The sequence below is a fragment of the Molossus molossus genome, unplaced genomic scaffold, assembly GCF_014108415.1.
Source record: "Molossus molossus isolate mMolMol1 unplaced genomic scaffold, mMolMol1.p scaffold_m16_p_22, whole genome shotgun sequence".
In the NCBI taxonomy this organism is placed as follows: Eukaryota; Metazoa; Chordata; class Mammalia; order Chiroptera; family Molossidae; genus Molossus; species Molossus molossus.
In genome coordinates, this window is record NW_023425358.1 from 10,734,940 (window position 1) to 11,023,297 (window position 288,358).

The 288,358-nt window shown below is 41.1% G+C and overlaps 2 protein-coding genes and 1 pseudogene across 3 annotated transcripts; 1 reads left to right on the top strand and 2 right to left on the bottom strand.

Moving 5' to 3' along the window:
- Window positions 1-33,199: 33,199 nt before the first annotated feature.
- On the bottom strand, window positions 33,200-46,194 carry LOC118640327 (annotated as a pseudogene).
- A 3,403-nt stretch (window positions 46,195-49,597) lies between these two features.
- ARHGAP32 (Rho GTPase activating protein 32) lies at window positions 49,598-218,142 on the top strand. Of its 2 annotated transcripts, XM_036277053.1 has the most exons (22): window positions 49,598-49,711; window positions 80,375-80,466; window positions 81,007-81,048; window positions 81,417-81,501; window positions 110,769-110,855; window positions 125,199-125,336; window positions 128,754-128,846; window positions 137,714-137,836; window positions 139,124-139,201; window positions 166,939-167,020; window positions 197,088-197,237; window positions 201,753-201,855; window positions 203,164-203,308; window positions 203,753-203,835; window positions 205,234-205,341; window positions 205,918-206,063; window positions 206,682-206,877; window positions 209,088-209,233; window positions 210,343-210,414; window positions 212,242-213,120; window positions 213,613-214,580; window positions 215,831-218,142. In XM_036277053.1, exons 1-22 carry the CDS (start codon window positions 49,607-49,609, stop codon window positions 218,078-218,080), a joined length of 6,171 nt encoding a protein of 2,056 aa, XP_036132946.1. In that variant the 5' UTR covers window positions 49,598-49,606; the 3' UTR covers window positions 218,081-218,142. The 2 variants fall into 2 exon arrangements, with proteins under 2 accessions (XP_036132946.1, XP_036132945.1); XM_036277052.1 differs by lacking the exon at window positions 81,007-81,048 and having other exon boundaries at window positions 49,607-49,711.
- Window positions 218,143-265,052: 46,910 nt separating this feature from the next.
- KCNJ5 (potassium inwardly rectifying channel subfamily J member 5) lies at window positions 265,053-269,940 on the bottom strand. The gene is made up of 2 exons (XM_036276957.1): window positions 268,941-269,940; window positions 265,053-265,407 (listed from the first exon to the last, which is right to left on the bottom strand). Exons 1-2 carry the CDS (start codon window positions 269,875-269,877, stop codon window positions 265,085-265,087), a joined length of 1,260 nt encoding a protein of 419 aa, XP_036132850.1. The 5' UTR covers window positions 269,878-269,940; the 3' UTR covers window positions 265,053-265,084.
- Between the last annotated feature and the right edge of the window lie 18,418 nt (window positions 269,941-288,358).

Sequence of the window (288,358 nt, forward strand, 5' to 3'; positions counted from 1 at the left end):
ATAGAGTACTCATACAACTCAACAAAAGGAAGACAAAGAACCCAGTTAAGAAATGGGCAGAGGAGCTGAATAGACACCTCTCCAAACAGGACATACAAATGACCAAGAGACATAGGAAGAAATGCTCAACATCACTAATCATCAGAGAGATGCAAATTAAAACAACAATGAGGTATCACCTCACACCTGTCAGAATGGCCACCATCAACAAATCATCAAACAAGTGTTGGCGAGGGTGTGGAGAAGAGGGGACTCTAGTACACTGCTGGTAGGAATGCAGACTGGTGAAGCCACTATGGAAAACCTCAGAAAATTAAAAATTGAACTTCCATTTGACCCAGTGATCCCACTTCTAGGAATATACCCTAAGAAGCCTGTAACACCAATCAGAAAGAATATATGTACTCCCATGTTCATAGCAGCACTATTTATAATAGCTAAGATCTGGAAACAACCCAAGTGTCCATCAATAGATGAGTGGATAAAAACGTTGTGGTTCATATACACAATGGAGTACTATGCAGCTGTAAGGAAGAAAGATCTCTTATCCTTTGAGACGACATGGAGGGACATGGAAAGTATCCTAAGTGAAACAAGCCAAGCAGAAAAAGACAAATACTACAAGATCTTACTTATTTGTGGAATATAATGAACATAACAGTCTGAGGAGTAGGGTAAACCCAGAGACATGGAAGAAGGGTACAGACTGACAACCCTCAGAAGAGGGGGTTGTGGGGGAAGGGAATAGATAAGCCACAGAACTTATATGCATGTATGCATAACCAATGGATATGGACAACAAAGCCGGTGACGGGGTGTAGGGGATGGGGAGGAGGGTATCAATGGGGTAAAAAAGGAAAAACATCTGTAACAAAAATAAAACTAAAAAAAAAAAAAAAAGGGGGCACGTACCTCCTTTGCAGTTTGTCCCCGGCCCAGGTTGAGGTTGTGCAGGAGGCAGCCACTCGTTGTGTTGCTTTCACGTCAATGTTTCTCTGTCTCTCTTCCTCTCTCTCCCTTCCACTCTATCTAAAAGAAAAATGGAAAAATATCCTCGGGTGAGGATAAAAAAAAAAAAAAAAGTTTAGGAACTGTGTGTTCCTATTCTACCCAGCAAGTTATGCATTGTGTGTAAGTGTGCTTCACTGAAAAGGAAGGACATCAGTTATTAAAGAAGTGGCAGAATGAAAAGGCCAGACAAACTCTAAAGCATCATATTTAAAGGAATTCTGTGATAGTAAGCAAGAAAAAACTTATTCCTTATAGAAAAACAGCAAAAGCTTATTTTAAAAGTTTTTGTATGAATAATCTTCTGGATATTACATATGCTATACTGTCAAGTAAGTAAATATGTCATCGACATTTAGTGCTAGGCCAAAAAATCAAGGACCCTATGACCACTGATAACCAAAATCAGGAGTATTTTGGAAAGCACTAGACAGTTAATCTGTTATCTTAACGTTTTTCAAATTAAATGCAAATTTCTGGAAAAGAAAATTGGGACCTTGTAAGTAGAATCCTAATTTCTTATTTGTATACCTTTTAATTAAACTAAATAAAACCAACTGAAGGTAGGTTAGTAAGTCTCAAACTTTCTACTAAGGCACACTTAATGTCAAATGAGAGCTAAGTAGCCATAAATTTCTTTGAAATTTCATACATATCTTAAAATCCAGATGACTTTTGCAGCACACAAAGTATAACATATTAAAGTTTATATAAATATGGCAGTGTTTAAAATAGAACCCCCGAAGATGATATGCCATTTTAACCTTTTGTATTCCTTGGCCCTTGGCTATCGCACTTCCACTTTTAGAAGTAAGCAGGTGACGGTCAGTTTTCATTTAGCTATCTGGTTTAAAATTTAATAGTTTGAAATGTCTCACACCAGCATTTATTTCATTTTTGAACACATGCTTTGTAGTATGTGGTTGGTGTACAAAGGCAATTATAAGTTATTTTAGATGTAAATACTCTGTTACCTAACACTAAGAGGAAAAAAGAAAAACAACCCCGCATTTCTTATCAAAAAGCAAGTAAGACCAATTTTTTTTCCAGTTAAATATATAAGCTAATCTCATTAGTGATTCAAAAGATAGTTTGTACTAGTTGTTGGTAATAATAGATATAAATCTTTTCAAGCTGAAATGCAGGCTAATAAAAATAAATAAACCAATTTAATTTATATATAGTTAAGAAATATAGCATCAAAAATGTGAAAAGAGCTGTTAACTCACTTGAAACCTAATTTAAAAAGCTTCAAATAACATGTCTGAACCTCTGAACATGCACCTTCTCTGTGCACAGTTTTTGTCTTCCTGATTGTGAGTGTGCAAAATTAAGGTCATAAGAATAGCTGCCATGGATTAGTTTCTGTTTGAAAAATACCACATTAAAAAATCATTAGTGCTTTTCAGAATATATTTGTTTTTCATTGTAGTCTTCTTTGTTATTTTAAAATTTAGAGGTTTTTTTTTTTTTTTTAGTATTTTGTTTTAAAATTTTATTTATTGATTTTTTTAGAGAGAAAGGAAGGGGGAGGGAGAGAGATAGAGACATCTATGAGAGAGAACATTGATTGGCCACTTCTTGCATGCCCCCCACTGGGGATCGGGCCCACAACCTGGGCATGTGCCCTGACTGGGAATCGAACTGGTGACCTCTTGCTTCATGAGTTGATGCTCAACCACTGAGCCACACTGGCCGGGCTAGAGGTTTTCTTTCCCTTGATTTTTTTAGAGAGAGAGGAAGTAAGAGGGAGGGAGAGAGAGAGAAACATTGATGAGAGAGAAATATAGATTGGCCGTCTCCTGCATGCCCCCCACTGGGGATTTGGCCCACAACCTGGGCATGTGTCCTGGCCGGCAATTGAACTGGCAACCTCTTGGTGCAAGGGTCAATGCTCAACCACTGAGCCACACCGGCCAGACTAGGTTTGTTTTTACTAATTACTTTCATATATTCAAAAGAAGTAGAAAGAGTTTGCAATATTTACTCCTTGTGTATCCTAGAGATTTTTAAAGCATGTGCAAGTATTAATATAGTTATTATATGTATTTCTTTTCCCTTATTTAAATGGAAATTGTGGGATATTTATGTATGTTCTTCTGTACCTTGAAAAAAATTTTTTTACGTAACACATAATACCTATCATTAGATAAAGTGCCTTCTTCATCATTCCTTTGTTAGGAATGCCTAATATTCCCTTGAATGCTGTATCTCAGTTTTCTTAACCATGCTTGTGTTACACTTTTAGGTTGTTGCATTACTGTTTTAACTCCATAAAATATTTTAGTGTTGAAAATCATTGTTTCTTAGTTAAAAATATTGCAGAATTATGAAGAGAATAAAGAAGAATGGTGGCAGCTAGGTGAGGAAGGGTGGACTTGACCCAGTTTTTGTTAGAGGTAAAGGGTTCATTTAAATACTTTTTTGTCTATTTAAAACCAGTTTCTTAGTTTGTTGTCACATATGTCAAAGAGATAGAATTTATAACAAGGGCTTCCAAAAACCAACAAGCAAAACAACAAATAAAAAACCGAACAGTCCTGGCGGCATTTGGCCATCTATTGGGAGAACCTTACATCACAGAGCCGGAAATCTAAGTTTGTATTTCATTGAATTGGGAATGTGTGCAAACCTGAAATTCTCAACTGACTATCATTTTTACTTTACCCCTTTAAAATTGTTTTTGTAATTGCCCTGGCTGGTTTGGCTCAGAGGTTATAGCGTCAGCCTGCAGACCAGAGTCCCCAGTTCAGTTTCCACTAAGGGCACATACCTCAGTTGCAGTTTGTCCCTGGCCCCGGTTGGGGTCACGTGGGTGGCAGTGGCTCGATGTGTCTTTCTCACATTGATGATGTTTTTCTCTCTCTCTTCCTCCCTCTCCCCTCCCGCTCTATCTGAAGATAAATGCAAAAATGTCCTTGGGTGAGGATAAAAAAAAAAATTGTTTTTGTAATTAAAAACAAACCTAGTTGTAAACAGTTTAAGCAGTGGTTCTTATGTCCATTATTTTCTTGCTTCTTAATATAGTTTTATTACATCTGTATGTTCCAAAATATATTTTACTTTTTCACAAACTGGTTTTAAATTTTATAAAAAGATTATGATGCTCTATCTATCTAATCTTTTGGATTTCTTACATTTAAGAGTACATTGTAAAAATTCATCTGCATTATTAGTGTCTCTAGAATTGACCCATCTTATATTGTTATATACATTTCAGTCTATAACTATAACCAGAAATTTAATTATCTGGCCTTCTGTTTATGGACATTTGGGCTGTTTCTCCCATTTGTTGTAATTATGAACAGTGCTTCTACAAGTATATTTTTTAACTTCTTTTGCATTGTACATGTGCAAGATTTTCTCTCCATTATAAACTTAGGAAATTAGTTGCTAGGTTATTAGCCTATGTGTGTGAATTTTCCACTTCAGGAATCAATGTCAATCTTTTTTACCAAAGTGCTTGTATAGCAGCAAATAAGTTCCTGCCTCTATGTGTTGTGAATATCAATAGGCTTCCTACCCTCATGGGAATTACATTCTAGTTAAATAAATACATGAGATAATTTTAGAATTATTGCAGTGTTATGCAAAGAGTAGATGGAGTGTAGGGAGCTGGATGATGGATGGTCTTTAGCTAGTTTCTGTTAGAGGTAAAGATTGGAGTGGTTGTTTTAGTTAGTGTGACTGTGGAAGGCCTCAGGGAGGGACATTTGAGGCAAGACCTGGATGGAGAGGCAGCTGTGTCAAAATCTGGGCCTCCAGGTGTAGTGAGCACAGAGGCACTGGGGAAGGATTTGTAGCAGGAACAAAAAGCCATTGTTTGGGAGGCAGTGGGTCAAGAGGGACGTGAGATTTCAGCAGGGCCAAAGCCTGACAGTGCAATGAAGAGCCATAAAAAAATTCAAATAGGTGAGTGATATGAGCTGATTGAGATTTTGAAAATATCACTCTCATTACCGTTTTGGTAATGAATACCAGATGAAGATGGGCAGGAATGGAACCAGGGAGATCGATAAGAAGCAATTGCTAGTCTAGGTAAACGGTGATGCCTTAGACTAAGGTGGCAGTGGAGAGGGGAGACATAGTGAGCTTCAGGATATGTTTTATAGATGAAGTGACAGGATTTGTTGATAAACTAGTTTTGGATTTTTAGGGAGGCTTTTAATTTATAAAACATGTCCTTTAATGGTTAAAAATAAAATCAGTATGTTATTTAAGAAGCTTTGTCTCTGATTTATTTTATTTACTTATTTTTGTTAATCCTCACCCAAAGATATTTTTCCATTGATTTTTAGATAGAGTGGAAGGGAGGGAAGGAAGAAGGAGAGAGAGAAAGAGAAAGAGAAACATTGATGTGAGAGAGACACATAGATTGGTTGCCTCCTGCACGACTGGGGCAGAGGATTGAACCTGCAACCCAGGTATGTGCTCTTGACTGGGAATCAAACCCGTGACCCTTCAGTCTGATGCTCTAACCGCTGTGTCATACCAGCCAGGGCCCTTACTGACTTTTTGTTTGGATGAAGCTTTTTCTCATTTTTTATATTCATCCGAAGATATATTTCATTTTAGCTATTGTATAATATTTTCATTGTATGAATATAACATAGTTACTTCATTTATTATCTCATTCAAAGACATTTAGATTGTTACAGAATTTTTGCTAATTATGCTGCATTGAACAGTCTGGTACATGTTTCCTTGTGCAGATGTGTGTGAGTTCTTTAGGGTATTCTAAATGTGAGTTTCTAGGTTGAAGAGTATGTGCATCTTCAGTGTCAGATTTAGACAAATTAATCTCTAAAGGGGTTGTACCAATTTGTGCTCAAACCAATTGTGTATTAGAATTTCTGTTATTCTGTATCCACTGCTTAAGAATTGGCTAAATATCTTTTTAATATGGACATCTTCAAATATATACAAAAGTAGAGACTGGAATGTGATGAATTCCCATGTACCCCTCCCCTGGCTCTAGCATTCTTTATTATATGACCAATTTTGTTTTATAAAGGCACTCCCACCAGCCAGGATTATTTTGAAGCAAATCTTCATCATCATATCATTTCATCAGTAACTATTTTAATGTATAATGTATATTTACACAAGATAAGGGCTTCCTTTTAGTAGCATTGTGTATGTAGTATAGATATTTTTCATTGATGTATAACTATACATATAGTAAAATGCATATCTTAAGAGTGCACTTTGATGAGTTTTGGCAAATGTATATATTTGAGTAATTCATACATACACAATCAAGAACAATTGCATTCCTCCAGCTGGAAGAGATCTATGCAGACCTGATTTCTGTGTAAGAGAGAAGGAAGTAAAGAAAGATGGGTACGAAAAGCCTTAGACTGTGGTGTAATTCTCAAAGGTTTGACAAAGTCAGTGAGGAGCCATTGAGCCAAAGTCACCAGTTAGGGGAGCCACATGCTTCCCAGGAATAGGCTGGCCTTTGTATTCCTGTAGCACTCAGTCATTGGCTAGGAGCAGCCCCTGAGAAGTGCAGTAGGCAAACTTCTGAAGATGGCTTGCTATGATTTCTGTCCCCTACACTAATCCAGGTACTACTGTGAAGTGATTTTTGCAGATGTAATAAAAGTCCCAAATCAGTTGACTTTAAGATAAGGACATTGCCCTGGCCAGTTTTGCTCAGTGGTTAGAATGTTGGCCTGCGGTCTAGAGAGACCCGAGTTTGGTCCCCTCTAAGGGCACGTACCTCAATTGCAGTTTGTCCCCGCTCTGGTTGGGTTGTGGGTGGCAACCACTTGATGTGTCCCTTTCATGTCGATGTTTCTCTCTCTCTCTCTCTCTCTCTCTCCCCCTCCCTCCCTCCCTCCCACTCTATCTGAACAAAATATTGAAAAATGTCCTCGGGTGAGGATAAAAAATAAAAAAAATAAGAACATTATCTGGATGGACAAATATAATGATGGGTTACCTTTAAAAGACTTTTCTCAGGCTGGTGGCAAAGGGGAAGTCAAAGAGGCCATGAGAGGGATTAGTGTTTCATTGCTGGCCCAGAGGTAGAAGGGGAACATGTAATGAGGAATATGAGTCCTCCAGAAGCTGAGAATGGCCCTTGGTTGACTGCCAGCAAAGAAATGGAACCTCAGTCCTACAACTGCAAGGAACTGAATTTGGCCAACAACTTGAATAAGTTTGGAAGCAAATTCTTCCCAGAGGTGACAGATGTAAGCTAAGTTTGGCTGACACCTTGATTTTGGCCTCCTGATACATTTGTTTATATCATTACTAATCTTATCAGAAAAGCTGTCAAGCTCACGGTGCCAGATACACATTTTCTAAAAATCTAACTTTTACTGAAAATTCAAATTTTATCATCACAAACACTGACAATTATTTTCCTTAGAGTGACAGGCTCACTTTATTTTTGAGAAAATATCTGCCCTATATATCATAGTTTGTCTGCTGAACATCTCAAATAAAAATGGTATTCAATGAAATTCTGCTGTAAGTTTTACTTCCTTCTTTCTACCGACTTTGAGCTTTGTTTGTTCTTCTTTTTTTCTGGTTCTTTAAAGTGAAATCTTTCATTATTTCTTTGAAAAATATTTTTCATTTCTTGAGATAGGCCTGTAATGATATAAAGTCTCCTCTAATTACTACTTTTGCTATATCCCTCAAATTTTGATAGGTGGTTTTATCATTCTCATTTGTCTCTTTGTCTGTTGATCTCTTGTTTTATTTCTTCTTTGACCTAGTTGTTGTTTAGTAGCATGTTGTGTAATCTCCACATATTTGTGGTTTTTCCTGCTTGCTTTTTGCAGTTGAGTTCCAATTTCAAAGCATTGTTGTTGGAGAATATGCTGGGTATGATTTCAATCTTATTAAATTTGGTAAAGCTAGTTTTGTCTCAACATATGGTCTATCCTTGAGAATGTTCCATGTGCACTAAAGAACAATGTATAATCTTTTGTTCTGGGATTAAAAGGTCTGTAAATATTGATTATGCCCATTTGGTCTAAAGTGTCTTTTAAGGACTAGATTTCCTTGTTGATTTTTTTTTTTTTTAATCCTCACGCAAGGATATTTTTACATTGATTTTTAGATTGAGTAGGAGGAAGGGAGGGAGAGAAAGAGAGAGAGGGAAACATCAATGTGAGAGAGACACATTGATTGGTTGCCTCCCACATGACCTGGACCAGGGTCAGGATCGAATTTGCAACTGAGGTACATGCCCTTGACCAGGGATTGAACCTGAGACTCTTCAGTCTAAGGGCCGATGCTCTAATCGCTGTACCATACCGGCTAGGGCCCTTATTGATTTTTTATTTAGATGATTTATCCTGCTAGTAGTGAAAAATGAGGCTTGTTCATCTTGTATCTTAGGCACTCAAGTGATTTCCCTAGACAACCATATGTTGTGTTTTGAAGTCTAAAGTGCTTTTATGCATACTTCCCATATCATCACACAGAATATTAAGTAGATATATTGATTCAGAGTTCAAGATTGAATAAAATTAGGCTTCCAGACAAGATGGTGGAGTAGGTAAATGCTGTACTTGCCTCCTCCCACAACCACATAAAAATTATACTTAAACGACAGAAGAACCTTCATTGAGAATCACCTGAATTCTAGCTGAACAGAAGTCCTGTAACTAAGGATATGCAGAAGAAGCCAGGTCCAGACTCTTAGGTGGGGTGGTGATATGGAACAGACTGGACCTGCACTGAGTGTGACAGTTAAATTGGGAGGGGTATCTCAGCTGTGGAGGTTCCCCCTTAGTGAAGTGAAGGGTTCCAACTCCACACCAGGCTCCCCAGTCCTGGGTTTCAGTGCTGGCAACAGAAGTCCCCATAACGTCTGGCTTTGAAAACCAGCGGGAGATTGTGGCTGAGTCAGTTGGAGGGCTAGTAGAGTCTCAGACATTACTCTTCTTTTCTTTTTTTTTTTTAATCTTCACCCATGGACATGCTTTTCTATTGATTTTTAGAGAGAGAAACATTGATTGGCTGCTTCCTGTAAAAGCTTTGAACAGGTATTGAACCCACAACCTAGGTATGTGCCCTGAATAGGAATCCAACCCGCAGTATTTTGGTGTACGAAACAGTGCTCCAACCAACTGAGCCACCCAGCCAGGGACCAGGTGTTCCTGTTAAAGGACCCATGCATGCAATTACTCATTGAGGGAATCACTTGCTCTCAGCTCCAGTGCTGGAGCATCAGCTCAAAAGCCCCAAGGGACATACAGGGAGGAACTGAATCGTGTGGCTTCAGGACAAGGGCTGAGGGCAGCCTTCTCCCAAACAGAAGTGCTGGCAGAAGTCATTGTTCTTTTGCTGCGCCCTCCCATTGCAGACACAGGCTGGCACCCTATCTGAGTCTCCATCAACCTACTAATACCGTTCACCCCACCCTGGTGTTTCCCCGAGAGCCTGCCCTATTCAAATTTTGGGCCCATTCAAGCCATTTCCACTGGCTTTTCCATACAAACAGCCTTTAAAAATATCTCTCAAAGGTTCACAAATCCCAAACAAGCAGCATCTGGCCTTAGTGTGCCCATACCTCTTGCTAATAAGTAGCTCCAAGCCTGGCACTAATGGCAGCTGGCCTTTGTTCACAGCTTAGCCTCTCCCAGGCATATCCAGGCCCAGCACAAATGGCATCCAGCTGCAGCTCACTTGGTTGCTTATACCAGGTGGCCAGAGACAATGGATGACCTTGACCTGCACCTCCCAAGAGGCCCCAGAATCAACACCCAGTGACTGGCCTCAGAAGACACCAGAGCACCACCCAACCACCTCCACCAACAATATTCAAAGGGCAGACTCAGCAGGGACCAGAGCCCTGCTAAAGCCAATCCTATTCTGTAGGGACAGCTCCCCCACTGTAGTCACTCATGGCCATTTCTCACAACCAATCAGCCTAAGGGTCAATCCTTCCTATTGACATGCCAACAGCAATCAGGGCTCCATTATAACTGGAGGGCATACACAATCCACACAAGGGATATTCCTGGAGTACCCAGTTCAGGTGACCAGGGAGACTGTGCCCCTGGGCCCCACAAGACACTTGCTACATAAGGCCACTCTACCAAGACTGGTAGTCACAGCAGTTCTACCTAATACATAGAAAGAAAGAAAGAATCACACAGGGAGGAAGCTAAAATGAGGAGAACAAGAAACCTGTTGTAAATGAAATAACAGAATAAAACTTCAGAAAAAGAATTAAAAAAGTGGAGATAGGCAATCTACCAAATGCAGGGTTCAAAACACTGGTTATAAGGATGCTCATTGATCTCAGTGACAACTTCAACAAAGAGATGAAAAACATAAAATAGAACCAGTCAAATGAGAATAAAAACCAAAATGAACAATACATAAGGGGAGTCAACAGTAGAGTAGATGAAGCAGAGGATTGAATCAGATTTGAAAGATAAGCAGAAAACACCCTATCACAATAGCAAAAATAAAAAATCCAAAAATATTAGGATAGTTTAAGGGATTCCTGGGACAACATCAAGTGTAACAACATTTGTATCATAGTGGCAGCAGGAGAAGAGAGAGCACAAAATTGAAATACTATTTAAAGAAAGAATGATGGAAAACTTCCCTGACCTGGTGAAGAAAATAGACATACAAGTCCAGGAAGCATAGAGAGACCCAAATAAGATGAACCCAAAGAGATCCACACCAAGATACATCTTAATTAATATACTTTACTGACAAAAGTTAAAGACAAAGAGCAAATCTTAAAAGCAGCAAGAGAAAAGCAGTTAGTTACTTACAAGGGAGTTCCCATAAGACTGTTGGTTGACTTCTCAACAGAAACTTTGCAGGCCAGAAGGGATTGGCACAAAGTGATGAAAAACAAGGACCTACAACCAAGATTACTGTACCCAACAAATATTTTATTTGGAAATAAAGGACAAGTAAAAGCTTCCAGAGCAAAGTAAAAGCTAAAGGAGTTCATCACCACCAAATCAGTATTACAAGAAATGTTAAAGGGTCTTCTTTAAGAAGGAAAAGGGAAAAAAGAAGCTTCGAAATATGAATAATAAATTGGCAATAAATACATCCTATTAACAATTACTTTAAATGCAAATAGATTAAATGTGTCAATCAAAAGCCATGCGTTGGCTTAATGGATTAAGAAAACAAGACCCTTACATGTACTGTCTGCAAGAGACTCACTTCAGATTGAAAGGCACACACAGACTGAAAGCAAAGGGGTAGAAAAAGGTATTTCATGAAAATGGAAAAAAAAAAAATCTTGGGCAGCAATACTTAACACCAGGCAAAATAGACTAAAACAAAGGCTATAACAAGAGACAAAGATGACCCAGCAATTTCACTTCTGGATTTTTATTTTAAGAAACCCAAAACACTACTTCAAAAAGTTGTATATATCCATATGTTTATTGCCGCAGTATTTATAATAGCCAAGATATGGAAACAACTCAAGTGTCCATCAATAGACAACTCTTTCACTCCATGCTCCTCTGTTCTGCCCTGCCCTTCTATACAGGATTAGCGAGACATCTTTGGTTTTTCATCTTCAGTGTTTTAGCTCCAGCTGGGGAAACATGGCCTTCAGTTGTTTGTGGAAAGAGAAAGTGCTCTCTGAACCAGAGGGAAGCTGACTTATTTTGACAGTAGTCCCCACCTCCTGGTCCCTGATTGGTCTGTCCTCATGCAAATAAGGACTCCAAATCCTCGAAGTTTAATCAGTCCAAAAGGCATTGTCCTAATTAATCAGAATGGAACTGCTCTGGTTGGTGAAGATGCTGATGGGATTATAACTGCATAAGGCCAATTGGATGGGGAAAAGCCTCAGTCCTATTGGTTGAAATGCGGTTCCAGGAACTCCTTATTATAAGGGCAAACTCAAGTGGCAGGAACACAGTGCAGGCAGGCAACCGAGTTCTCCCTTAAGTGCAGTTTGCTTAAGAGGCACCTATATAGGCTCTGTTTTTTTTGAGCACAGTTAGCTACCAGGAGCACTTCTTGGTAGGTATCTCCTTTAGGGTCTATACTTTTTTATCTAGACTAGCAATATCTGCATTTTTTTGTTGTTAATCCTCACCTGAGGATATTTTCCCATTGAATGGAAGGGGGAGGCAAGGAGGAATGGGGAAGAGAGAGAGAGAGAGAGGGAAAGAGAAAGAGAGAGAGACACAGACACATACATTGGTTGCCTTCCACATGACCCTGCCTGGGGCCAGGGAGTGAACCTGCCACCCAAATATGTGCCCTTGACCTGGAATTGAACCTGTGACCCTACGATCTGTTGGCCGACGCTCTAACCACTGAGCAAAACTGGGCAGCGCAATATCTGCATTTTATTTAGAGTGTTTTTAGTCTATATTTAAACTACCTGCTAATTGCGATATCTAGATCATTGCTTGGTTTGTTTCTACTGTTAGTTTTTCCTCTTTACTATATGGCCTAATAATTTTTTGATGAATACTAATTATTATAGATAATGCATTGTAGAGAGCCTATTTTCTGTTATCTTTCTGTTAGTTTTGCTTCTACTAGACAGCTAAATTATTGACTGATCACATTGAATATCTAGTACCTTGGTTTTATACTGTGTCAGGATAGGTTGATTTTTCCTCTAGTCTAAGGGGAATTCTTAATCCTTGGACGTAGTCTTTACTTTTAAGGTATGCAATATAAAGCCTGGGCTGTTTACCCAGCAGTTTAACTTGGCTTGGCTCAGATAGAAAATTCTGTTTCCCCTGTGGTAAGCAGCAGCTGGTATACCTGCTCAGACTCTTTCATCCTCCTAGCTATTGCTTTGCACTGGGCTGCATAGCGTCTTTTGTGTACATGAGATAAGGGGATTTGAAGCGAGCTTATTTTAGATTATAGGTTTCCTCTGTAACCCTCCTCTTTATGGGATTTTTGTCCTCAAATCTGCACTCACTTTCGCGATTATTAAACTGCCATTTGACACTTGCAAAAAATGAGACTGTGGCTTTCTGCTTGTACTCTAGGCACTCTCCACACCGTGGGAATTAGGATGCATTCTCGAGGGGTGGGGTGGGGCTTAGCGAGGTAGATTTCACCCACAGATGTGGTTATTTTTTAAATGGCTGAGTCCTTATAGTTATGCTGGTTTTTTGTTGCTATTGCAGACTCAGTGGCACAGAGATTAAATGTGAAGAAAGTTTCTTAGGATATTATTGGTATCAAAACCTGTGGAAAGGAGGGGAAGAAGAAGGAAGGGAAGAAAGAAATGGGTAGAAGAAAATGGGCTGTGATAAAATCTTAAAGGCCTAAGCTATAGGTGGTTCTGAAATGAGATAGCCTTTCAGAGTTGTCTGTAGTTGGGATGTCTAGGCCAAAGCTTTATATCCCTTTATTAAATGTATGTCTATAGTCATTCTTCAATCTTTTCAAGTACTTGTCTTATGTTTTGTCCATGATTGATGGTTCTCAACCTGTTGGAAATGCATAACTTGATGAAGAAAAAGTACAAGGTATTCCAACATTACCAAAAGCAGGACTTTTCTAGTTTTTTAAAAAAATATGTTTCTATTGATCTTTTTTTAAGAGAGAGAGGAAGGAAGAGAGAGATAGAAATATCGATGTGAAAGAGAAACATCGATCAGCTGCCTCCTGCATGCCCCCTACTGGGGATCGAGCTTGCAACCCGGACATGTGCCCTGACAAGGAATCAGACCCAGACCTCATGGGATGACGCTCAATCCACTGAGCCACACCAGCCAGTCGACTTTTCTAGGTTTTGAAAATGGAAAGTTATGTATATGTGGTTTGCTGATAGTATGATATGCTTATATTTGACAATGGAAATATATTCCATTTATTTTGCATTTATTTTGAACTACTTGCTTGGTAGTGTATTTAACAAAAAAGTACTTTTCTACTGAGGTTTTCATCTGTAACCAGAAAACATAATTGTTAGCTACATATTTAATAGCTGTCAAAATAGGGGAGGATTTCTTTATGTAGAACAGCAACATCAACATAACAGAGTAAATACTTGCTGAAGAATGAAGTATGTATGTACTATAGAACAATGAAAAAATATATAAATATTAAGTTTTAAGCTCATATTTGATAGATTCTTATATTTTACAACTTAGCCAATCATTGAATTTATTTGAAATTTGATACAGTTTCTTTTGAAATCATTTAGTTTTCTCTCTGCCCTGGCAAGTTCGACTCAGTGGTTAGCTCTCAGACCAAGAGGTTGAAGGTTCTATTTCTGTTCAAGGGCAGGTACCTGGGTTGCAGGTTGGCTCGCTTGCCCCGGTTGGGGTCCTGCAGGAGGCAACCAGTCCCTCACTGGTTCTCTTTCTCTCCCTCTCTCTCTTCCTTCCTCCCTTCCATTCTATCTAAAAATCAATGGAAAAATATCCTCCAGTGAGGATTAACAGAAAAAAAATTTACTCTCAGGCACACACTTGTGAAATATTACTCATTAGAAATATTATTTTAAAAGTGTTTTCTAATATTTTTAAAATTTGATGTCTCAAATTTAGCTTGTAGAGGACAAAATGCCTAAATTAAGTAGTTGTTTACTTTCCTGTCATATTCCAGGAAAAATGCTTTTCCTTAAGATGTTTTGTAATCAACTTAAAACAACAACAACAACCCACTAAATAGAACAAACCAGTAATTATATTATGGAATATAGACAGTTGCATCATTCATTACATGTTTTACTTGGATTTTCACTATAAACTCAAATGGGAGAGATTAAGGAGAGTCAACACTTTTATCCAGGTCCGAAAACAATTGTATTTTTCAGTAGCATCTGAAGCATTTTTTCAAAGATATGGATTTTGAAAAAATAAGTTTTCTTTTTAAGTATGTTTTATAAAATAATCTGAATTGGCTAAGCAGTATAACATTAAACTTCAGGTTCATGTTATAAGCCTCTATGTTACAGCAATTATTTCTTTTACAAGACTGCCACCTGATGTTCCAATTCTTTATTAGCAGCTAGCTCAATATTTTATTTAGCAGCTTGAAATATTTTTGTTGCTTGTTACTTGGCCCCATTAATGTTACATATATGTATCTCTTAATATATGCAGACTGTCTCTTCTAGTCAAGGTGATAAAAATTAAAATCTTTAAGTAACTTAATTAAAAAATATTGACATATTTCAAGGGATTCAGATTTGATTCTTTTCCAGTGGCCCCCAACCTTGCTGATAGCCTCTCCACTACACTGTATTATTTTTCTATATGTCTTATGTGTTTTCTGTTCAATTCTTCCATTGTGGCATTCTTTTTAAAAAATATTTTCTAGTGCACCATTTTAATTTCCTTGTCTTTTATTATATTTTTGAGTTATTTTGTTAGTGATTACCCTGGGAATTATAATATAAAATATTGTTTTAATTTATAACAATGTAGTTTGAATTCATATCAACTTAATTTCAATAGTATATAAAAACCTCCTTTATAGAGAGCTTCTCTCTCTTCTTTGTGCTGTCATTTTATACAAATTACTCTTTATACATTTGTAATTATTACTTTATGTGATTACTTTATCAGTACAGGTTTGTAATTATTACAGACAGGAGAAAAAAGAGTAATAAACAAAAATAAACTTACACGGTTTTCCATTCCTATGCAGTTAGCCTTATGATGCTCTTTATTTCTTCATTCATGTTTGAGTTACTGTCTAGTTTCCATTCATTTCAGCCTGAAGGATTCTCTGTAGAGTTTCTCAGGGGGCAGGTTTGCTAGCAATGAATTTTTTTAGTTTGTTTTTATCTGGGAATGTCTTGATTTCTTTTTTCTTTCAGAGAATAGTTTTGGTAGATATAGAAGTCTTGATTAATAACTCTTCAGTTACAAATTTGATGAGTCTGGCTAGAGGTTCATCAATCTTGGTTTCATTGATCTCTTTATTTTATTTTTTAGTCTCTGTGTTCTTTATTTCTGCTCTGATCTCTATTATTCCTTCTTTCTACTTACTCTGGGCTTTTCTGTTCTCTTTTTAATTCTTTTAGTTGTAGTTTATTAGAGATTTTTCTTGGGTTTCTTTAGGTAGTCCCATTTTTTTTTTTTTTTCCTTATTTTTCTTGCCCTAGGTGTTGTATTGGTGAAAATTCTGCTATGTGAGATGTCTGAGATATTGCTGCCTATGGTGTCTTCTAGGATTTTTATGGTTTCACGATTTACATTTAAGCTTTTTAATCCATTTTGAGTTTATTCTTGTGTATGGTGTAAGTTGGTGGTCTGCTTTTATTTTTTCGCATGTACCTGTCCAAATTTCCCAGCACTGCTTATTGAAGAGACTGTCACTGGCTCAAATGGCAGTTGCATTTTTCATTTTTTGAGGAAATGCCGTACTGTTTTCCATAGTGGCTGCACCAGTCTGCATTCCCACCAACAGTGTACTAGAGTCCCCTTTTCTCTATATCCTTGCCAGCACTTGTCGTTTGTTGATTTGTTGATAGTAGCCATTCTGGCAGGTGTGAGGTTTGTATATTTTTTCTGTGCTTTCTGGATATTCCAGTGGTGAATGAACATATTATAGAGACTTAAACCATATTATCTCAGTTTATAGTCTGGTTTTTAAAAAGTTAATGTCTTCTAGATAATGTTCCTGTTGAAGGAAAACATTGTTGGCTGCTTTGTTGTCCCTAATATAGTTTTCTTAAGCAATTTATGCAAAATGCTGTAATTACAAAGCCATGTTTGCACAGGGTATAATTCCTTTTCATTGTTTGTCCATGAGTTTTAAGATAAAGAGATGTTTTTGGAAAAGGGATTGCTAGGATCTTTTTTCTTTTTTCATGACAAAGTGGTTATGGATTCTTGTTTGAGGTAGACTGTATTATGTCAGGTTCAGAATGAGCATTTTGTGTGTGAAAGTGAATATTAATAGTCTCTTAAATTTAGGTACTTTTTATTTGTAAGTAGAAACACATCTGCATCTTCCTTTTTCATTCTGAAAGACAGAATATTCATAGTGTGGCCGAAGCATAAAGTTGTGATCTGACCTGAGAAAGTTTGAGGCAAGTCTTAGTGTTGGTTTTTTTTTTCACAAATAATAAGTTGATGATTTTGAAATTATCTATCAAAATATTGGAAAAGTTTGAAAATTACCAGAGGAATGATATTTCTGGGCCAGAAGAATAATGATTTTGGCCAGGCAGTATGACACATTGTCTAAGAATGTGACCTCTGCTGGTGTGTGAAACCCGAATTTGCTTCCTATGTAAAGCGTAGATTGCATAACAAACCTCAGGAACATTTAGCTGGAAAATCGGTTTAAACTTTCTTGTTTATCAGTTGGAGGACAAGAATACTAGAAAAGTTATAGGAAAGGTGCCTCAAGCTGAACTCAATAAAACGGTAAGAGTAGAAGGAAAAGATATGATTTGTTAAGTTTTTACTGTTTTTATATTTGATAATTAATTGCAATTATCTAAACATTATGGATAAAGTATGAGAGAACAATCGCTGTGTATGCATTCCTATGTACATACAACTGAAATTTGCATTTATTTCTGGTAATCTGGTAATGTGCAGCTTTAAAAATAAAGCTATTTCTACTTGAATGCCACAACCAAAAGGTGAAAAGAACTTTAAAAATTCAGCTATCAGGTTCTCAAGAGCACAATCTGTGTTTGAAATCTAGTTGGGGTTTGTTTGTGAATTCAGTACCCCTTCCCAGTGTGGCCCAAAGTCTGGTTGATATAGGATACAAAGACTGTCCCTCTTGTCCCTCCTCATTCTGAAGGGCTAAGTCAGTGCTCCCCAAGGGCTTGGCTCTGGCTCTCATTGGGTTGGCAATGAAGGTCACCTTCTCTCTTCGCTTAATTAGGGTTTCTTCTTCTGGCTGCAGATGTCGATCCTACTGGTACTTCCCAATAAACAGTGTACATGCTACATGTGTCAGAGCCTGCTTCCTGGAGAATCTAACCTGCAATACCCACTTTGTGTTATTAGGTCTTACCTTTTTATTGCCCAGGAATTGTAATCCTGAGTAGTTTTTTTTTTTTATCCTCACCCGAGGACATTTTTCCATTTTTTGTTCAGGTAGAGTGGGAGGGAGAGAGAGGAACGGAGAGAGAGAGAGAGAGAGAGAGAGAGAGAGAGAGAAACATCGACGTGAAAGGAACACATCGAGTGGCTGCCACCCGCACAACCAACCAGGGCCGGGGACAAACTGCAACCGAGGTACGCGCCCTTAGCGGGAACTGAACCTGGGTCTCTCAGGACCGCAGGCCGATGCTCTAACCACTGAGCCAAACTGGCCAGGGCCTGAGTAGTTTTTATTATTTGGTATTAGGTGAGGTTCCTCTTGTACTTACGATGCATGCCTTTAGAAACTATTTTCCTCCGGCCCTTTCTCCCCGAATCTATATTTCCTTTGATATGTATTTTTCCTTCTCTTCTCCATCTTATTTCTCTTGCCTTCCTTTATAGTTCTTTTATTACCACTTATATTTATATACATTTATATCTGAGGAGGTCAGGGAAGACTTCTTTAAGGAGGTGATAGATGTTAAATTAGAAGGACAAGTAGAGTTTTGCCTGGTGTGTAAGGGTGCAGGTGTGTGTGGGTGTAGTTGTGGTGGAGGATGGAGTGTGGAGTATAAGGAATTACACCTTATTCCTTAAGGAACCACCTCTGTAAAGAACTCGAACAGCCTGATAAAGGTGGAGAACTATGAACAGTTGCTGTGGCTGATTGACAGAAGATGCCGCTTTGCAGGGCAGATATACAAAGGTGGTGTATACCATATAAGGACGTTTGTAATCCATTCTTTTTTATTTATTTTTGTTAATCCTCAACCAAGGATATTTTTCCCATTGAGTTTTAGAGAGTGGAAGGGATGAAGGGTGGGGAGAGAGGAGAGATATAGAGAGATAGAGAGAGAGAAGGAAAGAGAGAGAGAGAGAGAGAGAAACATTGATGTGAGAGAGACACATTGATTGATTGCCTCCTGCATGAGCCCTGATGGGGCTGGGAAATGCACCCACAGCCTAGGTACGCGCCCTTGACCGGAATTGAACCTGAGATCCTTCGGTGTGTGGGCTGATGCTCTAACCACAGGGCCACACCGGCCAGGGCTGTAGTACATTCTTTACGAATGGGAGATACCATGGATAAGTTTGTCTGTATTTTCAGTAACAGCTTTATAATCATTAGATATTATTTAACATATTTAATTATTCATAGTGTATTTAAAGTCATATAATAATATTAATCAGAATTTGAATTGAAAAAGTTAATACCTCTTAAATGTCGGCACACTTTAAAAGTACATAGATGTAAGTGAGAGTCTGCACAAAAATAATTTATAAACACTTACTATATAGTAGGTATTTCATCAAGCCTGTCGTGTACATTGTCACATTTAATTCTACCAGTGTCTAGGTGGTGTTAATTCTATTTTTCACATCAGGAAATTGAGGCTTAAGTTAAATAGCTTTCCCTAGGACCCATGGTAATCACAGAGGTTGGGGATTTGAATTCAGGGTTGACTCCCAAGCTTGTGCTTTTAACCACTGTGCAAGACTATTAAGTATATGCCTATTTATCTGACAGGATGATTTATTTAAAAGGTCAGAATAATCCTTGAGGACTCACTAGTTATTTTTAAAAATTAAAATTATTCAAAGTCAGAAATGGGAATATACATAGTACGGACAATTTTTCTTTTTCTTTTTTTTGGGTGTACAGTATATTTCTAGTGAAGATAGACATCTCAGAAGCAACTGTTATGTGATTCTTGATATGTAAGTTGCAGAGCACATGTGTACATGGTTATAAATGAAGATAGCTTTAGAAAATGTTCATAGATGGGAGCTGTCTTTAATCCTGAACTTTAAGAACATGAATGGTGCCCAGAACTTAACGTTTTCTTATCTTTTAGGCAATGTTAATTTGACAGGGCATAACCTTTGGTATGACATGGGTCTGAGGTTGCCCTAAATTGTACCACTGTTTTTTATCAGCTTCTTCATTAACCTTATATATGGATAGTGTCACTTTCTCATGGCAGCTTTGTTTTCAGAGCATAGAAGAAAGTTTTCTGGGCTACTTGAAATAATAGCTAATAAAGGAGGAATATAGGTTTTGATATCAGACAGGGTAGAATTCAGGACAGAAAGAATTAAAATAGACAAAAAAGGCTTACAATGATAAAGGGTATACACTAATTATTTATGTATCAAATAACAGCACTAGCAAACATGAAGTCAAAACGATGGGAAATAAGGAAAAATAGAAACATGTTGAAAACAGCAGTAGACAAAAAATATTTAGAAAAATTCACTTAACATAATGTAAATCTAATGAAAATATATTGAACTTTATACTCTAAAAACAGAAGACACATTTTCAAGTTCTTTTAGAACATTACAAAAACTGGCCATGTATTGGGCCATTAAAAAATGCCCAAGAATGCCCTGGCTGGTTTTGTTCAGTGGTTAGAGCGTCAGCCCATGTACCTAAGAATCTCGGGTTTGATTCTGGTCAAGGGCACATACCTAGGTTTCAGTTCGGTTCCCGGCCCAGGTCAGGGTCATGTGGGAGGCAGCCAGTCAATGTGTCTCTCAAATTGGTGTTTCTCTCTCTCTTTCTCATCCGCTTCCCTCCCACTCTATCTGAAAATAGATGGAAAAATATCCTCAGGTGAGGATTAAAAAAAAAAAATACCCAAGAAGGCCTCAGCCAGGCACATACCCAGGTTGCAGATTCGATCCCAGTCAGGGTGCTTGCGGGAGCAGCTGATTGAGCTCTCTCTCTCCCCCTCTTCCCTCTCTTCCCTCTTCCTCTGTCTCTAAACAAACAAACAAACAAACAAACAAACAAAAATGTTCTTGGGTGAGGATTGAAAAAAAAATACCCAAGAAGAACCCCAGAATAGAAATAGTAGAGACAGTGTTCCCCATCACATTGCAATAAATGTAGAAAGTAATGATTAAACAAAATACAAAATGCAAATCTATCACCTGAAAATTCAAACACTTTAATTTTTGGATGAAAGAGGAAATAACAATATAGAAAATGACAATGGAAACAAAATACATTAAAACCTGTGGGATTTAGCTAAAACTGAATATACATGGAGATTATTTTTCTTAAAGATGCTTATTAATGACCAAGAAAGAATTAGAATAAATCTATCTTACTCAAGGAGAGAGAAAATACCAAAATATATCCAAAGAGAACAAAGGAGAATTAAGGAAGACTAATAGGTTAAATTAAATGCTTTTATAACCCTTTTTTTATGACTTATTTTACTTAGCATAATACCTTGACGATCCATCCATGTTGCTGCAAATGGTAGTATTTCATCTTTTTTATGGCCGAGTAGTATTCCATTGTACATACATACCCCATCTTTTTTTCCATTCTTCTGTTGATAGACACTTGGGTGATTAATACATTGTGATTTGATATTAGTACACCCCCCCTCCCCATGAATAGAAAGATAGAGCCTTTTGTAAATCATCATATAAATAAATTAAATGAAAAAAATCTCATTTCATCAATTCTGTAGATTTTTAAAAAATTAGTTAATTCATTTTTGTTACAGATATTTTTTCTTTTTCCCCCATTGATACCCTTCTCCCATTTCTGCCCCCACCCCCAGCATTGTTCTTTGTCCATTAGTTATGCTTATATGCATAAGTTCTTTGGTTTATCTCTTCTCTCTCCCATATCCCCTCCTCTGAAGTTTGTCAGTCTGAATCCTGTAGATTTTGAAAAACCATTTGCTAAAATTTCCATTCATTCTGTTTTTAAAAAAAAGTTTTTATTGATTTTAGTGAGGAAGGGAGAGGGAGAGGGAGATAAACATTGATTGGTTGCCACCCAGATGCAGTCTGACCTGGGATTGAACCCACAGTCTGGTTATGTGCCCTGACTGGAATCGAACCAGTGACTTTTCTGTGCATGGGATGACGTTCAATCAACTGAGCCATGCTGGCCAGGGCTTACATCTATTCTTTATAAAAAAGGAATAGATGGCTATTTGCTTAACATGATAAAATATTTGTGTGTGTGTGTGCGCGCGCACGTGCGTGTGTGCCTATTTCCAAAAGCTAGCATAATGATTACTGGGCAAACACTGGAAACATTATCATTAACCAGAATAAAACAATGGTAATGAGGGGGGAAAGGGACTTCAGAGAGGAAAGTGTTGCTTAAGTTGACCCTTGAAGGATGAGTCTTTGTTTACCAAGCAAATGAGTGAAAGGCTATTCAAAGGAGAGGGACTAATCAGTTCAGACAAAGGGACAGTGGTGCAAAAAATTGGTGAGTTCTGGGAAGTAATTTTTTTCTATATAATTTGAGACGAGTTCATAGAGAGAAGTAATTTTTGAAAAGTATTTCATATTGACTTAATATATAGTCTTGTTGAGAGGAATTTTATCTAATTGATTGGAGTTAAACAAGGACTTAAATAAGTTACAGTGAATATCCTTATAAGCTCTAAGAATATATTCTTTTGGAAATTTTGTGATTGCTTACTTTGATATCCATGAGCTGCCCTTAATCCATGGGTTTGTTCTGAAGACATTGGGCAAGGTGAAAGTAATGCCTAGTTCAAAGAATCCTTAATAACTCTTTAAATTTACTATAAAGAACAGAGTAAAAGCATGCTGTCGTCACTGAATTCTTCATAGTTTTTTCCCCAGCAGTGAAACAGATTGGCTCTTTTTCAGTTGAGTACCATACCAGGTGAAATACCCTGAGTTAGATTTTTTAGAAGCTCTTTGCTATTAAAATTTATGTCTTTAAACTACTTAGAATCATACCCAATACTAAATAGGTATTGTTGAGTTTGAATAATCATATATGAAGCAATGCCACTTTGTAGCTATTGTACATAGATGTTAGTAGATAATTGTCTTTCCTTCACCCTCTTTTTCTCCTTTGACTTTTGTTTGGAAATCCTTTTCTACCCTGGTCTTGGTTCTTTAGGGACAAGGTAGGGATTCCATTTTCCTGTTGCAAAGTTGTTTACCTCAGTCAGCACAGTACACTGTTCTTGGACACAGTAATTGGTTCAGAAGTAGGTAAGAAATCTAAGCTGACCCAATAAAACTGAATTTCTTATGGCTGTGAGAAGAGAGGAGGGTGGGGGACTACAGCCACCCTCTGGTTCCAAGAGCTGCAGTTTGTGAGTTGTAAAGTGATGGAAGTAGGCTGATCAGAAATTGGATGGAAAGTCATAACACCACACGTGGATGGCTGTGGCTCATTGTCCTAGTGCATTCTGGGTATTCCTAAGCATCTCATTTAGCTGAGTATTGTTTCCTGCATTCACTTAGAACCTGATCAACAAGCTAAGGACCTGCTTGTTTAAGTTTAAATAAAGTTTTATTGGAAAACATCCCTACCAACTTATTTACTCTTGCTCTGGCTGTTTTCCTTCCACAAAGGCATAGTTAAGTACTTGTGACACAGACCATAAAATATTTACCCTGGCCCTTCACAGAAAAAGTTTGCTGACTCCTGACTTTGTGCTTCCAGCAGATGAAATCATGCATAAGCAAATGCAAATTTAATGCTATGTTCACATTGTTCCCTAATATAAATCAGTCTCTTGGGCACAAACTTACATTAAAAAAAATACTTTTATTGATTTTTAGAGAGAGAGGAGGGGAGAGGGAGCAAGAAAGAGAAATATCAATGTGAGAGCGAAATTGGCTGACCCTGGCCGATTTGGCTCAGCGGTTAGAGCATCTGCCTTCGGTCCAGAGAAACTGATTGGCTGCCTCCTGCACACCCCTTACTGGAGATCGAGCCTGCAACCCCAGGCATGTGCCCTGACTGGGAATCCAACCAGCAACCTTTTGGTATATAGGATGACACCCAACCAACTAAGCCACACCAGCCAGGGCTTACCTTCAAGATTTTTATTTAAAATCATCTAAATCACATACCCACCTTATTCCCACAAAACTAGAATAGTCTCATTTCCTAACTCTTTCTGCCCTTATTTAATGCCTTAATTTATCATCCCTATAGTGTCTCATATAAGCTTCATCATTTTAGTTGTCACAGAGTACTATATATATTTAAGGTACATCTTTATTTTATTTATTTTATTTTTATTGTTCAAAGTATTACATATGTCCTCCCTTTTTTCCCTCATTGGCTTCCCTTCTCCCCGCACCTGAAATTGCTCATGTAGCATGAAAATGTTGCACTATTAAAAATATCATGAAATTTGCTGTGGCCAGTTTGGCTCAGCAGTTAGAGTGTTGGCCTGCGGACCAAAGACTCATGCATTCCATTCTGGTCAAGGGCACGTACCTCGGTTGTGGTTTGTCCCCAGCATATATATATATATATATGTATATATATATATATGTGTGTATATATATATATAATGAAATTTAGTTAAAAGTACCTGTCACATTTTCAGGAGTTACAATCTACTATTTATGTTTCGATAATGCAGAATTCATTTAAAGCAGGTGAGATAAGGCACACTGTTTTTGACATGTCCTGCAGTAATATGTTATTTAAAAGGATTCTAAGGATGCTATGATGACATCTTGGATTCTTGCATCAGTCACTTTTCTCCTTTACCATCACAGCACCTGCTGCCAATGGCAGGAAATTTCAGTACATTATTATGTGCTGTCTTTGCTTTTGGCAAGTAATTCTGACAAATGGAAGATTAAAATGCACGTGCTACAGTTGGTAACCCACATCCTTAGTGTCAGATAAAACACCTCCTGGGGTATTTTCCTGGTTTAGCTGAAGCAGTGATTTTGTTCATTTTCAATGAAATATGAGTTTCTTTGAGCATAGCAGCATGCTAGTGCCCTGGAGGGACATTTCTTAATTACCCTATATACAATTTGGATCATTTAATCTCAAGCAGCAGAACTACCAAGTAAGTCAAAACATTTGAGGCTTAGACTAATGAAAACTGAGATTGTTTAAGTATACTATATTTTATTTGACATGTATTATTGTGAAACACAAACTTTTGGTGGGATTTAGAGAATACAATTAAGACATCATATATATTTTTTGGGAACAACTAGATAAAGTTCAGATGAAAATATAATTTGAGATCTAAATTAATCATCTTTGGTAGCCCAAATAAGGTTTGTTCTTTATATGTAGAATGAGCAATTTTCTAGTCGTCAAATTAAAACCTTGTTGCCTTCTTGTAAGTATTGTGGATCGTAAATATTTAAGTACATATTATTTAAGTACACATATATAAGTACATAAGATGCTATGAAGTTTCATAGGGCATTTTGTATAAGCAGACCTTGCTCTAATTGATACCTAGAGTGTTTGCAGTTGTACTACGTTATGTACTGTAGTAGCTAGAACATTCTACCTACTGTGGTAGAATCATATAAGCATTTAAAATAAGAAATATTAATGAAGTAAGTGTCAATTATGTTGAGGTAAATTAAGCAATATGGTTTGTAATAGTGTAAATGATATTGGTATTGCCTTCCATAAGAATAATTTGCTCCCATAGACTCAAGAATTAAAAAAAAAAAGTTAAAAGAGAATAATTTTTTTCTTTCAGATTGCCAGAGCTCTGTGCTAAGAAAATATAGCTTCCCACATGTGCATGTATTACAAACATTATGGTTTTGCCTTATTTGTACAGTATGTTAGGCAGCTAGGTAGAGGTTCAAGTTGATAGTAATGTTACTATTTTCTTTCATTCCAGCCTTGCATTAACCACGTACAGCTAATGAACAACCCTTCCATATTTGAATTGATCAATTCCGAGTTATAGGATTAAAAATGGCTATTTACACAATTTTAATACTCTTTATTTGGGAATGCTATTTCTTTTACTTCAATTATTGATCATTTTAGAAAGTAAAAGCATATCATTTGGGTGGCTTAATTTTTTCTTATTTAAATACTTGATCATTATACAGCTGGGCTGTTGAATAAATAAAAATAACTAAAGAACCTCTAATGCAGATTCTAGGGTCTGGTCTCTGGAAACCCAGTAGGTCTGTGTGGGTGTGGGTGCACTTGTATTGTTTAAAGCAACTCAAGTGATGCCCAGTTAAGTTTAAGATCTAGTCATAACATCTTTATGTAGTTTTCTAACATACATTCTGAGGAATTCCTGGCTTTTGGTTTACATAGAAGGCACTGAGATGAGCAGGGCATGAATAGCTGTCCTGTTGTGTTAGATGCTGAGTATTTTTGAAGGTAGTAATTTTATTCTGTAGTAAGACTTAAAAGATCTGACTCTCTATAAAGGCATGTATAGTAAATATAGATATTGATTTAAAAACATTTTTATACAGTGTTTTTGCTATAGTATGACGTATGTATTTCTAAAAAATCTTGTGATTTTACAGATCATGCACTAAAGAAAAAAGGTCTGGTTGCACAAATAACTCAAAATTTATACAGCTTTTAATTTATAGCACTAATAAAAGCAGTAGTAGTCCAAATAATTGAGAACCCTGCAAAAGTAATACCTACCAAGAAGGTGGCTAATTGGACTTAAATTAAAAAACAAAACAAAACAGAGCCTAGCAGCCATTTCTACATGGGGACCTTTCATACAAACTGCACTTCAGGGAGAAACCTGCACTGAGCTGCCTGCCTGCACTATGTTTCTGCTGCTGAGCCAGCCCTTATAAAGGAGATCCTGATTGTATTTCAACCAATAGGACTGAGACTTTCTCTGTACAATTGGAGCTATGCAGCTATATCCCCAACAGCATCTTCATCGACCAATTGAACTATTCTGATAGTTCGGGACAGTCCTTTTTGGACCAATCAAAGTGCAAAGATTTGGGGTACTCTTTTGAATGAGGACAGACCAATCAGGGACCAGGGGGTGGGGACTTTTTGTCTATATAAGTCAGCTCTGTTCCCCCCAGGCTCAGAGAATGCAATTTTCCCTTTCTACCTAAGAGTGAAGACTGCATTTTCTTGAGCTGGAACTGAAACAGTGAAGATGAAACACCAAAGACATCTCACTGGACCAGAGAAGAAAACAGCAGGCAGAGCAGAACAGGGCAGGGCAGGGCAGAGCAGAGTAGAGGGGGCCAGCCCAGCATGGAGCAGAGCAGAGCAGAGCAGAGCAGAGCAGAGCAGAGGGGGCCAGCCTAGCATGGAGCAGAGCAGAGCAGAGCAGAGCAGAGGGGGCCAGCCCAGCATGGAGCAGAGCAGAGCAGAGCAGAGCAGAGCAGAGGGGGCCAGCCTAGCATGGAGCAGAGGAGAGCAGAGGGGGCCAGCCCAGCATGGAGCGGAGCGGAGCAGAGCAGAGCAGAGCAGAGCAGAGCAGAGGGGGCCAGCCTAGCATGGAGCAGAGCAGAGCAGAGGGGGCCAGCCCAGCATGGAGCAGAGCAGAGCAGAGCAGAGGGGCCAGCCTAGCATGGAGCAGAGCAGAGCAGAGCAGAGCAGAGCAGAGGGGGCCAGCCCAGCATGGAGCAGAGCAGAGCAGAGCAGAGGGGGCCAGCCCAGCATGGAGCAGAGCAGAGCAGAGCAGAGGGGGCCAGCCCAGCATGGAGCAGAGCAGAGCTGTCTAGCCCGAGAGGGGCCTCCTCACAGCTGTGCTGCTTGACAGCTATGCTGCTTCATAATTGAACTGTAACACTATTGAGCTCTTCCACAGCTGGGCTGTATCACAGTTGAGCTGTTTGCACTGTATGGCAGGAAAAGGAAACCTGAATTTCTAGCCTTCAGAATAGATGGTCTTCCAGATTTCTTCTAACATTGAGATTATTTGGCTTTCTGAAATTCCTGTAAGTGCTAATGGTTGACTCAAGTTCTTTGTGTTCTCTGACACAAATATTTATCTGGCCCTTCATTCTTTTTTAACAGTAAATAGCCAATGGCCAAATTCTTCTTTACTATAATAGATATCTGCACCACATATTCAACTAGGTAAATATTCCTAATTTCAGAGGTGATAGCTTAACAAAAATGTCAGCAACAGCACAGGAATTGCTCCCATATTGATTCACAACCAGAGGCCATGTAGCTGATCATTGTGCCACCTTGGTGTCATTCACAGAATGTCCCAGGGAAGGGTATTGGTACCTTTATTGAGATCCTCAGACATTCCGGTTAGTGATGTATGTCTGTTTCATCTGTGAGTTTTTAAGGAGTTACACAATGTTTAATTTTTGCATTCCTCATTTTTACCCGCGTATTGTCCTTAGCTGACCAAAGACTTCATTTCATTCAGTTCTTCCTCCCTTTCCATACCTCCTTAAAAATAATTTCTTTTGTATGCTGCCAATTTAAAGTATTAAGTTCTAATTAAAATACATTTTACCTTTAAGGTTATGAGTCATTGTTACCAATGAGTGTGCATATCCCTGAACTTTTTTGAGGCAGAAAAAAAGGATTGAGAATCTGTTTTAAAGCCACATTTGAAGTAACAGCCTTAGTCCCCACCCTCCCCCCGCACTTTGGAAAACAATTCTGCAAATGACCATGCGTTCTCATTGTATACTCATTTCCTGGAACATGTTGCACCTGTTTTTATTATTAAGCTCTTTAATGCGAGACTATGTAGTTCTTGAAAGATTATAATGAATTCAGTCCTCAGTGCTTTTTCTTGTTAAACGTTTAGTTTCCTAAAATCTGTATTTTAGATATTAAATTCTCCCCTTTCATTGGTTTTATTTCTCTTTGTCACTTGTCATTTGCTTTGAAAATATATCAGAGAGCTTTGAAAATAGTAAACTGCTGTACTAGTCTAAGGTGATATTTTTATTACTGGCTGGTTGGTTGATGCTGGCAGAAAAACCAGTGCAGGATGAATTGTCTTTTCCATTTATTCATATAAAAACTCCTTGCTAGTTTGTGGATATAGTTGATTTTTGTAGAATCTCTTACTCTGGTAACTGTTCTTTGACTTGGAGATTCTGATGCACTGACCAAATAGTAACAGCATTTTCTTGGATTTGATTGGAGGAGATTGTCAGGATCTCCTTGGCAAATCTATGACACCTGGTACTAACATGTTGGATTTCCAAGCTCATGAAGGTCTATTAATGTTTATTCCTCTGTATTACATTCTATCATGAATCCATGTTTTCCTAGATATGCAGCTATTACAGGTAAGTCTTTGACCTGATTCCTACAACCCTTTAATCTTAAACATTTAACCATAAATGTTTAAGAGTTGGTGAACTAAGTTTAGTATACTACAATGGGGTGTTCCTGCATTTCAACTTTTTTTTTTTTCATGTAATTGATTATTTATTCTGGAATAGCAATTGTTCCGTTTTCCTTATCAAGTAGGATTGATTTATGATGTTTCTGCCCTCCACTTCAAGGATATTCCATAGTTCACGCAGCTTTTATGTTGTCCTTCTAAAATAGTAAGAACTACTTAGTGACAGACCTATGGGTAGAGTCCTAGTATGAGTCATAGATTGTTCAGATGCGTGCAGGTATTACCCTTGTCCTTAGTAGATCGTGTAGCAGGAATGCCATTGATGGCATAGAGGGTGTAAGAGCCCATTTAGGTTAGAAGTCAAACACTTGAAACCTCTTAATACGTTGTACCACAGATAGCTGCCCCACTTTTACTTGGTTAAGTCATTGCAAGATTATCTATGGCCCTTTGGTTCCATTTTTCTTTGTACTTTCTATCTTTTACCATTTTGCTGTTCATTTGATTAATACTTTTTAAAAGGCTGGTAGATAAGGCAGAAAACATCAAACTAAAGCATTCAATATAACTTTTAAGAATTAATGCTTATAAAGGAAATATGACAGCTAGAGGAACCTGTAGGACAACACTACTGGGATATAACTAGCAAGGTCAAGGATGTTAGGAATTATATGGGACCTGGCTTTGTCAACAAATATATGACAGAAAAAGGAGGGAAAATTTTCAAATCACAAGAAACTTAAGTGCACTATTAGCTAAAATATTATGTGTGGCCTTGGCTGGTTTGGCTTAGTGGTTAGAGCATTGGCCCACGGACCAGAGAGTCCCGGGTTCGGTTCCTGCTAAGGGCACGTACCTCAGGTGCAGTTTGTCCCTGCCCCGGTGGGGGTTGTGTGGGTGGTGACCACTCGATGTGTCTCTCTCACACTGATGTTTCTCTTTCTCTTTTCCTCTAGCTCAGCGGTTCTCAACCTGTGGGTGGTGACCGCTTTGGGAGTCGAACAACCCTTTCACAGTGGTCCCCTAAGACATAACAGTAGCAAAATTCAGTTATGAAGTAGCAACAAAAATAATTTTATGGTTGGGGGTCACCACAACATGAGGAACTGTATTAAAGGGTCGCAGCATTAGGAAGATTGAGAACCACTGCTCTAGCTCTATCTGAAGATGAATGCAAAAGTGTCCTTGGGTGAGGATTAAAAAAATAATAATAATAAATAAAATAAAATAAAAAATCATGTATGGAGTTTCTGATTTAAACAAATGAACTGTTAAAAAAAATTGCTGGCAATTGGAAAATTTTGTATACTGACTGGATATTTGTGATATTAAGGGATTATTGGCTGATATCTTTAAGTGAGATAACGATATTTTAGTAATTTAAAAAAGAATTTTTATGAGAATTTGATTCCTCATCTAAAGGAGTTTAACATTTTCTAGTAGATCTAAAACCTAGATTCAGGAAATTCTTTAGTTATTCCTTCCATTTTTTAGCATCTATTATTTATAAATATTGCATTGCATAGATGACTTTATATGTACTGTTTTATTTGATGACCTTGATTACAATATAATTAGGCATGGTTATTCTATTCAGATGAGGAAATTGAACTTCATAGACCTTGTTTTATTTTATTTTTTTGATATTTAATTATTTCAAAACTTTTTATTTGCCTTCCGCACACCAAGGAGGTACCCCACTTCTGCTGCCTTAATGCCTCAGCATTAAGGGTCAGCCTAATTTGGGGTCAACCTAATACACCTCTTTGCTGTTCATAATCCTGCTGGTGGTAGTTTTTTGGATGGATTGCATGGAGCTGTTGTCCAGGGTGTCATCAAAATTGAAGTCTTACCCTTCTTCCAGTAGGTGGTGGTAGCTGGCAATCTCAGCCTCCAGCATGACCTTGATGTTCAGCAGGGCCTCATACTCCTTGACCTGGTGCTGCCCCTCTGTCTGGGTCTGGGGCACTTCTGACTCCAGGTGCAGCAGGATTCCATTGAGCTGTTTCATCCGTATGACATAGCACATCACCTCCCTCCTGTTTTCCCAGGTGGCCTTCAGATTTCTCATTGAGTTCAGGTAGATCTCCAAGGACTGGACTGTATGTCTCAGTCACATGACTATTATTTCAGCAGCTCCTGTCTCCGCGGTCTGTGAGGTGACCACTGTGGTGCTCTCCTCAGTCTGTTGGCACCAGTACTTGTCTAGCTCCTCTCAGTTCTTCTGAGGCAGCTCGTCATAGTGGGCCTGGATGTCTGGGATGATCTTGCTGAGGTCCTGAGGTTTGGGGCACCCAACTCCATGGCACATCCAGAGTTGGTGATCTGGTTTTATATACTATTTACTTTCTCCTTGTGGTTCTTCATGAAGAGCAGCTCCTCCTTGAGAGCTGCGATCTCTGTCTCCAGCTGCAGCTGAGTGATATTGGTGTCATCAGTGACCTTTCAGAGCCCATTGATGTCACTCTCCAGACTGGTATATGGTATATGGCCAGGTCTATCTCATTCTTGATTTTGGTCATCAGCAGCTGGCTACCGAACTTAAAAAGATTTGAACTCTTAGGCTCTCACTAGTCTTGAATTAATGGCCCCAATCTGTGATCTGGGGTCCCTTCTTCTCTAGGTATTCCAGGATTTTGCTCTCCAGTCTCTGATAATCAGCCTTCAGGCTTCTCATCCTCTCCAGGAAGGCCAGGTGGTCATTCAGGCATTGCATAGTCTCCTCTGTCTGGATGCCCCCTATTCCCTCAGACACATGGCCAGACCCTTGGACCCCCAGCTGCAGTTGACACTGGTAGAGTGAGACATGGAGATCCGGGTGCCTGAGTCCTCAGCACCTGCATAGATGTTGGCCTTTCTGTTGGCTGGCTGAACTGGTGGCTGGGCAACGCGAGCCCAGGGTTGCAGTAGTTGGTGGAGAAGCTGGAGCCGGTGATGAAGCTCATGTTTGTCAAGGAGGACTTGCGAGAGGCCAAGATTCAGGTCCAGGCTACTGATTGAACTTCATAGATCTTAAGTAAATTATTTAAGGTAATAAACGCTACACAAAAGGAATTTGAATTATTTGAGCTTCATTAAATTTAAAAAAAAATCTACCATTATTTCTAAAATGGAAATCATGGATACTCAGAAGTCTACCGCTGTTTTCAATTACTTTGTATATTTAACTTGACTTCTACTCATAATAGTGAAACAGTAGCTAATGCATTGTGCGTACAAGCAAGCAAGGAATTAGTTTCTAACCTGGTTATCTTAGCACAAGGGAATCATGATATAACTTGAAGATTCTGAATTGAAACTTAAACAATAGCTTTATTATTTTGCCAGTTCTGTTTGAGACATCATAAAATGTGCTTTGCCTTCATTATATCTTTGGAAAATGTCAGATGAAAAGCCCACAGATAATAACATTAATGTCTGGCTCCAGCAAAATCAGAATGGGTAGATATTCAATTCTTAACTAGAGTATCATTCAAATTTAAATATAAGTCTGTATGTTTTTAAAGAGCTACCTATATTAACTTCCTTTTGCTTCTGTATTATATTTTATACTTCAGAAGTTTTACATTATTATTTTTGCAGTTGATAAGACTTCCCAGAACAAATTTCTATAACACAAGATAATGGGAAAAATACCTGTTTCCTGAAATAAATTTAAATGAGCAGGTAGGAACTTTATTCTCCTTTCTAGGAAAATAAAACTGAAGAATTACTGATAACCAGGAGTAGAAGTATACTTATGTTATTATTATTATTATTATTTTTAAAAACTTTAAAAATTGATTTTAGAGAGGGAGAAAGAGAAAGAGGGAGAGACATTCACACATCAATCAATTGCCTCTGGTACACGCCCCCGACCAGGGATTGAACCCACAACTTTTTGTTGCATGGGATGACACTCCAACCAACTGAACCACAGCAGAGGCCAGGGCTATTATTTATTTATTTATTTTACGTTGTTGCTATTCAGAACTTCTTGAGAACAAAAGAATGAATACCAATCAACTTCCCTGCTTTAAATTTGTCTTAAAACATGTTATTTTGTACTTGAACATCTGTGATATATGCCTTGAAAACCTAAAGCAAAAGCAAAATCATAGAAAGCCAGAAACTTCGTCAATGAGTCTGGACAGACGTTTGCTTGTATTTTTTGGTATTCTAAACCGTTTTTCCACATATCGCTCAGATTCCTGTTTTGTAGGCAAAGCTCTGGCAAGTAATGAGAACCTGGTTGGTGCACAGAAATTTTACAAAATTCTGCAAGTGGAGAAAGTATTCTCTCCATGAGATTGAATCTGCCTTTTTTTTTTTTTAAGGTCTAAGTGTTGTTTTCATTCAGCTTTCTTCCCCCATTTGCTGTGGTATTTCTCGCACCGTCTTTCTATATATCTGCAGTGATAACAGTACCAAGTTTCTTTTCACATTTTTCCTATACCCTTCTCCACAACTGTTTCCTTAGCTGCAGAAGCAGTGGCAGCTTGAAAACATCAATCAGAAATATACCTATTTTAAATCAGAATAATATATCTCAGATTAATGTTTAGCTTCTATTACTTGAAGATGCGGTGAGTGTGATTTGAGAAGAATGCTTATAATTTTATAAGTAGTTGAGTGTTCTCTAAAACTTTAAGTAACTAGTTATTGTTGACTCCCACTTTACTCTTTGCCATCCTCTGTGAGTGAGCAGGCAGAATAAGATAAGTAGCCTGCTGCTAAAATTATTTCAGTCTCAAATAAACACATAGTAGAGAGAGCTATTCAGGTAAGGCTACCAGTAGGTAAAACAGTAGATTAAAACATTTGATTTATTGGCATTTTTCAAGTAGTTTAGTTGGAGAAATGCTAATAAGTTTATGCAATACCCTGAGCTTTTCAAGTTTGCAGGCTTAGTACAACCTATTTATTTGTGTAGTCCTAATGTCCCCCCATAATGATTTCATTCTAATCCCTCCTAGACCTCTTCCCAGATCATCTACTGAGAGTGAGTCTAGTTAGATCATTTGGTTTCTTCCCTGGGCTTCTTAAATTATTCATTAAATTTATACTTAGCATTCTTTGTGTGATATTATTAAGATTAGGAGGAGGTCTAGTTACAGTGGTAACCAGAAGTACTATCTGTATAGTTCAGTTTCTGCCAAGACCATAATTGTCTAGCCCTAAATTTATCCTTCTTATGCTGTAACTCACTGACTGTGGCGCAGTCAATCAAAATTCTAACTCAGGAAATGTTTACTTTAATTGAGCATTACATTAAAGGATACTCAGCCTTCATTAACTTTACAAGACCCTTTACCAAATCAATTGTGGCATAATTAATTCTTAATTTTCAACACTATATATTTATATTAATTAACTCTGGTTCACTTCCTTCCTTTAGTCCTATAGATGTAATCAGATAAAAATACTGTTTTAGTATCGAATGGTCATTTTAAAAGATGATTGATTCTGTTAAATTTCATTTATCACTTCTTGCCAGTGTTTTCATTTAACCACTATATGTAGGTGTTGTATTTTTGTGGCCTTTAACTCATTGCTAGAAGAATTATAACTTGTTTCAGACTTTACCTTTATATGTTAACAATTATATAGTTTTGATTTTTTTTTTTCCTGTAGATTGAGAGCAAAAATCAGTATTCCTTCATTCTTTCAAACCATGGAGGATTTCCTGAAATCTTTGGAATCTAATGTGTCTGAATGCAAGTGTTTCTGTTTTGTTATTTGCTGAGTCAGCCAGTGGAAAACTGAAGTAAATACAATTTTTTATTGTATGTGTGCATGGCTAGGTAGCTGTATGGGTTGTTCTCTGTAGCCTCTGACAATTTTAATTTCATTTGGTAGAATTTGTTTGTTTTTTTTTTTTATTTTTTTTTTATCCTCACCCGAGGACATTTTCCCATTTTTTTGTTCAGGTAGTGTGGGAGGGAGAGAGAGTAACAGAGAGAGAGAGAGAGAGAAACATCGACGTGAAAGGAACACATCGAGTGGCTGCCACCTGCACGACCGACCAGGGCCGGGGACAAACTGCAACCGAGGTACGTGCCCTTAGCGGGAACCGAACCCGGGTCTCTCAGGACCGCAGGCTGACGCTCTAACCGCTGAGCCAAACTGGCCAGGGCTCATTTGGTAGAATTTGTTAATGTTGGTACCATGTTCTTTTTTCCCCCTTGTGTAAGAGTACCTAGAGCCTCCTGAGCGTTGGAACAAAGTATTACTGGGTTGGATTTTGTGAATTTTTGAAAAGGGAAACGCTAAAAGAAAGTGATGTGGTTTATGGATTTGACAGTAAGCAGATGCAGTCTCTGCACTTACAGACACAGTATGGACATTAGATTTCTTTATTAATGAGTTGCAGATACCATGGATTTTGGTTCTTCATAGGTTGGGGTGTGAAATACATAGAGAGGCGATTAAATTCATGTTAGCTCCTGATGATCAGGTTGTAAGCCAGTCAGGAAAAGCAATCACGTGGCCTTTAGAAACACAGTCCCAGTTTGAACTCATAGCCTCAGTGATTAGATTGACTGCTTTGTTTCTTGCCTGCTTCCTGCTATTCGACGCCTTCTGTTTGTGCTAGATTTTCATTGGCTACTGAAGAAGGGAAAAGCAAATGGAACATATGTTTATTTTGAAGTTAAAAACAATCTTGAAAACTTCTGTTAGCAGAGTCAAAACTGTGAGAACAAGTCTTGGAAGATCTGCCTTGGTGCATATATCTGATTGGTGGGAAAGGTTACTTAGTGTGCTGTGTAAAGATAGTGCTTGCAGTCCACTTTTCCGTGTTCGACAGGGCTTGAGGAAGTGAGATAAAGCAACCACCATAATGGAAGAGCAAAATAAACGATTTAAAAGGGAAAGTAAATCGGATTGATGGAAACATATTAAATAAAGGAGTTGAAATTGTTTAGAAGAAAAATAAAACCTAGATTTATAAAGTAATATTTTAAAATGTGATTCTTTACTGAGGGACATAAAAGGTTATATTAAAAATTAGTTATGTGAGCATGATACAGTGAAAAACTATCTCCCTCTCGTTCCTCTTCTCTAGCTGTATTTTTTCCTTTGGAGACAACAACTGCTACTGGTGCTGTCCTTCTGTAGATATTCTGCACATACATAGTCATACGGGTTTCTTCTTACTCATCTTCAAAAATGTGAAGTGCAGCATTTCATATATACTGTTTTATACTTTTACTTCTTTCTTCTTTGCCTTAAAGTGTGCCTTAGGGTTTGTTCCATATTATGTCCAATAGGGTTGCCTTGTGTTTCTAACTTACTCAACTGTATAGCATTCTATTCTTTGGCTCTTCCATAATTAAATTATCTAGTTTTCTATTAATGGGCAAGTTAGGTTGTTTCTGCTATTCTATTTTGTGATTATAAAGTTTACTACCATGAATATTTCTCTTCATCTCTTATTTCCACATGTGAAAATAAGATAATTTTCTAGAAGGGGAATTGCTAGGCCAAAAATTATGTACATTTTGAACTTTGGTAGATTTTGCCAAATTGTCTTGCAGAGAGGTTACACCATTTTATATTAGCACCAACAGTGTTTATTTATTTTTCCACATCTTGTTTCAGTTTGTTAAAACCTTTCAAATAGTTTGCCTGATTGATTAAAAAAGGCATCTTATTATGTTTTTTCACATTTCTATTATTAGTGAAATTAAATACTTACTGTACTTTAAGGTTCTTCTATATTTTTCTGTTATTCTGTTTATGCTCTTTGCCTGTTTATCTTTTTTGTTGTTAATCCTCATGTGAGGATATTTTGTCCATTGATTTTTTTTATTTTAGAATGGAAGAAAGGGAGGGAGGAGAGAGAGAGATAGAGAGAAATCAATGTGAGAGAGACATATTGATTCCTTGCCTCTTTCCTGCATGTGCCTTGACTGGGATTGGAGATTGAACCTGCAACCCAGGTATGTGTCCTTGACCAGGAATTGAACCCACAACCCTTCGATGTATGACCAATGCTCTAATCAGTGAGCCATATGGGCCAGGGCTGATTGTTTATCTTTTGGGTTATTGAGTCTTACATACATGTAGGAACCCTTTATATATTAAGGAAATTAACCCTGTGTGATGTTTCAAATACCTTTTCTCAATTTTTTACTTTTGATGTGGCATACACACACACACACACATATCTTTTTTGTTGTTTGGGGAAGATTTTAAAGTTTGTAGAATTTTAAAATTTATTTGTTGTTTTTTTTTTTGTTTGTTTGTTTGTTTCAGGGCTTCTTAAAATTATACTTAGAAAGGACTTTCCCAGTATGAGCTGAGATTACAAATGTTTCCTCACAGTTTTCTTTTATGGTTTTATTTTTATGTTTAAATCTTTGATCCATTGGGAGTCATTTTGGTGGATGGAGAGAGGAAGGAATTAAATTTCATCTTTTCAGAATCTTTGGACAATGATAGGGGATTTATGGCATAGAGAGATCTCAATAATACTTTAATTTTTAAAATGATTATTCAGGCCAAAATTTGCTATGGATTTGCCTTGAGTGGAAATTATTGTACTAGTTTGCAATATATCTCTGTGTAAATCGTTCAGGAATTTTGTCTAAATTTGCTGCTATCAAGAACTGTTTGTTGCCCTGGCTGGTTTGGCTCAGCGGTAGAGTGTCAGCCCTTAGACCAATGAGTTGTGGGTTTGATGCTGGCCAAGGGCACATATCTCGGTTGCGGTTTGTCCCCGGCCCTGGTCTGGGTCGTGCGGGAGGCAACCAGTTGATGTTTCTCTTTTTCTCCCTTTCTTTCCCTCTCTCTTCCTTCCACTCTATCTGAAGATAAATAGAAGAATATCCTTTGGTGAGGATAAAAAAAAAAAAAGAACTGTTTGTTTTCTAAATCTATTTCCCAGGCTTGAGAGCAAATTTTAGTTTCTAGCGGAAATAAATTTCATGACCACAGTTAGTAGATTAAAATTATACAGAGTTTTGAAGTAGCAAGATTAATATAATAACACATATAAGTTATAATTTTATAGGAAGGAAAAACGCTATTGTATAAAGTCAGCCAGAAGGTCCATTTTTCTTATTTTCAAGTATGAAAATTCAAGGATATCCCAGTGGATGCTTAAAATTTTTTTTAATCTGGTCAGATTTAATAGAAATCAGGGCTCAGCAGTCTGCTGTTGCTCAGTTAAAAGATAGATATCTATGACTGACATGTCAGTGGGTGGTACCAACATAGCCGTTTTCTAAGTAACAGTTTTATTGTTGCCAATGTTATAGAAACTATGCTTTTCATGCAATTCCCAGAAAGTTATTTTATTGCTACTGTTGGTATCTGTGGTTTAAATTATGTGTAAAAATATTGCATGCTTTTTATTTTATATAATTTTCAGCATCTTTTAACTTAGGATGCTTTTTCTTTTTTTTAAGGCCATAGACAAGCCTGGCTGTGAATGCCTTACTTTGGATACCTGAGCAAAGGTGTATGTGGCAGTTATTACTGAGGGGAAGGGAAGATGGCGTATAATATTAGAAAGCACGAAGTTGGGCAGGTCCCTACACTTACCTTCTCTATAAACTGTGATGCTCCTTAACTGTGAAATCTATAACTGTGCCTCTCATTGTGGTTGGCCGAGGAGAACTTTACATGTAGTGTTATCTTTTGTAGTTTTCTGTTTATTTTTCTTAAGTCTGAACTAGCAAGCATATATAAATAAGAAAAGCCTGCATTTTGAAAACATCTATTTTCAACTTAACTGATACTTTCAGAAGAGACAAACAGTGATTAAAAAAGTAATAATGACTGAAAAGTCACCTTCGTTTGGGTTCTGCATTTAGTTATGTAGGTCACAGAGCCTGAGGCGGTGGGAGGGGTCGGGATGTCACAGGTGTAGCAGTCTGATGCAGTGAGTATGCTGTGTGTGATTTCCTGTCTTTATCCCACTGTAATTAAACCAGTATGTAATAGACTGTGGCTCAGCATGATCACATATCTCTGGTCTATCGGCCACACAACTGAGTGCACATAAGTAGAGCTGAACATTGGTGTTCTTTATTCCATGCCTTGAGGAAAATTTTTGAATAGAAGATGGAGACGGAAAGTGAGAGCAGCTCTGTAGGAGATGACAGTGTCTTTTGGTTGGATTCTGAAGTTGTCACCCAGGCGACTGACAGTGAAGTGGGAGAAAAGGAGGAAACTTTCAGGTAATTTTGGAATTCCCTGTTCACTCTCTCAGACCTTTGTGTCTCTGTTCATCCCCACCACCCCCTTCCCTCCTCGGTGTTTTCTTTTCTTTTCAGTAAGACTTTCTTTTCTCTGGAGGAAGGTTTGGCGCTGAAGAGGACAGGTTTCTAGTTGTATATAGTGCTCTTCATTCCACAACTTGCCCCGAGCTTGTAAAATGCATTCTAAATGACTTGTTAGAACATCAGGAAGAGAAGGTGTTCAACAGGTTTTGTAGTGGCATTTCAGGAATTTCAAGTAGAGACTCTTAGTGAACTACTACCCTTTCCTGTGCCTGATTTGTGTCTGATAGATTTAATCTGAATTTGAATATAATAGGTTTTTCTTTCTCTTTTTAAAGAATGTATGTGTGTGTGTGGCTGCTTTTGTTGCCTTATTCATGTGTATGAAACATTTTCGTTAAGTACAAATTCATTATTTTATTGCTTTGATCCTTACTCTTGCCTCTGACCTTTTATATCTCACTCTTTACTCTGCCAAATCTTCCATGGTTTTGAATCTCTGGCTGTAATTTCATAATTGAAGTTTTTAGAAACTGCCTCCTGATTAAACATCTCTCAGAGTTGAGTGGTATTGGTGGAAACAGTGCCATTTGTTTATTAATTCTGTTGTACTGTTACAGATTTGAGTAGGCTTTCTTTTGGCTTTTCTTTTTCAAACAGGGTTAACAAATTAAGTTTTTTGGAGGCATTAACAAAATCTCTTGAAGAAGTTTGTAGTACATATTATCACTGCCACCCACATGGGCAATTAAACATCTTTTATAATTTTACCTGTGAGTACTTGGGTAGGTGAACATACCATTATTTTCATCAGATCTTGTCTTTATGTTTAATGTTCAAAAAGACTGTCTCCCTTTCTCAAGTCAAAGGATTTCGTTATCCACAGATTTTATTTTTAAAATCTAGGTTAAACGACCAAAGGGATTGGATATTAGGGACTCTTGATAACTCACACTAAATTTGCTCATCAGTGGTTAAAATGAATAAGAAGTATGTTTTAAATTTTGGAGAATATGTTAATGTTCAAAGGAACTGTTCTATTAGCATGTGAAGTTCTTGTGGCAGCTTTCCCATTCTGTCCGTAATTGTGTTTTTAGCTTTTCTTTTTGAGTAAGCTGCTTTTCTCTCAAGGTGTGCTGGTGTTACTCATACTCCTTAGTTTTCAGTATGGTCATTCTCATGAACATTAATTAGTAGGAATAAAGTATTTATTTTGTTTGTATTGAAACTGTTTTAGCCCTGGCTGGTTTGGCTCAGCGGTTAGAGCGTCGGCCTGCGGTCCAGAGAGACCCGGGTTCAGTTCCCACTAAGGGCATGTACCTTGGTTGCAGTTTGTCCCCGGCCCTGGGTGGGTCGTGCGGGTAGCAGCCACTAGATGTGTCCCTTTCATGTCGATGTTTCTCTCTCTCTCGCTCTCTTCCTCTCTCTCCCGCTCTCTTCCTCTCTCTCCTTCCCACTCTATCTGAACAAGAAAATGAAAAAATGTCCTCGGGTGAGGATTAAAAAAAAAACAACAAAAAAAACCCTGTTTTACCTGGTATTAAAATTGTGAAAATTGTTTTGGAGTATTTGTCAAAGGAAGAAACAACCTGGACTTTGTTGCTGTAACAGATCTGATACTGTGATTCTCGATTCACTTGTGAGGCAACGAGAGCCTTCCTGGGTTTTCCTCTGACAGTTAAATTTAAAAGCAAATATGTGTGAGGTTGAGCTTTCTTTTCCTCAGGACTGTGTGACAGCATGTTCATCCTGGGAAACTGAGGTACTATAAGCATTGCTTTAGGAAACCATGGCTCTATGGGATATTTGTCCCGTTTACAGTGGTATTTCATATCTGAATATCATCATGGCTCTCCCAAACCAGTTATGTCATTGAGATTTGGTCGTATTTTATTCGTAAAAGCAACAGAGAGATCGGGAGCTCAGCTCACACAGTTCTTACAGCATATCTCACTGTTCAGCCGGGAGACTTGAGGACGGGATGCCCGGGCTTGCACAGCGGTCCCATACTCTCCCAGCTGACGGCCCAGTAGAGCACTGCGGGTGGGCATCGGAGGTGAAGGTGAGACAGCAGGGCTGTAGCCTTAACCTTGGGAGAACCAAATAGTAGACTCAGTGTTATAGATGAGAATTGTTTTTGTAAAATCAACTTAAAAGTTTAAAAAGTACACAGAAAAGTCAATGCTAACACACCCCCTAAACCAAACCATCATTATTGAGTACCTTCTTGTTAATTTTCATTCATATGCGCACATATACACAAACAATGAGGGCACAAGATTGTGTACTGTTCCTTCATGGCAGTAGTTCAAGCATGTCCACCTGAGTTACAAAACCCTCCTTTTCTGATTTCTAACTGGTAGAGTGAAGTTAATATCTACCATATCATTATGGTGAAATAGTTCTTGGTCTGAGTATTGAGAGATCCTTAGAATTCTTAGAATTGAGTAGTCCTTAGGATTATTGGAACTCTTCTTTAAATCAGAAGGGCAATGTGAGGCAGAAAAGGAAAAACAAATGTTTTAATTCTTTTAAGAAAGAAAAATTTTAGACAGTTGTTATATGCAGTGTACTAAGCGAAATCTATTATATACAGTTTATCAGTTATCTGCCTATCAATCCTACATAGTAAGTCCTTTTTTTTCTACTTTCTAGATCAGGAAATTAAGGCTCACAAAGCCAGTTGACCGTATTGTCACAATATAATAGAGCAAAGTTTTGAACTCTGGTATAACTTATGTTGAAAGTGAAAGACCAGTTTCATAAAAGATTTTTGATATATCTGCTGCTAAATGTTATTCTCTAGTAAGTAGTAATAACTTCTAGAGGCTGTAACTGATAATCTCAGTTCTGAAATTACTTCTTTGAGGACTTTTTGAGCTCCCATGATGTATAGATTATTTAGTCAATATAAAAGTGAATTAATGCCTACAGTAATGTGACCTTTTAAAGATATGACCTTTAGGATACCTAGGAATTATTTCTAACTCACAACCATGAAAAGCTGTAGTTCTGAAGATAGAAATACTTATTATATAATCTTTCTTAGTCTTCTCTAATATCGCGTTATTGGCAGATAACATAGCCTGGCAAGTATGACATACAGGTTAAAACAGTTACAGAGATGATACAATGCATAACTGAACCACATTTTTAGAATTTGTATATCTTTTTCCTCAAGGACATGCTGAGAGAGAGAAAGAGAGAGAGAGAGAGAGAGAGAGAGAGAGAGAGAGAGAGAGAGAGAGAGAGAAAGAGAAATATCAATGTAAGAAAGAAACATTAATGGGTCACCTTCTGTAAGTGCCCCAACCGGAGATGGAACCTGCAACCTGGGTATGTTCCCTGAGTAGGAATTGAACCGGCAGGGCAGAACTTATATATCTTTAAAATCAGAGTCTTCAGCCGTGGCCAGTTTGGCTCAGCGCTTAGAGCATTGGGCTGCAGACCAGTGAGTTGTGGATTAGATTCTGGTCAAGGACATGTACCTTGGTTGCAGTTCATCCCTGGCCCTGGCTGGGGTCATACGGGAGGCAACCGGTCCATGTGTCCCTCTCATGTCGATGTTTCTCTCTCTCTCTCTCCCCCCCTCCCACTCTATCTGAAGATAAATAGAAAAAATATCTTCAGTCAGGATTAAAAAATATATCAGAGTCTGCAGAGGCCCAAATCTCTCAATCAGATCTTCATGTGTATCTTCATTGTAAGATAACTGATTTTAATTGAGACAAGAAACTTCTGACTTGAGTAAACTAGGTGATTTGGAGAACATATTTTAATTATCTTGGAACATCTATTGGTTTATAGCATTCCAGGACTAACATAGTTCAGGAACTTGATTGGTTGGTTGGTTGCTTTATTCTTTTTTTTATCCTCACCTGAGGACATTTTTCCATTTTTTGTTCAGATATAGTGGGAGGGAGAGTGAGGAAGAGAGAAAGAGAGAGAAACATCGACGTGAAAGGGACACATCGAGTGGCTGCCACCCGCACGACCAACCAGGGCCGGGGACAAACTGTAACTGAGGTACGTGCCCTTAGCGGGAACTGAACCTGGGTCTCTCTGGACCACATGCTGATGCTCTAACCGCTGAGCCAAACAGTCCAGGGCTATTCATTCTCTGCCTTATTTTATTTATTTAAAAATTTTTTATTTTGCTTTTTTAAAAATTAATTAATTAATTTTTGTTACAGATGTTTCTCCTTTTCCCCCCACTGATCCTCCCTCCCCTTCCTCCCTGCCCTGTCCCCACCTTTGTTGTCCATGTCCATTGTTCATGCATTCATGCATATAAGTTCTGTGGTTTATCTCCCCCCCCCTTCTGGGGATTGTCAGTCTGTTCCCCACTTCCATGTCTCTGGGACTACCCCATTCCTCAGACTGTTATGTTCATTATATTCCACAAATAAGTGAGATCATGTGGTATTTGTCTTTTTCTGCTTGGATTGTTTTGCTTAGGATAATACTCTCCAGGTCCCTCCATGTCATCTCAAATGATAAGAGATCTGTCTTTCTTACAGCTGCATAGAACTCCATTATGTATATGTACCACAGCTTTTTTATCCATTCGTCTACTGATGGATCTCTGCCTTATTTTAAATAATACCATGAGTTAGATGTTGCAGCAGTGCAAATAGGTAACAAGGGCTTGGAATATGGTATTATGTTTCTTCCCATTCTTGTTTTTAGTTACATGGAGGACAATTTACTTTATTGGCTAAATTCTCCTGGAAGCTCATACAGCTATCTTACGATTTCCTGCTTTTAATACCATGACTGTTCCTTTATCTTCTATAGAAATTCTTGATTTGTGGAGTTTTTATGAGCCTGGAAGGATAGAGAAGTAGCATTAGCAATTAACCCTTGACATATATACCAGTATCATACTCAGACCTACTTATACTCTGTGACTTCTCAAAGGCATCTTATCCTTAATAATCTGTTATGTACAATACCAAAAAAGATGTGTATTTTGTGAAGAAAAGATTATATTTATATTCTTTTATAACCTTTTATGTGTGATCTAGAATATAGTTTAGCCCCTCACATATTCTTTTAATATTAAATGTAACTTTCACCTAACATATTTCTACCAGTGTCACAAAAATAATAAATTTAATTGTAACCAGCAGAGTCTGATTTGAACATTGCTTAATCTCAGAAAATGTTATGCCATATTGAAGTGTAGCCATTAGCCTGACTCTCTTTATAATCTGTGAAATGTATCTGTCTTAGTCATGAGACATGCTAGTAAAGACTTTCTTGGTATTTCAGTCATTAAACTCTGCAATGGAATCCAAGGTGAGATTTTCTTATATCTATCTGTGTAAGGTTTTTGAAGTTCAAGACAGGACTTAGAGCACAGAAACTATATAAAACTACATAAAAGTTCCTAGTTATTAAGTTGTTTATATACAGCTAAAAGTTTAAAAACCTATTTTTCCTTAACTTTTCCATTCAACTTAAAAATCATACTTGCTTAAAACAGTCAATTGTATGTTTTCAACTTAGTAAATAAAAATTTCTGAAACATTTAAAATTCTGTTTATAAATGTAATGTACAGTCGGCCCTCGTTTATCGCGGTTAAGCAGTTCCAGACTCTACCGTGATAAATGAATTTCTGCGAAGTAGGATTCTTTATTTATATACAGTGGTCCCTCGTCACTTTGTGCCTCGACTTTCGCGGCTTCACTCTATCGCGGTTTTTTCAAAAACCGCGATAGAGTGAAGCTGTGAAAGTTGAAGTGCGAAGTGGTGAGGGACAACTGTAGTCAGTTTCCTGTTTAAAAAAATGTATCTCGTGACTAGCCGGGAGAGGAAGGGAGAGGGAGATAGAGATAGAAACATTGATGAGAGAGAACATCGATTGGCCACCCCTTCTTGCTCCCCACTAGGGATCTGACCCATAACCTGGGCATGTGCCCTGACTGGGAATCGAACCAGCGACGTCTTGGTTCATGGGCCAATGCTCAACCATTGAGCCACACTTCTCTACTTCTTCCTCTTAAGATCTTCAGAATACTTTTACTTCCTCTTTCTCCCAGTTTCCTTCTGGATGAGACTTTTGGTACTCTTTATTTATCACCATTCTCCCCCACCCCAATCCTAGTTTTTGTTGAGATGACTTAATATTTTTTTGTCATTCCTTCAGATTTAACTATACAGGCAGACCTCAGAGATTTTGTGAGTTCAGCTCCAGATCATCACAATAAAGTGAACATCACACTGAAGCTAGTCACATGACTTTTTTGTTTCCCAGTGCATGTAAAAGTTATGTTTACAATGTACTGTAGTCTGTTACGTGCAGTAGCATTATGTCTAAAACAACAATGTACCTGCCTTAATTAAATATACTTTTATTGTTAAAAAATGCTATCACCTGAGACTTTAACTAGTCATAATCTTTTTGTTCATGGAGGGCTACCTCAATGTTGATGGCTACTGACTGATTAGGGTGGTGGTTGCTAAACACTGGGGTTGCTATGGCAATTGCTTAAAAGAACACTCAAGTTTGCTGACTCCTTCTTTCACGAATGATTTCTCTGTAGGATATGATGCTGTTTGATAACGTTTTACCCACAGTAGAACTTCTTTCAGAATTGGAGTCAGTTCTCTCAAACCATGCTGCTGCTTTATCAACTCAGTTTATATAATCTTTTAAATCTGTTGTTGCTGTTACAACAGTCTTCACAGTATCTTCACCAGGGGTAGGTTCCATCCCAAGAAACTACTTTTTTTTTTTGCTCATCCATAAGAAGCAAATCCTTATCCATTCAAGTTTTATCGTGAAATTAAAGCAATTCATTCACATCTTTAGGATCCACTTCTAATTTTCTTGCTCTTTCCATCACACCTGGAATTACTTCCTCCACTGAAGTCTTGAACCCCTCAAAGTCATCCATGAGGGTTGCTATTTTGACCTTTTCCCATGAATCACGAATGTCCTTTTTTTTAAAAATATCCTCACCTGAGGACATGTTTTTATTGATTTTTAGAGACAGGGGAAGGGGAGAGAGAGGGAAACATTGATTGGTTGTCTCGCATACTTGCCTTGACTGGGGATCAGCCCCGCAACCTAGGAATATACTCCGACTAGGAATTGAACCTGCAACCTTTTTGGTGTATGGAACGACACTCCATTCAACTGAGCCACTGGGCCAGGGTGTGAATGTTCTTAATGGCATCTAGAATGGTGAACCCTTTCCAGAATGTTTTCAATGTACTTTACCCAGATCCATCACAGGAATCACTGTCTATGGCAGCTACAGCCTTATGACACGTATTTCCTAAACAATAAGACCTAAAAGTCAGAATTACTCCTTGATCCATGCATGGGCTGCAGAAAGAATGTTGTGTTAGCAGGCACAAAAACAACATTGATCTTATTGTATATTTTCATCAGTGCTCTTGGGTGATAGGTACATTGCTGATTAGCAGTACTATTTTTGAAAGGAATGTTTCATTCTGAGTAGTAGGTCTCAACAGTGGGCTAAAAGAATCCAGTGAACCATGTTGTAACAGATGTGCTGTCATCTAGGCTCTGTTCCATTTTGCAGAGTAGATTTAGCATAATACTTGAGGGCCGTAGTGTTTTTGGAATGTAAATGAGCATGGGCAGCCACTGAAAGTCACAAGCTGCATTAGCCCCTAATAAGAGAGTTAGCCTTTTCTTTGAAACTTAAAAGAACAACAACCAACAAACAAGAAAAACAAAAACTTGTAGACACAGACAGCAGTATGGTGGTTACCAGAGGGAAAGGGGAGTGGGGGCGGATAGTGAAGGGGTCAAATACATGGTGACGGAAAAGGATTTGACTTTGGGTGGTGGGCACACAATGCAATATTCAGATGATGTATCATAGAATTGTACACTTCAAACCCATATATTTTTAAAATCTTCATCTGAGGATATTTTTTCCATTGATTTTTAGAGAGGGGGAAAGAGAGGGAGGGAGGGAAAGAGAGAGAAACATTGATGTGAAAGAGACACATCAATTGGTTGCCTCCTGCACACTCCCGTACCCAGACCAGGATGGAACCTGCAACCCAAGTATGTGCCCTTGACTAGGAATCAAATCCAAGACCCTTCGGTGCACAACCTGATGCTGGTGCACCACCGAGCCACACTGTCCAGGGCAAAAATTATATAATCTTATTAACACTGGCACCCCTTTAAAACTTTAAAGCCAGGCAATGACATTGCCTCTCTAGCTATGAATGGCCTAGATGGCATCTTCTTCTGCTGAAAGTTGTTTTGTCTACATTGAAAACCTGTTGTTTATTGTAGCCACCTTCTTGAATTATCTTAGCTAGATCTTCTGGATAACTTGCTGTAGCTTCTTCAGTCTGTAGTGGATGGCTTTCATCAGTTTTGAAGAATTTTCAGCCATTATTTTTCAAATGTTGCTTTTGTCCCTTTCTCTTTTTCATCAGATTTTTATCTCTGAGTTGCTAGTTTAGACATATTTGAGACCTTTTACCAAGTCTGTTGTGTTTTATGCATTTGTTTCAGTTATTTTTCAATGTAGATGTTTTCTATTGAACTATTGTATAGTTCACTGATCCTCTCTTTAACCATGGTCATTGTTTTGTTAAACCCATCCTTTGAGTTCTTGATTTATTTTTTATTTTTAGGATGAACATTTGATTGTTTTTCATAGATTCCAATTTTCTATTGAAGTTCTTTATCTTTTAGTCTTTTTTTAATTATCAATATACTTTTCCTGAACATATTAATTATACATATTTTAGCAGCTTGATAAAATTTAACTGAATTCTTTTTACCAGCTTGTGTATCTTTCTTCTACCCCTTCCTTGCCCTAGGCAAGTTATTGCTTGTGATTCCTGTCTTTCCTTAGAATTTAGGCTAGTGGTTGGTTGCCCCAAGACCTTAGTTTTCTGATAGACTCAAGAAAGTTATTATTTCATAGATTATCTGTCTTGTTGTTAGGCTGAGAGTGATGCTTTTTGCAGCTTTCTACATCACAACCAGCAGCCAGAAATCCATTATAGCCATTTTTTAGTCTCTTTCCGATCATGCTAAAATCTGAATCAAATGTGACTCTTTATCTATTTTTGACTACATTTTTTCAAATTTTTATTCATTTGTTCCTGTTTTTTTTTTTTTTTTTTTTTAAACCATGCCTTATAATGTTTATTGGATACCAGACAAAGTGAATGAAAAATTTGCAAGGGGTCTGTAGAGTGTTATTTTCCTCTGTATAGAGTTTATTTTTCTTCTGGCAGTTCTGATCATGTCAGGGCTTGGTTTTAGGCTTTGTTTGAGCTTGTCTATTGCTGCTTTGTCCTTCATCCTAATTCATGGCTTCTCCAGAGTCTCAACTGAGAATACAGGTTTTTGTTTGTTTGTTTTTTTCAATGCCCCTCTGTTTTGGGCATGCTTGCTTGCCAAACTCCATTTCCTCAGCATGGTGAGGCTGTGAAATATCTGCTTGGCCCATTAGTTGCCCAGCAGCTGTTTTTTGATAGGTTTCTTGGCATCTTGTCCTACATACTTGTAAGCTGAGGAATCAGTTGACAATTTGAGGGGAATTTCCATGTAGATCTTTGAACTCTTCCTCTACAGGTCTTTTGGTGATGGTAGTGGTGGTAGTGGCATTTTTTACCCTGAATCCTCATAGACTTTGGCAACCCCGACATCCAACTTCTGCCTCTTCAGCCTAGTTAGACCACAATATTATACTTGGCTTATATTTTCAGTCATTGATTTAGAAACTCTGTTACACAAAAAGAATGATCAATTATGGAATTTACTTCATGGGTTTTCTCTCTCTCAAAGAATGTAGTCCCAGAAATTCTATTTGTATTGCTTGCTTTCTTGTGCCTTCAGACAAGTAGTTTAATCTAATATTCATAGTTGTTTTCCTTGAGAGTGCTAGTCCAATACACTGTCCAACATAAATTAGAAATAAAATTACTGCATCTCTTTCTTCATTCCCGGCATTTCACTGATGGTTAGCACAGTTCTACACATCTGGATGCTGTTGCAAATCTTTTCAAGTTTCCAGCTATGTTGAACTGATAAAATCTGTCTTTATAATTACCACAGACCATAAAAATTGACTAGTTATAAACCTTAGTTTTATTCCCTGGAATAAAAGCAGGTATTTGGTATATCAGGAAAGATATCTGAAAACTAGGGTAGAAATGGAGGAATAAAACTAGCTACCAACGCTCTTTTAACGAAACTTTAAATCTCACATAACTTTCTGTTCTTTGAATTGTGGCCGTTGGAAGGTTTTTATAGAAAAGGAAATTCTTATTAAAGTCTTTTATGTTTTGATCTCTAGGAAGATGAAGTCCTCGGTACATTCTGAAGAGGATGATTTTGTTCCAGAACTACACAGAAGCGTTCACCCCCGAGAACGGCCTGATTGGGAGGAAACACTTAGTGCGATGGTAAATCAGTTTTATGCACATGTATATATGTATATTTTACTTAAAGGAAAAGGAACTGAAGAAACATTACTTATAGAAAAATTTTTCTTTTGTTGTTGCTTTGTTCATTTATTTTGAACTATTTATTGAGCAAATAATTTATTCCAGGCACTGTTTTCGACTCTGTGGTTAGAACCCTTTGAATAAAACACAAAATGTCCTGCCTTCATGGAGCTTATTTTAATGGGGTAGTAGGGAAAGTAATTAATTTAAAATATAATATGTCAAGTGGAGGTATGTGCTATTGAAGAAAATTGATGCAGAGTAGTAGGTTGACAGAGTGGGAGGACTGTGTGGAAGGCTAGTTGCTAGTTACACAGGGTGGTCACAGATGGCCTCTAGGGGGAGATTTATCTGGGAACAGATCATTTTAGGCCATGGAAGAACAAGTTAAAGTCTGTGGCATAGGATTAAAAAGAATGGGAGCAAACACAAAAATAGAACATGTGGCTGAAATTGAGCCAGGGGACAGTAGAAAGCGATGAGGTCAGAGAAGTGGTTTGGGTGTGTGGAGAACAGGTCATCTAGTTTCTTGTAGTCCATTATAAGGTCTTTGGTTTTCTTATACTGGGTGAGATGGGAAACCACTGGAGGATTTTTCGCTGAGAAGTGACATGATCTGGCTGAAAAGTTTAAAGGGAGTCTTTGGTTGCTGTGAATAGGCTAAATGGGGAGGTAGAGGGAATGAGACCAGTTAGAAGATTATTGTAATAGGTGAACGATGATGAAAGCTTGAATCCAGGGGATAGATGTGATGAAAATGATTAGATTCTGGGTATAGTTCTACAGATAAATCAACTGTTTTTGCTGATGAATGGGATAGAGAGTGAGAGAGATAAAGAGAAGTCAAGGATGACTTCAAGTGTTTTGGCTTGACCAACCTAAAAAATGTAATTTACATTCACTGAGATGTTAGAAAAGCAGTTTTTGTTAGTGGCTTAGGTGGAAAAATTCTATGCAGTGTAGTATTCCACATAAGTTTTAAAATATCCATTTATTGTATTATAACTTTATGTAATTCAGGTCTCTTAATAAGAACAATGAAATTGCCCTGGCCTGTTTGGCTCAGCTGTTAGAGCGTTGGCTCACGGACCAATCCTAAGGATCGAGGGTTTGATTCCCTGGGCTGTGTACCTGGGCTGTGGGTTCGATTCCTGGTCCCAGTTGGGGTCCTGCGGAAGGCAACCAACCAGCAGATGTGTCTGTCTCACATCGATGTTTCTCTCTGTCTCTCTCTCTTTCCCCCTCCCTCCCTTCCACTCTCTCTCAAAATCAATGGAAAAAATATCTTCGGGTGAGGATTAACAAAAATAAAAAAGGACCAATGAAATATTTTTGTTGAAAGTAACATTTTCTTTAATTATAGTTAAAATTTAGTGTTTCTTATCATCAAAATTGAATGCAAATGTTCATCTGTCAATTTTGATCTGTAATGAGATTTTTACATATTTCATTTTTGAAAATGCCTTTTCACTCAAATATGTACTGCCAAATACAGACATAGTTCATGAGCATATGATTTTAATTGAACATATTCATTGCTTAGAAGGTATTTTCAGAATTCTATTAGATTTTTATTTTAATATTTGCCTTATTGCTTAACTTTGCAAACTTCACTTGAAGATTAGACTGAAGGTTCTCATTTGCACAGTTAGATGGATTTTGTAATATGGAACTTTACTTCACATTTGTATTGTGGTCTGAAAAATCCTGCTGGAACTATAGTTTGAGCTTGAAAAATATATTCACTACAAATTTATGTGGTGATGAGATCTCCCATCTTGTTTTAATGTTTAATAATTGGGAAGTATGTATAGTAGCCCATGATTACTTGTGATTTTGACAGTATTATCCCAGTGTAAGTTTCTCATATAAGCTATGTCTTGCCTTGTAATTTTAGGTAAAATTCATAAAGAAATAGTATCAAATTTGCAGCAAAAACTAATTACAAAAGCCATTTAGTGTTCAGTAACAGATGTTGAAAATATGCCCAAGCCTTTTTCTGCTCCACACATATTTTTTGCCAAAAGCAATTTTAATGTATCTTAGTGGATTCCACTTCAGATTGTAGTGACTAATGTTTGCTGAGTTTATTTGAGAATATTGTCACCTGCAGTTGGCCCATGCAGACTGTGCATAGGAGCTAATTCTTGAGCCACTATAAACTACACATTGACTTTTCAGCATCTGAACAATAGTGGTTACATTTATTGACTCATCCAGAGTCAAGGAAAACCAGTCAAAATCATTTGCCTTGTTTTTTAATTTACCATTGATTTTGCTCCTTGTAACCTCAAGCCTTCAAGCAGCTGGTCTCTCTGAAAGGTGAATAGGCTTAAACAGTTTATTTTCTCTCTGGATGCATTTCTTTGGCTGCTATAGTCAAACATGATTTAATGGACTCACTATTGGTAAATGGTAAATGACTTTCCTTGTTGGCTAACATATGAGCTACCTGGAAATTTACTTTGGATGCAATCTTGTTTCTATTTTTTGTGAATACATTCTGTGTGATGCTATAATCTTTTAGAGTTTTTGAATTTTTCAAATTACTGCTTTCTTGTGAGTTGAGACTATTGTGATGAATGCAGACTTTGATAACATTGATGTACATTCTATTCTTTTAGCACAACTGTAGTGCCACTGTGTAATAAACATAGTGTTTCACCATCTAATTTGATATAAAAACCCATACTCTTCTATGCCTTAAAAGCATGACATTCAAAGTCCACTTATCTCTTCTTTGCTTATTTTTACATGATCTGTATGAATTGGTAATTTTTAAAAATGTGGAATGGTGATACCTGTGGAACTTGAAATGCTGTTGATTTATAACTCATTACTGCAATTTATGGTGTGCTGAACAGCAGTGTGAATTGATGACAGTGCCACAAAAGGTCTCTCACAGCTACCCAATCCTGTCGTTGTAATGTGAGAGCAGCCATAGATAATACATAAATGAGTGTGGCTATGTTCCAATAAAATGTTATTTGTGGACACTGATATTTGAATGTCATGTAATTTTCACATATCATTAGATAATCATACTTCTTTTGATTCCTCCCAAACATTTAAAAATGTAAAACTTACTTTTACTTTATGGGCTATACAGAAATAGGGAGTGGGCTGGGTTGGCCCTAGTTTCTTGACCCCTGCCTTATTATAATTGTAACTTAAGATGTAAGGCTTTCTTAAAATTTCCAGAGAGAAAATGATTTTATTTTACTTCTCATATGTTATTCATATCTCTATTGTAATAGTTAACTTAATTCTAGTTGGCTATGAATTTATTTATCTCCCTTACTATATTGTAATCTCTCTGAGGAGGCATAAGGATCATTTTGTATTCATTTTACTGAAGGATGAAGTCTAGAAGGGGATATAATCATAACTCTCATGCAAATATGAAATGAACACATACCAAAGATCTTTAATTCATTAATTAATGAAGGCATCAGTTAAGTGTTACAACTGGTTCAAAGGAGAATTTATTTTTTATTTTTTTATCCTCACTCGAAGATATACATATATATATGTGTATATATATATTTGCATTTATCTTCAGATAGAGTGGGAGGGAGAGAGGGAGGAAGAGAGAGAGAGAAACATCGAAGTGGAGAGACACATCAATTAGTTGCTACCTGCACAACCCCAAATGGGGCCGGGGACAAACTGCAACCAAGGTACGTGCCCTTAGCGGGAATTGAACCCGGAACTCCCGAGTCCATGGGCCAATGCTCTAACCACTGCGCAAACCAGCCAGAGCTCAAAGGAGAATTTAAATTGATGCAAATAAATGCAAGATTGTCAAAACTGTTCAGTGCCACTGGAAACATTTGCGTTTTTATGGGCAGGACTTAATTTGTACTGTGAGTTTTCTACAATTTAACTTTTCGGCAGAGGTGCAAAATAGCCTAGGCAAACTCCAGTCCCACATCCCTATTGAATCAAGTAATCCCCGGAAATGCCAGCATTCCATTGAAAGGATATTCAGTAATCTCCTCTGCCCATTTTTAAATCTTTTACATTTTTTCCCTACAGTTTTTATAACCTTCAAAAAAATCTACATTGAATTTATCAAATAGGAAGAAAGGTGAAATTTGTTATCATACGGTGATTTATATTTAAATGTCACATATTGTATACATAGAAAGTTAAAGAATTCTTTTTTCTGGAGTCCACATTGCTTTGTCTATGGAAATGACTGTTTATGTCATATGTTGTAGTACCTTATTATATTATTATCTTGGTATTCTAATTTTTTTCATGTGTAAGCCTTTTGAGGGCAGGTGCTATAATATTTAAAAACTCATTACACTGGATAAATAACACATTGGTAGACTGCACAAAATGTACAGTGAATGATGGATGAAGAGGATATACATGAAATTACAGCTACGATTTTACTACACCTTCTCTAGAAAATTACATTTATTTTAATGAGGACATAAATAAAGAACGTTTGGGACCCTCTTCTTTTCCAATAATAATTTAAGTGAAATACCACTTTGAGGATGAAGTTTATTAGTAAGAGAAACCCTTATAAAAATATTTCTTCAACATATTTCCAGTTACTTAATTTTTGAGTTATTTTAGACACGAAAGGGCTTAACTGTTAAACTTTTGATTTGTGTGGTATAGCTAGAATATTAGTTTCTTTCTTTCTTTCTTTCTTTCTTTCTTTCTTTCTTTCTTTCTTTCTTTCTTTCTTTCTTTCTCTCTCTCTCTCTTTCTTTCATTCATTTATTTATTTATTTATTTTTATTTTCACCTGAGGACATTTTTACATTTTTTGTTCAGATAGGGTGGGAGGGAGGAAGGGAGGGAGGGAGAGAGAGAGAGAGAGAGAGAGAGAGAGAGAGAGAGAGAGAGAGAGAAACATCGACATGAAAGGGACACATCATGTGGCTGCCACCCACACAACCCAACTAGGGCTAGGGACAAACTGCAACCGAGGTACGCGCCCTTAGCGGGAGCCAAACCCGGGTCTGTCTGGACCGCAAGCCGACGCTCCAACTGCTGAGCAAAACTGGCCAGGGGTAGAATATTAGTTTAAAAAAAAATACGTTTAAAAGAAAGCCATAGATTTCTGAATTGTTAAGAATTTTTAAAAATTTATAGTTATTTTAAATTGAGATATAAGTGATATATAACATATTAGTTTCAGGTGTACAGCATAATGATTCAATGTATGTGTATATAGTAAAATGGTCAACATAATAGTCGAGTTAATATCTGTAACCACACATAGTTAAACATTTTTTTCTTGTGATGAAAACTTGTAAGATTTACTCTCTTAACCACTTTCAAACATACAATACAGTATTATTAACTATAATAACCATGTTGCACATGACATTGTCAGGGCTTACCTGTTTTATAACTGGAAGTTTGTACTTTTTGACCCCTTTCATTTATTTTGCCTACCCCAACTCCCGTCTTCAGGAAACCCCCAATCTGTTTTTTGTATACGTGAGTTCAGTTTATTTTATTTTTATTTTTAGATTCCACGTATAATTGAGGTCATATAGTTTTTGTCATTTTTTTGTCTTTCTGACTTACTTCATTTAGCATAATGCTGTCAGATTCATTCATTTTTGTCACAAATGGCAAGATTTCCTTCGTGTGTGTGTGTGTGTGTGTGTGTGTGTGTGTGTGATGTTTTCTTTATCCATTCATCTATCAGTGGATGGTTAGTTTGCTCTCATGTCTTGGCTGTTGTAAATAATGCTGCAGTGAACATGGGGGTACAGATATTTTTTCAAGTTACTGCTTTTATTTCCTTCGGGGAAAAAAAACAACAACCCAGAAGTGGGATTGCTGGATCATATGGTAGTTCTGTCTTTAATTTTTTGAGGAATCTTCATACTGTTTTCCATAGTGGCTGTACCTATTTACACTCCCACCAAGAGTGCACAGAGGTTTGCTTTTCTCTACAATCTTGCTGACACTTGTTATTTCTTATCTTTTTGATAACTGCCATTCTAACAGGTGTGAGGTTATATCTTATTGCAGTTTTGATTTGCACTTTCCTGATGATTAGTTGTTTTTGAGCATCTTTTCATGGACCTGTTGGTCATCTGTCTGTGTTCTTAGGGAAAAAGGTCTTTTCAGATCCTCTGTCCACTTTAAAAAAAGAATTTTTTTTTCTTTATTGATTTTAGAGAGAGAGGAAGGGAGAGAGAGAAACATCAGTGAAAGAGAACATTTGTTGGCTGCCTCTTGTATGACCCCCACTAGGGATCGGGTCCACAACCTGGGCATGTGTCTGGACCCGGAATTGAACCGGCGACCTCTTGGTGCATGGGTCGATGCTCAACCACTGAGCCACAGGGACTGGGCTCCTCTGTCCACTTTTCAGTGTTGTTTGTATGTGTGTGTGTGTGTTTTGCTATTGAGTTGTGTGAATCCCACCCCCCCCTTTTTTTGATGAATCTCATATCAGATATATAATTTGAAAATATTTTATCCTATTCAGTAGGTTACTTTTTCATTTTGTTGATAGTTTCCTTTGCTGTACAGAAGCTTTTTCTTTTGATGTAGTCCCGTTCACCTTTTTATTTCTGCTTTTGTTGCCTTTGTTCTTGATGTCAAATAAAAAAATCATCAGCAGGTCTGATTTCAAGGACTTACTGCTTATGTTTTCTTCTAAAAGTTTCATATTTCAGGTCTTATGCTGAAGTCTTTAATCCATTTTGAGTTAATATTTGTGTATGGCATAAGATAGTGGTCCAATTTCATTCTTTTACATGTAGCTGTCCATTTTCCCAGCACCATTTATTGAAGTGACTGTCTTTTCTCCATTGTGTATTCTTGGCTCATTTGTCATAAATTAATTAACCATATATATGTGGATTTTTTTTTTCTGGGCCTACTAGTCTGTTCATTGATCTGTGTATCTTTTTATTAATGCCACTACCATACTGTTTTTCTTTTTTTTTTTTTTTTTATCCTCACCCAAGGACATTTTTCTATTTTTTTGTTCAGATAGAGCGGGAGGGAGAGAGAGGAATAGAGAGAGAGAGAAACATCCATGTGAAGGGACACATCGAGTGGCTGCCACCCGCACGACCAACCAGGACCGGGGACAAACTGCAACAGAGGTACGTGCCCTTAGCGGGAACCGAACCCGGGTCTCTCTGTACCGCAGGCCGATGCTTCAACCTCTGCGCCAAACCGGCCAGGGCTACCATACTGTTTTGATTGCTAAAGCTTTGCAATGTAGTTTGAAATCAGGAAGTGTGATACCTCCAGCTTTGTACTTCTTCTAGGTTGCTTTGCCCATTTGATGTGTGTGTGTGTGTGTGTGTGTGTTCGTGTGTGATTTCATATAAATTTTAGGATTGTTTCTTCTATTTTTGTGAAAAAAAAATGCCGTTGGAATTTTGATAGAGATTGCATTGAATCTGTAGATTGCTTTGGATTTAGGCATTTAAACAGTATTTATTATTCTAACCCATGGGCATAAAATATCTTTCCATTTACCTGTGTCGTCTTCAATTTCTGTAATCAGGGACATGGTTTTCAGTGTTCGGGTTTTTCACCTCCTTGGTTAAATTTATTCCTAGATGTTTTATTGTTTTTGACATAATTGTAAATTGGACTGTGTTCTTAATTTCTCTTTCTGATAGTTTGTTATTAGTGTAGAGAAGCACAACTAATTTTTGTATGATGATTTTGTATCCTGCAACTTTGAATTCATTTATTCTGACAGTTCTTTGTTGGCACCTTTAGGGTTTTCTATGTCATCTGCAAAGAGTGACAGTTTTATTTCTTCCTTTCCAAATTGGATGCGCGCCCCCCCCCCCCCCCCGACTAATTGCTCTGGCTAGAACTTTCAGTACTATGTTGAATAGATGTGGTGAGAGAGTAGGCATCTTTGTCTTGTTCCTGATTTTGGAGGAAGAGCTTTCAGCTTTCAATTTTGAGTATGATGTTAGCTGTGGGCTTGTCATGTATGGCCTTTACTATGTTGAAGTACCTTCTCTCTATGCCTACTTTATTGAGAGCTTTCATGGTAAATGTATGTTGAACTTTATGAAATGCTTTTGCTGCACGTATTGAGATGACCTTATGATTTGTATCCTTTGTTTTGTTAATGTGTACTACATTGATCTGTGGATGTTGAACTGTTTTTGAATCTCTGCATTAAATCCCACTTGATCATGGTGTATGATCCTTTTAATGTACTGTTGAATTCAGTTTGCTAATATTTTGTTGAGGATTTTTTCACCTATGTTTGTCAGGAATATTGGCTTATAATTTGTGTATGTGTGTGAGTGTGTGGGGGGGTGGCTTCCTTGTCTGGTTTGGTGTCAGGATAATGCTGGCCTCATAAAATAAGTTTGGAAGTTTTCCCTCTTTTATTTTTTGGGAAAGTTTAGAAGGATTGGTATTAATTTTTCCTTAAATGTTTAGAAGAATTTATCAATGAAGCCATCTGGTCCTGGAGTTCTACTTGTTGGGAGATTTTTGATTATTGATTCAATCCCCTTTTTAGTATTCAGTCTGTTCTAAACAGTCATTTTTAAATCAAATAAAAAGAATAAATCATAAAATAGGCCTCTCTCCTTTTTTGATATATGGTTTATGATTTATTTATTACATGTCATAAATTTGTAATAAAATAACTAAGAATCTTAAGAAAGCAAAAGCTAAAGTTTTAAAAAATTAAGAGTAAAATATTTATTTGCAGTGATATAATAATAAAGTATATAGTAAAAATATATTAGGATCTTTTAAAAATAAGATAAGCTCGGCCAGTGTGGCTCAGTGGTTGAGCATCGATCCATGCACCAAGAGGTCGCCAGTTCAATTCCCAGGCAGGGCACATGCCCAGTTGTGGGCCCGATCCCCAGTGGGGGGCATGCAGGAGGTGGCCAATCAGTGTTCTCTCATCGATGTTTCTCTCTCTCTCTCTCACACTCCCTTCCTCTCTCTCTAAACATCAATAAAGAAAAAAAAAATAGATGTAATAAGGAAGTAAAAGATCTTACCAGTTTTGAATATTTTAACTAAAATCACCTTAATTATCATACTTCCTAGTGTTTCTTCATTCATTTTATTTTTAGTATCTATCATTTCAATATTCTAAAAATATACCTTGTTATTTCTCAAATTTCTTTTGTTAGAAACAGTTTCTCATTTATCTTTTCTACCATTAAAATTAATGTGTTCAACACTCAGGGCTGAAGTATAAAGTATGTCATGTTGTAGCAAATGAAGTTGTTATTGATTAAATAAAATCACTGGTCTTGACTTAAAATACTCACATAGGCTAACAACTGGAGTCATAAAAAATAAAACAAAGTCTAAATTTGAACTTTCAAAGTAATAAAAAACTTAAAAGATAAAAAGTTTATTCTTGATGTTGTCAACAGTGTATGTGTCCATCACATGCTCTCTCTCGCGCTCTCTCTCTCTCTCTCGTTCCTTCCTCTCTTCCTTTGTTTCTCTAAACACATGTACGTGTGTGAGCAAGTGCTGTCATGCATGCGTGCTCGCTCGCTCTCACACACACACACTCACTCACTCACAAGGACTCACTCCTGAAGGGGGGGCTCTTTTCCTGTCTCTCTTGTGTCCACATGCTAAAAGCCGGCATTCGCAGGGGCCTGTACTTTGTCTCTTCATGCTTTCCTCCCAGTTCCATGTTGGTCCTGCAGACTTAACTGTCATCTCTCTACAGATGACCTCCATGTCCATATCTCTGGCCCTGAATGAATTCATTTCCCAGCTGAAGGTCCTGTAGAAACTGTGAACTTTAGATTTTCACTAAATCTCATTTTTCCTGCTCCCTGAAATGAGTTTCTTATTAACTTTACAGATAATGTTAATAACAGTAACTTTCTTTCAGTTGCCCAAGTTTAAAACCTTGTATTTATTATAAATGAAATAAGTTAATTTTCCTTAAAAGCCAAAGGCCTTCCTTACTTGATCATTTTGCTTCAGTTACATGACCTCTTTAATTTTTATTTCTTCACTGTGCCCAGCGTTCTCCCACTCTGGCTGGGGCCTTTGTGTTTGTCTTCTTTTTTCTTTTTTTTTTTTTTTTTATCCTCACCCGAGGACATTTTTCCATTTTTCCATTTTTTGTTCAGATAGAGCCGGAGGGAGAGAGAGGAAGAGAGAGAGAGAGAGAAACATCGACGTGAAGGGACACATCGAGTGGCTGCCATCCGCACGACCAACCAGGACCGGGGACAAACTGCAACCAAGGTACGTGCCCTTAGCGGGAACCGAACCCGGGTCTCTCTGTACCGCAGGCCGACGCTCCAACCGCTGAGCCAAACCGGCCAGGGCTGTCTTCTTTTTTCTGAAAGTGCTTTTCCTGCATGATCTGCAAAGTTTGCTCTCTCTTCCTTCAGTTTCCTCCTCAAAGGCTATTAAGTGCTGCCTTGACTCACCATCTTAGATGAAATAATAACCCTGCCCTCTTCTCTCTTCCTTACAGTGCTTTAATTTTCTCCATAGTGCTTGGAAATACTGACTGTTTGAATAAAAGCTGTCTTTATTTTCAATTAAATTGTAAACTCCTTGAGTACAGGGACTTTGTCCTTTATGTTTAGTGTTTTGTCACCTATGCCTCACATAGAATATTCTCAGTAAATAGTTTTTTTTTAAGCGATTTCTTTCTTTTTATTTTATTTTAATTTTTTTCCCTTTATTAATTTTTAGAGAGAGAGAGGAAGAAAGAAGGAGAGAGAGAGATAGAAACATCGATGAGAGAGAACATCGACTGGCTACCCCTCCTGCATGCCCCGCACTGGGGATCAGACCCACAACCTGGGCATGTGTCCTGATCGGGAGTTGAACAAGCGACCTCTTGGTGCATGGGTTGATGCTCAACCAGTGAGCCACACTGGCCAGGATCAGTAAATAGTTTTTAAATGAATGAAATTGTATTCTCTGGACAGATTTAACCTCTTGTTTTTCCTTAAGGATGCCTAATTTTTCTCCTTTTCTTTATCTCCTTTGTTAATATGAATTTTCTTTTTTTTTGGCAGTGAGTGTGAGACATTTTATTACTTTTATTTTGTTCTTTTATTTTATTTATTTTCATTGCTGGAAGTATTGAATTTTCTTTTTTCCCCTGTTCTTTAGTTTTCTTTTTTCCCCGTCTATCTTTTCTTTCTGTTTTATTTTTATTTATTTATTTTTATCCTCACCTGAGGACATTTTTTTTCCCATTTTTTGTTCAGATATAGTGGGAGGGAGAGAGAGGAAGAGAAATAGAGAGAGAGAGAAACATCGACGTGAAAGGGACACATCGAGTAGCTGCCACCCCCATGACCAACCAAGGCTGGGGACAAACCGCAACCAAGGTACGCGCCCTTAGTGGGAACCGAACCCGGGTCTCTCTGGACTGTAGGCCGACGCTCCAACCACTAAGCCAAACCGTCCAGGGCTCTTTCTGTTTTAAAACAATAGATTATTACATTTTTCTTAAACTTTTCAAAAGTACTCTTTGTATTTGGACCATTTTGTCCCTCTATTGCCTACTTTCTAAAAAAAAAAATGAGGATTGATAGAATAGTAATTCTTCCTGAATAATCTTGAAGAGGTAATTTTGGAAGAGGTGTGTCTTTTGTGTATTGCTCTTTGGATTGATCCTTGTCCACTCTCAATGGTACTGTACACTGGTTTCTTTTACCCATCAGTTATAAAACCGTTTGCAATTTGAATAAAAGAAAGAAGTCTTTGCACATGCTCCTTCGATGAATTTCCTTAGCTCTTTATTACTGTATGATGTTTAACTGTTCATTTTTGACTGATGGTCGGTGAATTTTACTTATAATTCAGAGAAACTGATGGTGTTTATCATTTCACAGTCTTTAAAAGCTGAATGTTTTATTTAGTGTTGCTTTGTGAACAATCACAAATGCCCCCATTGATTAATATGCAAAGTCCAGGTTTTGAACTTCTGCCAGTATATTCAAAGCTCTTCAATAAACAACCCCAAGCCCACCCCATTCCATGGTGCATTCTGTTCTGGCTGAAGATTGTGGGAATGATCTAGCATGAATCAAATGATGTTAATTATCGAAGGTAATTAATACACTACTGGGAGTTCTGGGAATTATATTAGGTGGAATTATATGAAATTGTTAATTTTATAGGTTAAAAAGTGTTAAAAATGGCTAGTTTTATAAGGTTAAACCTAAAATCTTTTGAACTGGTGAATTGATCTTAAACCTAGCATTTATTTGTTAATTATTAAACTAAAAACTACATTACAAAGATTGTGCTATTTAAGACTTTTAATTGATCTGGATGTTACGTCTACTGATAGAATTTGTTATGTGACTTTTCAAAAAAAAATTTAAATGTATAAAATATTGAAGGAGAAAACGACATAAAACGTGTGCAGTTAGAACAGTGGAGTGTTGTGGATAGGCTAGAATCTTGCCATTTCTTCCTTTAATAGAAAATTTCCAAGTAAGAGTCTCCGTCATTTGTGATTCTCTGTTTCCTTCTACCCTCTTCTATTCATACCCTGCCTATTCCAGAAAGAATTTATATTTTTATGATTATGTTTAAGTATTATGTGTACATTTTTATTAGTAGGTCTGATGTAGAAAATTCAAGTGTAGAAACAGACCATTTTCTAGCAGTGCAGAAGAATAGCAGTAATTTATGTGAGTATGAGAATAAAGTACCCATCAAGTTAGTTGTATACTGTTTTTAGATTTCCTAGGAACCTTTTTATACGATGTCTGGTGAAATTATATACAACATAGGAGCCCCATATTTTCAGCAGAGTAAATCCCTGCTGAATCAGTAGGATTATCTTTAATGATTGGGATAGGTAGGAGTGAGATGAAGGAATAGATGAATCTCCATTATAGAAAAATAGAAACTTCAGAATATGTACAATATTTGCTAGTATGTCAGTGTGTTAATTTTTAAGTTGATTATCTAGCTGTTTCCTACTAGTGAATTTGTATTATTATTCTGATGGCACTTGCTAGTAATTATTCCTAAATTATTTTAAACATTGCTCCTGAATAATTTTTCCACAGCTGTCGCATGGTTTTTTCTAAGGAGATATTTGCTGGTAGAAGTGAACTTTAAAGGCAACCCCTTTGCTGTACAAGAACTAGTTTTGTAATCAGTTTCAGAAATCTTTTTTTTTTTTTTTTGCTTTAGTATTCCTACCCTGTTGTTCCCCATCAAAATAGAGAATTAAATAGGAATAACTATATAGTTTACTCCTGGGACTTATTTGATAGCTACTCTTGAGATTTGTGAATTATCCACATACTTAAATCTGCCTGCCACCTCTTGGATTCCTGTTTTTATCTGTTGGCACTTGCACACTGGGAGTTCTAGATAACAGTACTGGAGGAAATAAGTGAAGAAAATCATTTTGTAATAGGTTTTCAACATCGAGGGTATTTTGCTGTATCAAAATTCTTTTGAAAATATTCACTTAGTTAACTCATTTAATCGAATTTCTTTGTGATATACTTATTCATTAAGAATCATCTTAGGCCCTGGCCGGTTTGGCTCAGCGGTTAGAGCATCGGCCTGCGGTCCTGAGAGACCCGGGTTCGGTTCCCGCTAAGGGCATGTACCTCGGTTGCAGTTTGTTCCCGGCCCTGGTTGGGTCGTGTGGGTGGCAACCACTCGACGTGTCCCTTTCATGTCGATGTTTCTCTCTCTCTCCCTCCCACACTCTATCTGAACAAAAAAATAGAAAAAATGTCCTCGGGTGAGGATAAATAAAAAAAAGAATCATCTTAGTGATAATGTAATATACTGTAGATTTGATAAATTTAACTTTTCTGGTGTATTGGGATGATTATTAAAATTTACGCCATTGTCTCTTATTCTTTGTAAAAAAGGGAATAATACTTAGATGAATTAAAATTCTGTAAACATGTTTCATTACAGAGATTTGTTGCGTTTATTTACCATGATTAAACTGTGATTAACTTTGGAAACTGGAAGTCCTGTTCGCCTTTCTTGATAGAATGAATTTCACATTCAAATACCACTTTTTCAGTTGATTGTGTATGTATACAGTTCTTTTACCATAGAGGTAGCTCCCACAAATTTTATTTTTAAGGGGCCAAATATTTCCCCCTTTACTACTATATGTATAGTTGTAACCATCACCGTGAGAGGGACACATCGACTAGTTGCCTCCTACATGACCCCAACCAGGGCCAAGGGTAAGCCGCAACCGACGTACGTGCCCTTGACCGGAATTGAACCTGTGACTCGTTGGTCCATGGGCCGACGCTCTAACTGCTGACCCAAACCAGCCAGGGCTACTACTATATTTTTAAGCAGAGATTTTATTTTCCATTATTATCAGAAAATATTATGTAACATTAGTCTAAAGCTGTTGTGTTCTTCAAATTCAAAGTACAAAAATAAAAGGAATATAATAAATAAGACTTGAGTCTGTTAAAGGAAAAACTGCGAAAAGCAGAGAAAAATCACCCTATTTTTCTTTTACTTTTTTTAGACACCTTTTGCTAGCCTTTTACATAGAGAAGATTTTGTTCCAGACGTCCTTTTCCCATGCATGTTGTATTGGTTTTTGTTTTTTGTTCCTTGAAGAAAAGAACATCCCTGGACCACTTTAATAGTAGTATATCCTTACTTCGATTGCATTTTTGTGTCCTTTGTGAAAGGCATATTCAGTGATGTTGATTTTTTTCTGTAACAATTTCAGGTCCACCTTTATTGTTCTTAAGTATTAGCTACTCATTTTGCTCAGTTTGTCTTAATTCACAATACAAATTTAGTATTACAATCTTGTTTATTCAGTTGATGATATATATGTATATGTATGCACATATGTATATATATGAATGTTATTTGGCTATGCCTTTTCAAAATGAGGGCATTTTGTAGAAAATAATCTATATTTTAAATGATTGGTATCATACTATATATATACAGTTATATCTTCATCATTTAGTAATGACTGTCATGGATCTAGGGTTGGGATTTCCTGCCCTTATGCTTTGTTCTCTATTGCAGGAGGCTGATCTCTGCAAACTACATTTTCTAGGCTCCCTTATCAGCAAAATTCTGTTTTGGCCAATGAGGCACTGGTAGAAGATTGGAGGAGGAAAAGGAGAGGAGTCAGGTTATTCCCTCTCTTTTCTGCTTTGATTGGCATCTCCACTGTGGTTCTAACTCCCACCAGATAGCTTATAGTTTGACTTAATGATTAAGAAAAAAAAATCCATTTTATTATACTTTAGCATGGGTATATCCCATCATAAATGTGTTTTTATTTTTGTTCTTTTCTAAATATAGAGTCCTAGTTTTGCCTATTAGAATGTATAATCTCATTTATTTATGACAGTTTGTTAAGCATTTGCAAATAGTTGCCGTAAGGTAGGTAACATGCAGAGGTGGAAAAAGCTGGCTAACTTGCTTTATCCCTTTTCCTCTCTTTCTTGGGAAAGCCTTCCTCCTTTATAAAAACAAAACATGCTTATACAGCCAAGGCAGAAAATTGGGGGAAAAAAGAGACTGTCATCCACAGCCCCATTTCCCACAATGGTGAGGTTATTTTGGTATATTTCTTACAATGCAGAGAGTTTTAAATTTGATATCATATAAACATAATTTTCTTTTTTTCAAATTTTATTAAGTTATTATTGTTACAGATGTTTCTCCTCTTTCCCCCCTAGACACCCTCTTCCCCAGCCCGGCTCCCCCACCCCCCAGCATTGTTGTCTGTGTCCATTGGTTATGCATACATGCATATAAGTTCTTTGGTTTTCTTACATAAAAGTTTCCAAGTTGTTAATTTCAAAGAATATTGCTTTGTTGCTATATTCCCCTTTCCCATCATACCTGGAAATGTGATTTATAATTATAAACCATATATAATTTTATTTCTCCTTTCCTTTCCATTTAACATAAGAATTCTACCTTATTATTAAGGTGCTACAGTTAAGAGAAAATTGAATATTTCCCATTGTACATTATGGGAAGTGTCATAGATAAAGGAGTTGGCTGGTTGACTGGAGGGAAGAGATCTCTGGAAAAGACTAGCTGGTGGACATAGTGAAGGGACACTGTGAAGGGGGATTAAAAACATTGCTGTGAAGATGGAAAGGAGTTAAGTTTCCTTTAGGGGAAAATAGTGAGGGTTTTGTGATCTGCAGAATGGGATATGAAACAGATTGTGGCATGCACACTGAAGTACATGGTTGCAAGGGAGAAAGGAGAGATGGCCGTTGCACCGAGTCAGTTCTATACACTTCCCACCAGTTACCGACTGCCTGCCGAATCTGCACTTAATTCTAGGGCTTGTCTTCTCATGAGCAGCATACTGCTCTGAGCGATGCTTCAGCAGGAGCCTTGGGAGACTACCAAAGTAGGCCCACCCAGATAATTTTCCTATTTTCAGATCAACTGACCTGGACTTCTAATTATATCTGAGCCATCTCTTCTCAGCATCACTCAGGTTAGTGTTTGAATGGCCCCGAGGTGAGGGTAGGAATCTTGGTAGGGGTTCTCTTTATAATTTTTCCTGCCACAGTGTTACAGTTTTTTTCCTCTGTTATTTATACTTCATAATATAGTTAACATATGTGATAACATTAGTTGATGGCAATTACAAATAGTCCAGAAATTTTAAGACCACTAATACTCTATAAAACTTGCCTGGGAGAAATTTATGTGTGCAGTGTGTTATAATTGGTGTTAAATGAAGACTCTTAATAAACACATTTAATAGCTACATAATACCCTGTAATACAGGATGAATTATTGATGTTTCATTAATTAGTAGGACTTGGAGTTTGTTTTATGTTTTCCACTTTGATGAATATCTTTATGATGAATTTTGCCTTTTTTTTACTATTATCTTATGGGGAATTATCTAAAGAATATAAAAGGAATTTGTAAATTTGTATTCTGGGCAGTAAAGTTTAGTGTCTTTGTGCCATATTTTTCATTCAAACATTTTTAGTCTTTCATATTTTGATAGGGGTAAAACTGTATCTCACTATAGTAACTTTTTATTTAAAAATTTGACAGTTTTTGAACTTTGTTTCTTCCGTATGCCTAATGTATTAGATGGTCGTTTTTGTGATGAAAATTCAGTTTAAGTACTGTGACTAGAGACACTATGCCAAGTTGCTTCTTCCTTTTTGGTCTCAGTTTTCTCTTTGCCGTGGAATAGCTGAATGAGATTTCTTTCAGTTCCATGTTTATATATTAAACATCTTCCAGTGCCCTCTTGTTTCCCTAGATAAAAATTTTTTTTTTTTTTTTTTTTTTATCCTCACCTGAGGACATTTTTCTATTTTTTGTTCAGGTAGAGTGGGAGGGGGAGAGAGGAAGAGAGAGAGAAACATTGACGTGAAGGGACACATCGAGTGGCTGCCACCCGCACGACCAACCAGGGCCGGGGACAAACTGCAACCGAGGTACATGCCCTTAGCGGGAACCGAACCCGGGTCTCTCGGGACCGCAGGCCAACGCTCTAACCGCTGAGCCAAACCGGCCAGGGCCCTAGATAAAAATCTTAATATCCATTAGCATTTTGCTCATACTTGTTAAGGTAGACATTATGGTCTTTGGAGAAGAGAGTCACACATGGAGGTAGTACAGAGGAGTGGGCGTGTGGTGGGTGGCTGTATAGAAGCCAGCTGTATAGTTGTGTGTCGGACACAGTGTACACCTGCTAAATCGTTCCAGTTACCCAGTCACCATTGTATCTCTACTTGGATTTGGGATCAAGGAAAGAGGCATTTGAATGATTGTTTAAAGATCTGTACCAGTGGCAGGAGTGGTAGAATATTCTTTAGGTTAAGAGAACAGGGAAATAGATAGGATTAAATACTGCCAATTCTGTTTTTATAAGTTTTCATTATCAAATTATTTCCCTGAAATGGATGAACTGTTCCCTGTGTGGTTTAACAGTGCAGATTAGGGAGAAACAAATACTTTCCTTGGTATAGATGCCACATCTTTTCAGACTGTATTAGCTGTTTCATCAGTGAGGATATAGTTTTAACTTACATTTACCTTGTGGTAAACTATAGGCCTTAGATCGTGCTACTTGAATTCTTGTCAAACAAAATGTACTCCCTGCCATACTTATGTGATTGAGTTTTGACTATAAATTCAGGGCTTTAATTTTTATTATTTATTTTGGATTTTATTTCATTTTTAATTTTTTTCATAAATTTACATAAAATATGAATAGTTCCTTTGTTATTTGGTCCATCAATGTCACAGAAGGTTGCAGAACTTAGATAATTATTTTTCTGTAAATTGAATTTATTGGGGTGACATTGGTTAATAAAATTATATAGGTTTCAGGTATACAGTTCTATAATACATCATCTGTATATTGTATTGTGTGTTCACCACCCCAAGTTAGGTTTCCTTTCATTACCATTTATCCCCCTTATACCCTCTTCTTCCTTCCCCCACCTCCCTTTGCCTGGGGACAGAGGACAGCTCGGGGGAAGTCCTGTCCCAGCCCTCTGCATCCACTGTCTTGGGACAGCGACCACAAAAGCCCCCTGTGATGGCAGGAGGCACATCTGGGGAATACAAACTCTGTATTTGTGTGTGTGTGTACGTACGGACGTACACACACACACAAACACACACACAAAGGAGGAGGATAAGGCCAAACACATGAGGCTATGCTGTTCAGGCCCACACAGCACAAGGTCCTCTGTGATTAGACATTTTGTTAGATACCGTCCCCTAGTTAGCCAGCTACACAGCTGCAGTTCAGAAACCAAAAGCCCTTCGGAAAATCAGGATACAGGGAGAAATCACCACATACTTGCAACCTCTTTGTCATCCAAACCCACTGCCCAGTAGGTTCTGGGATGAGCCTTGAGATGAGCAGATCACCTATGGTCTATATAGCACATAGTTTCCACAGACTGGCTTCTCCCAGTTTGGAAACAGAAGTTCAAGGCTGAAAGAGAAGTCAGGAAAGAGCTCTGGGCACAAGTTGTAATGAAACAGGAAGGAAAAGTAAGGCGAGTCAGCGATGCCATGAGGGGCTGCTCGTATGAGCCACTTCCCGGCCTTACCTCTTCCCTTGAGCCACAGATGCCACACTGGCAGAGCCATCTCTTTCTGCACTCGGATTGCAGCTCCTCAGCCCTCTCTGGCTTCTAGACACATACAGAAGATGGGCTGAGAAGGCTGCTCCAAGGCTTGCCCACCGTGGCCCAGCCAGGTGAGACTGAGAGGTAGAGGACAAGGCCCAGGATGCCTGGTTTAACAGGTTGGCTCACATGCCATAGTTCAGACCCAATCTACTAAGAAGAAGGTTCTGGGTAGTGTGGCCTCCCTGCACCCGTCTCTCTTCCAGCTCACTCCTCAGCAGTGCAGTATTCTGTTCCTAAACCTCCGTGGCTGCCTCTGCTGTGACAAACCACTGGGATGCTCCACACTGCTGCTTCCACAGCAGGGCACGTTCCCGTTCAGCCCATTTCACTGCCAGACAGCAGATTCCCAAAGTCATAAGTGCCTGTGCTCGGGCTGGGTAGGGGTCACTCCCCACGGATGGGACACAGCTTAGAAGCACCTTGCTCTTCCTATGGATGCAGAGAGCAAACTCTCTCACCTCCATCTGCCCCAACCCCAGCCAACCCACAGCTTTGGAGGAGAGAGGAAGGGCTGATGGGCTGTTGCTCAGAAAAGAAGCTGAGGTCCTACAAGTCTTCTTGACTTCACTGGGCACTCTCACATGAAGGCATGCACGACTGCGCACCTGCCCAGAGTCAGTGGCCTCAAAATCATCCTTGCAGATATATGCTCCTTCATATGAATGGACAGGGAACCAGTTAATTGCTTCTTAAGACCACTCTAAAATCTTAACAGATTTTTCCACCAAAATAAAAGCAATTCATTTCCCTGTGTCATTTCTACCTTTCTTCCCACACCATGTGGCTAGGATACTCAACCTTTGGCTTCTGTTTCTCAAAATACATACTTGTGGTTAATTCTGCCTGCTTCATTTTGCAAGTCCAGTAAAGCTGACTCAAACTACATTTTTAAACCATTGCTGACTTTTCTCTGTTTTTCTGGCACAGGTCCAATCAGGTAATTTTAATTTTATTTAGTTTCCAATACTCCTAAGATATTTGGCTTGTGTTACCACACCTTCGGTAAAATTTTTGAAATTACACTTGCTAACAGAACATCTCTTTTTATCAGTGAGACTCCTTGAAGAGATGTAGCATGTAATTCCTCCCCTCCATATCCTTCAGAGGAAGGGAAGCAGTGGGAGTCTTATTCAAACAACTAATAGATAAAACCAGTAATTCTTCCAATATAACCCCAAGCAAATATACACCATTAGTCATAGACTAGCCCCTGAGTCCCACAGCCAAACCTTTGCCACTCAATTTTGCTTTTCTTCTAGGTTAGAGATCCTTCCTTCTGTCCTAGATCACCTCCTCCACTAGAACCATGAGCTCACTTTCTTGTCCTTCTCAGTGAAGGTGGTGTAACCTGTCTGATTGGACCCTTCTTCAGGCAACTGCAAGGATTGGATGCCATTCCCATTTCCCTTCATGAGTTCCTCCCAGACTAGGTACTTCAGGAAGTGTACTCCTTGGATAGAAGCAGAAGCAGGGCGAGAAGAGGTTATGTGTGTAAAGTAACAAATGTGATTTTATTTTATTATTTATTTATTTATTTTCTTTATTGATTTTAGAGAGAGAAGGGAAGGGAAATGGAGAGATAGAAACATTGATGAGAGAGAACCACCATCGATTGGCCACCTCTTGCATTCCCCTCGCTGGGGATCTGGCTCACAACCTGGGCATGTACTGTGACAAGGAATCGAACTGGTGACCTCTTGGTGCATGGGTCGATGCTCAACCACTGAGCCACACAGGCCAGGCACAAATGTGATTTTAAATGATAAACCTGAGGAAGCAAAGAAGCTGCACTTAGAAAACAATTCCTCCTGATTCCACAGTGGACTCTCAGCCTGAAACAAGGCTGCCTTGGATAGGACAGGCAGCCATTGGCCATTTTTTAGATCTTTTTATCCAATTCTGAAAAATATACTCCAAAAGGAGGCATTCAGTGATCAAAATTTGAGTTTCCCATAGTCGTCACATTTACATATAAGACAAAGCGAATGCATATGTACACACAAAGAATAAATTCTTAATCCTGTAGGCCAGACGGCCAGACCAGAGAACGTCACCCAAGGACGTCTTGCTTTTTTGCACAGGCATTCCTTAATGGTCCAGACAAGCAGAACAGATAATCATCCGAGGATATCTTAGGTGCCCCACAGGTGTTTTCTAACTTTCCATGGTTAGACCCAGGTCTCCTGAAACCGGTGTCTCAGAGACAGTTCCTGCCTCACCAACTTGAAACTTGTGCACCAGAACTGAAACTACCTTTCCAAGAACCCTGTACCCAAAATGGGAATAGAAATACTTAGTAAAGTGACTACAGGAGTGACCTCCTCACCTCCCCACCAAATGGCTGGATAAAATAGGTTTAGGTGGCCACTTCACTTTGCTGTTGAGGTGGCTGGGCAGTCATGCTGGTGGTCAGCACCAAGCAGGATTCTCCTGTAGAAGAGATCCTCTGTCTTGTGTAGACACAGGCAAGTAAGCCCTGGAAGAGTTGCTGCTTCTGCTGCTTTTGACTGCTTGACCAAACAGTCCACACCAGGCCCAGAGAGAGTCCTTTTAGGAGGGTCCCATCTGGGGTGCCAACTTTGTTACTTTTGCTACTTCTGGTGTTCTATTTAAGAATGAGTGGTGGTTTTCTTAGGTACTTTTATTTACTTGCAGCAGGTAAAGGAAACTGGGGATTCACACACAAAGCTGTCTCCTGAAAGGGAGATTTAGCCACTGCTTACATACACTATTTGGTTAATTACATGTTGATTTCTTTGCAGTTAGCTACATTTATCTAGTTGAGTTCCTGTCAAGTTCATCCTACAGCTATAGCTGCATCTGCAAAATACTGGGCTACATTTTAGCTCAGACCTTGAGACCCTTGTTCTATCTAACAATTTGGTCTTTTTGTAGTTTAGTTTTCATCAAGGAATTTTTGTATCTCCACTGGTTTCAATATCTAATGCAACATGTTTATAATATATGTTATAAATCTTTGATAAGCCCATCATCTGTTTCCTCTCATATTTGGTATTTGTCTTCTTTGGGGGGATTGCTCATATTTTACTGTTTTGATTTTTTTTTTTTTTTGTATATCCAGTAATTTTTTTATTATGTCATGGACATTTTGAACATCATGTTGTGAGACTGACTCCTATTGAAATCCTCTTGGGAATGTTGACTTTTCTGGCTTATCAGGCATTAACCTGGTTGGGTTTAGATTGAAGTTTCTATCTGGACTTGTTTAGGTGGTGGTTTCAACATCAGCTTAGTTTCAATTTTGTATACATTGTCTGCTCTCAAAGGGTGCTTTTCCTGGTTTCTCTGGCCGGAAGGAAGGAGTTTCCCAGGACTTTGAGTCTCTGTACTGTAGTTTTTCCTGACTGGGGCCACTGTCAGGCCTAAGCAGTAAGAGAAAAAATTTAACAAGGATTATCCCTACAGGCTTTACACTGTTTTATTGTTTCTCTATTCAGAAGAATGGGTTTTCATTTAAGGTCTTCTATGCCCATGCTACAGCTAAAGTATTGCTCTCAAGTCTGTCCTTGGACCAGGTTGGAAGAGGGAAAAAAAAGGGAAAAAAGAAACCTCTTGGCTATATTTTCCATATTCGAGGGGCATTTTCAAGTCAGAAAGTTGTAATCCCTAAGAGTTTTGCTGGCCACGCTTGTTACTTATATCATGATTCAGCTTCTCCTTGAGCAATTCCAAGAGGTAATGGGGGAATGCAGGAAGCATACTGCCAGTCTATTATTAAGTCGTTCTTCAAGTTTTGACTTTGCTTCCCAATTCACTTGTTCTCATTAAATTATTTTAGAATTCTTAGGTAGTTGCCTGTTTTATTTTATTTTATTTTCTGTAGAGTTTTTATTATAAACAGTAGAAGAGACTAGAAGCCTCCCATTCTTTTTTTGAAATAAAATTTTCTGGATATAGAATTCTGTGTTTACCATTGTTTTAAAAAGCAATGGAAAGAACTCAATCCAAGCATTCTGCTTTTCTCATATGTGAGCGTGTAATGTGTGTATATGCTTTTCGCCCCTGGCTGCTATTAAGATTTTCTCTTTATCAGAGTTTTGGATATATATTGAGTTCACCTTATGTAATTTGTTTCTCTCACAGATCATAACCTTTTATGTCTTTTCTGTATGGTTGAACTTTAGTGCTTAAAACAGTTGGTTTATACATTTATACAGCTTTTTTGATTGTCTTAATCTTGTCTCACTGGTGTCGAAAGTCTTTTGGGTGGTTTTGATGTCTGTGTCAACTTATCATAAAGTAAGTTAGAAAACAGTCTTTTTAAATGTTATTTGAAATATGATTCTTTTCTCACTTCTCATTGTTTTCCCAGTTACAACTATTTTATACAAATGTAGAACCAGTTTAAGTTTCTCAAAAATTTCTATTGACATTTTTTTCTGTTAATTTTCAATTGAAGTTTATTTATTTATTTTTATCCTCACCCGAGGACATTTTTCCATTTTTTGTTCAGATAGATAGATAGAGAGAGAGAGATAAACATCGATGTGAAAGGGACACATCGAATGGCTGCCACCCGCACGACCAACCAGGGCCGGGGACAGACTGCAACTGAGGTTCATGCCCTTAGCAGGAAGCGAACCCAGGTCTCTCTGGACTGCAGGCTGACCCTCTAACCGCTGAGCCAAACCAGCCAGGGCTAATTTAAGTTTAATACATACATACACATGTGGCTAGATTTATTCATGTTAATTTATTCATGTTGTTTATGTTAATAAATATATATATATATATTTTTCAAGCACAGCATTCTGTTGCATAAATGTGCCATAATTTATTCAGCCATTCCCTGTTTTTGTGTATTTGTATTGTTTCCATTTTCTGGTGACTTTTAAAAAACCCCTTTGAAACTTTATGCACATGTCTATTTGTGTACATATGGAGCATTTTGGGGGTCTATATTTGGGAGTGTAGTTGCAGGATCATTGGATAGTTGTATGTTTAATTTAGTTAGAATTATCGAACATTTTCTGAAGTTGTTATTACTATTTTACACTTCATTCAACAATAAATGAGAGTTTTAGTGCTCCATGTTTTTGCCAACGTTGGTATTTTAATATATATATATTTTAAATTAGCTCTTTGAAGAGTGTGCAGTATTATCCCATTATAGTTTTATTTTACATTTTCTTGATGAGTAATGACATTGACTATCTACAATTATTGGCCATTTGGTATCCTCTTTTATGAAATACTTGTTTAGATATTTTGGCATTTAAAAAATTGGGTTGTTGCCCTGGCGAGTTTGGCCTTGTGGTTAGAGCATCGGCTCATGAACCTTTGAAGGGATGTGGGTTCGATTCCCGGTTAAGGGCACGTACCTGGGTTGCAGTTTGATCCCTGGCCCCGGTCAAGGTCATGTGGGAGTCAACCAATCTATGCGTCTCTCTCACATTGATGTTTCTCTTTCTCTCCCCCTCCATTCCTCCCTCCCTCCCTCTCTCCCTTCCTCCCTTCCACTCTATCATAAAAAAAAGAAAAAAAAAAATCAGTAGAGAAATATCCTCAGATAAGGAGTAACCAAAAAAAAGGGGGGGGCTGTTAGTTTTTATCTTATTATAATGAGTTTTTTTTTTTAAATATGATATAATTGAATTTATTTTTTTCTTATATATTCTTTTCTTATTTTTTCTCTTTCAGGCACTTTTACTTACATTAGATTTATTCTTCTGTGTTTATTCTTAGAAGCATTATTAATATTCACATTGAGTGAATTTGCATCTTGAATGACTTTTTGTGTATTGTTTAAAGAAGGTTCAGGGTTTATCCTATTTTGCATACTTTAGAAAACTTCACCAATCTGATTTATTGACACAGTATTATTATTCTTTTGAATTGCATTTTTACTTTTGTCACAAGTCAAGTTTTGGTGTGTATATGTGGGTTTTCTCCAGACTTTCTGTTATATCTATTTAATTTGTTCATCCTTAGTTCAGTACCACACTGACTTAAATTACTATTGCTTTATAGTAAGTCTTGAAATCAGGAACTGTAAGGACTGTATCTTCCAGGTTTATCATTTTAATGGCAAGCTATTCAATATCTTGATATTTATATGTCAGACAAATATAACTATCTTTAACTTTAAAAAGTTCGTTTTTCTGAAAAATCTAAAAAACAGAATCTGAGAATAAGTATATATACAATAATACAAATGCACATTAAAACGTGAAACTTTATATAACCTGTTTAATTAGAAAAGAAAGATGAGGAAGTAATCCCATTATATGACAAAGTTAAAGACTGATAATCTTCAGAATTTGTGAGGTTGTGAGAAAATAGACATTCATGTACATGGTTGGTGGTTTCGTAAATTGGGTTAATGTTTCTGGAGGATTATTTAGCCATCAGTATTTTTTTTTTAATCCTCACCCGAGGACACTTCTCCATTTTTTTGTTCAGATAGAGTGGGAGGGAGAAAGAGGAAGAGAGAGAGAGAGAAACATCCATGTGAAAGGGACACATCGAGTGGCTGCCACCCACACGACCAACCAGGGCCGGTGACAAACTGCAACCGAGGTACGTGCCCTTAGCGGGAACCGAACCCGGGCCTCTCCAGACCGCAGATCGATGCTCTAACCGCTGAGCCAAACCGGCCAGGGCTAGCCATCAGTATATTTAGTGATTAAAATAATAAACAGCTTTCCTTTCCAAATAATGATGATAATAATAATAATAATAATAATAATATTGAGTCTGGACAGTAAAATGATAGAAAAATTCCTTGGCAAGTGGAACAGGGAAACAGACAGATAACTCAATGAACTGGCTGGAGCAATTTACAGCCAGATACAGAAGCTCACCAGTGTGGAAAGGGGTGGGTGCCTAGCAAAGGGCAAAACGGTGGCTGACCCTACTCCCAGGTGGCCTTTCCTTCCCTGGCATAGGCTGATATGTGGTTTAGACCCCCTGACCTTCCCTCCTTAAAAATAACATCTAGGTCTCAGTTGTATGTCACTTCCAGCCTCAGAAAAGCAGCATGAGGTGGGTGAAGCCAGGACCAGCTGCAGTGATTAATGACTCCCTGCCCTGGATCTGACCAGTCAGTAGAGACCATGACCTTGAAAGAGCACACCTGAAAAGCTGATGAATATTCTATTGAGATCCTTCCTTAAAACCTCCCCTTAACTCCCACCCTTTAAAAACCTTAAAAAAAAAAAATGAAGGTCCCAGCATGTGCTCCCCCTCCCAGGAGCATACCCACCAGCCTTTCCCTTCTTTCTCTTCTTTCCTCTCAGGCTGCATCTCCTAAACTCTAAGGGACCCCATGAGACTTGCAACCAGGGGAGAAATGGGCAGTGGCAGCTCGTCCCAGGCTAACCCCTGAACCTGTCTCCAAGGCCCCCTTTTTTCTGTCTTCTCAGGGAGCCAGAGCAGCCCCATCTACTCTCTGTCCTTGTTTCTTCTGTCCTAAGCCCTTCCTTGTTTCACTGTTTTTAATACACTTACTCTCAAAATCACCTGGACTCGTTTTGTGAAATCTTTCCTGTACGAAGTCAAGAATCCACACACTGCTGGCCGGCCCCAGTCCTGTAACAGCAGTAATGGGAAAATATTTTTACTTATAAAAGTAGAGCTGTTTAAATGAAGAATTTTCTTTTGTTTTGTATAAACTTTCATAGATATTGCTCATTAGCCTGGAGAATTATAAAATGAGAGATAAAAGTCTCTGTTTGCTTTTCTGGGTAGTTAGTAGGACTGAGTTTATTTGAGTGTTTATGTTGAATGCTGTTAAATTTTAGTGTTGTAGTGAGGGTTGAGAATGTCAGATATTAATAACATATGTACACATATCACACCATGAGCTCTCACTCAAGGAAATTATCCTCTTGATGAGCGGAAAAAAATTTATCAGAGAACAAAAAGCAATTTGCAATAAAATATGAATAAAAATATAATACAATGCTTCTACTTGCCATATAGAGAGTGAGGCTTATGGAAGATTAATAAAAGAAAATATAAACACTTGGCTAAGTTATTAGGATAGGCTTAAGTGGAGTAGGCAGATTTTTATTTTTAATAACTTAAAGGAATAGAAATTTTCTCACAATACTGGAGGCCAGAGTCTGAAACCAAGGTGTCTACAGCGCAATATGCCCTTTGAAAATTCTAGGACCAGTAAGTGGAGTAGGTAGATTTTAATTGCCTTTTGAAGATAGGGTTATACATATAGGGGTTATGAACATATTGGTTAAATTATACAGTGAAAACGAGGTATAAAACTGAATACTGGGAGGAGTGAGGAGGAGAAAATAGGTAATAATCTATTAATTCCCTTAAACTATTTGGAGTATGTCCCTTGTGCTTGATGTTTGTAATTCAAAGAAGAATGAAATGGTCTAATCTTCTAGGAAATGTTTATTGCTAGAGAATTTTTTTTTTTTATTTTCACCCGAGGACATTTTTTTATTTTTTGTTCAGATAGAGTGGGAGAGAGAGAAAGAGAGAGAAACATCGACAGGAAAGGGACACATCGAGTGGTTGCCACCTGCATGACCCAACCAGGGCTGGGGACAAACTAAAATCAAGGTACAGTCCCTTAGCGGGAATCGAACCCAGGTCTCTCTGGACCGCAGGCCAATGCTCTAACCACTGTGCCAAACTGGCCAGGGCTATTGCTAGGGAATTTAAATGTAAACGGTGTGTGTCTTTATGAACATGTGTTCCACTGCCTTCCATTGTCTCCTTAGCTTTCTTTGATTAATGGTGTTGTTTTTGAGAAGATGATATAAATTCTATTTCGGAAGCATAATGAAGTGACTATTATAACATGAATGTATTGGGAAATTGTGTATTTTCTATGAATGAATGTCAGCTAATGAATGTTTTCTAAAAGAGAACTTTCTTAATCTTTGATTTAGAACTCAAACTTTGTGCTTTCAGTAGAAATTTAAGAAAATTCATTTCAGTTAAAATATATACAGGTGAAAATATTCATTTATCAGACAATAGAGTAATAATACTATATTTTTCAAATTTTAAAAGAATAAATGAAACCACTTTTTATGTTTAAGTGGTTGTATTTATTCCTTCACAACAATATACTAAGTGGCCAGAATCTGCTAGGGACTATGAGGAACTACCACTCTACAAAAATGCATGGTTACTGTCTTGTTATTGGTTCAAAATGGTTTATCAAATCCTCTAAGGCTTTGTGGGCCATTGTTTGGTTTATTTGCCTAATTTTTACCATTTTGCCATTTTAGGCAGAGGTTTTCCTGTCAGGCCCCTTTGGATAGGTTGTGAATTTAATGTTAGGTCCTGTTTCTACCTACAGTCCAGTGAGTGTGGTTGCAGAGGGGTGTGGACTACAGGCTAGGTGTCTTCCGCATTTTCTCCTTCCATGTGTTGGGGATGATGACCTATCTAGCACACAAAGCTTGTTTTCACAAGACAGTATTTCATATTTTTTAGATATAATTTATCTTTATTTTTGAAAATATTACAGATGTCTCCCTATTTTCCCCCATTGACACCCCCCCTTCACTGCACTGTTGTCTGAGTCCATGGGTTGTGCATATATGCATATAAGTTCTTTGGTTTATCTCTTCCTGCCACCCCACACCCCTTCCCTCTGAGATTTGTCAGTCTGTTCCCTTCTTCCATGTCTCTATTTTATTTATCAGTTATTTTGTTCATTATATTCCACAAATAAGTGAGATCATGTGGTACTTGTCTTTCTCTGACTAGCTTATCTCACTTAGCATAATACTCTCCAGGTCCCTCCATGAAAAGATAATATTTTAATTTGCAGTCTATCAGATAAAGTGATCACTATTTACCATCTGGATCCAGAATACCCCTTTTTACTGTGTCCTATTGTTAAGTCAATTTATGAATAATTTACAGAATAAAGAGTGAAAAGCCTTTTTATTAGAAATTTTAATAAGTATTTAAGTACAGCAAACCTCTTTATGTCAGTAAGTTTTGGTGCACAAACATAAAAAGAAGAAAGAATTCTGTCATACGTTATTTTAGCAATACAAGGTGGTCCAGGTTGTTGCAAAATATTGTGTAATAAAGTTCTTTCAATTGAATAACTAAATGGAGGGAAATTCAGGGGTAAAAGTAGGTTTATAGTTATGAGTATGTGAAAAACAGAGCTTATTCTTGTATTATTATTTATTAATTATTATTGTTCATACAAACAACTGTAAGCCTAGTTTTGCCCCACTCTGTACCATGTTTTTTGTCCTTTGAAATACGTTGCTCATGCATGATTTTTTTTGTTAATCCTTATCCTAGGATATTTTTACATTGGTATTTATTTTTTAAATCCTCACCTGAGGATATTTTTCCATTTATCTTCAGATAGTGTGGGAGAAAGGGAGGGAGAGAGGGGAAGAGAGAGAGATAGAGAGAGAGAAACATTGACATGACAGGGACACTGACTGGTTGCTTCCCACACGACCTTGACCAGGGCCAGGGACAAACTGCAACCAAAGTACGTGCCCTTGACCAGAATAGAACCCGTGACTCATTGGTCCACAGGCCGATGCTCTAACTGCTGAGCCAAACCAGCCAGGGCTACATCCATTTTTAGATAGAGTGGGAGAGAGAGAGAGAGAGCGAGTGAGAGAGATACGTGGATTGGTTGCCTCCCACACGACCCCAGCCAGGGCTGGTTATCGAACCTGCAACCCAGGCTCAGGGCATGTTTGTCTTCCTTTATCTAACTTATTTTGCTTAGTGTAATGCCCTCAAGGTCCAACCATGTTGTCCCAAATGTCAAGGTTTTGTTATTTTTTATGACTAAGTAGTATTCCTTGCATATATTTACTACGTCTTCTTTGTGAATCTCCCCTTAACTCAGTTTACCTGCTCAGCTCATATTGTTCTCCCCTATTGGATCATGTGGCATTGGCTATAATAATGTAACAAATCATGGTTAATATAGCATACATATGTTTTTTTTTACAGATTTTTGGATATACTGTTTATTTTGTTCAGAGTGTGAGAAAATTTGTAGTTGAATGTATAACAAGAATTAAAAAGTCACTACATGAAAATTGTGTCAGACAAAGAAGTAAATTTAGAAATATTATATAGATGTCACTTCCAAATTTTGGTGTGAGAAATGTATAGTGTAATGTCCTAATTATGTTTATATTGCCATTTTACCTTTTATTAATCATTGTAACCAAGGTTACTTTATTCCACCAACTCCCTGGGGAGATTTAAGTTTGTGCTGAGACACATAATAGCTGATTTTGAAATTTGAGTATAAGAGCATGAAAATTCTTAACACAGAAAATATTTTCTCACACAGTAAAGTTAAATATTTAAATAAGGTGAATATTTTTTCTTCTTCTTAATAGTTAAAACTCAGAAAGTTATAATTTTAAGAAGAGCTTGTTAAATCAATATGTATTACTCTTGATACAGAATCAACAGAACCATTAAAATGAACTATACTCTGCTTTTTAAAATGTATTCATACTAAAGGAATAGTCATAAATATTTTGTCTTTATTAATTTTAAGGCAAGAGGAGCAGACGTTCCTGAGATTCCTGGAGACCTTAGTCTTAAGACATGTGGCAGTACAGCTAGTATGAAGGTTAAACATGTGAAAAAGTAAGTATGATTTTACAGTGGTTTTTAAATGAATTCCTATAAATGCAAATCGGTTCTTTAGTTCTCTTAAAACTTTTGTTTAGATTTCTTACTAAATAAGCTCTTAATGTCTATACATTAAATTATACTGGTGAGCCTTAAATTGTGACTCAATGGTTAATGGAATAGGTCTGAAGATTATCTCTTGTCTAAAACTATACTTTAATTTTGTTCTAGCCACTTTATGTACTCGTCTATTAGGTTGCATTTGTTCAACAGGAACAACCCAAGTTTATCCTTCTTGGTACCTTTAATACGTGTTCTCATTCATTTAGAAAAATCAAGTTTGTTGTTTGAGTTATGATAATTGCTGTATCTCAGGTTTGCCTTCAAGGGGGCCTGAAGTGGATGCCAGTAGTTGATTCTTAAGTGAAGTAAGTTAAGGTATCTGTTTCAGTTTTAAACAGAAAAACCATCTTTTCACTGGTAGAGGGTTAGATAGCTATGTTTTCATTGCAAGTATAGAGAAGACAAGGATAAAAATGTTCATTCTGCATCCAGACCCACCAATCCAGGACTGATGGGCTGCGACAACATGCACAGGTACAATCTGGCTTTGTGTTTTGTGGTGGGAATGCTGCTTCTGGTTAGAAGCTGGCTCTTCTCAGTTTCCATAACATTCACCGAAAGCATAGTTTTTCTATGGGCATTGACTTGGGTCATGATTAGGAGAGTATAGTGATGCTTTTTAATTTTTTGTTTTAGTTTTGACCTGTGCACTAAATGTAATTTTCATTTGATTCAGTGTATTTCTGAAAAGAGTTGTGTGGGTATATGTGTGCTCATGCGCATGTGCTTATTAAATAGTTTGCTTGCACGAGCTCCCAAACCCATTTTATTTTTTCCTTAGGCTTAGTAATTTTCACTATTTCAGTCTCTTGTGTCTCACTTATTTATTTCATATACTTCAGGTTACCCTTCACTAAAGGTCACTTTCCGAAGATGGCTGAATGCGCACATTTCCATTATGAAAACGTTGAGTTTGGCAGCATACAGGTACATTTGAAATAGTTTCTATATGATGAATTAAGATTATATGTGTATCGATATCTACATCTACCTGTGTCCTTATCCATACATCTAACTGGTAGCACTTAGAAGTATTTTTTTCTATTGATGTCTTATTGGTTGATGTGAAAACTTCTATTTTCTTATATTTACTAATACTTGATTTCTGATGACTCCTAATTCACTTGGAAACAATAATAGAATCAATGTAAATCTCAGAATTCCTATCAAGTTCCTAGGCAGAGTTTGCCACTGTTTTATAGCACGAATTATTCTAGCTGTTATCTGACTCTTGTGTTGGGTATAGTAGTGATGAGTCAGAATTGGGGTGAAGTGGAGTAGGGGTTAAGGAAAGAAGTGCTAATGGAGTTTTTTTTCTCTGACATTTTTTCTTGCTGTGATGTATATCATATATATATACTGGGGTGGGCAAAAGTAGGTTTAAAATGAACTCTGTGCCAAAGCATCCTTGAGTATAAATAAGCAGTAGAGTACAAGAATGTGTGAATAATGAAGGCCAGCAATTTGAGCACTTACGAGATTGTACCTAAATACACTGTGCCATTGTGACATTCTTTTGAGTTAATAAAGCTACTGTAGTAATCATAATCTGCACCTCTTTTTCTATACAAACAACCGTAAACCTACTTTTGCCCACCCCTGAGTGTGTGAGTGTGTGTGTGTGTGTGTATAACATATACATGTATACATATAATTATATACACATTTGAAAGCCCAGGTTAAGAATGAGAAATTTTTTTGTGTTGTATTTGCTTTCCCTATGCCAGAGCTTACTTATACCATGGCTTTTTTCATTACCCTACATTTTTTATAGTTTTACTATCTGTATGCATCTGTAAATAATAGGGTGTTTAAGCTTACCTGTTTTTCAACTTTATATAATTGGAATTATTTAATTCATTCAGCAAATACTTATTGAGCAAATATTAGATACCAGGTACTGTTTTATGTGCTTTGGCTGCATTATTGAACAATTAACAAATATCAAAGACCCATTCTTAGCTTAGAGGATGGCCAAGAAGGTAACAGCTGTGGTTAAAAAAAAAAAAAGTAGCCCTGGTCGGTTTGGCTCAGCAGTTAGAGCTTTAGCCTGCGGTCCAGAGAGACCCGGGTTCAGTTTCCGCTAGGGGCGCGTACCTTGGTTGCAGTTTGTCCCTGGCCCTGGTTGGTTGTGTGGGTGGCAGCCACTCGGTGTGTCCCTTTCACATGGATGTTTCTCTCTCTCTCCCTCTCTCTCCCTCCCACACTATCTGAACAAAAAATGGAAAAATATGTCCTCGGGTGAGGATTAAAAAAAAAGTAGAATAGGAGAAGAAGGGTCAGGGTTACTGGTGGTAACTTGAAATATCAAAGCAGGGTATGCTTCATTATTTATTGAATGTATTCTTTCTTGTTTTTATTTAACATTTTGAATTTTATCGCTGTAGATGTACATAGTTATAGTTCAGTTCACTGCTGTAAATTAATTAATATGAAGCATGCATAAGTCACAAGTAATTTATTCGTTCTTTTTTGTTTTAAATTTGATTTGTTGCCATTTTTTTGGACCATTTTAAACACCTCTCTGTGAACATCGTTGTACACAAATTCTGAATAAATTGGCCCACTGCTTTCTGACCTCCAAAGTTTTTGATAAGAAATCTCCTGATAATCTAGATCCATCATATGTGACTAGTTGCTTCTCTCTTGCTGCTTTTAAGATTTTCTTGTATTTAGCATTTGAAAGTTATGTTTTTGGTATGGGTCACTTTGAATTAATCTTACTTGGAGTTCATTGAGCTTCTTGGATGTTTATATTCATGTATTTGATCATATTTGGGAAGTTTTCAGCCGTTACTTCTTCAAACATTCTCTCTACCACTTTTCTTTTTGCTGATGGAATTCTACTATACATCCAGCCTTGGAAATTGTTTTTTTACTTGAAAGTATGTCTTGGATATATTTTTTATTTCAGTAGTTTGGATTTACCTCATTCTTTTTTATAGTTACATAGTATTTAATTTTATTATTATACCATCATTTATTTAATCAGTTCTCTCCTGATGAATATTCTTGGTTTTATTGCTGTGAATATATTCATTCAATAAAATCCTGCCCTGGCCGGTTTGGCTCAGCGGTTAGAGCGTCGGCCTGCGGTCCGGAGAGACCCGGGTTCGGTTCCCGCTAAGGGCACGTACTTCGGTTGCAGTTTGTCCCCGGCCCTGGTTGGTCGTGTGGGTAGCAGCCACTCGATGTGTCTCTTCACATCGATGTTTCTCTCTCTCTCTCCCTTCCTCTCTCTCCCTCCCACTCTATCTGTACAAAAAATGGAAAAATATCCTCGGGTGAGGATAAAAAATAAAATAAAATAAAATAAAATCCTGACCCTGGATGGTGTGGTTGAGTTGGTTGGTTGTCATCTTGTGCACCGAAAGGTTGTTGGTTCAATTTCCTGTCAGGGTACATACCCAGGTTGTGGGCTCGATACCCTGAAGGGGGCGTGCAGGAGGCAGCCTATCCATTTTTTTCTCTCTCTTTCCTCCTCTTCCCTTCTTCTCTCTCTAAAAATCAATAAAAAAATCTTAAAAACAAAAAAAACCCCTGAAATTAAAAAAAATGTTGTAAGTTGATTCACTGGATCAAAAGGTATATACAATTAAAATGTTGGCAATTGGTGCCCTGGCCAGTTTTGCTCAGTGGTTAGAGCGTCGACCCATTGACCAATGAGTTGCATGTCTCGGTTGCAGATGTCAATGTTTCTCTCTCTTTCCCTCTCACTCTATCTGAAGATAAATAGAAAAATATCCTCAGGTGAGGATTAAAACAATAAATTAATAAAATGTTGGTAGTGGTTGTGAAGTTTATTTTTAAAATATGCCAATGTATGCAGTGGCTAGTGATAATATTCTTCCTCACAATGACAAGCATTATTGATCTTTCTATTTTTTGTCTATATAGTAGGTGAAATATGGCATCTTATTGTAATTTGTATTTCTTTAGTTACGAATGAAATTGTATATTATTTTATGCTTATAGATCATTTGCATTTCTCAGTGAATTGTTTGTTATATTCTTTTGCTGTTTTTTCAGAAAGCTATCACGCTAGCTGGTGTGGCTTAGTGTTTAGAGCATTGGCCCGTGCACCAAAGGGTCATGGATTTGATTCCCTGTCAAGGGTGTGTACCTGGGTTGCAGGTTCTACCCCCAGCCCAGTTCAGGGCGTGTTCAGGGGGCAACCAATTGATGTCTCTCTCTCTCTCTCTTTCTCCCCTCTCCCTCCCTTCCACTCTCTCTAAAAACATCAATGAAAAAATATCCTCAGGTGAAGATTAACAAAACAAACAAAAAGTTATTATTCTATGGAATTTCACTATCTGCTCTGGCAAACAACTAGACAGATAACAGATTGATGAGTCTGGGAACAGATGCACATGTGTATCTATACCCTTAATATGTGATGAAGGTTAGCACTTTTGGATCCATGGGAGAAAGTAGTACATGTTGGGCAGTTCACCATATACTTGGAAAAGAAATAGGCTGAATCCATGCCTTGCCTAGGACCTATGAGTTAGGTTTTCTAGTTCCTAGTTTAGAGATGTATTTTTGAGAGATGAGGTAGATTTGTCAAGGGTCACATAGATAATAAATAGTGGAGCCAGGATTTGAAACTGGGCATCTATTTCTAAAGTACCTACCAACAACCATCCCAGTATCTGATGATATTCTCCTAGTCACCTCCAGGTACACCTGTGTGTTGTGCACCACATTTAGGTAGTTGTATAGTTCTTTCAAGTCCATTCTTCTTTTCTATTCCTATCCATTAGTTTAAGTCTTCTTTACCACTGATTTTAGCTCTATTATAGTAGAAACATGCTTCTCTGTTTCAACAAGGCGGCCTAAAGTGCTGCTGTAATAAATTCAGTGTGTGCTAAACCTTCCTTGAAGTTCTACTACTTGTTAAACAAAGCCTTCACATTCAAAATCTTGCATATAAGCTTCCAACACACCTTTCTTGCCTTTTATTCATAATTCTATCTTACTTTTATTAAATGAACTATTCATTTACTAAGTAAGTCATGATTTTTCCTGTGTTTTAACCTTTCTTCCTATCATATCAAGTATTTTGCATATCCTACAAGGCCTGTAACAGATCTAACCAACTTCTTAAAAGCTTTCCCAATCTACTTCTCTTTCTACCTCCAATCTCTAGCAAATTAATTGATTTCTGAATCATAGCACATTGTATTGATATTGCTATAATTCACATGATCAAAAATTTCATTAATAAAATTAATCTTTTTTTGAGGTAAATTCATATAACATAGAATTCACCATCTTAACCCTTTTAAAGTGTACAACCCAGTGGTTTTTTAAATCACATTCAGAATGTTCAACCATCACTGCTATTGAATTCTAGAATGTTTTCTTCACCCACCTCCCCTCTTTGAGCAGTCATTACCTAGTATCCTCCTCAACTCGTGGCAACCACTAATTTGCTTTCTGTCTTTCTGGGTTGCCTATTCTGGACATTCATATTCATGAACTTACTTAACATAATATTTTAGTATATGTGCTGCCGAAGCAAAATAATATTTTAAAAGCTCATTCGTATTGTAGAATTTATCAGTACCTTATTCCTTTTTATGGCTGAATAATATTCTATTATGTGACTATATCACATATTATCAAGCATTCCTTAGTTCACAGTCACTTATGAGTTTTTTCCAGTTTTGGGCTGTTAAGAAAATGCTACTATAAACAATCATGTATATATTTTTTTGTGTGAAAATATATCTTCAAGTCTGTTGATAATTATGCCTTTGTGATTATAGCAACCCTAGTGGGTGTGATTAGATGGACATGTGCTTATTAGCTATTTATATATCTTCTTTGGAGAAATGTCTAATCAAATCCATATTTTAATTGGGTTGCTTTGCTTGTCTTTCTGATTGAGTTATAAGAGTTCTTTATATTATTCTGAATATTAGAGCCTTATCAGATTTTATATAATTTGTAAGTATTTTCTCATATTCTGTGGATTTTTTTTACTTTCTTTATAGTGACCTTTGAAGCACAAAAGTTTGTGATTCTGATGGTCTAATTTGTCTATTTTTGTTTTTGATAGGTTGCTTTTGCTTTTGTTGTCATATCTAAGAAACCATTGCCTATCCCAAGATCATGAAGATTCACATCATTGGTTACTTTTAAGAGTTTTATGATTTTGGTGCTTACATTGATCATTTTGAGTTAATTTATGTATATAGTGTGATGAAGGAGTCCAGATTCATTCTTTTGGATGTGAGCATCCAGTTTTCTCAGCACCATTGGTTGGAAAGACTATTTTTTCCCCTTGAATGGCCCTGGCACTCTTGTTGAAAATCTGTTGAACATAGATGTATGAGTTTATTTCTGGACTCTCGATTCTGTTCCTTTGGACCATATGTGTTCAATACCAGTACTGCACTGCTTTGATTATTGTACTATTGTAAAGTGCTGTGAAATTGAGAATTATGTCTTCCAACTTTGTTCTACTTTTTAAAGATCTGGCTATTCTGACTCCCTTGCATTTCCATGTGAATTTTAGGATCAGCTTGTCTGTTTCTGTATAAAGTTCAGTTGAAATTTTTATAGGAATTATGTTGATTCTTTAGTTTGATTTTCAGAATATTGCCCTCCAGGGCTTGGACCTAGAATATCTTTCCATATTCTTTAAGTTTTTCCACAATGTTTTGTATTTTCAGCATACAAATGTTACACTTTTTTATTAACTTTATATTTAAGTACTTTATTTCTTTCCATGCTGTTGTAAGCATTGTATATTTTTATATCATTTACCATTTTCCACTTTAATGGACATTGCTAAGCAATTACAAACTTCTTGTGTTGTGGGTATGTCTCACTTTTACTTCTGTAGAAATCAGCAGTCTCTCAATTGTAGGTGCTCAGTAGTCCTCTTGAATAGAAGATATACCTTGATGTTTCTTGTTAGATATGTTGGGGAGTTACTCATTTAACAAACACTTATTGTGTATTGGCTGTGCTCCAGGCAGCATACTATAAATTTAAAATATGAAAAAAATAAGAAAACAATATTTTTTCCTTTGAGATGTTTATACTTCTATGAGAGAGGCTTAAATGTAATGGGATAATTAGAACAAAACAGTATACATATTAGAATAAAATATGTTAGCTTGAGGGTAATATCACGTCTTTATTTATTCCTATATACATATATATTCAATGATTATGGAGAACTTAACTCTGTTTTGAAGAATTAGAAAATACAATGTAGAGGAAATAACATTTGATTATTATTTTAAAGGAGATTAGTAGGAGTTCCCTGAGTAAAACTAGGACATCATGAACAAAGACTAGTCAAAAGGCCATAAATTCATCATATCATTATTTATAGTAAAAAAAAATTAGATATAATCTTAACGTTTAAAAGTATGAGTATGTTTACAAATTATGGGCTATTCGCCCAGGGATCCTGTGCAATCACTAAATCATGTAGAAGATTTATGGAAGTGGAAACAATGTTTATATTATTTTGATAAATTAAAAAGAGCTCCAAGAAAGTAAGATACTGTTTCTGTAAAAAAAAAAAAAAAAAAAAAAAAGATTATATGTAAGTATAAAAATGGAAGAACTTGTAATTTTGGAAAGAATACTTTTTTTTTTCTTTTTTAAAATCTTTATTGTTGAGAGTATTACAGATGTCTCTCCCTTTTCTTCCCCCATTGCCCTCCTTCACCTGCCCCGCCCCAGGCCTTCACCACCCTATTGTCTATGTCCATGGACAATGCATAAATGCATGTAAATTCTTTGGAAGAAATACTTTTAATAGATAGTCAGAAAAAAAATGACTTACTTGTTGAAAGGTTAGAGGAGAGGAGTGTGATATTTTTTCATAGATGGTTTTGTAAAACAGAATTTTTCTCTCTTGTTCTGAAGGACAGAGTAGTTCTTAAACCATATTTCACCTTTGGGAGCACAACAGGCACTGAGCATCCTTGAGTATTCCTTTGTTTCTAATTTAACTTGTACCTGATGAAATAATTCCCAAGCCTGTGCTTTAGATTGCACAGATGTATTTAAATCCTATGTCAGCTCATTTCTAGCACACGTTAGCCAAATTATCTGACAGTCCTGTTCAAACCTCAGGTCAGTAGTTCTACTTGTAAAATGTGGTGTAAGATGGCATTGCCATGCCGGGGAGCAGGGAATGATACTGGTGTGCTGGAGAATGTGGGGCCCGCTGGTAGTATGTTCTCATTGTGCCATACTTTTGATTTTGGCACAATGTAAGAATATACTGTATACAACTTACAACTTATCACAATAAATTTTAAAACCTACATAAATGGATGATTTTCTAAGAAGATATAAATGATAAAACTGACCTAAAGGTACACAAAATAACTTGAAATTGTAAGTTCATTTTGGTCTTGTTTTTCTTATCTTCATACTGGGAAGGAAGTGCAGTTCCTAGATACACTGGAACACTACATGACTGCTAATGTTCTTTCTAGCTAAGATGTTGTAGATGAATAGTGAGTTATGATTTAGACAACCTGGATATGACAAGGTGAAGAGGAAATAGAATGTGATGGAATCAGGAAAGGCCGAACCATGTCATGTTATTTTAGTCCATTTTTATAGAGCATGAATAAACTGTCTTTAAAAATTATGCAAAGAATTACTCTGGTCATAGAAATACATTGTTGAAACACCTTTATATTCCTGGGGCATACTCTACTAAGTTAAATATTTTAAAAATAAATTTCTTTTTTTTTTTAAAAATTCTATTAAGACATTATGATTTTTGTTTCTGTGTTCAACAGTGATGTTGACCTTCATACTGTACTTATCCACTAGCCCAATTAGGGGGAATGTAACTGATCCACCCCCTCTTAAAAATAAATTCCCTGGAATAGTTTGTAGAAATGGGGATTACCTGTTTTTGGAAGGATTAGTAGAATTTTTTTTTTAAAACCTTTTGGTCCTCGTTCCCATTGAGGGCTTAATCTTTACCATTTCAAGCTATGATTTGATTATTGGTCTAGTCAAATTATTTTGTGTATCATTAGGTCAGTTTTATCATTTATATCTTCTTAGAAAATCATCCATTTCCTGTAGGTTTTAAAATTTATTGTGATAAGTTGTATACAGTATATTCTTAAAATTCAGTCTTTTTTTAGAAACCAGTTTGTGATTTAATTGATCAGCTTGGGCCTGTCTGTCTCCTTCCTTCCTGCCTTTCTTTCTTCCCTATCTCCCACCCTCCTGATCTCCCTCCTTCTAATACTGTTAGTTTTTAACCATAATTTTTTCCATTCTACTTTTTTGGTGTTTGTTATTTTGTTTTTGTTATTCGTGTCTTGAATCCAACATTTAGTTCTTTTACTTTCTTTTATTCCTGAAAAAGAATTGTGAATAACAAACATGGACCTACTTGCTGACTAAAAATTAGCTTTGTTATAAATCAGCTCTGTCAAATATTAATATTATTCTATACAGGCTTTCAAAAGTTCGTGTACACCACTTCCCATTACACCGCTTTACTTTGACAAAATACCTACATTAGTACCTGTTTAACTAACGGAAAAAAATTTGAAGAGGTTTTTCACTTTTTTGAAAAAAGGTGAAATGTGAAAATAGCCTTCAGCATTTGTTCTGCATTGGCCGTTATAGAGGCAGCAGCACCCAGAGCAGTGAGACTGGCCCTGCCCAGCTCCTTCCCTAGAACCACACCCGGCATCTAGCACCAGAGCTTTGAACTGTGTCTGTGAGTGTCCGGGCTTTATCCTGATTTATTCTGTGCATCTGTAAGCAAGATGTGTCCTAAGGTATTCGAAAAGTCTAAGGGTGTTATGCTTAGCATACAACTGGATGTAATTAAGCATTGTGATTGTGGTGAAGGAAATAAAGACATATTATGCATGTGAACTTTGGGTCTGAGACCACTCAAAATTTTTTTCTTATAAATTAATGGTAATTTCTTCTTCACTTTTCTTTAGAGAAATCAGTTCTGTAGGTACAGTTGATATTTTATTCATTTTGTTATTTTTAAAAAAATAATTTTTAACTTTTCAATTACAGTTGAATATTATATTAGTATAATATATGTTGTGTTATTCTAACATATTAGTTTCAGGTATACAAACATAGTGATTAGACAGTTATATGGCTTAAAACTAATCATGCTAATAAATCTAGTACTTCTGTGACACCATACATAGCAATTACAATATTATGTTACTATTGCTTTTTTTAATATATAAATATGTGGGATCTTTCTTTTTATTTTTAATTGATTTTCGAGAGGGAGAAAGAGCAAGAGAGAGAAATATTGATTTGAGAGAGACACATTGATTGGTTGCCTCCCATACACACCCTGACTTGGATGGAACCTGCAACCTAGGCATGTACCACGACCGGAAATCGAACCCACAACCTTTCAGTGCACAGGATGGATGATGCTCCAACCAACTGAGCCATACTGTCCAGGGCTATGTTACTATTTTTTATAAGTTCATTTATGTTTGGAAATTTCTCCCCTGAATAGTACTTCGAACAAACGCTATAGATTTTGACATGTAATGCTGTACTATATTTTGTTTAGAGATGTTGAAACCTCAGAAAAAGAAAAAAGTAATTCTTATAAAATACTTCTTGTTTTAAATAAAACCACATATAGTTTGAGATTTTGTAAATTTATTATCTTTATTGTACTTCTCTCTGTTGTATATCTCCATTGTTCAAACACAAAGGTTTATTCAAATTTCAGAAAAAAATGTTTCAGTAAGAAGGAATAAAATCTTTTGCAATGTGCAAAGATATAATCAGGTCATTCTGTTTTATCCACTCAAGCCATCACTCTCTTCTGCTTTGCTTTGTGTGGCACCACCATCTAGTGTGTGGGACACTAACATATTTGTGTGGCTTACATCTTCTATGATCATTCGCTCATCTGAAGCTGCGAATTATTGTTTCTTCTTATCCAATTTCATATAAAGCATTAAGCTAAATTAACCTAAATACAAGAGGTGAAATTTTAACTAAAATAAGGTGTAGGAGGAACAGCAGCTGAGGCTTGGGAGCAGACATACATCCCCAGGCAGCAGCAGCACAGATTGGCAGCTAAGACCCATCCCCAGAGGCATCAGCAGAGGCTGATCAGGAGCGGTGCCCCAGCTCAAGCAGCAGCAAGGCTTGGACAGCCAAGACCTGCCCCTGACAACTGCAGCAGCGGATTTGGAATGGAGCCCCTCCCCAAGGCAGCAGCAAAGTCCCAGGAGCAGAGCATCCTCAGCCCAACAACAGTAGAGGATTGGGACCTGAGAGCACACCCTGCCAACAGCAGCAGCAGTAGCAGTGCAAACTGGAAGCTGACACTTGCCCCCAGCAACGACTGATCAGAAGCTGAGCCCCACCAGGCAGCAGCATATCCCACAAATCCCAGCAGAGTACCAATGGAACTCACGCACCCAGTAGTGTACCAGCTGGACCCATGCGTCCCAGGCAGCAGCAGCATAGATTGGCAGCTGAGACCCATCCCCAGAGGCATTAGCAGGAGTGGTTCCCCAGCCCAAGCAGCAGCAAGACTTGGGGAGTCAAGACCTACACTACAGTCCAATACCAGCTGCCAGTTATCAATCCTCCAGGACCCACAGCAGGCAAGCAGCACCATACATAAAGCAGTCTGGGAGGCACAGCAGCCTTATTGGATACACACTGACTTGCCTACACATTCCAACATCCCTCACCGGGCCTAGAACTACCAGATTGCTAAAATAGTGACACAAAGAAACAGTACCCAAATGAAAGAAAAAGAGGAATCACCAGAAAAGGAACTACAGGAAATGGAAGAAAGCAGCAACTTGTCAGATAAAGAATTCAAAGCAATGATTTTAAGTGTGCTCAAATAATTTAGTGAGAACTATAAGCAACTTAATAATAGTTATGAAGAGCTCAGTGAGAACTACATCAGCTTAAAAAGAGGTAGAAGCTATGCATAAAAATCAAGAGGAAATAAAGAATGACATAGCTGTTATGAAAAATACCTTACAAAAGGGCTCAGTAGTAGATTAGAAGAAACTGAAGACCGAATCAGTGGCTTAGAAGACAAGATAGATGAACACACCCAAATAGAACAGCAAATGGGAAAAGAAAAAGAAAAAAGCAGGAGGAGAGTTTAAGGGAGCTTTGGGACAATATAAAAAGTAACAACATTCACATTATAGTGGTACCGGAAGGAGAAGAATCAGAGAAAGGAATAGAGAACCTGTTTGAAGAAATAATGACAGAAAACTTTTCTAAACTAGTGAAGGAAAAAGCCACAAGTCCAGGAAACACAGAGAGTCCCAAGCAAGATGAACCCCAGAAAACCCACAGCTAGACACATCATAATAAAAATGGCAAACATTAAAGACAAAGAAAGAATCTTAAAGGAAGCAAGAGAGACACAGAAAGTTACCTACAAGGGAGCTCCCACTAGACTGTCAGCTGATTTCTTCATAAAAACACTGCAGGCCAGAAGGGAGTGGCATGAAGTGTACAAAGTAATGCAAGGCAAGAGTCTGAATCCAAGACTACTCTATCCAGCAAGGCTGTCATTCAAAATTGAAGGAGAAATAACGAGCTTCACAGAAAAAACAAAAACAAAACAAAAAAAACGCTAAAGGAATTTACCACCACCAAACCAGCACTGCAAGAAATGGGACTGTTGTAAGAAAAAGAAGAAACAGAGAGAGAGAGAGAGAGAGAGAGAGAGAGAGAGAGAGAGAGAAGGGGAGGGGAGGGGAGGGGAGGGGAGGGGAGGGGAGGGGAAGAGAGGAACACAGGCATGAAATACAAATGGCAACTAATAACTATCTGTCAATAATAACCTTAATGTAAATGGCTTAAGTGCTGCAATCAAAAGACATAGGGTAGCTGATTGAATAAAAAAAACATGACCCATATATATGCTGTCTACAAGAGACCCACATCACAAAAAAAAAAAGACTCACACAGGATGAAAGTGAAGGGATGGAAAAAAATTTTTGAAGCATGCTCAATATTTGACAAAGGTGGCAAGAGTAAAGACAGCCTCTTTAATAAATGGTGTTGGGAAAATTGGACAGCTACATGCAAAAAAAGTGAAACTAGACCATCAACTTACACCATACACAAAAATAAACTCAAAATGGATAAAAGGCTTAAATGTGACCCGTGAATCCATAAATATCCTAAAAGAAACTGTAGGCAACAAAATTTCAGACATCATATGCAGCAGAATTTTCACTGACACATCACCTAAGGCAACAGAAACAAAGGAGAAAATGAACCCATGGGACTACATCAAACTCAAAAGCTTCTGCACAGCAAAAGATACAATCATCAAAATCGAAAGGCAACCCACTGTTATGGGATAGCATAATTGCCAATGATATATCAGATAAGGGGTTAATTTACAGTATATATATATAGAGTGCTCATACAACTCAACAAAAGGAAAGCAAAGAACCCAATTAAAAAATGGGCAGAGGAACTAGACACCTCTCCAAACAGGACATACAAATGGCAAAGAGACATATGAAGAAATGCTCATCATCACTAATCATCAGAGAGATGCAAATTAAAACAACAATGAGGTATCACCTCACACCTGTCAGAATGGCCGCCATCAACAAATCATCAAACAACAAGTGCTGACGAGGGTGTGGAGAAAAGGGAACTCTAGTACACTGCTGGTGGGAATGCAGACTGGTACAGCCACTATAGAAAACACTATAGTGTTACCTCAAAAAGTTAAAAATTGAACTTTTATTTGACCCAGTGATCCCATTTCTAGGAATATATCCTAAGATGCCTGAAACACCAATCAAAAAGAATATATGTACTTCTATATTCATAGCAGCATTATTTGCAAGCACTAAGATCTGGAAATAGCCCAAGTGTCCATCAATAGATGAGTAGATAAAAAAGCTGTGGTACATATACACAACGGAATACTATGTAGCTGTAAGAAAGAAAGATCTCTTATCCTGTGAGATGACATGGAGGGTCTTGGAGAGTATTGTTCTAAGTGAAACAAGCCAAGCAGAGAAAGACAAATATCACATGATCTCACTTATTTGTGGAATATAATGAACAAAACAAACTGATGAACAAAATAGACCCAGAGACATAGAAGTAGGGTACAGACTGACAAACCTTAGAAGAGGGGGTGGGAGGGGGGTGATAAACCAAAGAACTTATATGCATGTATGCATAACCAATGGACATGGACAACAAAGCTGGGGGCGTGGATTGGGAGGAGGGTGTCAATGGGGGAAAAGGAGAAACATCTGTAACAAAAATAAATTAATAAAAATATTTTTTAAAAAAAATATGGCATAGGAAAAGTCTGAATTTAATACCTACTTCTTGAGCATTCTTTACTAAAGTTACTGTGCAAGGAAGGGCCTTGGAAATGTTACTATTACTTTCTGTAAATTAAATACACTCTTGCCTTGATACTGAGAAATGTGGAAAGAGGTGGTAATGTTTGATCTGAGTGTGAACATTTTTTTTTTTATCCTCATCTGAGAATATTTTTTGATATTTTGTTCAGATAGAGTGAGAGGGGGAGAGAGAGAGAGAAACATCGACGTGAAAGGGACACATCAAGTGGTTGCCACCCACAACGACCCAACCAGGGCCGGGGACAAACCGCAACCGAGGTACGTCCCCTTAGCGGGAACCGAACCCGGGTTTCTCCAGACCACAGGTCAATGCTCTAATCGCTGAGCCAAACCGGCCAGGGCTGAGTGAACATTTTGAAGAGTAATAATATGAAACAAAAATCTTGACTTTTCATTTTAAAGTAGTGATCAGAATTATAATAAACAAATACAAGCCGATATTTATTTAATGATTTCTGTGAGCCAGTTATTATACTAAGTACTGTTTGTATATTCTCTAATTGAGTCTTCACAACAGTTTCAGATAAAGAAATTGAGGTAAAAAGCATGTAAGAACTTACCTAAGATCACAGCTGGTAAGTAGTGGGGTCTGTATTAAGGCTGTGGAGCCATTGTGCATGTTCTTTGGTAGTACTAGAAAAGAATGCACTAACAAAACTATTGTTTTTAACAAGAAGGTATGAACCATAGTTTTGAAATGCTCTACATCCTTTTATTTTTATTTTTTTGCCTTTTTGTTTTTAAATTTTATTTTTGTTACAGATTTTTCTCCTTTTTTTCCCCAATGACACCTTCCCCCCCTTCCCCACTACCCTGTCCCCGGCTTTGTTGTCCGTGTCCATTGGTTATGCGTACATGCATATAAGTTCTGTGGTTTATCTCTTCCCTCCCCCCACCACCCTCTCTTCTGAGGGTTGTCAGTCTGTACCCTACTTCCACGTCTCTGGGTCTACTCTATTCCTCAGACCATTATGTTCATTATATTCCACAAATAAGTGAGATCATGTGGTATTTGTCTTTTTCTCTTTTTTAGAGAGAGGGGAAGGGAAAGAGAGGTAGAAACCTTGATGTGAGAGAGAAATATCCATTGGCTGCCTCCTGCACACCCTCTACTGGGGATCGAGCCTGAAATCTGTGCATGTGCCCTGACTGGGAATCGAACCAGGACCTCTCAGTCCACTGAGCCACACTGGCCGTGCTAATTGTCCTATATCTTTAATGTAGTTAAAGGTCAGGAGTTTGATGCATAATAGTGCAGTGTGACCATGTGATCTTAAATAAATTCCTTAACTTCTCTGGTCCATGAAAGTTTATAGAAAAATATATCAGCAATAAGTTTTGGTACATGTCTCTGAAACTTTCACTCATTAAAAAAAATGAATTAAACCAATGGAAAGGTTATTTCTTCCATCTTGTTAATGCTACTTTCAGTTTCAAGAGTAACTTGTAGATAATTCCAGTTTTAAAAATCTTATATAGAATATATATGTGTAAAACCATTTGAAACAAAAGCCGTGGTAATTCTCCTCTTTTCACCACTACAAAAAAATTAAGTTGTCCTCAAACCTAAACATAAAAATTTAAGCTCTACTTTTTTTTTTTCTTCACATTCTGTAGTAATAATACCAGCTCTTATGCCAGGAAATCATTGTCGTTTGAGGGGAGGATCTGAAATGAAAAGTTCATAATGTTAATTGTGACTGCTGTCATCCAATATCTCGTCTGAGATTATCCAGTCCAAGAGTTCGGTTTGTAAAATTGGTTTGAATAATGAAAAAATATATATCAGAGTTGCATTGCACATGTAATTTACTTCCAAGAATTTGACCGAATATGCTAGTAAAAAAAGTATTGTTGAGTCTGAAACTGTTGAGTTCTGACATGTTACTCTATCTATAAGCTAACAAGTCAGCTTACTACAATTATAGACATTCACACTCTAAAAAGAATATGAGGTCTCTAGATCAGACCTTTTATTTACTTACAGAGTAACTTGTGTTGGTTCCCTCTGCCCCAGTTCTCCATGGGTGATGCATTGAGAAGTGGTTCTCAACTCTCCTAATGCCGCGACCCTTTAATACAGTTCCTCATGTTGTGGTGACCCCTCACCATAAAATTATTTTTGTTGCTACTTCATAAATGTAATTTTGCTACTGTTATGTCTTAGACGACCACTGTGAAAGGGTCGTTCGAACTCCAAAGGGGTCAAGACCCACAGGTTGAGAACCGCTGTTTAGGTGTATACTGGGATATTGCACCACAAGAGACAAACTCTGAAATTATGAAACTTGGAGCCTATATTGGATAGCTGGAACTTTTTCCTTTTGCCTCTCTGGATATATAGAGAGAAAACTTTGTTCTGGAATGTAAACAGATCCCCCCGGGGGAAAGAGGGCATGAGAAGGAAAGGTCTCCACTTTATAAACACCCTGGGATATAAACATCTGCCTCTGAGGGACAGAAAACGTCTCTTTCTTTGGAGGGTTCTATTTTTAGGGTTGCTATTCAGTCATCCTTTAACCCTGGTTCGAAAGCTGTGTGCTCAGAAAGTTCTGACCATACAGAAATGTGGAAATGTCCATGAAGCATTGTTTCCTGACAAGTATATGTTTTGGAGTGAGCATCTGTAAGATGGGAGATGTGATTCTGGGTTGTGTCATTTAATCACATTTCCCATGTATTCTTCATGCTGTGGACGTCTCGATGAGCTGACGGTGATTCTAATGTCTGAAGATGAGCAAACTAGTTACTTAAATCTGGTTCTCAACATAGGAGACAGTGCTCTGTCTCAATTCTGGAAGGAAAAATGGAGTATGAGGCTTATTAGGATGCATGTAGGTCTCTAGCTTTTTCCAAAGAAATATGAAGTGCCGTTTTGTCTGTTACTGATTTTTGCCTTATGTTCTGAAATTAGAACTCAGGTCACTTATCACTCACCTAAGATGTAACTCTAATATAGAGTTATTCTTCCACTTGGCATTATCCACTCAGGAGTGTTAAAGTAGTATTTTCACAGTTATGTATTAGGATGTTTTTGGTGGACATTTTTGGTGGATGTTTATGAGTGGACCACATAATACTGTGAAACAGAAATTATCTTCATGTTTTCACACTTACTATAGGCTACAGAGGTGGAGTTTACAAACTTCAGAGGTATGTCATAGTGAGATTGCAACCGTAACAGAACGGAATAAAAGAAGAGAACTCTTGTGCCCCATTAGCAATCTGTCGATTAGGCTTTGATGAATGGCTTTTTATGTGGGTGAGGTGATGCATTTTTACCAGATTTATGCAACTGATTTCCATGCTACATGTAGAAAAAGGACTTTTCTGAATATTTGAAGGCTTTCTGAGTACAGTTTTATTTTTAAAAATACTGACAACACTAATTGCAGATTGGTTACCATGGTGATAGAAAAGTGAATTCAGTATAGGAGAAATAACTCCCAAAATAGATTTGTAAGGAATCTAGAAATATGGGACTTGAAAATTCTGTTTTTCTTATAGACAAAGCATTGAGATATCATTAAGTTGAAGGAAATAAAAATAATTTAAAGCAGTATGTTCATGTCATTCTATAGGCAAATATAGTCTAATTGTTCATAATGTATGCTCTTGGCACATGTGGTTTCGGTGTGGTATGAAACCTTGCTGTTTTGACTTGTGCATAGGGTGTCTTAAAACCTACAGACAATTCATTCAGAACAATTTTATTGAATATCTTGTAAGAGATTCTTTCCTCAGGGGAGACAAGCAATATACCAATAAACATAAGAAAAATGTAATACATGTCGTAAGATTGCTTATAGGTATTCACAGGCAAGAGAAATTATTTCCCGTGGCATGCAAGGAATTCTTTAATGAAGACTGAGTAGATTTTGGATATGCAAAGACAGAAGTGAAGAGCAATAAAACAAGGAACATTAGCTTAAACAAAGGTACCCGGAAGGGCAGGGATGAATGAGTTAGAATGATTATGGGAAAACGTGGGTTGGAAGATATTTGCAGAAATGCCTTTTTCCAGAGAGCATCTAAGGTTTTGGACTTTGCATTTAAATTACTTTCTTAGTAGGAATTGAGAAAGTATTGAAGGATTTGAGAAGGAAGTACCATGATCAGTGTGTGAGGGAAATGTAGACAGACCAGTTGGAAGACTGCTGTGATCATCTAGGCTGCAGTTGTCTAGAGCAGATACTGTGAGGCCCAGAACCAGGGAAGTAGCAGTGGAGAATGGAAAAAGAAAGGAACAGGTGTGAGGCAAGTTTTGGGAGATAGGGGAGTTTAGGGAATCAGAGTTGAGATTAGATCTTGACCCTGGAAATATGAACAGAAAGGAGGATGTGTGTAGAGGAGGAGTGGTAGAGGAATCTAGGATGATTAGGTTGGTTAACTGGGTGAATGGTATGCTATGTGTTTACTTAGGAAATTAAGGAGAAAGAAGAGAATATGGGAGGAAAGATAATGAATTTAGTTTTGAAATTCATTGTCCAGTGAGACGTTTGTTTATTCAGTCATTTATCAAATAATTAGTGATCCTTAGTTAAATTTCAGATACTTTTAAAGGTGTTTGGCATTGGCATACACCTATCTCATATTTTCCTTATATATTATGGTTTAAAAAATCTGCCAAATGTGTATCACAGATACTTTTATCCCAGCTTATAACTCATCTTTTCACTTGGTCTTTAGTGTCCCTTTTGTGCTAACTCTGAGGGTTTTTTTTTTAATCCTCACCCGAGGATATTTTTCTATTTATTTTCAGATAGGGTAGGGAGGGAGAGGAGGGGAGAGAGAGAGAAACATCGACTTGAGAGAGACACATCAACTGGTTATCTCCTGCACGACCCCAACCAGGGCTGGGGACAAACCATAACTGAGTTCCGTGCCCTTCATTGGAATCGAACCCGCCAGTCTTTGGTCCGCAGGCCGACGCTCTAACCGCTGATCCAAACTGGCCAGGGTTCTAAGGTTTTTTATGCAGTTAGTTTTATCAGCCTTTTATTTTTCTCTATTCATGTTTTAGCTAAGAAATTCTTCCCCACCCTGTGGGCATAAAGTTACTTTCCTATATCTTTATTATTATTTTACATTTTTAATTTTCACACTTAGGAGGTTTAATTTACCTGGAATCGTTGTAAGTTATTTTAGAACATTGACTAATAAGTAGTATTTCTTTTTCCCAGTGGTTTATAAGGTACAGTCAGTCACATATCAATGTCCAAGTGTGTGTGTCAGTTGTCTGACTATCTTTTCTGATCCATGGACTGCCCCTTTGCCAATATTACTGTATTTTTTTTTAAATCCTCACCTGAGGATATTTTCCTATTCATCATCAGATAGAGTGGGAGGGAGCGAGGGAGGGAGAGAGAGAGAAGCATTGATATGAGAGAGACACATCGATTGGTTGCCTCCCGCACGACCCAACCAGGGCCAGGAACGAGGTACGTGACCTTGACAAGAAGTGAACCCGAGACTCATTGGTCTGTGGCCAACACTCTAACCACTGAGCCAAACAGGCCAGGGCAGTATCACTGTATTTTAATTAATAGGTTTCTGTTTGTTTTTGTTGTATAACAAATAGCTCAAAATTTACTGAGCTAATGTGACAAGCTTTTTATTATTTCATGATATTTGGATTGCTCAGCTGGGCAGTTGTCTGTAAGTGTCCTTTGACTCTGTCATGCATTTGCAGTCACATAGTGCTAGTAGCTGGGGCTGGATGCTTTTGCTTTGGTGATTCTCCAGGGAGGTCTTTTTATTTTTATTTTTTAAATTAATTTATTTTTGTTACAGATGTTTCTCTTTTTTCCCCCTGCTGATTCTCCCTTCCCCCACCCTCCCCACCCTATCCCCTCCTTTGTTGTCCATGTCCATTGTTCATACATACATGCATATAAGTTCTGTGGTTTATCTCTCCCCCCACCCCCTATTCTGGGGATTGTCAGTCTGTACCCCACTTCCACGTCTCTGGGACTACCCCATTCCTCAGACTGTTATGTTCATTATATTCCACAAATAAGTGAGATCATGTGATATTTGTCTTTCTCTGCTTGGCTTGTTTTGCTTAGAATAATACTTTCCAGGTCCCTCTATGTCATCTCAAAGGACAAGAGACCTTTCTTTCTTACAGCTGCATAGTACTCCATTGTGTATATGTACCACAGCTTTTTTATCCATTTGTCTACTGATGGACATTTGGGCTGTTTCCAAATCTTAGCTATTGTAAATAGTGCTGCTACGAACATGGGATACATATATTCTTTCAGATTGGTGTTTCAGGCTTCTTAGGGTATATTTCCAGGGGGTCTTTTGTCTACATGACATTTCATTGTTCAGGGCCTTTGCATGTGTTCTTCCTTCAGTAGCAAACTATAGACCTTTGACATGGTGGCTTAGTGCTCTAAGAGGAAGTAAGCAGAAGCTGTTAGATCTTTTAATCACTAGTATTGAAAGTTTGAGAACGTTGTTTTCTTCATATATCATTGGTTTAAACAGTCATAAGTGTACCATAAATTTAAAAGGAGGAGAAGCCGGCTGGTGTGGCTCAGTGGTTGAGTGTCAACCCATGCACCAAGAGGTCGCCATGCACCAAGATTCCTGGTCAGGGCACATGCCATGGTTATGGGTCAAATCCCCAGTGAGGGGGCATGCAGGAGGCAGCCAATTGATATTCTCATCAGTGTTTCCATCTCTCTCTCTCCCTCTCCCTTTCTCTCTCTCTCTCAAATCAATAAAGAAAAAAAAAAAAGGAGGGGAAAAAAAAAAACGCATCCTCTTTTTTTTGTTTGTTTGTTAATCTTCACCTGAGGGTTTTTTCCCCATTGAATTTTAGAGAGAGTGGAAGAGCGGAGGGGCCGGGGAGGAGAGAAAGAAACATCAATTGGTTGCCTCCCACATGCACCCTGACCAGCCCCAGGGATTGAACCTGCAACCCAAATATGTGCCCTTGATCAGTAATTGAACTTGAGACTCTTTGGTGCATGGGCCTATACTCTAACCACTGAGAAATACTGGCCAGGGCAGAATATCATACTCTTAATCACCATAGCTTCATAATACAATTTGAAGTCAGGAAATGTGATATCTCTAGCTTTGATTCTGTTGCTCAAGATTACGTTAACTATTCTGGTCCTTTTGTGATTGCACATGACTTATGGGATTGTTTTTTCTATTTCTGTGAAAATCGTGATTTTTATTCTTCATTATGGTATATCACATTTATTTGTTTGTGTATGTTAAGCCATCTGTGCATCCCAGGGATAAATTCCTCTTGTTCATGGTATACAATCATTTTAATGGCTGTTGAATTTGGTTTGCTGGTATTTTGATGAGAGTTTTTACATTCATGATAATCAGGGATATTGGCCTGTAATTTTCTTTTCTTGTAGTGTCCTTGTCTGGCTTTAATATCAGGGTAATGCTGACTTCTAAAATAAGTTTGTGAGTGTTCTCTCCTCTTTCTTTTTTTATTTTTTATTAATCCTCACCTGAGGATATTTTTTCATTGGTTTTTAGATAAAGTGGAAGGAAGGGAGGGAGGGAGGGAGAGTGAGAGCTAGAGTAGGAGAGATACATTGATTGGTTGCCTCCTGCACAACCCTGACTGACTAGAGCCAGGGATTGAATTTGTAACCCAGGTATGTGCCCTTGATCAGGAATCAAACTTGTACCCCTCTGTCCACAGGCTGATGCTCTAACTGCTGAGCAAAACTGTCCAGGGCTCACCTCTTCATTTTCATTGAAGAGTTTGCCAATAATTGGTGTTAATTCATCTTTAAATGTTTGGTAAATATCACCACTGAGTTCATTAGTTGAGGACATTTTCTTTTTTGGGAGGGTTTTTGAGTACTGATTCAATTTTCTTGTTATTTGTTTAGGATTTCAATTTCTCCATGATTTAGTTTTAGTAGTTTATATGTTTCTAAGAATTTGTTTATTTTATCTAGGTTATCCAGTTTGTTGACATATAATTGTTGATAAAGGTCTCATGATCCATTGTATTTCTTTGGTATCAATTTTAACTTTTCCTTTTTCATTTATAATTTTGAGTCTTGTCTTTTGTTTTGTTTTTTAGTCTAGCTAAAAGTCTGTAATTTTTATCTTTTCAAAAAAACCAATTCTTAGTTTTATTGATCATTTATATTGTTTTTCTAGTCTCTGTTTTATTTCTATTCTAATCTTTGTTTTTTCTTTCCTTCTCCTAACTTTGGTCTTAGTTAGTACCTTGAGGTGTAAAGATATGTTGTTTATTTGAGATCTTCTTTTATTCTTATTGTATGAATTTATTGCTATACACCTCTCTTATAACTGTTTTTGCAGTGTCCCATATGTTTCGGTATGTTGTATTTTCATTGTTTTTTTCCAGTTATGTTTTTGTTTTCCTTTGACTTCTTGTTTGATCTATTGGTAGTTCACAAGCGTATTGTTTAATTTCCATATATCTGTGATTTTTCTAGTTTTTCACCTGTTACGGATTCTAGTTTCATACCATTGTGGTTAGAAAATACACCTGGTATGATTTTAGTTTTTTTTAATTTCCTAGGACTTGATTTGTGACCTAACATGTGATCTATCTAGAGAATGTTGCACGAGCATTTGAGAAGCATGTGTATTCTGTCCAATTTCTTTAAGATAAAAGGAGTGACTCACAGCAGGGCCACATAGATGAGGAGGTTCTGTGTGGAGGAGATCACATCCTCGTGCATCTTCCGTTTCATCTCCTCAGGGTCCAGCTTTGGTGCCAGTCCCTCACACGGAACATTGTGGCTCTGCCTCACCGGCTTCCAACTGCCACACTCTGCTCTTCTGTGTATTGTTTTCTTGTTTCCTTTAGTTGTCTCTGTTTTCTTGTATTTCATTGGACTTCTTTAAGGTGATTATTCTGAATTCTTTGTCAGCTCATAGAACTCCAATTTTTAGGATTTGTTACCTTTGGTGGTGTCGTGTTTCCCTGATTTTTCATTATTTTGTGTGTTTGCATTGGTGTCTACACATTTGCAGAAGTGGTCACCTCTTCCAGTCTTTACAAGTTTGTTTTGGTAGAGAAAGACTTTTCACCAGTCAGCCCAGCTTGTGGTTCTGAGTGGGCCACTTGGTCATGTCTGCAGAAAGGTGGAGCTTGCTGCTGGGGTCATTGGTGGATGAGGCTGCTGCCTATTGGCTGAGGTCAGGTGGGGTTGCTGGCTGGACTTCACCATCAGGCAGGACCACTTGCTGGGTTCTGTGATTGGGTAGTGCTGCATGCTGGGCTGTAATCACTGGTTGGTTGTGGCTACAGACTGTACTTCCTGATCAGTTGATGCCTCTGACTGAGTTGGGGTTCAGGCAAGCCTGCAGGCTGGGATCCATGATTTGGTGAGGCTGAAGGCTGTTCTGTGCATTTGGGTGGGGTTACAATTTGACTATGTGATGGTAGGTTGGGCCCCAGAGGTCTTGCCATTCATTTGTATGGGGTAACTTGCTGGATTCCCCATCTAGGCAGGGCTTGGTCAAGAGTGATCACTGATTAGATTCCCAGGTTGGGCAGGGCCACAAGGAATGCCTTGCAGTTAGGTTTGGACTCTGCATTGGTTAGGGTTGGTGACTATGCTCCATGGTTGGCTGGTCTATTTACTGGGGACTCCAGTTGGGTGAACTGTTGATTCTGACCCCTGGCCTAACATGGCTGCCATTTTGGCTCTTTGGTTGGGTAGAGACATTGGCTGGGTTATCTTGTCAGACAATGTCACCAGCAGGGACATGGTGCCACCTCTGAGATCCATTAACTGGTTGTTCTGTGTCCTGTCTCCCTTCTTTGTCACTAGGTGACTTAAGGGGACATATCTCGGCCATTTCTCCAATGTTCCTGAGACAAGACAGAGGTGGGCCTCTTGACATTTGCTTCTAAACACTGGGGAAGGTGGATACCCATCTTTGGCTTTTTTTTTTTTTTTTACCTACTGGAGAAACCCTATTCCCAGGGAATCCCTTTCAGTGTGATTCTCTGGGAGAGGAGCAAGGTTGTCAAAGTGAAACCATTTCTCTTACCTAATTTTCAGCCTAAAGGTTATCAATATCTCTACTCCTTCTCTTAAGCAGTACCAGTACCTGACAGTGTTTTCACTAGGATCACATTTTCTTGTTTCATGCTAGGGTTGTCTAGGATTATAGTTCCATCTCTTTATCCTCTTGATTTATTAATATTTTTCTTATACAGTTAAACTATATTTAGATTTTTGATGTCTTTAGAAATTGATGTCTTTAGAAAGTTCTCATCTGATCTCACCAAATAGTTCTCTGCCTTATTCTCTGTCTCATTTCCTTCTGGTGCTACAGTTGTGCGTATAGTGGTCTGGATTTCTCTCAGAGGTCTCAAATGTGCTATTGTTACTCTTGCTTAGTCTTGTTTTTATCTTATTGTTTTTACTTTGTTCTTTCTAATGACCTGTCTTCAGGTTCAGTGATCCTTTCATTTGCTATGCCCAAGTTGGCAGTTCATATCTGATATAGTTTTTATTTCTAGCATTTTATTTTGAATAAAATCTACTAGATTTTCTCATATTTTCATCCTAATTTTAGAATTTCTATCATAACTTATCTCATTATTTCAATATTATTTCAATATCTGGGCCATTTCTGTGTCTGATTGATTTTATTATTTCCTCTCTTGACCTTTGATCACAATTTCTTGCTTCTGTATGTGTTTTTAATTCTTTTATGCCAATTATGTGAAGTCAGTAAATATTTATATCCAGGAATGGTGCTTATCGCTTCTTCTTCTAGCCTGTTAGGTGGTTATGTTATATTATTAGTCATGTTGCCTGAGGGGCTGAGTCAAGCTGACCTGTAGCTTATACAGATTTGGCCTTTGTGGCAGCTTTAGTTTATCATTACTTTTAAATATTTTGAGTGGAAGCTCAGGGGGTGTTTTTTGTTTTTGTATTTTCTGTTGGGGGGATCTGAAAATTGGTAAGATACCTGAAGATCCATTTGTGCTTCACTGCTGAGCTGTTAGACATCTGAACTGGTGGAGAGCTTGTGCTTCTTTCATTGCATGCTCTACTGCCTGGTTGCTATTTCTGTCTGTTCTCCAGACAGAGCTCCCTTTCCTGTACCCAACCCCAGGTCTTGGTGTGTAGCTGCCTCATACTCTGTGAAGCCCCCGGTGCCCCACTGGTTTTTTTCTCAGCTTTCCTGTGCCACCAAAAGCCTTCTATTGTTGAATGTCCGAGTGCCTCAGAGTCCCAACCTGTGTCAGTTCTGCTTTCTCACTCTGTTCCCCTTCTGTAGCAGTTAGCTGCCTTATGCCTGGAGAGACTGCATGAGCTTCATGGGCTGTCTCTCTCACTTCTGCTCTTCCCACAGCCTTTAGTGTGCTTACCTTACACACTTGGTGAATACCTGTGGGAATCAGTCAGTGGATGGGTGTGGACTGTGTTACTCTGAATTGTAGTTTATCGCTGCAGTTGCATGCAGTCATGCAGGGTTTGGCTGGTTTCTCCTAACCTGTCTATGGCAGATTCTTGAGCCTCCTGTATCTTTTCCAGGCATCCAAACACATTCATTAATCTCTTTTATTTCATGAAAGTCTTGTCACTTTCTGCAACTTAATTCATTTAGATTTCATTTCACCCTTAATTTTTTATTTAAAAAAAAAAAGAAAAGGATTTTGTAGTTAATCTGGCTTATTTTGGCTAGTGTGAGAATGATTGTTGTTACCTTGTAAATTTCTCTTACTTAGTACCAGGAGGTTTTTTTTTGTTTGTTTGTTTTTTAATACTTTCTTTGATACTGCTTTCTAAAACAGAATACATCTTCATTAACCTTACATTTCTGATAACATTAACTAATGATTTATAACATTTATTAAGTACTCACTGAGTGCCAGGTGCCTTGGTGAGCACTTGAAATGCATTATCTCATATATTACTCAAAAAATTGAGAATAGTTATTATTATGTCATCTCCATTTTTCAGATGAGAGATTAAGTAGGAAGGTCAATACTACATCACCTGTAGTGACATTTTTTAAAAACTCATCTTTATTGTTGAATGTATTACAGATGTTCCCTCCTTTTTCCCCCATTAACCCCTCCTCCCTAATCCCGTCCCCCTTTTGCCTTCCCCACACTCTTGTCAGTGTCCATTGGTTATGCATATATGTACAGAAGTTCTTTGGTTTATCTCATCCCGCCCTCTCTCCCCCTTCCCTTTGAAGTTCATCAGTCTAACAACCAATTTGTAGTTCTTAATTCCTTCATCTTTTTCACCCATTCCCCAGCTCCCGTCCATCTGGCAAGCAACAAAAAGTTCTCTGTATCTAGGAGTCTGTTTCTGTTCTGCTTGCTCATTTTGTTTGTAGATTCAATTGTTGATAATGTATTAATTGCCATTTTATTGTTCATATTTTTGTTGCTCTCCTTCAAGAAGACCCTTCAGCATTTCATATAATACTGGTTTGGTGGTGATGAACTCCTTTAGCTTTTTCTTGTCTGGGAAACTCTTGATATGTCCATTGTTTCTAAATGATAACTTCACGGGATAGAATAATCTTGATTGTAGGTCATTACTTTTCATCACCTTGAGTATCTCTTTCCACTCCTTTCTGGCCTGCAGAGTTTGAGAAATCAGCTGACAGTCTTATGGGAGCTCCTTTGTAGGTAACGAACTGCTTTTCTCTCACTGCTTTTAAGATTCTCTCTTTGTATTTAACCTTTGGCCTTTTGATGATGAAGTGTCTTGGTGTGGACCTCTTTGGGTTCATCTTGTTTAGGACTCTCTGTGCTCTGGACTTGTATGTCTGTTTCCTTCACCAGGTTAGGGAAGTTTTCTGTCATTACTTTTTCAAATAGGTTTTCAATTTCTTCTTCTCTCTCTTCTCCTTCTGGCACCCCTATGATGTGAATGTTGGCATACTTGAATTTATCCCAGAGGCTCCTTACACTATCCTCATTTTTTGGGGGGATTCTTTTTCCTTTTTGCTGTTCTGACTGGGTGTTTTTTGCTTCCTTATATTCCAAATCGATGGTTTGCTTTTTGGCTTTACCTACTCTACTATTGATTCCCTGTAAATTATTCTTTATTTCAGTTAGTGCATCCTTCATTTCTGACTGGTCCTCTTTTTTTTTTTTATCCTCACCCGAGAACATTTTTCCATTTTTTGTTCAGGTAGAGTGGGAGGGAGAGAGAGGAACAGAGAGAGAGAGAGAAACATCGATGTGAAAGGGACACATCGAGTGGCTGCCACCCGCACGACCGACCAGGGCCGGGGACAATCTGCAACCGAGGTACATGCCCTTAGCGGGAACCGAACCCGGGTCTCTCAGGACCGCAGGCCGATGCTCTAACCGCTGAGCCAAACCGGCCAGGGCTGACTGGTCCTTTTTTATGTTATTGATGTTCTTACTGAGGTCCTTGAAGGTCTCACTAAGTTCCTTGAATGTCTCACCAAGTTCCTTGAGCAACCTTATGACCAATGTTTTGAACTCTGCAGCTGATTGATTACATATCTCCATTATGTTTAATTCTCTTCCTAGAGTTTTGTTCTTTTCTTTCATTTGTAACATGTTTCTTTGTTTCCTCATTTTGGCTTCTTCCCTGTGATTATTTCTATGTGTTAGGCAGAGTTGCTATGTCTCCTAAGCTTTGTAGGGTGGCCTGTTATTGTAGGTGTCCTGTAGGATTCAGTGGCACAGCCTCCCTGATCACCCCAGCTGGGCCCTCGAGGTGCACCCTTACTGTGGACTGTAACCCTTCTGTTGTAATTGAGTCTTGATTGCTGTTGGCACGTCAGTGGGAGGGATTCACTCAGGCTGATAAGCTGCAAGGACTGGCTATGTCCATTGACCACTGGCCTCTGACTACATTGGAGGATCAGCTGTGTAGAGGCCTACCACACAGAGCAAGACTTACTTCATCAGGGCTCGGGTACCCACTGAATCCACTCATTGAGTGTGTCACTTATGGAGGTGGTTGGGTGGTGGTGTTTCGATGTCTGAAGCTGTCTACTGGGTGTGCTGGCTCTGGGGCAAGGTCAGCCACTGCCTGTGTTCTATCCAGGGTCACCCAGCATAAGCTACAAGTGATCTGCAGATGGCTGCTTTTGTGCTGTGCTTGGAGGTGTCCAGGAAAAGCCAAGTTGTGAACGAAGGCTGGCTGCTTCTAATGCCAGGCCTGGGGCCACTTAACAAGAGATATGGGGCTCCCTGAGACCAGAAGCTGTTTGAGAGATTTTAGGAAACTCTGAAGCAGGATCCAAGACAGGTCAATCCTATGGTAAAGCCTTTGGAAACAGCTTGGGTGGGCCCAAAAGTTGGGTTGGGCAGAGCCTCAGGGAATCACCAGGGTGGGGCAAACATTGTGAGCCAGGTTGCTGGAGTCCCAGATATGGTGGCAGACAGGTGCCCCAGGGAAGGGTGCACCAAAGGAACATCAGCCTCCACTAGCATGTCTGTCTAGGAGAAAGCCACCTCTCCAGCCCTCGTCCCAAGGCCAAACAGCTCAGTTCTTCCCTGTATGTCTTTCAAGCTGCCTCCCCTGGGAGCTTAGAGGGAGCAAGTCTGAGTAAGTCTGTGCTCAGGCCCTTTAAGAGAAACTGCCTGGGGATCCCGCAGCCTCAGCCTCCCTTGGCCTCAGTTCCCACTGGTTTTTCCAGCCAGAAGTTATGGAGACTTCTCTTCTTGGCACTGGAACCCTGAGCTGGGTGCCTGGTGTGGGACAAGGACCCCTCACTCCTCAGGGAGGACCTTCCCAGCCAAGGTATCCTCCTGATTTTATCCACCACACATGGGTGTGGGACCAGCCTGTCCGCCTCTGCCCCTCCTCCCAGTCTTGGTGTGGCTGCTTCTTTAATTTGGTAGTTGTAGGACTTCCATTCAGCTCGATTTCAGGTGGTTCTGAAGGATGGTTGTGTTGTGGTTTAGTTGTAATTTTTATGTGGTTGTGGGAGGAGGTGAGACCGCATTTACCTATGCTACCATCTTGACCTGAAGTCCAGTAGTGACATTTCTGATTTCAGGGTTGTTTATTTCTGGAGCAGAGTTTGCAGATTCACATCCCTAGACAGGTAGGGCAGGCATGTAAGAAACGAGTGCAATGAATAGGGTATGAGACATAACAAAACAAGCAGCATGATGAATGATGGTTAAATTCAGCCTATGCTGTGGTGAAAAAATAAAGAGTAATAGATTCAGTGGCAAAGTCTCTTGGGGAGGGGTCGGTTACTTCTCAGCTCCAGCTAGTTGTTGCCCATGTGAGAGCATGGGTCCAGTATTCCAGATTTCCTGATTTTTCAATAAAAGTCAGAAATGTGTATTTTTCATGTGGAACAACTCAGTTTTTAAATGTTAGCTGGTGGTTCAAATAAAAATAAAATAAAATGCAGTGTGCAGAGCTACATGAAGAGTCTAAAATAAAACATCTGTAGGTCCTGCCTGTCCTCTGGGCAGCCAGCTTGCTGTGTCTGTAATAGAGCCTGAGCTCTGTTAAACCAGCTGGTCACCTGGTGCTCAGTGGCCACCTTAATGCCTTCCTTTCACCTATGTGCTATAAATTAAGGAAGTGAAAACCTGCTCTTGAATGAATGTATTTTATTTACTGCTGTTATGCATGTGTGTTTGTTTAGATATAAGCTATAATTCTTAGAAACACATTTTTTTTTTTAAATCCTGAGTTCTTTATCTGCCTTAAAGTAGTAGAATTCTATCATAAAGCATATCTTACTACATTAAGTTGATATGTGAGAATCCAAGTATTACTGAATACTTTATTTGTTCTCGTTCATTAATCATGACTCTCCCTCTCTTCTGCCCCTTCTTCTTTGACACAGCTTTCACTTTCGGAAGAACAGAATGATGTAACAAAAAATGGCTGTGAATCTAAAGAGCTGGTCTACCTCGTGCACATTGCTTGTCAGGTATATTTGTGCATGTGTTCTCCATTTCACATAGAAGTTAATAAGAATTTTTTTGAGCGATTATTAAATTCCTTTCTGTAATGCATTTCTCATATTGCCTAATAGAATTCACAGAAAAATACTTTCACAATATTGAAATGAAATTGGACTATGAATGACTATTGTTAAGAAAATAAATGGTATCTGTTAAAAAAGAGAAAGAAATGTGTTCATACAGTACTAAGTGGAATGCACAGTTTAGTATTACAACTCACATATCTTCTCTGCATTTTCAGAAAGTTAAGGCTTTAGACACTTGTGAATAAATACTAGTGAATATGGTAACACAGATGTTATGTTTTCTTTTTCCTGGTCATTTTCATCTTTCTGTATGTACTCAGAGATGAAACAATAATTTAAAAGAATCACTTTTATAGATATTTAATTTACCAAATTCAATAAAAATTCTTCTTGTAAAGTAAGGGACATACATTGTTTATGGTAAGATAATAAGAACACACGTAATAAAAGAGCAGACTGCATTGTCCGTGCCTCAGAGACTCACATTTTTAACCAAGATGGTAATTTCCACTGTTGGGTAACACTGGAATGTGTGTATATTTTGAAAGTGTACTATTTCTTGATGCTCAGTAGTAGAACTATTATGTGGGTAATTACTATGACTTGCTTTTATTTTATTTTATCCTCACCTGAGGACATTTTTGCATTTATCTTCAGCTAGAGTGGGAGGGAGAGAGGGGAGAAAAGAGAGAGAAACATCGATGTGAGAGAGACACATCAACTGGTCTCCACCCACACGATCCCAACTAGGGCCAGGGACAAACTGCAACTGAGGAACGTGCCCTTTGTGGGAACTGAACCCAGGACTCTCTGGTCCGTGGGCTGATGCTCTAACCTCTGAGCCAAACTGGCCAGGGCTATGATTTGCTTTCAATGAGATTTAAAATATGTCATATGTAGCCTTGAGTATTTTCTTCATCAAGTAATGAGTTAATACAGTTTATTTAGTCTGTGTTCATTGAGCCGTCTGCCTGGTTTTTAATTAGCCATTGTAAAGTAAGTATTTTTGAAGAAAATTTTCTTGTATGCAAAACTTTTAGTTTTCTTTGGGAGAGAGTCAAATAGGGGCATTTATGTTATTTTTTTCCTAAAGAGTACTATTCATGTACCTGAAGTTAAAAATTAAATAACCTGAAAAAGACAAGTTTTTGGTCTTGGTGACCTTAAGGAAAACCTTTCAGAATTAAATTCTTTTATTGATAGGTGTCAGAATATGATGTTGGAAATTGAGTTTTGCTTTTATATAAGTAAGGTGTCCAAAGTCACATATTGTTTATCCATGTTTTATTGTATGTCATCTTGGTTCCTGTGAAGAACAGGCAGCTCTGAATCACTAAATTTTATGTCATGTTTCATAAAAGTTTTCTATTTGGTGAGTTCATTCATAAGTGAAAATATTAAGTGCTTTTATGATGAATCTTTTCTAAGAGATGAATATAAAATATATCTTCTTTATCTAGAGTACATGGTAGGCATGTCATAATGAATATATTAATCCTTCTGTACCCTAACACTCTTTAGCATCTTTTCTTCTCACTATTAATTTACATGTGTTCTGAGTGAAAATATTTTTATTCTCATAAGCGAAACACAGTGTCACAAATATCTGTGCTGTTTTTTAAAAAATGACCTTCAAAAGTTATCCATGGTATTTTGATACCATATATTAGAATGTATAATTGTTATTTGATTATGCTTCCATGAATAGTGACCTAGATAGTTAGGCTATTTCCTGGTTGTAAATATCTTGTCAAGCTGCTTAGAAAATTTTGGTATACTATTTATTACATCAAAGTAGTAATTACTGCATTGTAATAATGCCATCACACTTCTCTGCCTCAGTGCAAGTAGTGCTTGATACAGTCCCATGGCTCACCTTCTGTATTATTGCCATATATCTCAGCCATAAACCATATTAAATGAGAATCATACTTTTTTATAAGGGAGACTCACAATCAAACCCTCTAATTTTGCAAATGAGGAAATTGAGGCTCAAATGACTGAAGTGGCTTTTCTAAGCTGAAATCATAGCTGGAGCTGATGAAGACTTCAGTTTTCTGCTTGCCAGTTTTTTCTGCATCTCCTTGGAATTCACGGGCAACAGCAGTTTTGAGTGATTGCTTAGTCTTCAGATAAGATAAGGTCATAACACACTGGTGTAATCTGTCCATTCCAGAAGCTGTTTATGCATGTGTTTCATGTTTTTGCTAATTTCTAATTTTAATAATATGCTCTTGAAATTCTTTTTATTTAACCAAAAATCTTGGTCTTTTATCTTAACCCACTCTCTTCCCTTGTTCTTTTATCTTAGAAAATGGCCAATTACATAGTGATCTTTTCCCTTTCTGTAGGTTAAGCGATACTGATTCCTTTAGGTTTATCTTTGAACCTTGTAGTTGTGTCTTTGCCTCTGTCCTTTGAAGTTTTAATTTCTTTTAAAATCATGGACTCAGAACTGTAAACTATGTTTTTCATAGTGAGTCGATCCAGATTCAGTAGGCATTTTTTGATCAGCTATGTGTAGTACACAGATATTATGGCATTCAATTCTTACAACAGTCGTGAGGTAAATAGTCTAGTTTCCATTTTACAGATGATGAGTCCAAGACTCAAAAATGTTAGTTAAAGAGAAAGACCAAGATTTGAACCTCAGTCTAGTGGGTTTATTTCTATTCTTTCACTGTTTTTCTTTTTTTTTTTTTTTTTTATCCTCATTTGAGGGCATTTTTCCATTTTTTGTACAGACAGAGTGGGAGGGAGAGAGAGGAAGAGAGAGAGAGGGAAACATTGATGTGAAAGGGACACATCGAGTGGCTGCCACCCGCACGACCAACCAGGGCCGGGGACAAACTGCAACCGAGGTACATGCCCTTAATGGGAACCGAACCCGGGTCTCTCCAGACCGCAGGTGGACGCTCTAACCGCTGAGCCAAACCGGCCTGGGCTCACTGTTTTTCTAATATGATTTATACTTAGTTGGCTTCTCTGAGATTTATGAGCATATCCCAAATGTTAATAAAAGGTACTGAAGCTGACCAACTAAGTTTCTTTGCATGCTGTAAGTGAACGGGGCCTAGGTAGCACTCACATAGAAGTAGAGATACTTACAGAAAGAACTCTAAGTGGAAGTTTCAAATCAAGAGCCTATGAGGGAGAGACCAGGCCAACTGGGTTTATTCCCATGCCAAGAGACTGTATAGTCTGAGTGATAGTGAAAATATTTAACAGCTGGCATAGCCAGGTTCTGATGCAATTGAACTGATACCTGTCATACAAACCTCAGTTGTCCATATTGGTGTGGCTTAGCTGAATAGTAACCATGGACAAAACAACTTTCCTGGATGCCTTGAAGAATAGATTTTTAATGCCCTGCCTGAGACCTCAACTCCCTCCCTCTTACACTAATTATTATTTAGAATAAGTTGTCTTAACCAACATAGGCATGTTACACCTCAGATATTTTGTCCCTTATCTTTTTATTCTATTTTACAAGTAAATAAACTGGGGTGCGGGGGGGGGGGGGGTGTTACGTAGAAAAAACCAGTTAGCTAGTGTAGATGAAGAAACACTTTCTAGTTTGTAGCATGATGTTTGTCTGAATGGCAGTACGTTTTTTTTCCCCCTAAAATACTATACTGATTTTTTTCTCTGCATTTTCCCTGCTTTTCAGCGAACAATGTATTTGGTTTGAAATCAATGAAAATTAAAAAGAAATCTTAGGAAATTTAGGAATGTGTCAAGGTAGTTGTAGGATAAACTTCTTTGTTCTAAATGTTGAAAATTTAATAATATAAAAAAGACCAAAATTAGATAAATCCTGCCACTAATTATATTGAGCCCCACTACATAGAATAAAGTTTAGTGACAATGTTAGTGAGTCTTAACAGCATTCTATATTCTGTTGTTTTAACAGCATTCTATATTCTATTGTTTTATCCTTTAGTGAATAAGCAAACATCAATTTTTAAGGGTTAATTTAAATTTGTCAATTTTAAACCTAGCTGTTGGAAGAATTGTTCTAACGTGTGTGCTCTAATAAAAATCCTGTTATGATCTTTTCCTTCTGTAAGTACAGTTTTGTTACCATAAGAATAATTATTTCATAAAATACCAAGTATTTTATTGTCCCTTAGTAAGCTTTAGAGTAGTTGAAATTAATGTTTCTTACTGAGTTTGGATTGTGTTAACTACATTTGTAGTGTAGCCAGAATTCATCACTATAATAGTTCATTTTTTCTGAAGATCAAGTTTCTCATAAATATTTACACTAATATGAAGGCTTCATTATGTCCCAGTTGGTGAGGTAAACAGTTGGTTTTAGGGGAATGCTTTTCTACCTGAAAATACCTCCTGTATTTTGGTGCTTGAAATTCCACCATCAGAAATGTATTCCTCAGAATTAAATATTTCTTCCACTCAGTCCATTTAGAAAATGCTGTTACTAAGGGGTGGGGTTGCATAGTAACATTTGTGGAGCATCTGTTACAAACAAAATTTGTAGGTTGATTGTAGACATTCTTATTTAAACCTCGTACCTCTTCTGTGAAATGTAGGTGTTGCTGTTCCCATGTTACAGATGTGTAAACTGCTGCTCATAGGTGTTAGGTAACCTGTATCCTAGGAGTAAATTAGAAATAAATTCCTGTGCCTAGGATAAGGCCAGGCTGAGATTTAAATCTCTTTTCACTGAACTTAATTAATCATATAATTAAAGAGGTGATTTATAGCATTAGTGGTTTTTTTGGTTGTTTTTTTTCCCAGATAACTTTCCCATAATAAAGAGACTTCCAAGGACAAGGGTGAAGACTGTTCTCAGAAAGAACAGCAAATATATCTACAATTTGACTCTATCTGTGTTACTACCAAGCTAGCACAAACCACTATCTCTTCTTGAGCCGTTGTGATAGCCCACTGTAATCAAGTAGAGCCTGCTAAACTGCCAAAATGATGTGAAGTGTAAATCGAAACATGCTACTTTTGTGGTTAAAGCTCTACAATAGATTTTCACTATATTTAGAACTAAGCCCAAACTACTCCATAGATTTGCCTGTCTCCTCTGCATCATGTCATGATGGTTTTCTCACACTAGCTTTCAGTCAGTTCCTAAAAGACACTAAGTTTTTTCCTGCAGCAAGGCACTGAACTTTGATCAGCCTGTAACTATTCACATTGAGCACTTGCTGTGTCTAGTGCCTTCTGTTTTCAAGATGCAGTTTAGATCCATATCCTCAGAAAGGCTTTTCCAATCAACCTAACTAAAGTGGATTCTTGCTTATTTCTTTATAGTATAAAACTATCATTATTTCATTTATGTAAGTATTTACTTAAAAAAAGTATTTGTTTTCTCACTAGAAATATGTTCTGATGGTCCTTTCTCTGTTGCATCTGTTGGGCTTATTCTAGTGCCTAGTGCTATTTAGGTGCTGAGTAAATACCTAGTGAATAAATGAGATAAAGAAGAACAGGTTTGTGTCTTAAAAATGTGGTCCTATACATATTGGGATATTCTTTTTTCTCTTATTCTTCTTTTTCAGCCTGGTCAAGAATCGTTGATTTTTGTTACCCACGAATACCGATAATTACTTGATAGTAATAACTGTTAAGGTTAGAAATTAGCAGCAAATTACAATTTTAGTCAGATGTGTACAATGAGTTTTTGTTTTTGTTTTGTTCTTTATACAATAATTGAATTTCTAAAGTACTCTGCTCATTTGCTTTATCCATTCTGTTTGGACATTGGATCAGTAAGGTTATTTTTTAACATACGAAATTTAAAGTCCTTTTATATCTGCCCCAAATATGAGATGTTTTACTATTTTTACAATTTACTCAGTGAATTTAATATAATTTTAGATGATTTGTAGATTATGTGTTAAGGTTTTAATTTCATGAATGAAAATCTTAATAAAAAGCAGACTTTCGCTGGCACACAGACATTTTTTAAAAGTTGAAAGAAATCAGTTTACTAATATTTAAAGAAATGAATTTTAGAATTCAATCTCCAGCATTTACTTTTTGGGACTGTGAAAATTACTGCATTTGTGTGGTTGGTTGTTGATATTTATTTCTGTGAGCAAATTGCTTAGTTAGAAGAGAACATGATGACTTTTTAAAATTAATGAACTTTATTTTTTAGAGCAGTTTTAGGTTCCCAGTGAAAGTGAGCTGAAAGTACAGGGTTCCCATATACCGCTTGTTCCAACATATGCACAACCTCCTCCACTGTGGACATTCCCCACCAACATGGTACATATGTTACATTTGATGAGCCTACATTGACATACCATTTTCATCAAGGGTTCACTCATGGTATTGTACATTCTATGGGTTGGGATACGATTATAATGACATGTATACACCATTATTGTATCATACAGCATAGTTTCACTGTCCTAAAAATCATCTGTATTTCACCTGTTCATCTCTTACTTCCCATTAACTTCTGGTAACCTCTGATTTTATTGTCTCCATAGTTTTACCTTCTCCAGAATGTCATAAAGTTGGAATCATACAGAATGTAGCCTTTTCAGGTTGGCTGCTTTCATTTAGTAATATGTATTTTATGTTTTTTCATAGCTTCATAGCTTCTTTTTATTGCTGAATAGCATTCCATTGTCTGGAGGTACCACAGTTTATTTATCCGTTCATCAGCTGAAGATTGCTTCCAAGTGGCAATTATAATTAAAACTGCTATAAGCATTTGTTTGCCAGTTTTTGTGTGGACATAACTTTTCAGCTTATTTGGATAAACACCAAGGGGTGCATTTGTTGGATCCTATGATTAGAGTATGTTTAGTTTTATAAGAAACTGACAAACTGTCTTCCAAAGTGGTTGTGCTATTTCAGCAATGGAGGAACGTTCCTGTTGCTTCATGTCCTTGCCAAGGATTGGTGTTATCAGTGTTCTGGATTCTTGCCATTCCAATAGGTCTATAGTGGTATCTTGTTGTTTTAATCTGCATTTCTCTGATGACATATGGTATGGAACATCTCTCCATATGCTTATGTATATCTTTTTGGTGACGTGTCTGTTAAGATCTTTAACCAAGATTTTTGAATCAGTTGTTTGTTTTCTTATTTTTGATTTGTAAGTGTTCTTTGCATATTTTGGATAATAGTCTCTTATCAGATATGTGTTTTGTGAATATTTACTCCAATTCTGTGGCTTATCTTTTTATTTTCTTGATAATGTCTTTGACAGAGTGGGAAATTTTAATGTCAATGAAGTCCAGCTTACCAATTCTCCTTTTATGGATTGTGCTTTTGATATAGTATCTGAAAAGAGTCATCACCAAACCCAAGGTCATCTATATTTTCTCCTATGTTATCTTCTAGAGAATTTATTGTTTTTTCATTCTACATTAAGGTCTGTGATCCATTCTGAGTTAGTTTTTGTGAAAGGTGTAAAGTCTATGTCTAGATTCAGTTCTTTTTGCCTCAGGATGTCCAATTGCTGCAGCACCATTTGTTAAAAGACTGTCTTTTTTCCATTGTATTGCCTTTGCTCCTTTGTCAAAGATCAGTTGATTATGTTTAGGTGGGTCTGTTTCTGAGCTATATTTTTCTATTCCTTTGTCAGTATCACAAAAATCTTGAACTAAGATTATGTCAGTCCTCTAGCTTTGTTCTTCTTCAATATTCTAGCTGTTCTGGTCTTTTGCCTCTTCAGATAAAATTTAGAATCAGTTAGTTAACATCCACAAAAATAACTTGCTGGGGTTTTTATTGCAGTAGTATTCTGAATGTATAGATCAAGTTGTGAAGGATACTATTGAGTCTTTCTATCCATGAAAATAGTATATTGCTCCATTTATTTAGTTCTTTGATTTCTTTCACTAGCATTTTGCAGTTTTTCTCATATAGATCTTGTATTGTGCATATTTTGTTAGATTTTTATGTAAGTATTTTATTTTGGGGGTGGTGCTATTATGTTTTTAATTCCAAATTACACTTAGTCATTGCTGGTGTATAGGAAAGCAATTGACTCTTGTATATTAACCTTAAATTTTACTGCTTTACTATAATCACTTATTTCAGGAGGTTTTTTGTCAGTTTTGTTTTACATATTTTATCTAGACAATCATGTCATCTGTGTACAAAGGCTGTTTTATCCTTTTCTTCCCAGTCTGTATTTATTTCTTCTTGTCTTACTGCATTAGCTAGTAATTCCAGTACATTGAAAAGCAGTGGTGAAAGGCAGCATCTTGGCCTTATTCCTGATTTTAATTGGAAAGCTTAAAGTTTCTCAACATTAACTATGATATTAACTGTGAGTTTTGTTTTTTTTTTCCCTCATCCTAGGATATTTTTCCATTTTTTGTACAGATAGAGTGGGAGGGAGAGAGAGGAAGGGAGAGAGAGAGAGAAACATCGATGTGAAGGGACACATCGAGTGGCTGCCACCCGCACGACCAACCAGGGCTGGGAACAAACTGAAACCGAAGTACGTGCCCTTAGCGGGAACCGAACCCGGGTCTCTCCAGACCGCAGGCCGACGCTCTAACCGCTGACCCAAACTGGCCAGGGCTAACTGTGAGTTTTTAATAGGTATTCTTTATCAATTTGAGGAAATATTCCTCTATTCCTACTTTACTGAGAGATTTATCTAGAATGAGTGTTGGATTTTGTCACATGCTTTTCTGCATCTCTTAATGAGATCCTGTACTTTTTCTTCTTCTGATGATGTCATGGATTGCATTAATTTACTTTAAAATGTTGAATGAGCCTACCATATCTGGGATACATTCCATTTGACTGTGTTTTATAATTATTTTTATATGTTGTTGAATTATATTAGCTAAAATTTTGTTGAGTATTTTTACATTGATATTCACAAGAGATATTGATTGGTCTGTAGTTTTTCTTTTAGCCTCATATAATGAATTAGGAAGTATTTCCTTTGCTACATTCTTTTGAGAAAGATTGTAGGAAATTGGTATAATTTCTCCTTTAAATGTTTGATACAGCCCTGGCCGGTTTGGCTCAGCGGTTAGAGCGTCGGCCTGCGGTACAGAGAGACCCGGGTTTGGTTCCCGCTAAGGGCATGTACCTCGGTTGCAGTTTGTCCCCGGCCCTGGTTGGTCGTGCGGGTGGCAGCCACTCGATGTGTCCCTTCACGTCGATGTTTCTCTCTCTCTCTCTCTTCCTCTCTCTCCCTCCCGCTCTATCTGAACAAAAAATGGAAAAGTGTCCTCGGGTGAGGATAAAAAAAAAAAAAAATGTTTGATATAATTCACCAGTGAATCCATCTTAGCCTGGTGCTTTCTCTTTTGGAAGTTTATTAATTATTGATTAAATTTATTTAATAGATACAGGCCTATTCAGATTGTCCATTTCTTGTGTGAGTTTTGGCAGATTGTGTCTTTCAAGGAATTAGTTCATTTCATCTAAGTTAGGATCTGTTGTGCTATTCCATTTTCTCTTCTGATAGTAGTAATTTGTGCTATCTTTTTTTTTATACTTATCCTGGCTAGAGTTTTATGATTTTATTGATTTTTTCAAAGAACCACTGTTGGTTTTATTGATTTTCTCACTTGATCTTCTGTTATCAAATTCATTGATTTCTGCTTTAATTTTTATTGTTTCTTTTGGTTTTAATTTGTTATTCTTTCTCTATTTTCCATAAAGTGGAATTTTAGATAATTGAGTTTGGATCTTCCTTCTTTTCTAATATATGCATTCATTGCTATCGGCATCCCACCTACACACTGCTTTTGCTATCTCTCACACATTTTGTTATGTTGTATTTTAATTTTTCATTTAGTTAAAAATAGTTTTAAATTTCTCCTATGACTTTTTCTTTGACACGTGTTATTTAGAAGTGTTTTTCTTAATCTTGCAAGTATTTTGGGACTTTCTTGCTATCTTTTTGTTATTGATTTCTAGTTTAATTGCATCATGACTTGAGAGCAGAAATTTTATTTAAAATTTTAAATTTGTTAACGTTTGTTTTATGTCCCAGAATGTGGCCTCTCTTTGCAATGATCCCTGTGAGCTTGAGAGGGATGTTTTTTAATGAAGTAATCTATAGATGTCCTTTATGTGCAGTTAATTGATGGTGGTGTTGCATGTAAATGTGTCCTTACTGATTTTCTGCCTGCTGAATCTGTCCATTTTTGTTAGAGGGATGTTGAAGTTTCCAACTGTGGTAGTGGATTCACTTATTTCTTCTCATGGTTCTATCAGTTTTTGCCTCACATATTTGATGCTCTATTGTAGGCATTAAGGATTGTTATATCTTTTTTGAAAATTATCCCTGTATTACTATGTAATACCTTTCTCCCTTGATAACTTTCTTTGATCTGAGTTCAGGTCTATGTGAAATTAATGTAGCTACCCCTGCTTTCTTTTGATTAGTGTCAGCGTTGTACATCTTCTGCCATTAAATTTATAAAGTATATAATTTATAAATTTTTCATACCAAATGTAAGATTTTACTTTCCAAAACTGAAGCTGATAATTCAGCCAATATGGAAACAACTTTTGATCTCTAAAGATGTATTAACTCTTCCCTGGTTGAAATCCTGATATGCATAAAAGAAATCAATAAGAATGTTATTTTGTCCTTTTAGTCACTGAGCATTGGTGACTAGTCATTTGTTCTGCTAAATATCATGGTATTTTGTTTGGAAGCTTTGTTCCCTAATTCTTATATGTTCAGTCCAGAAAGAGTTTCTTAATTAGTAAAGAACAGTAATTGCTAGTATGTATTAAACAATTTCTGTTACCTGGCACCCTACTAAGCACTTTATATTAATGTACTTCATGTAATTCTTAACCAGCCAGGATTTACTGGGATATCCTAGAGTCGAGTTTTTAGCTGTTTCTTTTTTTTAGGAGTTGGTAAATGTATATAGCTTCAGGATCTATGCAAGTAATATAAGTAAGGAAAATGTTTTGGTGTAGTAATTACTTTGGCAAATTAAACCTTGCTGTCCTGTACCTAAAGTTATTCATATGTAACTTTTAGAACATTGTAGGCCAATCCAAAATCGGAAACTAGAATAGATAAATTTAAAATACATATGTGAGGATAGCTAGCCCAAATGCAAATTTCAGTTATTTTGACAGTTATTTTAATCCCTGCTCTTTCACATATATCAATAAGTAATATAGTCATCATTTTAATGGAGAAAATGAACAGGTTTCTGGTTCAGAATAGGTAATTCACACCAAACTGGTATTGTCACTTTGGGAACCAGTTTGGCAAATGTAAAGTGACGTTGACGATGGTCTTACATTATGATCTAGAAGTTCGACTTGCAGATAGCTTCTGTGGAGAATCTCTCACACATTTTCATTGCACTACTCTGTGCAAAAATGCTAGGCGTGAAATACTTGGTCCTTGTCTATTAGGGGAATGGAAAAATAAACTGGGGTTTATTCCTCCAATAAATTGCACTTTAGCATTTGTCTAATAATAGAGCTATCTATATCAATATGCAAACATCTCAACATGCTATTGAATGAAAACTCCATGTTCCAAAAAGATGTGAATTATATGAGATTTAAAACAATAATATACATCACTTACAGATATATTAATAGAGAGTAAAGATATAAAACATGCATTTGTGCATGATAACAATGCACATCAACTCCAGTCCTTGCCTTTAAGAAGAGAATACAAGAGAGAATGGTTCTTTACATCTGTAATAATTGGTTCTTTTTTTTAATGTATTAATTTATTTTTGTTATGTAATGATTAGTTTAAAAAAAAAAAAATCCAGAGCTTTGAAACAAGAATCAGCAATGTTTTTAATCTCTGTGATAGAGGCAGACGTATGTGTTGTTATTTTTTGTACTTTTCTTATATTTGAAGTGTTGCATAATTTTTAGTGTGTGTATAAATAAGTGTGTGAGAAAAAATAATTGCAACTCTGTGATAAGAAATTTGTCTTTATTTTTCCTGCCTTTGTTGTTTTTTTTATTATTTTATTTTTGCCATCCCTGTGGTCATTTAGGAAAGTTTTGGGTAGAAGGGATCTGATCTGTTGAATAAGAAAACAAAGGAGCTTACATGAGCAAAGAGTAAAGGAGTGACTTTCCATGGCAGGAGGAATAGTACTGAAAAATCACAGAGTCAAGAAAGGGAAAATACATCTTGGAAAGGGAAGTAATTGAGCATATCTGTAAGCAACAAAAGGGCTTGGAGGAGTAGTCAGTTAGATCAGACTGTCGATTTAGACAGGGCCCAGGTTATGAAAACCATGATATGTGCAAATATATTTGGACTTAATCCTGTGGATCAGGAGTTGTCAATTCAGGCAGATCATCAGAATGAGCTGGATCTCATTCCAGAGTGATTGCGCTAGCATTTCTTAGAATAGGGACTGGAACACTATTATTTAAAAGTTCTTTTAAAGCACTCAGCCTGTGTGGCCCAGTGGTTGAGCATCCACCCATAAACCAAGAGGTCATATGTTTGATTCCTGATCAGGGCACATGCCCAGGTTGTGGGCCAAATTCCCCAGTGGGGGACATGCAGGAGGCGGCCGGTCGATGTTCTCTCTCATTGATGTTTTTATCTCTCCCTCTCTGTTTCTCTCTCTCAAATCAATTAAAAAAATTTATTTTATTTTTTTTATCCTCACCTGAGGACATTTTTCCATTTTTTGTTCAGATAGAGTGGGAGGGAGAGATAGGAAGAGAAAGAGAGAGAGAAACATTGACGTGAAAGGGACACATCGAGTGGCTGCCACCCGCACGACCAACCAGGGCCGGGGACAAACTGCAACTGAGGTACGTGCCCTTAGCAGGAACTGAACCTGGGTCTCTCTGGATCACAGGCAGATGCTCTAACCGCTGAACCAAACCGGCCAGGGTGAAAAAAAATATTTTAAACTTCTTTAAAAGTGTTTGCCATATCTATTCTCTTCATTCTAACAACTGTCTGAAAGAGGAGATCTATGTACTAGAGAATTACAGTCCAAAGTATCATTAGACAAGTTTGTCTTATTAGTTTTTGACATATCTGTGTTTAGAATTCAGCACCTCTCCTAGGAAGTGATGTTTCTGCCCCATTTGGCTAAGGAAAATGGAGAAGAGCTATGTTGTCTTCCATTCTGAGATGGCTGGTTACTCTGGAGGCTTATTTTCCTCATCCCTTCAGATTTTTATGAGATGAAAGTCTCCATATAAAATCAGATTAAATTGCAAAACTAAATGGTGTGCAGTCAAGACTTGTTCATCATTGCTGACCACAGGAGCCTTTTAAGGATTGTTGGCAGTGTGACCTGAGCAGCTTTGTGTTTTCTATTAGTGGGGAGGAGAGCAGGAGAGGAGATCATAGGCAGGGGCGTTAGCAATATTCCAGGTAAGAATTGATGTCAGTCCTTACTAAAGCCGTGGCTATAGAAAGTGATAGATTCAAGATAAAATTATAAGACAGTATGTAATAAAAATGCTCTATGAGTGGATTTTTATTTTATTTTTTTTAAACTTTTTATTTTTTTTTTTTTTATTTTTTTTTATTTTTTTTTTATCCTCACCCGAGGACATTTTTCCACTTTTTTGTACAGATAGAGTGGGAGGGAGAGAGAGGAAGAGAGAGAGAGGGAAACATCGATGTGAAGGGACACATCGAGTGGCTGCCACCCGCACGACCAACCAGGGCCGGGGACAAACTGCAACCGAGGTACATGCCCTTAGCGGGAACCGAACCCGGGTCACTCCAGACCGCAGGCGGATGCTCTAACCGCTGAACCAAACCGGCCAGGGCTGGATTTTTATTTTTAACCAGTTTGTGAGATTGGGCAAGGAAAGGAAGAAAGCCTGAGAATTGGGAAGAACTAATTGGTTCTAGTAATATATGTGCATATTGAATCATTATATATGAAGACTTAAGTAGTTTTAATTTTTTAAGTAAATTTCCAGTCTTAGTCACAGAAAATGTTGGTGATAACTAATCAATAACCTGGTTTTATGTTTCTTTAATTTTTGTTGGTATTCTCTTACTCAAAATTATTTTATAGTTTTCTCTGTAGGGTTAAGGTCACATGCTGTCTTAACATCTAATAATGATTGTTCCCAAAGAGAGCCAATAACTTTGATCAGTGGTAGGAAGAGTATTAGTGGAGACTTCTGTCTTATTTTCCATTATTCACCTTCTAATATAATATAACTATTGTTCTGGAGTTTAACTATTTAGTATCAAGTTAATAGAAGTTTACCATTAGAAAATATAAAATCCCCTGAATGAAATACTATTTCAGAATAAGGTCTGGTTCATAAGCATTTCCTGATAGAGATGAATCATAGGAGCCTGTTTCTTCTTACCCGTAGGGCAAAAGTTGGATTGTTAAAAGAAGTTACGAAGATTTTCGAGTCCTTGATAAACATCTTCACCTGTGTATTTATGACCGACGATTCTCCCAGCTCTCAGAGCTTCCCCGATCTGATGCCCTGAAGGACAGTCCAGAGGTAATTACTATATATCAGTTAGCAGACATTTTTGCTTGTATATGAAATAAAAGCTTATATTGAACACTCGGTAGTTTCTGGGATTAATTAATTATTTTATGACTGAAAATTTAGTAATGCTATGTAGGATGTTTAGTAAATTAGTTTCAATATATAATTTTATAACAAAAAAAGCTTATAATTTACAAATGAGCAGTGTATATGAGCAGACCATTCTCCAAAGAGAATATAAAATATGGAAGCGTAAGTGTAGAAAGACCTCAACTTCAGCAATAATAAAATGCGTATTAAAACAATGCTGTCTGTGAAGTTTATTGTGGCAGGCTGTGTCTGTGCATCTGCCTGTACTCCTGCCAAATGTTTCTTTTTTATTTTTTTAATAATTTTTTTTTGCATTTATTTTCAGATAGAGCGGGAGGGAGAGAGGAAGAGAGAGAGAGAGAGAACCATCGACATGAGAGAGACACATTGAGTGGTTGCCACCCACACAACCTCAACTAGGGCCAGGGACAAACTGCAACCGAGGTACATGCCCTTAGCGGGAACCGAACCCGAGCCTCTCTGGTCCGCGGGATGATGCTCTAACCGCTGAGCCAAACCGGCCAGGGCCTGCCAAATATTTCTAGTAAAAGTATAAAAGATTGAAAGACATTTTTTAAAAGGGAAGATATTTTTTATAATGTCAAAAAATACAAAGGACCATCGGAATAAAAATGTTTGACAGTAGAATGGGTAAGATTTCTGAGGGCAAGAGAATATAAAATACATGTAACAAGAAGACTCCAGAAGACACAGAAACTGGAGATCTTACAGGTAAAAACAGCATGCAGGCATGTGCTGCATGGCGACATGCCAACAGTCAACTACATATATGACAGAGGTCCCATAATATTGTAATGGAGCAGAAAATTTTCTGTGGCCTAGTGCTGAAGTAGCTGTCATAATGTCACAGTGCAATGCATTACTCACGTGTTTGTGGTCATAGTGGTGCTAAGAAACCCGCTGTGCTGCCAGTCACATAAAAGTATAGCACATAGTTATGTACAGTACCTAATACTCTTTAATGATAATACACGACTCTGTTACTGGTTTATGTATTTATTATAATATACTTTTTATCATTGGTTTAGAGTGTACTCTTTTTTTTTTTTTTGGTAATCCTTACCCGAGGGCATTTTTGCATTTATCTTCAGATAGAACGGGAGGGAGAGAGGGTAGAAGAGAGAGAGAGAGAGAGAGAAACATCGATGCGAGAGAGACACATCATTTGGTTGCCACACACACAACCCCAACTGGGGACAGGGACAAAGTGCAATTGAGGTATGTGCACTTAGTGGGAACTGAACCCGGGACTCTCTGGTTCGCAGGCCGACGCTCTAACCGCTTAGCCAAACTGGCCAGGGCTAGAGTATACTCTTTTTAATTAAAAAAATGTTTGCTATAAAACAGTATGTTGTGCTATACTGATAGCAGCCTTATTCATCTCATATTTATTGTGTCTCTTCATTGCATCATTTTCTCAGCTGTTTGATTTAATCTCATGCTGTTTTGTACAGTAACATGCTATACAGGTTTGTAAGAGCTATAAGCTCTATCATATGGCCTAGGTGTGTAGTAGGCTATAGCATCTAAGTTTGTGTAAGTGCTTTCTAAGATGTTCACATAATGATGAAATTGCCTACGGATGTGTTTCTCAGCACATATCCCCATCAGTTAAGAGGTACCTGGCTGAAAAGGAAGTAACTGAGAACAGCAAGCAGAGGGCTTTGAGGAGCATGACTATTATACTCAGAGAGAAAGTGAAGCAAAAACATTCATGGAATGAGAGCAGGACTTTACAAAAATAAAACAATCCTATAATCATTTAAATTAATTTTAATGATAGCAAACCTGAATAGCTGGACTGCATACAAAATTGACATGGATGAAGAAAGAATTAGTGAGCTGAAAGATCAAGCTTTATAAGAACACAGCCCCAAAGGGGATAAAAAGTCGTGAGAGAATAGCTGGAAAACATGGAGATAGATTGAGAAGTGTCTATTGTCCTCTCATGGGAAGTAACTAAAAATTAATACAAGAAAATCCCCTTAAGCTAAAAAAGGCATGTTTTCAGATTAAATGTTCCCATTAAGTGCTAATATAATGAGTAAAAGGACACACTTCTACAAACATCTGGTGAAATTTCAAAATGCCAAAACAGAGAAAACCTGAAAAGCTTCTAGAGAGCAAAAAACAGATTTTCTAGCCCTGGCCAGTTTGGCTCAGCAGTTAGAGCATCAGGCCGCGGACCAGAGAGGTCCGGGTTTGGTTCTTGCTGGGGGCATGTCCCTTGGTTGCAGTTTGTCCCCAGCCCTGGTTGGGATTGTGTGGGTGTCAACCACTCAATGTGTCTCTCTCATGTTGATATTTCTCTCTCTCTTCCTCCCTCTCGCTCTATATGAAGATAAATGCAAAAATGTCCTCGGGTGAGGATGAAAATAATAAAATAAAATAAAAACAAAACAGATTTTCTCCAAAGAACAAAAATTGTATTAGCATTAGAATTCTTGGCAGCTACAGTGGATGCTTAAACACAGTGCCAAATATCTTCCAAGTCCTGAGGGGAAGCCATTTCAATTCTGTAATTAATTCCAAGGCAATTAAGTATGTAGGGCAAAGTAGCAACATCATCAGTTATGCAAGAACTGAGACTACAGCAGAGTCTGGGGAACATCTTAAAACCACAGATTCTTTTGTGTCATGGAAAACCTAGGAGTCTCTCTATCTCCATTTCTCATCTGCCTATCTGATGCATTTTTCTCTTTCATACTGTCTCAGAACATGGTCACTACCAACAGGTCCCAGGCTTTTATTTATTTTAAGGTAGCAGCTAGACTGAGCTAAAATTATGTATCATAATTCCCAATTCCTGCAATAACTCTTGTTAGGCCAGTTTGTGTTGTGTCACATTCCTGGACCAATCTGCTGACCTATAGTATAGGGTCATGTATGAACAGGGCTGTTCTGTCATAGCGGGGAAATTACAGAGGTCGTGGAGAAAGAGTTTCAGAATAGATGGTAGAAGCTGGGCAGAAGCCAAGTATGTCTCTGCTATAATTATCTTTTACATTTTCAATAAAAAAAAACCAAAACACAACAAACAGAAAGAAAAAGCAGTAAAATTGGAAGCTATAAAATATTCTGTCCTCTGATGATGAAGGTTTAAAAGTTAAAGTTCTCTACAAGACGGGATCACTATGCAAGTGCCTCTAGTTCCAGTTCATGGAATTGTTACATCTCTGAAGAATCCTCTGTAACTACTCAAATGCCAAAAAACCTACCTGTTTGCCTTTTCCCTTGAAACAACCAATTTACACCTATTCCTCTGACAGAGTGTAGTATTTGTAAGCCACCACTGAATCTTCTTTTTCCTTTCAGTCCGTCACTCAGATGCTCATGGCTTACCTGTCCCGCCTTTCAACTATTGCTGGCAACAAGATCAATTGTGGACCTGCCCTTACTTGGATGGAGGTATTATCTAATTCTCCTCTTGTTAAGGCTTATTTTTAAGTTATATACTTAAGACATTTAATATTAGTTTAATTTTGATAGCTATTGTGTTTTAGGAATCAAAGAAATGGAATTTATGCTATCTTCTAGAAGGATGAATATGTGACACATTAAATATTTTTCATCTTAAATCTTTGATAATCCTGGAAACTAATTTTAATGTTGTTATTTGAATCACAATAATACCTTTTATTTTGGTGTTTAATATATTAATTTATACATTTAGAACGCTATGTATATATTTTCAGTTCACTTAGTAATTGAAAATATTTTTCAGTTATTTATAAACAAGAGACAACTAACCTTATAAAGGATCTGATTTAGGAATATGTTTTGAGTGACTTCCAGTCAAGATAGCAGAGTAGGTAAACTGTGCTCACCTCCTCCCATGACCATATGAGAATTACAGCTGAATTACATAACAACAATAATTGAGAACCATTTGCATACTAGCTGAAAATAATTCGTATAACTAAGGATATAAAAAAGAAGCCATGTCAAGACTGGTAGGAAGGGTGGAGATATGGAACAGGCAGGTCCCACACCCATGGCGTGGCGATTAAGAATTGGGAGGGCCCAGCCAGTGTGGCTCAATGGATTGAGCATCGTCCCAAGGACTGAGAAGTCCGAGTTCGATTCCTGGTAGGGCACATGCCTGGGTTGTGGGCTCGATCCCCAGTAGGGGGCGTGCAGGAGGCAGTTGATCAGTGTCTCTCACATCGATGTTTCTCTCTCTCCCTTCCTCTCTTAAAAACAAAAGTCAATAAAAACATATTAAAAAACAAAAAAGAATTGGGAGAGATATCTTAGCTCTGCAGGTCTCCCCTTAGGAGCAAGTGGTCCCAGTCCCACAACAGGCTCCTTAGCTCAGGGTTTAGGTGCCAGGAAGAGAACTCCCTACAGAGTTTGCTGTGAAAACCAGCGGGGATTGCATCCAAGATAGAAAAAGGGATGCTAGAGACTAAAGTGCTCCTCTTAAGGGCCCATGCATAGACTCGTTCACTCACAAACTCACTTGTGCTAGCTCCAGTAGTGGGGCAACAGCTAGAAAAATGCCAGGGACATAAGGAAGGAAATAAATTGATTAGCTTCAGGGAGAAGGTGATTGTGTCAGAGGTCAGGACAACTTGTTCAGGAACAGAATTGCTAGCAGGCGACATGGTTCTCTTGTTGAACTCTCCATCCACCCAGCCAGCCCAGTGTAGGAGAGCACCAGATCTGAGCTCTCCCTTAATCTGGATGATTCTGTTCTCCCAGTCCTCGTGATTCTCTGAGATCCCATTACACCCATCTTGCCTAGCCACCCACCCTAAGCAGCTCCTTTACATAAGCAGCCTGCCTTGTCTCATTCTATGGACTTTCCCAAAATATCTCAAAACATCTACAAAATAAAGGCAAGCAGCCGCTGGCCTCAGCATGCTTTGTGGTTATTACTAAGTGGCCCTTAAGGCTAGCACAAGCCACAACAAGTCTCAACTTGCATTGTAACTTCCATCAGGTGGCTCCATGCTTGGCATAGTGGTGGCCAGTTTTAGACTGTAAAGTAGCTTCAACTGAGCAGCCCACAAGCCCAGTACAAGTGGCAGCCGACTTCAGTACACATGATAGCCTCTCCCAAGAACGTCCAAGCCCAACACAGCGGCAGCCAACCCTAGATTACTTGGTACCTTCTACCAAGAGGCTCCAAGTACAGCACAAGTGGTGGTTGACATTGATCTGCACAAGAGTCCCTCCTAAGAGGCTCCAGAAACAACACACCTGGTGGCCAGCTTCAGACCACAACACAACACCACACACTCATCTCCACAAACAACACACCTAAAGGATGGACTACTCAGCAGGCATCTGAGCCCTGCTAAAGCTACTCACTTTCTGTGGGGTCAGCTCCTGAACAATAGCTCATTCAGTGTAGTCACAACCAACCCAAAGGCAGTTATCCTGAGGGTCAACCCCACCCACTGACTTACAAAACAGCAGTTGAAACTCAAATATAATGGGAAGGCACATGCAACCTGTGCAATGGACATCCTTTTTTTTTTTTCCCTCACCCGAGGACATTTTTCCATTTTTTGTTCAGGTAGAGTGGGAGGGAGAGAGAGGAACAGAGAGAGAGAGGGAGAGAAACATCGATGCGAAAGGAACACATCGAGTGGCTACCACTGCATGACCAACCGACCAGGGCCGGGGGAAAAACTGCAACCGAGGTACGTGCCCCTAGCGGGAACCGAACCCGGGTCTCTCTGGACTGCAGGCCGATGCTCTAACCGCTGAGCCAAACCGGCCAGGGCTGCAGTGGACATCCTTGGAGCAACTTGGCTTACATTATTACTAAGGAGACTGCATCACTGGGAACTGCAGGACACCTTCTACATAAGGCCACTCTGTTAATACTGGGAGACATAGTAGGTCTTCCTAATACTTAAAAGCAAACACAGGGAGTCAGCTAAAATGAGGAGACCAGAAAAAAATGTCCCAAATGTATAGGACAAAACTTCAGAGGAAAAACCAAATGAAATGAGACAAGCAAATTACCAGATGCAGAGTTCAGAACTGGTTATGAGGATGCTCAGTGAACTTAGGGGAAGAGTAGATGAGCTCAGTGAGGACTTCAATAAAGAGATAGAAAACATAAAAATATGAGATAAACATTAAAAAGAACTGGTCAGAAATGAAGAATACAATAACTGAAATAAAGACCACATTAGAAGGAATCTGCAGCAGATTTGATGAAGCAGAGGACTGAAGCAGCTATTTGAAAGACAAGGGAGCAGGAAACACCTAATTGGAACAGCAAAGAGAAAAGTTTCAAAAAATGAGAATACTTTAAAAGAACTCTGGTACAACATCAAGTGTACCAACATTTGAATCACAGGGCTACCAGAAGGAGAAGAGATTGAGCAAGGGATTAAAAACCTATTTGAAGGAATGACTGAAAACTTCCCTAACCTGGTGAAGGAAAAAGACACAAGTCCCGAAAGTGAAGAGAGTCCCCAACAAGATGAACCCAAAGAGGCCCACACTAAGACACATCATAATTAAAATGTCAAAGGTTAAAGACAAAGAGAGAATCTTACAAGCAGCCAGAGAAAAGTAGTTAGTTACCTACAAAGGAGCTCCCATAAGACTGTCAGCTGGTTTCTCAACAGAAACTTTGCAGGCCAGAAGAGATTGGCATGAAATATTCAAAGTGATGAAGAGCAAAGACCTACAAGATTGCTTTATCCAGCAAGGCTGTCATTTAGAATGGAAGGAAACATAGAGTTTCCCAGAGAAGAAAAAGCTAAAAGTTCTTCACCATTAAACCATTATTATAAGAAATGTTAAAGGGACTTCTTTAAATAGAAAAGATAAAAAATGTGGATAAGAAAATATAAAAAAGAAAAAATTCTCACTGACAAAGGTGAACACTTAGTAAAAGCAGTGGATCAACCAACTATAATGCTGTTACAAAGATTAAAAGGTAAAAGTAGAGAGATCATGTGTAATTGCAACAATAAATTAAGGGATACACACAAACACATGAAACAAGTAAAAAATAATGACAAAAGTATGAACATGGAAGGGATGAATAAAAATTGCAGTGAGCCCTGGCTGGTTTGGCTAGGTGGTTAGAGCGTTGGCCCGCAGACCAGGGAGTCCCAGGTTCGATTCCTGCTAAGGGCATGTACCTTGGTTGCAGTTTGTCCATGGCCCCAGTTGGAGTTGTGCGGGTGGCAACCAATTGATGTGTGTCTCTCATGCTGATGTTTCTCTCTCCCTCTCTTCCTTCCTCTCTTTCTCCCACTCTTTCTGAAGATAAAGGCAAAAATACCCTCGGGTGAGGATAAAAAATAAAAAAAAATTGCAGTGATTGTAGAATGTGTTTGAACTTAAGCTACCATCAACATAAAATAGACTGCTATAAGCAAGCTTGGTATATATGAAGGACATGGGAACCACAAGCCACAAATCTATAAAAGATATACAAGAATAAAAGACAATGGAATCTAAACATAACACTATAGAATGCCATCAATATACAAGAGAAGATAGAGTGTTACCGGAGGGATGAGTGGGCCAGATCCCTCCAACACTCTTGGGAGTGGGGTTCTTGGGGTACCACTGAAATAAGCATTTTCAGAAGCCACCACGGAAGAATGAATGGTCTTTATTGGCATGGAGTTATGTTCCTGGCGTTGTAATGTCCCTTAACCCAGTCCAGGAAAAAGGGCAGCTGTGGGTTTAGTAAGGCCAAAAATAGGGTTAAAGTGCCCATTCTATGGTACAGCTGGGTCCAGATCAGGATCAGGTTGAATTTAGTCCATCAGTCCATTGTATGGATCCCACATGGCTGTGGACAGTGTGGGCAAATGCAGAGCATGGAAGCGCCATTGAGTGGCAAGAATGGGGGGGGGGAGATAGAGAGAGAGAAAGAGAGCGCGCACGAGCACTTTCTTTTGTTTGGGAGATCAAATATTCAGGTTTGTGCACTTGCACTGGTCATGACTGTTCTGGCCCCTGACTTGCTCATAGGTGTGATGTATAGGTAGCACTTTCCCACATCACTCAGACCTTACTGGCTGCATCTGAACTGCTGTTGTCCAGTCCCTTCCCCCAATGATCAGTGGGGAACAGACCTAGAGTGTTAAACTGCTAATCTCCCCTTTATTCCTTTCTTGTTAAATAATAACCAGATTATTGCAGTGGCATCAGCAGGAGAATAAGAAAGGAACAGAAAACTATAAAACACTCAGAAAACAGTTAATAAAATGACTATAATTAAATACCTATTAATAATGACTTCAAATGCAAATTATATAAATGCTCCAATCAAAAGACATAGGGTGGCTGAATGTATAATCATGACCCATGCATATGCTGCCTACAGGAGACCCATTTCAGATTATAAGACACACACAGAAAGTAAAGGGATGGAAAAAGATACTGCGTCAAGATGTAAAAAAGAGAGAGGGCCCAGATAAATAAAATCAGAAATGAAGGAAAACTGACAACTGACACTAGAGAAATACAAAGGATTATAAGAAAATACTACAAACAGTAATATACCAACAATAATATGGCTGGAAGAAATGGATAAATTCCTAGAAACATACAGTTATACAAGACTGAATCAGGAAGACATAGAAAATCTGAATAGAACGATGATGAAATCAAACCATTAATAAAAAAAAACCTGTCAACAAACAAGTATTGCACCAGATGGCTTGACAGATGAATTTTACCAAACATTTATAGAAGAATTGATACTTGCCCTTCTCAAACTATTCCAAAAAGAAAATTGAGGATAGAGGTTCTCAAACTAATTTTATCAGGCAAGCATTATCCTGATACCAAAATCAAACAAAGACACTACAAAAAAGGAAAATTAGTGACCAATGTCCCTGATGGACATATATGCAAATATTATCAGCAAAACGTTAGCAAAGCAAAGTCAGCAATACTTAAAAAGGTCTTATTCCACGATCAAGCAAGATTTATTACTGGTATGCAAGGTTGGTTCAATATTTGCAAAATAATTAATGCGATATACCATATAAACAAATGAAAGATAAAAATTGTGATCATATCAGTAGATACAAACAAAGTATTTGACAAAATACAACATCCATGTATGATAAAAACTCTCGGCAAAGCAAGAATAGAGGAAATAAACATATCTCAACATCGTAAAGGCCATATATGACAAATCTGTAGCTAACATCATATTCAATACTGAAAAACTGGAAGGTTTCCTTTAAGATTAGAAACAATACAAGGATGTCCACTTTCACCACTTTTATTCAGCATAGTATTGAATATAGCTACAGTATTTAGACATGAAAAATAAAAGACATACAAATTGGAAGGGAAGAAGTTAAACTGTCATTATTTGCAGATGACATGATACCATATACAGAGAACCTTAAAGGTTCTACCAGGAAACTATTAGAAATAATAAACGAATTCAGTAAAGTTGCAAGATACAACATTAATATTCAGAAATTGGTTGCATTTTATACACTAATGAACTATCAGAATGAGAAATTAAGAAAGAAATCTCATTTACAAATGTATCAATAAGAGTAAAATACCTAGGAATAAATTTAAGTAAGGAGGTAAAAAAGACTTATACTTGGAAAACTTTAAGACATTGAAGAAAGAAATTAAAGAAAATACAAATAAATGGAAGCATATACCGTGCTCATGTATAGGAATAATTAACGTTAAAATGCCCACATTACATAAAGCAATCTATAGATTCAATGCAATTTCTGTCAAAATACCAATGACGTTTTTCATAGAACTAGAAAAAAGAGGCCTAAAATTTATATGGAATCAGAAAGACCATGAAAAGGCAAAGCTATATTGAGAAAGAACTATGCTACCTGACATCAAACTATACTACAAGGCCGTAATAATCCGAACAACATTTATGTTGTTATAAATAGACATACATAGTTCAATGGACTAAAATAGAGATCCTAGGGGAAAAAACAATAACACCTGTCTATATGGTCAACTAATCCATGACAAAGGAGGCAAGAATATACAATGGGGTAAAGATAGTCTCTTCAATAAGTAATACTGGGAAAACTGGACAGATACATGCAAAAAATGAAAAGAAAAAGAAACTAGATGACTTTATTACACCATATAGAATGAACTCAAATGGATTAAAGACTTAAATTAAGACCTAAAACCATAAAACTCATAGACGAAAACATAGGCAGTAAACTTTTTGTTATCACTGTTAGCAATATTTTTTTGGGGGGGTATCTTTTCTTGGGTGAGGGAAACAATAGAAAAAATAAACAGATGGGTCTACATCAAACTAAAAAGTTTTTGCATGGCAAGGGAAATCAACAGAATGAAAAGACAACCTACTGAGTGGTAGAAGATATTTGCCAGACACACAAGACTTATATCCAAAATATATCAGAAATTCTACAAGTTAACAAAACAAAAAAGAAAACAACGCAAAAGACTGCTCCAATTAAAAAGTGGGCAAAGATCAACAAATCATCAAACTAGTGCTGGCAAGGGTGTAGAGAAAAGGGGACTCTAGCACACTGCTGGTGGGAATGCAGACTGGTGCAGCCACTATGGAAAACACTATGGTGTTTCCTCAAAAAATTAAAAATTGATCTGCCATTTGACCCAATGATCCCATTTCTAGGAATATACCTTAAGAAACCTGAAACACCAATCAGAAAGAATATATGTAGCCCCATGTTCATAGCAGCACTATTTACAATAGCTAAGATCTGGAAACAGCCCAGGTGTTCATCAATAGATGAGTGGATAAAAAGCTGAGGTATGTATACACAGTGGAATACTATACAGCTGTAAGAAAGAAAGATCTCTTATCCTTTGAGATGACATGGAGAGACCTGGAGAACATTATGCTAAGTGAAATAAACCAATCAGAGAAAGACAGATACTACATGATCTCACTTATTTTTGGAATATAATGAACAAAATAAGCTGATGAATAAAATAGACCCAGAGACATAGAAAGGATTACAGTTCAGACTGACAGACATCAGAGAAGGGGGGCGGGGGGATGGATGAGATAAACCAAATAACTTATATGCATGTAAGCGTAGCCAATGGACATAGACAACAATGCTGGGAGGCGGGGGGTGGGGGGAGCGGGATGGGGAGGACCATGTCTTTGGGGCAAAAAGGAGAAACATCTGTAACAAAAATAAAAATTGAAAAAATAAATAAATAAATGAAATAAAAAGTGGGCAGAGGACCCGAATAGACATTTCTCTAAAGACAGACAATGGCCAGTAGACATATGAAAAGATGCTCAACATTCTTAATTATCAGGGAATTGCAAATTAAAACCATAATGTGATTATCACCTCATATCCACGAGAATGGCTGTCATCAATAAATCAAGGAACAACAAGTATTGGCAAGGATGTTGAGAAAAGGGCACTCCTTTTACACTGCTGATGGGATTGTAAATTGATGCAGCCACTATGGAAAACGGTATGGAGATTCCTTGGAAAATTAAAAATAGAACCTTGAAATTAAATTAAAAATATGACCTTGCAATTCCTCTCCTGGGTATTTATCCAAAGAAACCCAAAACACTAATTATAAAAGTTACATGCACCCATATGTTTATTACAACATTATTTATAATAGCCCAGATCTGGAAGCAACCTAAGTATCCATCCCTAGTCAAATGGTACATATGTATAGTGGAATATTACTGAGCCATAGAAAAGAAAGAAATCATACCATTGATGACAACATGGATGAACCTAGAATTATTATGGTATGTGAAATAAGTCAAGTAGCGAAAGACAAATATCATATGAATATGCTTATATGTGGAATCTAAGAAGCAGAATAAATAATATAAAAAAGAGTATATCTTGGGTGATACAGTATTCAGTAAATATGTGAAATATTTTTTTCTTAACTTGCATATGCAGTTATATTATTCTTTTCCCATTAGAAATTGGAAGGCAGGATGGAAAGTAGAAAGGTTGTAGAACTTAGAGCCAAGTCAACTTGCATTGAGATCAGACTCATTATTGTCTGTGTGATCTTGGACAAATTATTTAATCTTTTGCAAATACATAAACTCTTTTAGCTTGAACATCTTTATCTTTAAATAATGATGATTAGTATCTTTTGGAGTTATGAGGAATTAAATCATGTTATACGCATAGCACAATAACTGGCATACATTAAGTATTCAATAAATGATATGCTTTTGTAAAAGATTTTTGGATTCTAATTTCCTTAAGTCAAATTGAATGTCAAAAAAACTTTTGCAAGTCTCATATCTTTAACCATCTCATAGCACTTTTTTGGTGTTGTTATAGATTGATAATAAGGGAAATCACCTTCTAGTACATGAAGAATCATCCATTAACACTCCTGCTGTTGGTGCTGCCCATGTTATCAAGAGGTACACTGCTCGGGCCCCTGATGAATTGACCTTAGAGGTAAATGTGTAAAGTTGCTGCTCTGTGTTAGTTCAGTCCCTGCTACCTTCCCAGCCTCTCTTTACCTGTGTTAATCATTTTTAATTAAAAGTACCAGGTTTTTTCATATCCCATTGTCTTTTAGCTTGGCATGCCGTCTGTTTTTAAATGACTGTATTCATCTTTAAAAATTTCGACTTCAGTGTCTCCCATTTCTTCTAGGAAGTTGTTTTTGTCCTCCTTCCCCTACTCCATGCAAATACATCTTCTCCAAAAGTCTGGATTGAATGTTATTCTGAACCATTCTCATGGCTTATCACTGACTTACATTCAGTGATATCACTTAATTACATTCGATCATAATTGTTCTCTGTTTGTCTCTGTTAACTTCCTGAAAGCCAGATCTCAGTCTTTTTTTCTTACTTTGTGCTTTTAGTACATCAAAAATGGTACCCCATGATACTATTTTTCTCGATGTTTGTTCAGAGACTAATGGACAGGTGAGAACAGAAAACATTTCTGGCTCTCAGATGCAAAAAGGGGGCAATTAAATTTTTTTCTTTAATGTTGGCTGATGAGAGAGACAACAAAAAATGCTGACAGTTATTTAGTCTAAGAAAAAAACAGTATACATTTTTAACTATTTGAACTATTCTCAAACTTAAATTTTAGGTTTTATACTCAAAGGAATGTAGAACTTGAAAGATGCCAAGTCTTGTAGCAAATATGTCTTTGTGAAGTTGACTCTTTTCTGACTTAAAAAATTAGTTGTGAATATACAAAGAAAAATTCTTAAAGCAACATTATATACATTAGTAAGATTGCTCTGAAGTACTTCTATCACAGAGATCATCACTTTGAAGAATGTAACTTCCATTAAATGTTATTAAAAACTATTATTGCAATTTATGTTTATATAATTTGCAAAAGTTGTATAAACTCACTAGTTTATTTTTAGAGTGACGGTGGTAAGCAATTGTACCATCAATAAAAGAAGTGTAGTTGTCATTAAATTTTATGTTTGCTCATTGTAGATGTCTTAGGCCTTTCCTATATGATTAAATAAGATAATACCAAGTGCTTAGCACAGAGCCTGGCACATGGTAAGCGCTCACTGACTTTGGTATTAATAGCAGCCACTGTTGCACTAAATTCTTTACAGAAAGAAATATTTTTTTTTCCCAGAAAATATTAGCCATGGAGTTACATAGTGCTTTACTCTTTTGTTACAGTTCAGATTAAATTCTAGACATAACAGTTGGTTTAAAATTTGACTAAAAATATTTCACTTTAATTCTTTTCTTCTAGGTGGGCGATATTGTTTCTGTTATTGACATGCCACCCAAAGTGTTAAGCACATGGTGGAGAGGCAAGCATGGATTTCAGGTAAGCAATAAAGTCAGGTGTGGAAAAGTTCAAAGAACAGTTATTCTTGATTCTTCAGTAATTTGGTTTATAGCATGTGCTGGCAATAGACTTTATCATCAGAAATTCTATGCGCAGTGATGGAAAAATGTAGCTGATATGAGACTGGGATTTTTTTTTCTAGTTACTATTGTGGTTATTTATAACTCCTTTTCTAAATGGTGATATAATCAAAGTATGTGCAGAATCACAGGCCTGATGATCACTTTGGGATTATCAGGCCTGTGACTCTGGGTTGCTTCTGATACTGGTTTTAAAGCATGATTCACATATATTTTTCTCTCTAGAATTAAGTCAGCTTGATCAGTTTTTTCTTTAAAATGTTTATAACTGTTAAGGTAAATGTATTAATTGCAGAACAACAACAGAATCTAAACAGTCTCATTTCTTTTCCATGTGTGGCTAAATAATTTTAGACCTAATTATGACATCATTTAGATTCACTAGCAGTACTTTTCATACTTTAGGTAGGTTTTCTTTAATCCTTTAAAACATCACTGGAAAAGCATCTAAAAATGTCTTAACATTGTATTCTTAATATGTAACCTGTGTTTTTTTGTGGTCTATTTATAAAAATATTTTTAAAATGCTGCATAAATAAAATACTTATTATATAGTTGAAAATATTAATAACTCAAATATAGAGCTTTAACTACATAGCAAACAAAAATGAATTATTAGGCTTTTATAAAATGTATTAAAAACAGTCATATGGTGGTTAAAAGCATGGGCTCTGGTGCCAGATCGCCTGGGCTTTAATCCTGTGTTATCTTGAGCAAGTTATTTAACTTCTTATGTGCCTCAATTTCTTTATTTGTAAAGTGAGGATTGCAGGACTTTTCTTTACCTTACAAGATTATTGTAAAGATTAAATGTATAAGGATAAAACATGTACTTAGATCAGGCCTGATGCCTATTTCTTACTCAGTAGTGTTGATTATTAAATTTAAATAATTTTGTTTTTTATTTTACAAATTTAATTTTATGTATCTCTTTATCTATTATAAAAGTATCAATAGCAATTTATTAATGATTAAGACCAGAAAATTTATATCCATTTTATCCCGCAAATTATTTGTTTTGTACAGTTGGGGTCCTCCTTCATGTGTGCTCTGATTTCTTAGTTGCAATGAATAATGGGTACCTTTGATTAAATATAAAAATAAACAGAAAACTGAGGTTATCTTTTTTCTATTAAGGGACAATTCTCCATGTTCATGGAAATAAAATATAAACTTATAGGGTCTCAGAGATGATAAAAACATATATTTGGCTTTAAAATGATAGTTATGGTTTATTTTTCCCCACTTATTGCCCCTATACCCTCTTCCACCTCCCCCACCCCCAGATCACCACTCTGTTGTCCATGTCCATAAGTTCTTTCTTTCTTTTTTTGCTCAATCTCTCTACCGCGCCCCCCCCCCCCCCGCCCCCCAACACCCACTACCGCCAGAGCTGTCTGCCTGCTCTCTATGAGTCTGTCTCTATTTTGTGTGGTAGTTCAGTTTGTTCATTAAATTCCACATATGAGTGAAATCATATGGTACATGTCTTTCTCTGACTGGCTTATTTCACTTAGCATAATGTTCTCCAGGTCCATCTATGCTGTCCCAAAGATAAAATTTTCTTCCTTTTTACAGCAGAGTAGTATTCCATTGTGTAAATGTACCCCATTTTTTTTATCCACTCAACTACTGATAGACACTTAGGCTGTTTCCAAATCTTGGCTATTGTAAATAACACTTCAATGAACTTAGGAGTACATATATTCTTTTGAATTAGTGGTTTGGGTTTCTTCAGAAAATGAAAAATAAAATAAACTGACAGTTATGTTTTGGTCTAATATTGTTACCTTTCTTATAATCTTAGACAAGTCACATGCTTTCTTTGGAATTTAGTTTCTTCTTAATTAGAGAATTCTGCTTATAATCCTAGTTCTCAACATTTCAATTCTATGATTGTAAAAATATTAGCAGGTTTTCTCTTTATTCATGTAACAGACAAGCATTAAGTATTGAGTCTGTGCTAGGTATAGATTTGTCTTCCGAACTCTTTTATTTAGAGTCACACAAATTAGTTTATTACCTAAATAAATTAAATTTTAAAAATTAGAATAAAATAACTACTTAAAAATTAGTCTATTGCCAATACAAATTATTTAAAATAAATACAGGTGTTTTAAACTTCAAGAATTGATTTGTAATTGAAAATGAAAGGTTTTTTATATACAGATGCTGTTTTATTATCCTGATTGGTCTTGAAATGTTATCTTTGTTGATCATGTTGGAATATGCCTGTGATTGGGTTGGTGAAGCACCCATAAAACCAAGAGCAGGTCTAAAGTGTCACTGTCAGACTTCCAGTCAAGATGGCAGGTAGGTAAACGCAGTATTGCATCCTCCCACAACCACATCAAAGTTACAACTAAACTACAGAACAACCATCATTCAAAACCACCTGAAATCAAGCTGAATGGAAGTCCTACAACTATGGAATTAAAGCAGCAGCCGCATCCAGACTGGTAGGAGGGCAGAGGGGACGGGCTGGTCCCACACCCACGTGTGGCGGATAAAAATCAGGAGGACACCTTGGCTGGGAAGGTTTTCCCTGAGGACTGAGGGGTCCCCGTCCCACACCAGATGCCCCGCTCAGGGTTCCAGTGCCAGGGAGAGAATCCCCATCACTTCTGGCTGGAAAAACCAGCGGGAACTGAGGCTCAGGGAGGTTGATACGGCTGGAGCCCCAGGCAGCTCCTTAAAGGGCCCGCACACGGACTTATTGAACTCATTCCCTCTAAGCTTGGACAGGAGGCAGCTCGAGGGGCGCCAGAGACATACAGGGAAGAACTGAGCTGTGTGGCACTGGAGCGAGGGCTGGAGAGGGGGGCTTTCTCTGGGATAGACGTGCTGTCAGAGGCCTTTGTTCCTTTGGTGAGTCCTTCCCTGGGGCGGCAGACAGCCGCCATATCTGGAACTCCAGCAACCTGGCTCATACTGGTTGCCCCGCCCTGGTGACTCCCTGAGGCCCCGCCCCACCCAACTTTCAGGCCCACCCAAGCTGTTGCCACTTGCTTACCATAGGATTGGCCTGTCTTGGATCCTACTTCAGGGTTTCCTAAATTGTTTCAAACAAGCAGCATCTGGTCTCAGCTAGTCCCATACCTCTTGTTACGTAATACATAGAAACAAACACAGGGAGGAAGCCAACATGAGGAGACAAAGAAACAGGTCCCAAATGAAAGAACAGAACAAAACTCCAGGAAAAGAACTAAGTGAAATAGAGATAAGCAACCTAACAGATGCTGAGTTCAAAATACTGCTTATAAAGATGCTCAATGAACTTAGTGAGAACCTCAGCGAACTTTAGTGAGGGCCTGAAGAGCATAAAAAAGGACCAGTCAGAAATGAAGGAGGCACTAACTGAAATAAAGAATAATTTACACAGATTCAATAGTAGAGTAGGTAAAGCCAAGAAGCAAACCATCAATTTGGAATATAAGGAAGCAGAAAACACCCAATTAGAACAGCAAAAAGAAAAAGGAATCCAAAAAAATGATAGTGTAAAGAACCTCTGGGACAACTTCAAGTGTGCCAACATTCACATCTTGGGGGTGCCAGAAGGAGAAGAGAGAGGACAAGAAATCGAAAACCTATTTGAAACAATAATGGCAGAAAACTTCCCTAACTTGGTGAAGGAAACAGACATACAAGTCCAGGAAGCACAAGAAGCCCACACCAAGACACATCATCATCAAAATGCAAAAGGTTCAAGACAAAGAGAGAATCTTAAAAGCAGCAAGAGAAAAGCAGTTAGTTACCTATAAGGGAGTTCCCATAAGACTGTAAGCTGATTTCTCAAAAGAAACTTTGCAGGCCAGAAGGCAGTGGCAAGAAATATTCAGAGTGATGAAAAGCAAGAACCTACAACCAAGATACTCTATCTTGCAAAGCTGTCATTTAGAATCGATGGCCATATAAAGAGTTTCCCAGACAAGAAAAAGTTAAAGGAGTTCGTCACCACCAAACCGTTATTATATAAAATGTTGAAGGGTCTTTTTGAAGAAAAAGATAAAATATATGAACAAAAAATGGCAATGAATACATATCTACCGACAATGGAATCTACAAACAAAATGAACAGAAACATTCTCATAGATACAGAGAACATTTTGTTGGTTGACAGATGGAAGGGGGGTTGGGGGAATGGGTGAAAAAGGTGAAGGGATTAAGAAGAACAAATTGGGCCCTGGCCAGTTTGGCTCAGCGGTTAGAGCGTCGGCCTGTGGTCCCCAGAGACCCAGGTTCGGTTCCCGCTAAGGGCATGTACCTCGGTTGCAGTTTGTCCCCGGCCCTGGTTGGGTTGTGCGGGTGGCAACTACTCGATGTGTCCCTTTCACGTCGATGTTTCTCTCTCTCTCTCTCTCTCTCCCTCCCTCCCACTCTATCTGAACAAAATATCAAAAACTGTCCTCGGGTGAGGATAAAAAAAAAAAAAAAAAAAGAAGAAGAACAAATTGGTTGCTAGACTGACAAACCTCAAAGGGAAGAGGAGTTTGGGGAGTGGGAAGAAATAAACCAAAGAACTTATATGCATATATGCATAACCAATGGTCACAGACAACAGTGTGGGAAAAGGCAGGAGGGGGGCGGGAGTGGGGAGGAGAGGGGTCAATGAGGGAAAAATGAGGAACATCTGTAATATATTCAACAATAAAGATTTAAAAATAATAATAAATAAATCAATAAATAAAAAAGACTAAAATATAAAAAAATAAAGTGTCACTGTCAAAACTTAATTTAAAAAAGGAATCTAGTACTTCAAGGAAAGAATCTACACAATTCACTCTTCATTGCTGTTCCTAAACAATAGTCCATTAGTAAGTACACCTTATTGTGGTTTGTTGCAGGCAGGTGTGAAGGGGAGGGCACGTGTTAAAGCATCTGCTATGTGTAAAGGATTTGGAGGCTATTTATACATATTTTCTTTTTTTTTTTTTATGAATTATTTTATTTATTTTTTTGTTACAGATATTTTACCTTTTTACCCCATTGGCACCCCCCACCCCACCCCACCTCCGCCCCTTCCCCGGCTTAGTTGTCCATGTCCATTGTTCATGCATACATGCATATAAGTTCTGTGGTTTATCTCTTCCCACTCCCCTCACCCCCCCCACCCCCTCTTCTGAGGGATGTCAGTCTGTGCCCTACTTCCATGTTTCTGGGTCTACTGTATTCCTCAGACTGTTATGTTCATTATATTCCGTATATAAGTGAGATCATGTGGTATTTGTCTTTTTCTGCTTGGCTTCTTTCACTTAGGATAATATTTTCCAGGTCCCTCCATGTCGTCTCAAAGGATAAGAGATCTTTCTTTCTTACCACTGCATAGTACTCCATTGTGTATATGTACCACAGCTTTTTTATCCATTCGTCTAATGGTGGACACTTGGGCTGTTTCCAGATCTTAGCTCTTATACATATTTTCTTTAATCTTTGCAAAACGTCATGGTAGCTGTTATCCTGTTTTATAGAGAGTGCACTGTTTCGAGAGGGTTAATAAATAACCAAGATGCCAAATCAGTAAGTGATGGAGCAGGGACTCAAATCAGGTCTGTTCAGTTGTATCACCTGAAGAGCAGTGAGCATGACTTCTCATATTATTAACTTTCTCCACCTCAGTTTTCTGACATATAGAAAGAAACATCTTTTCCTCATAGCCAACAAGGGATGTTATAAAGATTAAGCAAAGCATTCAGGTTTACTGGTGGAAACATTGCTGTTACCAGGCGTTAGGTTTATATGTGATGATTAATACCTTGTATCTGGGAAAAACTCCTCTTCAGGCTATTTGTGACAGTCTTTACCCTTGCTAGGTATTTCTAAATTGTGAGCATATGTCTATCTCTCCTCAACTATTCTGTTGAGAAAAGGAGATAATCATAATTTACTCCATGTACAGTAAGTCCTCACTTCATATGGTCAATAGTTTCTGCAACTTTAAGCAAAACAATGTATAACATAGCTAGTTTTTCTACAGACTAATTGATAAAAACAGAGTTACAGTCCTATTTCATCTTATCAACTTTATAATGAAATGAAATGACATTGAATGAAACGATGTTATTCCAGGACCTGCTGTATATTGTAACTGTAGATCAGATCCTTTTAATATCCCGATTTTTAAGTTTGAAATAACTGGAATAATGGCTTAGTCCACTGATTTTCATAAAAAACAAACAAACCTGGCTTTTAATTCCAATCAGTGGAATTTTCTATCAGACAGAACTTACACCAATCAAACCTCAGTGTGAGAAAACGTAACAGTGGCGCTGCCCTTGTTAGTTTAGTCCGGCACCCTGGGCCTTATGCCCCACGAAACGTACCCGGTTGACCTCTCTTAGACTCCCTGCAGCATCCCAGAGGGGCCTCCATGGAGTGCTTGCAGGGAACCAGTACACCTTATGATATGTGGTGGGTAGATTACATCAAAGGCTATTTTAGAACTTGAACTTTTAAAAGCCAGTTAACATGCTAATGGTATTAGAGAAACTTGTTCTTTATACGAGGACATTTTTATGTGACTTCTTTTGGAAGGGTAATATTTTAATTTTATAATAGCTCTAATGTAAATTATGTCTAAATTCCTGGTCTTTCATATGTTCTGACATAGGCGGATTATGCAAATTCAGAATGTGAATAAAGTCATCTAATTATTGTGAGTTTTTTCCTGTTATTGAGTATTGCTGTTTCTAAGGTTCGGCTATTTCTTCACTTGACTATTAGGTGATGTATTGGTTTGCTAGGGCTGTCACAGCCTCATACAAACAACAGAAGTTTACTTTCTTAGCGTTCTGGAGGCTGGAAGTCCAAGATCAAGGTGTTGCCAGGGTTGGTTTCTTCCGAACCCTCTGTGTGGCTGGCAGGTGGCTGCCTTTCTGCTGTGTCCTCATGTGCTTTTTCTGTGTGTGCACACATTCTCGGTGTCTCTGTCCCTGTGTCCTGATTTCTTCTTCTAAGGACACCAGTCAGATTAGAATAGGCCCACCTGTATGACCTCATCTAGCTTTAATTGCCCTTATAAAGACCCTATCTCTAAATACATTTTGAGATACTAGGGGTTAGGGCTTCAAAGTAGGCTTCAACCAATCCTGGATGGCTGTGTAGTTGGGATCACCTTTAGGGCTGGTTTGAAGGCCGTTCAGGGACTCTCACACAGACTTGATAAGCATCAGGGCCCTACCTGAGTCAAGCTGGTCCTAGGCCAAGGCGGGCAGAGCTTAGGGGCATTCATTGGCCATGACTGCAGACTGGGGATGTCTGCTCCGTGGATGCTCTGCCCTCCTGCTATCCTCAGGCACTGAGGAAGCCGGGCAGCATCTGAGCTCAGGCTGATATCAGGCCTTCATTTCATTCATGGCAGAAGGTCTTCTGGGCATTGGGCACTGTGTCCTGAGGCAGGACAGAGACCAGCAGGCCTTGGAGCTCTCCTCAGGGCCTCAGGTGAGTGGGAGGTTCAGAGCCCAGAAAGCTCCCTCTAAGGTCTACAAAGAATTCCTAGAGGAGGTGACTTTTGAATGCAGAGTCTTGTGTATGTCTTCTGAGGACAGGATGTCCACATGATCCGGGCGGACTGGCCAGACATAGACTAATCATGTGACTGTTTAGCCAGCTTGACTGGTTCTGGTCACGCAGATGAACTCTGTAAACCCGGCTTTGTGAGTAGACTAAGGAGGAGGAAGCACAGAGGCAGGAAGCCTCTTTCCTAATAGCCTGGATTGGCCTTGAGGTAGCTTGGCCAGCGGTCTTCCTGGGGATCAAGGCCAGTTAGAGCAGACCACTCTCCAGAGAGGGGGTGAGTGGGGGCAAGACATGGGCACTGCCTCCCAGGTGGGAGCTACACGGCTGGGAAGCATTCTGGAAAGTGACATCGGCACGCAGGCTATGTCTTCACGGCCGGTCTGCTCCACTTGATGTGCTTTGACCTTTACACGGACTCCACTTGGTCTTTAGTCTTGGTCACACGTTTGCTATTGTCTCCTTTCTGGCCTGCTGTCAGGGCGTGCTGGTGCAGGTTTCACTGTGGGAACCGATGCTGTGCAGTTGCTGAGTTGTGACTTTGTTTTATTCTGTTATTATTTTAAAAAAATAATAGACCTTAGATTTTAGTACAAATTTATAGAGTAATTGAGTAGATAGTACACAGAGTTTCATATAATACCCCCCCACACACACACACACAGTTTCTCCTATTAATAACATCTTGCTTTATAACTCATTGAATAGAATTGGCAAAATGTTCATGATTATCAACCAGCAGCTGATTCGCAGAGTTTACCTCCAGCATAGAGTAGGCACCGTTTCTGGAAGGGTGATCTTAGGAACACCTGGGCCAGAGTCATGAGGCTAAAAATAGTGTTCATTCTACATCCTACTCCACAATGATTGAAACAGTTTTGGGGCTTGCTTTTTGTTACACTTCATGAACCAGTATTCATACATTATTAGTAACTAGAGTCCATTATTTACATTAAAGCTCACTCTCTGTGATATATAGTTGTGTGGGCTTTAACAAATGCGTACGTGACCTGTGTCCACCATCAAAGCTTCATACAGAATGGTGTCACTGCCCTGAAAGTGCCCTGTGCTCTACTTATTTATCCCTCTGTCCTCCTAACCCTGAAAACCACTGATTATTTATTGCCTGCATGGTTTTGCCTTTTCTAAGACAATATGTAGTTGGAATTCCATAGTACCTTCATGTCTTTTTATGGGTTGATAATCTCTTTTTTTTTTTTTTATCGTTGATTGATTGATTTAAGAGAGAGAGAGAGAGAGAACATCGATGTGAAAGAAACATTGATTGGTTGCCTCTCATACATGCCCTGACCAGGGATTGAATCCAAAACCTGGGCATTTTTCTTGGCTGGGAATTGAACTCGAAGCCTTTAGGTATCCGGGACAATGCTCCAACCAACTGAACCACTCTGGCCAGGGCTTGATAGTATCTTTTTTAATCTCCATCTAATATTCATTGTTTTGGGTGTGCCAGAGTTTATCTTTCCATTTACTTATTAAAGGACATCTTGGTTTCTTCCAGTTTTTGGCAATTATGAGTAACATTGCTTTAAAGGAAAATACCCATGTGCAGGTTGTTGTGTGGATATAAGTTTTCAGCTCCTTTGAGTAAATACCAAGGAGTGCAATTGCTGGATCACATGGGAAGCCTTTGTGTAGCTTTGTAAGAAACCAGACTCTCTTTCAACATGGCTCTACCATTTTTCATTTCTACCAGCAATGATGTTACTCTGTGTTCTCACCAGTATTTGATAGTTATCTGGTCTTTTGGATTTCAGCCACTCTAATAGCTGTGTAGTGGTATTGCATTGTTGTCTTAATTTGTAAATAAAGTCAGTCCAAGGAAAAGCATTTACTAATATGCTAATGGTGCTATACTGCTATCTTCATTCTTCCAATAATTCTTCCTATTCTCCCTTTTCCAGATTCTCAAACTTTAGTGTATTTAAGAATCACCAGGGGAACATATTAAAATAGAAAATCCCAGGACCTAATCCACTAAATCCTGTTTCAGTGGTTGTGGGATAGAATGAGAGAGTAGACTGAATTTCATACATGTGATTCTGGCCCAGGTGTTCCTCAGACCACTCTACTAGAAACGGTGCCTACTTTGTGCTGTAGGGAAACTGTAATCAGCTGGTGGTTATAAAGATCAGCATTTGCCAAGTTCTAGTCGATGTATTGTTTTAGCCTAAACCATAGTTCAGTTGTGGGAACAGAAGGATTAGTTTATCCATGTGTTTAAATTATACCATGACTGTTTCTTTTCTTAAACTTCTGGGAGTAGGAAGTGTTAAATTATATTAACTATAGTAATTTGAAATTCTGAAATCTGTTCTTTATTTTTTGTCTCCTGAAGGGTATTGCATCTTTTGTTTTTTGAGGTGTTTCATCATATAATGTACTTTAGCCAGAAAATACTGTTTACTTAAAAAAAATCTTTTTTAACTAAAGGGCATCAGCCTTTGTGCCTGTCTGTGGACTGCTGTTGGGATGCCTCTTCTTAGGGTATCACGCGGACATAAAATGCTGATATCTTTGAGGATTGTTTGGTTGTTTGTTTTGTGCAGTGGTTCTCGGAGTTTTATCTGGGAGCCACAGTATCAGAAGGAGCTGAGAAACACGTTACTACTAGATATTACTAATCAGAATCTCAGGGGTGGCACAGGACTCTGAATTTTATCAAGTTCCTCAGATTAAGAGCAAAATGAAAGAACTGCTGATCTAGCCTCCCATTGTTTATCCTGTGCACAGATAAAACAAGAAATTAAACATAGTTTAGCAAATGCCACACCCCCTCCTTGAAAATCTTCCTTGAAAAATATTTAGGATGACCAGCTATTTTATTTTTCAGTTACCACAGATGGTTATGTGTTTTTGTGCACCAGTCTCAGAGAAACAATTCTTGGACAATAAAAATTTTCTTATCTCAGGAGTTTAATGTGGTTCTAAAGAACTTATTTTCAGAAAAGTATTCTTCAATAAAAATACTTTTTGAGACAGAAACATTAATGTGAGAGATACCTCAATTGGCTGCCTCCTGCACGCCCCCTACTGGGGATTGAGCCCACAACCTGGGCATGTGCCCAGACCAGGTATTAGGACCTCTCAGTCCATGGGGTGACATTCAATCCACTGAGTCACACCGGACAGAGCAGAAAAGTATTCTTTATGCAAAATGGAAAATATTTAGAAACCTTGCCCATTGCAGTAGTTTAACGGAAGAAGGCAGTTTACCTGGTTATTTATATAAAGACCATCATCTTTATGTATGGAATCCAGAGCTGTACTTTTCATTACTCAAAATTAAATAGAGTTGAATATTCCCTCTCTGTTTGATTAATGAGGATTCCTGTACTGTAACTTTTCATCTGTAATGTTATGTAATTTCAAGAAAAGAGGAAATATGTGATACTACAAGTAGTAATTTGTAACACTTTCTGGGTGTTTTAGGCATGCTGTTCTAAGTGTTTTAACCCTTAGTTCTCACAACTCAAGAGAGGCACCATTGTTATCTCGGTTTCACTCATGAGGAAATTGAAGCAGACAGGGAGGGGTTAAACAACTAGTCCACGGTTACTCTGCTGTTCACTGTCATAGCTTAGACACCTGGGAATTCTGGGCAGAGAACAGGTCATAGAAGTAATTTAATGAACCAGTTGTGGCTTCTTCTTGTCTACTTGTGTGAATCATGGATTTCTATAGTGGAGAAGATGATAGTGGATCATCTGGACCTAAACTGTCATCTAAAATTGGAACTAATGCACTGGCCGGTTTGGCTCAGCGGTTGGAGAGTCAGCCTGCGGACCAGAGTCCTGGGTTCGGTTCCCACTAGGGGCACGTACCAAAAAACATAATAATAAAATAAAATGAAATTGGAACTAAGGTCAGAGGTTGAACACACACAAACCAAATCTATGCTTCTAATCCACACACCAAAATCTAGGGTTTAATGGGGTGATCCTACAGTAAGACAAGTTGACACAGCCAGGAATTGAGAAAGAAAGTGTCAGTCAGATTGGATTAGGGCCCACTCTGAAGACCTCATGTTAACTTAGTTACCTCTTTAAAAGTCTCATCTCCAAATTCTGAAGTACCATGAAGTTAGGGCTTCAACATATGACTTTGGGCAGACACAATTCAGCCTATAACACTTGTCTATTCTAAAATTAGACCAACTGCAATAACAAAAACAGAAAACAAATAGTCTCTTAAGAGGTTGTCTATAGTCGATAAAGTGTTTTAGGAAGCAGTGCAAAATCTGTTGGATGAGTGGTGTCCTATAGAATACACAGAAACATTCCTGTGTCACACTGTTTGAACTGCACAGCTGCCTAAGGACTCTTAGAACCATAGAATGCTTCATATGTTGGAAACATCTATGTTACTTAAAACCATGTTTATTTTGAACATCATACATGTGGAATCTAGTATGTGCTTTATGATATAAACTCTTCTTAGCTTTCAAACAAATAAAATTAAATTAAGAATTCTAGAGACAAAGGAATTTATATAAATTGTTCTGATTTACAAAGATAGTAAGTAATGGTATAGCCAGAACCAGAATACAAGGTTGGGGAATTCCAGTTTTGTAGTCCACACGCCCTTGGATGACAAAAAATATGTACATTTTCTCAAGTTACTTTCTTCTATATTTCTTGTTGCTGTTTTTATTTTCTTACCAGAGGCATTAGCAGCTGCTGTTCATGTTTAGAGGTAACTTCTTTGATAGCTTTTTGTTAATTTATAACGTCAGAATATGTCCTACTCTAAATGATGCTTAGCATTCAGTTTCATGAAGACTATTGACTGAATGGCTCTGAGCAATAGTTCTTAACCTCATCAATTTTTATAACCCTTTGTTGTGCTAAATATTTTCTAAACTCCTTCAAGATTCTGAAATAAAATTTACAAATGAAATAACTACCTACAAGCACAGTTTCAAAAGAAGTCATTTTTTCACACATAATGACAAAAAAAAAAAAGGAAAGTAATTTATATATTTAAAATACATAATATATGTATTTAAAGTAGAAATACTTTGCCCTGGCCAGTTTGGCTCAGTGGTTAGAGCGTCAGCCTGTGGTCCAGAGAGACCTGGGTTCGGTTCCCGCTAAGGGCACGTGCCTCAGTTGCGGTTTGTCCCCGGCCCTGGTTGGTCGTGCGGGTGGCAGCCACTCGATGTGTCCCTTTCACGTCGATGTTTCTCTTTCTCTCTCTCTCCCTCTCCCTCCCTCCCACTCTATCTGAACAAAAAATTGAAAAGTGTCCTCGGGTGAGGATTAAAAAAAACAACAACAGTATAAATATTTTGGACAACTGTGAGAATCTTGTTACTTTAAATGTAGTCCACAGACTAGCAGTATTAATATTAGTCAGAACATATAAAACCCATTTAAAATTGCATTAAAAATATGAAATACTTAGGGATAGATCTGAAAAAAGAAATGAAAGATTTGTTTACTGAAAACTATAAAACATTTCTGAGAGAAGTCAAAGAGTATCTAAAAAAATGGAGAGATATACCCTGTGTGTGGGTTGGATGTCTTTATATTGCTAAGGTGTCATTTCTCCCTAAATTGACCCCAGTCAAAATCTCAGCAAGCTTCTTTTGTAGAAATTGATATGCAGATTAAGCAATTTATATGAAATACAAAAGACCTAGAATAGAACAACCAAAACAGATCTGGAAAAGAAGAGCAAAGTTGGAGAACTAACACTAATTGAAGAATTACTGTAAAGCTACAATATCGAGAGAGTGATATTAGTGGAAAGATAGGAAAGTGGAACAGAAGAGAATCCAGATATAAACCCATACATGTACAACTGATTTTAACAAAGGTTCAAAATTAATTCAGTGAAGAAAATATGCTCCACTTTATAAATGACACAGGAACAGTTGGATATCCATATGTCTTCAGAAAAACTTTATTTCTTGTGCCATCTGCAAAATTTAATTCAAAATGGATCATATAAAGCTTAAACTATAAAGCATCTAGAAGAAAACATAGGAGGAAACTTTTGTGACTTTGGGTTAGGCAAAGATTTCTTAGATGCAACATCAAAAGAACAATTCATAAAATAATGAATTGAATTTCACTAAAATTTAAAACTTCTGTTCTTTAAAGACCTTACTAAAAGAGAATAAAAAGACAATCCAGAGACTAGGAAAAAATATTTACAGTGATTGTATCTGATAAAGGATTTGTATCCGTAATATATAAAGAACTCTCAGAACTCAGTAAGAAAACAGAACTCACTTTAAAAATAAGCAACAATTGGAACAGATACTTTGGCAAAAGATACATGGCAAAGAACACATAAAGATGCTCAACATCAATAATCATTAGAGAAATGCAAATTAAACTGACATTGAGATATTGCTACTACTTATTAGAATGGGGAAGATGTGGAGGAATGTAAGATGCAACCAATTTAGAAAACAATTAGTCAGTTTCTTAAAACATACACCTAGTACATGATCTAGTCTTTCCACTCCTAGGCAAAGTTTCTTCAAGAGAAAAGAAAGCCTATGTGTATATAAAAAGTCATACATAAATGTTCCTATCAGACTTATATACAATGGCCCCAATCTAGAAACAACCCAAATATCTTATCAACAAAAGATAATTAAATAAATAGTGATATCTAGACAATGAAATATTACTCAGGAATAAAATGGAATGAATTATTGATACATACAGCAACGTGAATGATCGTCAATATAGTTATGCTGAATGAAAGAAGACAGCAAAAGAGTACATTCTGTTTGACTATATGCATATAAAATTGTAGGAAATGCAAAGTAATATATAGTGATAGCAAGTAGATAAGTGGATGCCTGGTGAGCAGGGTTAAGGGACGGGTAGGTAGAGGAGAGATTACAGAGAGATATAAAGAAACTTTTAGGGTTAAGGAATATATTCATAATCTTGATTATGGTTATAGTTTCATGGTAGCAGAATTTATCAAAATGTACATTTTAAATATGCATAGGTTATTGTTTGTCAATTGTACCTCAATAAAAGTGGGCAAACAACCTGCAGAAGCATCCTTAGTTTATGCTACCTGTATCTCTCACACTCACATACTTCATTCATGCCATGTTCATACTATAGGCTTTTACTATTTCTGTCCTAGTCTGTGTTTGCACATTTCTAAAGAGATCTTCTGCTTCTTGTCTTCCTCCCTTCCTTCTACCCTGAAAGGTGTACATAGCTACTAGAATTTCCTTACTGTTCTTGTCCCTCTTCTCAGTATTTATTTTCATTTCATTCAGGAGAAACTTTCAATTCCTTGCCATGATACATAAGATCATCCATTATCTCTAACCCCCTTATTACTTTTACAGTCTTACTTTCTCCTGCTCTATTTTATAAATTTGGTGTTCCAGACACATTTAACTGACATTTCCTCCTGGTTACACAGGTTGCTCTGGCCCCTCAGGTTTCTGCCATCACCCACTTCCTGCCTTCACTGGCCTTCTGATCCAGCTTAGATTCTAGGACCATCATTATTACATTCACCTATCACCCTTGTTTTCTTCTCTTGCATCAAATAGTCTCTGTTTAGCTTCAGAAAATGGATACTTCATTACACTTCTTACTTAAATTCTTATCTGTATTTGATTTATCTTTTGCTGACATTCTTCTCTTGATAGATGTAACACAGCACTTAGTTCCTCCCGTCTTCTCAGTGTTCTTTTACATCGCATCCTCCTCTTCTGGACCTGAGAGTTCTCATTCTCTTCTCTCTGCCCTAGACTATCTTATTCACTCTCTTGGCTTAGAACACCATTCATATGCCCACATCCCAAATTTGTATCCTGATCCCTGACCTTGTTTCTGCGTCTCAAACCTGTATATCCTATTGTAAGAGTAATGTTTTCCAAAGTGGAAATTAGGGAGCTGGCATTTAAGGTTTAGTAGAAGTATAAATCAGGCAAAGAAACCAGAAGCAACGTGGCATTTTGGGGGAGTTTGTGGGGGAGTGAGGAAAGGAGGCGAGAGATATAAATAGGACTATCTTTAAAAAACCTAGTACAAGAAGAATGATTAGGCCACAAGTAAATGGGACCAGAAACTGGGAAGTAAGGAATTGAGGGAATTTGTTTCCACCTTATGCTTCATAGCAGCTGCTACTTCTTTGTCTCATCTTCTTTCTTTAAAAAAAAAAATTTTTTTCTGGTTATAACAACTCAATGGAGTTGATTAAAAATTCCGACTTATTTTCAAAATCTTGGGAGACAGACTGATTTGACTCATTAACTTGTGGTCTGATCAGGACTGGACCAAGACCCTAAAGAGGAGTGGGTTCTCTGAGAAAGTTTGGGGAATTGGGAGAAATAATAGGCCTTTCCAGGAGAGAGACTGAATTCGTCTTGGTTTGAATCTCCTCAGTGGTGTGGTTTTTCTCCAGCCATAGGGAGGCATGCTGGTGGGGAGGTACATTTACTCTGTTTTGGTTTGCTGGATTGATTTGGCAGAAGGTTAATATTGCAAGGAAATTAATGGTATTGATTTTTTTTTTTAACTTCAAGGGTTCAATCACAGGGTTCAATTGGGTATCAAAAACAAAGAGATTGGAAAGGAAGATAGGTACCCTAGCCAGAGAAATACAGGAAGGCAGGGGATGTGATGTCTCTGAATTTGAACTTCACTCATTATGGAATATGAACACTAGAGTCCTGGGAGATTAGGAAGTTGTCGTCAGAAAAGGAAGAAATTGGAAACTGTGAGGCCAAATGGTTTCAACTGATGAAAACTGTGTGTTAAATTCCGAGGAGTAAGAACAATACTAAGTTTAATTAAAAATATATTTTGTTATGCCAACAGCCCTAAAGTTTCACTAGTCATAAATTAAATAAATAAGCCATTAAAATAGGAATTTCTTTAACAGCAGTGAGCACATTATTATGTTGAAATTCCTTTTTAGATTTTGACCTGTTGCCTCTGAGCGCCCACAGTTAGGAATAGATCCCTTTACATTCCCACTGCTGCGGAAGCTCTAGGCTTAGTTTATTATATAGCTTCGTATCCAGCATTTCCTCATTTCCTCTCAGTTGTACCAAAATATTTTCAGTACATTCACTTTTGTTAGCCAAACCCAGTGTGAACATATCTTCAAGGTAGAAGATCAGAATAATCAAATAATCCTTTAGATCTCTCCTTGTTCTCCTGGAGCCATGCTCTTGTCCAGCTGCTGTCAGCCTATTTCCAGGAGCAGTTAGAGGCAGGGCAGGCACAGGATCGAGAAATAGAACTAGAAATAGACCAGTGGTGAGCGGGAGCCAGTTGTGTAATTTTGAGGAATTTTGCAGGACAATTATTAAACACAGCCATTACCAAACATTAAAGCATATGGGTTTACAATTAAGTAAATTATTATTAAAAACAAAGGTAGATGTACTACATCTTTTTTAAAAATCCTTACCCGAGGATATGTTTATTGATTTTTTTTTTTAGAGAGAGAGAGAAAGAGAGAGAGAGAGAGAGAGAGAGAGAGAGAGAGAGAGAGAGAAATAAGCATTGATGTGATAGAGAAACATCTACAGGTTACCACCCCGACAGGATTGAACTGCAACCTAGGTATGTGTGCTGACCAGGAATCAAACCTGTGATCTTTTTGGTTTAAAGGACAATGCTCCAACCAACTGAACCGCCCAGCCAGGGTTTGTACCACATCTTTATCCAATCATCAATCAATGGGCACTTAGGTTGTTTCCATGTCTTGGCTATTATAATTAATGCTCGTGAACAAAGGAGGTCTATATATTTTTATGAATTAGTATTTTTATATTTTTCTGTTAAATACCTAGAAGAGGAGTTGCTGGGTCATATGGTAGTTTTATTCTTAACTTTTTAAGGAACCTCCATACTGTTTTCCATAGTGGATGCACTAATTTACATTTCCACTAAAACATAAAAGGCTTCCTTCCATTTTTTCCACAACCTTTCCAGCACTTCTTTCTTTCTTTCTGTTTGATAATAGCCATTGTAACAGGTGTGAGGTGATTTCTGATTGTGGCTTTGATATGCAATTTCCTAATAACTAGTTGAACATTTTTTCATATGTATGTTGGCCATATGTATGTCTTCTTTAGAAAAATATCTGTTCAGAGCCTCTGCCTACTTTTAAATTGGATTGTTTTGTTGTTGTTGAGGCGTATAAGTTCTTTATATTTTGGATATTAATCCCTTATTGGAAGTACTGTTTGCAAAAATCTTTTTCCATTCAGTTGGGTGCCTTTTTGTTTTACTGATGGTTTCTTTAATTGTGCAGAAGTTTTTTAGTTTGAAGCAGTTCCATTCATTTATTTTTGCTTTGGTTTCCCTTGCCTTAGGTGTCAAATTCACAAAACCACCTTTGAGACTAATGTACAGAAGCTTAGTGCCTGTGTTTTCATCAATGACTTTTATTGTTTCAAGTCTTGCATTCAAATCTTTAATCCATTTGAGTGAATCTGTATGTGTGCTATAAGATACTGGTCTATTTTCATTCTTTTGAATATGGTTGTCCAGTTTTCCCATCCCCACTTATTGAAGAGATTCTACTTTCTTCATTGTATATTTTTGGCTCCTTTGTTGTAAATTACTTTCCCTTATATGAATGGGTTTATTTCCGTACTCTCAATTCTGTTCCATTGATCTGTGTTTCAGTTTTTCTGCCAATACCACACTGTTTTGATTACTATAGCTTTGTGGTATAGTTTGAAATCAGGGTGTGTAATATCTCCAGGTTTGTTTTTTCCCCCTCTAGATTGCTTTGACAATGTGGGGTCTTTGGGAGTTTTATACAAATTGGAGAATTTTTGGTCTATTTCTGTGAAAAATGTCATGGGGATTTTGATAGGGACTTCATTGAATCTGTATTGTGCTTTAGGTAATATGGACATTTTAACAGTGTTTATTCTTCCAATCCATGAGCACAAAATACCTTTCCATTTTTTTATGTCTTTAATTTCTTTCAACAATGTCGTGGTTTTCAGTGTACAGGTCTTTCACCTACTTTATTAAGTTTATTTCTAGGTATTTTATTCTTTTTGTCATGATTTGTAAATGGGATTGTTTTCTAATCAGTAGAAACACAGCAGATTTTTGTACATTGATTTTGTATCCTGCAGCTTGACTGTAATACCTTATTATTTCTAATATTTTTTAGGGTTTTTTTCATGTATAAAATCATGTAATTTGCAAATAGTGACATTTTTACTTCTTTTTCAGTTTGGATGCCATTTATTTATTTATGTAGCCTAATTGCTCTGGCTAGTACTTCCAGTACTATGTTGAATTAGAGTGGTGAGAGGGGGCATCCCTGTCTTGTTCCTGATCTTAGAGGAAAAGCTTTCAGTTTTTTTACCATTGCATATGATGTTAGCTGAGAGTTAGCTTAGTGTGGCAATTGTTATGTTGTGGTATGCTTTTTTATACTCATTTTATTGGGAGTTTTTATTATAAATGGATGTTGTATCTTTTCACATGCTTTGTATTCATCTGTTGAGATGATCATATGATTTTTATCTTTTATTTTGTGACTGTGGTATATCATATTTATTGATTTGCAGATGTTGAATCATTCATGCATCCCTGAATGAATCCCACTTGATTATGAAGTATAATCCTTTTAGTGTATTGTTGTATTTTGTTGAGGATGTTTGTATCTCTGTTCATCAGAAATTCTGTAGTGTGTGTGTGTGTGTGTGTGTGTGTACGCACGCACGTGCTGCCCCTGCCTAGTTTTGATATCAGGGTAATTAATGTTGAATTTGTAAAATGAATTGGAAAGCATTAGATCCTTTTCAATTTTTTTGGAAGAGTATGAGCAAGACATATATAAACTCGTTTTTTTTTTTTTTATCCTCACCCGAGGACATTTTTGCATTTATTTTCAGGTAGAGCGGGAGGGAGAGAGGGAGGAAGAGAGAGAGAGAAACATCAATGTGAGAGAGACACATCAACTGGTTGTCACCTGCACCACCCCAAACGGGGCCGGGGACAAACTGCAACCCAGGTATGTCCCCTTAGTGGGAACCAAACCCACAACTCTCTGGTCTGCGGGCCAGTGCTCTAACTGCTGAGCCAAACTGGCCAGGGCACATAAACTCCTTATTGAATGTTTGGTACAATTCACCATTTGAAGCCATCTGGTCTTGAACTTTTGTTTTTTGGGAGTTTTTTGTAGTGTTTTAATTTTGTTACTAGTGATTAGTCTATTCAGGTTTTCCAATTCTTCATGGTTCAGTCTGGAAAGGTTGTGTGCTGCTAAGAATTTGTCCATTTTTTCTAGATTGTCCAGTTACAATCCTTTGTATTTCTGTGGTATTATTGTACCTACAACTCTTTTATTTCTGATTTTGTCTTCTTTTTCAGTAGTGAATTTATCTAGAGGTCTGTTAATTTTATCTTTTAAAAAAACTGACTCTTTGTTTTATGAATTTTTTCTACAGTCTTTTTATTCTCTTTCACTTATTTTCACTCTGATTTTTATTATTTCCTTTCTTCTACTAACTTTGGGGTTCATTTGCTCTTCTTTTTCTAGTTCCTTAAGGTATACTGTTAGATTTTTTTATTTGTGTATTTTCTTGTTTCTTGAAGTAGGCCTGTATTGCTATGAATTCCCTCTTAGTACTGCTTTTGCTGCATTCCAGAAATTAGAGTATGTCATATTTTTGTTTTCATTTGTCTATATGTATCTTTTAAGTGTTTCTTTTAATTTTCTTTGACCCATTAGTTTTTCAGTAGTATGTTGTTCAATCTCCACATAATTGTGATTTTTCTAGCTTCCTTCCTGTAGTTGATTTATAGTTTCATACCATTTTGGTCAAAAGAAATGCTTGTTATAATTTCAGTCTTCTTAAATGTATTAGACTTCTTTTCTGTCCCAACATATAGTCTGTCCTTGAGAATGTTCCATGTGCACTTGAGAAGAATGTATGTTCTGTTGTTTTGGATGGAAAGTTCTAATGTATCTACTAAGTCCATCTGCTCTGTCATTTAAGGCCAGTATTTCCATGTGGACTCTGTCTGGATGATCTATCCATGAATATAAATGGGGTATTAAAATCCTCTACTATGCCCTGGCCAGTTTAGCTCAGCGGTTGAGCGTCAGCCTGCGGACCAGAGAGTCCTGGGTTTGCTTCCCACTAGGGGCAGTACCACACACAAAAATAAAAAAATAAAAAAAATAAATAAATAAAATTTCCTACTATTATTTTTATACTGCCAGTTTCTCCCTTTGTGTCTATTAATAATAGCTTTATGTATTTTCGTGCTCTGAGGTTGGTTGCTTATATATTAATAAATGTTATATCTTCTTTTCTGTGGAAACTGTTTTCTTGGAGTATCATCTTTCATGTCTTTACATTGAGCCTGTGTTTGGTTTTGTAGCTGAGAAGGATCTCCTAAAGGCAGCATATAGTTGGGTCTTCTTTTTAAAGTAGAGTTTATTGATTTTTAAAGAGAGAGGAAGGCAGAGGGAGAAAGAGAAGAAAACATTGATGTGAGAGTGCAGCATTGTTCAGCTGCCTCCTGCGCTCTCCCTACCCAGGACTGAGCCCACAGTAGAACCGGCACTTCCTGGTGCACAGGAAGACACTCAGCCAGCTGAGCCACGCAGGCCAGGGTGGGTCTTGTCTTTTAACCCATTCTGCTACTCTGTGCCTCTTGATTGGTGAGGTCAGTCCATTCACATCTGGGGTTATTGTTGATATATCAGGACTGACTTACTATAGCCATTTTATCTTTTGCTTCCTGATTGCTCCATATCTTTGTTTTTCCTTTTACCTTGTGTTTCTGTCAGATATTGCAGTTCGATGGTTTTCTATGAGTTTTAAAATCTTTTCTCGCTCTCTTTTTTTAATGTTTCTTGGCTTAACTGGATTTTTGTTTTGTGGTTACCATGAGGTTTGTATAAAATGTCTCAGATAAAATAGTCTCTTTTTTCTGATAGCATCTTAGCTTTAATCACCTATACAAGTTTTGTCCTTTTCGCTGCCCCTTTTATGTTTCTGTTGTCACACATTATCCCTTTTTATGTTGCATACTTATTACCAAAGTGCAGTAGTTATAGTTCTAAAATTTTTTTAAAAATTTTTAAATTCTTACTCGAGGATATTTTTTCCATTGATTCTCAGATGGGGGGAGAAGGAGGAAGAGAGAGAGACAGAGACGGAGAGACATCGATGTGAGAGAGACATATCAATTGGTTGCCTCCCACACGACCCCAACCAGGGCCGGGGATCAAACCACAACCAAGGTACGTTCCCTTGACAGAAATTGAACCCACGACTATTTAAAACATTTTTTTTTTCTCCATCAGTGGTTTTATAGAGAGAGGAGGGGAGAGGGAGAGAGAGCTAGAAACATCGATGAGAGAGAACATCTATTGGCTGCCTCCTGCATGCCCCCCACTGGGGATTGGGCCAGGAACCTGGGCATGTGTCCTGACTGGGAATTGAACTGGCAACCTCTTGGTGCATAGGTCGACGCTCAACCACTGAGCCACACCGGCTGGACAAACAGGTGACTATTTGGTCTGTGAGCCAATGCTCTAACTGGTGAGCCAAACCGGCCAGAGCGCTATAGTTATTTTTAATGCTTAATTCCCTTTAACCTTGTGTCATGATTAAGTATTTAATACCCTGTTCTGGAATAGAATTGCAATTTCCTGTTTCTGTCTGTTTCTGTCATCTTACTCAGAGTTTTGTGTACTTTTGTCCTTTGTTTCAAGAGCTCCTTTCAACATTTCATGTAATGCAGGTTTTTTTTTTTTTTAATTTTTAAATTTTATTTGTTTTATTTTTATTACAGATATTTCTCCTTTTTCACCCATTCACACCCTCCTCCCAATCCTCCCCAACATAGACATTGTTGTCTATGTCCATGGTACACATACATGGTAATGCAGGGTCTTGTGTTGATAAATTCCTTCAGCTTTTTTTGTTTGTTTGCTTGCTTTTTTGTAATGAAGCCTTTATTGCTTCATATATAAAGGACAGCTTTTCTAGATATATTATTCTCAGCTGGTGGTTTCTGTCTTTCAATATTTTTGAGTATATCATTCCACTTTCTCCTGGCCTGTAGTGTTTCTGCTGAGAAATCGGATGATAATCTATGGGGTTTTCCTTTGTGGATTACTGTTTTTTTCCCCTGTCTGCCTTGAGAATCCTGTTTTTATCATTAACTTGACAGTCTTAATATAATGTGTCTTGGAAAAGGTCCTTTTGTGCTGAGATAATTGGGTATCCTGTTAGCTTCTTTTACTTGGATGTTCAGTCGCTTCCCTAGGTTTGGGAAGTTCTCATCAATAACTTTTTGACAAGGCTGTCGGTTCCCTTCTTCCTCTTTTGTCCTTCTGGGGTACCCATTATTCTCATATTGCTCTTTCTAATGGAATCAGGTAGTTTTTGTAACGTTCTTTCATTTTAAAAAATCTTAGTTCTTCCTCTTCTTTTACTCAAATCAGTTTTAGGTTTTTATCTTCGAGCTTGGTAGTTCCTTTTTTTTTTTTTTTTTTATCCTCACCCGAGGACATTTTTCCATTTTTTGTTCAGATAGAGCGGGAGAGAGAGAGAGAAACATTGATGTGAAGGGACACATCGAGTGGCTGCCACCCGCACGACCAACCAGGGCCAGGGACAAACTGCAACCGAGGTACATGCCCTTAGCGGAAATCGAACCCGGGTCTCTCTGTACCGCAGGTCGACACTCCAACCGCTGAGCCAAATCGGCCAGGGCGGTAGTTCCCTTTTTTATTTAGTCTTCTCTGTTTCCATTTCTTCCTAATGTATTCTTCATCATAATTTATCAAGTTCTTCAGTTCCAGAATTTCTGTAGTTTTTTTTAAGAGTTTCAATCTCTGGTAAAATACTCTTTCTGTTCATTAACTTTATTCCTGAGCTCACTGAACTGTCTTTCTGAGTTTTCTTGGGTCCTGTCGAGTCCCTTCATCACTGCAAACTCGAATACTCTGTCATTTAAATCACAGTCTTCCCTGCCTTTGAGTTTGGTTTCCGGAGACTTGTCATTTTCTGTGTTACCTCGGTTGCTCGTGGCACTTGCTGGATTGTTCCTCTGCCTGCATACTTGAGGTAGTGCACTCATTTCTTATTTAGATGCTGTTTTGATCTTATCAGTTCAGTACTTTGATAGAGGTCTTCTTGTTTGTTTTCCAGTAGATGATGCTATAGCTCACATTTTCGTTTTCTTCTGCCTGTGCTAACTTCACCTTTGAGGTCATGGTGAGGGAGGGGGCATTGCTGTGGTCATGAACATTGACTCATGGGTTACTAGGGTGGTGGATGTTTTAGTTGTGTTGGGGTTGTTCGTCTGGGGGCACCACCACCATGGGGAGGATGTATCAGATGAAGGGGGAACTGAATTGATGAGCCCACCATGCTCCTCACTAGTTCCTTATGGCTGCTAGCACCACTGTGCTGGAGCCTGGGCCATGATGCAGGCCCTTTGCTCCTGGCGGGTTCCTTCGCAATGTGGGCTGGGTGGGGAATGGGGCCAGATTCTGGGGCGTTGATGCTGCTTCTGTTCCTCCTGCCCTCTGCTGGGCCGTAGTGTGGTGGCCGCACCCCAACTCCTTCACTGCTACTGAGTTAGCTGTTGCCACAGTGGGCACCAAACTGTGTCTGTGGACACTGTTCTGGTCCTGCCCCTCATCCTACCTCTCCTACACATCTCAATATGCCCACCTTCGGTGTACTTATGCTCGGATTTCTCAGGCATGTTTGTGCATTGAGGAGAGGACCCTTTGTTGGATTATAGATGTCCAACTTGTAAATTTAAGGGGTGGTAGAAGTTGTCTCACTCTACTGTGATGCTGACATCACTCCCTATGGTATTTATTTTTTAAAAATTATTTTTATGTTGATGTTTTTTTTTTATTCTCCCCCGAGGATATTGTTTGCATTTATCTTCAGATAGAGTGGGAGGGAGAGTGGGAAGAAGAGAGAGAGAGAAACATCAATGTGAGAGAGACAGCCACTAGCCGCCACCCACATGACCCCAACTGGGGCCAGGGATGAACTGCAACTGAGGTGCAGGCCCCTAGTGGGAACTGAACCCAGGACTCCCTGGTCCGTGGGCCGACACTCTAACCGCTGAACCAAACTGGACAGGGCTATGTTGATTTTATAAATATAAAAATATAGTATATTTGTCTTTCACAAATTTATAGAATCAATTTTTTAAAATGAGAAATCCCTTAAGGAATAGGAGTATTTTTGGTTTCAAGAAACAGAAAAGGTGACTGATTGCTATTGTTGAGTCAGCAGCTTTAATGATGCTAGGCAGAAGCCTCAAAGATGGTCTTGGCCTTTCTTTCAAGGTCAAATGATGGCTTCTACAAATCCAAACTTGATACCTAATACCTGCATTCACAACAGAAAACTGGAGACAGAATAAAGTTGTAGAGCTGTGTTTACATGTGCCATGGCTGCATCTGGATGGAAGAAGTCTGGGAAAGTAAATATTTAGTTTAGCTAATATTTGGTAATACTGCACTTTATAATAAAGGCACACAAGTGAGCAGGGATTGGAGTTAGGCATTAGATAAGCCTATTATAGATCCCTACATAGTACACAATAGCATCTTCCCCCATATATTTAAACATAATGCATTGACACAAATTTAAAAGGTGAAAATGTAACTAATATATATTATATAGTTCCCCAAGGAAGTTCATTAAGTGTTGTTCAGCCTTTTTGAAGAAATGATAGAAAACTAGTTTTTATTTGTTGAATGATATTTGAATTTAGAAACTAGGGTAGGTGCTTTCACACAATTATTGAGGTAGCTAATAGTATCCCCATTTTTTATAAATTTAAGAAACTGAAGCAGGTTAAGAAATTTGCTCCAGATCACAGAGTGTGAGTAGATGGGTGAGCTAAGTTTAGAACCTGGTCTTTTCTTTATAGCAAATTGTCAAAGTGTTTGTAAATAGAAATGAATTAGACTTTTATGGAAATAATGATATTTGATAGTTAGGAAACTTACATACACACATGCAAAAGGTGGTCATTATTATATGCCATGTTCATTTCATGAAGGAGCTGGAGCCCTCTAGGTCTTCTCTTGTCCAACACACTGGGGTATTAATGGATAACATTTAGTGAGTGCTCACTATGTGTATTTTGCTTACACAGATCCATTTCATTCTTTTAACATCCCTTATGAGCTCAGTGCTTCTATTATGCTTAGGTGGATAAACTGAAGCAGAGAGACAAGCCCGCTCTGTAAGTGGCAAACCTAGAGTTGAACCCAGGCACTCTTACTCTTGAGGCTCTGCTGTTAACCATTATACCACATTCCCTCTCTTAATAACTGATTTGTGTAAGAGAGAATCAGAAGAGTTTTTCACATTGATTTGTATCTGGTTCGAACTAATCTTGGAAGAATTTCTTAAATTGTTTAGTTAGATAGGAAGTTCGATAAAATATGATACAGGATTTCACCAATAAAAGAAATACTTAATCCCAAATTCAGATCTTTCGAACAAAACTGCTAATTGTTAATCACTTTTTAGCTCATGATAACTGATTACATGTTTATAATTTTAAGAATTACCATAGAATATCGATCCAGAAATTGAAATGATAATGTAGCAACTGAGTATGTGAAAATAATCCTACAGTTGGAAATTATACAGCTCAGAAATTCAGGATGAATCATACTCTTGGAAGACCATTGCATTCTTCCCCAGAGTCTGTCAACAGAAGGATGTACAAAGTGATGTAATTTTTATGTTTTAGTTTTAACATCTGCTGCATGGCAGCTCGATCATATTCCTATAGAAGGAAACATCTATAAATATTGGTAAAGATTTCCTTTTTACTTTTGTTTCCAGGCTGTTTATCTCTTAGTCATTCTAATGGCTGCACTGTACAGTATCTCTGGGTGATTTTAGTGCTCCGTATTTTCCTAGGATTTGACCTTCTTAGGATTCGATGACCTATGCCATAAGTAATTAATTCTACCAGGTCAAAGTGGTGTGTTTTTCAAAGCCAGATTCTCTCACCATTGCTGAGATTGGCTCTTTTTCTCTCTCTCTTGCTTTACTTATCTACACATCTTAGCTCTTTAACAACAGTATGAACCAGGATTTTAAATAAGCATTTTTTAAACTATTTTAGTTTTGACTTATTTTTTCATGGAACTTGTGGATGAAGAGAAAATGTATAAAAAATTTGAATGTGACTTAATGTAAGTTATTAAAAATCATAGAGGACATAATACATATAAAAATTCATAGTAGAACTCTGGCCAGTTTGGCTCAGTGGTTAGAGTGTCAGCCTGTGGTCCAGAGAGTCCCGGGTTCGGTTCCCGCTAAGGGCATGTATCTCGGTTGCAGTTTGTCCCCGGCCCTGGTTGGGTCATGCGGGTGGCAACCACTTGATGTGTCCCTTTCATGTCGATGTTTCTCTCTCTCTCCCTCCCACTCTGTCTGAACAAAATATGGAAAAATGTCCTCGGGTGAGGATAAAAAAATAAAAATTCATAGTAGAGGTATCAACACAACTAGATTGAAATTTTAGTAAATTATTGAGAAGTAAAAATTATACCTACTACATGCATAGATTGGTATGAGACTAAATTTTTTTTTTCTTTTATCCTCACCTGAGGACATTTTTTCATTTTTTGTTCAGATAGAGTGGGAGGGAGGGAGAGAGACAGAGAGAGAGAGAAACATCGACATGTAAGGGACACATCGAGTGGTTGCCACCCGCACAACCCAATCAGGGCCAGGGACAAACTGCAACCGAGGTACATGCCCTTAGCGGGAACCGAACCTGGGTCTCTCTGGACCACAGGCCGATGCTCTAACTGCTGAGCCAAACTGGCCAGGGCCAGACTAAATATTTTAATTGGTGTAAAAAAGTGAGGAAAATTAAAAGCTAATACTTAAAAAGCAGACTTAGGTATTTGGACAATTAAAACACATAACTCTATATACTTGTAGTAATGGATTGTGTAATTGGCATCGCCTGTGACTTAGAGTCTTGGAATAATAAAATCATTTGGGAGGGAATATGGAGTACATTACTAGAACTGAACTGGCATTGTTCATACACTGGTCTCTTCTCTGGTTTAGAAACTTCTCTTTGCTGCTTTCCTTAGGTGGGGCTGTTCCCTGGACACTGTGTTGAGTTAATTAATCAGAAAGTTCCCCAGTCAGTGACCAACTCGGTGCCCAAACCAGGTGAGTACTCTTTTTTCATTAGTGTGCTTATTTTATCAACTGCGTTTAAAGATACATATTTTCTCTTCTAGTCAAGCACATAGCTTATTTTGCTATTCTTTGTATTTATTGACATAATATGCATTTTTAATTTTAAGTGGCTTTGATTTTAAGAGGTTTTTATTTCTCTGTTGATCATTTCACAAAGGTTTATATGCATTCAAAATTTTAGACAATTTAACACTGGCCAGTTTGGCTCAGCGGTTGAGTGTCGGCCTGCGGATCAGAGAGTCCTGGGTTCGGTTCCCGCTAGAAGCACATGCCACAAAAAACTTTTAGACAACTTAATTTTATTAAAAAAATTTTTCTTTATTGATTTTAGGGAGAGGAAGGGAGAGGGAGAGAGAGAAGAAAGGAGAGGGAGAGAGAGATAGAAACATCGATGAGAGAGAACATTGGCCGCCTCCTACATGTCCTCCACTGGGGAATAGGCCCACAACCTACCTGGGCGTGTGCCCTGACCAGGAATTGAACCACCGACCTCTTGGTGCATGGGTCAACGCTCAATCAATGAAGCACACTGGCTGGGCAAAATTTTAGACAATTTTAAAGAGCTATTTGCCTCATTAAGCTTTGCCATTATTTGTTTTTATAATTATGTAGTAGGAATATAGCTTATTAATGAATAAAATGGTAAAAGAAAGTAGTTATAAAGAACTGACATGGAGATAGTATAATTAGCTGAAATTAATAGATGAAGGAAATGTATAGTTTATTGGTGCTTGTGAATTTCAAAAATATTTTAAACAGTATTATTTATATAGTATACTTATAGCACTATATCAATATATGGAATATTTTACAAATAATTAAAGCAATGTTAAGTTTTTGTTTTTTTTGGAGTGATTTAATCTTGGCAAATCCTACAGAGTATCTAGTCTGGAACTTTATAATATGATACACATTTTTCAAAAGAAGATAAAAACAAAGAATACAAGATTTTGGAGAGAAGAAGTAATCAGATTACTTTTTACCAATTGTATTGCATCCCCTCTGCTCTTCCCTGCCCTACCTCTAGCGCCCTCACCGCAATAAAAGAAAGAGAACAACATTTCTCAGCCTCAGAACCTATTTCTACTGTTTTCCTTAATGTATTTTCTAGATTTAAGTTCTATGTGTAAAAATTACGGGGAGAGGAGTTTATTGTTTACTTATTTAATATTTTCTCACCTTGACCCCAGAAGCATATATCAAACCACTTTTGCTTATAGTATTTGGGTAAAGGTAAAGGGTAGTAGCCCCTTTCAAAGCTTATTTCTTCATAGAAGCTTAAGGAATCAGTGTTCCAATTTTTCTCATAGGAATTTAAAATTTTTAGACAGACTACATCTATTGTTTAGTAGAGAAAAATACTTCAGAACTGTTCTCTGCAGTTCTACTTGGATTCTTAGTCTTTTTCAAGCATTTCTATCCTCTATTAAATCCCCTTTAGTTCGATAAACCTATTAAAAAGACTTCCTCAGTAGATACTTGGTCAATCAATGTTCATTAGTGATTCTGATGACTATGGGTTTATTTCCTTCTCTAATGTGGCATCAGTGACTTAAACAAAGAATGCCATACCCATTAACAGGCATTGCCCCATCCCCTACCTTCTAGCCTAGGCATCTACTAATCTACTTTCTGTCTCTATAGATTTCTCTATTCAAGACATTTCACATAAACGGAATCATATAATATATGTGGTCTTTTGTGTTTGGCTTCTTTCACTTAGCATAATGTTTTTAAGATTCATTCGTATATCAGTGCTTCATTTTTTTAAATGACTAAATAATATTCTATTGTATGGATAAACCATAGTTTATCCATTCATTTTGGGTTGTTTCCATTTTGGGCTATTAATAATAATGCTGCCATGCACATCCATGTACAGATATTTTTTATCCTCATCTGAGGACATTTTTGCATTTATCCTCAGATAGAGCAGGAGGGAGAAAGGAAGGAAGAGAGAGAGAAACATCGACGTGAGAGAGACACATCAAGTGGTTGCCACCCACATGATCCCAACGGGGGCCAGGGACAAACTGCAACCCTGCAACCGATGCACGTGCCCTTAGCGGGAGCTGAGCCTGGGACTCTCTGGTCTGTGGGCCACACTCTAACCACTGAGCCAAACCGGCCAGGGCCATGTACAGATTTTTGTGTGGATATTTTCATCTCTTAATATGTATCTAGGAGTAGAATTGCTAGATCATATGGTAACTCTTTTTAACCCTTTGAGGAATTGCCAGAGTGCTTTACAAAATAGCTACACCATTTTACAATACCACCAGCAATGTATGAGAGTTGCAGTTGTTTTATAGCTTTGTTATTATTTTTTTTAAATTATTGCCATCTTAGAAGGTATGAAGTGGTGTATCTTTGTGGTTTTGATTTGCATTTTCCTGATGGCTGATAATGTCAAGCATGCTTTATATGTGCTTATTATCACTTTGGTAAGTATTACCATCTTACCAACATTTATTAAATTTTCCGCCCTGGCCGGTTTGGCTCAATGGTTAGAGCATCGGCCTGCAGTCCAGAGAGACCCGGGTTCGGTTCCTGCTAAGGGCATGTACCTTGGTTGCAGTTTGTCCCCGGCCCTGGTTGGGTCGTGCAGGTGGCAGCCACTCGATCGATGTGTCTCTTTCACATCGATGTCTTACTCTCTCTCTCTCTCTCTTCCTCTCTCTCCCTCCCACTCTATCTGAACAAAAAATGGGAAAATATCCTCAGGTGAGGATAAAAATAAAATAAAAAACTTGAGAAAGTTAATCAGTTATTGGTATTTCTGTTAAATAGGTTTCTATTAATAGACTTGTACGGCATTCTTAAATCTAAATTAGTAATGACATAAAATGACAGCACCCCTTCAAAAGCTAATATTTTATCTTCTGTGAGCAGCATTGCAGGGTTGTCATAAGGAAATGTGTATTCTTGATATATTTTGTAAAGGATGATGTGAATTTTGTCAGCCTCAGGCTTGTTTCACACTTTTAAATGGTCTTTGCCTGCAGTTAGACAACGTGAATGTTCTGTTTATTTTTAACATTGCCATCTGTCACTGCTGGTCGCCAGATCTGTAAGATGCATCTCGAGCTTAAGACTGAAATGTAAAGCTCCCTATATTATTACACAGCAAGAGCAATTGGAAAAATTTTCCCTTTGGAGCACTGCTTAATGGTCTCAATATGTTCAATTATTTGTGTACATAAAAATAAAAGTAATGAGTCACCATGTTCTGCTTGGAGTTTACTGAGCAGTTGGAGTTATTTATTGATTTCATTCTTCAGGTTCTTAGTGTTCTCAACTGTTACCTCTTCAGTTATTTCTTTTGTTCAGATCCCCCGCCCTTTTTTTTAACATCAGTTAGTTCTATGATATTGTCTCACACGTCCTCTCATGCCCATTTGGATACTTTCTAGTGACCTATCTTAATGTTCACTGACCCTTCCCTCTGTGTAGGCATCTCTTTTTTTTTTTTTTTAATTTATTTTTATTTATTTATTTTTTTTATTGATTAATTTTTGTTACAGATGTTTCTCCTTTTTTTCCCCCACTGATTCCCCTCTCCCCCTCCCTTCCTGCCCCTTCCCCAGATTGTTGTCCATGTCCACTGTTCATGCATACATGCATATAAGTTCTGTGGTTCATCCCTTCCCCACCTCCCCACTTTTTAGGGGATTGTCAGTCTGTACCCCGCTTCTGCGTCTCTGGGACTACCCCATTCCTCAAACTGTTATGTTCATTATATTCCACAAATAAGTGAGATCATATGAAATTTGTCTTTCTCTGTTTGGCTTGTTTCACTTAGTATGATACTTTCAAGGTCCCTCCATGTAGTCTCAAAGGATAAGAGGTCTTTCTTTCTTACAGCTGTGTAGTACTCCACTGTGTATATGTACCACAGCTTTTTGATCCATTCGTCTACTGATGGACATGTGGGCTGTTTCCAGATCTTAGCGATTGTAAATAGTGCTGTTACAAAGATGGGGGTACATATATTCTTTCTGATTGGTGTTTTATGCTTCTTAGGGTATATTCCTAGAAATGGGATCACTGGGTCAAATGGAAGATCAATTTTTAATTTTTTGAGGTGACACCATATTGTTTTCCATAGTGGCTGCACCAGTCTGCATTCCCACCAGCAGTACACTATAGTCCCCTTTTCTCCACACCCTCGCCAACACTTGTTGTTTGATGATTTGTTGATGGCGGCCATTCTGACAGGTATGAGGTGATACCTCATAGTTGTTTTGATTTGCATCTCTGTGGTGATTAGTGATGATGAGCATTTCCTCATATGTTTCTTAGCCATTTGTATGTCCTGTTTGGAGAGGTGTCTATTTAGTTCCTCTGCCCATTTTTAAATTGGATTCTTTGTCTTCCTTTTGTGGAGTTGTATGAGCACTCTATATGTATTGGAAATTAACCCCTTATCTGATATATCATTGACAATTATGCTCTCCCATACAGTGGGTAGCCTTTCCATTTTGATGATTGTATCTTTCGCTGTGCAGAAGCTTTTGAGTTTGATGTAGTCCCATGTGTTCATTTTCTCCTTTGTTTCTGTTGCCTTAGGTGATGTGTCAGTAAAAATTCTGCTGCGTATGATGTCTGAAATTTTGTTGCCCACAGTCTCCTCTAGGATTTTTATGGATTCATGAGTTACATTTAAGTCTTTTATCCATTTTGAGTTTATTCTGGTGTAGGGTGTAAGTTGATGGTCTAGTTTCACTTTTCTGTAAGTAGCTGTCCAATTTTCCCAGCACCATTTATTAAAGAGGCTGTCCTTACTCCACTGTATGCTCTTGCCACCTTTGTCAAATATTAATTGAGCATATTGCCTTGGGTCCATTTCTGGGTTCTCTATTCTGTTCCACTGGTCTATATACCTGTTCTTGTGCCAGTACCAGGCTGTTTTGATTACAGTGGCTTTGTAGTATAACCTGAAATCTGGTATTGTGATCCCTCCAACTTTGTTCTTCCTTTTCAAAATTGCTGTGGCTATTCGAGGCCTTTTTTGGTTCCATATGAACTTTTGAAGTAATTGTTCTAATTCTGTGAAGTATGCCGTTGGTATTTTGATGGGGATTGCGTTGAATCTATATATTGCTTTGGGTAATATGGACATTTTAATGATGTTAATTCTCCCAATCCATGAACAGGGTATGTGCTTCCACTTTTTTATATCTTGCTCTATTTCTTTTTTCAATGACCTGTAGTTTTCTGTGAATAGGTCCTTTATTTCTTTGGTTAAGTTTATTCCTAGGTATCCTAATTTTTTTGCCGCAGTGGTAAATGTGATTGTTTGCTTAGTTTCTCTTTCTGTGAGTTCATCTTTGGTGTATAAGAATGCCATCGATTTCTTGACATTAATTTTGTATCCTGTTAGTTTGCCAAATTCATTTATTAAGTCTAGTAAACTTTTGGTGGAGTCTTTGGGGTTTCCTATGTACAGTATCATGTCATCTACAAATAATGATAATTTCACTTCCTTCTTTCCAATTTGGATCCCTTTTATTTTTTCTTCCTGTCTGATTGCTGTGGCTAAGACTTCCAGTACTATGTTAAATAGGAGTGGCGAAAGTGGGCATCCTTGCCTTGTTCCTGTTCTTAAGGGAAATGCTTTTAGTTTTTGCCCATTGAGTATGATATTGGCTGTAGGTCTTTCATATATGGCCTTTATTATGTCTAGATATGATCCCTCTATTCCCACACTGCTGAGCATTTTTATCAGAAATGGTTGCTGGATTTTGTCAAAGGCTTTTTCAGCATCTATTGATATTATCATGTGGTTTTTATTCTTCATTTTATCTATGTGGTATATCACATTTATGGATTTGCGAATATTGTACCAGCCTTGCATCCCTGGGATGAATCCCACTTGGTCATGGTGGATATTTTTTTTTTGGTGTATTGCTGGATTCGATTTGCTAGTATTTTGTTCAGGATTTTGGCATCTATGTTCATCAGGGATATTGGCCTGTAGTTTTCTTTCCTTGTTGTGTCTTTTTCTGGTTTTGGAATTAGAATTATGCTGGCTTCATAAAACGAGTTTGGAAGTCTTCCTTCTTCTTGAATTTTTTGAAATAGTTTGAGGAGAATGGGTATTATTTCTTCTTTGAATGTTCGGTAAAACTCCCCCGTGAAGCCATCCGGGCCTGGGCTTTTGTTTGCTGGGAGAGTCTTGATTACATCTTCAATTTCTTCTGTTGTTATTGGTCTGTTCAAGTTTTCTTGATAAATGCCCCAAGCTTTGAGTTCGAATTTTTATGGAAGTTGACAACTGATTCTAAAATTTATATGGAAATACAGAGCCCAAAATACTCAAGACAATTTTGAAGAACAAAAGAGTGGGACACTTACTACAATAGATATCAAGATTTATTGTTAAAGCTTCAGTATGGAAGATACTGGTATTGATGCAAGAATAGACAATTAGATCAGTGCAACAGTATGAAGTTCAGAAACCAACCTGTGTATATATAGATCCTTGACTTATGATAAAAGTGGCATTGTCAAAAAGACAGTCATTTCAATAAAGGGTGTTATGTCACCTGGACAAATTATATATCTGATTCTTATTTAACGCCATGCACAAAATTCTTTCCAGGAGAATTACACCCCTGTATGTGAAAGAAAAACTTTTTGAAAGATAATACAGTGCAATATCCTCATGTCATATTTTCATGATCTTATGTTAGACATGAAGCAGTAATCATAATTGGAAAGCTTAATAGTTAAAATTAAAGTTCAGAACACTATCATAATATACTATTAAGATAGTGAGAAAGGCCCTGGCTGGTTTGGTTCAGTGGTTAGAGCATCGGCCTGTGGTCCAGAGAAACCCAGGTTCGGTTCTCGCTAAGGGCGTGCACCTTGGTTGCAGTTTGTCCCCGCCCTGGTTGGCCGTGCGGGTGGCAGCCATTCAGTGTGTCTCTTTCACATCAATGTTCCTCTCTCTCTCTCTCTCTCTCTCTCTCTCTCTCTCTCTCTCTCTCTCTTTCTCTCTCCCACTCTATCTGAACAAAAAATGGAAAAGTGTCCTCAGGTGAGGATAAAAAAAAAAAATTAGTGAGAAAGGCAAATCACAGAGTAGAAACATATTTGCAGTACACATGTCTGAGAAGGGCCAGGCACCCTAGCTGTATAAAGAAGCAAATAAGAAAAGGACAGATAAACTGACTTTAATTGAATGAAAACTTATACAGGTACTTCACAGCAAATATCCCAAATGCTCAATAACCATGTGATATGATGTTCTACGTTGTTAGTCTTTAGGGAAATGCAAGTTAGAACCTATTGACCCAATGCACACCCACCAGAGTTAAAGTTAAAATTTAAGAGCAGCAATACCAAAAGTTGTTAAGGATATAAATTATTGGGAATTCTCATACTGCTGGTGGGAGCATAATGTGGGAGAGTCATTCTTTGTACACTCTTAGGCACATATAGGATATTCATAGCATCCTTATTCTTAATTGTTAAAAAACTAGAAAAATTCAAAGGTATGTCATAGTAGAATGGGTAAATCAAGGCAGGTTCAGTAGTGGATTTCTCTACAGTAGTGGAATTGAAAGGGGGTACAGTTATATGCAACAGCATGGATGAGTCTCACAAAAAGAAGCCCGATACCCATGCATACATGCACTATGAAACTCCACAAAATAGAGTTCAAACTCATGGAATTTGAGCCTGTCCTGTGGTGTTAGAAGTTAGGACAGCAGTTACCTTCTGAGAGGAGAGGGCTGCTAGATGATTGGGATGGTTAGGGGAGAAGATTTTGGAGTGGCTGGAAATGTTCTTTCTGTTGATCCAGGTGGTAATTATACGGAAAGATAATGATGTTGAACATCATTTCATGTGCCAGTTGACCATTTGTATATCTCCTTTGAAGAAATGCCTATTCAAGTCTTTTGTCATTTTTGGGTTGGTCACTGTGCATTTTAAAAATATACCTCCCGTCCAGATGAATATTTTTTGCAGTTTTACTTTAATATACAAATGTTGGAAATTGCTTTTTCAGAATAGATTTGATACTTCATGCTGCGAAATATTCTGCAACCATCACAAAGAAGTAGAGGCTATAGAGTACTCATACAATACAACAAAAGGAAGACAAACAATCCAATTAGAAAATGGGCAGAGGACCTGAATAGACACTTCTCCAAACAGGACATACAAATGACTAGGAGAGATAGGTAAAATGCTCAATGTCACTAATCATCAGAGAGATGCAAATTAAAATGACTATGAGATACCACTTCACACCTGCCAGAATGGCTGCCATCAACAAATCCTCAAACAAGTGCTGGTGAGGGTGTGGAGAAAAGGATACTCTAGCACACTGCTACAGCCACTATGGAAAACAATATGGTGTTTCCTCAAAAAATTAAAAATGGAGCTGCCATTTGACCCAGTGATCCCACTTCTTGGAATATATCCTAAGAAGCCTGAAACACCTGTCAGAATATATGCACCCTTATGTTCATAGCAGCACTATTTACAGTTTCTAAGACCTGGACAGATCCCAAGTGCCCATCAGTAGATGAGTGGATAAAAAAGATGTGCTACATTTACACAATGGAATACTATGCAGCTGTAAGAAAGAGAGATCTCTTACCCTTTGAGATGACATGGAGAGACCTGGAGAATATTATGCTGAGCGAAATAAGCCAGTCAGAGAAAGACATATCACATTATCTCACTTATTTGTGGAACATAATGAACAAAATAAACTGTTGACCAAAAGAGATCCAGAATCATGGAAGTAGGGAACAGATTAACAAACCTCAGGGGGAAGGGGTGTAGAAGTGGTGGAAAGAGATAAACCAAAGAACGTATATGCATATATGTACAACCCATCGACACAGACATTTGGTTGGGGAAAGCAGGAGGGGAGGGAGAGGAAAGGAGGAGGTCAATGGGGGAAAGGGGGACATCTGTAACACTTTCAACAATAAAAGAAGTAGAGGTATATGTGATAATGTGGGGGATTTTTTTTCTGTGGTTTACTGTTAAATGAAAAAGCAAATCACAGAACAGTATACTTCCACTGTGAATTCATAGAAGAGGATCTGGAAGGATGCATACCGAACTAGGAAGAAGAAGATTATGGAGGTAGCCAGAGACATTTCATTTTCCCTCTGTTTTCTTTGGTATTAAGTCCTTGAAAATGAACATGTATTATTTTATGAAATATGAAAAAAAAAGATTGTAGTCTCCCCTTCACTCCATCCTGTTTAAATAGGTAATTTCCAAGAGCCCTTCATAATGCACCTTCCCCATAAAATAAATATTTTTGACAACAGATTTAATGTAGATATTTTGTTTAATTTATATGCCTGTGTCAAAAGCAGCACAGTTGACAGGACAGGAGCACAGACTCCAATCTTGAGTTTTAATTCCTGTGCCACATGTTACTGTCTGTGTGCGCGTCATTTGGCTTCTCTAATACCCAATTTTCTTATCTGAAAAGTGAGACAAGATTCGTTCGAACATTAGGGATAAGGCATTTAAAGCCTCTGGATACTTAATACATGTCAGCTGTTATTATTTATTGCTTTATGTGCATTGAAAGTCAAAGTGACAGAAACTAGATCTGTTTAGTTTATGTAGATGCTTCATCAATATGCTATTTGTTGGTATAATCTATATACCAGTATCTCCAGGTGTACTGCAGAAACCAGTGCATTGCAGTGGGACTGTGGTGGGGGAAAGAGCCTGTGTGGGTGGGGGCTCTAATCCTTTGCATCATATATTTTTGTCCTTCTGATGACAGCTGAATGTTTTGGTTAGCAGACAGAAGTAGCTGAGGCTTCCATTTTGTTGTGTTCTTTCAGGAAACTGGCCCTCTAATATGTTGCTTTTTTGTTGTGTTACTTGCAATTTTGCTTAATTATACACTTAAAAATTTTTTTTTCTTTATTGATTTTAGAGAGAAAGGAAGGGAGAGGGAGAGAGAGATAGAAACATTGATGAGAGAGAACATCAATGGGTTGCCTCCTGCATGCCCCCCACTGGGGATCTGGCCCACACCCTGGGCATGTGCCCTGACCGGGAATTGAACCGGCAACCTCTTGGTGCATGGGTCAATGCTCAAGCACTGAGCCACACCAGCTGGGCTAATTATACATTTTTAACCTCTAATTTCTTTTGCTTGCTTCTGGATTGTTTCTGTTTTTGTTCTGTACGTTTCCAACACTTTGCTCTTCTGTAATCATGTGTCTTTACATGTCACATTAGCTTGAGGTGACCAGACTTTCTATATCAAGTAAAATAGGTCCAGGTTTTCACTTATTCTGTGTGGAATGTTGTATTGAATATTTTTACCACTGAACATATGCTCACTTGTTTTATGGAGGCTAATACTTTAAGAATCAGGTATTAAAGTCAGTACCTAGGGGGCACTGATGGAAGATTCCAAGGAGTACCCAAGTGCTAGAATGCCCAGGAAGTTTTGTCTCCTAAGACGTTGCAAGGCATAGATCAAGACAACATTTTATCACTTTGCATCAGGGTAAAACAGAGTATTTTCAGTACCACATATTTGCAAAGTGTGTTAGAGTTTATGGTATTTACATTGTTTAAATTGGAATTCGATTCTTGATATATTTCTGTCTCCCCATCACACTTCTTTTTTAACAAATGGAGCAGCTGAGACTCAGGAAGGTTAAACAACTTGCCTGAGGTTTCAGCAGGCAAGTGAAACTAGTACTTACTGAAATCCGACCTCTAATTGTAACCATAGCTAACACTTAGTAGTCAGTCATACTGTGTGCTGGGCACTGTACCAAATACTTGACAAAGATTATCTCCTTTGCCGTTATCAACTCAAACCCAGAAGTCTTTCCAGTATAGAACATTGACTAGAGATAAAGTTTATTGTTCTTTTTCTCAAAACAAATATTTGTTCACTATCTTTTGCTTTTATTGCAATAGGCAAAAAGATGTATTTGGATTTCTACAGGCCTGTAGGAACAGAACAGAACAGAAATCAGAGGAGAAGACGGGTTAAACAGTGGCCAAGGGAAGTGCTTGCTTGTAGAAACCTACTTAATTTGCTGATTTGTTCCAACCATCATCTTTCTAATGCTTCTCTAATTCAAAAAATGTCTTTTAGCCTTTCCTCATTACATATAAAACATAATTCCAGACTGTTTTGTGATGGCGATTCCGCCGCCCTCCTCTTCCCCTCCACTCCTGTCCTCCTCCCTCTGTGCTCTGCTGACCACCCCATGTGCTTCCTCCATCGTTCCCTCTGCTCCTGCAGTCTGAATGCCCCAATCCACGCTGGCAGTTCGGCCTTCTTGTCTTGCAGGACTCAGGCCATGATCTGTTTTGTCCACGAAAGCTTCCCTGACCCATTTCTCCCCAACCCCGTCTCCTGTTTACCCCCATCTACTCTGGTGTAGCTATTTCACCTGCCCACTGAAATGACTGCGGTGTCCGTCCTCACAAGTGACAAGTGGCCTCATGCCTCTATCTTCCCAGCAGGTTGTGTGTGCAGCAGATTCACAGTGGGCGCCTGTTGCATTCCTCTATCTTCATAACCACTAAAATAAAATTTTAAAATACAACTTTTATTCTGTTCCTGACTTGGCAAAATAAGGTACTACATTTCAATCTACAGTAGCTATTGTCTGTATCACTCATTTGGAAATAGTGTATGGCAATGAATTTGATATTATTTTGAGTTTGATACTTCACTTTTCATGTCATTTTTTCTCACCTAGATTGTTTTGCTGGTGGGCAGATACTCTATTTTATATGAATTTGCATATTATACATAATGCTTACTCCAAATCAGTTGATTGAGAAGCATGAGCAGTTCCCCTTATAGTTGTCAAGAATATTTCTTAAACTCCTATATACCCTTTTGTCATTGCTAGGAGTAGATCCCTAATCAGCCTCCCCTTGCCCTGAGTAAAACAACTTTTCCAGTTTGGGTCATTTCCAGTATTTATTCATTCATTGATCAGAGGTGCACTGAGTGCATAGTGAACATAACAAACAGAATTCTCTTGTCCCCCCTCCCCCACCCTCACAGGTACACACAGTCCTTCACAGGATAGCCTCCAGGCATTTTGTTAAATATGAGAGAAAAATAACAAGTGACCTCTCCTGTGGTCAGCCATATATTTTAGCTTTTTTATTTTGAAATAATTACAGTCTCAGAAGAAGTGGTAAAAACAGTGTGGAGGTCCCCTGTACTAAAAAAAAAATTCGACTTCTCCTGGTTGTAACATCTCACATAAATAGTACACTATCGAAACCAGAAAGTCGACATTGTTAAAATAACTGGTGAACTAGATTACAGACCTTACTCCAATTTCATCAGCTTTTGCACCACTTATTTTTCTTACCATGCATTTCTGTGTTTTTTTTTTATTCCTCACCTGAGGATATTTTTCTGTTTATCAAATTAGCTAGAGTGGGAGGGAGGAAGAGAGAGAGGGGCAGAGAGAAACATCAGTGTGATAGAGCCACACCGACTGGCTGCCTCTTGCACGACCTGACCAGGGCCAGAGATGAACCACAACCAAGGTACGTGCCCTTTACCAGAATCGAACCCACGACTCATTGGCCGAAGCTCTAACCCTGAGCCAAGCGGGCCAGGGCTTACCATGTATTTCTCTAATGACTTGGAGTGCCTTTGGGTTTCAGGTGTGAGTGATGTTGTTAAGTAATTCTCCTGCATTCTGGCAGACAATTGTTGAATTATTTATTCCTGTCTGTGTTTATTAGGTAATATGAGGGGATTATGAGATGTACTAAATATTCCCAAAATGGCTCTTCTACGGCATGGATTTCCCCTCCCCCTTCTTCTTTCTGTCTTGTCTTGCCCTTTTCTCTTTCCTTTGTCCTTTCCTTGCTCTACTACTACCAATAAAAGGGTGGGAGGAGGGGTACATTTAATTTAAATTTTAACAAAAGAAGGGTGGCTTTGAGTTCTTCACCGTGAATAAACTTTAAGAGCCTCATTTCCTATTTAATAAAATCTATAACTCCACAGCTTTTTCACTGGTAAAAATTAACATGTATTGTTCCTGCCACATATTAGAATTCTCTATGGTCTTTCATATTTTAAAATCACAGCAATTCATTATTTTTCTTATTGTGGCCTACCATTTAGGAACAATTTTGTATTCAAAGCTATGTTCAGAGAGGAAGGAAAGAATACATTTGATCTGTAGCAGAAGAATTTGACAGGGAGCATGATAAATACCCCCTAAGTGTCTTGAATCTGACACTTCCTACCTGTGTGACCTTGACAATTGCTTTCTACCTCTATCTTGGTTTCCTCTTTTCTAAGGTGGGAGTAATAAGGGAAACACTTAAGCGGGTTGTAGTGAAGGCTATTTGTAGTGTGTAGAATGGTGTCTGGCACATTGTAACATTATTGTGCTTATTAAAAACAAGTTTCTCAATGTGGATTTGCATTGGTATTAGTAAAAATTCATTTGGAACAGAAAAAATGTTAATCTTTTCCAATTCATTTATTTCTTCACATAATTGTTATAGGGTTAACATGGTACAGTACTGTAGTATAAATATTGAATATCTTCAGTATTTTTTTTTTCTTGGTAGGTTCCTCTAGAGGGAACTGAACCCGGGGCTCTCTGGTCCGCAGGTTGACGCTCCAACCGCTGAGCCAATCTGGCCAGGGCATAAATCTCTTCAGTATTTACATAAGTAAAGTTACAATTTCAATATTTGGTCAGTGTATAAAGGAGGAGGCCATACTCAGGAAAATTTATTTACTTCTAGATTGTCAATTCTGAAAAGTTTTATTTATTTTTTCACTTATAAATGCTTAAGAGATGGTTGTCTCAGGATTTTTCACATAGAGGCAGTATAAATTGAGACTTTTAAAAACGTGTTATTAGAACGACAACCACAGCTTATTATCAGCAAAGATATTAAAGGGCATGTTTTCTTAGCCTGTTGCTGCCAGTTAAAGATTCTGCCTTTTACTGGCAATACTTCCTCCATGATCAATTACTTCTCTTATTTATTTGGGTCTTAAGTACCATCGTTTTTATTGGATACACTGCCTCCTATCTAGATAGCAAATATAAATAACCGAATAGTAACTATTAAAAAAGAGTAAAAAAACACAAACATCAAGTTCTACTGGTGTTTTCTGAGCAGGAAGTATTCACCTGTGTGAAGCGGATGGGCGGAGCTGTACTGGTGAAGCCTGTTCTGCAAGTGGGAATTCGGCTGGGCTGGGTGTTCCTGTGAGGTTGTAAAGCAGGATGTGCTGAGAAGGAAGGATTAAGCTCCTGGAGGCGAGAGCTCTCTCCCCACCACATACTAGCCGGCTAGGCTTGATTAGGGACCAAAAGCAGGCCAAAGGAACTGCTGATGGGGGCCCTGAAGACACAGCAGGAGCCTGAAAGTGCTGTGGAGATTTGACTAGGAGTTGTCTTGTGCCTGGAAGGGTCTGAGCCAGTGTGACTGTGATTCATTCTGTACGAGTTTGCATGGAATGCAGGGCTGCTGTATCCTGTGGAACCACTGCTGAGTGCAGTCATTTGGAGTAATCTTAAGTATTGATCCTAAAACCTGTGCCACAGCAAAAGGTAAGGATATCTCAATCAGTTATTCAAACGTTTGCCTCCAGCAACATCCAGAATGTTGAACTCTGACTATTTTTAAATTATATTTGGGCACATGTGTCCTTGGTTGCTTTGAAATGAATGGTTAATTTTTGGATTGTCCAGAAATTGAATAATTGAGCCTTAATGTTTGTAAAGAGTTGATCATTTTTTGAGGTAGATTGTATCACATGTATATTGGGCAATGTATCTCTTTCATAGTTAGGCATTAATCATTTTTCTATTTGAAATCAGCCTATTTCCTAATGTGTTCTAGACCTTAGGTTAAAGTACAAACGTTTTCATGATTAAAAGAACCTTTGTTTCATAAGCCACCAGTATATATCATATTTAAATTGTTTTCCTTCGGCAGCACTGATTTCCTAAAAAGAACTTGGTGGACTATTTAAAGAGGCCGTTCAAATTAACATAAGGAAATAACCCTTCTGCTCTTTTACCTTCAAGTATTGTGTGTTTTCCTTATTGGCATTACTAAGGATAATCCTATCTATCCATAAAGTATTTGTGTTTATTCTTTTTCTTCCTGCACAGATTTTTTTTATCACTAAGGAGTCTGTATTTATATGGTGCTTCTTTAGACCTTTTCATTAAGATAACATGGACACCAGCATTTTCTCTGACTCACAGATCAACCCTGTTAAGAATTCGAGCATCCCCCTCCCCCTCCAGAAATGTTCTGTTTAAAAGACTCAGTATTTTAATTTTCAAAAACATACATGGGGAAATTTCAAATTTTAGAGTTCTTTTTTTATTGTCAACTTAAAAAACACACATACTTGTAGCTCATATGTTAATGGTTTGAGACCAGAACTTACCTCTTTTAAGTATTATGTAGTAATACTTTATATGGTATTCAGTAGAAGAGAGCAGAAATCTAAGCTTTCTTCGGTAAGATTATATTTAAGACAATTACAGGAGGAAAGACCAGTAAGTGATTTTGTGGGGTGCACCCTTCCTCAGTGATCTCAGCCCTGAAGTTAGGAGGTGCAGTCAGATTCAGTTGAACCTGGTTGGGAAAGCCCACTCAGATTCTGGTTAGTTCTGTACCGGGGAGGATCCTGAAAGTTCTCAGACCAAAGGTAAAGAAGAATTACAGTAATAAAAATAACCCCTGTTTATTGATGCTTACTGAGTTAGTGCTTGACATATATATAATTTCATGAAAGCATTATAGTAACCCTGAGTGATATGTATTATTATTGTCATTCTCATTGTGTGTTTGAGGGAATTGAGACTTAAATAGGTAATTTGCTCACAGTCTTGCAAATTGGGATGTGATTAGAGGGTGGATTCAAATCCTCAGGTCTGTTTATCTCAGAAGCCCGTGTTCTTGCTCTTCATGCTAAAGGTCAGTCTTTTTGTAGGACAAAATTCCAAGACTTCTGCTTTTAATAGAGTTTTCACCATCAGTTTGGTGCTCTCCAAATATAAACTTCCCCCTCCAGCTCCTGAAAGGAAAAAAAAGGGAGGGGAACTGTTATCAAACAGTACTAGTTCATCTTAGAAAAATAAGAACCCAGATTATTTAAAAATCCTTAGCAGAGATGCTTTCATAATCTATATATCATATTCATTCTAGTGTGTTAGAACCTTTAGTGTCAGGAATTCATACCCACATGTTTCCTCCTACTCTCCTCTGCTAAAATGCAAATCTTTTTGTTCTGTATTTAGAAATGCAATTAGTCAGAGTCTTATATAACTGAGGTGGTAAAGTCACCAAGTTAAGTTTTTTCTTTTACTTTATTTATTTTTACAATGTCAGGAAACAAAACCAATCACTTATTATTTAAATTGTGAATTTAAATTTTAAAATAAAAAATTTGAGCAAGAAAAATGTATAGCTTATTTATATCTCTCTAAAAGTAATGCAAGCTAAATCTGGGCCTTCTTTGATATTACGGAAATTTGTAGCTCCTGGAAAAGTAAATGTATTATGTAAATAATAAGAGTGTCTTAGCTTAACCTGATGACCATTTTCCCCAGGGAACTGTGATTTCTAAGATCTAATATATCACCATGCCCTTTCTAGTTAATAACTTGATGTACTCTGAGAAGAGCAGCAGCATGAGATTGCTTTGGTTTCATTCTTAAGTAAGTGGGAGAAAGATACATTTTTATTCCAATACCCAAACATTTTAGCTAACCCCTAGCATGTCATGCCACGTGTTCTTGCTCTTCAAGGTGGTGCTGGATATTCCAAAGAAGCAATTTTGTTGCTCCCTTTCTACTTCTCCTTTCCCAAGTGAATTCTTATCTCCTCAGTGTCTGAAAGGTTCTCTAAAATTTACTACAGATTTATTTTTTAGATCCCTAGTGTCATCCATTTGCATTCAGTTAGTAAGGGCTTTTAAAATGTCTCCTCTTCTCTCTCATAAGTAAATGGAAGTCGATTTGATTTATGTAACTTGTTAGTAGCTTTCTAATTTTTCAATCAGCCATTACCGTCAATGTTATTTTTAGTTTAGCATTGCATGTACATGACATTTCTCAAATACCTGGTGTCCTCCCTTTGAGGTTGGAATGTGCAGATATCAAAACTGTTACAGTCCTCCACATTCCGGAAACTCATCCCTGGGCTGGCCCCAGAGATTTTTTTCTGGTAGTCCTTTGCAGCTGTTACATGCATCAGTTAGAGAATTGTGTTTTTTCTCTTCCAAAATTGTTCATCATATACTGATGAAAATGATTATGTACTTTCTTCCACAATAACCTCAACAGTATATTAAGATTTAATATTCAAATTTACCTAAAGATTTTCTTGGACATCTGAGGGGGTGAGAAGAGATGAAACCCAAGGCTGAAGTTGATGTATTCCTGCTTTAAAAATTAGAGGTAAACTCAGCAGTTTCTAGAGACAGTGAGGTTTTGCAGTTTGATTATCACCCTGGTAGAGTATAAGTTTTCAGAAGGCAGAATAGAATGTATAGATGATATTTAACCTTTTTTTTCTCTTACTAGAGTAAATTCTTAAACCTAGTTCAGAAATGAATCTCTATAATGCATATGGAATTTTCTAATAAAAACAATATTGTAAATGACCAATGTACTATTTACCATGGTCTTCCAGCAGATAAATCAAAGAAACAAACAGGAAGTGTACTGTATAGCATGATCAAGAGCTGTGAATGGCTTTAACAATTAAAGATAGTATGATTACGCATTAAGTCTTGGAAATAGTGTAAGTGTGTTGTTTGCGTTAGTCATAAAAGGACTCCTTACTACTATTCTAAGTTTTCTTGGGGAAGAAATAAATAATTTAATTTAAAAAGTGTTAAGCCTGCCAGCCGGTGTGGCTCAGTGGTTGAGTGTCAACCCATGCATCAAGGGGTCGCAGGTTCAATTCCCGGTCAGGACACATGCCCAGGTTGTGGGCCCAGTCCCCAGTGAGGGGCATGCAGGAGGTGGCCAATCGATGTTCTCTCTCATCGATGTTTCTCTCTCTCTCCCTCACCCTTCCTCTCTCTCTAAAATCAATAAAGAAAAAAAAATGTTTTATGTGTTAAGCCTAATATACATTAAACAGTAATATTTAATATTTAATAGTGATATTTCCATCTTAAATTTTATTCCAGCCCTTTCCAAGATGATTTAGAAAGCCTAATTTATTTATTTCTTTGACACTGCTTGCCAGTGAAGTTTTAAATGATGCCCTTTTTTTCCTCCCGATAAATTTTCCTAAAGCAAAGACATTTTCCACAGACATTAGAGCTTTCTATGCTTTATACTTTTTCAGTGTTTCATGATTTCTCAGGTATTTTCACTGAAATCTAGAATTCACAAATTACTTGGTTAAACTCTTTTTTCATATTATTAAACTGTGATCTAAACTAGTTAATTACCTTGTTTAAAATCTTACAGCAAGTTTCTGGTGGAATCAGGACTAAAACCCTGTGTCCACATTTCTTGTCATGGCCAACAGTAGCCACAGTTGGACAGACGACCTTCACCAGACTGTTTTATTATTGGGAAGGTATAGAAGCTTTTAATTATTAGGCCATTGGTTCAAGGAAGTATTTCTAAGTCTTCAAATAGAACTGCTAGCATATTGTGCTTACTGAATACTTTTACCACATACAAAAGCTATGTATTTAGATATTACAGGATAGTACCAGATACACTAAAGAAAGGGGATTGAAATATGAATATTATATCATCTTGATAATTAGAGCTAAGTAATTATAGAAGAGAGGAAAGGTATAAAGTGTCATTATTCTGAGAACCCTTACTACATTTAGAAGTCATTGCATGAATAAAATGGGAGATTCATTAGATTTTATTTAAATTAAACTGTTCTTATGACAAGCTGTTGTGGACTGAATTCTGGTGATCAGATACTGGTTTATAAAATGAACTTAAATCATTTAGACAGTGATGCTAACACAGGCTGAGTTTAAATTAGTTAACCCATGTAAAGCGCTGGCAGGTAATAAGCATTCCATAAATGTTAGCTAAACTGTCATTACTGTTAACGATGGTACTGTAGTTTCTGCATTTTCTTTCGATTTTTGTTGGATATCTGGTTTAGGATTCAATTTTTCTTTTTCTTCATCTTGCCTTTGTAGGACTGGGAACAGGCCAGTGGGTGGAGCAGGGAGAAGGCCGATTTACAGAGACAGAAAGTCACTCTTTCTTGTACATGTCCTATTTCACAAAAAACACACTTACTCTGAGTTTGGTTTGTAAGACATTTTTTTATTCTGATAAGGAGGGTGTTTTTCGTAAGACTAAAAGAAAACAAAACACAGTACCAAAATTATTCAATTGTATTTTCAGTTATTGGCTTAAAGAACTTCCTTATCATTATTCATCCTCAAAGCTTTATTTATGTTAAAACTCTTGTATGTTATGAAAAAGGAAAAGTTACAAGAGATTCCATATTTCAGATACTGGAAGCAGTGTTTTTAGTTCAGTTGTTTTATATTTGAGTCATGTGTCAGAATCTTGCTCAACTATCTAGAATTTGTCTTTAAAGGGTTTGTAGAGTTATTACTCTAGTGAATCACAGATTAATTTCTAAGTTCAATTATTTTCAAATAAAGCCCTGTTAGTTTATTTTTAACGAATTTGATATATTCAAAGCTATAACCTCAGTAAGAATGATGCACATTTTTCTAAGCGAGCACGCTGACGAAACTGGTTCTAGAGCAGTTTCCCAGTTCCCAAAGGTGCTCTCAGGTGACAGGACAGGGCATGCTAACGATAAATTAATGTTTGTGTCTCTTACCAATAAATTTGAAAATAGTAACAATTTACTTTAACTGTTGAATTAAGACTGTAAATGTAAATCTGTCATACTTCTTTGCTGCTATTTAAGGCATCAGCAACCTATTACAGTTTTTTCTGTTTTTAGAACTCTTTGACTACACCTGTACTCTATAGATTTTTTTAATGATTGTATTTTTTTTACTAAAAGTCCCTTCTAATACGTTTACAGAATTCCTGTGATTATCACAATTTCTAAGAGGGAATTTTGCCGTGGCTTAAGGCTTTTGTTTTGAAATTTATTACTTGCCTTCTCAAGTCTCCCCTACTCATTTCTAAGTCTCCCCTGCAAAGGACACAGGGGAAGTAGGAGTAAAGGGCACTCACCATATAAGTATAAAAGCAAGACTTTTAATAGTGTATATAAATTTAGCTTGCCACATTTAAAACTTAAAAATTATATAAGACAAACTAAGTGATCATCTTAATAAATACAGTGAGATCATTTGATAACAAATTCAGTCTTGTTCATTTCATGTATCTTAGAAATTAGAACTAGGGAATTTCTTTAATATATTTAAGATTTCTACCCCAAAACCTCAAGAAGATTTTATTCTTAGTAGTGAGACATATAAGAAACAATCTATTTAAAATCAGGGAGCAGCAGATAATCATTTATTGGAGGATTAGTGAAATTAGACAAAAAGAAATAAAAGTATTAGAGAGGAAGAAGCAAATCTGTATTCTTTGCGGATGATTGTCTACAAATCCAGAAGAATCTACAGTCAAATTATTAGAAATAATAATAGAATTAAGCAGGTTGTTGAATAAAAGATAAATAACAGAACCCCAATAAAAGCACTTAACATTTATTAAGCTTTTTTCTAACACTAAGTACTTTATAATCTATTTAATCCTCAGACAGCTCTGTGAGGTAGTTACTATTTTTTACTTTTTCATAGATGAAGAAAATGCGGGGCTGAGAATTCAGTTATACAGCCAGGGGTCTTGGGCACAGCTGGAATCCTAGCAGTCTGATGCACCATGCTGGCTGCATTTCTGCACACTAGTAATAAATGATTAGAAAATATAATTTAGAAAATAGTTCCATTTACAAAGGCAACAAAAATCATAAAGGTCCTAAGAATATCTGTGACAAAAGTATGTAAGATCTTTATGGAAAAAGTTTAGAAAAATTTACTGAAGGACATAAAAGAATCTTAAATAAGTGGAGAGAAATACTGTGTTCATGGATGGGAAAGTTTATTATCATAAAGAGGTCAGTTCTCCAAAATGATCTATAATTCAGGGCAGCTTTAATCAGATTCCCAACACTTTTTTTCCTTTTATAATTTAACAGACTGATTCTAAAATTCATATGAAAGAGTGAAGGGCTAAAAAATATAAAGGCAATCTTTCCAGATATTAAGACTTATAAAGTCTTAGAAATTAAGAAATTGAGATATTGATGGAAAGGTAGACTGATAGATTTTTCTTATATACTATATGAATTTTTTATATAAGTATCAATCTTGCAAATCAAAGAGAGGATCATTCAATAAAAGGTGAGGAAACAATTGCTTATGTAGAAGGAAAAAATTAACTTGATTGTATGTCTACCTCGCCCCAAACAAATAAAAAAGTTTAAAGTCAACTAAACATTTTAAAAAATGAAAAAGTTTTTTAAAAAGGGGGGCTTGAAATAGGACATGTTTAAAACCTTGGGTAAGGAAAGATATCTTAAAGCAAGGAAACCTGTATTTTTTGACATGCAACATTGTATATACAATGAAAGATAAGCCATAGACTGAGAGATGTTTATAATGTGTGTAATTGACAAAGGATTCATTTCCATATTATATAAAGAATTTTTTGCCTATAATTAAGAAAACGACAACCAAATTGTAAAATGGGCAAAGGGTATGAACAGTAATTTCATTGAAGAGGAACATTGACTGGCCAGTAACCATATGGAAACAATGTATAACCCATTAGCAAGCCCAGAAATACATGTTGAAAAGAAATAAAATTGCATACTAATCAGATTGGCAAAAATGAAGACGTCTGATAGAACTAAATAGGACAAGAACTGAAGAATGGTGACTCAAAAATACATTCTGTGGGAGTATATACTGGTAAATTACTTTAGAGCATATTTTTGCAAAGTTGAAATACGGTTGAAAATAGGCACTGGCTGGGTAGCTCAGTTGGTTAGAGCATTGTCTCAGTATGACAAGGTTGTGGGTTCTGTCCCCGGTCAGAGCACATACAAGAATCAACCAGTGAATGCATAAATAAGTGGAACAACAAATTGATGTTCTTTTTCTTTCTCTCTTTCCCTTCCTCTCTCAAAAATCAATCAGGAAATGAAATAGAGAAGTATGGTTGAAAATAAAATTCAACCCAACAAAATTCTGCTCCTAAGTATGAGTGTCAGAGAAGTTCTCTCACTTGTGCTCAGGGAGACAGGCACTTAATGAGATTTTTCAGTGCATTATTGATTGTAATAATAAAACCTTGGAAACTCTAAACGGCAGTCAATGGGAGAGGAAATATAAGTTGTGGTGTGTATACTTTTATTAGTTTCTTTGCTCTTGATTACCCAGGGTAATTGTGACACCAAGCCTATTTTCTTCTGATTGTGTTTTTCAATTAGTTTGTCCTGAAAATAGTCTCTGAAGACTTACATTCATACACAGCTAGTGAGCTACAGGCCAGTGGTCTTTTCAGTAGTAACCAGGTTAAAACTAAGCATACAATAGGCTTTTCGTCTCAGCAGATTTTGTCTTTTTTTTTTTTTTAAATTCAGTTTTTAGATATTCTTTTGAAGAGCAGAATTTTTAACAATATTAGTTCATGTATATAACAAAGTAAGAAAAAAAATCAATTTGACATTGCTCAGAAAAGATTTTCTCTTCGTATTTATTGGTATGATTAGTTACATTGAAATGTCTTAAATAAAAGCAAACTTACGGAATTTCATATTAAAATTCAAATCATTTTCTATTTATTTAACAGACAATAGTTCTTTTCTCTTCTTCGTGTGTGTGTGTGTGTGTGTGTGTGTGTGTGAGCTTTGGATTTGGTTTTGTCTTTCCATGAGGTTTATATGAAATATCTCAGTCCATTTTCTTCTGGTAGCATCGTATCTTTATTTGCCTATGCAAGTTCCATCCTTTTCTTCCCTCTCTTTTATGTTTTTATTGTCACAAATTGTGTGTTTGTTACCAAATTGAAGTAGCCAAAGTTATTTTTAATGTTTTTCTTCCCCCTTTAACCTTTCTGCTATACTTAAGTGTTTAATGCCCCAATGTGAAATATAGTTGCAAGTTTCTGCTTCTGTTTTCACTTTACTCAAAGTTTTGTATACTTTTGTCTTTGTTTCAAGTAGGAGAGCTCCTTTCAATTAATTTTCTTGTAATGTAGATCCTGTGTTGGTAAATTCTCTCAGCTTTTGTTTGTCAGGGAAAACCTTTCTTTCCCCTTAATATCTAAAGGATAATGTTCCTGGTGCTTTTTACCTCTCAATATTTTGAATATATTATTCTGCTCTTGGCTTATAGAGTTTCTGCTGAGAAATATGATGTTAGCCTGATGGGAGTTTCCTTTTAATTTTTTTTTCTTTATTGATTTTTAGAGAGGAAAGGAGAGAGAGATAGAAACATCGATGAGAGAGAACATCAATCGGCCACCTCCTGCATGCCCCCCACTGGGGACTGGGCCCACAACCTGGGCATGTGTCCTGACTGGGAATCGAACAGGCGACTTGATGCATGGGTCGATGCTCAATCACTGAGCCACACCATCCGGACATGGGGTTTCCTTTTTAGGTTACTCTCCCCTCTCACTGCACCCCACTGCTGCCTTTAGAATTTTTTCTTTGACTTTTGTCAATTTAAAAATATATGTATTTATTGATTTTTGTTGTTGTTGTTAGAGAGAGAGAGAGAGAGAGAGAGAGAGATTGATTTATTGTTCCACTTACCTATGTATTTAATGGTTGATTCTTGTTTGTGCCCTGACTGGGATCAAACCTGCAACCTTGGTGTATGGGTAGGTGATCTAACCAACTGAGCTACCTGGCCAGGGCTGTTTTTGTTTTTGTTTTTGTTTTTGTAGTGTTACCTTGGTTGTTTATGGTTTTGGGTGTGTTGTTCTTCTTCGTACTCATTTGAAGTAGTGATCACCTCTCTTATTTAGGTACCATTTTGATACTAACAATTCAGCAGGTTGGTGATTAGAGGTCTTTTGGGGTTTTTTTGGTGGATGGTGTGCTATAGTACAAGTTTTTTTCTCTTATGTGAGCGCTATTTGTGCCTGTGGGTTATCGGTGCCCTGCCTCTGTCTGCTTCTTGGGGGTATGGGGAGAGGGTGGATGTGGGAAATGTTACTGTGGTCATAGGAGTCTTGGCCTGGGTGACTTAGTGCCCCTGCTGTGTCTGGGTTACTTGAGTCTTGGGGCACCACCACTGTGGTGGGAGATGTGGCAGTTGAGAAGGGAGCCGAGTTTGCCGTGAGCACACCCACACACACCTGCCGCTACCTGGTTTCCTGTGGCTGCTGACACTACGGTGGTGTGGCCAGGAGGCTGGAGATATATTTTCATTGCTACTACCAGGTCTCCCATGGTAGGAGCATTGCCACTGTTTGGGGAGAGAGCCAGATCTGGACACTGTGGTTGCTGCTGCCTCTTTTAGCCTCTGCCGGGCGGGGCTGTGTTGTAGGGGCTACACCCCGACTCTGCCACTGCTACCATGTTGGCTGGTGCTGTGGGTTCAACTGAGGTGTCTGGGGAGTCAGTTTTGAGTTCTGTCTCTTCACCATTCTGCCTTCCCTATGTGTGCCAACACTCCCCCTTAGATGTACCACTCTGCATCTTTTAGGAACCTCCTCGCTGAGCAGAGGAACCTTTGTTGTGTTATAAATGTCCTACTAGCTGTAGATCGAAGGGGAGAAAGATACAGAGGGGTCCTCTCACTCTGCCATGATGATCAAAGCATTTCAAAGTATGCAACAGAGACTTAGGATTTGGGAGATTATAAGAGACCCTTAAATATCATGTAGTCTAGTTGCCTATACTTCTGTTCCCCTCTGTTAAATTTCCACCAAATGGTCATTTAATCTGTGTTTGAAAACTTAGAGCAAAAGAAAGATTTGTGTACAACTGTGAAAATCCATGGAACACACTACATATTATGCTTATACTTTATTATATTCTAGGTTTAATCAGGACAGTCTCTTCAGGTATTGTGGATCCCACTTCTACCCTCTCATTTTGTCCGCTTGATGCTCTGAATTTGTTACAGAATTTAGAATGTGATGCATGTAATTAAATAAACATAATGCTGAGGCCATTAACTAGCACAAATCATCCTTTAATTTCCTGAGAAATTAATTCAAACCCAAACTTTTCTCAAACCATTCTAGGAGATTTCTGAGACTGAATTTAGAGAACTCTAGTTTAGGTGAAGTATTATGAAAAAGTAAGAATTCTTTGGTTTTGCTAGAGAAATATTATACTTGTGTAAGTAAAAACACCCAGTGCCCCACTTGTCCATGTCAAAGTTCACTGTGGCTTACTGAACTGCCTGTCTTTAGTGTAGCCCTATAAACTGGTTATTGGTGCCATAAAGATTCGCCTTGGAGAGGTTGTTTATCATACTGTTAAAGCTTTCAACTACTGGAGAGACTGGTTTGGTTGGGTCTGTCTCAAGTTTGAAAAGAGATTGTCAGTGTAAAATCTGTCATGACTAAATAATGTGGAAGTAGTTAGCATTGTAGCACATGCCACGTTTTAACTCTAGAATAGGGAAGTTGAATATAAAATGGTGTGATTTGCTTTTGTCTAAGTATTGTTTTGTGTTTTACTTTTTATGTATTTTATCTGTGGAAGTGTCTCAAATCCAGCATATTTGGTAGACCTTAACCTTAAGACCCTTACACTGCATCTTAATGTTCCTCGTTGAAATGTTTTCATAAGCATGTAACTGTCCGAAACCAAATCATTTTGCCTCCTTCAGTGGAAATCTTAGGAGATTATTGATAGTATTTCAGAATTTTGTTCCTCAAAAGATGGTTTTATTAGTTTGCTATAAGGCAGTGGGTGGGGCACACTATCTAAAATAAGGATTCTCAACGGCCGCACAAGGGTGCAAGTCCAACCCTTTCGCGTCTCTGCCCCGCCCCCAGTCTCAGCATGGCTTCTTCTGAATGTTCTTAGTCACTAGACTTCAGTTAGTCTTCAGGTGGTTATCCAGGTTGATTGTTTATAATTTACTTGTAATTTTGCTGTGGTCTTGGAAGAAGATGAGTGTAACTACCACCTACTTTGTCACCATCTTGGAGCCCCTATAAATTTTAAAAATTTTTAACTTTTTGACTTTTATGTAGTAACTCTTTGCTTAAAACACAAACATTGTACAACTGTACAGAAATCTTTTTTTATATTCTTATTCTATATGCTTTATTCTACTTTAAAATTTATTTATTTATTTTTTTACTTTTTAAACTCTTTTGTTAAAACGAGGACAAACGCACACATTAGCTAGTTTATGGAGGGTCAGGATCATCAGCACACTGTCTTCCGCTCCACATCTCACCCCACTGGAAGGTCTTTAGCAACACACCTGTGGAGCTGACCTCTGTGACAGAATGCCTTTTTCTGAATACCTTCTTCAGCACCTGCCCGAGGCCCTTCTCCAGGTGTCCCTCTGTTAAGGCGCATACCATGGTGGTTTGCTTGTTTTTTGTTTTTGTTGTTACTGTTTTAACATTAGATTGGCTTGTAAGCAGATAATGCACCATAAACATTCCTCTCTATCAGTAGAAACCTTTTGGTGTTGGGGGTCTATGTTTTCAAACTTTTCAAGGAGCTTATTGAGGTCTGCAGAAGCTTCTACCAAGTCCTTTCCTGTGAATTTTCTTGGGCTTTTTCTTATGGGACCACCATCGTATATGTGGTTTGTCATTGGCATGACTGTATTTTATTTTATTTTATTTTATATTGGGGGGGTGGTCTGGCCCACAACCTGGGCATGTGCCCTGACCAGGAATCGAACCAGCTACCTCTTGGGTCGACGCTCAAGCACTAAGCCACACTGGCCGGGCTGGCATAACTGTATTTTAATTTTGAGTTTGTGTTCACATTTCCAACTCAAAGTTGACATTAACTTAGTTTTTGATTACTATATTCTGGAAGTTACTTCATATCAGTAGGTAAAAATACTTCCTTTTTTTTTTTTTTTTTTTTTAAGGCCAAACAGCAATACCCTCTGTGCAGATGTATTATAGTTTATTCAGTCAATTCCCTATTAACATTTGGGTTTCTAATACACATATTTGCTTATTTTTAAAGTAACCTTTCAAAATGTTTGAACTATTCAGTGTGTTCTTAATGCATAAAATCCAAGTTCTGTACTATGGCCTCCAGCGCCTGGCTTTTGTGTAACTCTGCATGCCGTCCTTTTTGCTCACTACAATCACATGTTCCGATTCAGATGTGACCTCCTCAGATCTTCTCACCACCCTATTCAGTGTAATTTCTTTCCTCTCATTGCTATTGCATGACTCTCTATTCCCTTACTAGCAGTTAAAAGCAATGTGATGTTACCTTGTCTTAAAACGTGGGCAGTGTCATATAGTGGCGAAGAGCTTTGGTTTTGAGCCAAACCACCTGACTTTGAGTCCTGGTTATGGACCTTGTACATGTTAGTTAGCAGTCTGGCTGAGTTTCTTCATCAAAATATGGGGATAATAATAGTATTTTCCTTATAGGGGTCTATGAGAAATGAATGACTAATAAATATAAACACTTGTGCAGTTGCCAGCACTTAGTAAGTGTAAAATAAATGCTGACTGTGTTAACATTATTGAACTGTCCTTTGTCTTTCTCCCTTCAGTACACTCTGTGACAGCAAGGACATTGTCTCACTGTCCCCCAGTGTAATCCCAGGAGTCAGAGCAGTTTCTGAGATATAGTCACACTTACATATTTGCTGCTGAACGGATAATATTAAAATTCAATTCCCATTCCTTTGCAACATTCTTGGAAATCTGACACTATAAGAGTCTTATATACATTCATCTTATGCAATGTCAAATTCAGCAGATATTGTCATCAAATTCTGCATGTAAATATGAAAGCCTATTATGAATGTGTATCTTGGAAATTCTGGCCAATTATTAGAATTAGGAAAAAACTCAGAAATGATTTCTGTCAGAAAGGATAGAATTACCATTATCTCCTTTGACACAGTTATGTATCCATGAAATCCAAAAAGACCAACTGAAATTCTTCTAAAATTGCAGAGAGTTTAGTAAATGATTGTATTTGAGCTATACATAAGTTATTTTCTAGCATATCAGTAATTACCAGTTAAGGCTATGATTGAAGAAAAATATTATTCTACAAGATCAGCCAAAAAAGGTAATATACCTAGTAAGATTTCTAACTAGACATATGTAGAGTGTGTGTTCATAAAGAAAATTAGAAAATGTTGCTGAAAAATATAAAAGGTTTAGAAAAATGACATGCCCTGTTTCCAGGTGGAAATATTGTAGAAATTTAAATTCTTCCAAATATATAATTTTAATGTTAATATATTAAAATATATAAATATGTTACATTATTACCAACCAAACTCATTTGTATTTTTTTGTAAATCTTGTCAAAATTATTTTTAAGTTTATGTAGAAAATGTTTGAGAGTGGACACTTTAACCAAGATTTGTAACACACAATCTACTATCAAAAACGGGAGAATAAAAGTCATATCAGTCCAATAATTTTTAATATCGTAATATGAAATGTGGGACATACTTCTATAGTTACCGAAGTGTGCTATGCATGTCTCACGAGCAGATAAATTAGCACATCATTTAATTTTATAGCAAGGAGTCTCAATACCAGAGAGGTCGTTAACCCAGAGTTTCAGAGCATGTCAGAGATAGCATCAAAATTAAACTGATGATTCTAAGTAAATTTTAAAAATTGATATAGAAAAAATAAATTTACCATTTAATCTGTGTATAGTCTAGGATGACTACCTTGTCTCAGTTTGGCCAGGACTTTCCTGGTTTTAGCACTTAAAGTCTCCTGTCTCAGGAAAGCTCTCAGTTATGGGCAAACCAGTTACAGTGAATTACCCCTGTACAGTACAGTTCATAGAAAAGATGCTGATGTCTGTAAATAGTGTTTCACATTAAATGAAAAGAAATACATGTCAAATGTTTGATCTGGTCTGGAGTAAACCATTTAGTGGTCCATCTAGGATACAAGTTACTCTTGGCAACAGGATTTCTGTAGGAGGCTTCATCAGTTCAGGGGATTTAAGATTTGAGTTCACTCAAGAATCTACAGTAGGATTCAGTAAGACTTCTAGTAATCATCTGCAGACTGAGTAGGAGGATTGAGGCCATGTGGCTTAGCCTTCTATCCAGCAACTAATCTCTGAGCTTATGATATTTACTGTATGTTGAATTTTAGAGTAATTTACCCTGTAAGCTGCACTTAGGGATTTGTTTACATTTAAATCTTTCACTGTTGTCTTTCAAATAGTCAGTGTAAATATTTTACTGTGTATTAATTTACTTATATCTTGCCTTGATCTACAAAGGATTTACAATTATATATTTAGTATACTCTCAATGAACGTTAATAGAAGATACGATTTTTTTTTGATGTGTGTATGTTTTGTATTTATATAGCAGTTATTTTGACAAGTGTGTTCTGTATCACAATGAGATTGTCCTCTTTATAAAATGAAAAAGAGGGAGGATTTTTTTGTATGTTTTACTTTCCAGGTTATAATTGCCATGAAAATTTCTAACCACCAAATAACTATTTTTAGAAATTGACCAGAAAGGAAAATCACACTTCTCACTTATTATGAAAATCTCCAAAGTAATATATTAGAGTAAAACTCAAGTACCACTTGTAATCCTGTAGCATCCATAGGCATGCATTAGGAAAATGGCTTGTTTACCACTCATGGATAACAATTTTTAAATTTTCTCACAATTCCATCAGGTAAGATCACAGACTGGTAACAAGACAGTGCAAGATTGTGATGTTATGCTGAAAATGTTCTACAGAATATAAAGTGTATTTTTCATAGTTTATTTTGCTGTCAGCCTGTCGAGATCTCCATTTCTTTTCCTACTAAGTGAAAATGTAATCTCTTGCTACAACTAAAATATTTTCTCTTTGTCACTATTTTTTAGTGTCTAAAAAGCACGGCAAGCTCATTACTTTCTTACGCACATTCATGAAGTCTCGTCCAACGAAACAGAAGCTGAAGCAGCGGGGGATCTTGAAGGAGAGGGTGTTTGGTTGTGACCTAGGAGAGCACCTTCTGAATTCTGGTTTTGAAGGTAAAAATAAAATTTATAATCTTATAATTTTAGTTTCTAACCTCTTCATATTGATTTTTTTGTAACCAATTATGCGGTAGATTAGGCAAGTAATATCTGTCCCATTCAAGTTCAGCAGAGTGTATTAAACATTCTCAGGTCCTTAATTATGGTGGAGTATTACATGTTGTAAAGACTTTGTGGATTTTTTCTTAGTTTTCCTGATTTTTTAATTAAAAAGAAGAAAAAAATACTAGAAGAATATTGTAAATTAATTTAATGGTCTTAGAAGAGAACACTGTGCTATAGGCTGATCCAAAGGAAAAAGTCTGTTCAAGTGATTAGAAAAACAAAAAAGAAGTTAATTGGTGACATTAGAGTGTAATTATAATTTGATAAACTTTGAAGACTGAGGTCAGATATATTCTGGTTGGCATATTAAAATAATATTGGGGATGATAAAAATGAAGAAAAAATATTAATATGAGGGATACCTTTTGAATATTCAAATAAGGACTCAACAGAAAAAGGGAAACCGAAGTTTATCAACTAAAATTTTAATTAGGAAAGAAAATGGTCTTTAATATTAAATTGATTTATTAGTTTGTCTTTGATTTAATAAGTGTATGAGGAATTAAAGTTTTTTTTTTTAACATTTTGACACTTTATATATACTGTATATAGTCTATAACTAGTCATACCGGGTGTATGTGTGTGTATACACACATACATATATAAATAGAACTGTTTCAAAGCCTAAATTAAAACAAGTTGAAGTATATAATATTTTTAAGTCTAAGTGAAAACAATTAGAATAATAATCCTGAGAGAGAAGAAGGATATATTGGCTATATGTATAAAATTGTGAGGAGAGAGGAGATATAGGTATAGATAGATATATAATGTGTATAGTTATTCTTCCGCATGGTTATCCTATGTTAGTTGGGACTTCAAAATATAAATATATTAAATACATTTTGCATCATATTTTTCTAAGGAGGCCCATATCAGTGTAATGTTTTGCTAGGTGACTCATTCTCTGAATTGTGTTTCTAGTGAACAATCATCTTTAAGAGAGATTATCCTGTTAACACTTTCTGAATTTTCGAGCACCTCCCTGTTGGGTCAAGAGAAAAACCTGACCTATTTCTTCTATACAGAGTGTTGTAAGAATTTGTGTAGGAGCCTGACCAGGCATTTTAAAAATTCTTTTGTGATCCCTGGTGCCAGAATTCACTCAGGGTGATCTTACAGTTTCAGCTAGCACAAACCACAGTGCTTATAATTGAGCTGATTAAAAGTTACGTCACAGTTATTTACAGAACTCATTTTTTTGTTAATCTCCCCACATGGTATCTTTCTTGGATAGGTCAAACTAATTTGCCATTTACTTGGACATTCTTAATTACAGTCAAATGTTTTTTGTTTCTTTTTCTTTTTGTATATCTATTTTCCTTTTTGTATTTCTTTTGCAATTTTGATCAGCCTTGCTTAAATGTGATGATTAATAGAGGGAGTGTTTTTCAGTTTGCTTGCCATGCTCATTTGCTTTCACACATCAATTCAGCAAGTTTTAGTTGTACTTAGAAGTTTCTGGTGTGTTTCCATTCTTAAGTATGATAGGAGAGAATGGATGTCAAGATTTAAAAAACAAACAAACAGGTTTAGTAACTACAGTGTTCATGCATTCCATAACTATGATAAAACGAGTTTTCAAATGTCACCGATTTTTTTTCCCTGTATTGATTTTAAAGAGAGAGAGGAAGGGAGAGGGAGAGGGAGAGAGAGAAAGAAACATCGAAGAGCAAGAACATCAGTTGGCCGCTTCCTGCATGCCCCCCACTGGGGATCGGGCCCACAACCTGGGCATGTGCCCTAACTAGGAATCTAACTAAGGACCTCTTGGTGCATGGGTCGACGCTTAACCACTGAGCAACACCAAGGACATTTTTCCATTTTTTCAGACAGAGAGGGAGGGAGAGAGAGGAAGTGAGAGAGAGAAACATCGACGTGAAAGGGACACATCGAGTGGCTGCCACCCGCACGACCAACCAGGGCCGGGGACAAACCGCAAGGAAGGTGCATGCCCTTAGCGGGAACCAAACCCAGTTCTCTCTGGACCGCAGGCCGACGCTCTAACCGCTGAGCCAAACTGGCCAGGGCAGGACTTGTTTATTTGTTGCAGATATTTGAAACTGAATTTCCTTAAAATGAAATTTCAAATGAGATTGCTTTAAAAAAAAAAAAAAAAAAAAAAAAGCAAGGACTTAGTAGGAAACTACATAGATAAAACTGTATTTGGCACAAAATATAAAATATATTTTAAAACTGAAGTTGAGGAAACTCTGCAACCTGAACTTATTTCTGTGTTTGAGGTTTTTTGAACTATTCTTTTTATAATAGTTAAAAAACAAACAGGGATTTTATAATCAGAGCTCAATAGCAAGAAAACAAGGCTCAAATAACCTCTGAAATTTATCCTTTAATCATATTTTCCTAATCAAAAATTACAGTGTACATTCTAATAACACTATACCAAGGTACTCCTGGCCTGGAAGCCACCACCCTGAGAATGAAACTTGACTTTTTTACTTGTGTTAAAGAAGGCTCAGTTTCCTCTCTGTAAACTGGAGGTGGTGATAGAACTTTTCCCATAGGGTTTCTGTGAGAGTTAAGTGAGGGTATCCATTATAAAACACTTAGCCTGGAACATACTACATGTTCAATAATATAGCTGCTTAACGAATTCATTTAGAGCTAAGGAGTTTACATTTTAACTGTAAGTTATAGGACTTGACCATTTTAAAAGTGGAATGCAGGAAGGACAACAACAAGCAGGAAAACCAAGGAAGAGTCTGTAGAAATAATAAATGACTGATTTACAGCAAGTCCTGGAATAACCTCATGTCTTTCAGCATCATTTTGTTACAATGTTGGTGAGATGCTGCCACAGGAACCTAACTCTTGTTTCTATCAATCAGCCTCTGGTAAAATTGGTTTCATTTTATGTCATTTCACTTAAAGCAGAACCCTTACCAGCACTAAGTAAGTACTTACTATATACTATAAGTGAAATGCATTAGCTAAAATTATCTTATTAAATATCACTTCATTCACCATTCTGTGTATTTCATCCCTGGTATAGTAGTAGTTTGCAGACCAAATAATATTTGTCTAAGGACTTCTTTTCAGGGATTTTCACTAATACTATCAAATGAACAGTTACTAAAAATGTATCAGTCTGTATTGCAAAACAAAGTTCAAATTTCAGTTATTGTACATTTTTGAATGGTCATAACAATTTTTATTATATAGTTTGAATGTTCTTTTCTAGACTATAGGCCCCGAATAGTTGCCCATTTCTGTCAGATATTCAGTGAAGTAACTGGAGAGAGTACCTTCTTTTCTTTCAATTTATTGTCAGAGTGCTCTTTATAATGAGTTGATAACATTAAGTCACAAGGTCAGTAATTATAATGTAAAGATAGTCAGGAAATTAAGATTTTTATCTACTTGAAATTGCCTTGACCTTTGCATTATGTTGGTGTTTTATTTATTGGATAAAATTAGAATTAGCATTAACTATGAAAAAATAAAAGAAACTTTTAAAAGTGAAAAATTATAGCACTTACAGGCAACTATCTTATTGGGATACACATGTAACCTTTTTTTTTTTAATCCTCTCCTGAGGACATTTTTCTATTTTTGTTCAGATAGAGTGGGAGGGAGGGAGAGGAAGAGAGAGAGAGAGAGAGAGAGAGAGAAACACCGACGTGAAAGGAACACACTGAGTGGCTGCCTCCTGCACAACCCCAACTGAGGCCGGGGACAAACTGCAACCGAGGTACATGCCCTTAGTGGGAACCGAACCCGGGTCTTTCTAGATGGTGGGCCGACGCTCTAACCACTGAGCCAAACCGGCCAGGGCCACATTTAACTTTTTATATCCATTTGCTATATATGAAATTCAGCTATGTGTTTTTTTTGTTTTGTTTTTTTTCTTAATCTGGTATGGTGTTAGGACTGACCAGTTCACTTTACTGTTACAACATGACCTAAATGAGCCTATGTAGAAGACCTCCCTAATGCCGCGACCCTCTAATATAGTTCCTCATGTTATGGTGACCCCCATCCATAACATTATTTTCGTTGCTACTTCATAACTGTAATTTTGCTACTGGTATGTCGTAGGCGACTCCTATGAAAGGGTCGTTCAACCCCCAACAGGGTCGTGACCCACAGGTTGAGAACTGCTGCCTTAGAGAGACTGTCTTAATAATGTATGGACTCTTTCACTTACCTGAAGGGAACGAGATAGAGCCAATCTTGATTATTCAGGAAGTAGTTATCTGTTGAGATGTGAAATTAAGTAAACATGCCCTCATCATTTTTTGTAGTAGATTAACTTCATCCCTTATAACTTTCATTTGTGAATTTTATTTTGCTGATGAGAACTAAAATAGTCACATTTTTTGATGACTCTGTTTTAGCTGACTACTCTCAATTTAATCCATGTCTTTAAAATTTTTTCTTTAGTACCCCAGGTTCTTCAAAGCTGTACAGCATTCATTGAGAGATATGGCATTGTGGATGGAATATATCGTCTCTCTGGCGTTGCCTCCAATATCCAGAGACTACGGTAAAACCTTATGTGGCAATTTCTTTTTTATTTCTATTGTAATTCATTAAAATGAAATCATTTCAGAATTAAATCTCTTACATTGATAACCATAATTTAATAAGATAGTTTAGAAAAAAGTAGGAAATAATAAGCATTGTTCGCTGTGTACATTTTCTTAAATGCCATTTATAGTCTCAGAAAATGATGTACGCTTAACCTCTTCAGTATTGTCTGTTGTCTCTTTCTAATGTTTGAAGTATTTAGCAAATTGAATTTGAACCCATGACAACCATGGCAGATGAAATTTACATTATAATAGAATTATTCTTTAGTTATTAATTAAAATTAATGAGAGAAACTTTTTCTAATCTCCTTTGATACTAGTTAGTATGTGCTCAAGTATGCATATGTTACGTATTTCACATTCTCTTTCATTGTCTTCTCAGACAGAAAGCATGGTATACTACTCTAACAATAGAAATTTTGGTTTTACTCAATCTCTTAGATTCTATTCCATTCCTAATGTGTTATTTTTCTTTAATTTTTACTGTGGTGCGGGGAAATTGCCATTACTCTGTAGGGGTTATAATAGTCTAATTGACTGCAGAACTCATTGCTGTTTTCAGGACTACGTATTGGAAGATACTTCAACTGATCCTTATACTAAAGACAGTTTCAGTCTTGACTTTCACATGCAGCAAATCTCATATTCACTAATAAATCCACATACACTAATCCTCTGGGTCGATAAGTGGCCTCGTGCCTGTAGATTAATATTAATTAACCTCCTGGAGAGTGAGCTTAATCTGTTTTAGCATTCTGAGCACAACTTTTATTCACTTCAGTGTTATAGATTTTATCGTATATTAAAATTTGGTGTTAGCTGGGAATTGGTTTATATTGTTTCTGGCTTTCTTATTCCTCTTTAATAAAGCATTCCTGAACCATACTTCTTGTATCTGAGGGATGTCTATGCATAGTTGTTCATGGACCAGCTGCCATTCAATCCTAGTTTCCAGAATTGCCAAAATATCAGATATTCAAACCATTAGGAATTGAGTCTATGTATTAAGAGCTGCTCACTCATGCATTTCAGAGATTGTTGTCCATTTTGATATTAAAGCCATGCCCTTCATTTTCACATAGAAAAGCAGCTGTCTTATGATCAGACATCCAATTACTGTGGAAGTCCAAATATAATCATTTGGACAAAACATAATTCACCGAGGTAGAGGGTAACAGTTTGGGCCTATGCTTTGTGTTTTAAAGTCATATTCTTGCTTTTCCCTTAATAAAATAATTCTGTAACTCTGTTGTCTTTGTTAGCCATGAATTTGATTCTGAACATGTCCCCGACTTGACAAAAGAACCGTATGTTCAAGACATCCATTCTGTAGGTTCTCTCTGTAAGCTGTATTTTCGAGAGCTCCCAAACCCTCTGCTCACCTACCAGCTGTATGAGAAATTTTCAGTGAGTACAAGTCATTTTCAGTCAAGTCCTGTTTGGAGTTTTATTCAAGATGTGTAAAAATTGTTTTGGTCATGTAAGAAATAATTCAATGCCTAAAATGACTCCTCTAAAGGAAAGAAAAAAAACAGACAGTCATTGCTAGGTAGTTCATAGTCTTCACTGATTTCACATTTTCATTTTTTTAATTTCTGACTTTGAGCCATTACTCTTATCATATTTAATATTAATTACCATAAAGTTTTTAAAAAATTATCTTTTAATAGATTTCAATGTCCACATAGTGTGGGAAAATTTTACTTCCTTGATAATACGTGATGTTTCCTCATCATTCAACTTCACAGAATAGATAGAATGATTTATTCGAGAGTGAAGACTGAATTGTAAGTGAAGAACTTTGATTTTTACTAACAAAGTCCACTGGTTTATTTAACATTATGGTTACAGGATGCTGTTTCAGCAGCAACAGATGAAGAAAGGCTGATAAAGATTCATGATGTCATCCAGCAGCTGCCCCCTCCACACTACAGGTAAACCACATGCAAAATTCCAGTCAAGTGCTTTTATTCTGTGGGCTTCTAACTAAAGTTTCTTGGAGTTCCAAATATTTAAACTTCCTTTTGTCCATGCATTTATATTTGTTTGTTTGTGTATCCCAAGGGCCTGGCACAGTGCTTGGCATCCAGTAGGCATTTTATAAATGCCGAATAAATGAATACCTGAATGTGTAACTGGATGGTTGACTAAACCTGTTTGTGTGTGTTTGCTTGTTCTGAGACACTTAGAAATATTGCTGAAGGTACTAGGTGTATGACCACATGTGTGTATTACTTTACTTCTGAATTGCTTTAATTCAAAATATGGACACATTGCTGGGTGCCTGTTTACTTGTTTCCTTTTTCCAAACCTCCTTTGTTTTTTTAAATGTATCCAAGCCACCTAGAACCACAAAATCTAGCAATTGTCTCAGAATTCTTCCTGCATGTGATTCGCAGGTGGTCTATAAACCTGTTTTTTGTTTTGATTTATTTTAGGTTTTGTTATTGGTTTTGTTGTTGGTGGTACTTTTTAAAACCCAGTTTAATTTATATGTTAGTTTGGACTCTCAAATATTTTTTCCTTCTATTTGCTTTATATCTATCTACATCTTTCTCTCTCTCTCTCTCTTTCTCTAGATGTCTGGATAGATAGGTATAGATATATAATATTATGTAGATTATATAATATGTTAAATATATTATCTAATATAGTATATATTATATATATTACTATATATTTTAAAGGTTTGAAAGAAAGCAAACTTAGAATGTGTAAGATAAGCCAGGATAATTAGAATTTGGAGTAGGCTTTCTATTCCAAAAGCACATATTTGCTCAAATATTCTCCCCTTGGTTCCCGATGAAATTTACATTTTTAACTCTTTATAGGCTTGTGAAATGTTGTTTTCTTGTATAGAAGAAAAGTGTAAATTCTCTCCTGTTAGCGTGTCTGCTGCAAGTAGAATAGCATAACTTCACGAAACCATTTGTCTAGACTCTGGAGCTGAGGATTCATTTCATTGGTGTCTTAAAACTAGGTATGTGACAGCCAGGAGCAAATGTTCCTAAAGATTGTTTATAAAGTAAGGCTGTTTTTCGCAGAACCAGTCCTGTTAGAAACTTTTTTTCTTGCCTAAGACTTTTTCCTAGTATTCTGTAGATGTGATTATTATTCATAGAATATAAAATTCATAATATTCTTCTGACAGTTCTGTAGTACTAATATGCAAACCTAGCAAGCAGCACAAAATTTGCTGGGGTTTGTGTCGCTCTTTTTCCATGTTGCCATTGAAAACTTACAAATTAATTAGTGGAGCTTTTATGCTCTACAGTGCTACATAATGGTTTGTTACTGTGGTTGTTGTTAATATGTTGTATTTCATTTTCCAGAACACTGGAGTTTCTAATGAGACACTTGTCACTTCTAGCTGACTATTGTTCCATCACAAATATGCATGCAAAAAACCTAGCAATTGTTTGGGCTCCAAACCTGCTCAGGTAAGTTGCATTTGACTGTGACCTTAAGCAGAACTAATCATCTTAGAAAGTCTAATTCATCAGTGTTCCTTAAGGAAAATGGTTTTTGTTGTTGTTGTTGTTGTTAATTTTTACTCAAGGATATTTTTCCATTGATTTTTGGATAGAGTGGGAGGGAGGGAGGAGGGAGAGAGAGAGAGAGAGAGAGAGAGAGAGAAAAACATCCATGTGAGAGAGACACATTGGTTGGTTGACTCCTGCTCGACTCTGACTAGGGCTGGGGATCAAACCTGCAACCCAGGTACATATCCTTGACTGGGAATGGAACCTGCAACCCTTCGGTCCATGGGCCATCACTCTAAACATTGAGTCAAATTGGCTAGGGCCTTAAGGACAATTTTTAAAAGTAAAACAAATCTGTTGTGTTTATGAGTATCTCCCCAAAACAGGCCTTTGGCACTTAGCCAAAGCACTGTGAAAGTGTTCCTTCTTTCTCTTGTTGGTCTGTGATTTACATGTTAAGAAAAAATAAATAAATAAAGCCCTTTTAGACTGCTATGTCTGTTATCTCTGATGGTAATATTGTCTACCCCACAGATCAAAACAGATAGAATCTGCCTGCTTCAGTGGAACAGCGGCTTTCATGGAAGTGAGGATTCAGTCTGTGGTCGTCGAGTTCATCCTCAATCATGTGGATGTCCTCTTCAGTGGGAAAATCAGCGCAGTCATTCAGGAAGGGGCAGGTGCGGCTCACACAGAGTGTTTACTGCCAAGAGCAGGCATCTAAACCTCTAAAGCAATGGACACCTGCATTGCTTATCTCAGTTTAATGACCCTGTCTTTGGTAGAAAACAGCTAATTTATGTCCGTTTTCCAAAAATGTACCATTTAACAGTTATTTTGTGTGTACTTAATGAATACTGCATATTAGACCTTTTGTGGTCTAAGGTCATGACACATTAAAAATTTTATCATCTTACTTATTATTGGTGTAATATTGGTGGTATATAAAGGTGTAATATTATGAAGCAGCAGCAGAAAAATTCCTTCCAAAACTAAAAATACCTGCACAGTACCAGGCAAGGCCTTAAGAAAGGAAAATAGTTAAATTACTTAGGAATTCTAAGTGTGTGTGTGTGTGTGTGTGATCATTAACCTGGCATGTCACCTTCTAGTCCTCACTTAGTATAAAGTCCTATTATTTTTGCCATTTAAAAAACTTAAGAAAATTTAAAACAAGACAAATAGGCAGATAAATGAGTAGACAGATAAACAGATTATACACACACTCATACATATGTACATTTTTTCCCCATGCAGAAAACTTTAAGTCTCTTTATTGTTTTTCTTTCTTTCCAAAGCTTCTCTATCAAGACCCAAATCCCTGCTGGTTTCCTCTCCATCTACCAAGCTGCTGACATTGGAGGAAGCCCAGGCAAGAACACAAGCTCAGGTTAATTCTCCAATTTTGACTGAAAATAAATATATTGAAGTAGGAGAAGGACCTGCTGCACTTCAGGGAAAATTTCATACCATCATTGACTTCCCACCTGAAAGGTAAAGTTCATTAAATCCTCGTTAATGTGAATTCATGACTATGTGTTCTTTTTATTCTACTTTTATATATTTTTTCTTTTACTTCATTTTATTATTATTTCTTCTAGCATCACTGCTTTCATTTCCTTTATTGCATATTTAAAGGTCGCCCCCTTTCAGTTTTTGCTAATTATTTACAGTGTTGCAGTTAACATACTTGGGTGTACGCGCTAGCACATACCCATGATTATTTCCTTAGGTAAACTCTGATTTTTTTTCCTTCTTTATTTTTGAGAGTATTAAAGATGCCCCCCCCCTTTCCACCCCTTTTGCCCTCTTCCCAGTTCCCACCCACCCCAGGCCTTCACCACCCTAGTGTCTGTGTCCAATGGGCAATGCATATATGTTCTTTGGTTAATCTCTTCCCACCCCCGACTTCCCTCTGAGATTCATATTTTAATATTACTATATTGATTCTGGGCCAGTCCTGGGAAAGACTATTCTTTTTTTTATCCTCACCCAAGGATATTTTTTTTGCATTTATCTTCAGACAGAGTGGGAGGGAGAGAGGAGGGAAGAGAGAGAGAGAAACATCAATGTATCGATGTGAAAGAGACACATCGACTGGCTGCCACCCACAGGACCCCAACGACCCCAACTAGAGCCGGGGATAAACTGCAACCGAAGTACGTGCCCTTAGTGGGAACGGAACTTGGGACTCTCTGGTCCGCAGGCCGACACTCTAACCACTGAGGCAAACCGGCCAGGGCAAGACTGTTCTTTTTTGACTATGGATGATACTTCATGGGGAATGACAGAACAGTTTCTCAAAAAGCTTTGTAACACCATGTCATTTTCAATGGAAGAAAGTCAGTTGTACAGGGAAGATTGTTAGGAAAATGAAACATTTCTACGTAGGGTAAGATTTTCCTCTTTGAGATTCATTGTTCAAAAATTTGTTCAGAAATGAACTACATTGGAATGGCTTGTTCAGAAGTAGGAAATGGATAATGGCTTGACTTCGGTCCCACATTAAGTTTAGAATAGACTGGTGCTTCTGGCAGTGTGAGCTCCCAGCTAGCAACACCAGCAGCACTGGGAAGTTACCAGAAATGCTAATTCTTAGCCCTCACCCCGGACCCACAGAATCAGAGACCCTGGGGGCGGGATCCAGCAGTAAATCTGTCATCCAGCCCTCCAGGCGATTCTGATGTGGCTGGACTTTGAGAACCACTACAGTTGACTCAGTGTCCCTTCCAGTTCTGAAATTCTGTTTCTCTAAAGAAATGATAATAGCATGGTTTTTTATATTTTTTAACTAAGATGTTGTAGGAAGACTAATATGTGTAAATTAATTTTGGTATCTCTGTTACTCCTTTGGCTATTACACGTGAACGTCTAGATTTCAATTCCCTGGGCTGGGTAGTACTAGTGAAACTTGAGAATTGATCCTTTCCATTTTTTAGTATACAGTACTTCTAACCTCCTTTCACTTCCCAGGACTAGAAGTGTCCTGACCACAGAAAGCTAGAACATACTGTTACTTTCTTATTCTGAATTTGTCTTTACTGTCTTGAATTTAATTTTAGTTTCATAATATTCTAAAAAATTTCTCTATAGGGTAGTAATTGAGAAAGTAGATACTTCAATACAGATAGACCTGCTTCTAGGAACCCTGACTCCATTATCAACTAGTTTATAACATTGAGAAGTTGACTAGATTCTTAGTGTTGTACTTTCCTTAGTTGTAAAATAAGAATGATAGTCCCTAATTCGTGGATATATATCATTTAAGTGAGATATTACATATAAGGCAGTTAGCACAGTGCCTGGCATTCAATATGAGTTAGTTATTATTCTTAATACTTTTCTTCATTTTTGGCTTAATTCGTTTTAGTCACACCAAGAATCATTTTCATTAACTCTATTTTTGGAGTTTTACTATCTCCTGCTCCCAAATATGTTTTACTCTCACTTATTTTCCAGATTGTGAAGTTAGATCTAAATATGACAATCTGTGTAAAAATTACTTTTGCGAAACGAATTATTAGTATTAAAATCCACAGTTAATTTCCATGTCATGCTTTAGCTGTGCAGTTCAGCTGCATGGACCGGGGAGGTCGGGGGGCTGTGTTGGCTGTACTGTTCAGCTCTTTCCATCATTTGTTCATTTTCTATAAGTAAAAATAGCCCCTTGGATATCTTCATAGAGAGTATTTTCTCTCTCATAGGAGGAGGCCTCAAAATAAAATGAAAAAGTCTCCTGTGGGCAGCTGGCGTTCCTTTTTCAACTTGGGGAAATCGTCATCCGTTTCCAAGCGGAAGCTGCAGCGTAATGAGAGTGAGCCTTCGGAGATGAAAGCCATGGCTCTGAAAGGTCAGTGCCGCCTGTGCCCACGCTGCCCAGGAGCAGTGGGCACGGCCTTCCCCTCCTGCTGTCGTGGCTCTTCTCCCCGAGTCTGTACTGAACACGCTCCGGCAGGGTCTGTCCACAGTGGCGTTGCTCTTTGTGGATTGTCTTCTTTTCCAACTCTTTATCCCCAAATGCACAAATTATATGTAAATATGTAGAATACCTGATTTCTTAGGGAAATCATATGGATTATATGTTTTGTGAACAGCAGTTAAAAATTTGCAACATATTTGTAACATAGTTTGTATATTGTTGATAATAAATAACTGCTGTGGTGTTTAAATTTATCAATGTATATTTTTATAGATATAAAAAAAATGACAAAACCTTGTTTCAATATGCTTTTCAAGTTTATAACTTTTATTACCAAAGAAACTATCTTTTTACTAGATGACTCATTGATGAGAGTATCTCATTGGGTCAAATAAATCTATTTCTGTTTTTGAAATACCACTCTTATTTTTTTCTTAATCCTCACCTGAGGATATTTTTCCATTTATTTTCAGATTGGAAGAGAGAAAGAGAGAGAAACATTGATGTGAGAGAGACACATTGACTGGTTGCCTCCCACACGACCCCGACTAGGGCCAGGGACGAACCTGCAACTCTATGGTCCACAGGCCGATCCTCCAACCGCTGAGTCAGACCTTCCAGGGCAAAATACTACTCTTTTAAAAATAGTTTAAAACCTATGTTCTACTGATACTAATAGCTTCTGAATCTAGGAAGGATTGTGGTGCTTTCTTGTCAGGTAATGTTCAAAATACTATGTTCAGTTCACCTAATCCCACATTTATTCAGTTTGAAATCATGTACTAAGCAGGTGCTAGATATTTTTATGGCAGCCACTGCAGTTAGAAGGAAAATTAAGGCCCTGCTCCTAGCTTCATACTCTTACTTGGGAAGTTATATATGTAACAATGCATTATATAATATGATGCTAAATTGAATATGATTGCCAAAATGTACAACTAATCATTTTTGGAAGTTTATATGTAGAGAAAAACACTACTCCTTTTCACTCCATACGTAACAATGAATAAAACTTCGCACTCTTTGGTTTGGTTGTTCAGGTGGCAGGGCAGAAGGGACCCTCCGTTCGGCGAAGAGTGAAGAGTCTCTTACTTCTCTCCATGCAGCTGATGGTAAGATTGAAAGCATCAGTCACTTATAAAAGAACATAACAATCAAGTATATTTCATAAATATGTGCTTAATAAATAGGCTGTAGACCATCATTTCTTAAGAGTACTAGTATCTGTTTAGTATTTTCCACTGATGTTTTAATATGGTACCAGTCTCTCATTTCTTCATTTCTGACATAATTGCTGTTCAATTTGCATAAAAATAGGTGAAATGGTTTAAATTAATCCTTAATATTTATAAATATCCAATGAAAAATTATATTATTAGTATTTCTTTAGATTTCACAAATAGAACACAATATTGCAAAGTATAAAATTAAGTTTTGCTATTCAGACCAGTAGGCCTTTGTCTTGGAAAAGGCTCACTTAATGTTAAATTTCATATATCAGATCCATTGCAGGTCGTCCTCATTATCTGAAAATAGTTTGTACCAGGAAAAGGCAACTTAGAGTGAATCTGCTGAAAACGGGGAGCAGACTTTAAATAACGCAAAAAAGTTTGTAACTTGAAAAGCAAAACTAAAAAGTTACTAAAATAAGTTTTAACTTCTATCTAGTAAAAGTCGAGTTATAGCTGCAACTGCGTACTGATTCTTAGAATGAACAAAGGACCACTGCAATGTTGACTTGAAGGAAATAGAGCTTTTCTGACAAAATCATGCAGTCACAAGTAGGACAGACATCCTTGACTTCATTTTTGGCTTGTGTGGCAGGATTGTAAAGAAGGCCGTTTTTACAAAAATAATCAAGAGCGACATTGATTTCCTAAGGGCTTTTCCTAATCCGTTGATGTTCACAGCTCTTTTGAAGGATCCTGGATGTCATCATCCTGTCAACCTTCTCATCTTCATTTATTAACTGTTCCAGCGGCCACATCCTTAGTGACCAGTGACTGTGCTGTGATCCAAGAAATCCTCATAGGTCACTCCAGTTGGGTGTCTAACATCTAATGGGTTTTCCAAGATCTTCCATTTTACTTTAGTTCAGAGGATGCTTCACAAAACAATCAAGTGGGCTGGATAGTTGCCAGTATTCAGCGGAAAATAAGATTTGAGTAGGGATTCATTTTACTTGTGACCAGTGCATTAGTAAATGTTTTTTATGTTAAGATAATTTCTGCCTCTTTGCAGTACATTTTCACTATGGCAGTTCTAATCATTGTAATTGAATGTTGGGATAGAGGACTTGTAACAGGTGGATGTTTAGCAATGTTGTAAAATTGTGTGATTTTAAAAATTATCAGTTTTGAGGACTGACTCTGCCTGAGACACTTAGAGCCTACTTTTAAGGGAAAACAATGAAATTACTTTTGTTTAAGTATAAGAAAGGAATCCCTTACTAAATATATGTTGACATTCTATGGGATTGTCGAGATTTTTTTAATTGAGAAGTTTACTTTTTGGAAATGTGGGTGTTAACGAGGATTTTTCCCCACCAAAAACAAGACAAAACCCTCTTTTGGTGCTGTATATCCAAAGTGCTTGATTCTACCTCACAAGTTATATGTGAGGTCAGGGATACAGGAAGACAAAAAGAAATAAAGAATTTGCTTAAAGTCACAACAAAAGTCAGTGTTGGCCTCCTAATAGAACCCAGCAGTTCCGAGTCCTGTTTCCTGTCGGAACCATCAACTGCTGTGTTCTCCTTCTGATTATATCAAGGTGTTTGTTATTTGGCATTGGGTTTGGGAGCTCCCTCTGTGTGCCCCTAGAGACAGTTACCTGGAAGGAAATGAGAAGTAATGTTTTCCTTCCTGTACGTACTAAGTGGGCAACTTCTGGTGTGTGCTCGTGACACTCACGCTTAAATGTTGTTGTCCACTTACCAGGCGATGCCAAGCTGTTCCGACCCAGGAGACCCAGATCCAGCAGTGATGCCCTGAGTGCCTCTTTCAATGGAGAAATGCTGGGGAACCGCTGCAATTCCTATGATAACCTGCCCCACGACAACGAAAGTGAGGAGGAAGTGGGGCTGCTCCATATTCCAGCTCTGGTGTCTCCACATTCAGCTGAGGACGTCGATTTGAGCCCCCCGGACATCGGCGTAGCCAGCCTGGATTTTGATCCCATGTCGTTTCAGTGCAGTCCTCCTAAGGCCGAATCAGAATGTCTGGAGAGCGGTGCTTCCTTCTTAGACTCCATAGGCTACTCCAAGGATAAACCAAGTACAAATAAAAAGGACACGGAAGCAGGTGGTAGCCAGTCTCAGACTCCAGGAAGCACTGCAAGTTCCGAACCTGTGTCTCCTCTGCAGGAGAAACTGAGTCCATTCTTTACCCTGGACCTGAGCCCAAGTGAAGAGAAATCATCTAAACCATCCTCATTCACTGAAAAGGTTGTCTATGCTTTCTCTCCAAATATTGGACGGAAATTAAGCAAATCACCTTCTATGAACATATCTGAGCCGATTTCAGTGACTCTTCCCCCTCGGGTGTCAGAAGTCATTGGTACAGCCTCCACCACAGCAGCCCAGACTGGACCTCCTGCAACCTGGAACACAAGTGTTGACGAAAGTGCTGACATAAGTAGATCCCCTACCCAGGTAGGAAAGGTGGAGACAAACGAGAGAGAGGCCCAAGAAGGATGTGAGTCTGAAGTGCAGCCCCTGGGCCAGGCGGCCGCTGCAGAAGTAGACTCGCCAGGAAAGGAGGAGCAGTCGGTCTCCAGCAGTCAGAGTCAGGCTGTACCTTCTGGACAGACTCAGACAGGTACCATTTGTTTTCCTCCATTCTTTCTTTAAGCTAAGAGGGATCTTCAGTTCCGTATGCCATCTGTGCCTTTTGAGAGAGAATTCGCTTCACACCTACCCTTTAATCAAAGAGAATGTGTTTCTGGGTGGTGCTGATGGCCCAAAGCCTTAAACTAAAATCAAACAACCTCCCCCTTTTCCCCCAAGGGCCAGTGGTCCTGCTTTCAAGCTCCATAAAGTCCCCTTGTCTCTCTGGACAGTCAGAATTCGTGGATACTTTTTGCACAACTTCGTAGCTCTTGATTCTATTTTCTCTTCTAATAAAATACTTATATTTTAGCCTTACATGTTATCCAGCCAGCCTGCACATCAAATGTAAAAACTATCCTATACCATCTGCAAGCACTTGAAGCTTGTTTTCTAAGCAATGTTTTCTGAGCCAGATGAGGGACCTGCTTTTTGTAGCCATTTCACCTTTTCACTCTCATTTTTTTTCCCAATTTCCCACCAGGAGCAGTTACCCATGACCCCCCTCAGGATTCCATTCCTGTCAGTTCAGTCTCTCTTATCCCACCACCACCGCCTCCGAAAAATGTTGCCCGCCTCTTGGCGCTAGCGTTAGCTGAGTCTGCACAGCAAGCCTCAACTCAGTCGCTGAAGAGACCGGGGACTGCCCAGTCTGCTTACACAAACTATGGAGACGGAGCAGTGGCTGCAGCGGAAGAGAAGCTGCCTAGTTCCTACTCTCATGTTACTCTAGATAAAGGCTGTTTCCCAATGGACAGGCCTGCAGAGCAGTTTCTCCTCCAGAACAGTGCACCTGGGAACTCTAACCAGGTTGTGCCTGACACAGCAGCTGTCGGGGATTGTACCCATTCCAATGCCACAGAATCTGGGCAGCAGCTCCACCAGGTGGGCTTCCAGCCCCATCGAACCTATGCATCTGGGGACCCAGAAAAGGCCAGAGTCACGTCCATTCCCGTAACAGACTCTAAATCCGACGATCACCTAAGTTTCCCTGAAGACCAGTCTGGGAGGACCATTGTGCCCACGGTCTCCTTCGCAGACCAGGACCCGTCTCAACTTCATTTCTACAGTAGCGACCAGCCGCCTTCTTATCTTGGTGCAAGTGCAGATAAGCCCCATAACCCCTCACAACTTGCAGACGAATCTCCCACACCTTCTAATGTGTCTAGGGACAAAATCTACTCTCCTTCTGGGTCCCCCGAAGAGAAGACCAACACAGCCACGCTGGCCTACATGACAGTGACTCCACCAGCGGAAATAAGCACCGGGGAAGCCAGCTGGGATGTGATCGAACCACCCAGCGCAGCTGATTTTGCTGCCGCCACCCTTCAGCGTCCTCACAGAACCAGCCGTCCCCTTCCCCTGCCTCCGTCTCAAAGACCAGCAGAGCAGTTCCCAGTTGTGGGGCAAGTACAAGCGGCCGCCAATATAGGATTAAATAATTCCCACAAGGTAAGAAGGGGAGAAAGTCAGTGAGACGAAACATACTTTTTTCGAAGGTATGGCACTTTTCAGTGGGGTGTGCTAATCGAGTCAGGCACAGTATTTATTTTCAGTCCTCTGGCAGGTTTTCATGAAATATTTTCTATTGGAGGTTGGAATGTGCCTTTTTCCTTGGTGCTGGTCTTTCTGTAAGAAAGGAGCAGTTGCACAATGACTGGTTTACCTGTACCTGCTCCCTGCTCCCTTCCTACAGCTTCTAGGTAGTTTCTTCATAGTCATACAAAGAGATGACAGTCCAGTGAGTCAGACTGGGCTTTAGGCGTCAGGGTTGCAGCAGTTTCTTCCCACCCCGTCACTGACTCATCGTGACTTTGGGCAAGTCGTTTAACCGTCTGCCAGTTACTCACGTCTGCCTGGTAAACGTGCTTTATTCTCAAGACATTTGTAAGATGTTCTGCCTGCAGACTCTAGCGGTGTGAGATCACAGGACTTTTTGTTATTTTCTCAACACTAGCCAGCAGGTTCTATAGTCAAGCACTTGTTTTGATGAGTATTGTATGCAAAGTGCTAAGGTTTCTTCCTAATTTTCTCATATTTTAAAAAAGTGCCACAGGTTTTTTGTGATCACCTTGAACTGAAAGTGCTTCAGTAGCTGGTCGTTAGTGGAAGGCACTATTTCTAGCAGCTGCTTCTCAAGGTGGGCAGGTTTGCCCTACTGGCCTTGCTGCCTCGCCCAGCGTGGGGAGGGGGGCAGGAGAGATGGACTGACCGAGTCGCATGCCACCTTACACAGACCGCTTCATTGTCCTTCCCTACATTTTGGGGGCTTAACTGCTCACTTCAGAAATCTCTCCGAAGAGAATCAGCTCTTTTTGTTTAATAAAGTGTTCTTGTTGTTAATAAGCCTGAGCTAGACAGATAGACGCACATACGTTTTTAAGTTTGGCTGTTATAAACCTGTTTTGGTCTGCACATTAAGATAATGTCATAGGCAACCTCATTTCACATTTAAAACCTATTATCATTAGTTAGAACAGTCCTCAAGATGGTAGTGGCTGTTCCACCATATAGCCACACAGGCAGTTTCCTGGCTGTGGGGACAGGTTGGCCTACTGTCCCGTCCAGTGTGACCACATGGCTTGGGAAATTTCAAGCTGCTACCCAAATAGCCTCAACTTGTGAGTTACAAATTTAATAGTGTTTGATTCCACAGAGGAGAGCATAGAAAACAAACTCATAATATTATAATTTTTCAATAGGTTCAAGGAGCAGTTCCAGTTCCAGAGAGGCCACCTGAACCCAGAGCTGTGGATGACCCTGCTCCTGCCCATGTTAGTGACGGCGGTGCAGTTGCTCAGTGTCTCGTCTCTACCTCCGCTCTCCAGCCAGGGCTTCCTGAAAGGGTGCGGGAAGGTCCCAGGGCCCCACCGCTGCACCTGCGCGCTGAGTCTCTCCCTGTACACCCCTGTGGCTTCACTGCGCCGGTTCCCCCAACCAGGACGATGGAGAGTAAAGTTGCTGCTGCCATTCACTCCAGCAGTGCAGATGTGGCCAGCAGCTCCAGTTACCATCCCTTTGCCACTGCTTCCTCAGCCTCTGTGGATGACATCCTGCCTTTACCACTTCCTGTCCCACCGCCGAAGCATGCGTCTCAGAAAACAACTTACTCCACCTTTGCTAGGCCTGATGTCACTACTGAGCCCTTTGGTCCAGAAAACTGTTTGCATTTCAATATGACTCCAAACTGCCAGTACCGTCCCCAGAGTGTTCCTCCACATCACAACATACTGGAGCAACACCAAGTGTATGGCTCCAGGTCTGAGCCACCAGCCTCCATGGGTCCTCGTTATAACACATACGTGGCCCCAGGAAGAAACGCATCTGGACACCACTCCAAGCCATGTAGCCGGGTTGAGTATGTATCTTCTTTGAGCTCGTCCATTCGGAGTGGTTGTTACCCTGAAGATATCCCACCATACCCTACCATTCGGAGAGTGCAGTCTCTCCACACCCCTCCATCGGCCATGATTCGCTCTGTTCCCATTTCACGGACAGAAGTTCCCCCAGATGATGAACCAGCCTACTGCTCAAGGCCCCTGTATCAGTATAAGCCATATCAGCCCTCCCAGGCCCGCTCGGATTATCACGTAACTCAGCTGCAGCCTTACTTTGAGAATGGTCGGGTCCACTACCGGTACAGCCCATACTCCAGTTCGGGGTCCTATTACAGCCCCGATGGAGCCCTGTGTGACGTGGATGCCTATAGCACCGTCCAGCTGAGGCCCTTTCACCGCCTGCCCCACCGCGATTTTGCTTTCCATAACCCTCGGCTGCAAGGAAAGAACCTGTACAGTTACGCTGGCTTGCCTCCACGTCCCCGGGCCACTGTGACTGGCTATTTCTCTGGTAATGACCATAATGTAGTCAACATGCCTCCAACCGCTGATGTAAAGCACACTTACACCTCATGGGATTTTGAGGACATGGAAAAATACCGCATGCAATCCATCCGGAGAGAGAGCCGGGCTCGGCAGAAGGTGAAGGGGCCTGTGATGTCCCAGTATGATAACATGGCCCCAGTGGTGCAGGATGACCTGGGTGGGATCTACGTTATCCACCTGCGCAGTAAATCAGATCCTGGGAAAACTGGACTTCTCTCAGTGGCAGAGGGAAAGGATGGGCGGCACCCAGGGAAGGCCATCAGTCCCGAGGGAGGTGACCGCTTCTATAGGAAGCACCCAGAGGCAGAGTTTGATAGGGCCCATCACCACGGAGGACATGGCAATGGGCAGCCAGAGAAACCGTCTCTCCCACAGAAGCAGAGCAGTCTCAGGAACAGGAAGCTTCATGACATGGGTTGTAGTCTCCCTGAGCATAGGGCACATCAGGAAGCAAGCCATAGGCAGCTGTGCGAATCGAAAAACGGACCACCTTACTCCCAGGGAGCTGGCCAGTTAGATTATGGGTCCAGAGGGAGTCCAGACGCTTCTGAGCCCATCAGCTACCCTAACTCTGGAGGGAAGTACATGGCAGCAGGGCAGGAGGCTTTGAGACTGAACCACAAAGAGGTAAGGCTCTCCAAGGAGCTGGAGAGGCCTCGAGCGAGACAGCCTCCTGCCCCAGACAAGCACTCCAGAGACTGCTACAAGGAGGAGGAGCAGCTCAGTCAGCCCACAGTCCCACCCCCGAAACCGGAGCGGAGTCATAGCCTGAAGCTCCATCACACCCAGAGCGTGGAGAGGGACCCTGGTGCGCTGCTCCAGTACCAACCCCATGGCAGGCGCCAGGGTGGCGTGGCCGCTGTGTCCCAGTACGACAACCTGCAGGGCTACCACTCTCCGCCCCAGCATCAGCGAGGAGGCTGCGGAGGCGGAGCAGTGGGGGCATTCGTGCCCTCTGGCTTTGCCCACCCACAGAACAGGACATATGCTACAGCTTTGGGTCAGGGGGCCTTCCTGCCCACAGAGCTGTCCTTGCAGCATCCCGAAACACAGGTCCATGCAGAATGAGCCCCGAGAGCAATAGAGATGAAGCAGCCTCTGCTGGACAGTGGACTGTTCTATTTTTTTCAGTAACCAAAAAGATTTAAGAAAAGAAAAAAGCTACAAATCCCCTGACCGCATTTAAAAAAAAAAAGTAAGAAAAATAAATCACCATCTTCTTTCCCTTCCTGTTTCATTACCACCTCTCCCATCTATAGACCATCATTTTTGTCATCAAACAAGATCTGAATGATTGTAAAGCGCTGTGCTGAAAACCCAGTGAAGAACTTTGTCACCGAGCATACTTGCTATTAGAGCTAATTTGTAAGAGCCTGAGGACTGCCTTGACCTGAATTTGAATTTGACTTTGTCCTTTTTAGTATTTGCTGTATAGTTCAGAGCAGTTTACATCTATTTCCTGGGAGGCTTTTGCATTTTCTTTTGCATTCCTGCTGACTTGTTCTGTGGCCGTGTCGCTTGCCCAGACTGACACTCAGTGTTTCTCACGTTATTCTCCCTGTCTTGTGTGTTAAATTTGAACACAGAAAAACTTCTCCCAGATTCTTTGGATAAGTCTACTGAACATTTAGCAAATTATAACTTTAGAAAATAAAGTAATTAAGACTAAGCATTTAATAAAGAGTCATCCTAAAATGTCAAGCCATTTAGATGCAGGCTGAACCAAGTTCTTCACGTCCTTGTTTTCCATAGCTGTTTCTCACAGTTCAGCGAGCAGGCTCAGGTCCCTGTGGAGGAGACTGTTAAGCGGTAGAATCACAGACTCCTCTCAGGTGGAAGCCAGTAACACTGTTAGCGCCAGTGAACTGTGTCAGTGTTTCTAATGTGCTGCCTGCCTTCCGTTATTTTTTTTCTTAATAATATTTGGTAAATTGTAACTCTAGTAAAACATTTCACACCATTTGTTTCCCTAAAGCAACTTTTTTCATTCAAAACAAAACCAAAAAACCCAGCATGGCTTGACTGGATAAATGCACACAATTGATCATGATTACACATTTACACATTAATTTCTGTTTCTAAACCAGACCACAGGTCCTGGGACTTTTTAAAGCAGCTATGTATTACCTGTTAGTGAAACGGCAATAACCGTTTAGATCACAGCCCATTGTCCCCGCTGGAGTTTTGGGCAGTTGCATTTCTGTCCTAGCAACAGCATGCTGTTCGCTCACTGCTTCTGCGATCACAGTCTACTGTAATTGACATCAACACCAGCATTTCAGGTATCGTTCCGATAACTAGACATGTTCAGCATGTTCCACACCAGGACTTTCTCTTGAAAGTTGCATTCCTGATTCGAGTTGGGCTAGACACCTCTAGCCCGATGTAATTCCACTTTCTCAGCTCACCTCAAACCTATGTGCCAGGCTGGCAAGGCAGCCCTGCTTTTTCAGAAGGAGTGTAGATTGTCATTTCATTCCATGACTCTTAGTAACACTTGACTTTTATACATTCACACTAGGGGAATTTCATTCCATTTACTGGATGGTCGCTGCTCTGGCTTTTTAAAACTTGGAATTGACTTTTATGTAGAGCAAAGGAGGAAATCTTTTAAGAGGCTAAATTTATGCTGCTATTATTGCTGTGAATTTGTATAAAGATTAGGAGTCATGCCAGTTCTTTTTTTTTTTTTTAATTTAAAAAAGTGTGATTGCATTTTAAGGGTTTATATTTAGAAAAAGAAATAAAGTTTTAAGAACAACACATTTATTTATATGTGAAAATACTCTATAAGGTTTTCTTTTGTTCCCCCAGAATTGATCAGAGGGATTCAATAAAGATCATGGTAGGAATCCTGAAACACGATATGGGAAAAGCCCGTGGAAATGTCAGCCTTTTCATTAAAAGTGCAGACCCAGCTGGTACATAGTCACAACGTTAGGAAACCTGGTAGGGTACTTCCACCCAGCACACAAACATCGGGTGCTCTATGCAGGAGTTTGGTCTTCGGTGAATACACAGCACTAATTTTATTTTATTTTTTACCTTAACCATGTTTTTATCAAATAGACAACCCATTGCCCTTTGAGATCACATATCCCTGTGCGCTCCACCAGCAGCATGGTGACTAGGAAGAGCTGCATGACAAGGACATACGATGGCTTTAGCAACAGACTTTTTCTCAGTATTTGGTAAATTGTAACCCTGGTGAGACATTTCACACCGTTTGTTTTCCTAAAGCAATATATATATTTTTTTCCATTAAAAAGAAAAAGAACTTAGAAGGATGTGAGAGTCCAGAAGGACATGGCTGAAAAAGTCCTGTCCAGTCTTAATATTTGTGGATTTGTTGTCACATGCATTTACTCCTGAAACTGAAGTCTTTTATAAATACTAAGGTTGATTCTGCAAAGCAGTTACTTTATTAATGTCCTATGGGCTTAGAAATATCAGGTAAATATTTTGATTACAGAATAACAAACTCAAATTTCGGTGTGAATGTGAAACAAGCTGTAGGTACAATCCAGAGTCGTTTCCTGTCATGTATGTCAATACGGCCTTAACTCTGGGTTTTGTTATTTAAGGGACTTTGCCTGTGTCTTTCCCTTTCTAATGTTGTCGGGTAAAAATTGGATGGCAAATCACTGTGAGCCAGGTTACCTCAGTACAGTTCACCTGTGTGACTTCGCAGATAGAGTAATTAAAGATTGTTCCTTTCAGATTGTGACAATGGAGCATTATGATCAAGGAAATGGAGCTGCCTTATGCATTAAACCCATAATTCTATTGGTATTTTTCATAGTCATGTCTTCAGATTTTATCTTTGGCAAAATCCAGATGCCACAGTGCAGTTTGATTGAAATAGATATCCCCCGAATGTCTGGCCAGAGACTTTGCTAACAGCCCCAGAGGTGCCATTCTTTCTTACTCAATTTCATCTGAGCCTTACTGCTTACTGTACGCAGTTTCCTTTTCCAGTGCAATCCCTGGATGGTCCCAAGGGTAGGCCTGCACACTTTTATAATCACAAAGCGTTTCTTAAAGGTTAGGGTCGGGTTGAAAAACTCTAGGACTCACTCTGTAAAGAAGAGGGACCATTAATGTGAACGGGGAGAGAGTGCAGACTGACACGTTCGAAGTGGCAGTAGATGCATACGGTGTCAATGTGGACTCTGCCCCTTAGTTACAAGGGAGCTGCAAAGTACCTGTTCCAGCCCTCCACCACCCATCCAGCACCTTGGCAAAGTATCATCTGAGCAGTGTGTCGAGGAAATGATGAAAGCAAACGTATGTCAGAAAGTTACTCCAAGTGGTTAGAGGCAGGTGCTCTCAGTACCACGTGTCACGGAAATGGCAGGAATGGTACCTCTAACTGTGAGGCAGAGCGGCGGGCACAGCGGCTCTTTTCTGATTAGTACTGTTAGTGTTCAAAGAGTTAAAATGGTTGTTTTCCCGTTTAGATTCTAAGGTAGCAAAACCTGATTTTTCAACCATGACCTGCATGAGAGAAGCATCCTAGGACGTCTTAGACCATGCTTTTGAGTTCTTAATTGTAATTTATATAGTGGTTTTTTTTATGTTTTAATATTTTTTGTGAACTGGTGTAAATTGTTAATGCATATAAGCTTGTGTATTTTTGTAAATAGTTTGTGATTTATTTCTTGATCCATATGTAAATATTTAGAGTCTCATTTCTTTAAAACTCATTTGAAGCCGAGTTGTGGGTTTGGGGCTTTGTTTGCTTCTTTGTTTTGGTTGGGGGTGGGGGGAGAGAAGGGATTTTGTACTGATAATCCAGACGGAGAATTCTCTGGTTTAAAGCAAATGTCCCACTGAAAGCAATTCAAATATCAACAAAATTATTTCAGGTTAAAGCAGACTTCTTTGTGTGTGTTTCCTTTTTAACCTAATATGGACTATCACAAACTAGGCGGGGTAATTGGGGATATTCAGGCCGCAAGATGAGTGTGTGCGTGACGGATTATTGTCCGAATGGTGAGTTATTTGGTAGACGGGGTTCGATGCCTCCTGTCTGTGTCTTTGCCCCAGTCTGCGGTCCGGCCGTGTTTTCCTACGTCAGACAGGTCCTAGGCCTCGGGGCCCCTAACGCCACCGGAACCCTGCGGGCGGGCGGGCGGGCGGGCGGCCCCGGGGAGCCTCGCTGCTGCCCCGGCGCGGCGCCCAGGACCCTGCAAGGGGGATTCTGGTAACACGCACATCCCTCCAGATTCCCGCCGGCACCCGGGCCCGCTGGCTCCTCGGGGGTGCAGGGAAGGCCCTGGTCACCGTGGCAGGCTGCTGTCTGCAAACCCAGAGCCTTCCGCCGGGCCGTGCTGCCGCGGGCCCGCTCCCACGGGGTCCTGCGCCACGGCCCCGGGAAGAGGCGCCGGCTCTTCAGACGACGCTGTCGCAGCCCTAGTGCCTTCCCGGGACGGGCTTCCTTCTAAAATACCAGCGTGTCCCGTTTTGCCAGCAGTAGGGGGAGTTGCCCGTGTGGCACAGATGACCCTGGTGAGCCAGCCGTCTGAGGTGCCCGCACGCCGCCCCCGCCCCGTGAGGTGCCCGCACGCCGCCCCCCGCCCCGTGAGGTGCCCGCACGCCACCCCCCCGCCTGAGGTGCCCGCACGCCGCCCCCCCCGTGAGGTGCCCGCACGCCGACCCCCCCTGCGGTGCCCGCACGCCGACCCCCCCCCCCGTGAGGTGCCCGCACGCCGCCCCCAGACCGGAAGTGAAGACGTAACATCCGCCCCAGGGAACAGGCCGGGCCTGAGCACGTTCCTGCGGACACGCTCGGGTGGGATGAGAGGACCCCCGGGACACTGCCCGCGTCTCCTGTGAAAGTTCCGGGGCGCCCCTTTCCACCGGCACTATTCATCACGTTTCCTTCGTGCTCGGAACACCGGTGCGTGCCTCTTAGAATGCGTGTCCGGGCGGCGGTGACAGCACGGCCCCCGCCGCACCTGCAGCCCCCAGAACCGGGCGGGCTGGCGGCCGGGTGCCCACGCCGCGGGGCGGCGGCCTCTTCAGAAGACGTCGTGAAGTCCAATCTGTATTTTAAGTGTTTTCATGAAAACGTTTCCAGGACAGCCCTGGCCGGTGGCTCAGCGGTGAGAGCGGGCCGCAGAGTCCCGGGTTCGGTTCCGCTACGGCGCCTGCCTCGCTCGCGGCTCGTCCCTGCCCGGGGTGGGTGGTGCGGGTGCGGCCACTCGATGTGCCTCTCACATCGGTGCTTCTCTCTCCCGCTCCCCCCTCTCCGCCCCTCGATCTGAAGATACTGCGCCATGTCCTGGGGGAGGATTTAAAAAAAGTTTCCGGGATGAATTTCAAACCGTAAACTGCTGGGACGCGCCCGCAGTGAGAGCTGCGGGTTGCTGTGCTCTCCAGTGACAGCCCGGGGACTGAGATGAAGGGGTGTCGCTCCACGCGTGCTCGCCACCACTGCCCTTTCCTGTGCCCTGTCTCTGCTGTGGCTCCTTGCTGCTGTCTGTGAACTACCTGTAAACCTCCTTCTAAACAACATTCAAAATAAACACGCTCTCCAAGTGGTGAGCAAAAGAGGTTCTGAACCGGGCCCCTGGAAGACGGGGGCTTCGTGCCGCGTTCGTGCCACAGCCTGCTCTTCTCCCCGCGGGGGGAGCCAGGTTCCGGAGGTGAGGCCCTGCTGTACGGGACGCCCCGCAGGGAGACTGAAACGGAGAGCACCCGCATCTGCCGCCGTGTGAGAAGCCGTCTCCCCTGTAAGGTGCCAGTTCCCAGCTAGCGCCCCCGCAGCTCTGGTGGGACGACAGGGGAGAGCCTGCGCACCTGCAGCCTGGCCTGCCCTCCGTCCTCCACGTGGGTCCTAGACACGCGACTAGCATCCTGAGGTTTCTCAGCCCTGGCTCCTGTTTTACACAGGCCATGGGGTTCTCAAACTTCAGACTTCATGGAAAGCCCCTGGGGAGCCGGGTGAGCGGTCAGTAACTTGAGGGGCCCCCTGGCAGTCTGATTCAGCAGGTCCGCAGGTTTAGCACCCACCCCACGTGACTTTGGTGAGAAGCACAGCATGTCTGATAGACTGGTCTCAACAGGAAACCATCTCTTACTTCACTTAGCTTGACCACTGTTTCTCACGTGCCTCGTTTCCCCCATCACTTTGGTGATACAAGAACAGAAATCCATTTTCTCTGTCCCCAGTATTTAAAATGAAGCCAGATTCATTATTTAAAACAATGACAGAAACTAGGACTCACTGAGCTGATGAGCAATATAAGAAAACAGTTCAGCAGTCCCGGAAACATAAACAACAAATACAAAAAACCGACAACTGTCTATCCTATCGACTCCGGTTATGTACGTACATAGTCAAGCTGTTCAGGTGTGAGACTTAGGCTGCTTAGGAAGCGTTGTGTGTGCATATTGACTATTCAGGCAGCCAACTAGTTCAAATGGTGTATTCACGGAAAACAAACAGCTCTCACAACCAAGTGACGTGCCCTCCTTCCTCACCACAACTCTTACAAGACCTGCTAGCCTACGTCATAATGAGCTTATTTGACTTGAAGTATTTTATCAATTGCAGACAACGGTCTAGCAGTGTTTTCAATGGCCACTGAGCACTACTAAGGCTGTGCTGACTTGACCGTAGTGCCCGTCACTGTTGTATATCGATAACCTCTTATCTCTCGTAACCCATGGGTGAGGCCACAGTGCACAGAGGTCAAAGTTTTTGCCAGTGTCACCCAGGTAGTGCGTGCTGGCGCCAAAGTCCAGACCCAAGCATGCTGCACACGAGTTCGTGCTCTAATCAAAGGCTTTAAAATAGGCTGTTCAATCCTGACTGCTACTAACTCTGAATCCCTTGCTGAACTAAACCGACAACAATTCTTAAAACTCTTAGTAAGCCATGGCTGTTTCATCTCTAAAATGGGACTAATAGTCCCTGCTGCCTAGGGTTTGGTGGAGGACTGAATTAGAGAGAACATGTTTCTACAGGGCTTAGCAGGAGAGCAATTGACCATTAGCGTTATCCAGGATTTTTACGTGGAGGTGGCACAGGACCGCACAGCAGTGAAAGGAAAAGGGTTATGTGATGCTTATACAATTATATCACCAAGAATTTAATCAGCGGAGTCAACCTTTCTGAACAGCTGGAGTTTCCCACCGTTGACATACATCTTGCAGGAGGAGAGCCTTGGCCGGTGGAGATCTGAGACATGATTTAAGGGTGAAATGAAACTTCACAGGGAAACAGCATGGTAGTGAAGCCCCTGCTCTCTGAAACGGTGCTGCAGTTCCTCGGGGGAACCTTGAGTGCGTAGCACTGATGATGGTCGCTGCACAGTGTCTGTGAGAGGTGCTGTCTCCACGTCATTCCACTGAGTCCACCGACTTAGCAGTTCAGGGCAATGGGCTTCTGAACGCTTGTGAGACGTTGATGCAGTTGCTTCCTGCAGGTTCACCTTATCGTGTTGCCCTAACTGCTGGGCTCATTAACACGCCTGGCAGCTGCAGAAGCCGTGCTCTGAATCGCTGCAGACGAAGAGGGGAGGAACAGGTGTGGTCTTCCCCAAGCGTTACCAAAGAGAGATGACTTTGCCTCTCCATTTTCAAACGGTAAAGCCTATGGTAAATAATAAGGGTCTTTTCATCATTCTTACACACACGCACTTTTTTCCTGATTCAAGATCTGTTAAAGCGAAATGCTCACCGGGAGAAGAGAGTGTAGCGATTGCACCGATGGTAACTAACTGTACTAACCGTACTCATGTATCAATGACCATGTTCCAGGCTCCTCATAAGTGTTTTACATACAGTAGTATGAACTCAGTCTTCCTAACAAGTATGCAAAGGAGTACTAGTCGTTTTATTGCCTCTTGACAGATAAAGAAACTGAGGCCCAGACAGGTTAAGGTATGTGCCTGAGCTCATAGCTCAGGGGAGGTGGGATTCAGGCCCAAGCTCCCCGAGTGCAGATCCTGAAGCTGTTCTCATTCTGCTCTGCGCCCAAAGTGGCCCTTCAAAGACCCCGACTCCCTGAAAACAGGAGCAGTAAAGACACTACTCATCTGCAGGGAAGTCAGCTCGTTCCTATCAGAATAGGCTAGGTTTATGCTGTGGTGGCATCACCAAAATGTCGGTGCCTTCACACACACACGCACACGCACACACATGCACGCACGGCGTCTTTCCTGCTCTGGCAAAGCCTGCTGATCGTGCAGGTGACTCCTGGGTTAGCCTTCTGTGCAGCCACTCGCAGGAGGGTGGCCCCCATCTGTTAGCTACGTCGTCAGAAACATGTTCGTGGGGTGGGGTGGCAAGGGAGGAGGGCACTCGACGGCCTTGGCGAGTAGTTAACATGTCGCCCAGCAGTAACACGCTCATGAGCCAGGCCTGGCCTCGAGCCCTGTCCCACCGCAGGGAGGGGGCAAGTTCCGTGCGGTCTACTGAGAGCCTGGAAGGTGCCTGGGCAGCGCCGCCAGCTGCCACGCCCCTTCGCTCTCTACCCACGTTCTTCCACGTACGCACGTGAATTACCGACAGTCGTGTCACAGCGTGGGAAAACCGCTAAAACCCCCTGAGACGGGGTCCAGGAATAACAAACGTTCTTCGGACAAAGACCATTAGGGGGCCGGGTGGGCTGGCAGATCGCCTGAGGAGGTGTCACTTCGGGCATTCCACAATGGGTGGCAAGCAGTGGGGCCTGCATCCACACATTCTGATCACGAGTTGGAGAAATGCTCCTGAATGTATAAGTGCGTCTCGCCCCAGCTCCGGAGAAATGGAGAAAGGCTTGCGAAGGGGCTGGGTGCTCCCGGAAAGCTGAGAGTACGCTACACCTCGCTGCCCTGTGGGTCCCTCTGTCCTCACCGATCCCCTCATTCTTCTGTAAATGCGCCAAGTACACGCCCATGGTAGCCTGCGCACTTACCGACAGTCCCCCACGATGCTCAGGTCCCACGTGTTTACCTGGCCTACTGCCCCACTTTTAGTCTTTGCCCAAGTGTTAACAGCTAGGAAAGGTTTCCCGGACCACCCTGTCTTAAACAGCACCTCAGCCCAGTTCCCCCACTCTCCTGGGTTATACGTGTCATGTCTGCATCTCCTCTAGAAAGTGAACTCCAAGGGGACAAGAACGGGTCCCTTTCTCTGATACACTGTAGTGCCTTGAGCAGTTCTATAGCGCGTGCGGTGATACTTGGTGAGCGAATGAACAATGGGTCTGTTATCCTTGTAACGCGACGGAGGGCTCTGCTGGGAAATGCTTTGTCTGGGTGCAGATGCCCTTTCTTCAGCAGCAAGATGGGATCCAGCATCACTCGTCTGGTCTGCTTTCCCATTACAAGTGCTTGGGGACTGCTGGTGTTGGCCGACCCCCAAAAGGAAAGTGAGCAGGCTTCGTTCATCTCCAATCCAACTGCTAGCGAGACTAGACACTGCTGGAGTTAGTTGGAAATCTCTATCAGGAGGAAAGGGATGGAGGTCCAAGTGTCCAGGAATGACTTTTTTCCCACACTCAAATCCGCCCTGCAGAGCATGTGAGGATGTGAGCCTGAGAAGATGCAATGCACCCTTTTCTTGGATAGTTTTCAGCAGACCTGTATAGTCACCTATGTACTAAGAGATGGTAGATTGTAGGGACAGATAAGCACGTTCGCCCCTGAATGACCCACTTCTCCAAGTTACATGAGCTCTAAAGCGGATAGCTAAAAGCGTAGGAAACGGCCTCATTGATGTTACCTAGACCCTACAGGATACAGTTTCTGGGACTCTAAGACCCCAGAAGCCTCGAGAACTCTGAATGTCATTGCCAGGGCTCTGGACGTCACGGTAGCCTGGCCCTCCGGTCCCTCTGCCGTCCTCCTGGTGCACTTAGCAAGTGCTTCACATTGATGGTTCTGGGAAAGGGTTCTCTTCCCGCCAGCGTTCATGACTGTTAGGATGCCAAAGGCTGACGTGACTCTTCGTTTCCGTGACCCTTCTCTTAAGAAAAAACGAACTGGTCCAGCCAGTGTGGCTCAGTGATTGAGCGTCGCCCCATGCACCAAGAGGTCTCTGGTCTGATTCCTGGTCAGGACACACCCAGGTTGTGGGCCCCATCCCCAGTGGGGGTCATGCAGGAGGCAGCCAATCAATGTTCTCTCTCATCGATGTTTCTCTCTCTCTCTCTTTCTTCCTCTCTCTCTAAAATCAATAAAGGGAAAAAAAAATTTTTTAAAAGAAAGAAAAATCTGATTAAAACATGTAGGAGTAGCTTCCTAGGGTTTTGGCAAAGGCATTCAATGTTGGACTAAAGACATATTTTGCGACACTGGTAACAAACAGGTATTTCAGGGTAGCATATTAAGACCACCTCTCTCCTACATTTTTATTCTTTTAAATTTTTTATCTTCACCCGAGGACATTTTTCCATTTTTTGTTCAGATAGAGTGGGAGGGAGAGAGAGAGAGAAACATCGATGTGAAAGGGACACATCGAGTGGCTGCCACCCACATGACCCAACCAGGGCTGGGGACAAACTGCAACCGAGGTACGTGCCCTTAGCGGGAACCGACCCCGGGTCTCTCTGGACCGCAGGCCAACGCTCTAACCGCTGAGCCAAACCGGCCAGGGCTCTCCCTCCTACTTTAAGGGGCTTTCTGGGATGTCTCCACCTTGCAAACATAGACACCTTCTGTTTCCTATCTTAGAGAATGTGACGCTTGTCCGAAGATGACCTTTCCATCTGGAAAGTACCTGATCGCCTGCTCCGGCTCCTCCTGAGTGCCTCAGCAACACAGTCAGCTAATGTGTAACCCACTGCAGTGACCAGAGGAGACCCAGGAGGGACGCAATAGGCCTGAGGGTCAGCCTAAGTATATGCAGAGCTCTCAGAAGAAAAGAATTTAGCCTTGTTCTGATGTATCCTAAACGGTGCAAACATTCAGAAACGAAGAACATCAAGCAAGGAATCATAGCAGGGACCGAATCATTGAGTGTGTAAATGGAGCGAATGCTGAAGGCCCTCCTAACCTGAGGCTGTGTTGTATTTGTGAAACCCTAAGGCTTGCTGCCTATGCCACCTGTGGGTCATTGCGGAGCTACCTGGAGCGCTCTGTTGTCCCCACCTGGAGCGGTCTTCTCCCCCCTCCCCACTCTGGCATCTGCCCCATCCAAACACTTCCAATAGCACTTAAAATTAAATCCAAACTCTTCAATTTAGCCCTGACTTACCTCTCTTCTCTCTCTTTCTCTCCCTCTCTCCAATTCAGACGACACTGGCCTTTTCTTTTCTCCACCCACACTGTTCCTATCTCAGGTTCCTTGTACAAGCTGCTCTCACGGGAGACCACATCGCTTCCTTAAGATCTCACTACATCAGGCCCTCCTCGATGACCCCGTTTGAGGTAGCCATGGATCGCATCACCCTCTTAATTCTATAAAAATAGCACTTACCACTCAAATTATTTTTACTTATGGTTTATCTATTAATTGCCTCTATTTCTTCACTACTCTGTAAGCTCCATGAGAGCTTGGCACATGGTATGTTCTCAAATAGATTTTTCGAATGAATGAATGAATAATATTTAAGGAAGAAAGAGTAGGGCACTGGATGGAAAAGGGGAAGGGATTAAGAAGTACACACTGGTGGTTACAGGACAGTCACAGAGATGTAGATTCCAGCATAGAGAATATAGTCAATAATATAATAACTTCGTATGGGGCTAGGTGGGTACTTGTAATATAGGGGTGACCACTCTGTAGCCACTCTGTCTAACCATTATACTGTACACCTGAAACAAATACAGAATAATATTGAATGTAAACTGTAATTGATAAAATGTTAAAAAAGAGAGGAAGAGGTCATGGGAACAATAACTTCAGAAAATTTGGTTATTTTGCCTAAGCTCAGCGCTACACGAAAGGGATGTCACCTATAATCATGCCAACTTCATAGAAATTAATCTACATCTGCCCTGGCCGGTTTGGTTCAGCGGTTAGAACATCAGCCTGCAGTCCTGAGAGACCCCGGTTCTGTTCCCGCTAAGGGCATGTACCTCGGTTACAGTTTGTCCCCGGCCCTGGTTGGGTTGTGCGGGTGGCAGCCACTCGATGTGTCCCTTTCATGTCGATGTTTCTCTCTCTCTCTCTCTTCCTCTCTCTCCCTCCCACTCTATCTGAACAAAAAAAATAGAAAAATGTCCTCTGGTAAGGATAAAAAAATAATAATAATAATAATAAAAGAAATTAATCTACATCCAAGAAGCCACCAGATGGTGCTGTTGACACACTTTATTTTCCAGTGCTCTGTTTGTGGAGAGGTTTGCTAGGCCTCCTGTTGGGATTCAGTGGGTTGCTGCTTCCTCATCTCTTTTCACCCCATGGGTACAGCAGTGGTTTAAGGCAGTGACCTGGCAGCCATTACTGAGACCTGATACAAGGAGCTGCCCTTTGGAGAAGGGTCAGATTTGAACTGACACCCAGGACCTGGACGAAGATGCCATCTGTGCAGAGAACTCCAGCAGGCTCTGCTTCCCTGCTAAGGATGATTTCGTGTTTCTAAATTCTCAAATATTGTTTATTGCTATTTTAAGGAAGTGGTGTAAAATATTTAGCGTCTGGCTTCTCTATTTCCACCTGCTGAGTCCAGGCAGGACTTCTGAACCTCAGCAGAGCTCCCCAACTTGGGTGTCCATCCGAATTCCCTGCAGAACTTTTTAAAATCAGACTTCATATGCCACTGAGTTGTTTCTTCGTGGCTAGAGAACTTGCACTTTCATTTTTTAAAAATATGTTTTTTAAATTGATATTTTAGACAGAAAGGAAGGGAAAGAGAAATAGACACATCGATGAGAGAGAAACATCGATCGACTGCCTCCTGCTCGCCTCCCCAATGGGGATCGAGTCCACAACCCAGGCATGTGCCCTGACCAGGAACTGAACCGGGACCTCTCAGTCCATGGGACGACACTCAACCACTGAGCCACACCAGCGGGGCTCCTAGTCTAACCTTGAGCACACCTGTCTTCTTTTTCCAATAATTTTTTTCATGCCTTGCCTCAGGCCTAGTCTAGCTCTGAAGGAAAAAGAAGGACATTTAGAATCCACAGGTGTGCAGTCTCCTGAACTGAGGCACTGAACAGTGGCCCTGACCGAACCCCACCAGATTTCCCGGTGATTCTGAAGTGTTTGGATTAGGACACAGAGTTTGCGGTCTCTCCTACCGTGAGAGGATATTTATGGATTCACAAGTCACATTTAAGTCTTTTATCCATTTTGAGTTTATTCTTGTGTATGGTATAAGTTGATCTAGTTTCATTTTTTTGCATGTAGCTGTTCAATTATCCCAACAACATTTATTAAAGAGGCTGTCTTTACTCCGTTATATGCTCTTGCCACCTTTGTCAAATATTAATTGAGCATAATATCTTGGGTCAATTTCTAGGTTCTCTGTTCTATTCCATTGACCTATATGCCTATTCTTGTGCCAGTACCAGGCTGTTTTGATTACAGTAGCTTTGTAGAATAACCTGATATCTGGTATTGTGATCCTACCTAATTTGTGCTTCTTTTTCAAAGATTGCTGTGGCTATTCGGGGTCTTTTTTGGTCCCATATGAACTTTTAAAGTATTTGTTCTAGTTCTGTGAAGTATGTCATTGGTATTTTGATGGGGATTGCATTGAATCTCTAGATTGCTTTGGGTAATATGGACATTTTAATGATGTTAATTCTTTCAATCCATGAACAAGGTATGTGCTTCCACTTTTTTATATCTTCCTCCATTACTTTTTTCAATGTCCTGTAGTTTTCTGCGAATAGGTCCTTTACTTCTTTGGTCAAGTTTATTCCTAGGTATCTTAATTTTTTTGCCACAATGGTAAATTGGATTATTTTTTTAGTTTCTCTTTCTGTGAGTTCATCATTCATGCATAAGAATTATGCCGTCAATTTCTTGATGTTAATTTTGTATGCTGCTACTTTGCCAAATTCATTTATTAAGTCTAGTAGATTTTTGATGCAGTCTTTAGAGTTTTCTATGTACAATATCATGTCATCTGCAAATAATGACAGTTCCACTTCCTCCTTTCCAATTTGGATCCCTTTTATTTTTTCTTCATGTCTGATTGCTGTGGCTAAGACTTCCAGTACTATGTTAAATAAGAGTGGTGAAAGTGGGCATCCCTGTCTTTTCCTGTTCTTAAGGAAAATACTTCTAGTTTTTTCCCATTGAATATGATGTTGGATGTAAGATTTTCATATACGGCCTTTATTATGTTGAAATATGATCCCTCTATTCCCACATTGCTGAGTATTTTTATCAGAAATGGGTGCTGGATTTTGTCGAATGCCTTTTCAGTGTCTATTGATATGATCATATGGTTTTTATTTTTCAATTTATTCATGAGGTGTATCACACTTATTAATGTGCAAATATTGTACCAGCCCTTGCATGCCTAGGATGAATCCCACTTGGTCATGGTAAATAATTTTTTTAATGTATTGCTGAATTTGATTTGCTAGCATTTTGTTCAGGATTTTGGCATCTATATTCATCAAGGATATTGGCCTGTAGTTTTCTTTTTATGTAGTGTCTTTATCTGGTTTTGGAATTAGAATTATGCTGGCCTCATAAAACGAGTTTGGAAATCTTCCTTCTTCTTGAATTTTTGGAAGTAATTTGAGGAGAATGAGTGTTAGTTCTTCTTTGACTGTTCAGTAAAACTGCCCTGTGAATCCATCCAGGCCTGGGCTTTTGTTTGCTGGGAGAGTCTTGATTACATCTTCAATTTCTTTAGTTGTTGGTCTGTTCAAGTTTTCTCTCTCTTCCCGGTTCAGTTTTGGGAGACTATGTGTTTCTAGAAATTTGTCCATTTCACTTAGATTGTCCAGTTTGTTGCCATATAATTGTACACAGTATCTGTTAATGATTCTTTGTGTTTCTGTGGTGTCAGTTATTAGTTCTCGTCTTTCATTTCTGATTTTGTGTATTTGGGTTCTCTCTCTTTGTTTCTTGGTGAGTCTAGCTAAGGGTCAATCAATCTTGTTTATCTTTTCGAAGAACCAGCTCTTTGTTTCATTGATCCTTTGAATTGTTTTTTTTTTGTTTCTATGTCATTTATTTCTGCTCTGATCTTTACTATTTCCTTCCTTCTACTTGCGCTGGGGTTTTCTTTTTGTTTGCTTTCTAGTTCTTTAAGTTGTGAGGTTAGATAGTCAATTAAAAATTTTTCTTGTTTCTTGAGGTAGGCCTGTAGTGCTATGAACTTCCCTCTCAGAACTGCTTTTTGCTGCGTCCCATAGATTTCGTGCTGTTGTGTGTTCATTTTCATTGGTTTCCAGGAAGTTTTTGATATCTTTCTTGATCTCCTTGGTAACTCATTCATTGTTTAATAACATGTTATTTATCCTCTATGTCTTTGCATGTTCTTGTTGCAATTGATTTCTAGTTTCATGCCATTGTGATCTGAGAAGATGCTTGATATGATTTCAATCTTCTTGAACTTGTAGAGATTTAGTTTGTGTCCTATCATGTGGTCTATCTTTGAGAATATCCCATGTGCACTTCAGAAGAATGTGAATTCTGCAGTTTTGGGGTGGAATTCTCTGTAGATATCTATTAAATCCATTTGATCTAGTGCATCAGTTAAAGTCTATGTTTCTTTGTTAATTTTTTGTCTAGAGCAGTGGTTCTCAACCTTGCTAATGCAATGACCCTTTAATACAGTTCCTCATGTTGTGGTGACCCCAACCACAAAAATTATTTTTGTTGCTACTTCATAACTGTAATTTTGCTACTGTTCTGAATCGTAATGTAAATATCTGATATGCAGGATGTATTTTCATTGTCACAAATTGAACAGAATTAAAGCATAATGATTAATTACAAAAACAATATGTAATTATATATTGTGAAATATTTATTTCTAATTACAAATAAATGAAATTTTGTCCTGAAGAATGGTGTAGCAGGGTAATAGTTTTAATATAACAACAGTAAACTACATTGCTACATTTTGTGACAGTATGCATAAAAAGCCACCGTCAGTGTGAAGGTTGAGATTGCTTCTGTCTCACCAGATCAGAAATTCTTGGTGCAATCTTTGCAAGAACACAACGAAGATCATCTTCCACAACAAGTCTACTTTTGTATTTAGACTTGAAGCCAACAAGCTGGAAAACCCTGTTTCACAAAGATATGTTGTTGGAAATGGAAGAAGAAGGCACAACCCAGTCTCAGACAGAACAGGATATGACGGCAAACACTTGATCCAGAATTTTGTAACTGGCATTGTAGAGAAATCAGTTCTCGCTGCATTGCTGTTAAGTTCAATGAACTCCTCTTGTGCTGTCTCAGGAACATCTTCAACTTTGATTGTAAATGGGCTTCTGGCAAGTGCAAATGCGGTGTCAGGTAGATTTGGAAAGTATGATGAAATTTCGTCTGCAAGCATGTGCAAGTGTTCTTTCACAGAAATGATCATCATAATCTTTTTGTCTGGTTCAATGTCATGTTCCTCAAAGAAAGCAGATAAGGTAGGCGACATGTAAATTTTATTTTCATCCAATTTTTTTCCCCCAAAGCTAAAGTTTCATTTGGAATGATCGAATCTTTTCAGGCAAATGAGGCATGTTGCATTTGGTCCTTGCAGTGATAAATTTAACTCATTCAAGATGGCAAAGATGTCAACCAAGTAAGCTATTTTCTGCAGTTCACTTTTATTGCTGAATAGTGCTTTGAACTGCGGTCTTGCTTTCTGATTAAAAAACGTTTTGAGTTCATCATGAAGCTCAAAAACACATTTTAAAACTTTTCCTGTCGATAACCATCTCACTTCAGTGTGAAATAGCACAGCATTGTTCAGCGTATCCAACTCGTTACACAGTTGCAAATACAGTCGACTGTTTAAAGTGCTCATCACCTTTACAAAAGTGACAGAACTGATGATATTTTTCATTACTTCTTGTAACTCTTGTGGCAGCATCTTCGTTGCTAATATTTGCCGATGAATTATACAGTGAGTTCCAATGACTTTTGCTGACTCATTCAGTACCAAACATTGAAATCCAGATTGACATCCTAGCATAGCTGGAGCACCATCTGTGCAAACACCACAAACTTTTTCCCCAAGAGATATTATACTCTTTCAGAAATAAACCAACTGTGTCAAATACATCACATGCAGTAGTTGTCATTTCAAGAGGTTTGCAAAAAAAAAAAACACAAAAAAAACAACTCATCTTTAAAGTCGCCATCATTAATATACCTCACATAAACCTGTGAACAGTTTGCAACGTCTGTAGATTTATCAAGCTGGATGCTAAATATTGGAAGTGGAGCAGATTTAATTTCCTGGATTACTTGATCAAGAATAGCAGCAGAACCCTGGCTGATTTGGCTTAGCGGTTGGAGCGTCGGCCTCTGGACCAGAGAGTTCCGGGTTTGGTTCCCGCTAGGGGCATGTACCAAAAAAAAAAAAGAATATCAGCAGACATGTCATCTATTCTTCTGCGGACAGTGTTGTTAGATAAGAAAATTGCACTCAATTTTGTAAAAAATTCATCTCTGATCATAACTCAAACAATGTCTTTGGCTGCTGGCAACAGTAAATCCTCAGCAATGGTGTGAGGTTTCCTAGCTTTTTGCCTGGAGTGCCACCAAATATTAAGCTTCAATGGCTGCTACATTTTGTTTGTGGTACTTGCCACCAGTGTCAAGTCTAGTTTTCTTGAGTCCATCAGCTTTGCTTCTAAAATAGTTGGTATCCTTGCCGGCAAAGCTGGGATGCTTGCTATCAAAATGGCATTTTAGTTTGTTTGGCTTCCTAGATTCGGCTGACAGAATGTCACAACAAATAACATATTGCAGTTTCTCAATTCCTGCTGTAGTTATTGAAGTAAAACCTTACTGTAAAAAATCCTCACTATATTTTCTTTTCTTAAAGTTCTTCTCTATACGATCCATTGTCATGGGATGGTTTGCTAATGAAAATAATATATAATAATAGCTTTAATAATACAAAAGATGATACATGGCATAGTTTAGTCAATACAGTTCATTAAAGTTTCTTATGATTTACCATTCTTTGTGTTGTTTTTTTCTTACATACCTGTTACTGTTACAAGAGGGCAGTATTCACATCAACAACAGCTGAATATAAAAAGACTGATCAGCATCCAGATTAAGATCTCATGATACAGATATCTTTTTTTTTTTTTGCAGTAGTTGATGATTTTACAGTACATGATTTTACATTTACCCAGTAGTTATAATTCATCAAGTGTTGTTTTACCTCCAATACTGCTGCTTTCAACACAGTAGCTGCTTTTAACAAAGTAGCTGCTCTCCACACAAGTGTGACTGGTCTGCATAAGTACATTATGGTGCCAACCTTGTCACATACACCTGTATTTGTACAGGGTGTATGTGATGGGGTTGGTGCAATGATGTCATCACACTGGGTACTCATATGTTGGCATATTTGCATGTGAGTAGACCTGCCTGGAGATGGATAGAGGAGCAGTGTCTCAGTTCCTAAGACCACTGGAAATATGTGTTTTCCGATGGTCTTAGGAGACTCCTTTGAAAGGGTCGTTCAACCCCCAAAGGGGTTGCAACCCACAGATTGAGAACTGCTGGTCTAGAGGATCTATCCAGTGATGTCAGCGGGGTGTTGAAGTCCCCCGCTATGATTGTATTGCTGTTGATTTCTCCTTTGAAGTCTTCCAGAAGATTTTTAATATGTTTTAGTGCTCCTATATTGGGTGCATATATGTTTACCAAGCTTATATCTTCCTGTTGGATAGATCCTTTCAATATTATGTAATGGTCTTCTTTGTCTCTAGTTATAGCCTTTGTTTTGAAATCTATTTTATCAGATATGAGTATTGCTACTCCAGCTTTTTTTTTTTCTTTCTGTGTGCTTGGAAGATTTTTTTCCATCCCTTCACTTTCAACTTATGTGAGTCTTTTGTTGTGAAGTGGGTCTCTTATAAACAACATATATATGAGTCATGCTTTCTTATCCAATCAGCTACTCTGTGTCTTTTTATCGGAGCATTCAATCCATTTACATTTAAGGTGATTATTGATATGTACTTATTTATTGCCATTTTTGTTTCGTGTGGTTATGTTTTTCTTTCTATTTCTTCTACGAATTACAGCAGTCCTTTTAATATTTCTTGCAGTGCTGGTTTGGTGCTAATGTATTTTCTTAGCCCTTTTTTTTTGGTCTGGGAAGCTCTTTATTTGACCTTCTATTTTGAATGATACCCTCTTGGATTCAGATCCTTGTTTTTCATGACCTTGATTACCTCATGCCATTCCCTTCTGGTCTGTAGTGTTTCTGTTGAGAAGTTAGCTGATTGTCTTATAGGGGTTCCTTTGTAGGTAATTTGTTGCTTATCTCTTGCTGCCTTTAGGATTCTCTCTTTGTCTTTACTTTTTGGTATTTTAATTATTATGTGTATTGGGGTGAGCCTGTTTAGGTTCTTCTTACTTGGGGCTCTCTGTTCTTCTTGAACTTGAATGCCTTCTTCCTTCACCAAGTAAGGGAAGTTTTCTGTCACTATTTCTTCAAATATATTCTCTAACCCTTGCTTATTTTCTTCTTCTTCTGGAATTCCTATGAGGTGAATATTATTATGTTTCCAGTTGTCCCACAGTTCTCTTAAGCTGTCTTCCTGTTTTTTAATTGTTTTTTCTTTTTGCTGTTCTGATTGGTTGATTTCTACCCTGTCTTCTAATTCACTGATCTGGTCCTCAGCTTCCTCTACTCTGCTGGTTATTTCTTCCAATGTGTTCTTTATTTCTGCTATGCCATTCTTCATTTCTTCTTGGTGGTTTTTTATTTCCAATTGATTGATTTTTTCAATGTTTCTATATCTTTACTCATGGTATTGAGCTCCTTACTCATGCTGTTGAGCTTCCTCAAGATCATAGCTCTGAACTCTACCTCTGATAACTTGCTTAACCGCATTTCATTTATCTTATCTCCGGTACAGTTCTCTTGTTCTTTCATTTGGGATTTGTTTCTTTGTTTCACCATTTTAGCTATCTCAGTGGGTTTTGGACCTGCCAAATTTTCCCTGTGGGTGTTGGTGTTCTGCTGGTTGTGGCTCCCTCTACTGAGTTTGGATGAGTGTGGGAAGACCCATGTTAAACACCACGCTCAAGTCTTACTTTTCTGGGTAGATTTGAAAGCCAGGAAAGGTTGTTATCCTCTAGCTTTTTGCCTGGAGGCTTTTAGTCTCAGTTACTTGATGAACCTTGGATTGTAGCCCTCAGCTGAATGAAAAACTCCCTCAGGTGTTCAGCGTAAGAGGATTTCCAGAGGATGGGGCAGACGCTTGTTGTGAATGAGCCTCAATTTGCATTTCTCTGGCCCAGCTTGGTGGGGTCAAATCTTCAAGGGAGGCACTGCTGCTTGTCCCCAGTGCTCCTGGAAGGAGCAACATAGCTACTGTTCTGTGTGGCTGTGACTCAGCAAAAACTCTGAGCACCTTCCAAATCCCAAGTGTCCCCACACAGTTCCAGTCCAGTCCACCCTCCTTCTGCGAAACCCAAGGTGAGTGTCTATAGCTTATTTAGTGCTCTGTCCCAGCCCTCTGCGCTGTGGAGCTGGCTTGGGATTTTAACTCCCAGAGAGTTGCTCACAGATAAAACAGCTGCTGTCCGTGGGCTCCCTGCCTGCCCTCTTGTGTCTCCACAGACCTACCAGTCTCGAGTCAGTGTCCCTTTTTCCTGTCTCTGGTCATATAGTCCTCTCTGGCTGCTTTTCTGTTGCTTTTTCCCAATGATTTGTTTTTATTTTAGTTGTAATTCCAGTTTGGTCCTGAGAGATGGTCTGTGTAGCTTCCATTCACTCCAGCGCCATTTTGGAATCTTATTTTCACTCTTTTAATGATAACTTTTGAGGAACAAAGTCTTAATTTCAGTGTAGTCAGATTTATCACCTTTTTCATTTATGATCGGTGAATTTTATGTCCTGTTTAAAAGTCATTCCCTACCCTAAGATCATGACTATAGAAGCTTTATTATTTTACCTTTATGCTCTGACCCACAATCTACCTGGATTTGATTTTTCCATTTAGTGTAAGGTGGGGTCAAATTTAATATTTGTTTAATATAAATATCTATTTGTATAACAAATTATTGAAAAAATTTACTTCTTCTTAAGTTAATCAATGCCATACTTTTTGTAAACCTAATGTTCAGATATTTGTTTAGATTTACTACATATTTATCATTTTCACTGCTCTTCATTCCTTAGTGTATCTTTAAACGTCAATGTAGGATCATTTCCTTCTGTCTGAGTAACATCGCTTAGTATTTTCTTTAGTGTGGGTCTGCTATTAATTAATTTTCTTAGTTTTTGTTTATTTGAAAATGTCTACTTCTTCATTTTCATAGGACAATTTAATCACTGTATCTAGGTTGGCTATTGTTTTTTTCCATTGTCTTCTAACTTCCATTGTTTCTATTAAGAAGGCAGGTTTATCTATACGGAGGGCCCCACTAAGATAGAGTCTTCCTAAGTAAAACAAATCCACTGAAATGTAAGACTCTTAAGGAAGCTTAATATCCCTGAGAAGGAGCAACCTGACTTCAGTATAATGAGGTCCCAGTTGTAGAAGAGTTTTCTTTTTAAATTTATTTTTATTTACTTTTAATCCTCACCCAAGGATGTTTTCATTGAGTCTAGAGAGAGTGGAAAAAAGAGGGAGAGAGAGAGACAAAAACATTGATGTGAGATAGACACATCAATTGGTTGCCTCCCATATGCACCCTGACCGGGGATCGAACCCAGAACCTAGGTATGTACCCTGACCGGAAACCAAATCCGCCACCTTTTTGGTGCACAAGATGGTGCTGTAATCAACCAAGCCACCTGTCCAGGGCCTAGAAGAGTTTTAGGTTTCAGAGAATTGCAATGTGAGAATGAAGAGTCTAGCTCATCAGGAATATTGAGAGAATATATTAAAATCCAGAAGTTGGGAAAAAGGCTGAAGAATCTTCAAAGATAACATCATTGAGGTTGAGGTTCAGTGGATTCTTTGCATGAGAAAGTAAGATGACCTGCAAAGATATGAGCAGGGTATTCAAGAGCAAGGCGGATGGAGAGCGAAGAGAGAGTGAGAAGGAAAGGAAGATCTTTACCAGTAATTCTCCATGATCTTGTTAGCTCACTCACAAGCTCTAAGGATGCCTTTAAGAGCAGCTTAAAAGTAGTTATCTACCTTTATGTGTTCTCAGCAGGAGGGTTGTTTAAAGGACTGAATTCTCGTTAGCAAAAGTCTTCTTAGGACTTTTAGCAGAGGGGCTCTGATCACCAGCATTCATTCTTCAACATTTAATATCAGCTGTTGTCCAGGAGGCAGACGCTGTATTTGAGAATACCCTTGGTGGAGCGAGGGAGAGGGAGGGGGAGGCATTCAGTATGTGGGCACAGGAGTTTGGAGGTAACTTGAACAACAATCAGCCATTAGTTGCAGCCCTTCAGTTCAGGGATTGGCTCAGGCAAGACATCTTTTCTCTTTTTAAAGAATAGCTCTTAATATGGATCTCATACAGTCATTTCAAAATCAATTGTGTCTATATGGATACATGTCTCTTGAAGTTATATGATTGTATTTAAAATATCTTTTAAAAGAGAAAGAAATATTAATCCCTAAAACATATTTTAGATTTAGACTCCCCCACTCAGGCCATTTGGAAAATAACTGAACATGTTTTTGTGACTAAAAGAAGATTTCTCAAGCTCCCGTCATTACCTGACTCGCTCATTAGAAATGCATCGCTAGGGTTTCATGGCTCCTGCGCTGGGCTCGGAATCCTGCGAGGGTGCCCTCCTTAGCCCCCGAGAATGTATACTCTAGCTAAAACCAGACAGGTGCAAATCATCTAAAGGGATACATATGCATAAGCTCATGTAATGAAATGTACATATATTACAGACCCTAATAGCGAGAAAGAACATCTATGAGCTATTCTGCTCCACTGGTTGTTTCTCCTAGACCCTCATGGCAGTCCATAGCTGTTGACTGCCAAGGGCTTCCTCTGAGAAAGCCGAATGCACCCGTGTGATCTAAACAGCTTCATTGACTGACAGCCACTAGGACCCGTGGACAGAACTCGGTGTGAAATACTAGGCAAGGGAGCAGGTGCGGGAGTCAGGTTACCTGGGTGTGAAGTCTTACTAGTTGGGTGACATTGGTTAAGTCATTTGACCTCCCTACCCCTCTTTTAACTTTTCTGCAAAATAAGGATAATAGTTTCGACTTTGTAGCATACGTGTACCAAAGAAATGGGTGGACATCAACAATGCACTTAGAACAAATTCTGGGGCATGGTACAGCACTCAGTGTAAGCTCGTATTTTTCTTAAGGTGCAATCATGGTGAAACATTTACTTGGGGAAGCTGAAGTATAAATAGGAAACTATTTTGTGACTTATTAGCAACCACATATGCATAGAGAGGGAAAGGGGAAAATCAATTTTTTTTCCAGCCAACAGACATTTAAATAAATATCCTTCCTGTTCCCATTCAAAGGTGAGGTGTAGAAAGGCAGTTTCCACTTGTTCTTTCAAAACGTCTTTTTTTTTTTTTCTAGCACTCATGCCTGAAGGAATTGGCTAGTGATATTTCTTACTGAAATCCATTTGACCGAAAGAACTTTTACTTTCTCAATGTGCAGGGACTGTGAAGAAGGTTTGCTTATGTCCGGATCACCTGAATCCCACAGACAACACAGCTGGAGCTGACCTCCTCGTGACCTCCTCCTGGTGGCCTAGCTCAGGTCCTCGCCAGTTCTCAGCAGGCGTTTGGTCTCCAGTTTCTAAAATCCAGCCCTTAGCCCTGGCTCAGTGGTTAGAGCATCAGCCTGTGGACCAGAGAGGCCCGGGTTCGGTTCCTGCTTAGGGCACGTACCTTGGTTGTAGTTTGTCCCCGGCTCCGGTTGGGGTCGTGCGATGTGTCTCTCTCACATCGATGTTTCTCTCTCTCTTCCTCCCTCTCTCCCTCCTGCTGTATCTGAAGATAAATGCAAACAAATGTCCTCGACTGAGGATAAAAAAAATAAAAATAAAAAATTCAACGCATAAAGTGCAACCAAAGTGACCAATCTGATTATGTCATTCCTCTGTGAAGGTTCTTGAATTAACCCCTCGAGCAATGGTGCCAGTGTTGTCAAACTAAAGTGTGCCTAAAAATTACCCAGGTGTCTTGTAAATAGGGCCCACCGCAGAGGTCCTGGTTCAGTAGATCCGGGGCGGGGACCCAAGAACTCCATTCAAATGAACAGGTCAGACTGCCCTGCTACAGGAGGGCACTGATCACCTCTGAGCAGCTCTGCACTGAGGGCCACTCAGCCCCCTTGGCAAGGCCTGAATGCCCAGCCTTCCAGGGCAGCTCGTGTCTCTGGCCTCATCTTCGTCCATCCTTCCATTCGCGCCCCGAATTCCAGCCCCAGGATCAAGGACCAGGAAGGCATTAGGCTAGGAGCTGAGGATGTCTGGATCTTGTCTCACCAAGTGACAATAGGCAAAAGTAAAATAAGTACCACGTTGTTAATAGCTCAGACTAGGCCCAATACCCTTGAGTTCATGGTTCTCTTGTAAAAACTGAAATGCTGAACGCGACTTAGCAGAGGATAAAAGGGAAGGAAGCAAGACACCTCATCGGGTCCATAGTGGCCAAGTGTACAAAGCAGACCCGGAAGTCATGTGCCCAGGTGATGAGCGTGGCCGGCCTGTGCCCAGGCAGGAGACCTGAGGGGACAGAAGGACGGTCGGCCGAGCCTGTCTCGGAGACGGGCCTCATGCTAGTGCACTTACTGCACAGAACACAAAGTTTAAGCGAAGTATGATGCATGGTTAATGATCTCCAGGCGACAAGAACTGTTTGCTAATAAAACGTGGCTAAGTAATTTCTCTCCCCTTACTTTGGGGGAGGGGTCTTGGAAGGGAGTGTCGGGGAGGGCGGAGATTCCCTCCGGCACCTGCTGCTCCCAGGTCGCTGGAGGGACAGGGTCAGAGCCACTCAGAGCCACTCGGGAGTTCACACTGCTCTCCATCACTCGTGCTTTGAGTACAAGGAAGAAGACATCTGGGCAAAGCTGTTCATTGCAAAATGATAACTTTTGCTTTGGGGATGGAACACGATGATGTGAATTACATCTCAGAGAATTCAGATGCGTTTTTGAGAAGCTAATGGGACGGTGCCTCGGGGTGAGAGGTCTCGTCTGGTTCAATCAAGAGCCTCCGGGTTTCTGTTCAGTGAGTGTTCATCACGCCAGGCTCCCTTTCTCTGTGGAGGAATAAAAGCACAGCCAGCCCAGAACTGGGAACAGGAACTCCCCAGTATGAGAATCCTTCAAGGAATGTGGACGTCTACGAATGAATTGCACATCTGAGAGTTGGAAGCGCATTCGGAACGAGAACGAATATTCTGCCTGTGATATTTTTAGTGGATACTGCTTTATTCAAAAGCAGATGCCTCCCTTCCCGGCAGGAGCTGGAATCTCACCAGGTGACCGTGACGTACAGTCCAGCTGGTCGGAAGCTGGGATCAGCACAAGCAGCCTCGAGTCCAGAGCGGCTGAGGGTCACCGTCATCTCAGGCCATCTTTCCTGGTCTCCTTAGCTGGGATCTGAGTTCTGAGGTCTGGCCTGGTGATTGGGGTGCAGTGAAGTCAACGGTGAGTGGCAGCTCTGGAGGAAGGCCCGAGTGTTCCCGGCAGAGCAGGAGCCTTTGCAAAAGCGATCTGCAGCGTAAACACATCCAGCTCCTGGTGCAGAGGCCGATGGGCAGCCCGCTTTGCCCGCTCTGCACGGCCCCCAGGAGCTTGTCCTGCCCCTCAGAAGAAGCCTAGCGAGAGCTGAGGCAGGAGCGGTGAGGAGCGCTGACGTCCGCTTCCTGGAGAAACGCCAGCTTTGCATCGCACAGGTGGAAACGATTGGCACGTGAGGGGAACCCGCCTGGCTGCAGGCTGGCCCCAGACCTCCTGCGATGCTGCGGACTTTGTCCCTGCGCCCACCCCAGCATGCTCACGCTGGCCCCAGCGCCATCGGCTTGCCGAGCACAGGCACAGAGCAGCCGGTCCCCCAAAGGGCCCGCAGGCATCTCGAGACAGCTTCCCAGCCTGGTAAGTCTCTTCCGGAGACGCTGAGCTCTGGGTCCCCTTCGGAGCTGGCCTGGGTACCTTCAGAACCATCTGGTCAGACCTGCACCTCCAGGCCACTGAAGGCAAGGAAGCATGGGACGACTGTCTCACACTGGGTTACCACCAGACTAGGGCAGGTGCGCAGGGACCTGCAGGCCGGGACGGCCAGCCTCCGGGTGCTAGCAGACCACGCCCCAGGCTGACAGCCTGGCTGGGGGGTGAGCACCACTGGGTATTCAGCCACAGCCCTGGGCCAGCAGGAAGGAAGCCCGGACCAGGGACAGGGCCCCTCCTGCAGTGTCCCTTCAGAGCCCCAGTCCCAAGCTTAACAGCTGCCAGATGCTGAGGACAAATGCTCACAGGCCCCGGGCTCATAAGGCACCGAGGGTGCGTGTGGAGCTGCCAGGCAAGCCGCTGGTCAGGTGCACACGGGCGAGCCCGCACTTGACTGCAGTGTGAACAGTCCTGGGTGGAGAGGCCTGGTGGCCCCGAGAGGCAGTCACCGCAGCTGGAAGGTGACTGGTGAAGTCCTCCTCGAAGTCCTGGCTGTTCTGTGTGGAGGCAGAGGGAAGGCCCTGGGCCACGGGCTGCGGCCGACTCTCCCAAGAAGCAGTCAGGAGAGAGAACTGCCCGTACGAGCTTCTCACCTTCCCGAGAGGAAGTCCCGCTCCAGCAGAGAACCACCTTCTCCTGCCAAAAGGTGGGAGAAAGCTGTTGCCTGTGTGCCTACCCTCCCCCCTCCCCCACAGTGAGCCCCCTGCTCCCCACCCCTCCCGGGGTCACTCCTTCCTCCTAGCTCTCCCCTCACACCTCTCCAGTCCCCAGCGTGGGATGGGGTCTTCACAGGAGGTGTCTCTTGGGCCCCTGCACTCCCTCCTCTCTTGCTTTGGCTCACGGGTAGGTGAACGTTCCACCACTGCGATGTCACAGCCAACACCGGCCACCCCACCCCGCAGTGAGTGCCCACTGAGGGTGCGCCGAGGCTGTGCCTGCTGTCCAGGGGGCAGTGGAAACGCACCCCCAAGATGCGGGTGCGGGTGCCGATGCCACGGGCATCCTTGGCTGCCGTTGCCTGAGACAGATGGTCTGATGTCTGCATCAGAGAAGGGGCCCAACTCCGCTGTCCTGGCCCTGGGAGCAGGCGTGCCAGAGAAGCGGGTCAGCTCTCCCAACGCCCGTTCAGGGTCGTAACCGAAACCCAGCCTTGCACCCTCAGGGAGCCGCTTCCCTTCCCCGCGCCGCGGAGGTTCGCTGTGGCCCTGGACCGGGTGGTGAATGGGTTTCACCTCCTATTAGCGCACGTGTTTGGGCAGGCTTGCTGCTCAGGGCTCTGTGTGGGGAACCCCCAGGCCGGCCCAGAACAGGGAGGGAGAGGCCGCGAGAAATTCGCGTGACAAATGGAAGTGTCACCTCTGAAATCCTCCTCGGGAGCCCACTGCCTCCAGACACAGCCGGGGCCCCTGCTGCACGATGCTGCCTCCCTCTTCCGGGAAAGGGAAGAACAAGCTGGTTTTGACATGAAACTGACCTCTAGGCCGAGGTGGAGCTGGAAGCTCCGCCCCCCGCCCGCAGCAGCAGGAAACAGCAGCCTCCCCCCCCCCCCCCAGGCGGTTGTGCTCACGGCCTGGCACCCAGAGGGGCTCCTTGGGGTTCTCACCAATGGCCTGAGCCAAGGTGGGTCACGGCAGGACCGCTTAGAGACACAGACAAGTCAGGACTAGGTGGGGTCTGATTGTGAGGATGCACCTCCACAGGTGGCCCCGAAGCCGTCCCTGCAGCCGAGCAGGGCAGGTCACTGGCCTCTGCTGGCTGACGCCTGACAAAACGCCGGGCAGAGAGACAGACAGACATGAACTCTGGGGACTCTTGCTCTCAGCGGTGGCAGACAGGATGGAGGCACCAGCCCAGACTCTTACCTCCGACCTCTCCCCGCAGACCATGGTGCCCTCGGGCCCTCTGCCCCTCCGAGGCGGTTGCTGCATCACCCGCAGCAGGATCGAGGACTGGATGGCAGGAGCCACTGTCCTGGGACAGCTCTCCAGAGGGGGACTCCTCAGCCCTGAGGTCCGGAACCCGGGGCCTAGAGACTGCTGGGGCTGCAGTCGCTCCCGCAGAACAAGTCAGGACGGAGCCTCACCTGTGGAAAGAACACGACCTTTGACTTGTGTCCTGGCATTGAACCTGATCCGCTCCCTTTTTTCCCGTGGGTGGCATTGAGCAGACTTCCCCTGGGTTTGGTTATTTCTCAATTAAATTGGGAAAGAACCTCATAAGGCTGCAGGTAGGAATTCAGAAAGGAGACAGGTAAGGATGATGCTCACCAGGTGGTCTGTGTTGGCAAATCTGTCCCCTTGGAAGGGGAGGGCTGGAGCGGTGACGCCTTCGTCCTCTTTACCCTGAGCCGGTGGTTCTAGTCTCCGTGTCTGGCCCGGAACACGCTCCATGCTGCCCCCGGGGCCGGGCGGCCTTCGCCGGCCGTCACGGGACACCTCGGTGTGGACAGCTGCCTCCTCCCGGGCGGCCCAGAGGCCAGGACACGGAGCCCGCCTGGCAGGAGTGAGGCTCTCAGGGTGGCCCTGGCCCCAGAGGACACTTCCCGGAGACTCGTGTGAGAGAGGGAACGAGGAAGGGGCCACCCGGCAGTGGGGGGCCTGTGGGGGGCCCTGGGAGGCATGTGAGGGGCCAGCTGCCCTGGACTGAGCAGGGCCTCCCAGACAGCAGGGGACAGGGACGGAGGCAGAGGACGCAGGAAAGCAGGGGTGGGGTGAGGTGGGGGGTGGGGGGTGGTTAGCATCTCCCCTCCCCCACTCGGACCCAGGGCAGCGTGGTGTCAGGGTCCCATCTGTGACAGGCCCCGGTCTGCCCTGACCCTGAGCGCTCTCCTGGGGGCTCTCAGGAGAGTCAGGCCAGGAGATGGGGTGGCTCACTTTTCCCCAGGCCAGGAGCACTCTCTATTCGTCAGTGACCCTGACTTTATTTTTTATTTTATTCAAGGACCATTTAATAAGGCAGATAACATAGGCTTTTCTAACATGTATTTTTTATATCCTAGAAGCTAAGGCAAAGCATCCTTGCAGCGGGTGGACATAGCCTGCTCCCTGTGCGTGCCCTGAGCTGTAAGAAATACCTTAGTTGTCGTCTCGGACTGTGGAACTGGAGCAGGTGGGGCCAGAGTGAGGAGTGTGCTTGGCCCTGGGGGGTCAGGGACAGGGGACGGCTGGGAACCCCCTCGGAAGGGGATTATTTCAGCTGTTGGGAGCTGAGCACGTCCTGCCCTGCCCCCAGCTCCCTCTGACTCTATCTGGCTGCTTCACCGTTTCATTTGGAGGGGATCCCCTTCTGCACCCCACACTGGTGCAGGTGGCAGTCCCAGGCTACATACCCCTCATGAGGAGCCCCTGGGGAGGCTGCCTGACTGGTGACCCACCTAGGGGAGCAGTGGCCTCCTGCGGGACGTCAGCAGTGTGCCAAGTGTTCCGCCTGTCCCTCCAGATAGGCTCGCCCCCCTCCCCGCCCGCTCCCCCGACAGGCTGTGGCCCTGCCTCTGTGGGGTTGGCCATTGGGAGAGGTTCCAGTCATAAGGTAGAGGGGGACGGAGGGCCGTGTTTGCTAGGTCAGGTGGGCTGCGTCCCTCTTCCAAGGCCCCAGCTCCTGGCTGCTGGGCTGCCCCATCCTGCGCCCTGTCCAGGGTCAGGTCACCTGCTTCACCCTGACTCTTCAGCTCCAGCGGCTGTGCCATCCCTGCGTGAAGGGCCCGTTTACCGAGCTCCCTTAGTTACCCTGTTTGAAGGCACCATCTGGTTTTAGCTGGGACCAAGACGAGTAACGGTGCACCTTTGCCAGAACTCTCGGGAACTTTCTGGGCCCTGCCCCTCTAGCGAACATGGACTCTGCAGCCCACTGTTGCGATCGGAATCCTGCCCCACCCTCCCCGGCTGTGACTCTGGCACATCGGTCACTTCTGTAAGCCGGGCGTGTGAACTGGCACAATAACGGGACTGAACGAGGGGGCACACGCGGAAGGCATCGGAAGACCTGCTCGGGAGCCCGCCCGGCAGCCCTGCCGCCGCCTGCACCTCCACCGGGCAGCCCCGCAGGTAGTCCCGGTCCGGGCGGGCGGTTTCCGGCTCTCCGCCTGGGCCCCGGTGAACAAATGAATGTTAATCATTAATACAGTTTCCTTCCCGAGAGGCCTGAGATTTTGCAGCTGGAAGGAGCCTTGAAGAATCATTGTGGGCCACACCTTGCCCCTGTGGAAACCCTGGGGTTGTTGCCTTCCCCAAGCCACCCGGCTGGTTACTGACAGGCTCCTCCCCCACCACCCCGCCCGCCCCCCCAACCACATACGAATGGTCTTTGGCTGGAGTCTGTGGAACCTCGCTAAGGTGGTGGTTACAGCCTTGTGTTCGGCGGGGTGGGTGGATGGATGCCGTCAGTGATCAAGGGGAGCTGCCGAAGGGATAAACGAGCCCCCACGACAACTACTTGTCACCACCCTGGCGCTGCTGCCACCTGTTCCCCGTTTTCTGCAGACGGTCTCCCCAGGAGTGAGCTCAGCCATGCCCAGGCTTCAGGCAGCGGGGTCTGGGAGGAAGGGTCTGAGCTGCTGGCATCCCCAGCCCCGCGGAGAGAAGCCCGGTTCAGACCCTAACAAAGCTGCAGGAGGCCGCAAGAACTTGGCTTCGCCAGTCAGCACGGGAGGGCTCTGTCCTCACGGAAGTCACGTCTTCCAGGTCTGTACTTGACTCCGAGCCTCGTTGGGACTCGGTGGCAGGGTTCTCCAGGCTGGCGGGCTGTTCGTGCTCGGGCTGGAAGAGCTGGGGGTGCACGGGCCCTGTGAATGGCTCCCATGGAGGGGTCAGCCTCCCCCCATCCTGGCCGCCGGAAGGCAGAAAGGCCTTTTCTTGAAAACAACCTGGGCTTTTGGAAGGAAGGACAAGTTCATGGCTGGTGTTGAGCAAGGGAGAGCTAAAGGCAGAAGCTGGGCAGCGGAAAGGTGCTGAGGAGCATGGGGGTGGGGCGCTGGAACTCCCGGCGGCTCTGCTTTCCGGGCAGGTGGCCCTCAGAGCAGGGTCTTGAGCCTGAAGTCCCCCCCCTCCCCCAGGGGGACAAGGAAGCTGAGGACTGGAGCTGTATGGTTCTGGGGAGGGGAAGGGCCGGCGGGACAGTCATTCATTCCCCAAACCGCGGTGTTTCCTGGGGCCCAGAGCAGGGCTGAGGCGGGAGGCACCCAGGAGCCAGGTGTGCCCAGTCCCCAAGCCGGGCACCCGGCGGGGGCTGCCCAGTCGCCCATTTTCCTGAAAGCGCAGCTCCTCTCCTCAGACCTTGGACTCGCTGCAGCCCCAAGGCCTGGGGACCCGCCTTTGGGCTCATGCAGGACCCATGTTTCAGAGGAGGGAAGAAGGGTAGCCTGCTGTCTCCTCCTCTACTCTCCTTTGCTCTGACGACCTTGAAGAGCCTTCTGTTCCTCCGGTTTCAGCTCAGTTTCCATGGGAACCAGAGTGGCAGCGCCAACAGCTGCTGAGGTGCAATGCCCGCAGGATGCCATGAGTACCTGGGGAGAAACTCCGAGAGGAATAAACCATCCCAGGAATTAGCCTGCGGGGCACCTCCTGACCCTGCTTCATGCTCTAAGTAAGTTTCCGGTGCTCCCTGTCTGTCCCCGAGTTCACAGAGGCCGCGGGGGGCAGGCACTCCTCCACTCGGGCCCACTCTGTGGTCCCCGGCCACTGCCCAGGACCTGGCTGGTGTGCGACAATCACTTACCGACTGAATCCATGGCCCCGACTGTGATCACATGATGTAATCTGATGTCCTCTCAGTAAATCCAGGTAACCACACTAGGATCTTTGCGTTCTGGCCTCTTCTCAAATTTGCCACCTGACAAAGTGACTTCATGACAGAGTCATGGACTGCTGTGGGTATATTTTGTTTGAACTTCTCAAAAAGCTAATGGCATGTCGAAGAGTGGTCACTTGCAGCCAAGCTGACTGGCAGCTGTCCAGCTTTCCGGAATGGGCTGCGGGTGGCTCAGCAGGACGCCGGACAGGGGGACAGGCTCCTAAGTTTGTTCTGACAGAGCCGCTGAGAGCATGGACTCCGGAGCCAGTGTGCCTGGGTTCAAATTCTGGTTCTGCCACTTAGGAGCCGCCGAAACCCAGCCTGTCTGCATCTCAGTGTCCTCGTCTGTAAAATGGGCCAAGAACAGATTCCATCTTGTAGATTTGCTGTGATTATTAAATAAATGAAGACACTTTAAGTGCCCAGAACAGTACCTGCCCATTGGAAGTCCTAGACAGCTCATTATTACTATTGTTATCCCATGTGACTCATTTTGAGATATATTTTTTTCCGTTTTTGACATCTCTGAAATCTGAAGATTTTTTCCTTTCTTCTTGATATATAAAATAGTGTGTGTTACGATGGATTGCATTTTAGGTTCAGTTAAAGGCATGATTATTGTTGTTGTTCTCCCATCTCCAGCATGTCTGGTGTCTAACAAGGACCCCACATACTTTTGGAAAGACTAAGTTCTCTCCCTCCTCTGTGTCTCTCTAGGCCTCCCTTTCCCGGAGTCAGAGTGTCACTGTGATCCTCAGTGTGGGCTCAGCAATCATCAGAGCAGACGCTCAGTCAGGCAGACAAACGGCCACTGATATTAGACATGCGATCAGTCTGGTTTCCTTCCCCTTGGCCATGGAGCCAGGCGTCCCAGCCTGCTCTTCCATTTATACAGACAGGCTGTTGCAGTTGCATCATTCCGACAGCAGAGGGAGTTTTGTCTACTACTCAGAGTCCTCCAGAGAAACAGAACCAATGGAATGTGTTTGTGTGTGTGTGTGTGGGGGGGGGGGGGGGGGGGGGGGGTATGCACATATAGACATTTACTAGTTTTTTAGGAGGCAGTCTTTTGTTCTGTTCAGGCCTTCAGTTGATTGGATGATGCCCAACACATTTTGGAGGGCAATCTGCTCTATCAAAGTCCACTGATTTAAATGTTAATTTTATCCAAAACATCCTTACAGAAACATACAGAATAATGTTTGCCTAAATATCTGGGCACCTTGGCCCGACCAGGTGGACCTGTCAACCCACTGTCACAGTGCCTCATGGGAAGGTTCCCGGAGTGGAAGGTGTTGTATTTGTTGAAAACCGTGCTTACCTTGGGGAGACTTCTCCTCTCCCCTGCAAAGTCTTGCTGGGCCGAGCCACACTTTACGACAGTATTTTATATTATCCCCACAACAACCCTGCTCGATAAGCAAGAATATTCTTATTTTCCAAAGGAAGAAACAGAAGTCAGAGTTTAAATGACTTATTAGTAAATAACTCTGAAAAACTAGAACACATTATTCAAATCCAGGCTTATCTGTCTTTAGGTCCTGCTTGTTGAGGATAATAATTATTGCTATTGTTTTATTATTATATTTAACACATGCTTACTATGTTTCAGGCCCTGTTCTAAGTACTTTTCAACTATTAACTTTCTTCATTAACTCAATATCCTACCCATTCCGTAGAATGCTGAAGACAGGTGTGATAAACAAGTTATCTGAAGGTGTGAAATGCCTGTGGTCAACATGCCTGGCCATGGACACCCAGGAGAGCTCTGTGCTGTGGGGGGCTAGTCATCTCCCACCTGCCAATCTTCTTCCCTGCTGTATTCACTGAGCGCCGATTACTGCCCGTCAGGGTGTGCGTGCCCTCCATGGTGTTCACACCTCGTCGGTTCTTAGCACCTTCTAATGCTTCTGAGATTAGCTCCTATGTTTCTTCGACACATTTGATGAGGAGAGAGGAGGACATGTGCGGGAACCAGGAATGCTGTCAACACCCCGGGCTCTCCTAGGTACACCATCCTGAACTTCTGCTTTGCACCTTTTCTTAATTGCCCGTAGCTCAGCCCTACCACCATTAGAAATATGGGCCTTGTTAGCAAAACATCTGTCTGTCTGAGCGTTCACTCAAGGACAGAAGTGTGCACAGAGGAGCTGTAAGTTCTCTCTCCTTACCCTGATTCCGTGTGGAGAGATCTTTGCAGTAAAAGCCCATTTATTTTTCTTGTCAGGTCAGGGCATGGTGTTGAGGGAGTCACAATAAAAGAAGGGTAATGCTACCTTGATTGACAGGCCGACTGGTAGGTGAGATCTTTGCCACATCTAGAGGCTATGGGTCATTGTTTGGTGAGAGCAATGAGTATTGCTGCTAAGACCATGGACACTTGGTGAGACAAGAATAACCAAGGGTTGGGTTGGGTAAGAAGAAAATAGGGGTGCTCACTTCATCTGAACAATGAAGGATAAATGGGAGTTTAAAGAAGCGAAAAGAAAGGGGAAGGAAGTCAATGAGGAAAACCAAGGACGAGTGCAGCATCTCATGGAGAGGAGTTCTCTGTTGTGGTCTGGACAACATGCTCTGCATCCCAGCCCTTCCATTTTCTCCGGGATCATCCACCGATGAACCCTTTACTGTTGGGCATCTTCTGCTTTCTCCTCCCTAGTTAGTATTTCCTCTCAGCACTGCTGAGCTGGTAGCACCTTAAAACAGAAGCACACAACCCAAACTCTAAACCCATCTCCCTCCTCCCCCTTTATCTCCAGACACCCGCCTCGTCCTCCCCTTCCCTGCAGAGCCAGACGTCCAGCAGGTGTATTTTTTCTCACCTTGCAAAGCCTTCTGTGAGCTAGCGTCTGTGCACACACTGCGCGGAGACAGCCCTTGCTAAGGAGCCGTTTTCAGTCTTCCTCACACCTCTCGGCAGCACGGAGCAGTGTTCACTCTCTGCTCACTGAGTGCTCTTCCCTCTGTTCTCTGAGACCCCAGACGGGTTCTGCTGGTTTGTCTCCTACCTACTCAGGCTTCTATTCCAACTCCACATTTTCACGTGGACCTATCACAGGTACTTCACATCCAACATGGGAAAAGTGAGGTTTACTTTCTTTCCAAGACTGATCATTCTCCACTGTTTCCTCTGGGTGAATGTCATCACCATTCATCCGATTGCTCAGGCCCAAAACAAGGGAGGCAGTCTCGACATCTCTTGCCCTACTCTGTCCATGTCTCTCTTTCCTTACTAGGTCCCGTCAACTCTACTTCTTAAAAATCACCTGAAGCTGTCACCTCTTCTTGTAATATGATGGTTACTTTTATGTATCAACATCACGGGCCACTGAACGCCCAGATTAAATATTGTTACTAGGTATGATATTAGCACCTGAATCAGTGGACTTAATAACATAGATTTCCCTCCTCAATGTGAGTGGGTGTCATCCAGTCCTATGAGGGCCTGGACAGGACAAAAAGCAGAAGAGGGAAGAATTTACCTTTTTTCCTGCCTCACTGCTGAGCTGTGACATCTCATCTCCTCCACTTCTGCGCTGGGACTGGGATTTATACCATTTACTCCCCTGGTTCTCACACATTCAGACTTGTACTCAGACCACCGCCTTCCTAGGTCTTTGGCCTGCAGACGGGAGGTTGTGGGACTTCTCCGCCTCCATCATGATGTGAGCCAATTCCTCAGAATAAATCAATCAATCCTCATACTGGTTCTGTTTCTCTGGAGAACCATGACTACTACAGATTTTGCTCCTGACTGTGTTTCTGGAGAAATAGAATGCTAAGGATGAATTTTCTGAATTGTTTCTGGAAATGGCTCTTCAATCGAATTAGATTTTAAGATGCTAATGATTCTATTTCCAGCAGTACAGAGAGCACTGATTGTCCGTGACATGAACGGTTTATAAAGATGTGCAAAATATCTGGGTATTGTTGGGTGCCCCTAATCAACCACTGATACAAAGCAAGATGCCAGGTGACTAGGTATATGATACTTTTGAACATTTCTGGAAAACTGATAAATGCAATGACATTGGTTGGCTGCTCCTCACATCCCTGAGAAAGTGGTGAAAGAAAAGGATAAGCTCAGAGATTTGAATTTCCAGCTCAAGTTCCACGTAAATAATCTAAGAGTTTCGATGTGTGCGCTGATGAGACCCTCACCCCCTGGGGCTGCGGGGCCGAGATGGCCCTCACCATGTGGGGCTGTGGCCGAGATGGCCCTCACCCCCTGGGGCTGCGGGGCCGAGATGGCCCTCACCCCCTGGGGCTGCGGGGCCGAGATGGCCCTCACCCCCTGGGGCTGCGGGGCCGAGATGGCCCTCACCCCCTGGGGCTGCGGGGCCGAGATGGCCCTCACCCCCTGGGGCTGTGGGGCCGAGATGGCCCTCACCACGTGGGGCTGCGGCCGAGATGGCCCTCACCCCCTGGGGCTGCGGGGCCGAGATGGCCCTCACCCCCTGGGGCTGCGGGGCCGAGATGGCCCTCACCCCCTGGGGCTGCGGGGCCGAGATGGCCCTCACCCCCTGGGGCTGCGGGGCCGAGATGGCCCTCACCCCCTGGGGCTGCGGGGTCGAGATGGCCCTCACCCCCTGGGGCTGCGGGGTCGAGATGGCCCTCACCCCCTGGGGCTGCGGGGTCGAGATGGCCCTCACCCCCTGGGGCTGCGGGGTCGAGATGGCCCTCACCCCCTGGGCCTGCGGGGCCGAGATGGCCCTCACCCCCTGGGCCTGCAGGGCCGAGATGGCTGGCAATCAAATGCAGAATCTCACCTTGTGAGTGGCTGGCTTCAGTGCAGTTTGAACTCCCAGCCCCTCAGGGCATCCACTGTTGGAGCGAGGGCATTGGCTAAGAGGGAATGGGGACGTGTGGGAAGACTTTCCTGAAGCTGAACACATTGAGCCCCTGAATTCTGATGAGTCTTTGCCTGTGGAAGAGGACTCCTGACCCCTCGTGGCAGAGACACGCCCACCCCACCACCCCTCTTTGTTTCTAGACCTATAACTAGACTCAAGTTCCAACAGGCCCCTAAAGTTGAGGTACAAAATATGACCCATGTCCAGCCGGTGTGGCTCAGTGGTTGAGCATCGACCCATGCACCAAGAAGTCGCCGGTTCGATTCCCGGTCAGGGCACATGCCCAGGTTGTGGGCCCGATCCCCAGTGGGGGACATGCAGGAGGTGGCCAATCAATGTTCTCTCTCATCAATGTTTCTCTCTCTCTCCTTCTCACTTCCTCTCTCTCTAAAATCAATAAAGAATAAACAAAAAATACAAAAACAAAATATGACCCATGAGGAGGTTCACTAGATGCCAAAAAAAAAAAAAAGTACTTGAACTTTCTAATTTAGACAGAAATCTGAGGAGCATGTATAGAAGTGACATTAAAGGTGTGTAGGAGAGTTGTGGGAAGAACATCAAGACGGATAGCCTAGTCTAGGCATAGCGAGTACAAATGAAAGGGGCTGGGGTGAACTGAGGGGCAATAATGCAGGAATCAAGTTTATATTAACTGTTGAAAACTGCAGTTGTCTGCCCAGGGCCAGTCTGTGAAGATCCCCTCCCTGAGATCCTCAGCCTCACAAGCAGCCGGCTGGTTCATTCCGACGCCTTCCCGCCCACCAGCAATTTCATGGGAATCACCTGACTTTTCTCCAGTTGATAGGGAAATGCAACTCTGTAAGGAAAATATTGAAATCCACTCTTTTGAGCTAGCTACAGGTCACAGAAACCAACGAGATGATAGCACGTTGAAAGGAAAGCTCCAACGATGAAAATAAGGCACTGAAATGGGCAGTGGAAATCAAAAGAAATTGCAAAGGTGCAATGTAAACAGCACTAGCTAGGAGAGAAATTCGGAGCAAACTAGATTAGGTGCCGTGTAAGGAAGAAAAACAATCGGCCATGTTCAGAGAGAGGGGAGGAGGGTGTCAGCCTGCAATGCTGGCTTCCCTTGCTTGGCCATCCTGGGATGCTGGCGTGCTTGGGGTCGAGCAGGAGGCCGCAGGAGGACTCTGAAGGACTTGCTCTGCAGATAAATGAGTGTTGCCTCATGTTACTCATTCCTGCTCTGTTTTCATCTCAAGACTCTTCTGTGGGGTCCAAAACCCAACTCACACCAGTGTCCCCCTCTCCACCACCACCACCAAAATTTCACTGCGCTCCAGGGTGGCTGGGCTCAGGGACTGACCCAGCTCTCTATTTGGTTCTGCAAGCCAGAGGCCTGGCATCCTTCCTAACACTCCCTTCTCCCCAGGATCCACCGTTTTGTTAATTATTCCTATTGTACTTTCTCAATCCATCATCTCAACTCCACTGCTACCTTCTTTGTCCAAGTTACCATCATTTCTCACCAACTGGCCTCCTAAAGCATCCTCTTGCCCCTTTCAATTTATTCTCTACTCTTAACCAGATCATTATCCTAAGTAATGCCAATTTTTCAGTGTCATTTCATTGCTCTTAACAGTCTGAGTCTGTACCACCATGGTAGCCTTGGAGCAGTTTCCAGATGTTGTAAACACATCAAACACACGAGCAGCTCCTCACAGAATGAAATTTCCATTTAAAAAATATATATTTGTATTGATATTTTTAGATAGAGAGGAAGGGAGAAGGGGAGATAGAAACATTGATCGGCTGCCTCCTGCACACCCCCTGCACACCCCCTGCACACCCCTGCATGCCCCTGCACAACCCCTGCACACACCCCTGCACACCCCTGCAGAACCCCTGCACACACCCCTGCACACCCCCGCACACCTACACTGGGGATTGAGCCCGAAACCCAGGCATGTGCCCTGACTGGGAATTAAACTGGGACCTCTCAGTCCCTGGGGCAATGCTCATTCCACTGAGCCACACCGGCCAGGCTGAAATTTTCTTTTTAAAGTGGAAACTTGCAAGGTTCTGGCAAGAGACTGGTTTCCCCGGCAGACGCGGCCTGGAAGCGCTGCAGTTACCAGGCTGCTGCCTACTGAGCACTCGTGAGCTGCATGGCCAGCGCCGAGCGCCAGGGGGCTCTGGCCGGCCTGAGTCGCCGGTTGCAGCCTGACAACCAGCGCGGGTGGCTAGCTGAGGCTGTTGCCAGGCACAGGTGGGACATGCTGCCGGTGGACCTGGGTGTGGTTGGTGGCCCCTATGAGGTCCTCACACAACCTGAGCAGCGCCTGGCACGCAAGAGAAGTACAATAATACAGTGAATTTGTTCAGAATGGCTCAGAAATACTCCTGAGTGTATAACTTGGAAATATTTATAAAGAAGTATTCAGAATTAGCTGTGGCTCTTTGGTCTTGGACGCCGAGGTTGGGTACAGCCAGACTGAGCACCTCAGAAAGTGTCCCAGTGTGACCCCTGGGGACTGAAAGGGCGGTGCACCTGAGTCCACACCTTGTCAGCGTAGAGCTGCACAGGGTCACTGCTCTGATGAAGCCTCCCCCCGCTCCCCACTGCACTTGGAACAAAGTCCACACTCACAGCCGCATCTAGGTCATTCCTGCTCATAATCCACGCCTCCACTCCAGGCACCTCCTTGGAGACAGTCCCTGAGCCCCTCCTTAGGTGTGCCCCTGCTGTCCTTGACCTCAGTACCCTGTGTGTTTCCTTCACAGCCCTGCGCAGACGCGGATCCTCTCGTTGGTTTGTGTATGTCTGCATCTGTCCTCACTCTGCCAGACAGTCATTCCATGGGAGAGAATACCTGTCTGGATCGTGGCTCAGTCCACGGCGCTGATCCCTGCTTCTGGCACACAGAAGGCGCTCAATAAGTACTCGCCGAACCGAGGCATGTGTAGGACAATCGAGACAGCGCCAAGAGATGCTTTGGACGCCGTGTGGAGTCGGCCTGTGCTCTTTGACACGAGCCGCTGTCAGGTGCCTGCCGAGGGTCCAGCGGGCCTGGAGGGACAGTCAGGACACGCGGCTGCTGGACCGATGGCCAGATTCTCCTGCTACTGTGGCCCCCCTGGGGTTCCGGGAGGCAGGTGCAGAGGAGCAGCTCACTCACAGGAGTCTCTCCTTTTCCCTGACAAGGCGCGAGGACCCCTGAAGACGGGGCATGTCCACTGGGCAGACTTTAGCCGGGTGCTCACTGTGAAGACAGGGGCGGGTGAGGGCTGTGCCAGGGCAGGTCCTGAGCGGGCATCACAGGGAGGCAGGCAGCCCGTTCCCATCCCTCAGGGAGAAATCTGGGCTCAGCAAACACTTCCCCTCACCCACCTGCGCCATGGACCAGACCCAGCTGGACACACATTTGGCGTGTGCCCACAGGGGGACCCTGCTTTCGGACCACCAGCCACCGCACCCCACTCAGCCCCCGCTTGCTCCACGCGGGCTTTTGCCACTTGGTAGAAGAACACTCGAGACAAACGCTCATGTGCTCAAATTCTCCTTCCTCCGTCCTCGGTGACGGGCTGCTTGCTCGGCGGAGGGAGGCAGGGCCATTTCAGCAGCAGCTCTGAGTGAACGTAAATGGTCCCTCAGAGAAAAAGGTCAGCACTACTTCTGTTTCTGAAATTCCTTCCTAGACATTTATTTGCCATAAAGAAATCAACACACTTAACGGCTGGCATCTTACACAGTCTATAGGGACGTCCAGGGAGTGGGTCTCAGGCTGGTCCACTGACTGGCACAAGCAGAGTCTGGACCTTCTGGGCCAGGTGGGTTCGCTGAGGGTGATGTTCAGACGTTGGCTTTTTATTAGATACGTGTGTATAGTTCTCACCTCGCAACCCGGCAAATGTGCCACGGAGGGGTCCTCTGACCCGGTGTCTCCCGCCTGGTACAGGACAGTCTTTGTACTGCGATCCAGCCAGGAGGCTCCCCCCGCCCCCCAGGTCTCCGGCCCAGTGATGACGCAGAGGCCCAGTGCTTTGGCCCGGGTCACGGGCACTGATCTGCTGACGCCTGGCTACAAACGGAATGTGTGTGCCCCCAGAACTGAAGCACTAACCCCTAAAGTGATGGTAGTAGAGGGTGGGCCTTCACCAAGTGAGTGGGTCCCGAGGGTGAAGGCCTCTCCAATGGGAGCAGTGCTCGGATGGCAGGTCCCAGAGCGCTCCCCATCCTGGGGGCTCGTGAGAGGATGGCCATCCACGAAGCAGGAAGCAGGCCTCCCCAGCACCGAGTCTCGGGCACCTTGATCTGGGATGTCCCAGCCTCCAGAGCTGTGAGAAATACATGTTTAAGTCCCCAGTCTGGGGTATGTTTTTTTACAGCAGCCCAAACTGACTAAGACATGCCTAGTGACCATGGCCAGCCATGGGAACCTCCCATACGCATCAGCGGGGGACCTTCAGTTAACCTCCTCTGTGAGTCTGAACTGTTCAGTTCTCACTGGGTCAATGTGAACAGAAGGAAGCCAATCTGAAACCCTCTGCTACTAATGACATTTCAACAGAGACTTTGGCCTTAACTCGCGCAGTCCCGACGTCGTTTGCCAATACTGAACATCACCGCTTCCTCTGCCCCGTCCGCACTGCGCGCTGATATCGGCCGTTCTGCTGGCTGGCGCCATGGACGGCCTGGGTCCCCGGCTCCCAACGTGGGCATGTTGCTCAGGATGTAGCGTAGATCTGAATACTGAACATTCAAGGACGCGTGGGGATTATCTGGGGGATGGAGCGAATGAGCGGTCGTGAGACGCCACACTGCGCATGCTCTCTGCGTTTCTTGTTCCCCTGCTGCACTTTGCCGGCTGAGCCCTGCCTCCTGCTCGGCTCTTCTCATTCGGGCTCCTCCACCCCACCTTTGCCACACTCTCGCCCCAACACCGTCTAGACGTCGCTGCTCAGTTTTTAGACTGATGAGAAAAAGAACGAGTTTGCTTAAACTGGCAATAAATGTCAATGGGAAGCAATGGCCATCTGGTTCTTTTTCTAATCCTCACCTGAGGATATTGCTCCGTTCATTTTCAGATAGAGCAGGAGGGAGAGGGAGAGACATCGACGTGAGAGGGACACATAACTAGTTGCCTCCAGCACGACCCTGACCAGGGCTGGGGACAAACCACAACCGAGGTACATGCCCCTGACTGGAATCGAACCCACGACTCAGGAATCGAACCTGTGACTCATTGGTCTGCAGGCCGACACTCTAACTGCTGAGCCAAACGACCAGGGTGCCCATGGTCATCTATTTAGACGAGAGAGTTGGTAAGATCAAACCCACTTTATTGGATACATTTCTAGCGGTGCAGTGGTGTTCCTTTCAACACGCAGGCTGACGAATCCTACACAGGGAGGAAGATTTGACACAGCAGTTTAAGGAGCAGTCATCAGCAACAACCAAGCCGGGCAGAACTGGCTTCTTCCTAAAGCAGTGAGACCCCATCTAGTCTCTCTTCACAGCTCATCCATTCTCTGGTAATCGGAGAAAGGTGTTTCCCAATTCTCCTGCCAAGGAGAACCCGCTGGAGGATGGGACCTGAAACTCCCGCACGACACAGCACGCAAACGGACCACCTGAAGGGCGGGGCGTCCTGTTCCTGCTCCCCAGCTCGCCCGACGCCCCACCTTATGGTGGGCGTTATGCAGGATGAGGGCCCTTCTGTGTTGGTTGGGAGGTGGTTGGCACCTGTCATTATCTGTGTGTCCTTGAGCAAACTATTAACCTCTCTGAACCTCAGTTGTCTCATTGGCGATGGGTTTCCAAGGGCTTCCTGGCAGTGTTTTGAGAAGTAAACGCAATCACCCAGGTGGCGTGCCAAACCCACTGCGCAGCAGTGCTCAGGAGGTTGTGTATGTGCAGGGATGCATTCAGGGCATGTTCTTAAAAGACAATAGGCCAACAGTTTTTGTTTGGGACAACGTCAATACAAAAATTCAAGTTTCTATGGCTCCTGACTCACAAGAGACACAGGCCTGCTGGAAGGCAGGGCCTGGGATAAGTCCCGTGAAACACGGTGCCCAGTTGTCACAGATCATGGACAGGGAGGGTCTCTCCAGACAGCAAGGGCTCTTTCTCCTCCATCAAAGTCAGCTGCCGAAGCCATGATCTGAAAGCAGCAGTAGGACGACGACAGAGGGCTCTGGCCGCCCAGCCGGGACGGCGTCTGGTCATGGGCAGTGCCCGTTCCTCCTGGCCTGCCAACAGGGTTCTTTGGGTAACGGTGACAACTCCTGTCAGGTGTCGGACTGATGGGAGAAGAGAACGAGGGGATCTTACCTCCTTCTGAGTCCCTGGGGCCTTTCCCTTACAGGGGACGCTTGTCGTCAGAGGGGAGGACACGGACCCTGAGGCAGGAGCTGGCTCCCAGTGCTTCCAGGGTCTGACCCGGGAGATGGCGCTTGGGATCCTGCGGATGTTGAGCCTGTGGGAATCAGCAGCGGCCCCACCTCACAGCCCGGCTCCACCCTCTGGGGCCTGTCAGAAGTGATGGGGGGGCTGGGCTGTGCAGCCCAGGGCTGTGGCTCACAGTGGCTGGTGTGTTTTTTTTTTTTTTCCCTTTATTGATTTTAGAGAGAGGAAGGGAGAGGGAGAGAGAGATAGAAACATCGATGAGAGAGAACATCGACTGGCCGCCTCCTGCATGCCCCCCACTGGGATCAGGCCCACAACCTGGGCATGTGCCCTGACCGGAATGGAACTGGCGACCTCTTGGAGCAGGGTCGATGCTCAACCACTGAGCCACAGCGGCCGGACATGGCTGGTGTCTTTAAAGTGACTCGCAGTAGTGCTGAGCATCTCCAGACCACATTTAGTAAGTCCGCATCTATACAAGAAATTCCATAAAGTGATCTGAAGAACTTTTGACGCTTCAGCGGGACCAGCTGACCAAGGAAGGATTTCCTAGGGCCGCCAGGGCAGTCTTGCACTTGCGTTTCCGGGACAGAAAGCAGCTGCCGTGCACACTCGCGTTGGTGCCGACGGACCCCAGCACAGCGGCTCTGCTGCCAGGGGGCGTTGAGATAGCCCCGCGCTGGCCCATCCTCTCGTAACCTCCACAGCTGCTGCTTAGCAGAGATGTGCTTTGGGTTCGTGGAGCCGCTGCAGAGACAGAGCCCTGGGGAGCACTCCTCGGCCAGCTGGAGAGTTCAGACCCCCCCCCCACCCGGGAGGCGGGTGTGAAACAGGCCCCGCCCCCGTCCAGCCGCCGCTCTGCCCCGTGCTTTCCGGCCGTCTCTTCGCTGCCCCACCCAGGGCTGTCGCCTGCAGCCTGTGGTCCTGCTGTGGGGGCGGGGGTCTGGCGGGCCTGGGGCACGTTCTGGTACCCAGATTCCTCTCACCCCAGGCCCCAATCTCAGGAACGGGCTCCCCGCCTAGAACCCTAGCTGCATGCCGGCTCATCCTCTGGACGCTGCAGGCCTCCTCCTCCCTTCCCCCTGAGGCACAGAAGGGGCCTGGAGCCCGACTTCGCACCCTGCCCCTGGGGAGCCACCCGCTTGCTCACTGCTTCTCTGGGTCCACCACCCAAAATCCAGCCTCCTACCCAAACGCAGGCATCCCCTGCCCTGAGGGTAGCAGCCATGAGAGGCGGATCCCTTCTCAGGCTGCCTGCCCCTCTCACCTGCCTCCCTCTCACCCGCCCCTCACCTGCCCCTCACACCTGCCCCCCTCACACCTGCCCCCGTCACACCTGCCCCTCTCACCTGCCCCTCTCACCTGCCTCCCTCTCACCCGCCCCTCACCTGCCCCTCACACCTGCCCCCCTCACACCTGCCCCCGTCACACCTGCCCCTCTCACCTGCCCCTCTCACCTGCCTCCCTCTCACCTGCCCGCCCCTCACACCTGCCCCTCTCACACCTGCCCCCCTCACACCTGCCCCCTTCTCACCTGCCCCCTCCCTCGCCTGCCCCCTCTCACCTGCCCCCTCCCTCACCTGCCCCCCTCTCACCCACCCCTCACACCTGCCCCTCTCACACCTGCCCCCCTCACACCTGCCCCCTTCTCACCTGCCCCCTCCCTCACCAACCTCCTCCCTCACCTGCCCCCTCTCACCTGCCTCCTCCCTCACCTGCCCCCTCTCACCTGCCTCCTCCCTCACCTGAACCTCTCACCTGCCCCCTCTCAACTGCCCCCTCCCTCACCTGCCCCCCTCTCACCTGCTCCTCTCACCTGCCCCTCTCACCTGCCCCCTCCCTCACCTGCCCCCCTCTCACCTGCTCCTCTCACCTGCCCCCTCTCACCTGCCCCCCTCTCACCGGCTCCTCTCACCTGCCCCCCTCTCACCGGCTCCTCTCACCTGCCCCCCTCTCACCTGCCCCCTCTCACCAGCCCCTCTCACCTGCCCCCTCTCACCTGCCCCCCTCTCACCGGCTCCTCTCACCTGCCCCCCTCTCACCGGCTCCTCTCACCTGCCCCCCTCTCACCGGCTCCTCTCACCTGCCCCCTCTCACCAGCCCCTCTCACGCGCCCCTCTCACCTGCCCCATCTCACCTGCCCCCTCTCACCTGCCCCTCTCACCTGCCCCCTCCCTCACCTGTCTCCTCTCACCTGCCCCTGTCTCACCTGCCCCCTCTCACCTGCCCCCTCCCTCACCTGCCCCCCTCACCTGCCCCCTCTCACCTGTCCCCTCTCACCTGCCCCCTCTCACCTGCCCCCTCTCACCTGCCCCCTCCCTCACCTGCCCCAGGACCGATGCACTTCTCCTTGCTGGGCCCTAAGGATCCGCTTCGCTCTCAGCCCCGGGGAAGGCGCTCCGTCGGGGGCAGGAGCAGGCTTCTGCTTTGGAAGGCCAGCCGAGAGCTGTGAACACCGTGGGTGAAGCCTCCGGAACTCCGTGGCCGGGGGCCACATGAAACCTCTCTCCAGGTCTCCGTCAGCTAATCAGACGCTTCTCTGCCTCAACAGGTAGCAGACACGCTCCATCTCTCAACATGACAGACCATCTGCACTGTGGGTCTGTCCCTCCGTCCGGCCTCTGTCTGTGCCTTCGCTGCTGGGGAGGAAAAGCCCTCTGCAGCTGTCGGGTTTACGGCTCTTCTCTGCTCTTTCCTCTCTCAATGTTCACCCACTCCTGTTCTCCCACGGATTCCCTCACCCCATGTTTGCAAGATGGGAGGAGGCAGCCCTCCCCTCCCCCTTCCCTGCCCACGGAGGGCAGCCCCGGGCTTCTGGCTACCAGCTGAGAGCTCGCCCAGCCTGGGCTTGAGGGGAAGCTGCCTCTGCAGCCTCCTCACTCTGCCTCCCGTCCTGATTCGCTGGCTAACTGTGATGTGTGAGTCCTGAGGTCGGCACCTGGGCAACAGCGGGTGCTGATGCTCATTCCACGTTCTGGCCGCCTGCCGTTCTGTCCGCTGTGCCTGCCCCTCTGCCCACCCTGGCTCCACCCTGACCCCCAGCTTTCTCTCTCCCTGGGTCCACCGCAGGCTCTCTGGGACTTTGGAAGACACCCACAGTGAAGGATAGAAGTACTTCAGATCCTTGGGCGCCTGGGCTCTCCTTTGAGTGGGAGGTGCAGGGCACAGTGACTGGGGTGGCCGGGAAGGGCTGGGACACTCCGGGGGTGCAGAGGTGCTCTGTGGCCTGGGCCACTTTCTGAGAGTCACTCTGAGATCAGTGATCCCGCAGGCTCCGTTCGACACATGGAGAACACGCACCCTTCACAGGTAACAAAAGACCGTCGAGGCCCCTGCCCTCGGCTGCTCCCAGCGTGGCCCCTGGTCTCAGATCTGAAAGGCCTGACTTGGCTCAACCCCAACCCATGAGATCTCTGACCTCAGTCTGGAAGGAGCGTCTGAGCTTCCAGAAGGGCAAAGTCCCCCCTCCTCAAATCCATGTCCTGCCTTAGGCTGGTAGGAGCGAGGGGAAGGGGTGACTGCCCCTCCAGGGGTCAGCCCCTGAGGCGGGCTGCCAGCTGGTCTGTGCGACCCGAGGAGGGTGTGTGTGAGGGCAGAGGCCCCGCGGTAACCCTCACCGTGGAGAAGCCCACATGGCCTGCCCTTCGCCCGTGCCGACAGAGGCTGGGAGAAGAGACTGCGCGGGCCCAGGCCACAGGCCGTCTGTTTGGAGAGGCCCTGAGCTGGGAGGTTCCGGGACTGGATGTGCTGTTCCTCCTCACAGAGCCTCGATGGCCCCTAGGCCCCCCAAAATCCACACTCAGCGAGTTCACCCCACCCACCTCTGGCTCTGCAGCGTCTGAGCTCACAGGAGCCAGTGGAAGGGGGGCTGTGGCCCTTACACCGAGCCCCTGGTCTCCCGGGACGCTTCCAGGCCCTCGGGCTCATCCTCTCCATCCTGCTCAGCCTCTGCCTCCCACTCTGCTGTAGCACAGCTTCCCGGCAGGGGGGTGCTGGGGAGGTGAGGGAAGAGCCGGCCTTCCTGCCTCATTTCTGTCAGCTCCTTGGCACAGCAGCTGGGCGTGTTGGTCTCATAGGTATCGTGGAAGGTGTTGTAGTCCACCTCGTAGAAGCCTTTTTCCAAGGTGAGGACCGGTGTGAACCGGTGGCCCCAGAGCACCTCTGTGTCCATGTAGGAGCTCCGCGCTTGGCAGGTCATGCCTGGAGGGGAGGGCACACACGTTAGAACTGGCCACAGCCTCCACCATCCAGCTGTCCGATCATCCACCCATCTGTCCATCCACCCATCCGTCACCCAGCCATTCACCCAACCCTCCGTCTATCCACCCATCTGTACATCCACCCATCTGTCCATCTACCCATTCATCACCCAGCCATTCACCCAACCCTCCATCCATCCACCCATCTGTCCATCTACCCATCCATCACCCAACCATTCACCCAACCCTCCGTCTGTCCACCCATCTGTCCATCTACCCATCCGTCACCCAGCCATTCACCCAACCCTCCGTCTATCCACCCATCTGTCCATCCACCCATCTGTCCATCTACCCATCCATCATCCAGCCATTCATCCAACCCTCCGTCCATCCACCCATCTGGTCACTCATCAAGCATTGCTGAGCATCTGCTTTGTGCTGAGCACGACGGGGATGGAAGCTAAGTAAGTCCTTGCCCTGATGGAGCTCGAGGTGTGGTGGAGGCAGGAGATAAGAAATTAAATGCAAGGTTCTGGCACAGGTCCCTAGAGACTGGAGTGGCGTGGCCAGAGCTAGGGACGTGGTTCCTGAGAGCAGCACTGAGGTCTGGAAGACCGAGGCAAGGAAAGAGGCAGGGAGGTTTGAACGCAGATGCATTCAGAGTGAGTGGACACAGACGCTGACAGGCTTTGAGAGCACCTGGGAATTGTTTTGGGTAGACACACCAGGCAGAGGACTCCTCTCTTCCTTTCTCTCTCTTTCACACACACACATGCACACACATACACACACACACAGAAACACGCACACACACAGAGACACACGCACACACAGACACACACATGCACACACACACACACATACAGACATACACATACACACACAGACACACAGACATACATGCACACACAGACACACACATAGACACACAGACACACACACAGACACACATGCACACACAGACACACACATAGACACACAGACACACACGCACACATGCACACACGCACACACGCGGCTTGGTTTCTTGATGTGAGCTCCAAAGCCTCCGCTCCCTGTCCACTCAGCCCTGGCATGCCTGTGTTATTTTTAGGTGTTGTTCTCTCTCGAGAGTGAGGGAAGCTTTGTTTAGGGAGCAGGGAGCCTGTGCTTAGGGTAGGAAGACAGCAGTTCTGATATTGAATCTTTTGGCCAAGGCAGGGGTGAGTACGGGCTGCTTGGGAGCTGAAGGAGAAGCCCGCTGCAGCCCTGGCCTTTCTCTGCAGAGGCCTCCTACAGACCCGGCCGGGTCAAAGGCTGCTTCCCAGCAGCCTGTGCTCCATGCTGGGCAACCTCAGTGCGCCCCACACACGGCAGGCTCGTGGCCTGCTCCCCACTCTGGGGATGGGGGGGCCAGGCCTTGCCATTTAGTCCTTACTTCTCATTGCCCAACCACCAGCATCAGCAGAGTCGTGGGCGCCCAAGCTGGGTACTGATCAGCCTACAAGCAGTCAGGTCAGACGTCTGCAGGTTCTGGGCCTCAGGAGGGACAGCAGGCAGGACCTTCACGGAGCTGTGGGCCCAGCCTCTGAGGCCCTGCCTGCTCTTCTGTGCCCCGTCCTGGGTGCAGATCCCATCTGTGCCCCTGGTGGTTCTCTTCCAACGCACTGGGAAGGGCAGAAGCCAGGCTCTAGGCTTTAGAAGCTATTTCATTTAATCACCCCTCAAAGCCCCTCTGAGATTATCATCCTCATTTTTCTGACGGCTCTCAGCGGCACGCTAGGGCAGAGCTGTGCTGGTCAGTCCTAGGCCTGGATTCCCAGCCACGCTGCGCTCGCAAGTGCGGCGACCAAACCCTTAAGGTCGCTGAGATCAGGACAGGTGTGGGTGGGTGGTTTCCTTCCTTCATCTCCGGAGTCCCCCTGCCGTCCCAAGGACAGCAGCAAGGGTGTCCCAGGTCACGGCGGGGAGAAGGTCCCAGGTAGGACAAGTCAACTGCAGGTGAAGGAAGCGAGCTTGGCGGGCTCACACCCGGTCCCTCCGCCTCAGGTGGTAGTGAGGGGGTGCTACGGCAATGCCTTCCCATTTGCCCCACGTGTCTGATCTGACCCCTCATCGGCGGCCTTGGACTTGTGCTCCTTCTCCAGAAACTCAGCCTGTGTTCTGCCCTTGAGCCCAGCACCAAGGGCAGTGTGACCTGTGAGCCACAGCCCTGCTGGAGGAGGATCCAGTCTCCCGACTGTCCTCAGCCCCAGGGGCTCCCGCGGCTGCCACCATATGCTGCCTGGCCAGGCTCCAGCCCAGCAGATGGCCAGGCAGCCTGGCTGCACCAGCCCCTGGAGCCTGTTCGCCTCCCCAGCTGGGGCCCACGGGCTCCGCCCGCGAGGGTCTGTGGCTGCCCCGTCTGACTCTCCCGCCCAGACCAGCTTTCTGAACCGTGCGGAAGGCCTGTCGGGCCACCTCTGTGACAGGCCCCCACTACTGTGGGAGACAAAGCTTTCGCTCTGTAAGGAAGGCCTGGGTATGACCACACTTCCTGTCTGCGCGAAGCTGCCCGCCGCAGACTACATCTGGAAAACGGGATTGAAGCCAGCCCTGCGATGTTGTTGCAAAAATTAGAAAAATGTTCTGTGAATGAGTTGTGTACAAGTGCTCAGTCTCTCCGGGAAAAAAGAGGAGGGGCAGGTGCAGGGGCTCCTCCCTCCGGAGGTCCAGCAGTGGCGGGCATGGGGACGGGCTCCTCAGGCCTGGGGGTCCTCACACAGAGGTCTGCACGACTGAGGAATGGTGGGCACTCTCGGCTGCCGGCTGCCTGTCAGAGGAGAGCTGAGCAGGGCGGTGCCAGGCTGGCTGTGCAGGGGGCACGGCTCGGGCATGCATGGATGTGGATGCGGTTCTCTGCACAGCAGTGTGCGCTGAGCCAGAGCTGGGTCCGCTACTGGAGGGGGGCGGGCAGAAGAGCCCCTCCCACAGGTCTGGGGCATATGTCTCCTTCAAAAAGAGGAGTCCGAGACTCTGGGGATCCTGGGGTTTGAGAGATGCCGCTCACTCTGCTCTCTGCATCCAGCAATTCACACGGGAAGACACCGTCAAGCCCTGCTGCTAGGAACCAGCTCCCCTTTGTTTGACCCCGCATTTCCCGGTTGTTTGACCACACAGCTCTCTTGGGGCAGACACCTGCCCCTGGACGGGCGGAGGCAGGCGCGTAGCGGGTTGGAAACGGCTTTGCTGTCCTGCCTCAGTGTGCGACCTGCTGCAGCGCTTCTCGGACAAGTCACGTGTCTCTCTGCGCCTCCGCTGCTTAACCACAGCAGGGAAGGGGCACTGCCCCACGGGGTGTGGGAGGGCATCACACACGGAGATCGTACGTGTTCAGGTTTGGAACCACGCCTGGAGGTTGGGAGGGTTCGAGGAGCCCCGTTGTCATGGCTCGACCTTGAGCCACGGTCCCGCTCAGGTCCCGCTGCAGGGCTGGGGTGGCTGACTGCCCTCTCGGGTCTCTGCCGAACTTCCTCCCTCTGGAGTCCCAGGGCCCAAGCTGCCGAAGTGTCTTACCTGTTGCCTCCACCATCCCTTCCAGAATGACCACGATTTCAAACTCCTCTTGATCCAGCTGGGCCCGAGACATCTCCCAGAAAGGGCTCCTCTCGTTGATCTCGTGGGAGATGATGAGCGGGGACACCAGGAAGAGGCGGTCGTCGCCCGTGTCGAAGCCCACGTTGATGTCGATCTGGTTCAGGGGGATGAACTCGCCCTCCTTGGTCTGCCGGGACTTGATGAGCTTGGCGCGGATGGAGGCCTCCACGATGTGCGAGTTCCGCAGGTCCCCCACGCGGAACATGAGGCAGAGGCGCTCGTCGCGCATGGAGATGACCGCGTGGTGGGAGAACATGAGGGTTTCCGCTCTCTTCTTGGGCTGGCTGATCTTGACAAACATGCAGCCCACCATGAAGGCATTGACGATGGAGCCCAGGATGGCCTGCACCATGAGGAGGACGATGCCCTCGGGACACCGCTCGGTGATCACCCGAAAGCCGTACCCGATGGTGGTTTCCGTCTCGATGGAGAACAGGAAGGCGGACACGAAGCCGCTGAGATTTTCCACGCAAGGCACCCACTCCTTGTCGCCCACGTGGTCCAGATCGCCGCGGGTGTAGGCGATGAGCCACCAGAGGAAGCCGAAGAAGAGCCACGTGGCGGTGTAGACCATGGTGAAGACCAGCAGGTTGAAGCGCCACTTGAGGTCCACCAGCGTGGTGAAGAGGTCGCTGAGGTAGCGGTAGGTCTCCTGCACGTTGCCGTGGTGGACGTTGCACTTGCCGCTCTTCTCCATGTAGCGCTGCCGGGGCTGCTTGCCTTCCGCCAGCAGGCGGGTGCGGTCCGTGGCCACCGGCGGGTAGTCGCGAGCCTGTTTGGGGACCTTCCTGGGGTCCCGGGGAGCGACCCCGATCTCCATGTTCTGGTTCATAGCATTCCTGGAATCACCGGCCATGGCGGGGACACCTGGGTTAAAGGAGACACCATCAGTGAAGGGGACTATTCTGACCCCAGAAACGCAAGACTTCTGGCCGCCTCCACTCTGCTCTCGAAGGCCCCTCCCAGGCAGTAGGCCCGACGGTGCCATTCCCCAGGGAAGGGACCAGGTTTCCTTCTATGACTGGCTTGTATCCTTGGTGACTAGTACAGAGTCTAGCATATAATAGAGGGACGATAGTTGCTTATTGAATGAATAAATGAACAGTTGTCAGGTGCAAACTATACATGAAGTGTTTATTTATTTTCTTTATTGATTTTAGAGAGAGAGGAAGGGAGAGGGAGAGAGAGATAGAAACATCCATGAGAGAGAACATCGACTGGCTGCCCCCTGCATGCCCCGCACTGGGGATCTGGCCCACAACCCGGGCATGTGCCCTGACTGCGAATCGAACTGGTGACTTTGGTGCATGGGTCAGTGCTCAACCACTGAGCCACACCGCTGGGCTATACATGAAGTGTTTAAAGGAGTTAAAGAAATCCGGAATAATTTTAAAAATAACAATTGCAACAATTTATTAAATTCCTACCATAGTCCATGCATTGCCCAGGGACTGTCAGTTGTACCCACCACAGCCCGCCGGAGGAGGTCTGTTGCCCTCCATCATGAGCGCTGTGTTGTGTGCTTAGCGTCGTGTTTATTTACGGCAGCCTCTTCCCCCATCAGGATGTCAGCTCCACAAGGGAACAATTTGGTGTCTGTCTTATTCCCAAGACCCAGATCGTAGCCTGGCATGTTCTATGTACTCAAAAGAGCTTACTGAATAAATGGATAAATGAATACGAAAACGCCCTGACGAGGTTAAGTGACACCTGGCCCACCAGACAGGTAAGTGGCAGAGCTGATGTTTGGACTCCTGCTCGACGGCTCAAACCCGCGCTCCCTCCTGTGTCTCCCTCCTTTTATCTGCAGTCCTGGTAGCAGACAGAACGGGAGAGGCCGCCTGTGTCTGAGTCACCACGTGGTCCCTGTCGCTGCCTGAGTGGGCCGTCTGTGGCCGTCTGAGCACTTACTAATACGACAAATCGCTGCATAGACCCACTGTTAAACATCTGGTACAGAAATTCCTCGCCCTCCAAGAAATGGAGGTGGGCAAGCTATTAACACCCCAAGATTTTCAAACGGCTATACATTTATACGTGGAATTTAAAAATAAAACCAAACTCACGGATACAGAGAGCAGATCGGTGGTTGCCAGAGGCGGGCGGGTGCAGTGGGGGAGGGAGTGAGCGAAATGGGTGAAGGGTTCAAAAGGCACAGGCCTCGGTTATAAGGAAGTCCCGAGGGTGTAATGCACAGCAGGTGACTCTAGTTAACAACACTGCACTGTATTCCTGAAAGTTGCTCACAGAGTAGATCTTAAGGTAGTTTTTCACAGAAGTTATCTCATGTCACCGGATATTTTTTCGTAATTGCGTGTGAAAGAGAAGAAATCTAAATAAACTTCAGTATACTTCATTCATACATAATGAATTTAAATGAAACTTTGTGCATATCTGCTCCATATTGTATTTTATACATTTTATATATTTTAGTAATTTTTTTTGATGTGGTATACTATATAGCAACCGCCTTTTGAAACACACACTTTACACGTTCCAGTTGGATTTTTTTTTTTTTTATACCAGTGACTATTTTTTCTAAAACGTGCTCTTTTAGTTGCCCCGAAAGCCTAAAAGGTGAATCCATGTCAGGAGCTCTTTTAGAAGGACCAGAAGTGTTAGGTTCTGAGCCGCACTCATCTGAACCAGCAGACACCCATTCCCTCGCTACTTCAAGGATATAAAACAGTGTGCTGCTTTTCAAACTTCGACCCTCAGGGCGAAGAGTCACAGATACAATAATCCTATATTACCCTGGGTTTCAAAAATTGAAATAGCTAATGCAAGTGCAAACACGGGTTACCTCATGAGGGGTCAGCAATGAATATTGTGGTAAGTTCTCATCACAAGAAAAATATTTATGCTGTGTGGGGAAGCGTGTTACCTAGACTTAAGGTGATCATTTTGTAATATATACATATTTCAAATTATTGTATGGTGTGCCTAAAACTAATAGAATGTTAGATGTCAGTTATATCTCAATAATAAATAGATCAATAAATAAAAGCTGTAAAATGTTTTTGGAGAAAACACTGCCCTTGAAAGAAACCCCCAGAAACCTGCACCCCGGGTCTGTTTTCCTAATATTCCGCTCGCACCTATTTAAGGTGCTTGGCGATGGGAAGGAAGCTAGGAGAGGACGCGGGGTCTCTGCAGCAGATCAGCGGTGACACTTCTGAGCTCCCATGGTGGCCTGGGGCTCACACTTAGCCTGATGAGTTGCTCCCTCCAGAAAGTCCTGAGCCTCTGATCCTGGGAGATGTCACCTTCGAGGATACTAGCACTTAGCCCTTCTTTATCTTTATGAACAAGCTTTTCTCGCCTTCCTGGAGACTGTGTCCTTGATAGAATAACCTGGATGAATGTTCTCTAAACCTCGAGCCAGGTGCCTTGCTGACTACACAGGGCCGCTCTTGGCCACGGTGGGAAGTCAGATGATGCGGGCAGACCCTTTCCTCTGCTGCCTGTGTGGTGGCAGCAATTTCAAGACGTCACATGGAGGGTCAGAGCAAGGGCTGTTTGTCTCAGACCTCCACTGCCATTTCCCACCTGCTCCCTGACAGGACACTTACAAGATAAATGAGCATGTGTTCCGCGCTGCTTTGCGGGATCCGAGCATGCTTTTGCTCTGCCCCTAGGTAAGAGACCTTTTACTGAAAACTTGTTGGGAGATGCCCAGAAACAGTGAGACATGCTTTGAATCCAAGGCCCTGTGTGCCCCTGGGGACCTCAGATGTTGGAACCCAGGTGAAGACGGAGGGGGTGCCACTGGGGATGCCCCACGCCCTTGCTGCTGCGCGGGGCAGCCGCGGTGCCCACAAGGAGAGTCCTTGGCTGGGTGCCTGGGGAAGCACGTTCTCCTGCTCAGCTCTTCCGGGAAAACAGCTGCCTGCTGATCTTCTGCACTGCTTCCTGCTTTATTTTTAAACACACTTTCATATATTCCGTGCTGTCCTGGAAACAGAAAGGGGTTTTCTAGGACACCTGAGCTCAGATGGGGAGACTTGCGTGCCCGGCAGACAGGAGCAAGGGGTTCACTCCAGTTTGGTCCTGGGATGCCTGCTCCCAGCCGGCCGGGATTGTCCGCAGAAGCAATTCCTCGCTCTACCCAGGCGAGGTCGGGAGGCGGGCTCAGCTTCCAACAGACTTGCTCTGTGACCCAAAGAAGTAGTCCCTCACTGTCTCCGCCTCAGTTTACTGCTATAGAACGCGAATATTACTTCCTGTCCAGCCCTGGGGGCCATTATGGGAACCCAGGGGAAAAATGTCTGAATACAAACATAAATATCAGTATACATGTAAATATATATCCATCAACTCTCCTTGAATTGAAATTTAATACAATATTCCATTAACCCCATTTAAAAAGGAAGAAATAGCTGAAGCATCTAAGTATGGAAAGCACCCCCCACCACATGGGCGATTTGCAGGGTAATCATAGAGGTCAAGGCTTGGAGGCTCCACCACCCAGATTTCTCCGGGGAAAGAGTGGGTGAAACCCCCATTTTAGGAACCTTAGTCTCCAGTGCAGTGGGCCCATCAAGTCAAAAGAATATTCAGGGACAGTGGAGATCCTGGTGAGATTTTCAAGAGCCAGTCTATTAAAATATGCATCAATTCAGCAAGTGTTAGGTGAGCAACTACTATGGTCCACCTCCTGTGCTAGGAGCTGGAGATGCAGCAGTGGATAAGATACATGCAGACCCAGCTCTGCCTCCTTGAACCCAGGCCCTGCGCAGGCGGCCTGTGAAGGGAGAAGCAGGGAGAAGGCTCTGGCCCGGCTGGCTGAGTGCCGCGGCAGGTCCCTGCAGGGCCAGGGCGAGGCACCGACTCCAGCAAATCCTGTCCGATGCCCTCCTCGTGTCGCTGAGCGGGAAGCCGTGCCGAGACACGGTCAGAGCTCTCGGGAAGGGCAGCGCTTCGAGTCCAACAAAGTGGTTTAATCTCTTTGATATAAAAACACAAGTGGAGAAGGAATAAAGAGGCAAAATCAAAGGAAGTTGGGTTTTAAATGATACATTCATGAATGTCACAGCTATTTAAATGGACGTACGTGTTAAGAATCCCAACCCCTTCCCTCCCGGGCGAGGAGAACTCTACGTCCTGTGCGCTAGAAAGTCAAGAGTCATGAACGCAGCGGCTTGATAGGAACTGCTCTTGGGTGTCTGCAGGATTCCCGAGAAGAGCACTGGGCTGGGAGTCTGGTCTCAGACTCAGTTTCCCGTAGCAGACATCCTTAACAATCTTCTTTCTTTCTTTTTAGAAAACTAGAATTTACCGGCTGCAGCACAAACACAGTCAGGACAGTGACGTGAGGAAGGGCGTGGAGGAGGCAGGAGGGCCCGGCCGGGCTGCTCTGGCTCACTGCGGGTCAGAGAGGAGGGCTTGGAGGCAGGCTCCGGGGTTTGCCGGGGACAAGCCGCCACTGCCCACTGCTGTCTGTCTCATATGTGCCGGGCCAGAGTCTGCCTTCCCTGAGGTCTGGGCTACGGGACGAGGTTGGAGGGAGAGTAATGGAGAAGGTACACTCACGGCTCATACCGAGAATTTGTATACTGTTCTGTATGAATCTAGATCGTTGTCCTGGTTGTTAAGACATGAAAATACTCCAAGCAGGCTGGCAAATAGGTTGCCCCAATGCCCTCAGAGACCCTCCAGGTTGGCAGGAAGTATGAAAGGTGTTATTACAAAGTAAACTGACGAACAAAATAGAACCAGAGGCATCGGTACATTGGAGCAGACTGACGGCTGTCCGAGGGGAGGGGGCAGGGAGGCTGGATGAAAGAAGGTGAAGGGATTAGCAAGGAACAGGCATGCATAACCCATGGGCACAGACAGCAGTGTGGTGATGGCCCGGGGAAGGGGGAGGGGCCGAGGATCTGGGCGGAGAGGGACAAAGGCAGGGAATGGGGACATCTGCAATAATGTCAGCAATAAAAATAAAGTTAAAAGTGTTATCAATGGAGTATGTCCTAGAAATAGAAAGGCTGAATTCTAAGATGCTCAGAAGACCCCCGCCTTTGTCCCCCAGTGACATTCGCTCTGTAAATTCCTCCAGACTTGGGGACAGGACACTCACTTTGCATGATTAAATTATGCTGTGGTACGGGCGCCTTTAAAAAACCGCTTCTGGGGGACCCTGGCGTAATCAGAGAGGCCCTCAAAGGGAAGGGTTCCTGAAGCGGAGATTAGAGCATGTGGGGAACTAGATGGGAGGAAAATTCTTTTTTTCTGGTGTTTGAGATGGAGCAGAGGTGGAGCGAGAAATATGGGTGACCTCTAGGAGCTCGGGGCAGCCCCTACCTGGCAGCCGCGAGGATGGGGCCCTCAGTCCCCCAAATCACAAAGAGCTTAGAGTCCAGAGGAGGCGGCGGCTCGCTGACACCTGGACTTCTGCCTTGTGACATCCAGGGAGAGAACGCCGTTCTGTGGGGACTGGACTTCCGACCTACAGGACCGGGCGCTGTTTTAGCCACTCTGTCGGGGGCCATTTGTGACGAAAGAAATGAAACACTACTTAGGTGCAGAAGGGAGAATCGGGCAATAGTCAGACAGGTGGACGCTGCCAGACTGCCTAGCTTCCTACTTTGTCTGGAGCCCAGGACTTTGGGAAATTTACTTCTGTAAGATTCGGTCACTATCTGTAAAATGGGGATGAGAAGGGTCCAAACAAAGAGGATCGCTGGGGGGATGGGATGAAGGGGGTGCATGGCCGCCTTCTAGACGCGCTCTGGAGTGGTGGCACTGGGACTATTATTTTCTATCCGGGGCAGGGTTGGGCGAGGGGAGCGGAGGCCCACCAGTGCTTCAAGGACTCGAGGATGAGAAAGGACACCCCCGGGACCCCCGGGGCTCACTGCGTGTCGGCATCGGGCTTCCGCATTGTCCTGTCACCTGCTATTAGGGGGGAGCGACTGTCTCTGTCTCACAGAGGGGGAGCCTGGGAGAGCTCCCGTAAGGTGCCCACAGGCGCCCGGCCAATGCCTTGGCGCTGAGACCCGAACACGGCGCCAGCCCCTGGGTGGCTTCCCGAGGGAGCACGTGCCCAGGACCCTGCTCCGAGAGGAGGCCTCCGTGCTCCATCTCTTCGGGGTCCTGGTTGGGAAACTTTGCTCCCTCCCCAAGGAGCTGGGCCTGAAAGCCCTCCGGAGAACTCTGAGACTCCCACACCAAGGCAGGGACAGTCTGCTGCTCCCATGCGGGCGTGTCTCCTGCTCCCTGACCCGCCTCCTCCCTGCCCACCTGCAGTGGTGGGTCCTCTCCTCTGCTCCTAGCTCTGGGTCCCCAGGAGGCCCTCCCGCCGGAGCAGGGGAGGTGACCGAGGAGCCCCTCCTGCCAGAGCAGGGGAAGAGACCGACAGGGAGCCACAAGCATAGCCAGGACCAGTTTGCCCCAGAAGGCAGCAGTGACCAGGGGTCCCCAAGCATTGCTGCGGAGGCTGGGGAGCCCTGTACATGACAGGGACTGGGGAGCCCCAATGGAGAGGGGCACTGGGGAGCCCAGAGCACAGTGGCCGGGAACGTGGGACCAGAGGTCCCCAGGCATCCAGCCGTGAGCCAGGCCTTCCTTCCGTGACCCTTCTCAGCGAACTGTTCCCGGACAAATGGAGCTGCTGTCTGCCCCTCGTTCAGCAGCCGGTTGGGAGGTGGGGGGAGAAGCACAGGCACATGGCTGGCCTCCCCTGAGCCCATGACGGACACAGCGCTGAGAGGGACGAGAGGGGCCTGGGAGTGGAGACAGAGGTCCTGTCCCAGGGGACCAAGCAGGGTGGCGCATGTTGGCCAAGGAGGGGTCAGCCAGCAGCTTCAGCCACCCCCAGCCGGTGTGCCCAAACCACACTGACGGGCCAGCTCCCCAGGGGCAGACCTGGTCCCCGCTTTCTGCCTTTAGGCAGCTACAGCAACTCTCTTTTCAGTGCATCCTGAGGTTTAATGGAAAAGAGCTCCGTCGTAATAAATATTTAAAAACCCATCTGGTATTCTATTTAAAACCCTTATCATTTTTGCTGCTATTTGTTCTTATCAACTTAGTGGGGAGTCTGTTCTTTAATTCCTGGGTGCTTTTGGAACTTGAACTAAAAAACTATCTAGGTGACAGTACAAGAGATGGTAAGTGTGGAAGTTCACTGGACCCTGTGACACAGGTTCATTCATCAGTAGGCGAGACCCGCACTCAGCGGCCCGCAGTGGGCCCCGCGGGCGCCGGGCGGCCCCGGGGGATGGAGGGGGCGGAGCAGGATGGCACCAGCCTCGCTCTGCTTTCCCTTCGCAGGATCTTGTTCCATGCGAACTCTGACTTGGAGGGGCCAGGGTTCCCAGTGTGGACGCAAAGGAGGGCACAGCTCGACCTGGGGGCTGCATGGCGGCCTCCCCGCCTGAAGGACCCGCAGGCCGGCCTGAGCGGAAGAATTCCCGAAGGAGGGCGAGCCCCGCAGGTGGGCGGTGGTCAGCCCTCGGCCTGTAGCTGAACTGAGCCTGTCTGCTGTCCTTGTGCATCTCAGATGACAGACCTTTGGATTGTCAGAGAAATCCCCTTCCCGGACCCCTCAGGGCACAGCCGCTGGCCCAGAGCAGACCCACAGCCCCTCCCTGTCACTGTCCCCCGTGCCATCTCCACGGGCTGTGAATGGTCACCACTGCACCCCCAGTGTGAACGAGGCACGGCGGTCTCTGTCTCTGCTTTGCCTCGTTCTCTGAGCCCAGGGACTTCCCTGCTCTGCTTTCTCCTGCCCCCCAGTGCACCCCCGATGGATTCCGTGTCGCCGTCCTATGTCTCCTCCTTGGATTCTAATGTATAAAATAAGATGCAAAACTGCCTTTCTCCTCAGCATGTTTTCAATCCACTGGGATTTTGCTTCCTAGCAACTGTCATCACTTTGGGTCAAATAAACTCATAAAACTCTACAGGTTTGGACATTTCTTATGTCAGCACTCGAGTCTGCTGTTTTCAGGGAGCTCCCAGTGATGCAAGTGCTGCTGGCCCTCGGTCCCGTGCCCTCCTCGGTGCCCTTGTAATCAGCTGGGAGCTGGGCACCTGTTGAGGCCTGTGTCCCAGGCCGGAGAACCGGACCCCAGGCAATTCTAACAGGCAACCGAGACTAAGGACCACGGCTCTATGTTCTGCCTTCAAGGAGCTCATGTCACGGCCGTAACACACAGGCAACAATCAGTGCAACACAAAGCGACAGAGAGACCAGGGAGCAGTTCTCAATTCTGCTTGGTCAGGGCAGTGAGGACGGTCGGGAAAGCCGAGGTGGAGGAGGGTGGGGTGAGCCTTCTGGTCTGAGAAGCTGGGAGCAGACAATGCCATCCTCGTAGCTCACCGAGGGGACACTCACCGAGGGGACGCCCACTGAGGGGACACCCACTGAGGGGACACCCACTGAGGGGACGCCCATCCAGAAGACACCTTCCTCCTGCTGAATCCTCCACCCCCCTCCTTTTTCCTCCCGAGCTAACAGCCCCCCTTCATGCTTCCACTGCTCCCTGACTTCTCCTGCCTACAGCAGCATTTGCTCCCACAGTTCCCTGATTGCTCCAAGGAGACAGGGTGTCCACGTGTCCCTGCGGCATTCTCTCCCAGGAACGTCTCTGTCTGAACAATATGGCCCCTGACAAGGACAAGACACCAGCTAGAAGCCACCGATTCCGTTTGCAACAACTCACGGCTGGATGTCACTCAGTCTAAGGTGCGTGTGCCTCTGCAGGAGTGGGGGTGAGCACGGCCACTCAGGAACATTGCAGCTGAGTGGGGTGTGCACTGTGGTCACTGGATGCATGAGGTTGGTGCCGAACTCTGCTGCCCACAGAGGCAGACGACAGAGGTCAGTGGACAGCACAGCTGCTTCTTCCAACACAGACACTGCAGGTGTGTATGGATGAAATGATACACTTTCCCTATTTTCACGCAAATGTGTGGTCTTCTCAGACTTTCATTTTCACATTTTTGATAGAAAAAGGATCTTAAAAGGTATAATTCTCTTTATTTTAGGAAAAGCAATTCTATAAACATATGGTAAATGCAACCAAATCTTGCCCTGGGTTTGGGGGAGACAATAGGGAGCGGTGGGGACTGAGGTGGCAGAACACATGAAATCCAGGGACGGAGGCTCTAGCCATGCAAGAATTTGGAGCTGTTGCTGCCAGCTCTCCCTCCTTCTTTTTCCAGAAAAGCTAGAAAGGAAGACTTTTAAACATGAAATTCCTTTAAAAAGTATATATTGACAACTAATTCATCAGTTTTGGAAACAGTGAGCCAGCCTAAGAAACTATATCGGTGAGTCAGATTCCGTCTGTCAACTGCCGAGTGACACTGCTGGGCTCCTGAGCCCGAGAGAGGCTTCTCCTCACGGCCCCACTGGGTTGTACTTTGAGTTGTGCCGAGCACGGTGTTAGGAGAGGTGTTAAGAGTCGTGGTAACGTCAAACAACGCTCCTCAAAGCTTCCTGTTTGCACTGGTGAGTCTCATGGACACAGCCCGTCAGTTCTCAGCACAAAGGGGGCCAGGAGGCCAACCTGGGACTCACACGGTAGCAGAGAGGGTCATGGGTGCTCCCTCAGCTCCCGCCATCCTGGTTCCCACGGGCCTCACCAGCCCCGTCTTTATGTCCACAGCCTTGTCCCCCTCCGTCCCCTCCGTCGTGCCGCGGCTGCCATGACCCCCGTGCTCACGGCGCGTCCTCTGCCCGGCTGTCCTCCCTTCTCCAGTTGCATCCCCTGCAGACACGCTGCCGGGAGCAGTTTGGGGTGCGCTTTACCGGCTCCATTTCCTGCGGGTGGAAGTGCCTCTCCGTGCGGAGAGCAGTGACTATAAATACTCCAAAGAAGGTGGCAGGAGCTCCCTCTCGGGATGGGGTCGGGTCACCTCCAGCGGCTCCTGGCTCAGATGTAATGAATGCTCAGTGGCTGCGATGAGGGCGACCTGGCGGGGACTGGGGCTGCGTGAGGGGAGTGGAGGGGGACACGTGTGCTGAGTTGTATGCCCAGGACGCGGCGGGCGGTCGTGGGCTCAAAGGCTGGGGAACGCATTCTGCAGGCTCTGCTCCAAGCCGGGGGCTGGGGGAGGGGTTCTGCGGAGGCCTGCCACAGCCCAGCTCCGTGGGCACGCTGTCTCAGCGCAGAAGTGTCTCGCGGCCGTGAGAGGGGGTGCGCCAGGAGCAGGGGAGGGGTTTCCTGGGACGTGGAGCCAGGGACAAGGTGGATAGAGGAACAGGCTGTGTCCGATGGGACACTTCGTCACCACGGATGTCCCTGCACACCACGTTCCTCACTGCCGAGGCCTCTGCAAGGGAGCCCCTGGGTAAGGCGGGCGAGAAAGCCTCAGGGGACGAGGGTGCTGATGCTCAGAGTGACCGTCCCCAGGGCCTCACAGGTCATCACCCCTCCTCCGTCCTGGCCTCTGTCCTGGGGCTGCCTCTGTCCCTCCAAGGGCAGCCCTTGAACCGCGTCCTCAGCGTTGGGGGAGGGGGAGTTACTGTTCAGAGCAAAGTCAGGGTGAGGATGTGGAGACAGGTTTGGTGGCTCCCAGAGGGACTTGGAGACACCCTGACCAGAGCAAGCTCTTTAGGGACCATCTGTCCCATGTGCGCCCCATTCCCTCTGCCCTTTGCCCTCTGTTTGCTTTTGGTTCAAACATGTGTCCAATGTGTTTGCGGCAGCGGGTGGTGCTGACCTATGTCGCTTTGCAGTGTCACCAGACCGACATCGCTGTGTGAGCTGCTCGCATGGGCTGCCCGACACGTCGGTCACGTAGTTGGCTCAGCTACCCTGTGGGTGAGCACCTGTGGCCGCCGCACACGCAAGGGGACTGAGACTCGGGAAGGCAGGGATGGCCCGAGGCCACAGGGCTAGTGGGCAGCAGAGCCTGGCTGTGAACCAGGGCTGGCGGCAGAGCCCACGCTCTCCCCGTCCCACTCAACGCCCATCGAAGTCCAAGCACCAACCAGCGTGACCTTGTCCTGAACTGTGATCCTGCCTCTCCTGGCCCCGAACCACACGTCTCCACAGGCCCCGACCTGGGTCTCTGTTCTGTGTAAGGAATGGAAACATCCGCAAGAATCACCATATCGGCGAAGTAGCTGCCACTTTATCAGGAAGACCTGCCCTGCCAAACACCAGTCTATGCACCTAACCCCTTTCCTGAATTGTTACAGGTCAAGAGCAGGTACGAGGTGTGAAATAACACCAGTACGATTGCATGGGGTCATGATGGAATAACAATGGTAAGTCCGTCGCTGCGGGGTCCTTTCCAAACTCGCTGGTTGGCTCATGAGAATCCCGTGTTAGTCCCACCTCACCGAAGACATTGTGAACAAAGTTTTATGTACTGCGAACACTGAGCGGTTTAACAAGAGGCCTAACAGGAGGCCCTGCCTTCCAGCTGGACAGGGAAGGGGGCCAGCTGGTGCCTCAAGGGACACCAGAAGGCGAGCCTGGGGCCTTTGGAGCCTCGGGCAGCGCAGACACGGGGAAGATCCTGGGAAGCCCATTAAATTGCACCCTTGGAGGACTCTCCATCACACTGCTAAGGACATAATAAAACCTCGTGCATTGCTTTCTGGTCTCTGCAGAGAAACACGTGCCCTGTTAGAAGTTCTGGGGGCTAACACCATGCTTACTTTCTCATTAAAGCCACAAAAGTACTGAGAGTTCACCATAAAGATGAAAAGGAAAAAAGAGGAGGAGTAAATGGTGTTTCGCTTGAGGGTTTTTAGAGGAAGACAGAATTCCTGTCTGAAATGGGAGCAGGCAGGCCTGACATTTGCTTAAGGAGTTCAAATCTTGGTAGAAAACACGGAGACAAAAAGATCCTTTTGATGGCATTTAAAAGATCCATCTGAGTATATCTAAGTGAGTCCAAATATATTCAGCAATTTTTAAAAGGCCAAAATTAGGCCCAATTCAAGGTATGGAGTGTCGATTGAAAGGCTTAGTCATAGTTGAGTCGCTTTCAAGCAATTTAGCATTTCTATGCAGCTGATTATTGAGCACCTACGGAGCAGTTTGTTAGCTGTGACTAAGGTTCCCACCTGGTGTGGCTCTCATTTGCTGACGGTGGAATATTTCATTTCCCTCCTTGGCAGGCTGCTGGGGGCCTGCTCACCTCAATATGTACTTAGCCACGACCCAGATTCACCCTCCCAAGCCCGTGAGGAAGATGTCTAAGAAATTACAAGTATAAGGGTATGAAATCAAATTAATTCATTTTACATTTCCCCCAGGTTTGCACCTGTTTACTCAGTGCTTTTCCTTTAAGCCTGTTATTTCTTTGGGAGTGAGCAGTACAGTCCTACCCCACTCTCTTCGCTGTAACGCTGCACGGTGAGTGTGTGTTCTGCATTAAATAATAAAGGAGAGTAATAACGGAATCAAAATGAAAAATCACTTGTTTTCTCTCCGCATTCCAAAGGACACATCTTTTGGGCTGGTGCCAATTTATCAATGACAATTAGGGAATTAGAGATGGGAGTAGGGCAGGGAAGAAGGATCAAGAAAGCAGATGATGTGAATATGAACACGCGTGGATGCAAGGAAAAAGATGGGGTGTGACGGAAGGTCAGTGAGCCAGTGAGAAAGGACCAGAGACACAGGGCATATCGGTAAACTTCTAATAATGATTGCTGAAATCTCCTGGGGCTACCATATACCAGATTGTATTTTCTTTCCTTCCTCCCTCCCTCCCTCCCTCCCTCCCTCCCTCCCTTTCTCCCTTCCTCCCTCCCTCCCTCTCTCCCTTCCTTCCTTCTCTCTCTCTTTCTAATATATTTTTATTGATTTTTGAGAGAGAGAGAAACATTAGTGAGAGAGAAACACGGATCGGCTGCCTCCTGCACGCCCCCTACTGGAGATCGAGCCTGCAACTCAGGCATGTGTCCTGACCAGGAATCGAACCGGGACCTCTCAGTCCATAGGACAACACTCAATCCACTGAGCCACACTGGCCAGGCTACCAGATTGTATTTTAAATGCTTTATATGTATTAAGGCATTTCATCATTCCAGAAAAGATATGAGATAGGCTCTGTTTTTCTCATTTTATAGATGAGAAACTGAGGCACAGGACGTGGAGAGTAAACTGCTAGTGTTGTTCATCTGGATTTGAACCCAGGGTGACCAGCCATGGAGTCAAACTCCAAGTTTAAGAAAAACAAGGAAAAGAGAATGCCCCAAGTGCCCAAATAAACAGGAATAAGACAGATATGGAGAATGAATGAACCAGGAAAAGCCAGTAAGATCAAGGAAGAATGAAGTGAAGAGAATTAGAATAAGGGGTGGAGAGTGAAAGAAGGTTAATACAATAATGAATGAAGAGAAAAGACAGCAGAGAGAAGTGAAGGTGAACTTGGGCATCTGAATGAGCTGGGAAGAAGAAAGAAAGAATAGATAAGAGAATCAGTCAAAGGGAATAAGTCATTGAACACTAACAGCCAGACACGTCTCATTTGCTGTCTTATTTGACCTTTTCCATGCCATTTCAAGGTAATATTATTATACCCATTTTACAGAAAGTATAATGAAGTTCTGAGAAACTGAATGATATGCCCAAGGGCACAAGGTTAGTCATGGCAGATTAAAAAACAACAACAACAACAACAAAAAAAAACTGCTGTAAACTATAAATGCTGATGAAGGAAATCAAAGAATATCTAAACAAATGGAGAAATAAACTGTGTTTATGGATGGGAAGACACAATAAAGATGTCAATTCTCCCTAAATTGATATATAGATTTAATGTAATTCTGATAAAAATCTCACACGAGTTTCTGTACCTATGGGTAAGATTCTTCTCAAATATATATGAAAGTCAAAGAAACTAGAATAGGTAAAACAATTTTGAAAAAGAATACAATGGGCAAAATCAGTCTACTCAATTTTAAAACTTATTATATAGCTACAGTGACCAAGGCTATGTAGTATTGGCAGAAGGACAGAATCGTAGATCAATGAAACAGAACAGAGAACCCCGAAATAGACCTTCACAGACATACCCAACTGATTTTTGACAAAAGTGCAAAAGGAATTCAGTGGAAGAAAGACCGTCTTTTCAACAAATGGTACCCGAGCGACTGGACATCCATAGGCAAAGAAGTGAGCCTTGACCCTTTAAATCTGAGACTTTATATAAAAATGAACTCAGAGTGGATCATGGACTTAAATGTAAAGAATACAACTATGAAACTTCTAGAAAAAAATATGGAAGAAACTCTATAAGATCCATAGCAGGCAAAGAATTTTTAGACTGAAAGTCTGATCCATAAAAGAAAAAATTGATAAGTGTGGACCTCATCAAAATGAAAAACATTTGTTCTGGAAAAGGCCCTGTGAAGAAGAGGAAAAGACAAGCTACAGAGTAGTAGAAAATATTTGCAAACTGCGTGTTTAACAAGAGTTAGCATCCAGAATATGTAAAGAACTCTCAAAATTCATTGGTAAAACAAACAAACAATCCAATTAGAAAACGGTAAAAGGATAGTTAGCTGATCATTGGGGGGAAATAAGCATATGCAGCGATCATTAGCCATTAGGGAAACGCATATTAAAACTTCAAGGATATATCACTGCACATCTATCAGAATGGTTAAAATAGAAAATATCGACACCACCAAATGTTGACAAGCATGTGGAAACACTGGATCACTCACACACTGTTGGTGGGAATACAAAGTGGTATAGCCATTATGGAAAACAATGTGACCATTTATTTTAAAAAAGAACCTAAACATATAACTACCACATGAACCATGAACTGCACTTGGGTTCACACAAAAAAACCAGTTCACAAATATCTATAGCAGCTTTTTAAATAAAAGCTCTTAACTGGAAACAATCCAGGAGCCTTTTGGGGGTGAGTGGTTAAACAAACTGGGGTACATCCATGCTGTGGAGTACTACACAGCAATTCACACGCACCCACACACACCAACCTGGATGACTCTCCAGAGAATTACGCTGAGTGGAAACAGACAATTCCAAAAGGTTACAGTCTGTATGATTCTGTTTTATATAACATTCTACAAAAATTACAGTAATGGAGAACAGATTCGTGGTTGCCAAGGATCAAGGAGGGGGTGGGATGGGGAAAGTAGGTGTCGCTATAGAAAGGGCAACAATGAGAGCTTTAAGGTGATGAAAATGTGTTTCCCCAGTTCCTCCTCCCCCCTCATCTCTGGTTACTACAAATCCGATCTTTTTTTCTGAGTTTTTTTTTTTTTAGATTTTACATATATGTGAGATCATACAGTATTTGTCTTTCTCTGTCTGACTTACTTCACTTAGCATAAAACCCTCTAGTCCATCCAGATTGTTGTAAATGGCAGGATTTCATTCTTTTTTATGGCTGAGTAATATTCCATTACATATATCTATATTCCGGTACATATATACATGTATATGGGAATAATTTAATATTATACATATGTTTAATGTATATATAACATATAAGTATATATATATACTGGATATATATCTTGGCTATTGTAAATAATGCCTCTATGAACATGGGGGTGCAGTAACTCTTCAACATAGTTCTGTTTCCTTTTGATGTATTCTCAGAATTGGAATCATTGGGTCATATGGTAGCCCTATTTTTAATTTTTAGGAACCCCCATACTGTTTTCCACAGTGGTTGCATCAATTTACTTTCCCACCAACAGGGCACAAGGGTTCCCTTTCCTGCGCAGCCTCACCAGCATTTATTTCTTGTTTCTCGATAACAGCTATTCTAACAAGTGTGAGGTGGTATCTCATTGTGGCCTGATGTGCATTTTCCTGGTGATTAGCGGTGTTGAGCATCTTTTCACAGAACTGTTGACCGCTTTTATAACTTTGGAAAACAGTCTATTCAGGCCCTGCACCCACCTTTAATTGGATTAACTTGAGGTTCTTTTTACTGCTGGGTTGTATGAGTTCTTCATGTACTTTGGATATAAGCTCCTCATCAGAGGTGCGGTCTGCAGATACTTTGCCCATCTTTGTGTTGTCTTTTCCTCTTAATTGTTTCTTTTGCTGTGGGGAATTCTTTATTGCCAACTTTTTGTGGGCTTTGATATAAAAACTATAGTTTGCAAGATGTTACCACTGAGAGAAACTAGGTCGATAATACAAGAGAGCTCTGCATTATTTCTTACACTACTCGTGACCCGGTAATTCTCAAAAGAAGACGTTTGATAACAAAGTGAAAGAACGAAGGCAGTAGAAAAGGGATGGAACGGAAGGACGTTATGATGGAGAGCATGAGTGAGAGACAAAGACAAGAATGAAGTGAACAAAGGGCCAAACTGAGAAGAAAAAGGCGGGGGAAATAAATAAAATGTGAGTGCGTGTGAACACTTAAGAGAAGAACTGGGGAATCTGAACAGCTGAAGGAAAGGCTGAGGGCAGCTCCCAGGGCGGCTCAGGGCCCGAAGCTGCCCCCCTGTACGCCCCCCACCCTGGGCTCCAGACTTCCGCCAGCCCTGGGCTCCCTTCCCCAGCCCCCTGCAAAGCCTCCCCTGGTTCTCCCTGCCTCCTTTGATCCTCCCTGGATCTCTCCTGGCACTTACCACGGCAGCTGAGTCACGCCTGCCGTCCAGTCCGCTGCGGGAGGGCTCCCCCGACAGCACAGCAGGGGGCGCACGCGACCCTGTCTTCCAGGGCAGGTGCCCACACACCCGGCCTGCGGCGGGCTCCATACACAGCTCTGGAGTACGTGAGTGATTTGAAGTTCGTCCACGATAAAGGGCACTTTCCAAAGAGACTGACAACCGACTTGGGCCTGGGAGGCTGCCTACCCTGCTGTCCCTTGGGGTTGCTCTGCCGGAGCCCAGGTTGGCTGGCTGTCATCGTCTCTGCAAGGGTCCCTGGGACCCAGGCACCTGTGGGTCCCCCACCGGGTGGCGAGCTTCCTGGAGCTGAGGCGTACCGCATCCCTGAGGCTTCGATGACCCCCTCCTGGCAGCCTTGAAGCATCAATGCTCATCAGCACATCTCGGGAGGGGAGCAGACTAGGGACAAGGACTAGGACACAGGCTTGTCTCCACATAGCTCTTCTCCGCTCCTGCCCCCCTTCCCTGTGTGAGCAGTGAGAAACAATGTAGGGTGATGGCACGGGGCCCCCTGATTTAAGGAAGGGAGCCTGAAGTGGGCGAGAAGACGGAGGGTGGGCAGCACACCCAGCCCCACACCACCAGAGCCCAGGAGGTGAGCGTGGGCGACTGGAAGCTGGTCATGACAGCTCCTCTCTCTCCCCCTCCATTTCCCATGTCACCGCCCCCCCCCCCCCCAGACTCTGGCCACCATATGGATTGACCCTTGATGACTAGGAAATGCTGTTGCCACCTGCCAAACTGGTCAGATGACCCCTGACCTTTCCCCTCAACCCACTCTAGTCTGGAATGATAATGGAACTTAACATTTGCATACCAGCCAGGATGTCCAGGGTCATGTGTTGAAGATTTGGCTCTGACATTTAACTTAACACGGCTGTTGGCAGGGGCTGCTCCAGGCTGGGCTCTGGGGACTAGAATAGCTCCCTTATCAGAATGTCAAGGTAGGAGGAACTAGATGAGCTGTGCTGTGCTGGCGGGCCACCACTCTGTCCCTCGGCTGCCAGGGTCCCAGGAAGGGGACGCTGTCCCCTCGGCTTAAAATAATCCCAGAGAAAGCTTCTCCACAAGTGTCTTAGAGAAAGACATTCAGGTTTGTGTTTTTGAATGTCTCCCTGATTCTTTGCATCTGAACTCACATTCTTCTCATCCTGTCTTTGGACAAAACAGAAAAAGTTCTCCATGGCTGACGCTGTCTTAGTGGACATCTGAGGATGGGCGCTGTCTTAGGCGCACCGCAGGCTCTCGGTGGCCTGCCTGCAGCTCCCACAGCGAAAGGGGCTCCTGGATGCCTCCTGCCTCTCCCTACCCCCCCCCCCCCCCAGCCTCAACCGTCAATCAGCCTGGCCCAGAAAGCGAGCTTTGGTAACACTCTCCTAGGCGGAAGCCATAACCCTGCTCGAGCGATCACATTCCAAGGTTCCCAGAAATTAATTATTCCTGGCACATTACAGGTGATCAAATAAATGGCTGTTGAACTGATTTAAAAACACAAACTAGAAGTAGACATGGATGTTAAGTCGGTGAATGCTCAGGACGGCCTGGGTGACTTTGAGCTCAGAAGGCGTTGAGAACCGGGGCATCTTGAGAGCAAATGGAAAGTGGAGAACGAGCTCTCTACGATGGCCATGGTGGGCTAACCCCATCACAGGTGACTGGAGCCCCCCGGACAAGAAGCAGGCAGGCTTGCACACGGCCCCGCGGGGCGCTGAGAGCCTGCTTGTGGACAGCTGCGCGAGGTCTGTGCTGCTCCCAC

What these genes read in the sequence shown, in the direction of transcription:
- ARHGAP32 (XM_036277053.1), top strand. Translation starts at nt 49,607, where the DNA reads ATGAAGTCCTCGGTACATTCTGAAGAGGATGATTTTGTTCCAGAACTA. An exon ending in CTGATGAATTGACCTTAGAG is followed by an intron (nt 137,837 to 139,123) that starts GTAAATGTGTAA and finishes CTTTTCTTCTAG; the next exon opens with GTGGGCGATATTGTTTCTGT. An exon ending in GAGGCAAGCATGGATTTCAG is followed by an intron (nt 139,202 to 166,938) that starts GTAAGCAATAAA and finishes TGCTTTCCTTAG; the next exon opens with GTGGGGCTGTTCCCTGGACA.
- KCNJ5 (XM_036276957.1), bottom strand. Translation starts at nt 269,877, where the DNA reads ATGGCCGGTGATTCCAGGAATGCTATGAACCAGAACATGGAGATCGGG. An exon ending in AGGGATGGTGGAGGCAACAG is followed by an intron (nt 265,408 to 268,940) that starts GTAAGACACTTC and finishes CCTCCCCTCCAG; the next exon opens with GCATGACCTGCCAAGCGCGG.